General features: G+C 50.0%; 3 protein-coding genes and 1 long non-coding RNA gene across 4 annotated transcripts; all 4 read left to right on the top strand.

Annotated features, from left to right (window-relative positions):
• The first annotated feature begins 16,573 nt into the window (after positions 1-16,573).
• LOC135892668 (uncharacterized) lies at positions 16,574-27,776 on the top strand. Its single transcript, XM_065420461.1, has 7 exons — positions 16,574-16,589; positions 17,214-17,369; positions 19,527-19,648; positions 19,734-19,836; positions 23,692-23,814; positions 25,518-25,680; positions 27,722-27,776. Exons 1-7 carry the CDS (start codon positions 16,574-16,576, stop codon positions 27,774-27,776), a joined length of 738 nt encoding a protein of 245 aa, XP_065276533.1.
• An 8,863-nt stretch (positions 27,777-36,639) lies between these two features.
• Positions 36,640-128,839, top strand: LOC135892780 (junctional adhesion molecule A-like). Its single transcript, XM_065420578.1, has 9 exons — positions 36,640-36,717; positions 67,070-67,129; positions 76,227-76,340; positions 118,287-118,442; positions 120,599-120,720; positions 120,806-120,908; positions 124,757-124,879; positions 126,581-126,743; positions 128,785-128,839. The coding sequence occupies exons 2-9, from the start codon at positions 67,093-67,095 to the stop codon at positions 128,837-128,839; spliced, it is 873 nt and encodes a 290-aa protein (XP_065276650.1). The 5' UTR covers positions 36,640-36,717; positions 67,070-67,092.
• A 9,291-nt stretch (positions 128,840-138,130) lies between these two features.
• On the top strand, positions 138,131-227,581 carry LOC135892785 (junctional adhesion molecule A-like). Its single transcript, XM_065420584.1, has 9 exons — positions 138,131-138,208; positions 165,793-165,852; positions 174,951-175,064; positions 217,023-217,178; positions 219,335-219,456; positions 219,542-219,644; positions 223,496-223,618; positions 225,324-225,486; positions 227,527-227,581. The coding sequence occupies exons 2-9, from the start codon at positions 165,816-165,818 to the stop codon at positions 227,579-227,581; spliced, it is 873 nt and encodes a 290-aa protein (XP_065276656.1). The 5' UTR covers positions 138,131-138,208; positions 165,793-165,815.
• Positions 227,582-236,866: 9,285 nt separating this feature from the next.
• On the top strand, positions 236,867-285,734 carry LOC135892790 (uncharacterized). Its single transcript, XR_010562300.1, has 4 exons — positions 236,867-236,950; positions 260,180-260,239; positions 269,338-269,451; positions 285,672-285,734. It is a non-coding gene; the product is annotated as an uncharacterized LOC135892790 (long non-coding RNA).
• The last annotated feature ends 1,319 nt before the right edge of the window (positions 285,735-287,053 follow it).

Below are 287,053 nucleotides of genomic sequence, written 5' to 3'. Positions count from 1 at the left end.
GCTTTTTGGCTACACTATGTGGCTCAAACTCAGACCTTTTTCCCTGTCACTCCCCCCCCCCCCCCCCCACACACACACACTCTGTCACTCTGTACAGTGTGTACAATGTAAAACTTTTCTTATCTTCTTACCAAGAATCCACCCTTGACCTGAGGTACTCCATCCTCCACGAATGGGTTCTGAGATCTTAACTGAATACAAATAGAGAAATTTATATTAGACATTAGGGAAATCTTCCATGCATTTAAAGAGAGATGATTGGACAATGGGAGTATCTTGTCTTCTGAAAGTGACCAGTGCCAGATGCTTCAGAAGGAATGAACATTACTGGGCAATTTCAACATTACTTTTTACAGATTCAGACTAACACAGCTACCCCTCTGATACTTCAACATTACTGTTGTACAGTCCCAGCTTCTAGCACTAGAGGTTTAGGATACCTGGAGCATGGAGATTGAGTCTCTGACCATCTTGACTAATAGCGACTGATGGATCTATCCTCCATGAATTTATCTAATTCTTTTTTGAACCCAGTTATACTTTTGGTCTTCACAACATCCCTTGGCAATGAATTCCACAGGTTGACTATGCATTGTGTGAAGAAGTACTTCATTTTGTTTTAAATCTACTGCCTATTAATTTCATTGGGTGACCCCTTTTTCTTGTGTTATGTGAGAGGTAAATAGTACTTCCCTACTTTGGTAGATGGATAGAGAGATGTTGTGGTGATTGGTGCTCTCTCTCTCTATATATATATATATTTAGGATCACTGGCTAGACAAAGGATTATTATTGACTTGTGAAGATAGGACTGTTTTTCAGGTTGGTACTCATCTCATTAATGATAGGGCAAAGGAATTAATTAAACAATGAGGTGATCTCTGCAGCTGAAACTGGCCTTAAAACTGTTCCCATATCTCATAGAATATCCCTCTGTTTAAGAGACTGATTAAGTCCTATTTAGGTTAAGATTCTTTCAGGCTTTTCTTTGTTAGCTTTGTTTTCATTTGGAATCATCTAGGTTCAAAGTTACAGGAATAATCTATCTAATGCCCACTGAGAACTAGGCTGAAACCCCTGTGGCCCCACAACTCCATTCATAAAAAACCTCACACAGTTCTCTTATATTGGGTACATGGAAAAACTCACTTACTTCTGAGGTCGGAATGCCAAATCTTGTAATGACTAACAACTGAAAATTGCTGCAGTATAGCACGGCACCAACTGTCTCTCTCTGAGGCCAAGTTGCGCACTGACTTTTGTTGATTGCCTCAATAGCTTTGCTTGGGCTAGAGGATGTCACAATGAAGGCTGTGGTGCAATTGCCATGACAACCAGGTGTTAACTCACAAAAAGGGGGTGATGTAGTGGCTGTTATATATGTGTGCATCCCTGCCTGCCCCTGCCCTGCCCATTTGTTTATGAGTATGTGCCCTCTCTAGAGACTAGCCCAAAAAGATAAATAAAAGCTCCAAGTTTAGGGAGAACTGGTGGTAATTCTCTTTGTGCTCAAGTGACAGAGGCCTATTTTTGGAGCTGAAGATCCCGAGTTCTGCTTCCCATGCTTGGCTAACAGCCGGCATTTCTGGTGTCTGTCTGCAGTCAGCCCTGGTTCAGTAAAAGTAGTCCATCACAGAAGGTGTAGTTCATCACATGACAGGTAGCTAGAGAGCGGAGGATAGAACAGGTGAATCAGGAGATCTGGGTTCTTTTTATGGTTCTGCTTTGACTGACTGTGACTTGTAGAAATTGCTTAACATCTGTGCCCCAGGGACTGACTACAGATAATATTTTGTAGGGATATTAAAGAAGGTACTAACAGTGATTCCCCCAAGTGACAGTGACCCCCTCATAATTTGTCCCCCACACTTTAAAATCCAACAGTTTCACCAAGTACAAAAATCTCTTGGGTCTTCTGTTAAAACTTGTAAGCTACTGTCTGTAGAAACCATTGCTTATATCTATCCTGTGAAAGATACTTTGTTACTATGTAAAACTTACAAACAAGTTAATTGACTTTGTTCTTGAAGTAATTGATACAATGTAAACAAACACTATAAGCCGTTAAGTGACTTTCACTTCATTCAACGGCTCCTAGGACAGACCCCCACTCTCTGTGATTAAAGGGCCGGGAATCTCAAATGAATTAGCACACAGCCTGAAAGTGGTGGAGACAGTAAATTAAAATATGGTTAAGATATGGAATGTATGCTGATGAATGCTTGATATACATGAATGGTTAGGGAGGTGCCAGCCTAGAAAGGGAGTATCCATCGGCCGAAGAATGTGTCGAGTAGGACCACCAGACAACCCCCTGAGGGTAAACTGGGATCCACCCCATCACCTGGAAGGATGAGAAACACAAACTTTGGACAGTGTGGAGCCACCAGGAATGTGCCACTTTGGACAGGAATGTGCCATCTGCTGATTGAGTCAGCAACAGCAGGATGAAACAGCTCCCATAAACTAACATAGGAATTAAATCCTATAAGAATGGACTCTCAAGACTGAGGACTTTGAGTCTCTGGTGCTTCTGCCAACCTCCAGGAGCATCAGGTGCATCTGACACAGACTCGGCTCCATCCTCATGACCAAGATACCTGGCCAGTAACTTGGCATGAGCAACTTCTAGGCTGGTAACTATAACACCTATACAGAACTTAAATGAATGATTGTGTGAATGAACCTCTCTCTCTCTCTCTCTCTCTCTATATATATATATGTATGTGTGTGTGTGTGTGTATAAGAAATAAGTAGTCAAACAACATTGTTTACTTTTATCTTTTGCTTTATCAGTATATTTACAATAAATGTGGCATCTTTGCCTTATCCCTCTTAATAAGATCCTGCTGGTTTTTATTCTATTGGTATAACAATTTCAATGATCTACTTTGTCTTTTGAAGTAAAGTACCTGCTGAAGAAAAGCATTATATATCTTTTTCATCAAACCATACATTGTACAAATACATTTATAGTTATAAACTGACAGTTGCTCTAAATATCAGATATTAAAGCAATACCCTAATTAACTCTTTCTGATCCTTTCATCATCAAATATTGAAGTGCCAAACATTAATTAAAACAACAGAACACCCTTGTGAAGTAATTAATTATTATTACACTCACTCCACCAAAATGAGATTAAGTGGTGTAAGGGAAGTCAGTGACAGAGGTGGGAACTGAATTCAAGTTTTGACTTTCACACCCCTGCTCTAACTACTAAAAAACACTGATAGGGTCTTAAGACATTTTGTGTTACTGACTACAGGTTAACAGATCTTACTTTTAAAAAGAAAACTGCTCCATGGATGTGATATCTCAAACTTTACTTAGCACATACTACGTAGATATGTAATACTACTATGTACAAAAGGGCTTAGTTACCTTAAGTTCCTTTGGCCATTTGTCATTCACTCTAATTCCCTTAGTGTGGTATGCTACATGAAATGCTGTAGCAAGAGTGTCTCTCTTTTGGCTTTTTTAAAACATACAATTAAGCATTGGTCTCTGCTGCTGTGGGTCTTAATTTGTATCTGATGTGATTTCTACATTCTTGCCAGAAAGCACCACATATGAGATTGCCAAACATGATGGGTGTGATCAAAGACGTGAGCCCAGCTAAACATTTAGTGCCCTGCCTTAGCTGTTCTGAAAGCCAGAGGTGCATGGTTCTGCAGTGATTACAAGGAAACTGTTGAAGTAGAAATTATTGCCATGGAGCTGCTGTCCCAGAGGTTTCAGGAGTGTTCCAGAACTTGGATGGTGAAGGAGATGGATTGTCATGGCTGGATTCTTAGGAGGGGTTTTTCCTCAAAGGGTTCAGTTGTCTGGTGTGTTGGGAGCTGTTATTTCCACAAGTGCTTGGCCTAATTTGTGCCCACAGCTTCTGCAAGCAGTGGCTGGTAAAGAGCCTTATCTGCCAGAACCAAGGTCATGTAATAGATGATTCTGCTTCTTTCTGTGCAGGAAAGTAAGTACAGATGTTCATTTAGTCTAGTCACAAAAAACGGTGTGGAGCAGACAGGTATTCTCTCCATTTTAAAGATGGATAAACTGCGGCACAGTGAGAATTAATACTGATAAATAGCCTATTAAATATCAAACATTAAATGTATCACCTTTTTATTTATATGCAACACTTTTTATTTATCTCGTAATAGAACTGTCATAGATTCATAGATTCTAGGACTGGAAGGGACCTCGAGAGGTCATCGAGTCCAGTCCCCTGCCCACATGGCAGGACCAAATACTGTCTAGACCATCCCTGATAGACACTTATCTAACCTACTCTTAAATATCTCCAGAGATGGAGATTCCACAACCTCCCTAGGCAATCTATTCCAGTGTTTAACCACCCTGACAGTTAGGAACTTTTTCCTAATGTCCAACTTAGACCTCCCTTGTCCCGGTTAACGTTGCTGATCAATTAGGGAACATGCTTATTTAAAGTTGTGCAATGCTCCCCTTTGGCAGCTGCCTGCTTTGTCCTCTGCTTGCAGGAAGAGCAGCCCGTTGCAGCTAGCTGGTGGGGGCTTGGAACCGGGGTGGACCAGCAGCCCCCCTATCAGCTCCCTACTCCCCTAAGGTCCCTGTGCTGCAGCCGCCCAGCAGGCTATCAATTGCCAGCAGTTCAACTGTCCCTTCCCCCACTGCCATGTGCTGCTCCTGCCCTATGCCTTGGAACTGCTCCCAGAGACTCCTGCTTGCTTTGCGGGGGGGCTAATTCATAGATTCATAGATTCTAGGACTGGAAGGGACCTCGAGAGGTCATCGAGTCCAGTCCCCTGCCCGCATGGCAGGACCAAATACTGTCTAGACCATCCCTGATAGACATTTATCTAACCTACTCTTAAATATCTTCAGAGATGGAGATTCCACAACCTCCCTAGGCAATTTATTCCAGTATTTAACCACCCTGACAGTTAGGAACTTTTTCCTAATGTCCAACCTAGACCTCCCTTGCTGCAGTTTAAGCCCATTGCTTCTTGTTCTATCCTTAGAGGCTAAGGTGAACCAGTTTTCTCCCTCCTCCTTATGACACCCTTTTAGATACCTGAAAACTGCTATCATGTCCCCTCTCAGTCTTCTCTTTTCCAAACTAAACAAACCCAATTCTTTCAGCCTTCCTTCATAGGTCATGTTCTCAAGACCTTTAATCATTCTTGTTGCTCTTCTCTGGACCCTTTCCAATTTCTCCACATCTTTCTTGAAATGTGGTGCCCAGAACTGGACACAATACTCCAGCTGAGGCCTAACCAGAGCAGAGTAGAGCGGAAGAATGACTTCTCGTGTCTTGCTCACAACACACCTGTTAATAATGTCAGGGTGTCCCCCTGCTCCTGCACCCTGCTTACCCCTTCTCCATATAGAGCAGGGAGGTGACACCGGTGGAGAGAGACAGAGAGTGCTTGGGGCAGCAGCTGCTGTCTCAACTTCCTGATCCACTTAAAAAGACAATGCACTTAAGAGTGGGTCAGCTTACTTAAAGGGGCAGTGTGCATCTCTCTCTCTCTCTCCCACAAACAAGGTGTGTGTCTGTCTCTGTCTGCTGTGTTCGTATACACAGTGATTTTTTAATCAATGAGGTTCAAGGGAAGATTCATCAGGAAAGTGTTCACCTGTTAAAGCAAGACACATGGGATATGAAACATTGCTCACCTCTGGTGGAACCTCTCACCCCAGCACAGAACTCTGGTCCATGATTACAATAATAAGCCACCTCTGTTCAAATAATCATCCAGTCCGGCCTGCTTCCTTCCCTACAGCTTGCCTGAATCCCAGCTCTAACCAGACTTGAATTTCCCCTGGCATTAGCTATTGCAGGTCCCTCCTCTCTGTCCTACTTGAGCCCCAGCTCCCCAGGTTCCCACCTCTGCTGGATGCTATTGACACTGTGAGGGAGTGCTCACCCCACACCTGCCCCTGAAAGGGTTAAGGTGGCTAGACAGGCCAATTAACCACCTAAGATGCACCTGGAGGAGGAGCCAGGGAGCAATGAGAACTAATTAAAGAGTGAAGCTGAACAGGAACAGGTGGGGTTGGTATAAAGCAAGGTAGCTTAGGGCAGAAGGGGGCTGCAGGGAGGAGGTCTGCAGTCACTCTCTGAGGCTAGGGAGAGGTGAGGGGGTCTTGGCCAGGAGGGAAGGGTGTAGCCGGAGAAGGGTAGAGAAGGAGACTGATAGAGGCAACATAGGAAGCAATCCAAGGAAACAGAAACAAGGCATGGGACAGGGTAGACCTTAGCTGCTGGTTTTAGGGTCCCTGGGCTGGACCCCAAAGATGAGGGTGAGCCCACGTTCCCCTACCAGCCACTGGGGATGTGGCACCATAGAGGGGCAGTGAATTGGAAGACTGCCTGGGGCAGTTGGTGACACTCGGTACACAAACCTCCCAGAAAGGAGAAACTACAGTGACCTAGCTAGAGGGCCAAGCCACCAGGAGGGAGCCATCGAGTTCAGGTAGAGAGAGTGTCATACAGTCAGCACTCGCAGGCAGGGGCTTCAGAAAGGCAGAGCTAATTCCAAGCTGCAGCCACAAGGAGGTGCCCCATTGGGGGTGAGAGCACACTCTGACAGTGTGGACACTTGTGGATGGGAGGGAAGAGGTAGATGTGGTATATCTTGAATTTAGTAAGGCTTTTGATACTGTCTTGCGTGACCTTCTCATAAACAAACTAGGAAAATACTACCTAGATGGAGCTACTATAAGGTGGGTGCATAACTGGTTGGAAAACTGTTCCCAGAGAATAGTTATCAGTGGATCACAGTCAAGCTGGAAGAGCATATCAAGGATCAGTTTTGGCTGCAAGGATCTAGTTCTATTCAATATCTTCATCAGTGATTTACATAATGGCATAGAGAGGACACTTATAAAGTTTGTGGACGATACCAAATTGGGAGGGATTGAAAGTGCTTTGGAGGATAGGATTAAAATTCAAAATGATCTGGACAAACTGGAGAAATGGTCTGAAATAAATAAGATAAAATTCAATAAGGACAAATTACACCCGGAGGAATTCTGCGCCAAAAAATAAAAAATTCTGCCCACAATGTTTGAAAATTCTGCAAAATTCTGCATATCTTATTTGTCAAAATAACACAATATAATCATGCCAGTTTCAATTATTTTGGTAATTTATTTCAAGATATCTGTCAGTATGTATAGACCAAAAAAAAAAAAAAAGAAGAAGAAAAAAAAGAAAAGATTCTGGCAAAGTTGTTTTTGACAGATTCCTTACTAGGCATATTCATACAGAACTTTGTAAAAAGAACAGGAGTACTTGTGGCACCTTAGAGACTAACAAATTTATTAGAGCATAAGCTTTCGTGGGCTACAACCCACTTCTTCGGATGCAGTGGGTTGTAGCCCACGAAAGCTTATGCTCTAATAAATTTGTTAGTCTCTAAGGTGCCACAAGTACTCCTGTTCTTTTTGCGGATACAGACTAACACGGCTGCTACTCTGAAACAGAACTTTGTGTAATTCATTTATATTACAATACAGAACTGTAATTCCTGCACCTGTCAGAAGCAGGGCAAAGGCTTGGGGAGTCAGGGGTAACGGAGGACCTCAGGGAGAGAGAAGGAACCTAGGAGTGAAACTGGAGAGTGTTGGGTGTGGGTGGGAGGTTTTTCTTCATGGGGGGTGGGATTGTTAGGGTGTTGGGAAGCCTCCCCCATGCAGACTCTGGATGACCCCAAGCCTCTCCCATTCAGTCAGGCACATCTGCCCCGTCCCCAAACCCCTCATCCCCACGGGTCTCTGCAGCCTCCCTCCCCCCTCCCCAGGCTCAACGCTGTCACCCAACTAGCTCCTGAGCCCATGTGCCAGTCTGTCCTCCCTACAAGTCATTCTGAATCCCAGTCTGTGACCCCCCAGCAGCCCTGTGTGCCCCACTCTGTCCTAAACTGGCTCCACGGGCAAGGTGCTGCTCATGGGGGAATTCTGCATCACTGGCCATAGAATTTAGTATTTTCCCGCATAAAATACATTTTGCCTCAGAAGTGCTGCAATTCTGACTTTTGCACACCAGAGGCCGCTGTGGCACTATAACAGCAGGCATAAAGCAGCTGGCTGTTCTGGTATCACAGCGGCCTCTGGTGGGAAAAAGGCAGAACTGCAGCACTTCTTAGGAAAATGTTTTTTATGTGGGTAAATACAAAATTATGCGAGAATTTCCCCAGGAGTAACAAATGCAAAGTGCTCCACTTAGGAAAGAACCATCAGTTGCACACATAGAAGATGGAAATGACTGCCTAGGAAGGAGTACTGCAGAAAGGGTTTTGGAGGTCATAATGGATTACAAGCTAAATATGATTGAACAGTGTAACACTGTTGCTATTAGCAGGAGTGTTTTAAGCAAGGCACAAGAAGTAATTCTTCTGCTCTACTCTGCACTGATTAGGACTCAATTGGAATATTTTGTCCAGTTCTGGGTGCCACATTTCAGGAAAGATGTGGTCAAATTGGAGAAAGTCCAGAGAAGAGCAACAAACATGATTAAAGATCTAGAAAACATGACCTATGAGGAAAGATTGAAAAAATGGGTTTGTTTAGTCTGGAGAAGAGAAGACTGAGAGGGGACATGATAACAGTTTTCAAGTACATAAAAGGTTGTTTCAAGGAGGAGGGTGAACAAATTTTCTCCTTAATCTCTGAGGATAGGACAAAAAGCCGTGGGCTTAAATTGCAGCAAGGGAGGTTTAGTTTGGACGTTAGGAAAAACTTCCTAACTGTCCGGGTAGTTAATCACTAGAATAAATTGCTTAGGGAGGTTGTGGAATATCCATCATTGGAGATTTTTAAGAGCAGGTTACACAACGACCTGTCAGGAATGGTCTAGGTAATACTTAATCTTGCCATGATTGCATGGAACTTGACTAATGACCTCTCGAGGTACTTTCCAGTCCTATGATTCAGACACCTTCTCACACATCTGAAGTGTAACCACATCACCTCAGTCCTTAAATATCTCCATTGGCTCCCTGTTTATAGAAGAATGTGGTTACAATTCACCCTATATTTCAAAATCCTTCCATGCGCTGTCTGCAACTTTTCTGGATCACACAGGTGACTTTCCACAAATGTTTTAGAGAGATTAGAGACAATTTGAGAAACTCACCAGGACTTTCCCAGGGAATTGATTGCTGACCCTGAGGTTAATCTGATAAACCTTGATCTGTACAGGAGCGGTATTGTTCTCCTGGAAGTAGACTTTAAAGTCCACCAGTCCCTCTGCCTTCTCGCACAGAGCCGTGAGCTGGTAGTGTCAGGTGCCCTTGGAAGTCGTATCTCTGTCCATCAAAGGTGGCATAGCACAGATTCCTTGTCACAGAGCAGATGGCATAGCTGGAAGGGTAACAGCCCCGTACGCCATTCACTAGCCCGCATCTCTCTGAATGTTTGCATGTAGCACCCACACATTCGACTTGTCTAGTGGCTGCATTGCACATGCACCATGTCCCACATGCCTCTTCGATCCAGAAGCTCTCATTGGGGGCATGGGGCACCCTTTAAACTGGCACCCACAGTTGCCCTGTGGGATGCATTTGCCCTGGCTCAGCACAAAACCATCCTTACACTGGCAGCTTTCCACTCAGGGGTCTTGGCAGCTGCTGGGGACTGACTGGTCCACACACGTGGCTGGGCAGGCTGTTCCACAGAGCTGGTACTGGCTGTTCTCCAGGGGGCACTCCATGGCTGGAGAGTGAAGGACCCACAGATTTAGCAGCAAGTTCTCTCCATGAAAAAGCAGAATTTAAAATAGACAGAAAGGGACATCTCTAATGGGGCACAGAGAGCTCTCCAATCCCACTCACCTCAAGAAGAGTCAATGATGCTCATCACATTGCAGGAGGTGCCTGGCACCCTAAAGGATCAGGCCCATAAAGGGATGATTGACTTAAAAATTGGCATCAACTTATCTCAGACTCCCATGTGTCATCGGCAGATGTTATATATTCACAGTGAGAGCCACCTTAGAAATACCATAGACAGACAGGCAGAGATACTGTAGGTACAGTACAACCAAGAGTCCTCATATCCCAACCACTGCTCAAAGCACTAGGCCACACTCCCTCCTAAGGAGAAGAATAGAATGCAGGAGTGCTGACCCCCAGACCCGTTTATATAATGTTGGCATTCAAATCTGTACTCACGGCATCTGGCCAGCTGCCTCCATTCTCCAATCCTGACCCCCTCCAGCTGGCAGGCGTCCACGTAGGCCTTCAGGACCTCACACAGGGCCTTCCTGTAGTCGTCGTTGTGGCACAGATCGTACATGCAGTTGTCCAAGTAGACTGTAGGATCCACCTTGATGTGGCACTGGCTGAAGGGCCCATCTGAGACCTTGGTTATCAGGCCGCACGAGGCCTCCTCCTTGTACTTTCTGGCTATGCTGGGGGCACAGGGTCTGCAACCTCCAATGCAATTGTGCCAGCAAAACTGATCCTCATCTTCCACTTCCCAGTTTTGCTCCTGGAGTATGGCACTGGGATCCTGATCCTCGGCTGGGGTCCAGAAGTCATCGGAAGGGTCCCCATTATAATTGCTGCACAGACCGCACAGGCTCTCAGAGAAGTCATTAGGGACGGTGACCCTCAGGTGTTTGTTCCAGTCGTAGGACACTCTGAGGTTGAAGTTGGTGTGGAGGACGAGGGAGGTGTCGCTCTGATAGAGCCGAAGGGCCCCATTGTTGAGGGAGATGGGTAAGTGGGCCCTGGTGTTATTCACCTTCATGGTGAGAAAGAAAGGGCAAAGGTCACAATCGACGGCACTAGTCATTTACATTTCATTCTGACCTCTGCTCAGATTAGCAATGGGCCCCATCCAAAATTTTCAGTGAATCTGGTCCCAAATCGGAGCCAGAAATAGTTTATAGCATCATGTTAGATAGAACTGGCTGGAGAAAAGTAATTCTTTATGGTGGAGGATTTCAATATTTCGAAAATTGGTTCCATCCCAATTTAGAATAAATCTAATCAATTGCAAAATTTTCTCTGAAGGGAAATGGAGACCCGGCTCTGAGGCAATCCTGCTGGCAAGATGCCAAAGAGCCAGGTCAGCAAGCTGGGAGAAAACCAGGTGGGTTTTGGAATTTGCATGGTTTCCATCAGAACATCATTGAAATTGGACCATCTCTTCAAAGCCTTTTGATTGTCACAAATTGGCAAATACTGAAGAAAAACTATTTCATTGGGATTTCAAAAGGACTAAGACTAGGAATTGGTGAGGCCAACCATGGGGGAGGGGGACGGCTCTGGTTAGAGCCTTTAGGGAGCCACCCCTGTGGGGGAGGGGTCTATGGTATTGCCAATCTCAAGAGATCAAAAATTGTGAGTCAGACCCTAAATCTCATGAAATCGGCCCCAAGAAATAAAGAGCTTCTTTTAAAAGGACTGCACTGTGAATTGCGGCCTGTCTTTTGATGTTAGAACTCTCCCGCCCACCTCAGTGCGTGTCTGTGACAATTCATGTTGCCCACTCTCCTAAGGGAAGGGGATTTTGGTCCCTGTTGCAGGAGCTGTCACCCCCACATTTGCCTGTCCCCTGTGCAGTAATTAATCCTGTCCCCCAGTTCCCCCTTCTATTCTCTCTGCACCCATTCCCCCCATCAGTTCAGCCACCTCAGTAACCCCCCATTGCCCACCCTCCATCGGTCCAGCCCCCCCACCCCACCCCAGCCCACATCCCCATCAGTCCAACACCCCCAGTTCAGCTCCCCATTCTCCACCCCAGCAGTACAGCTCCCCTCAGTTCAGCACCCCAGCCCCCACCTCCATCAATCCCCCGTCAGTTCAGCCCCAGCCTCCGCCCCAGCAATCCCAGACTCCCACCTGCTCAACTCAGCCCCCCACAGCCTCTCCTCTGCTCCTCCTGGGATTTTTCACCCCTCTCCCTCCCGTCCCAGGGAGGCCTGCAATGGGTTGGGAGCAGCTCCTGGGGCTCCTCACCCCCATTTGCCCCTTCCCAGGGTGGGTGCTGTGGGTGGGGGAGGAGCATAGGAGCTGTCCCATCCCGTTGCTCATGGGACAGGGGAAGGGAGGGAGCGGCACCACCCTGGGCAGCTGGACTCTTTGCTCCCCCAATCAGAGCGGTGAGCGGAGAGGAGCGACTTTGCTGGCTCCCAGCGGGGCTGGACTTCACCAGGGGCCTGGAGCTTCTCGCGCCATCACCAGACAAGCCCCAGCCCCCCGGCAAAACCCCGGCACTTGTGAAAAAAACACAAGACTGGCAATGCTGGGCCTGTGTCAGCTGGAGCCATTAGGGAACAGCTCCTGAGGGAGAGGGGGCTGCATTGGTTAGAGCCATTAGGGAGCGGCCCCTGTGGGGGAGGGAGCTGCGTCCATTGGAGCCGTTAGGGAGCAGCTCCTGTGGGGGAGGGGGCTGCGTCGGTTGGAGCCGTTATCGAGCGGCTCCTGTGGGGGAGGGGGCCACGCTGGTTAGAGCCATTAGGGAGCGGCTCCTGTGGGGGACGGGGCTGTGTTGGTTGGAGCTGTTAGTGAGCAACTCTTGCGGGGGGGGGGGGGGGGGGAAGCCATGTCGGTTAGAGCCATTGGGGTGCAGCTCCTGTGGGGAGGGGGCCATGTTAGTTAATAATCACACTTACTATCTACCACAGCCAGAAAAATCTCATCTTACTGTGAGCACTGATTTAGCTGAATTCTCTGTCAATCTTGATATTGAATGGCAGGAATTCACCAATCACCTATTAAAAGGTAAAGAGGTAACACAGTTCCTAGAACAAACAAAAGGGAATGTGGGAAACCGAACCATCCATATTATGAATACAAACAGGGATATGTTAAGAATTGCCACTGCAGAGAGACAGATAACAGCTTACCATTGGTATGACATATTTTCCGGATGGTCCCCCACAACTACTGTAATGTTACATCCCCTACTATTGCCTTATTCCCTGAATAAGATCCTGCTGGTTTTCATTTTCTAAGTATAACAGCATGACTGCCTTCCCAGGGCTGGGGAGAGAACCGAAGAGTCCTGACTCCCAGCTCCCTGCTCCAACCCCTAGACTCCACTGCCCTTGCAGGGACACGGTTCATGGAACAAGCCTTGCACCATTAGTGCCTTTCGCCTTTCTACAGAGATTCATGTATTGCCATTGGCAAGTGACAACGGTCTGATCCAACATGGCTGATGAGAGCAGGGCATGGAGGAAGCGAACGGATAGGATTTAATACCCCAGCAGGGGGCAGTACCTTGTAATATATCCCCTTTTTGAAGCACCCTCAGATCTGCAGAGGCACGCAGCCCTGGCCATCAAAGAGGAAGCCATCATCGCACTGGCAGCCTTCGGCGCCGGTGTCTGGGCACTTCCTGGCATCGGTGATCCTGGCACAGGTGGTGGTGCAGAGGTCGGCGCACAGCTTGTAGTGACTGTTGGCCGGGCAGCTCAGAGCTAAAGCAGAGAGAGAAGTAATTGATGGCTGGAGAGATCTCACCCCACACCTTAGAGGGACAGACATGAAGGAGAGGAGAATCTAACAGGGACGAGAGGATCAGGTCACCTTTATAACGGAACATGAAGTTGTTGGTTCCCACCCAAAGGAGTCTCTCAAGAAGCCCAGCGGCCTGGAATGAGATACCTAGATACCTGCAGAGGGAGGGGAGCGAGTGGGACAGGCCCTTGTGCTACACCAGCATCACGGCACTTACTGCAGAAGGAGGTGCTCCTCCAGGGCTGGACGGTGACCCGGAACTCCTGGCAGGCTGTCACGTAGCTGTGGATGCTCTGGCACAGGACCTGGGAGTCCCCATTGCCCAGGCACAGATCATACAGACAGCTGTTGAAATACACAGTGGGGCTGACTGTGCTGTGGCAGGTGGCGAAGGGGCCATCGGGCACCGTGAGCAACCCGCAGTATTTGCGCTGTTTGAAGAAGTCCTTCTTCATCTCCTTGCAGACCAGACAGCTGTTCCTGGTGCATCCATCCTCACAGGCCACCCCCGGGATCGGGACTTTCCGGGCAGAACTGAACGCTGCCACGTTAGGGGCCGCCCTTCCATCGGGGAGCAGGAACTCGTCGTCCCAACGCCCGTTGTGGTTCCCGCACAGGCCGCACGTCTGGCCCTGGTAGTTCCCTGGGATGGTGACTCTGGCGTGGTAAACCAGGTCATAGCTCACAGTGAGGCCGAAGTCTGTTTGCACCAGCACGTTTCCACCATGCTGATATGCTTGGAGCTGCCCATCGGTCACGACCACAGGGAGGTTGTGAGACGCCCCGTCCACATGGAAGAGACGGAGCATTCCCTGTGAGTCGGGGGAGTGGATGCTGTAGGGGTGGGTTATGGGCACAAGATAGGGTCTCAGTGACACCTGGGCAAATCTGTAGTGACTCCACTGAACTCAATTATGTTATGGTCACTTCTGATTTCACTGACCCCAAGGTAAATCCAGGGTCACCTCTTCCAGTGTAATGGCATCAGGGCCTGATTCTGATATCAGTTCCCTGGGCTTACTCTGCAATCATCCACTGAGCGCAATGAGCTGAGGGCAGGATTCCGATCTCACTTGTCCCAGAGAAAATCCAGAGCGATTCTGCTTTCTTCAGCGGGATGCCTCTGGATTGGCCCTGGTGCCAATAAGGTCAGGATCAGAACCTGAGTGTCTGACCCCTCCTGCCTGCGCGCTCCTAATGAGTGACCCAGGAGACAAGTGCTCCTTGCATTGCCACATCAGTGGGGCTGCCCCATTGCAGGGTTCAGCCCCCTGGGAACATCTTGAGCAGGACTTACCATGACAAGCCCCTTCCTGTTCTGCAGCAGGGTGAGCGTGAGCCCGTAGACCTCCAAGGACACCAGCTTGGTGACAGACATCTTCCCATTGCCCCAGGGCACATTCTCCACCTTCACGGCAAAGAATGTCAGGTTCCCGGTGTTGGTGCAGGTCTTGGCCAGGATGTAGGTGCAGGTGCCTTGGAAATCGAAGGCGACCCCATCGAAGGAGAGGTAGTGGGGGTCTCCGGCTGCGGAGCATGTTGCGGATCCGACAGGCTGGCATTTCCGGATGCCATCCCATCCTGGAGCCCTCACCCCTTCTGCATCCCACCCCCCTGACCCAGCCTGGAGCCCCTTCCAGTGCCCCAAAGCCCTCATCCCTGCCCGTACCCCCTCCTGCACCCCAACCCCCTGCAAGGGTGGGGGAGAGGGAGGGAGGGGGAATGGAGTGAGCCGGGCAGGGCGTTGGAGTAGGGGTGGGGCAGGGGTGTTCGGTTTTCTGCTATTAGAAAGTTGACAACCCTAGCTGTGGGGATGTGTGGGGGGCAGACTCACTCTCCAGCCTGCTCCACCACACCAGGGCCGGGATTAAGGTTTTAGTGCTGGGGTGCTGCTGCAGGTGGTTGGTGCCCCCTCAGTAGCTTAGTATAGTTCACCCATTGAATTGGGAGGCTTCCTCCACCCCCGGTTATTTTCCTAAAGAAGCATTGATTTTTAGTAATTGATATTCATTAAAATGTGTTCAATTGCAACTAAATATAGCTTTACCCCAAGTTTGCTGGTGCTCTTTGCTAAGCAGGTGGATCCACATTTAGTTAAGCAATTATATAGCTTAACATACAGTTCTTCAAATTCTTAAAGTTTACATTTTTTATTGTTTGAAAATGGGGAATTATGCATTTCTTATTTACTTGATTTAACTTTTATTGTGATTGATTTGTGTCAAACTCTGGAGATCGGAATTCAAATAAAAAGGCACAAACTCAGCATTTAAACGTTTTTTAAGCAGTTAAATAAAACCACCTTACGTGCACTGGATAAATAAGAAAAGTTTGACAGTATGTTTAGCATTTAAAACTAATTTATTAAACAAAGTATAACTTTAGTGAATTGAACTGATTGTTTCTGGTCACCATGGCAAGATTTTAGAGCTAGTAGATCTCATTCTCTTACATCTACTTTTTATTCATAGTCTGCAAGAAGAAAACAAGCTTTTCTGCTTTTTCAGCTCCCAATCGGTTTAATGAATGAACGACTCATTCAGATGAATTAGTTAATAAACTGAAAATAGGGAAAAAAATTCTCTCAGCAGTAGCTTCTTCTGCATGTGCAGTCCAAAGCTGGTTCAGCATGTCAGTAAACTCTGGTTTCAAGACCTTAGCCAGTGACTTCCACCAGTTCAGACTTTCATTAAAACTTCAGCAGTGAACATACTGTTCCTTTTTAAAAAAAATTTAATTTAAATTATTTTAATAGACTATAGTAAGTTTGGCCTTAATACAGGTTGTAATAATTTCAAATTTATTTTTAAATAGGTTTATTTTTGAAAATAATTCTGTATCCAATTTAAATGAGACTTTTTTTTAATCATTGATTTTTATCCACCCTGATCCGAAGTGAGGTCTTTAGCTTGGGTCCTTCTGAACCAGTTCAGTCCGTAACTTCTCAATATGGGCAGGAAGCCACAGGCATTGGCAGCAGTTACCCCGATTCAGCTACTTTCCCACAATGCAGTGCTTCACATCTGGAAATTAGCCAGAAGCGCCTTCTCCTAGTAACAGAGCTGGACCCTCTGGGGTAGGTGTTTCAGGAATCCCAGCATGCACTGATGCTACCATGGCTGAGCTGTGGTGTACAGATGTGCTGAGGTGTTACGAAGACAGGCGAGAACCAACCAGCCATTTTGTGTCCTCTGTCCTAGCAGATGGGTTCCTCGCCTTCTGCAGACCCCTTTGTCGCTCAGCCATATCAGCTGAACAGTTTGAGAACAGTCTTTTAATGTGACTGGTGTAACCACACACAGCGTTCTAGATTGCTTTGCCTGGAATCAGCTTTCCCACTGCTAACTCATTTCTTAAAAGCACTGAGCACTCGTGGGAAAAGCTACGAGGAAAGAAATGGGGTGGAATAACCTCCTTACTAACTAGTTCATATCTGCCAGCAGCACAGCATAACAGAACCCATTCCTTAAACCCTGCAACAAACCCCTCCATCCCCCGGCCAGCTGTGATTGGGCTGGCTTGGCTATTGGACATAGGGGCATGTAGCTTCCTTTGGCAATGGGGAGACCTCTTGTTGTATTTGAACTGAATCCCATTTAATCAGCTCTTCTCCTTACCGTGCTCTCTGCTCTGAGGCTGGTTCTTGGGGCTGCCCTTCCCCCCCTTCTCCACACCAGCAGCCTGTTCTGGCTCTCACTTGGATTCCTCCACCTCCAAGTGCTCTCAGCTTCTCACTGTCTCCCCTTTCTCTGCAGACCCCTACAAAGACCGTGCTCAGTTCACAGCCACGGGGATTCGTTTCACTTCGGTGACTCGGAAGGACATGGGGAAGTACATCTGCGAGGTCCTCTGGACTGGGAGCGGGGGCATTGGCCGACTAAATAAGTCAGAAGTTGACCTCATCGTCCAAGGTACTATTGCCTTTCTGTAATTACAACTTGGGACCGGTTGCCATGGCTAAAGTTCCAGGCCTTCTAGTCTCGGAGAGAGGGGGCCCCTGGGGGCATGTTGCTAACTGTGGGCAAGGAGTGTGTTTTCATAGAGTTTAAGATTCGAAGGAAGCACTATGAACTTCTAACCTGCGTGGCACAGACCGGGGAACCTCCCCACTGACTCCTGCCGCAAGGAGGGTATTATTTTTCCCTACTAAGAGTCCAATGGCTTATTTGAACAATGTTGCTCTCCGCACACCACGGCATCATCAGTGGATAGCAAACTAGCCTGAGGTCACTGAAACAAGACTCTTTCCACATTGGACTTAGACTGTAGGGAAGCCTCAATCGTCTAAACCTGGTTCTCTGAAATTCTCACCCATGTCCCCTGACCACGGACCTGCAGGGCCAGAGCGGCGCATGAATGGAGCTTTAGGGCCTTCCTGAGAGCAGCGTCAGTCCTGCTGGAATAGAGCCATGGAATAAGGCTGCTTTGGGCAGTGGCAAGTATCCTGTAATCCAGTCAGGCTAGCCAGGTTCGAAGGGGGGCCCTGGGGAAAGCCTAATGCCCAGATTATCCAATGGTTTCAAAAGCCTCCAGTTCTGTTGGCTCCGCATCTTCAGAACCGTTAAACACAACTGGTTCTCGAGGACTGCCTCGCACAGGTAAATGCATAGCCCATTATGTGGCAAAGAAGAAACAATCCTAGCTACATGGGGGCACTGTTATTTCTGTAACACGCACTCAGGAAGTCTGACACTGTAACTGTTCCCCCTGCTGACGTGGGCAAGTCCATGCTTATCTTGCATTACATGCGAATGGCATTTAAGCAGAGATCCCCTTCATACAGATGTGCTGTCAGTCCACTTTTTCACACCTTGAAGACTCACTGTCAGCACCAATCTGAACCTTGGGTGTATTGTCTGCAGAAACCAATGGAGACTGTCCTCACCCCAGAAATGGTCCCTTCATGGCTGGGCTGAGGTCCCTGGCAAAAGATTAGGGGGGGAAGATTGCACTACTTTTACAGTGCCTGTTCTGTGGCCGTACCCAGAGCCTCACTCACAAATGCTGTCAGTCTAGCACCTTTCACCAGCGCTGCGAAATCAGTCACCGAATGGGAGCCCAGTGTTGGACCAAACTCTGTTTCCTTCCTTCAGGATTGCAGCAGTTTTGGTCAAACATTTTGTTTCGACAAGTTGCTCCATCAAAGTGGGAGGGACACTGGTTTCACCCACACGGCCAGCATCGCACCTTTCACCTGTCAGCAGGGTGGCTACTGCCAGCAGCAGGGCTCGTAGTCAAAGCGTTAATTTCTGGTCAGTGACACTTCTCCCCATGTGCACTTGCCATTTATGTTGAACGCCGGGCACCTGATTCTGTCTCCCTGCTCTTCGTACAGTCGTTTGCACCAGAACACCGAGAGCTGCTCTGATTTAGTTGCATTCCACACCCATTTTATTGTGGTGTAAATGACTGCCCAGGGAGCAGGGCAATGGAAGAGCCAGCCCAGTGAGTGCCATTAATCCTCTCGTGAATTAAAGGGCAGCTGGTGCAGAACCCACGCAAGGAACTGCTGCTCTCTGTGGAATGTGTCCCAGGAGATCCAGACAATAGTGTGGCTGGATTTTAAAGAAAAGTCCACTCCTATTTGTAGTTGTGCTGACATGAGTATAATCAAGCTTCAGGGCAGCACAGGATCTCTGCATGGGTCAGGAAGGAACCGCTTTTCACTCCTTCCCCATCGCAATTAAAGGTGCGTTGTCGGGGAATGACAGTTACACTGGCCTGAGCTCTGGAACGTCACTGATCAGCCCTGGAGCAGTGCCAAGAAAGCCCTGTCAATGGAAGGGGGCCCAGCCACTGACTTAGTTCACGAGTCAACGGACTATCAAGCTAGACATGGATGCTGCTTACCACTTACTTCACTTAAAATGAGCTGGCCATTTGTTTGCCTTCATGTCACTTAGCCGGTCCTCTATTAACCCATGACTGACTGGATTAGACTAAACGCAATTTAACAAATGCAGATGACCGCGTCTTGGGTGTGTTTAGGGCAGGGGGTCACAGCGGTGGGTTCAAGGGTCATCTGTAACATGTGCCTCTTTGCCTTGTGCTGACATGCATGGAAACAGATGGCTCTCCACCTCCTACCTGCCAATGCTACAGGTACGACGTCCTTATGACCTCCAACCCCAAGATCAACGAGAAATTCAGGAACTCCTGCTACGCGATCGACACCAAGACAGGAGTGCTGGTATGCACGGGGCAGGGGGCTGCTTGACTCGTGGGGAGTTTACGCCTCTGTCTATGCCTCCCTCACGCCTTCTTTCCCACTCCAGATGAATGAGCCCGTAACCAGCTTCGACACGGGGGATTATTTTTGCGAGGCTCAGAACAACGTTGGGACCACTCAGAAATCGGAAGCCATCCACTTGGACGCCAGTAAGGAAATGGGGACTTGCAGAGCCTGCGTGTGGGTGGGTGGTTGCGTGCGCACGTCCGCACTGGGCTCTTTGGAAGTCACTTGCAAGCTTACAATAGCCGGTGGTGTTACTGCCCCTTCCCCGGCCTCCTGCAACTACTCCCTGTACTGGCTGCGATAGATTAAAGATTGGACAGTGCCCAAGCGTCTTGATGGGAAAACAGGCATGTGCTTTGCTGCAAGGGCTGGGGAGAGCCTGGAACCAGAAGCCCATTGGGCTGCCCTGCTAAAAGAGCAACCTTCGCAGAGAATGGAGTCTCCTGAGAGCCGACAAGTGGTTTTTGGCGTATCCTGCCTCCTACGTGACCTTCGGAGCTGGGCCTCGGTACAGACCCGGAGGAGGCTCCTGCCCTAGCCTAGTGCACCCTGGGATTGGGAGTGACTGAAGTTGGGGATAGGTGTGTTTGCTGGGCCCAGTTCCGATGACAAGCATTCCAACCCTCCCCTCCTCTGAAAAGCTACCGTGCCGTCAGCCCCCGTTCCCTGGAGCTGCCCTCTTCCTCTTGCACTCAGCCCCTCCCATGACCCTAGATGCTGAACTGGTTGAGTTAAAGCTGAGACTGTAACTCGACCTATTCAAACTGAGCTGAAGGCTTTAGACTGTCTACATTGGTGCCAAATGGGGTTTTCAGTTGGGGTTAAACTCAATAGGGAAAACAGTGGGTTTTTTTCCTATCTACACAGCATCCGTCCTGGTATAACTCTGCTGTGAGGCGGTGCGGGAGTGGGGATGTGATTTTTATTTTTACAGATAGTCATTCTGGCACAATCCCAGTTGTGGATGCAGTTATACTGGTGTGAGGGTGCCTCAGACTGGGGTGACTTATTCCCTTTCCTGTACTGACATCGTTAAACTGGGACAACTCTTGTGTGTAGACAGAGCCCCTTGGCTAGACAAGGGCTACACTACAGCACGACCTGCTGATGTGACTGTGGAGGTGGTAAGCTACATCCACACTGGGTGGGGTTTCAAATCGGCTGAGCTACCCCCGTGCCTTTTTTAAACCTTTCCCCCTCGTCTAGACAAAGCTGCAGGTGCTAGAGCAATGCTGGGAGATCTCCCCCCAATAAGCCTCAGTACTGGACTCGGCCGTGTCTACAGGTCCAGGGCCAGCTGTGGGGAAAATTCACTTCCATGCTCTGTATCCAGGTCTCTTTCTCTCTCTCTCTCTCTGTGTGCCCTTGAATACAGCCCGCAGCAGTCAGAGTTTACAGTGTGTGAACGAGAGCAGAATTTGGCGCGCACCCCCCCCCCCCCCCCCCGGTGTCTTGCACAGCCTGAACCCTGCTCCAGCATGTCAGGAGCAAATGAATCCTGTGTCTGGAAAATCAATGGTTAAAGGAATAACCCGGCTCTGCTGTTGCCTTATAGGGGCCGGATTTTGCCCATGAGTGACTCCTACTAAAGACAAGGGGCCTGATTCTTGTGTCAGTTCAGGGCACCTGCACCTCACTGGCCCAGCAAGGGTACCCGGTCTGACTTGCAGCTCCCCCGGTTGTCATCTCTCTAGGGTGGAGACATGGGTCTCTCTCCTTGCTGGCTGAGGTCTCTCCAGGCTGCTGCAGCTCCCTGCCTTCCCTGTGTTGGGTTAGTCTGCCCAAGCAGGCCTGCTGGCTTTCCCCTCAGAGACTAATAACAGTGGAATTGCTACAATTATAAGTTACCGCATGGTTCTTCAGTGCTTAATTTGTAATGAAATGCCAGGGCTCATAGGCGCTGACTCCGTGGGTGCTCTGGGGCTGGAGCATCCATGGTGAAAAACTAGCGGGTGGTTAGCACCCACTGGCAGCCAAGCTCTCCTCGCCTCCTCCTCCCCTGAGTGCACTGTGTCCCCACTCCTCTGCCTACCTCCCAGCGCTTCCTGCTGCCTAACAGCTGTTTGGCGGTGCTTTGGACTTTCCGGGAGGGAGGGGGCGGAGCGGGGAGGAGGCGGAGAAAAGGCAGGGTGGGGACTTGGGGGAAGGGGGTGGAATGGGGGCGGGGACTTTGGGGAAGGGGGTAGGGTGAGGGTGGTGTAGGGGTGGGCCGGGGCCAGGGCAGGGGGCAGGTCGAACACCCACCTGGCAAAGGGGAAGTTGGCTCAAGCAATTTTTTTTTTTTACTTTCATAACTCATGAGGCAAGCCCGGAGATGCCGGGGCTCTGAACTGCCAGGCCCGGAGATGCCGGGGCTCAGCCCTGGCAAGCCCTGGCGCTAATTAGGCACTGCAGTTCTTCCTACATGAGCCTATTAATTTTTGAGGCAAAAGTGTTGCAGAGAAAACATATGAAAAAACAATTAAAAAACCTAAACGCCTGCTAATAAGCTTACCAGAGATCACCCCCTCCAATGTAGGCTTTGGTAGGAGCAGCCCTTCCCAGCCCCGCCCAGGGGTTTCCCTGCGGTGTCAAGTTCATCCCACTCTCTGTTCAGAAGAGAACACTGAGAGTCACTCCTTTATCCAGTTGGGTTCTTTGAAGTGACCTTGAACAGATAATCCACCAGACAACACGATCTCTGCTCCAAGTGCAGCTTCTAAAGCAGTGGTTCCCAAACTGGGGTTTGTGAACCCCTGGGGGTTCGCGAAATGTTACAGGGGGTTCTCGGGGGGGGGGGGGGAATACCCTAATGGCAGGCAGAGCTGTCCCCAGGGATCCCGAGCAGCACAGGGCCAGTAGCCCGGAGCCCCTGGACTTCCAAGACCTAAGTAGATAAAGCAAGCATATCTATCACACTGAGGAGATTTAAACTTCAAGACTCCTTATAAGAAATGGAAAGGGAGGTGGATATTTTTTGCTGTTTTTTTAAATTAAATAGGCAGCTAGTATTGTTTTTAAAATTATTATGAAGAACAAGTTTAAGCTTTGTTGTAACATGCATTGTTTGCCTGGACTGCTCAAGACCTGAATGCTTGTGTAGGAGGAACTCTTTGAGTTGGCTTCTTAAATACAGTACCTTCCTGCTGTTTCACATCTGATGCTCCTTGATGAAACATAGGAGCCTTGTCTTATAACAGGCTTATTCAAAGTGATACAAGCTATGAAAGTGAGATCTTGAAAGAGTGTTGCTGTTTTCATAATGTAATAAACATGCTGTAATGATAAATAATAAATAGTGTGTAATAAGCATGCCATAAAAACAAATTTTATATTTCCAAGATCACTGCTTTTATAATTTATACTCAGGTAAAGGAGAAAATTCCTGGAAATATTCATTTTTAGGAGGGGGTTCGCAAGACTTGACATTTTAGTGAAAGGGGTTCACAGGTTGTTAAAGTTTGGGAATCACTGTTCTAAAGGATAGATGGAGGTGGGTCGTTTGCATTTCCTTCAGCCTCCAAGTATTTCCTGGGAAATCCACTTCCCATGTATTGTCCCAAAACATCCCCTGAAGTTTCTAATATCGTCCAGAAATTGTGTTAGTCAAGGCCATCCTCCAAGAGAAGTGCCGTACAATCCCTGAACTCCCAAAATACTTAAACTTAAGTTGGTTGGGTTTAATGTAATTCCAGTTTTGCCCAAGAGATTGTGTAAATCAGAATTCTGACAGATATGACAAAGGCCCTTTTATACGGCACTGGCCCTGGTGGTGTAAAGTTCAGTTTCTCACTGAGAGCAGTGTACAGGGCCTCAGTGTAGCTAGGAATCATCTCACACGGGGAGGAGACTAGACCATGTGAGGGGCTGCAAGGGCTGATCTGCTGCAGCCTGTGGATGACCCCCCGACTCTCCGTCCCTGTGATTGGGGGAGCAGAGGGGTTTGCCCCTGGTTGCTGGGGGCGAAGGCTTGCTGGGGGAGCGGAAGAAGTGACTGCTGGTTTCTGCTTTCCACAAAGGAAACATCATTTCCCACAAGGACATGAAAGCGCTGGTCGACAGCGGGAATGCTCGGATTATCGACGTGCGGTTGCCAGAGGAGGTGGCGAACGGCCATATCGCCAACTCGGTCAATATTCCAGGTGAGGGTTTGCTGTGGGTGCCAGCAACCAGGGCTTCGATTGCACTTAGAGGGAGCGTCCCCCCCACTGCAGAGGGCAACATGTAGTGTCACAGACCAGGGCATGAGCGGTCAGGCCGAGCGGTCAGAGCCAAGGGTCAAAGCTGGAGTCAGGAACTGAGCAGGGCTGGAGCAGGACTGGAAACAAGGCGGGCACAGGAGTGATCGCAGCTGCGGGCAGAAGCATGGAGGAGTCAGCGACCTGCCGCTGAGTTTAAATGCAGCTCCGTAGTCTCCTTGCAGCCAATGGAAGAGCCAATCAGGCGACTCTGCCACAGCCCAGCTGGGCTCATTAGCCTGCCTGAGGGCTGAGCCAGCCAGCCCCAGGTCAGCTGCAAGGACTCCAGGCCCATCGTTCCTGATACATAGCACTAGAGCCCTGGAGAAAGTGGAATTAGTAACTCAGCAGGGGGCGCTCTTTCTTCCCTGCTCTCCAGTGTGCTGGGGAAGTGACATGAGACCAAAGCTGGATCAATGAAGACCCTACGTGTGCACAAGCAGATGGGTGTGTAGAGGGCTTTCCCTTCACCCCCTCCCCTGGTTCTTGTCCCACAGACAGAAAGCAGAAGACCAGAAGTCCGAAGTGCAGGCAATGTGATGTTTATTGGGGTTGGTTTTAAGGCAGCATGTCAATAACTTTGACACTGCAGAGCCTTGTTCCCCAGTGTTCCGTTCTCTCCCCACTTTAGCAGGCAGCATTATACCTGCAATGCACGCTTGGGGTCCCCCCCCCCTTACAATTGATGGTCATGTTCCGTTTTGGGGGTCATGAGTCTGGGGGTTTGGTCCCACCTCTTTTGTATCCCATGGGAGGGGTAAGGAGTGAGGTTGTGGTACAGTCAGGAACAGGTGCACTTTTTTTTTTTTTTTTTTTGCCTTTTAGTGTGTTATACCTTCCCCCCAATCCCCTCCTGCCCTTCCCAACGGGTTGTTTGACCTTCCCTTAAGATAGAGGTTGAGGCAGTGTTAACATGTGCACTCCTATATTATACTTTCATTATACCCAGTAACACTTCAACTGTTCTTATCTGTTCCCATTATACTAACAAACGTATCTGGCTAGGCAGAAGCAACATGCACAGTGTCTGTCCTTTGTTTACACATATTAGTAAGAATATAAATGTATCAAAAATTAAATGAGCAAACAAATCTAAAATTCTATCTCAGGCAAAAATACAGGCCTGAATTCTGCATTATTACTAGCACTCCTAATAGGGTGTAACCCTGGCCGAATTCCAGCTTGGGGAATTCTCTCCTTCCTTAAACTACCTTGGTGGTTTTAAATGGATGCAGGATTCTACTTCACTTCCTGTTCTAAATGGACGTGCAGAGTTTCCGTGTCTTGCTCATTTGCTGTGTTCCACCACAGAAGGTGCTGCATTTCAGGAGTGGGAAAAGTGGTAGCTTGTGTCCCTTTATAAAGAACGTGGGACTTGCATGCATAAACATAAGAGCATCATCGCCTGTATTTATGGAGCAGTGTAGCAGTCGCCCACAATCATCATCATCAGGGTTTAACTCTGCAACTTCAGCATCAAGATACAGACCTTTACCACTTGAGCTAAAGGAGTAACTCCATTAGCTAGTGTCACATCCCCATCTAGTGGAGATGTGATACACCAACACTGCTGATTGCGATCATCTCTCTCTCTTTCCCCCACCCAGTGGCAGAAGTCGAGGAAGCCCTGAAGATGGACCCTGAGACGTTTAAGATGAAATATGGCATGGACAAGCCACGGATGGATGACGAGAACTTGATCTTCTACTGCCAGAGGGGCAGGAGAGTGGCTCAGGCCACAAAGATCGCCATAACCCTTGGCTACGCCAAGTGAGCCTGCCCCTCCACCTTGGGCTCTTGTACCATGGGGCACTAGACCCTCAGGGAGATTGTGAACGTACCATGGGCTCTGTGGGTTTGGAGGCAAGGGGTGTAGGTGCTTAAAATGCCCTGGGTCCTATGGACTCCAGCCCTTCTGAGCGCCCCCCTAAGCTCTCACGTATAGGGTTATTAATAGAGAAATCAGTGGGTCGGGTGGAGAAGGTGAGGGCTCAGATATCCCTCAGCACCGATCTTGCTTATACTGGTGTATTCTGGAGTAAACCCACTGGAGGGGATGGTGGTACTCCAGATTCTCACCAAGGCCACAGAGACAAAGTCTTGGTTAGCTACTGAGAGAGAGGACAGAGTAATTCCTAGCTAACTGTTGAGCAATAGTCAACATGGTTTCTGTAAAGGGAAATCGTGTCTTACTAATCTATTAGAGTTCTTTGAAGGGGTCAATAAACATGTGGACAAGGGGGGGTCCAGTGGACATAGTGTACTTAGATTTCCAGAAAGCCTTTGACAGGTCCCTCACCAAAGGCTCTTACGTAAATTAAGTTGTCAAGGAATAAAAGGGAAGGTCCTTTCATGGATTGAGAACTGGTTAAAAGACCGGGAACAAAGGGTAGGAACTAATGGTAAATTCTCAGAATGGAGAGGGGTAACTAGTGGTGTTCCCCAAGGGTCAGTCCTCGGACCAATCCTATTCAACTTATTTATAAATGATCTGGAGAAAGGGGTAAACAGTGAGGTGGCAAAGTTTGCAGATGATACTAAACTGCTCAAGATAGTTAAGACCAAAGCAGACTGTGATGAACTTCAAAAAGATCTCACAAAACTAAGTGATTGGGCAACAAAATGGCAAATGAAATTTAATGTGGATAAATGTAAAGTAATGCACATTGGAAAAAATAACCCCAACTATACATACAATATGATGGGGGCTAATTTAGCTACAACAAGTCAGGAAAAAGATCTTGGAGTCATCGTGGATAGTTCTCTGAAGATGTCCGCGCAGTGTGCAGAGGCGGTCAAAAAAGCAAACAGGATGTTAGGGATCATTAAAAAGGGGATAGAGAATAAGACTGAGAATATATTATTGCCCTTATATAAATCGATGGTACGCCCACATCTCGAATACTGCGTACAGATGTGGTCTCCTCATCTCAAAAAAGATATACTGGCACTAGAAAAGGTTCAGAAAAGGGCAACTAAAATGATTAGGGGTTTGGAACGGGTCCCATATGAGGAGACATTAAAGAGGCAAGGACTCTTCAGCTTGGAAAAGAGGAGACTAAGGGGGGATATGATAGAGGTATATAAAATCATGAGTGATGTGGAGAAAGTGGATAAGGAAAAGTTATTTACTTATTCCCATAATACAAGAACTAGGGGTCACCAAATGAAGTTAATAGGCAGCAGGTTTAAAACAAATAAAAGGAAGTTCTTCTTCACGCAGCGCACAGTCAACTTGTGGAACTCCTTACCTGAGGAGGTTGTGAAGGCTAGGACTATAACAGTGTTTAGAAGAGAACTGGATAAATTCATGGTGGTTAAGTCCATTAATGGCTATTAGCCAGGATGGGTAAGGAATGGTGTCCCTAGCCTCTATTTGTCAGAGGATGGAGATGGATGGCAGGAGAGAGATCACTTGATCATTGCCTGTTGGTTCACTCCCTCTGGGGCACCTGGCATTGGCCACTGTCGGTAGACCGGATACTGGGCTAGATGGACTTTTGGTCTGACCCGGTACGGCCGTTCTTATGTTCTTATGCTCTAACCCCATAGGGAATGTTCCCACAGCTACCTTGGTTCCTCAGGGACCCTTCAAATTCATCCGTATGACCCTGTGCTGGGGACAGGTTATTTCTCAAAGTTCTGGGCACAGCTCCGCCTCTGATGTTCTGGTCCCACTTGGGTTTCTGGCCCATGAGCAGTCACAGGGCTGGGTTTGTCTCTTCCACTCCAGAGGCAGCGGGTCCATCTAGCTGTGGATAGTCCCTCCCATCTCTCATTCTGATCCATATGTCACTTCCTGTCTCTGCAGGGCCCGTAACTACGAAAGCAGCTACAAGGAATGGTCTGAGAAGGAAGGGAAGTGAAGTGGAAATGACTCCGCGAGGGCTGGTGTCTGTCCCTCCACGCCCAGCAGCTGGCTTTACCCTGAGGATTCTTCCTTTGCTTCCTTGCTGCAACGTCGTCCTATTGCTGCTGATGCCCGGTGCTGGGATGGGAACGCTCTGGGCCCTGGTGGGCTCTTGGCTAACGCACCTGTCTGAGAAGCTGCCACTCTGCTTTCTGCCTCACCTTCCAGCCCAGTGTCTCACCTGCTCCAAATGTAGTCACTCCTCCTGCCCCCGATAGCAGCTGGGGGATTCAGGCACTTTATTGGGGGGGAGATATCTGCACCCCCACATTCACTCCATCTCCCCCAGCTCCCCTGGGAATCTGGGACCCCCACCCATACGCTTCCTATGGGGTAAGTCCTCCGCTCTTAAGGAGGTAGATTGAGGTGGGGTAGGAAAATGACCATCAATTCTTCAGCTGAATCTGCCACTTCCACCTGTAGCCTGCTATTTCTATAACATACTGGGTGCCCCTCAGCCACCTCTGCACGGGGGATTTTCTCTGCAGCCACTCCTGGAAAAGAGAGCTCTCTAGCATTTCCTCCGATGTAGTACATGGCTCTGATAAGGGATGGGACGTATGTGAAGGATGGAAGAATCCCATGCACTGCTACAGGCTGGGGACTGACTGGCTAAGCAGCAGTTCTGCAGAAAAGGACCTGGGGATTACAGTGGACGAGAAGCTGGATATGAGTCAGCAGTGTGCCCTTGTTGCCAAGAAGGCCGACGGCATATTGGGCTGCATTAATAGAAGCATTGTCAGCAGATCGAGGGAAGTGATTATTCCCCTCTATTTGGCACGGGTAAGGCCACACCTGGAGTATTGCGTCCAGTTTTGGTCCATCTGTCGTCTTCTTCTCCCCCTCTCCTCCTCCCCCCCCCCCCCAAGGGATGTGGACAAATTGGAGAGAGTCCAGTGGAGGGCAATGAAAATGATTAGGGGGGTGGGGCACATGACTTATGAGGAGAGGCTGGGGGAACTGGGGTTATTTAGTCTGCAGAAGAGAAGAGTGAGGGGGAATTTGATAGCAGCCTTCAACTACCTGAAGGAGGGTTCCAAAGAGGATGGAGCTTGGCTGGTCTTAGTGGTGGCAGATGACAGAGCAAGGAGCAATGGTCTCAAGTTGCTGGGGGGGGGGGGCAGGGTCTAGGTTGGATATTAGGAAACACTATTTCACTAGGAGGGTGGTGAAGCACTAGAATGGGTTACTTAGGAAGGTGGTGGAATCTCCATCCTTAGAGGTTTTTAAGGCCCAGCTTGACAAAGCCTTGGCTGGGATGATTTAGTTGGTGTTGGTCCTGCTTTGAGCAGGGGGTTGGACTAGATGTCCTCCTGAGGTCTCTTCCAACCCTAATCTACGATTGTATGATGGCAACAAGACAACAGTGGAAATTGCTCAGGGTCAGCCAGGTTTTAGATTATATTAAAGTCTTTGTACGGATTTGTGTTTCTCAGCCTCTTCACATGGGTGAGCCCTTATTCACATTAAAAAAATTGCACAACCTCCCCAATAACAATAAAAAATGTCTCATTTCTGACCATGCTTAGGGCTGGTCTGCATGCAGAACTTGCATTGGCAAAACTAGATCTCTTGGGCTCTTGTACCATGGGGCACTAGACCCTCAGGGCCACATGAGGACTAGTACATTGGCCCGAGGGCTGCATTACTGACACCTCCCCCCTGCTGCACTTGGCCCCACCCCCACTCCACCTCTTCCATGAGGCCCTGCCCCTGCCCCGCCTCTTCCCTGCCCCCATTCCAACCCCTTCCCTGAAATCCCCACCCCAACTCTGCCCCCTCCCTGCCCCCAGGGGGTGGAGGTGGGGGCTCAGGGCAGGGAGTTGGGGTGTGGGGTGCAGGAGGTGTGAGGTACAGCAGGGGGCAGCAGTGGGTTGGGGTGCAAGAGGAGTGCGGGGTGCAGCAGGGGGCTCAGGGCAGTGGGTTGGGCTGCAGGAGGGGTGCGGGGTGAGGCAGGGGGCTCAGGGCAGGGGGTTCAGGAGGCAGGATCTGGCCCGGCGCATACCAGGGGCAGGGCAGGCTCCCTGCCCTGCCCCGCCCCGCCCCGCCCCGCCCCCATGCTGCTCTGGGAAGAGGCTGGAAGGGGGGTGGAGGGGCTGTTTCTGTTGCTTCAGACACTGCCCCCAGCAGCTCCCATTGGCCACGGTTCCCCGTTCCCGGCCAATGTGAGCTGCTGGGGGCGCTGCCTGAAGCAACAGCAACACACAGCCCCTCCGCCCCCACTTCCCCACGTTCCAGCCTCTTCCTGGAGCGGTGCAGGGCAGGCAGGCAGGGAGCCTGCCCTGCCCCCGGTGCACGGCCGGCCGGAGCCGCTCTAGGTAAACACTGGGGGAGGGCTGGGGGGCTGCGAGGGGCTCGCGGGCTGCAGAAAATAACCACGTGGGCCGCGTGTTTGAGACCCCTGGTCTAGAGCATGACAAGCAACCCCTGGAGTTGTTCTGAATAATCCACGGGTGTTGTCACATCCTGGCAAACGTGTCTCCCCTCTGCCAGCGGGAAGTGGAACACAACGAACGGGTGGCATCTTGCAGCTGATCCCAGCACCTCGGAGGCTCTGCTCCAGAGAGCAGTGGGGAACAGGGAACTCCGGAGCACATGGAAGTTGGTTCTTTTTAAGCTATGATCTAAGCTCTTGTCTACACAGGAAAACTGCACTGGTTTAACTTAAGGCGTTGTCTGAAACAGTCAGTTAAATTGCTGCAGACCTCTCTGGACGCTTCTATTTCAGTTTAAGAGCCACTTATTTTGCTTTAGCTTAAGTCAGGTTTAAGTTAAGTGCACTTAAATAGAACTAAGGCCTAGTCTACACAGTAAAGTTATAGTGGCAGGGGTGTGACGCCTCCTACCCCAGCAACATAGTGATGTTGACAAAAACCCTGGTGTAAATGCAGCTACATCCTGCAGGGAGGTGGCCTTTCTACACTAGAAAGTGAGGTTGATGTAAGCCACCGTGCACCAACCCTAGCTGTGTGTGTCTAGGCTCAAACTGTCTCCTGCTTCCATGAAGTACCCCAATAAGGCAATACTGGAAAACCACCTTCCCTACTGGTATTGCACTGTGGTCGACCTATAGCAGTAGGAGAGCTGACCCTTACAGTCCTCCAGCAGCTGTCCCACAATACCAAACAGTGGCTGCTCTGGTCACAATTGTGAACTCCGTGACCCAGCCTCCAGAGACTGGAAACAACTTCCCCTCCCCCCGTCCTTTTAAAACCCCCCACATATTTTTGAAATGCCTTTTCCTGATTGCGCAGCTGGGCGAGCACACCTAGCAGCTCGCCTTTGTTGCGTGCAATTGCCCAATCAAGTATGCTGGCTACATGCTCCAAATGCACTCTGATCTAGAGTAGACTGGAGCTATTGGAGCTCCTGGGCCTGGGGGGAGAAGAGGCTGTGGATCTCTATGAAGATTGCCTGGGGGAATGCAGCCAGAGGGGTACAACGGGGATCAGTAGAGGTGCCGGATGGAAGCAAAGGAACTGCAGTGGGCAGACCCCGCGCCCAGGGAGGCCAACAATTGACCTGGTGCTGAGCCACAGACCTGCAGCTTTTACACTGAGCTGCCTGCTCTATATGCAACCACCGTAAATACCTCAGAGGAGCCTGAGCCAGACCCCCGCTGTGGGAGGAAGAGGGGGAGACCCAGTGGCAGGGCAGCTTTGCTGTGAGCCAGCACCTGTTTGAGATGCTGCCACAGTCTAGCCAGTCCCACCAGGCAAGCATGGACGAGCCTGCTGAAGGGGAAGAACCTTGCGTAAGTGCGTGCATGCATTTCCCCTGGCAATGTTTCAAGACACAGGTATCAACTTTTCATCATTTGACTTGTCTGAGAAGAGGAAGAGGTACAACACACAGAGAGAGTTGGCATCAGCGTTTCCTTCTGCTGGGTTAGGGGAGGCAGGGGAGGGGTTGTTTATGTACACAGGGATGTCCTATGTAGCCTCTTGAGAGATCTCAATGAAACTTTCACGGAGGTACTCTGTGATCCTCTCCCACAGGTTTCTAGGGTAGCAGCCTTATTTCTTCCTCTGCAGTACAACACTTTCCCATGCCACTTGACCATGAATTCAGCTGGCACCATTGCACCAACCAGGCTAGTGACACATAAACCCTGGCAGTTTTGGGACACCAGCAGCAGCTGTGCTCTGCGCCTTCGTGAGCAAGCTAGCAGCTAAAATCACCACTGCCTGTGGAAAACCGTGCCAAGTTTCTGTGCAGAAATAGGGACCAAAATATTATTGTTTCATACAGCCAAAAATCGTACTGGCCTCTTCCTTTTCCCTGCGCCCGGCCCCTGGCAGGCTGTACTCGCCGTGGCAGGGACTGGAGCGAGGAACTCCAAAGCTAATCATCACAATCAGCGCCATGTCTTAGTACAACATTTGATGGGAATAAGGGAGGGGAGTTTTGAAACTTGCACTTTCTGCTGTGATTGTAACTACCGTAGTAGAAAGAGAGCCTGAAGCACGGGCCTAGTGCAAGACCTGAGGCCTGAACCAAAATCAGCAAAAGTTACGCTATGAGCAAAAGTCAGGCCCCGTCAAAAGCAGGCGCTTGCCTGCAAATCAGAGTCTGACAGCACAGAGAGAGGACAGTGGTTCTCAAACTGGGGATCAGGACCTGTCAGGGGGTCACAAGGTTATTACATGGGGGGTCGCGAGCTGCCAGCCTCCACCCCAAACCCCGCTTTGCCGCCAGCATTTATAATGGTGTTAAATATATAATTTATATGGGGGGGTCGCACTCAGAGGGTTGCTATGTGAAAGGTATCACCAGTACAAAAGTTTGAGAACCACTGGGCTAGAATTCAGAGTAGCAGCCGTGTTAGTCTGTATCCGCAAAAAGAACAGGAGTACTTGTGGCACCTTAGAGACTAACAAATTTATGCATCCGAAGAAGTGGGTTGTAGCCCACGAAAGCTTATGCTCTAATAAATTTGTTAGTCTCTAAGGTGCCACAAGTACTCCTGTTCTTTTCACTGGGTTAGAAGATACACACAATAAACAAACAGGCACGCATGCACGCACGCAAGCTCTGAAGTGCGTGCGCATCTGAACGTACTGATGAATCTCATGCCCACCACGTACACATTTCAAGCTGTTAGCAGATAATGGTTTAAAGATTTGACACACTAAAATGGGAAGAAAATGAAAATCTGTATGAGAATACGTTTCAGAACACAAGGAAGTATTTGAAAGTTTAAAAAAAAAGAAAAACAGGAGAAAAGGATGAATTTGAGTGTATGTGCTGCAAATTGTGTGGCCCAATTATTAAATGTACAGTAAAAACGGTGCTATCTGGCCCTGTACCAACTGGAAAGCCCTTTAAACCGGCATTTCAAATTTTCATAGAAAGTCCGGTTTATGCTCTGGTTGATGCAGGGCCGGTAGGCTCCCTACTTGGCTCCGTGTGGCTCCCTGGAAACGGCCATCTGTCCCTGCTGCTCCTAGGCAGAGGCATGACTAGGCGGCTCTGCACGCTGCCTCTGCCCACAGGTGCCGCTCCTGCAACTCCCATTGGCCGGGAACCGTGGCCAATGGGAGCTGCGGAGCCAGCGCTCAAGCTGGGGCAGGGGCAGCGTGCAGACCCGCTTGCAGCATGTCCACCTAGGAGCAGCAAGGACAGGTCACTGCTTGCAGGAAGCCGCCCAAGCTGATCGCCCCCCCCAGATCCGGCACCCCAAAATCCCTCCCACGCCCCTAGCTCCCTCCCACACCCAAACTCCCTCCCAGAGTCTGCATCCTGCACCTCCTCCCGTGCCCTAACCCCCAGCCCTGCACTCCCCTCCCGCACCCAAACTCCGTCCCTTTTAGTTAACCGGAATTTTTCACTTACTGGCATCCCCCATACTCCCAACATGCCGGATAAAAAAGATTTTACTGTAAATATTTATAGGCTAATAGTTCTAAGTCTACAACAGTAAACTCTTTATTCAAATGATAACTTTTATTTGGGGATCAGAGATATATTATTTTCTTAAACTCAGAGGTGGCCTTGTGCTTTAGTTCTGCAGCAAACCACATCGATTAATGGAATTGAAAGCATTAATTTACTGAATACTCCCCCCCCATCTTTCAGACCACCAAAATAAACTCCGATATTTACCCATAAAAATTATTAGAAGTTTTTTTTTGTTATTGTTGTGGTAATAAACACTGATCAATTCCCAGGAAAAAATAAATAAAAACTGAAAACGAAGGGCCCTCGTCCACCAGTGATAACAATGTCCACAGTACCCGGGAGGTGAGCCCCATTGTCCCCCTCACCACAAGTAATATTGTAGCAATCAACACACCTTGTAGGGACACACAGAGTAACAGAGAAGAAAAACAGTGTCTGATTTTTTGCAACCGCTGACTCCCTCCACCTTTCTCTGAATCAGGCTGACTGGAGCTGGCTAATGGAAACCAATGGGCCCAGTCCTATTTAACATATTCATAAACGATCGGGAAAAAGGGGTAAACAGTGAGGTGGCAAAATTTGCAGATGATACAAAACTACTCAAGATAGTTAAGTCCCAGGCAGACTGCAAAGAGCTACAAAAGGATCTCACAAAACTGGGTGACTGGGCAGCAAAATGGCAGATGAAATTTAATGTTGATAAATGCAAAGTAATGCACATTGGAAAACATAGTCCTAACTATACATATACAATGGTGGGGTCTAAATTAGCTGTTACCACTCAAGAACGAGATCTTGGCGTCATTGTGGATAGTTCTCTGAAATCATCCACTCAATGTGCAGTGGCAGTCAAAAAAGCAAACAGAATGTTGGGAATCATCAAGAAAGGGATAGATAATAAGACAGAAAATATCATATTGCCTCTATATAAATCCCTGGTTCACCCACAGGTTGAATACTGCATGCAGATGTGGTTGACCCATCTCAAAAAAGTTATATTGCAATTGGAAAAGGTTCAGAAAAGGGCAACAAGAATGATTAGGGGTATAGACCTGAATGAGGAGAGATTAATAAGAATGGGACATTTTAGCTTGGAAAAGAGGCGACTAAGGGGGGATATGATAGAGGTCTATAAAATCATGAGTGGTATAGAGAAAGTAAATAAGGAAGTGTTATTTACTCCTTCTCATAATACAAGAACAAGGGGGCACCAAATGAAATTAGTAGGTAGCAAACAAACACAAGAAAGTATTTTTTTCACGCAACGCACTGTCAACCTCTGGAACTCCTTGCCAGAGGGTGTTGTGAAGGCCAATACTATAACAGGGTTCAAAAGGGAGCTAGATAGATTCATGGAAGATAGGTCCATCAATGGCTACTAGCCAGGATGGGCAGGAATGGTGTCCCTAGCCTCTGTTTGCCAGAAGCTGGGATTGGGTGACAGGGCATGGATCACTTGATGATAACCTGTCTGTTCATTGCCTTTGGGGCACCTGCCATTGGCCACTGTCGGAAGACAGGATACTGGGCTTGATGGACCTTTGGTCTGACCCAGTATGGCTGTTCTTATGTTCTTAACCTGCCAATTTATTCCTCCATGCCTATAAAGTCTGCCCATAAATCTGTGACCTGATTGCAATGGTCTATATAGCATCTGTGCATATGACGTACTTCATATGTTACGTTACATGATGATGGTTCAGCAGGATCAAAATGTTTCGAGGTCACCGAATGGAATGTGTTTGGACTTTCTGTTCTGCGGATAACATTTCCCAAAAATCAGGATTCCCCTGGGGGAGGGAAATGCTGTTTCTCCTGCTCTCCTGGTGAAACTGTTGCTGCCACCTGGAACTTCAGTTTGCACTGCCTGGCTCAGACCCGCTCATGTGGCCCTGAATAGAGACAGGGCCAGAGCCTGAGGGGGGGAGCCTTTCCCCAGCACCCAGCCTCAGGCCGCCCTGTCATACTAAGACCAGGCGGCAGGGTGGGGTGCTGGGCCACAAGGGGCAGGGCGTGGGGCTGGGCTTGGGAAGGGGGTAGGGTGACCAGATGTCCCGATTTTATAGGGACAGTCCTGATTTGGGGGGCTTTTTCTTATATAGGGACCTATTACCCCCTACCCCCTGACACGATTTTTCACACGTGGTATCTGGTCATCCTAGAAGGGGGTACCATGGGGTGGGGACTGAGCTGGGCCAGGCCACAGGGTTTGGGAGGAAGGCTGGCTGGCTTGGGTGATGCAGGAGGGAGACATGACCTGGCCAGACGGGTTCCTGGCCACAGGGAAGGTGTGTGTGGGGCTCAGCCTGGGTGCAGGGACTGGGGGGTCGGGTGGGGGGGACCTTGGGCCACAGGGAGGTGCAGGAAGGGGGTGAGCTAGGCCGTAGGGAGGAGGCTGGGTGCAGGACACGGGTGGGGGGTGAGCTGGGCTGGGGGCAGGGCGGGGGGGCAGGTTTCTCCCAGCAGCCTCTCTGATTTGGGGGAGCCTCAGTCCCTGGGTGCAGCCCCGCCCCCATCAGCGCCGAGCGGGGGTCGCGTTCTTTGGGCCAATCGAGCAGAGTGTGGCCTCCGTCACCATGGCAACCAGAGAGTCCTGGCGGGGGGGAGGGGAGGGCCTTGCGGCGGGGACTAAGTTCACGGGGGCGAGGTTAAGGGCCCCCACCGGTAGCCAATTAGGGCGGAGCTGTAGGTGTGAGACAGTCAGGGCACAGGGTTGACTATATTATTGGTTGACGACACCGTACCGGCATCCAATCAGCACTTGGGGGCGGGGTGCACGGGGCGGTGGGCGTGGGCCGGGAGCCAATGGGGGCACAGAGGGCGGGGCCTCACCTGGGGAAAGGGTGGGGCCTCACCTGCGGGCGATGAGCGGGGCCGGGTGGGGCTCAGTCAGGCAGCGGCGGGCGGCATCGCGCAGAGCTCTGTGGGTAGCTGGGTGCGCGGCGATGGCTGGGCCCGGGGCCGGCTCCACTTACTGCTCCTCAGCGTCAGCTCCTGTGAGTGCCGCGCCGGGGCGGGGGGGGCGGTCAGACCGAGGGGGCGCGGGGCAGTGAGGCGGGCGAGGGGAACGGTAGGGGCAGTGAGGCAAGCAGGCGGGGGGAGGGGAGGGTAGAGGAAGGGGGGGTAGGGGCAGTGAGGTGGGTGGGGGGAGGGTAGAGGAAGGGGGTAGGGGCAGTGAGGTGGGTGGGGGGAGGGTACAGGAAGGGGGGGTAGGGGCAGTGAGGCGGGCAGGGGGGAGGGTACAGGAAGGGGGGGTAGGGGCAGTGAGGTGGGTGGGGGGAGGGTACAGGAAGGGGGGGTAGGGACAGTGAGGCGGGTGGGGGGAGGGTACAGGAAGGGGGGGTAGGGGCAGTGAGGCGGGCGGGGGGAGGGTACAGGAAGGGGGGGTAGGGGCAGTGAGGCGGGCAGGGGGGAGGGTAGAGGAGGGGGAGTAGGGGCAGTGAGGCGGGCAGGGGGGAGGGTAGAGGAAGGGAGTAGGGGCAGTGAGGCGGGCAGGGGGGAGGGTAGAGGAGGGGGAGTAGGGGCAGTGAGGTGGGTGGGGGGAGGGTACAGGAAGGGGGGGTAGGGGCAGTGAGGCGGGCAGGGGGGAGGGTAGAGGAGGGGGAGTAGGGGCAGTGAGGCGGGCAGGGGGGAGGGTAGAGGAGGGGGAGTAGGGGCAGTGAGGTGCGTGGGGGGAGGGTACAGGAAGGGGGTGGGGCAGTGGGGCGGGGGGGAGGTTACAGGAAGGCGGGGTAGGGGCAGTGAGGCGGGTGGGGGGAGGGTACAGGAAGGGGCCAGGGGCAGTGTGGCGGGCAGGGGGGAGGGTAGAGGAAGGGAGTAGGGGCAGTGAGGCGGGTGGGGGGAGGGTAGAGGAAGGCGGGGTAGGGGCAGTGAGGTGGGTGGGGGGAGGGTACAGGAAGGGGCCAGGGGCAGTGAGGCGGTCAGGGGGGAGGGTACAGGAAGGGGCCAGGGGCAGTGAGGCGGGCAGGGGGGAGGGTAGAGGAAGGGAGTAGGGGCAGTGAGGCGGGTGGGCGGAGGGTAGAGGAGGGGGAGTAGGGGCAGTGAGGCGGGTGGGGGGAGGGTACAGGAAGGGGCCGGGGCAGTGCAGCGGGCAGGGGGGAGGGTAGAGGAAGGGGGGGTAGGGGCAGTGAGGTGGGTGGGGGGAGGGTAGAGGAAGGGGGGGTAGGGGCAGTGCGGCGAGCGGGGGGAGGGTAGAGGAAGGGGGTAGGGGCAGTGCGGTGGGCGGGGGGGAGGGTACAGGAAGGGGGGGTAGGGGCAGTGAGGTGGGCGGGGGGAGGGTACAGGAAGGGGGGGTAGGGGCAGTGAGGTGGGCAGGGGGGAGGGTAGAGGAAGGGGGTTTAGGGGCAGTGTGGCGGGCAGGGGGGAGGGTAGAGGAGGGGGAGTAGAGGCAGTGCGGCGGGCTGGGGGGAGGGTACAGGAAGGGGCCAGGGGCAGTGAGGCGGGCAGGGGGGAGGGTACAGGAAGGGGTCAGGGGCAGTGAGGCGGGCGCGGGGAGGGTACAGGAAGGGGCCAGGGGCAGTGCGGCGGGCAGGGGGGAGGGTAGAGGAAGGGAGTAGGGGCAGTGAGGCGGGTGGGGGGAGGGTAGAGGAAGGCGGGGTAGGGGCAGTGAGGTGGGTGGGGGGAGGGTAGGGGAAGGGGCCAGGGGTAGTGAGGCGGTCAGGGGGGAGGGTAGAGGAAGGGGGGGTAGGGGCAGTGAGGTGGGCGGGGTGAGGGTAGAGGAAGGGGGTAGGGGCAGTGCGGTGGGCAGGGGGGAGGGTACAGGAAGGGGGGTAGGGGCAGTGAGGTGGGCGGGGGGGAGGGTACAGGAAGGGGGGGTAGGGGCAGTGAGGTGGGCGGGGGGAGGGTACAGGAAGGGGGGGTAGGGGCAGTGAGGTGGGCAGGGGGGAGGGTAGAGGAAGGGGGTTTAGGGGCAGTGTGGCGGGCAGGGGGGAGGGTAGAGGAGGGGGAGTAGGGGCAGTGAGGCGGGTGGGGGGAGGGTACAGGAAGGGGCCAGGGGCAGTGCGGCGGGCAGGGGGGAGGGTAGAGGAAGGGAGTAGGGGCAGTGAGGCGGGTGGGGGGAGGGTAGAGGAAGGGGGGGTAGGGGCAGTGAGGTGGGTGGGGGGAGGGTACAGGAAGGGGCCAGGGGCAGTGAGGCGGGCAGGGGGGAGGGTAGAGGAAGGGAGTAGGGGCAGTGAGGTGGGTGGGGGGAGGGTAGAGGAGCGGTGAGGCGGGTAGGGGCAGTGGGGCGGGGGGAGGGTAGAGGAGGGGGAGTAGGGGCAGTGAGGCGGGTGGGGGGAGGGTACAGGAAGGGAGTGGGGCGGGGGGGAGGTTACAGGAAGGCGGGGTAGGGGCAGTGAGGTGGGTGGGGGGAGGGTAGAGGAAGGGGGTGTAGGGGCAGTGCGGCGGGCAGGGGGGAGGGTAGAGGAGGGGGAGTAGGGGCAGTGAGGCGGGTGGGGAGAGGGTACAGGAAGGGGCCAGGGGAGTGCGGCGGGCAGGGGGGAGGGTACAGGAAGGGGGCCGGGGCAGGAGGCAGTTCAGGAGCTTCACTTTTCATCCCGCTGGGTGTGTCTGCCTGGCATGATCCTGGTGGTGATGGTACATGAAGCTGTGTCTGTCTCTCTCTGAGGTGTTGGGACCCCAGTACCCTGGGGCTGCCCATGGCTCCTTTGCTCCCGGGTCTCGCTCCTTGCTTCGCAGATGGTTCGTTTTGTTGCTGAGTCTCCTTTTCTCAGCTGAGTCCCCACCCTGCATTGGCCCCTATTGCCTTTGGGGTTTGAGGATTGTGCTAAACATTTGGTGCTTTGAGTTCGAATCTCTGTAAAGCCCTCGCCAGGGCCCTTCTGGGCAGATTAAAGGCCTGGGAGGGTGGAGGTGGATTTTAGCGATGCTTTATTCTGAATTTTTGCTTGGTCTGAAATGGGGGAAGAAGTTTCTTTCCTTGTGAGTTAAACACCGTTTGTAAAATGCTGATGATTCCTTATCCGAGGCATGCAGAGGGGCCTGTGCAGCCATACTGATTGCAGGAGGCTCTATTTTCACAGTGCTCACGGTTGGAGACCCAGTTAAGTCACAAATCCTAGATGCTGCTAAACAAATCTCGTTTCCTGTATTAACAAGAACACCTCAAACTCAGGAAAATGGAAGCACTCTAGAAATCCAGTTCGGTTTTCACCATTGAGGTTATTCACTTCTTGCACTTAAACAATGAAAACTAGTTGTATTTTTTTGGGTAGCCTGTCTGTCATTGTTCCAGTGTTTTCAGGCACTTTGAATGTTTGGCTTGCAAATATTGCTGGGAAAGCTTTGTTTATTTAAAGCTATTGTTCCCTTTGTGCTGCTTTTATGATGTGTAAGAGCAGCCCAAATGTTGTAAAGTTTCATTTGCTTTCTGTAACTTTACAATTAGGAATATCAAGTCTTGTTGGTCCCTGTCCTTGCTGGAGGATGAGAGAACTAGAGTCTTTTCAACCCCAAAGGGTGTATGAATCTTCTAGAAAGAGCTATTCACCCAAATCTATCAGGATTTGCTTTAAATAGGTGTTAACTAATTTTGAAAGTTCTCAAGCTATTAGAGGTGGGCCAGACAGAAAATTGGGGAGCTGTGCCCCCCCCCCCCCCCTCACCGTGAGGCCCGACCTCCAGCCAGGTCTGAAACTGGAGCTGGGCAGTGTGGGGCACTTGCTGCTTGCAGCTGGCAGGAGCTGCCTGGGTGTGGGGACCTGGCTCCAGGGCCAGCAGAATCCTTGGATAGCAGTGATTGTGGGGGGGCAGGGTCCAGGAGCCCAGGTCGGAGTGAGTCAGTCTAGACCACTATGGAGAGCTCCAGCCCTTCACCTACCCTGGGCATCGTTTCCCAGCTAGTGGGGACACAGGCTGGGGGGCTAGTCTTAGGCCCCGTGCTTGGCCTTAATTCTCCAATGCTGCTGGAGCTGGATGCCCGGCCAGCAGCCTCTGCTCTGCCTTCAGAGCTAGGTGGCCGGAGAACGGCAGCTGGTGGGGTGGGGAGAGAGGGCTAAGGCAAATTTTGGGGTGGCTATAGGCCCTGCAAGGCTCCCCCCTCCCCTGAAGTGCTGCTCCTGGTCTAGGATGGAATTGGCAGAGAGGAATTCCAGCCAGGGATTGTAGATCATGTATTCAATAAGATTAGAGATAAAAGGGGGAGAGGCAATGGTATGGTAATGGAGGGAGAAGGGTGGGCGTTTTAGTGGGAGGAAAGAGCCGGAGAAGAGTAAGGGAGGGTATGAGACTGGGTGTGAGGCATGTGGGATGGAGTCAGTGAGGCAAGTGGAGGGGCTGGAGAAGGAAAGAAGATAAAAAACTTCTGTCTGTGGTCAGGGAGAAGGAGGCGAGAGTTGTGAGGTGGGAGGGGAAGGTAAAGAAAGGGCGAGCAGATGGGAGAGGGAAGGTCATGTCAGGTTTTTGTTTTTTCCTGGGAAGAAATTGATAAGATCCCGTGTCAAGAGAGAAGCCGAGATGCAGGAGGAGAGGAAGGTTTGAGGATTGAGGGCTACACTGCTGGGGAAAAAAGTGTATTCTTAATTCAGGTTCACTAATTTGGGTTTAAATAATAATGAAGACACAGTAACCTGTCTTTTAGCTCGGGTTAGCAGTGCAAGTTCATCTTGCCCTATAGACTTTAACTCCAGATGCTAACACATGCTGTGTAGCTGTGTTTTCACTGCTATTTTATCCTAAGTTAGCTAACCTGAGTTAAGAATACACCTCTAGTTTGCAGTGTAGACATACCCAAAAATGGTGAAAAGGCAGTTGGGATTGGAGGCATGGGATTCATTTAAGATGGAGTAGCAGAGTGGTTCATGTAGGAAGATGGTAGAACAGGAGAGAATGAATTTGTAGTGCATGCAATTAGCCTGGTCATAGCGGTTTTGCCAGGAACACACCACAATGCAACAACAGGAGTGGAGGAAGCAGATGTTGGGGGTGAGCATGGGGGGAGGGGGAAGGGGAAGCTGGCAGGGCGGACCTTCAGATGGAAGGGGGTGAAAAATGTCAAGGGTGGATAAGTGAAGAATGGAGGGAATCAACAACCATTCCAGAGAAGAGGGATGAGACATCACCAAGTTAATGAACTGGAAGTTATGGGAAACAGTTTCCTTTCAATAGCTCTGGTTGATGTCAAAATCTGGTTAATTCTTTAGTGAGTCAGTGAATTTGTTCAGCAAAAGCTCTAATCTCTCATGTTTAAAAAAAAAAAAAAAAAAAAAAAAAGCAAAAATACAAAACCCATTATTAAAACACAAATCAATTCAGGCCTTTTTTGTGCATTGTTTCTTCTTTACAATCAAACACATTTTCCCCTTTTGCTGGTCACTTAAAAAACATTAAACCCTGCCCGTTTCCATTGAATTTCTAAAAATCAATGGAAATTTGTGATTTTAGTTTTTAAAACTTTTTAAAGAAATACAAACAAACCATTTGTGCTTGTTTAATTTCTGGGTCAAAGCTGACCTGCCAACATCCTTTTTAAGGTAGCCTCTCTTTCCATTAAAAAAAATCTTGCTTTTCAGTCTTAAGTAATGCATGTTACATGTGTGTAAATTTGACTTTGAATGCATGTGTAGCTCCTGCAATCAGGGTTTGGCTTTTGCCCCCCTTTTTTACTTCCAGGTGGTCGTCTTGATGAAGTCAGACAAATTGACCACTTCTGTGTTCCAAAACCTCCCAGTTCCTTTTAACCATCCATCTTGATTAAATCATGGGGGTTTGTCTCCTTTGCACATGATGCAGGTTTAATGACATTCTTATGATGTATGAGCACTGGCTCCTCCTCTGCATTAATTACATGCTAGTGTTAATGGGTTAGTAATAAACCTGCATGTCTGCTTTTCCCATTACTCGTGAGAAGAAATCCTCATCTAAATTTGCAGTCACTGCCTTATGTCTTTTAAATCCATCCTTAGTCTATCTTTGTGAAACCTATTTATCACTACCATGTGATGACACTAGACTAGTGATCACTCGTGAGTACTAAGATCATTGTTACAACTAACCTAACATCCCTTCTTCCTCCCTCCTGTCTGTTCCCAAGTCAAATCTTTTGTCTTAGACTGTGAGCCTTCTGGGTAAATTTGTACCTTGCCTAGGACAATGGGGCCCTAATTCCTGATAGAGGTGCTTATAACAAATGCAGATTGCAGAAGGCTCCAGTCTGTCCACACAAAGAATCAATACTAATGTAAAGTTGGCTCCAAATTAAGGTGTTTCTTTAAGTGGGTTAAAAAGCACGTAGTCATTTTTCCTGTTTTCCTATAAAATGTATTTACAGATTTAATCTCTAAAACATTAGTAATAAGGGCAATATGCTTGACTGTTAATGGTAGAGGTATCCGCACGGGTTGTCTCAATAGTGCAGACAGAGGGCGGGAGTTTCAAAAGGATGTAAGAACCTCTGGAGAAACTGGTGGTCTAGTCTAAGTCTTGATGGGATCCTGTTAGGACCGAGATCTTGCCTTTTGCTCCCTGAGCCTTTAAAATCCCCAGCGGGAGCATAACTCTTTCATAAACCTGAACTTCTCATCTGTGGGGGATGTAGTGACACGGTGATTGCTGACCCAGATGTTGGAGGGGAAATCTCCTTTGGAAGTGCAAAGATCTCAGTAATTAGTCTCATGCAGGGTAGAAGGATAGCTTATTGGATAAGGCACTGAACTAGGCATCAGGAGACTTGGGTCAGTTTCTTACTCTGCCACAGGCTTCTGGTGTGACCTTGGCAAATCACTTAATCTACCATGTGCCTCAATTCACCATCTGTAAAATGAGGATAATACTTATCTACCTTCACGGCAGTGTGAGGTTAAAATCCATTGGTGGTTGTGAGGAGCTCAGCTATAACTACCTAGATCTGCTTTTGCTCTATGGGATGTTGGTGTTCCGGGGTGTGGATTTTGGGGGGAAATTTTTTTTTATAGTGAATCTGGGTTCATCATACATAAAAACAAACCTCTGTAGCTCAGATTGGAGAAATGAGCACCACACTGCTGCCTCTAGTGCCTGGGTGGAAACGATGTGGCGGAGAGGCAATCCTAAATCCCAGTTTGCCTTTGGAAATTGTAAACTCAGTTATATCTCACTTCTGCATGAGACCTCTGAAGAGATTACTGAGGCCGATTACCATGATGTGAGAGAGCCCCATAAACGCCCTATTCCGCATCTAGGCATGCATGCAGCCCTAACCCTCCTCGCTCCAAGAGCCTGCACCAAACAACTTCCTTCCCAAAATAAAAGCCGCTTACAGGGCACCACCTTTGGCATTTGTCCTTCCCCAAGCACTGTCCACTGCGACTGGCTACCTTCCTCCTGGCTTGAGAACAGCTCCTGGCTGCATGCATCTAGGGATGCTGGGCTGTCTCCCTCCTCCTCAGCACCCTCGTTCCCGCTTTCCTCCTCCTCTTGCCTTGTTGAACTGGGCTCTGCAGTGTCAAAGTGGAGGTGGGGTCGCCCCCAAGTATCGCGTCCAGCTCTTTGTAGAAACGGCAGGTCGCGGGGGCAGAACCGGAGCGGTAGTTTGCCTTGCGCGCTTTGCAGTACGCATTCTGCAGCTCCTTCACTTTAACCCTGCACTGCAGTGCGTCCCGGTCATGTCCCCTTTCCATCATGTCCCTTGATTTCTGCCCGAAGGTACACCTCTACCTCGATATAACGCTGTCCTCGGGAGCCAAAAAATCTTACTATGTTATAGGTGAAACCGCGTTATATCGAACTTGCTTTAAGCCGCCGGAGTGCGCAGCCCCGCTCCCCCGGACCACTGCTTTACCGCGTTGTATCCGAATTCGTGTTATATTGGGTCGCGTTATATCAGGGTAGAGGTGTATCATAATTCCTACGGCTGGAGCGCAGCTGGGACTGGACAGCTTGCTCCCCCGAAACACTGAAGTCCAGCACCTCGCCATTGCTCCATACTGGGGATCGCCTGGCGCGTGGAGGCATGGTCACCTGGAAAGATTCGTTGAGAGCACTCCACACCTTGCTGTGCAAACAGGAAGGGGATTTTCAAAATTCCCAGAGAATTTAAAGGGCAGGGTCTGACGGTTGGTCACCTGAGGGCAGGGCAGTAGAGTTCAAAGTGATGACCAGAGTGGCTAGAACAGGCATTGTGGGACACTTCTGGAGGCTGATCAGGGCGTCAACACTGGCGCTGCGGCACTCCAGCCGGGGCGCAGCAAGCGTTATGCTTCTCGGGGAGGTGGATTACCAGGAGCGCTCCAGCCACGGAGTCTGGGTGCGCTACGTGCCTTGCCAGTGTGGACGCATCATGAGTTAGGGTGCCTGGGGCTGCTTTAATGTGCTCTAACTTGCAAGTGTAGCCAAGCCCTTAGTAAACAGCACCTCTTTACAAAGCAAGCAGGCTTGGCTGAAGTGGCTGGGCAATTCTTTCTTGTGCACTGAGTGACTGGTACAAATGCTCCTGCACTAATTCGTTGCAAAAAGATGGGTAATCGGTACTACTGGACAAGACTTGGAAGTTTTAAAACAGTGGGGGAGAAGCTTTCCCTTGTACTCCTATTGTAAGAGAAATTGGTTTCCCTGGCAGGTATGTACTTTGAGGAAGTAGTTATTCAAACTATTGTTCTGACCATTTGTCCTCCATTTACTTCAATTGCTGCAATATGCATTTCCTTGTCACTCAACCACACTAGCGCGCCCCATTTCTGCAGGGATGCAGGAAATACAGGAAGTGCTGAGACACTTTGTAGGACAGAGACTGGGTCATAGATTCCCCCCCCCCCCCCCGAGAAATTGTTTTGGAAATTTTGGCTGGGACTTCTGGTCCTGATTTTGCAGCTTCAGAGAGTCAGATCTTGAGCTGAAGTTACAAAGCCATCCCCTGCCACGTTGCTCCTAAGGAGAAGCTTTCCCTGCCCCACGGCAGAGGGAAGAGTGTATATTGAAGAATTAACAGCAGTGGAAAGGTAAAGACTGCAAGGAAAGCTGACCAAAGAGGGCATCTGTACAAGTGGGAGAGTCTTACTGGAAGTATCTAAAGCTGACACCATGCCCCACAAAGTTGCTGGTTCATGGGCGATGCCTGAGCATTGCCACATAGACCAGGGTAAGGCTGTGGCAGCCTGCTGATCATGTTGCAGGATCCAGCTGCAGGAAGCTCAGCATCCTCCCCTGCTTCCTGCCCCCATCGCTCCTCAGCTGCAGGGGGAGGGGTCACTGTACGGGAAGCTGCTCCCCCATCCGCCCAACCCCCGTGCATCTGGACCTCCCATACTCAGACCCCCCTGACATGTCTCACCCTGTACACCCAGAACCCCCCCCTAGCCCTCCATACCCAAACCCCACCCCACTGAACCTCAACGCCTGCATCTGGAGCCCCCCTGCCTCCAGACCCCCACCTTGCACCCAGATCACCCCCCACTGAGCTCCCTGCACTCAACCCCCCACCCTGACAAGCCTCACCCCCCTGAGCCCCCACATCCAGATCCCCATGCCACTGACCCCCCCAACTAGCTGCACCCAGATCCCCACCCCACCAAGTCCCACTCCCCCAGCACCCAGAGCCTCCTGCTGAGACCCTCGCACCCAGACCCCTCCACCGATACCCAACCACTTTCACCTGGAAGCTCCTGCAGAGTCCCATTGCCCCTGCACCTGGAACCCCCGCCCCCAACGAGCCTCTGTGCATTCAGATCCCCCCACACTGAGCAGCCTGCACCCTGATTGTCCCACACAGAATCCTCTCACCCCACACTGAGCCCCTCCACACTTGGATCCTGCCTGGTTGAGCCTGCCTGCCCCACACCTGGCGCAGAGGGGCAGGGCCCCAGGGTGTGTCTGCAGTAGGCCCAGGCCTTGTGCTGGGTCAGGTGCAGCTAGGGTGACCAGGTAGCAAGTGTGGAAAAATTGGGACAGGGGGTGGGAGGTAGTAGGAGCCCATATTTAAAAAAAAAAAAACCCAAATATCGGGACTGTCCCCATAAAATCAGAACATCTGGTCACCCTAAGTGCAGCCTCACCACTGAGTCCGTGTCCTGGGGGTGGGCAGTAGGGAGGCTGCAGGGTGATTCCCACCTTCGTACAACCAGTGGCCTGTGCTCCCCACTGCATGCTGGAGCCTCTGCATTTATTTATTGACAATAAAGCTTGAAGAGCTTTAAAATATTGTGCACAGAATTTTTTTTTTTTTTTTTTTTTTTTGGGTGCAGAATTTTTAATTTTGCCCTCAGGAGTAACAGGCAGTTCTTTAATGTAGCAGGCAAAGGCAGAATGCCAGATCTGAGGACTAGAAAGTGAAACTTGAAAAATTTAAACCAGAAACAAGGCGGCACATTTTTAACAGTGAGGGGGCATATCGCTCACTGGGACAGTGAATCAAGAAGTTTGTCGGGTTCTCCATCACTTGAAATCTTTAAATCATGATTGGGTGTCTTAAAATATATGCTCTAGCTCAGTTACAAGTTATTGGACTTGAGACAGGAATTGCTGGGTGAAATTCTAAGGCCTTTGCTCTGCAGGAGGTCAGACTAGATGGCCACACTGGTCCTTCCAGCACTTAAAAATCTATGGTCCTGTGTCTTGTCTTCCAAAGAATAGAGTCCCTTATGCCAGACGGGTTGCTATTAATGTAGTAAGATATCAGCTTTTGTGTACACTGAAACATGCCACGTCTGTGGTTCACGCTCTGAAACATTGGTGCAGGACCAGCCAGCGATGGATTTACTCCCACAAACATTTTTCTCAGGGAACTGTGGGGCAAGGCCACTTGGTACAGCATCCTTGGAGGGTGTGCTATATGTTATAATTTGGACCTAGCCACGGTGGTGCATCTTTGTGTTATATCTGTTTAATTGTGAAATGGCATCAGGTTGTTGTATAGACTTCAGACTACTGCTCAGGCTGAAACTCACTGACTCAAAGAACCGCTACTTTGTCATGTAGCTGATTTAGTTTTCCATGTGATTAGTGCTGCATATTACTGGTTTTCACTCTCTCTAGTTACTTAACTGAGGCCTTGGCTACACTGGCGCTGTACAGCGCTGCAACTTGCTGCGCTCAGGGGTGTGAAAAAACACCCCCCTGAGCACAGCGAGTGCAGCGTTGTAAAGCGCCAGTGTAATCAGTGCCTGCAGTGCTGCACGCTCTCGCAGCGCTGGCGGCGCGACTACACTCGCGCTTCACAGCGTCCTGAGTGTAGCCAAGGCCTGACTTTAATCAATGACTGCAATTTGATTTGCCCCATTTCCAGCCTGTTGCTGTGTCACGGAGTAAGGGGGGACTCAGGGCCCTGCACCCCCGGCTTCCTGCGATTCACCATGACTCTCAGCCAGCCAGTAAAGCAGAAGGTTTATTTAGACGACGGGAATACAGTCCGAGACAGGTCTTGCAGGCACAGACAACAGGATACCCCTCAGTTAGGTCCATCTTGGGGTCCTCGGACACCCCAGCCCCCTCCAGAGGTCAGAGCCCTCCCTGCCTCCAGCCACCTCACCAGCCAGCTCCCCAGACTCTGCCTTCAGCGACCCCTCCCACCTTTGTTCAGTTTCCCGGGCAAAGGTGTCACCTCGCCCCAGCCCCCTCCTGGGTTCTCATGTTACAGGCTCAGGTATTTCCCTTCGGTCATTCTCCCATCCCCCAACGCAGACCATCCCAGCCACACTCCCCTGTCAGCACTTACAGATCACAGTAAGAACAGTCCCAGTTCGTCACATCTCCCCCCTTCGAGACCGAACTGAGCGGGGTCACTTCAGCCAGTGACCCGGGGAAGTTCGAACCTACCCCCGTTCCCATGGATGCCCCCGCATCCCTCCCATTCCTTGGTGAGAATTACACCAGGCCCCTCCAGTTTCACGCCCCCCCTTAGGTCGGGGGTGCTCGAGGGCATTCGCAGTTCGCATGTGGGAAGGGTTATGCGGCCTGTGCCCTTTTCCCACCCCCAATACCCCTGGGGTTCCAACTGGGCTGGGGTCTTCTCCCAGCACTCCAGTCTGGAGGTCTGTGCTTCGGGCTCTCTTGGTTCAGAGCCCCCCTTTTAACCTTGGCCACCCTCTGGAAAGGCTCCTCTATGCTGGGCAAGGGTCCTAAAGCCGTTTTCCCCTTGTCCCGGGCCTTCCTCCCCCTCTGACAGGGGTCACAGGATCGGCAGTACTGCCGGACAGTAACAAAGACCCCAGGCCAGTAAAAGCTCCATAGCAGCCTCTGCTGGGTACGCCAGGTTCCCTGGTGCCCTGAGAGGGGGGTGTCATGGGCCCGGTACAGCAGCTGGCGGCGATACTTCTGGGGTACCACCAGCTGCCTCCTGATCCCCCCTGACTCCATTTTCCCTGGGGGAGCCCATTCTCGGTACAGGAACCCCTTCTCCCACAGGAACCTTTTCCGGCCGCCTCTCCCCATGGTCTGTACCGCACCGAGGTCGGCCAGGTCCCTTATCTTCCGCAAGGAGGGATCTTTCTGCACCTCGGCCTGGAACTCAGCAGCTGGGACAGGGATGGCCACCTGCTCTCTCTCGCCGGCTGGGTCTGAAGCCGCAGCCTCCCTGAGCCGTGTCCCTGGGTGTTCCCTCCCCACCAGGTTAGGGTCCTGCGCCTCGGGCAAGGCACCCTCCCCAAGGCCAGGGCGCAGTGCCCCTCGCCGGCTCTGACTGCGGGTCACAACCAGGGCACCCTGGGGGTTGCTTGACCAGTCCTCCAGGTCCCCCCCCATCAACACCTCAGTGGGCAAATACGGGTGTACCCCCACGTCCTTGGGGCCCTCCTTGGCCCCCCACTTCAGGTGTACCCTCGCCACGGGCACTTTGACTGGTGTCCCGCCCACCCCCGTCAGGGTCAGGTAGGTGTTGGGCACCACCTGATCTGGGGCCACCACCTCGGGCCGGGCCAGCGTCACCTCTGCGCCCGTATCCCAGTATCCATCGACCTTCCTCCCATCCACCTCCAGGGGAACGAGGTACTCTTTCCGGAGGGACCGCCCCGCGCCCACCGTATAAACCAAAAACCCTGAGTCTGGAGCATCCCGCCCCGCAGAGGAGCAGGCCTGGAGCTCTCCTCCCTCCTTAGCAGGTGGTACTCTGCCAGCCCCCCTTCCCTGGGAGTGCTGCCTCTCGCCTGGCTGGGTCTCTACCCAGTCAACCCTCTGTGGGTTTGGTCTGCTCAGTCTGTCCCTGAGCCTGGGGCACTGGGCCCGTATGTGACCTCTTTGGTCACAGTGATAGCAGACCATGTCCCAGGGGTTCCCTCGAGTGGGTTGGATGGACCTGACGCTGGATCTTCCCCTTTGGTGAGGTTTCTCCGTATTTTCCCGCTGGGATGGCCCATGGTGACTCTCGCTCTGCGTTGTGGTGGGACTGTTCCTTTGGGACTCCTCCCTGCCAGCCCCTGACCGGCTCTTTACAAACTCATCGGCCAGCCGGCCTGCATGTCGCGGGTTCTCTGGTTTTTTGTCCCTCAACCACAGCCTCAGGTCGGATGGGCACCGCTCATACAGTTGCTCCAGTACCAGCAGTTTAACCAGGTCCTCCTTCGTCTGGGCCCCATCTGCCCACTTGCTGGCGTATCCCTCCATGCGGACGGCTAGTTGCAGATATGAGATCTCAGGGGTTTTATCCTGACTCCGGAACCTTTCCCGGTACATGTCAGAAGTCAGCCCAAACTCACGTAGCAGGGCCTTTTTGAATAGTTCATAGTCTCCTTTTTCCGCCTCTTCCAGTTGGCGGTACAAGGCCAAGGCTTTGGGGTCCAGTAAGGGGGTGAGAACCCGGAGTTTGTCTGCAGGATCAACCTGGTGCAGCTCGCAGGCCGTCTCAAAGGCATCCAGGAAGTCATCCATGTCCTCCCCCTCCTTGCGTGGGGCCAGGATGCACTTATCAAAGCTCCGTGCAGTCCTGGGTTCCCCCTCACTCACCGCAGCCGGGGGCTCGCGGCCCTTCAGCCTCGCCAGTTCCAGTTCCTGCTGACGCTGTCTCTCATTCTCCTCCCGTTCACGATGCCTCTCTCTCTCTTCATGCTGCCTCAGTTTCTCTTTCTCCTCCCGTTCATGCTGCCTTTGTCTCTCTTCATGCTGTCTTTGTCTCTCATTCTCCTCCCGTTCATGCTGCCTCTGGTGTTCACGATCCTCCAGCTCTCTCAGTTTTAGCTCTTTCTCCCATTCCAGCCCATTCCGCTCCACGGAGCAGAGATGGTGAGCTTTGTAGTTGCAAAGAGTTCTTTCAGAATTTGTGCATAGGTTCTAGTCCAATGTTTATATTCAGGGTGGTCCAGTCAGGACTGGGGTCTGTCTTGGGCTTAAGCTTCCCCTGCATGAAGCATCAAGCAGATCTGAGATAAAAAAGGATTGGGACCCAAGGCATTTTTACAGTTCGGGGCCCTTTAGGTGAACAATAGGCAATCACGGATACTTTGAAGTGGAGCTATTTCCTAAGCATTACAGGTAATTAGCTACATGGATTTACATAAGGCAGTTTATCCATTAGGCAGTCTATCACAAACTTTAAAGTGACATATAGACAGTGACATTATTTCACCCAAGACTCATCTAAATGTTAATATCCCCTTTTGATCTCTGAATCAATAGCTATAGCAGGGGTTGGCAACCTTTCAGAAGTGGTGTGCCGAGTCTTCATTTATTCACTCTAATTTAAGGTTTCGCGTGCCAGTCATACATTTTAACATTTTTAGAAGGTCTTTTTCTATAAGTCTATAATACATAACTAAACCATTGTTATATATAAAGTAAATAAAGTTTTTAAAATGTTTAAGAGGCTTCATTTAAAATTTAAATTAAAATGCAGAGCCCCCCAGACCAGTGGCCAAGAGCCGAACAGCGTGAGTGCCACTGAAAATCAGCTTGCGTGCTGCCTTTGGCACGCAAGCCATAGGTTGCCTACCCCTCAGCTATAGTGACAGACAGGAACTGACTTGTTTAATGTTAGCCATGTAAACAGATATAAGTAAACATAAAATTAGTATCACCTTTAATTTCTAACAACATAGGCTAGAACTTTGAAATGCAAATCTATCTACCATGGAATGGCCCTAATTACCATTTGCATACTCTTCTAACTCTCTAAAGGTTGGCTTTGGATTATATAGCCTGCAAGCTGCTTAACCCTTTCTGGCCATGTGTCATACTTTGTATAAGATTTGCTGCAGTTCTAGAACAGTGGTAGCAACAATGGTTTACATGGTCATATTTTAATCAGATAATGTCACAGACCCAAAAGAGGTGGCTGGGGAGCCTAGTACCCATACGACGTCACCTTAGCCTTACTGGGGACCATCAGCTCTTGTGTCTGGGAGCAAGATTCCCTCTCCCATGTTTCCAGAAAGGAGGCGATCCCGTTCCCCAGTGGCATCATTAACCAGGCCACCCACACCAGAACCACACATGGGCCCGCAAGAGCAGGAAGCAAGGGAGGGATCGCAACGACCCCCATCTCCACTCAAGGACAAGGCAGTGACACCAGCCCCGGCCCCAGCGATTGATTTGAATTTAAAACTTTTCAAGACCTCCTTTTCTGCATGCAGAGACCTTGGATACTGGGACTACATTTATACAAGAGAAGTCTTTATTTTGAGCACCATGATGCTGGCCAGAATCACCCTTCCTATTAACAAGGGGCTCCTGGAACTGGCTAAAGGACTGTGGCAAATGCCGGGCACTTTTCCTCCCACTTTGAAAAGGGTGGCGAACAGATACCAGTGCCCCCAAAGGGTTTTGAACGCACTTATGTCCATTCAAATGCAGAGTTCCTGGCTCCTTCAGCACAGGAGAAATCACAGTCCACGAAAGGCATGCCTAATGACAAAGACCCCAAAAGTTGGATCTCCATGGACATACGGCATACTCATCAGCCTCCCTCCAGCTGGCAAATACCAGGCTCTGTTCACCAAATACATCTATCTCAATTGGGAGAGGGTCACTCCCTTCCTATCCAAGATCCCTCAAGATAACAAGGAAGAGTTCAAAGAACTAATCAAGGAAGGCCAGATGGTCGTGAGAGCATTCCTACAGGCGGCCAAGAACGCATCTGGTATGGCCACGGTCGTCACTGAGACAGCCTCGTGGGTACAGGCCACAATAGATGGCCTGCCCTTTAATGGGATGGAGCTCTTCAGGCAGAAAACAAACGAAGTATTCCAGTCCCTCAAGGAAAGCTCTGTGATTCTTAGGGATTTACACACCTAAAGGAACCCTTACAAGTAGCAGCCCAAGCAGAGGCAGAGGACACCATCCTACTAGTGGGATCGACAGCCAGAGTTACCCACAAAGAGAATCTCAGATACTCCTGGGGACACCCATCACCTCTGTGCACCAGACTCCCTCTGAGGCAGCAGATTTGACAGGAGCATTGGGAGTTGCATTGGAGTCAGTGTGGAGCCTGCGTCCACCTTCAGGAACTGCCTTTCCACTGGGCCTGGGCAGCCATCAGAGCCAATAAATGGACATTAGAAATTGTCCCTGGCTCCCCTATCCATTTCCACGCATTACCCCCTGCCCTATCCTTCTTCAGGGATCCTTGTCATGAGAACCTATTCAAACAGAAGTGTACTAGTTGCTTCATCTCTTCTATGGCATGTAGGTACCTATGGAGTACTGGGGAAGAGTACTGACGCTGAATGAGTACTGACGCTGAATGAGTACTGTCTCTCATTCTCCTCCCGTTCACGATGCCTCTCTCTCTCTTCATGCTGCCTCAGTTTCTCTTTCTCCTCCCATTCATGCTGCCTTTGTCTCTCTTCATGCTGTCTTTGTCTCTCATTCTCCTCCCGTTCATGCTGCCTCTGGTGTTCACGATCCTCCAGCTCTCTCAGTTTTAGCTCTTTCTCCCATTCCAGCCCATTCCGCTCCACGGATGCTGCGCGTGGCCGGGAGGATCCCCTGCTGGCCGGCGAGTGTCGCCGGGAGGATCCCCTGCTGGCCGTGGGGGTCACGGCGCCCTCGGTATTTGCTGGGCTCCTCCCCACCCTTCCCCTAGGCATAGGCAGGAGGGGTCTCTGGAAGCCCTCAGCAGCCGGCTGACCACTCCCAGCTGGGACAGACACTGGGGCCTGCGCTGCATCTGCCAGGCTGCTTCCCTCAGAGACAGGGATCAGTTCATTCGCGCGATCTCCCTTCTCCAGCTGGGCAATGAGCTGTTCTTTGGTGAGCTTCCCAATGCGCACCCCCCTCTGCTTGCACAGCTCCACCAGGTCGCTCTTAAGCCGCTTGGCATACATCTTCCTGCTGGCCACTCACAGGCCTGTGTGCCCACCGCTCCCCACAGTTTCCAGGGAGACCCCTAGTGTGCCAGCCCTTCTCGAGGTCACCACCTCTCTGCCAGGGTCGAGCTGCAGACTCCTCCGCCCCTGGGACCACTCGCTGCGATCCCCCGGGGGACCCTGTTACTGCAAAAGACCTTCTCGCTGGTCACACACTCCCAGGGGTGATAACCGTCTCTCTCTGACTCCTCAGCACGCCTGGTCCCCCTCAATCCCCCTTCGTTTTACTTCTCCCCAGTCACTTACTGCAGGAAGCGCCATCCACGGGGTGCAGTAGATCCCGCCGCTGCCACCAGTTGTCACGGAGTAAGGGGGGACTCAGGGCCCTGCACCCCCGGCTTCCTGCGATTCACCATGACTCTCAGCCAGCCAGTAAAGCAGAAGGTTTATTTAGACGACGGGAATACAGTCCGAGACAGGTCTTGCAGGCACAGACAACAGGATACCCCTCAGTTAGGTCCATCTTGGGGTCCTCGGACACCCCAGCCCCCTCCAGAGGTCAGAGCCCTCCCTGCCTCCAGTCACCTCACCAGCCAGCTCCCCAGACTCTGCCTTCAGCGACCCCTCCCACCTTTGTTCAGTTTCCCGGGCAAAGGTGTCACCTCGCCCCAGCCCCCTCCTGGGTTCTCATGTTACAGGCTCAGGTATTTCCCTTCGGTCATTCTCCCATCCCCCAACGCAGACCATCCCAGCCACACTCCCCTGTCAGCACTTACAGATCACAGTAAGAACAGTCCCAGTTGGTCACATGCTGTCATTTAGCAGCCATTTTTATCAGACTGCTGCTTAGGCTTTTTCTGCTTGATTCAATTACAGCCCTAATGTCCATTAACACTTCATTTTACACCTCTGTCATTTTTCTCCTGACTTGCAAAGTACCAGCCTAGCTTAGCCTCTCTCTCTCTCTCCATCCTGCTCTTTGTCCCTGGTGGACCTGCAATACTGATACAGTTAAAATCAATTTAATTTAAGGTATACTAAAGAACCAAGATGTAGTGAAACCTGATCATGGGACCTTAAACTGTATTAACCCTTGTCTTCTGCTTAAACCTAATCACCATTGTGTCACCGGCCTGAACACTGCAAGAACCATATTTAGAGGCAGCTGTGAAATATATAGCTTGTCTTTGTGGTCAGGAAAAATAACAGGATACAACTGTTAGGGAACTGTTTTAATCCTGGTAGATACTAGGCTAAGTCACAGCCAGGCTAAGAAACTGTGACAGAGAAGGAAATGTCATAAGCATGGGTGCCTCATCGCCAGATGTTATGACCATTTAAATTGGTTATAAGGCCCCATCTACAGAACAGCCCAGTCACTGGTCCCGGTTACAACATAGCTTTCCCTCGGAATAATCAAAGCATGATTTACATTTGGTGGTGTAGACTAGATCTTGGCTGTTCCCGATGGGCTGTGTAAGAGCATTCCCAGACAGGGCTGAATCCTCCCAAGACCTGTCTCTACTACAAAGCGGAGCCATGATTTAGCTGTCACCTCGGTGTGGTTGTGGAATCAGTGGGGCTCTAGATTGTGAACTTCTTGGGGAGGAACCATGTCTTGTAAACCTCCCCCACGCTTATGACACTGTAGAAAGCCTCCCCTTGTGAGAAGGGATTTAAGGGGGGAGGGATAGCTCAGTGGTTTGAGCATTGGCCTGCTAAACCCAAGGTTGTGAGTTCAATCCTTGAGGGGGCCACTTAGGGAACCGGGGGGAAATCAGTACTTGGTCCTGCTAGTGAAGGCAGGGGGCTGGACTCGATGACCTTTCAAGGTCCCTTCCAGTTCTAGGAGATAGGATAGGATAAGTATAAGAATACTTACAGATGGGGAAACTGAGGCACTTGTGTGAGTTGCCCAAGGCAGAGCCAAGACTAGCTCTTAGCAATCAGGCATCCAAGACGACTGCCACTATAGAAGCATCCCATCCATTTGAAGCACACGCTAAATGTGTCAAGCTCCAGAAGCACACAAGATCACTAGCAAGTCTCAAATACTCATGCTGGTGGGGGGTAGTAACTTGCCTGCCAGTCGTAGGCATCTGGAGGAAACAAATGTAAAACAAATGGGGCAGCAGGTACCATTAAAATCATTAAAAACCTGCCACACTTCTGGGGAACCAGGACACCTGGCAAAGCAGCATGAGAAAGGAACTAAGAGTTCTTCTTCGAGTGATTGCTCATGTGCATTCCAATAGGTGTGCGTGCACGTGCGTGCTGCATGCACAATCATAGGAAGCTATTTTCCCCTAGCGATACCCGTCGGTTGGCTGTGGAGACCCCTGGAGTGGCACCTTTATGGCAGTGTATATAGAGGTCCCTGCCAACCCGCCGCTTGCTCAGTTCCTTCTTACCGCCAGTGACGGTTGTTGGAGCAGCTCAGTCTCTTGCGTTTGCAAGTGCCTACCTAGTGGTTCCCTTTCTTAGGGCTTGTCTACACTACAAAATTAGGTCGGATTTATAGAAGCCGGATTTATAGAAGCCGGTTTTATGCAGCCGACTGTGTGTGTCCCCACATAAAATGCTCTAAGTGCATGAAGTCGGCGGACCGCGTCCACAGTACCGAGGCTAGCGTCGACTTCCGGCGCATTGCACTATGGGTACCTATGGGTACCTATCCCACAGTTCCCGGAGTCTCCGGCGCCCATTGGAATTATGGGTTGAGATCGCAATGCCCGAATGATGCAAAGCAGTGCCGCGGGGGGTTCTGGGTACATTGCGTCACGCACCTCCCCCGCCGTCACAGCAACGGCAGACAATAGATTCGCGCCTTTTTACCTGGGTTACCTGTGCAGACAACATACCACGCCAAGCATGGAGCCCGCTCAGCTCAGCTCACCGTCACCATATGTCTTCCGGGTGCCGGCAAACGTGTGACTGCATTGCTAAACAGCAGCAGCAGATTACTGCCTTTTGGCGGTAGACGGTGCAGCATGAGTAGTAGCCTTCATCGGCGCTCGGGATGCTGGTAGCTGTGGGGCTGGCAGCCGTAGGGCTGCATTGCACCAGCCCCTTGCCTTTTGGCAGTAGATAGTTTATTACGACTGGTAACCGTCCTGTCAGTATTGTCTGCTGAGCATCCAGAAGAGGCCGAGGGCAATCTGGGTGCTCAGCAGATCTGAAAGAAGAGCTTTCCTCAGGTCTGAAAGCAAGTAAATTTAGAGGTTGCCTGAAATGCTCATAGATTATTGTAGCCTGAGCGCCTTTACCGAGCCTTCTGGCTACTGTACAGCAGCAACCCCTTGCCTTTAACCGTCCTCGTTGGACAATGATGGTTACCAGTCGTAGTATACTATTTGCTGCCAAGTATTGTCTGCTAAGCACCCAGAAAAGGCCGAGGGCGATCTGGGTGCTGGCAGACATGTGGCTGGCACACGTGGGGCTACATTGCTACACAGCAGCAACCCCTTGCCTTTAACCGTCCTCGTTGGACAATGATGTTTACCAGTCGTAGTATACTATTTGCTGCCAAGTATTGGCTGCCAAGCACCCAGAAAATGCCGAGGGCTATCAGTCATGCTGCACTGTCGTCTTAAGATGTAAAAAATAGATTTGTGTTTTATTCATTTCCTTCCCCCCTCCCTCCGTCAAATCAACGGCCCGCTAAACCCAGGCTTAGGAGTTCAATCTCTGGGGGGGGGGCATTCTGTGTGACAGTTGTTTGTATTTCTCCCTGATGCACAGCCACCTTTCTTGATTTTAATTCCCTGTACCTGTACGCCATGTCGTCAGTCGCCCGCCCCTCCCTCCCTCCCTCCCTCCCCTGGTCTTTAGATACTAGTTTCGCGCCTTTTTTCAGACCAGACGCCATAGCTAGCACTGGGATCATGGAGCCCGCTCAGATCACCGCGGCAATTATGAGCACTATGAACACCACGCGCATTGTCCTGGAGTATATGCAGAGCCTGGACATGCCAAAGCAAAACCAGGAGGACCAGCTGAGGAGGAGGAGGCGATTGCAGCGCGGCGACGATAGTGATGAGGAAATTGACATGGACCTCTCACAAGGCACAGGCCCCAGCAATGTGGAAATCATGGTGTTACTGGGGCAGGTTCATGCCATGGAACGCCGATTCTGGGCCCGGGAAACAAGCACAGACTGGTGGGACCGCATCGTGTTGCAGGTCTGGGACGATTCCCAGTGGCTGCGAAACTTTCGCATGCGTAAGGGCACTTTCATGGAACTTTGTGACTTGCTTTCCCCTGCCCTGAAGCGCCAGAATACCAAGATGAGAGCAGCCCTCACAGTTGAGAAGCGAGTGGCAATAGCCCTGTGGAAGCTTGCAACGCCAGACAGCTACCGGTCAGTCGGGAATCAATTTGGAGTGGGCAAATCTACTGTGGGGGCTGCTGTGATCCAAGTTGCCAGGGCAATGAGAGGCCTGGTGATATCAAGGGTAGTGACTCTGGGAAACGTGCAGGACATAGTGGATGGCTTTGCTGCAATGGGATTCCCAAACTGTGGTGGGGCGATAGACGGAACCCATATCCCTATCTTGGCACCGGCGCACCAAGCCACCGAGTACATAAACCGCAAGGGGTACTTTTCAATGCTGCTGCAAGCCCTGGTGGATCACAAGGGACGTTTCACCGACATCAACGTGGGCTGGCCGGGAAGGGTACATGATGCTCGCGTCTTCAGGCACTCTCTTCTGTTTCGAAAGCTGGAGGAAGGGACTTTCTTCCCGGACCAGAAAATAACCATTGGGGATGTTGAAATGCCTATCGTGATCCTTGGGGACCCAGCCTACCCCTTAATGCCATGGCTCATGAAGCCATACACAGGCAGCCTGGACAGGAGTCAGGACCTGTTCAACTACAGGCTGAGCAAGTGCCGAATGGTGGTGGAATGTGCATTTGGGCGTTTAAAAGCGCGCTGGCGCAGCTTACTGACTCGCTGTGACCTCAGCGAAAAGAATATCCCCATTGTTATTGCTACTTGCTGTGCGCTCCACAATATCTGTGAGAGTAAGGGGGAGACATTTATGGCGGGGTGGGAGGTAGAGGCAAATCGCCTGGCCGCTGATTACGCGCAGCCAGACACCAGGTCGGTTAGAGCAGCACAGCAGGGCGCGGTGCGCATCAGAGAGGCTTTGAAAACTAGTTTTGTGACTGGGCAGGATATGGTGTGAAACTTCTGTTTGTTTCTCCTTGATGAAATCGCAGCCCCCCCCCCCCCACGCACCCGGTTAACTCTACTACCCTGTAAACCAAGCACCCCAACCTCCCCTCCCCTCCCCTCTTCAAGCACCACTTGCAGAGGCAATAAAGTCATTGTTACTTCACATTCATGCATTCTTTATTAATTGAGCACACAACTAGGGGGATAATTGCAAAGGTAGCCCGGGATGGGTGGGGGAGGAGGGAAGGAAAAGGACACACTGCACTTTAAAACTTTAAAACTTATTGCTGTGGAAATCATCTAGGGTGGAGTGATTGGGTGGCCGGAGGCCCCCCCACCGTGTTCTTGGGCGTCTGGGTGAGGAGGCAATGGGACTTGGGGAGGAGGGCTGGTGGTTACAGAGGGGCTGTAGCGGCGGTCTCTGCTCCTGCTGTTGGTTACAGAGGGGCTGTAGCGGCGGTCTCTGCTCCTGCTGCCTTTCCTGCAGCTCAACCATACGCAGGAGCATATCACTTTGATGCTCCAGCAGCCGGAGCATCGACTCTTGCTTTCTGAGTACAAGCTGACGCCACTTCTCCTCTTCAGCCCGCGTTTCAGCACGCAACCTCTGCTCTTCAGCCCGCGACTTCTCCTCTTCAGCCCGCCACCTCTCCTCTCGCTCATATTGGGCTTTTTTAAAATCAGTCATTGACTGCCTCCACGCATTCTGCTGTGCTCTGTCAGCGTGGGAGGCAGTCTGTAGTTCAGTGAACATTTCGTCACGTGTCCTTCGCTTCCTTCTTCGAATATTCACTAGCCTCTGTGAAGGTGAAACATTTGCAGCTGGTGGAGGAGAAGGGAGAGTTGTTTAAAAAAGATACATTTTTGAGAACAATGGGTACACTCTTTCACGTTAGATTTTGCTGTTCACATCACACAGCACATGTGCTTTCGTTACAAGGTCGCATTTTTCCTCTTATATTGAGGGACTGCCGGTTTGGTGTGAGAGATCACTCACGCAGTGCCAGGCCACAGATTTCAGCTTGCAGGCAGCCATGGTAAGACACAGTCTTTGGGCTTTTTTAACCTTGTTAACAAGTGGGGATGGTTTAAAACAGTACTGCTCTCATTAACCATACCAAGCACCCGTTGGGTTGGCCATTTAAAATGGGTTTGCAATGTAAAAGGAGGGGCTGAGGTTTAAGGTTTAACATGCAGCACAAACCCAACTAACTCCCCTCCCCCACACACCCAATTCTCTGGGTTGGACACTTCACCCCTCCCCCCCACCGCGTGGTTAACAGCGGGGAATATTTCTGTTCAGCAGAGCAGGAAGGGGCACCTCTGAATGTCCCCTTAATAAAATCGCCCCATTTCAACCAGGTGACCGTGAATGATATCACTCTCCTGAGGATAACAAAGAGCGATAAGGAATGGATGTTGTCTGCATGCCAGCAAACACCGGGACCATACGCTGCCATGCTTTGTTATGCAATGATTCCAGACTACGTGCTACTGGCCTGGCGTGGTAAAGTGTCCTACCATGGCGGACGGGATAAGGCAGCCCTCCCCAGAAACCTTTTGCAAAGGCTTTGGGAGTACATGAAGGAGAGCTTTCTGGAGATGTCCCTGGAGGATTTCCGCTCCATCCCCATACACGTTAACAGACTTTTCCAGTAGCTGTACTGGCCGCGATTGCCAGGGCAAATTAATCATTAATCATTAAACACGCTTGTTTTTAAACCATGTGTAATATTTACAAAGGTACACTCACCAGAGGTCCCCTGTGTGCCCACAGGGTCTTGGGTGAGTTCGGGGGTTACTGGTTCCAGGTCCAGGGTGACAAACATATCCTGGCTGTTGGGGAAACTGGTTTCTCCGCTTCCTTGCTGCTGTGAGCTATCTATGATGTTCTCTCCATCCTCATCTTCCTCGTCCGCCGAACCCGCTTCCCTGTCTCCAGAGAGGGACTGATAGCACACGCTTGGGCTACTGGTGGCTGCACCCCCTAGAATGGCATGCAGCTCCTCGTAGTAGCGGCATGTTTGCGGCTCAGCCCCGGACCTTCCGTTTGCGTCTCTGGCTTTGTGGTAGGCTTGCCTTAGCTCCTTAATTTTCACGCGGCACTGCTGTGCGTCCCTGTTATGGCCTCTGTCCTTCATGGCCTTGGAGATCTTTTCTAATGTTTTGCCATTTCTTTTACTGTTTCGGAGTTCGGCCAGCACTGCTTCATCTCCCCAGATGGCGATCAGATCCCGTACCTCCCGTTCGGTCCAGGCTGGAGCTCTTTTGCGATCCTGAGACTGGGACTGGGACTCCATCACGGTTACCTGTGCTGATGAGCTCTGCATGGTCACCTGTGCTCTCCACGCTGAGCAAACAGGAAATGAAATTCAAACGTTCGCGGGGCTTTTCCTGTCTACCTGGCCAGTGCATCTGAGATGAGAGTGCTGTCCAGAGCGGTCACAATGAAGCACTGTGGGATAGCTCCCGGAGGCCACTAATGTCGAATTCCGTCCTCACTACCCAATTCCGACCCCCATAAGGCCGATTTTATCGCTAATCCCCTCGTCGAGGTGGTGTAAAGAAACCGGTTTAAAGGGCCCTTTAAGTCGAAAGAAAGGGCTTCGTCGTGTAAACGTGTCCAGGCTTAAGTCGACTTAACGCAGCTAAAGTCGACGTAAACTCGTAGTGTAGACCAGGCCTGAGTTGTATATAGTTTAGTTTGTTATATAGTAGTTTGTAGTTTAGTTGCACTTACTTCGGGGGGCTTCCCCTCCCCCGTCCTAGTTTCCCCAGGCACTGGGGCATGCCTCAGTCACAGGGATTTAAGGCGTGTGAGAGGTGTGTGAAACCTATGCCCGCAGGCAATCCACATGCTGCCTGTCTCAAGTGTTTAGGAGAAGGCCATCAGACAGATAAGTGCCCAATTTGCAGGAGCTTCATACCCAGGACTAAGAGAGAGCGCGTTTGAAGCTCCTCCTGACGGAGTAGGCCCTCCAGCCGAGCTGGCACCAGAAGCGGCACTGGCATCTTCGGTGCGCAGCGCCCCAGTGCGGGATGTCCCGGCACTGAGGAAGGACTCCTCCAAGGAGCACCGGTGCTGCTCCCCAACCCATAAGGCCAGTGCCACCATGCAGCACTGCTCGCAGTCCCTGGTGCCGCATAAGAAGGCGGACGGGGTCGTTCCTCCGTCAAGAAGCCTTGAGTGAACTCCAGCGTGGTGCGTCCTCCGGTGGGACACCCATGGTCTGGGCCTCAAGACCTGGCACCGTTGACTCCGGCCCCAACAGGAGGCCCATCGAGTCCAGTGCTGATGGACTCCCTAACTCAGGAGGATTTGGAGGAAGAGATCGACCGTCCCTCCATGCCGGACACCGATGAGGCAGCATGGGACCTCATTGCCATGACGGCACAGTCCCCGGCCCCGCAAGCCCAGGCACCAGTGGCGGCACCGGCTACAACGTCTAGCTCGGCACCACATGTGGCTCCGGCACCGATGGCGGCACCGCCTCTGGTTCATCATCGTGGCAAGCCTATGATGTCACGGCACCGCTTACCATCACCCTGGTACTGCTCCCCGGCACCGTCCGGCTCCGCGCCCTCCCATCTCCTGTGGTTGGGCACAGACTACTCATCCGAGTCAGACGCCGAGTCTTCCGTCTCTTGACGCCGCCACTACCGCTCCTGGTCCTGGCACCGCAGACTGGTGGAATCATTGGCACCCGTGGTCGCCTGGCCACCCCGTGGCAGGGCCCAGTCCAATGGCCCTTTTGGACTCCTTGGGCCTACCACCAGGGTCAGGGCTCCAGGCTGGCATCGGTGGCATCTGCACCCCATGGGGGGCCCCCCCCCAGCAACGTCGCTGGCTCACTACACCCCCGTATGAGACAGGGACCCTGGGCTGTCATGCTCAGGCGCAGCATCCGATCCAGCGCCATCAGTGACACGAGAGCCACCTCCAGTCACGGGAGGCTCCGAGGTACCTGACCCGACCTCCAGAGAGCTAGAATGGCAGGAAGACCCTGTCCCCACGGGCCGCCACCGCCGCCTCCTTGCCCGACAAGGCAGGAGCGGGCACCACCACCCTACCAGTGATGGACACCAAGGGTCCCCAGGATCTCCTTAGGAGGGTGGTCCTAAACCTTAATCTCCAGGCAGAGGAGGTCATGGAGGGAGTCTGACCCGCTGGTGGACATCCTTGCCCCTGAGGGTCCTTCTAGGATGGCCTTGCCCCTCATAAGAATGATCCAAAATACCACAAAGGTGCTTTGGCAGGCTCCACCCCTTTAGCGGTGGGTGGTATAGAGGCTGGAAAGACAATATTTTGTGCCGCAGGAAGGGTACGAACACCTTTTCACCCACCCCAACCGGGGACTGTGGTGGTCGATGTGGCAAACCACAAAGAGCGGCAAGGACAGCCGGGTCCTGCGCCTAAGTCACGGGACACTAAGAACTGGACCTTTTTGTCCGAAAAGTCTAGTTGACTGGGGGCTCCAGCTTCGAGTGGCCAACCAGCAAGTGGTACTCAGCCGCTATGCTTTCAACTCTTGGAGTTTGTTGGCAAAGTTCCAGGAGTTACTCCTGGCTGACTCGCGCAAGGAGTTTAGCGCGCTCCTTGAGGAGGGCAGGGTTGTCTCCAGAACCTCCCTCCAGGCTGTGTTAGACGCGGTGGACTTGTGGGCTCGGACCATCGCCACCATCACAATGAGGTGCAGTGCGTGGCTCCAGGTCTCAGGGATACCACCTGAGGTCCAGAACACAATACAGGACCTCCCCTTTGACTGTGCAGGCCTGTTCACCCAAAATACAGACTCTCGCCTGCACAGCCTTAAGGACTCGCGGGCAACTTTGAAGTCTTTGGGGATCCTTTTAAGCCTCAGCCCCCGTCCCGCTTCTACTCTGGGCATCGTAGATGAGACTCGTCAAGGAGACGGGGCAGAAATAATAGGAGGCCCGCCACAGTCCTCAGGCCAAGGCCAGGGTTCGGCCAAACAGCCCCCTGGCCTGAAGCCAAACTTTTTGAAGATGCGCCCAAGGATGGAGCATCAGTTTCAGTCTCTCTGTTCCTCCCCCCCCCCCCCCCCCCCCCCGTGAATCGACTCTCGTTGGGTCCTCAGCACGGTAGGGGTGGGATATTCTGTTCCCTCCCATCCCTGTCCCTTTTCAGGGACCCTTCTCACAAGCACTCCTCTTGCAGGAGGTGCAATCGCTCCTCGCTCTAGGGGCAATAGAGGAGGTTCCTCAGGAGTTCAGGGGCAAGGGGTTCTACTCCTGCTATTTCCTGATCTCCTCCCTCCCCCCCCCCCCCCCCCCCAGGACAAGGGTTGGCTCCGGCCTATCCTGGACCTGCGAGATCTCAACACATTCATAAGGAAGGTGAAGTTTCGCATGATCTCTCTGGCCACCATCATTCCTTCCCTGGATCCGGGGGACTGGTACGCAGCCCTCAATTTGAAAGATGCGTACTTCCATATATTTATTATCCCGGCCCACAGACGATTCATGGTCAGTGGCCAGTGCTAGCAGTTCAGGGTGCTCCCGTTCGGGCTCTCGGCGGCCCCCCGGGTATTCACCACGTGTATGGCAGTCGTGGCAGTGTCAGGCGCAAGTATTCCCGTACCTAGACGACAGGCTCATCAAGGCAGAGTCCCAAGCACAGGCCGCAGAGCATGTGTCCTTGCCCCAGGCCACATTCCACAGGCTGGGCCTCATATTGAATGTGCCCAAATCCACACTGGCCCCAACTCAGAGAATAGAATTCATAGGGGCTCTCTTGGACTCCATGCAGGCGAGGGCGTTCCTGCCGGAGCTGCGCTTCCAAGCACTCACGGACATCATCGAAAACCTTCGCCGGTTTCCCACAACCACGGCCAGAAATTGCATGAAACTATTGGGGCATATGGCAGCCTGCAGATACATGGTCCAGCCCTCCAGGCGTGGTTGGCGCGGGTGCACAGGCTGGGCATGGACCCGCAGGACACGATAGTTGTGCTCCCCCCTCGCATCCTCGAATCTCTCCACTCGTGGCTGCAACCACACGTTGTTTGTGCGGGAGTACCCTTTGCCAAACCCCATCCTACGCTATCCCTAGTCACGGACGCCTCAGCGCTCAGTTGGGGAGTGCACCTGAGCAATATCAGAGCCCAAGGCCTATGGTCCCACACAGAATTATCGCTGCATATCAATGTAAGGGAGCTGAAGGCGGTTTGTCTGGCATGCCAAGCGTTCTAGCCCACCTGCAGGGCGCATGTGTGTGGGTGCTGACGGACAACACTGCAGCGATGTTTCTATAGAAACAAACAGGGTGGTGCTTGCTCCTCTCCCCTGTGCCAGGAAGCCCTCGAGCTGTGGGATTTTTGCATCGCCCACTTGATACACCTAGAGGCGTCGCACCTTCCAGGAGCACAAAACAAGCTAGCTGACCGCCTCAGCCGCTGGTTTCACGATCACGAATGGTCCCTCAGGCTGCACATCGCACACTCGATTTTCCAGAGGGGGGGCTCGCCCCACATAGACCTGTTCGCGCCGCAGAGCAACAGGAAGTGCCAGCGGTTCTGCTAGGAATAACGTAGCTGAAGTCGACGTACTTAGATCTACTCACCGTGGTGTCTTCACTGTGGTGAGTCGACTGCTGCCGCTCCGCCGTCGACTCCGCATGTGCCTCTCACGCCGGTGGAGTACAGGAGTTGACGGGAGAGCGCTCGGGGGTCGATTTATCGCGTCTGTGCCCTTGGCCTCTCCTGGCTGGAGGGAGCTCAGTGTAGGACTGCTCTTGGATTTCACCCAGAAACTCCAGTTGGGGAACATGCTGCTGCCCAGAACTACGTTCAGAGCAGTGCACCAGCTTCCTTTTGGGGCACAGGTACAATTCAGAGTATTGGTGAGAATCTTTAAACCTCTAAATTGTCAGGGACCCAGCTCCCGGAAAGATTCCCCGTCCTAGCCCGTCCTAGCCGTGTGTGGTCGCTTTTGTTTTCTGGCCTAGAACCAGCACGGAGTTTTCCCAGTGGAGGTCCCCATCCCATTTGAAACTTGCTGTTCGTCGGAGCCAGAACCTCAGGGCTCTCAGAGTGTAATATAAAATTGTCTGCGTGTTTGGTGGTGGTCCTGGCAAGACTAGGGCATTGTGGCTTCCAGCCCCAATGGCAATCACGCTGTATTTATAGATCTAAAATTGCACTCATGTCAAGGGCAATAGGTGCTATAAAAGTTCTGAAACAGCGCTAGAAACTGTGATGGCATAAGCAAAAATGACTGGTCCGATGGCAAAGTGCAAAGCTGTCTGGGGAAGAGGAACCAGCCTGTGCACACTTCAGTCAGTTTTGGCTCTTTCTCGGTGGATCAGAGATAAGCTGAGTGGTTTTGTGTGGGGAGGAGGAGTGCTGCTGAGACTGGGGATGCGATTTGGGGGGCAATTGTTTAAAGAGGAAGCGGGGAAGAAATCTGTATCTTTAGATTGTAAGGTTTCAGAGTAGCAGCCGTGTTAGTCTGTATCCGCAAAAAGAACAGGAGTACTTGTGGCACCTTAGAGACTAACAAATTTATTAGAGCATAAGCTATCGTGGGCTACAGCCCACTTCTTCGTAGCTCACGAAAGCTTATGCTCTAATAAATTTGTTAGTCTCTAAGGTGCCACAAGTACTCCTGTTCTTTTTAGATTGCAAGCGCTTTGGGGCAGGGACTAGTCTGTACGCGTGCAGTGTGTAGCCTAGTTGTCCTAGTGATCCTTGTTCAGCGTCGTAAGGCCTTACCGAATACAAACATTTGACTTTGTCTTAACAAAAACCAACCAGAAAGCAAAGCTTGAAGCAGTCTGACTAAAACCCCTTTCCTGTAATGGGGTGCAGACCCTTGGCAACTACTGTAAGGCTAAGAGTTCTCCAAGAAAATGAGGTAGAAAAGAATGTTCTTAAGGTGTTGATCCTTCATAGGAGAGATGAATCTCTGTGGGGTTGAGCTTGGCAGCTGTTCTGCTGTCTCTGGGATCACTTGGGTTCTGTGGTTTCTAAACAAACCTCTCTCCTAATCGTTTTTTTCTCCTTCCCATAGGGTCCTTGATATCAGCCCAGGTGATGGACACACAAACCATTCAAGTGCCTGAGAATGACCGTAAGTGCAGAGTGCTAAATTATATATTCAAAGGCCGGAAGGGTCACCATGATCTAGTCAGACCTCCTTGATAACACACGGCATAGGTCTTCCCTGAATTCATTCCTGTTTGAACTAGAGCAGATCTTCTGAAAAAACGATTGATTTAAAAATTGCCAGTGCTGGAGAAGTTGTTGATTGCTGCCTGTGCAGTCAAGGTGTAGTTCCACCCACTGGCCTTTCCCAGCTGGGGAATGATCTCTGGCTGAGGGTTGGTCTACACTGAAAACTTACATTGGCATAGCAACAGCTCTCAGGGGTATGAAAAATCCACCCCCCGGAGAGACAGCTATGCCAACCTAAGCCCCGGTGTAGAGCACTAGGTGAATGAAGAATTATTCCGTTGAGCTAGTGACTGCCTCTCGGGGAGGTGGGTTAACTACAGTGACACGAGAATCCCTCCCTCGCTGTAGTGTCTGTGCTCAAGCGCTCACCCTGACAAACTGCTACTGTGGCCCTGCTTCCTTCCAGCAGAAGTCAGTGTAGTGATCTTTAGGAGCACTGATGGCTCGGAGCTCACAAACTGCAAAGACTGGGTTGGTTCCTGCCAGCTGGTTTGGTTCAGTTGTTTTCAGCTTTGTGAAACGGTCCCTTGTAAAGCACAAGCGGTGTGTGTCTGTCTCTCTCTCTCATATATATATATTTTATTTATTTTACTGGTTTAGATGTGATTCTCTTTGCACGTATTGAATGTGATCTAGTCATGACCGCTTGTTCCTAAGATGATGGAAGGTCAGCTCTTCTTCGACTTGGTGTCCGTGTGGATTCCACTGCAGTTGCACGTGCGTCTCGTGGGCATGAGTTCGGTTTCTTTTGAATAGCTGAGCTTGTTGGAGCCACTTATCTTCTCCCCCCCTCCTTCTCACCCCCTTCGTGCTCCTGTTTAAGGGCGTAAAAGGCAGAGCAGACGCAATCCTCCCTCACTTCCCTTTGATGCCCATGGCAGCAAGACGGGACCGAGCGAGCGCCTGGCCCACTGTTTCCCCTAACTGAACACGTTATTTTTTTAAATCAGATTTGTGAAAAAATCTTCATCTTCACACTCCTTTCATGTGGACATTTAAAAAAAAAAAAAAGTGAGGACCCCCTCATACCTCATGCAAGCTGCCACGTCTCAAGGTGGACTTCAAAATCTGCCTATCCTGTGATGGACTCATGCCTGTCAAGGATGGACACAGTCAAGGCAGCTTCTGCCTATGGGAGAGCCACCTCCCGGATCAGTGCTTTGTGGGCAAGTCCATTTCATCCAGGACCCGCAAATCCAGGGACGCTCTGCTCAGGCGGCGTATGCTGGAGCAGTCCACGTGGGTCACTTCAGACACAGAAGTGACGGCCATTACCAGTGTCAGGCTAGTTAAGCCGGTATCGGCCAGCGCTCTCTTGAGCATAGGTCATGCTCCAGGATTGAGCGCTGGACAGAAGGCGAAGAGAATATCGGCAGAGCTGGCACAAGTGACTTTGATGCCAACCACTTCAATATTGGCAAAGGCCTCTGTACCGAAAGCCGCGGTACTGAGGCTCTTGGCACGGATGGCCCTGGTGTCCGCATCGGTCACTCTGGCGCAGGCTTCCCAGGCAGTAAAGCTGGCATCCGTGCCTGTACATAAAGATGAGACGCACTCGTGGGACTGGACAGAGCCCATATGTAACACCAAACGTGAAGGAAGGTCCCAGAAGGAGGAAACAAAACATCGGTTCAAAGGACCAAGCATCTGAATTGTCTACATAGGCTGTGAATGGCACAGGGAATGAGGGACCCAGCACCAGTCTTGGCACAGGTGTCTGCCCTGGAGTAATCTGGATCACCTCCAGACATCTTCCCTGTGCTGAAGAGACTAATGGAACCAGCCCCAATGGCACATCGCCTGACGGCATTGCTGTTCGAAGAGATACTCCTCCTCACCTAACCCATGTACTCCGCCTTGCTCAAATTGAGTAGAGATCCCCCTCTTCCTTTGGAGTGAGAGCCTGTGACCGGAGTCCCGGGGGGGAGCCAACTGAGGTCACTCAATTAGGGTGAACTGCAGAGAATGGGACAGACAACCCCCAAAGCTGGTGGATATTCCAATACCTAGATTTACCAAACCAGCACAAAACAGGTTCTATAACACCTCACTGGTTACCCAGAAGCCAACAACTCCGTTTCCTTAAAGCAACCCAGCCTTAGGCCTCCACCCAGAGGCGCAAGTCAGATATGATGAGGATTACTGAACATCTTATTCATCATATAAATAAGTTCTACCAATCGCAAAGGATTGGACACATTACCTCCCAGGTTAATGAATATTTCAGATCTTACCCAAATACACGCTTACAGCCAGTTCTTATTAACCAAACAAACCTCTATTAAAAAAGAAAAGAGAGAGAGTGTATTGGTTAAAAGATCAGTATCCAAACAGTCATGAGTACAGTTCTTGAGATTCAGATTCATAGCAGAGATGGTGAGCTTTGTAGTTGCAAAGAGTTCTTTCAGAATTTGTGCATAGGTTCTAGTCCAATGTTTATATTCAGGGTGGTCCAGTCAGGACTGGGGTCTGTCTTGGGCTTAAGCTTCCCCTGCATGAAGCATCAAGCAGATCTGAGATTAAAAAAGGATTGGGACCCAAGGCATTTTTACAGTTCGGGGCCCTTAGGTGAACAATAGGCAATCACGGATACTTTGAAGTGGAGCTATTTCCTAAGCATTACAGGTAATTAGCTACATGGATTTACATAAGGCAGTTTATCCATTAGGCAGTCTATCACAAACTTTAAAGTGACATATAGACAGTGACATTATTTCACCCAAGACTCATCTAAATGTTAATATCCCCTTTTGATCTCTGAATCAATAGCTATAGCAGGGGTTGGCAACCTTTCAGAAGTGGTGTGCTGAGTCTTCATTTATTCACTCTAATTTAAGGTTTCGCGTGCCAGTCATACATTTTAACATTTTTAGAAGGTCTTTTTCTATAAGTCTATAATACATAACTAAACCATTGTTATATATAAAGTAAATAAAGTTTTTAAAATGTTTAAGAAGCTTCATTTAAAATTTAAATTAAAATGCAGAGCCCCCCAGACCAGTGGCCAAGAGCCGAACAGCGTGAGTGCCACTGAAAATCAGCTTGCGTGCCGCCTTTGGCACGCAAGCCATAGGTTGCCTACCCCTCAGCTATAGTGACAGACAGGAACTGACTTGTTTAATGTTAGCCATGTAAACAGATATAAGTAAACATAAAATTAGTATCACCTTTAATTTCTAACAACATAGGCTAGAACTTTGAAATGCAAATCTATCTACCATGGAATGGCCCTAATTACCATTTGCATACTCTTCTAACTCTCTAAAGGTTGGCTTTGGATTATATAGCCTGCAAGCTGCTTAACCCTTTCTGGCCATGTGTCATACTTTGTATAAGATTTGCTGCAGTTCTAGAACAGTGGTAGCAACAATGGTTTACATGGTCATATTTTAATCAGATAATGTCACAGACCCAAAAGAGGTGGCTGGGGAGCCTAGTACCCATACGACGTCACCTTAGCCTTACTGGGGACCATCAGCTCTTGTGTCTGGGAGCAAGATTCCCTCTCCCATGTTTCCAGAAAGGAGGCGATCCCGTTCCCCAGTGGCATCGTTAACCAGGCCACCCACACCAGAACCACACATGGGCCCGCAAGAGCAGGAAGCAAGGGAGGGATCGCAACGACCCCCATCTCCACTCAAGGACAAGGCAGTGACACCAGCCCCGGCCCCAGCGATTGATTTGAATTTAAAACTTTTCAAGACCTCCTTTTCTGCATGCAGAGACCTTGGATACTGGGACTACATTTATACAAGAGAAGTCTTTATTTTGAGCACCATGATGCTGGCCAGAATCACCCTTCCTATTAACAAGGGGCTCCTGGAACTGGCTAAAGGACTGTGGCAAATGCCGGGCACTTTTCCTCCCACTTTGAAAAGGGTGGCGAACAGATACCAGTGCCCCCAAAGGGTTTTGAACGCACTTATGTCCATTCAAATGCAGAGTTCCTGGCTCCTTCAGCACAGGAGAAATCACAGTCCACGAAAGGCATGCCTAATGACAAAGACCCCAAAAGTTGGATCTCCATGGACATACGGCATACTCATCAGCCTCCCTCCAGCTGGCAAATACCAGGCTCTGTTCACCAAATACATCTATCTCAATTGGGAGAGGGTCACTCCCTTCCTATCCAAGATCCCTCAAGATAACAAGGAAGAGTTCAAAGAACTAATCAAGGAAGGCCAGATGGTCGTGAGAGCATTCCTACAGGCGGCCAAGAACGCATCTGGTATGGCCACGGTCGTCACTGAGACAGCCTCGTGGGTACAGGCCACAATAGATGGCCTGCCCTTTAATGGGATGGAGCTCTTCAGGCAGAAAACAAACGAAGTATTCCAGTCCCTCAAGGAAAGCTCTGTGATTCTTAGGGATTTACACACCTAAAGGAACCCTTACAAGTAGCAGCCCAAGCAGAGGCAGAGGACACCATCCTACTAGTGGGATTGACAGCCAGAGTTACCCACAAAGAGAATCTCAGATACTCCTGGGGACACCCATCACCTCTGTGCACCAGACTCCCTCTGAGGCAGCAGATTTGACAGGAGCATTGGGAGTTGCATTGGAGTCAGTGTGGAGCCTGCGTCCACCTTCAGGAACTGCCTTTCCACTGGGCCTGGGCAGCCATCCGAGCCAATAAATGGACATTAGAAATTGTCCATGGCTCCCCTATCCATTTCCACGCATTACCCCCTGCCCTATCCTTCTTCAGGGATCCTTGTCATGAGAACCTATTACAAACAGAAGTGTACTAGTTGCTTCATCTCTTCTATGGCATGTAGGTACCTATGGAGTACTGGGGAAGAGGATTATACTCCTGTTCTTTCTTCTTCTGAAGAAGAAAGGAGTTTTCGTCCTATCCAAGCTTCATCCTAGACATGAGAAGATTGGACATATACAACACTGTATCCTATTCAGGATGGTGACATTTGCCTCCATCATCCCATCTCTTGAGGCTCAAGGCTGGTTGGTGGCTCTCTGCTGACATGACATGTACTTCCACGTCGCTATCCATCCAGCTCACAGGAAGCACCTAGGGCTCACAGTGGGGGCCCCATCATTATCAGTGCAACGTTCTGCCCTTTAGACTCTCCGTGGCACGAGTCTTCACAAAGTGCCTCGCGGTAGCAACAGCTCATTCACCTCTACCCTCAGCTCGACGGCTGGATGATGGGGGCAGATCCCAGGAGGAAATGGCGGAAAGCCTGGACTACACACTATCCCTATTCTCTCAGCTGGGCCTCCTGATGAGCTAGGGGAAAAAATCTCTTATCTCACCACAGGCAATAGAGTTCCCAGGAGCCTTGACTGACTCTGGATCAGTCAGAGTGAGCCTTCCTGGAGACAGGGGTAGTCTTTAGTACTTGGGATAGAATCAAACCAGACTGTGACAATGCGGATGTGTCTGGAGCTGTGGGGACATATGTTAACGTACACATACATGACATCGCTTGCCAGGTTTCACCTGCGGCTGCTCTAGCTCAGGCTCAAGTTGGTCTTTTTCCCCAGTAAAACACCTGATAAACAAGAAGGTTGTGCAACCTTCCTACCTGCTCTCCCGAACTCCACCATGCACATCCTGACTGACCAGACCTGCGACACACTACATCATCAAGCAAAGAGGTGCACACGTGTCTCCCCTATGGGGATGCCTTCAAGCTCTGGACACGGTGCCGCCGACACAGGATAACCCCAATGGCTCTCCATCTCCCAGGAGTAGGCAACAACCTGGTGGGCTTGCTGAGCAGAAAATCCATAGCTAGTCGGGAGTGGTCCCTGCAGAGATCCATGATTGCGCCAAGATTCCACCATTGGGGAACTCCTGTGATAGACCTGTTTGTCACCCAGGAAAACACCAAGAGTCAGCATTTCTGTTCTAAAGTGGGCAGGAGCCTGGCAATATTTCCCAACACTGTTCTTCTGCAATCGAGTCCAGGTATCCTGTTTGCCTTTCCTCTGATTCCCCTGGTCTCGGCATGATTTCCAAAATCAAGAGACAAAGCCACAATCATTCGTGTAGCTCCCAACTGGCCCAGGCAGTTTTGGCCAATGGACCTTTTGCCAGTGTCCATTCAGCCACCAGTCCTGTCCAGACCTGATCTCCCAGCATCCTGGCCAGATACTCTGTCCAGACGTGAAGTCCCTGCACCTGACTGCCCGGATGTTGGCTGGGTGAATGACACAGATGGACTGTCTTAGACAAGTCTAGGAGATCCTGATACAGAACACTGGCTTTTGTCAAGAATTATGCATTGGACTTAGCTGCCAGGGCAGATGTAAAGTTTGGGAGAGCAGTATTACAATCCCTATTTGACTGATGCAGTTGGCTCTCTTCGTTCCCACTATCCAGAGGGGACACTGATGGCCAGTCACCTACAGTGGAATCGACACCGACAGATACTTTTAGAAAACAGTCTGGTTCCTTACTCTGCAGTAACTGTGGTTCTTCGAGATGTTGCAGTCAGGGCGGATCCCACGAGCCACCTTCCATTGCCAGTTTCGGAGTCATCAGCTAATTCATAGATTCTAGGACTGGAAGGGACCGCGAGAGGGCTTTGAGTTGTGAGGAAGCTGAAGGTCATGCGTGGCCCTTGTTAAATGATGTCGAAGGCTGAAATGTCGTTGCCTTGGTAACGTTCTTCAGGCTGCTCAGTGCTTCAGTCCTTGGAGCTTCAGTGTTACCAGTACTAACAGCAGATAATGCTCATTCAGCGGACCTCGATGTTTTTCATAAAGAATGACCACTGGCATGGTAAGGTGACAAAGGCACTCGGCCAGGTTTATTGCCCTCAGGGCACAGTCCTAGTGCCCTAGCTCTGTGGTTACAGGTACACTAACACATGAGTGCCTGGTCAGCAGCAGCAGTCTCTGCTATCCCCCAGGCCACACAAAGTGTTAAGGCGAGGTACCCCGACATTTGTAGGCTGAGATAAATAACTTACGTACCACCTTATGTTCCATGACCTCTGTTTTTTACCTCCCCTTGTTCCTGATGTCTTGGAGAAAATATCCCTATTCATAATTCTGTCACACCCCAATCTAGTACAAGATCAGATGGTTTATCTGTACTAGCTGGAATATATTTACATAAATATCTAGTGCCTAGTACACTAGCAACAACTTTGACAAGTTCACGTACTGAATAGTGAACTTACAAGCATCTGCTTTAATACACGGCCTGACTTTGGTTCACAGCCTCTGGGTCAGGACACAGATCTTGCACCAGGCCCAGTGCTCCAGGCTCTCTCTGTCTACTACAGCCCTGAACAGATACTGCTATTCAAAATATCTGAACTCGTGCACATGAGACACATGTGCACCTTCTGTGGGATCCACACTGACTAAATCTCGAAGAATCACAGCTACTGTAGGGTAAGAAACTGTTCCCTCCAGTAGTAAATACACTTGGAGTCTTTCTGCACTCAAAGCAATACTATAGTAGTTTTGGTGAGTATTGAATCTTTGAAATTCAAGTACTTCTTGTTCCAGAGATTCCAGTGTCCATGTCTCAGATGAAATGTAGATGAAAGTTTGGGGCTTAATAGCTGTTGTATCAGAGCATAAAGATGAGGTTCAGGGTGGAGATAATGACTGAGCCCTAACAAGATGACTGAATTAGTACAGAATCGGGAATGGCCTCTGGCAAGTTGAACTACTAAATCTAGGGTAAAACTTTCAAACAAGTGCCTAAGCGGCCAGATTGTCAAATGTATTTAGGTGCTTATTGATAGGTGCCTAGTGGGTGTTCAAAAGCACCTAGGTGGGCTAGAAATATAACTCCCATTGCTTTCACTTTTACAAATCCCAATAGGTGCCTCCCTGCATCTTTAGGTACCTAAATACCTTTGAAAATCTGGCCCCAAGTGACTTGAAAATTTTACCCCTGGGTTTTTTTTTTTTTTTTTTTTTTTTAAATGTCAGTTGCCCGTGATAACTCCATCTCTAGTCTCCCAGGCATTCAAGAAGGAGCGAAATGTAGCTCCACTCTCCTTCGGGCTGTCACTATGATGTCAGTTTTCTAATTTATTGTTAATTTTGGATTGACACTTACAGGAACACTGATTTGTAATCTAGTAAATCTCAATGAGTTCCCAGTAGATTCAGATACAATTCTTGTCCCTGCTAGTTTCTGCAGCTTCACAATTAATTTCCTATTTTAAGCTTTCATAAGTGAATTTCTGCCCCTTTGCTGATTGAAAGACCCACATAAACTGACCAGACAAGGCAGCATTGAAACGGACTATACCCAAAGTGCTGCCAAATGCACAAAGTGAACGAAAAAGCTCGTTAATGTTTTTGTTCCAGTGATTTTAGTATTGCATGTCAGCACTAGGCTGCATTTTCAGACCCATGTGACTTTAAGATGGTAGCCCTCAAGAAATGGTAGATTTCTACGGCCAGAAGGGACCATTAGATCATCTAGTCTGACCTCCTGCATCACACAGACCAGATAATTTCACCCACTTACCCTTATATTGAGCCCAATCACTTGTTTGGCATCTCTTCCAGCAAGGCAGCCAGGCCGGATTTGAAGGCATCAAGAGTTGAGGAATCCATCGCTTCCCTGGATGGTTCCAATGGTTAATCACTCTTTTAAAAACAATACAATATTGTGAACAGGTCTGGCTTTTTCCAGCCATTGGTGGTTCTTCTGCCTTTCTGTACCCAAGAGCCCTTTAGTGTATTTTTTCCCCTCCGAGAACGTACTTGTATGCCATAATCATGTTAGCTGGCAATCTTCTTTTCAATGAACTAAACAGCTCTCTAAGCCTCTCACTGTTAGGCATTTTTTCCAGCCCTTGGGATTCAGGAAGGATGATCCCTTCACACTACGTTGTAATTGGTCCTGGGTATAAATGAAAATCTGGCTCCCAGTCCATTTTAAAACAAATATGTTCGTGGCTTAGCTCTGCCAAGTGTTTACAAATAGGATCTTATTACATGACATTACCTTTGGGGTGCAGTGCAAATGCTGTCTTATTGCTGTTTCTTTCCAGCAATTGATATACCCTGTACTGCGTACGTATCGCAAAGCGGAACACCCAGGGTCGAGTGGCAGTTTGAAAAGGGCCGTTCAATAGTGCTGTTCTACTATGATTCGAAATTCACAGGTACGTGAGTCCATTGTACGGAATGTCTGAGGGCCCCTTTACGGTCTCTGGGCCAGGTGTTGGATAAGCACAGGTTATACCAGCTGGTTGCAGCATCTGAGGCAGGGTGGATTGCTTTAAATCAGAGTGCTTTAAATGATTGATTTTTATCTTGTTTTGCATTTGTGGTGGCTTTAGCATGGGTTGATGGGTTCACTTGCACCCACAGATAGCATGAAACCAAGGGTGCAAAAACAGAAATACCCGATGTGAATGGGAGGCCCCAGTGGGCAGAGGGGAAGGGGGGGAAATATTTTTGAGTGAGCCTGCCCTGCACCCTTCCTGCAACATCAGCTTCTGCATCCCCCGTTCCGGGTGTTGCGACCTGGTGCATGGGGTAGTGGTACCACTCAGGTTTTGCCTTGTCTAATGGAGGGGCCAAACCTGAGTGGTTCTACTACCCCATGCACCAGGTCACAATGCCTGGAGCAGGAAGCCGGGCCCTGCCTTGCAAGACATGAGCCATCGCTGTAGGTAGGGTTGCCAGGTTCACCAGCTTGCACTCCTCATGAGGGAGGCTGGACAAAACTTTACAAACCACATCTCCGCTGGCCTGGCACACACACTGCTCCTGGCACGTTGGGTGGAAGGTCTCCCCAGCCTTATAATAAAATCCCAGGTAGACACATCCACATTGGGACATAGGGATGCACTCATCACCACTGAGCACAAAGCCCTCATCACACACGCAGCCGTCCCAGCACTGGGCCGAGCACTGAACTGGGGCATAGAGGCTGCTACAGGTCGACTGGCAGCCCCGGGCGTAGACCTCACGGTGGCTGTTTTGGGCACAGGAGAGACCTGTCATTGAAACAACAAGACGGTAGCATCCCATAAAAGAAAACTAGCTGGATTCTGAACTATGTAACAACGTAAGGGCTGGAGAAGGGAGCCTGATGACAGCCCTGGAGAATGGAGTCTGTTGGGTGCAGTATGGGAAGCTGCCAGGCAAGCTTCCTTCATACTGTGCCTTGCCAGTATGTTGTTGCAGGACCCCTTGTCAGAGGAAAGTTCAGTCTCCATGGCCCCTTCAGCTCTTGGCCTCTTCTGACACTGGCAACTCCAGATATTAGCATGAGCTCTGTGACAGGCTCATTTGTACAATAAGGACCTGCATGAGACCCACACACTCATGAAATACAGGCCCCATATCCCTGGACAACCCACACTGAGTCAACTTCTACCCCTAGGCAGGGCCTGGATTGGAATTTGCACCCTCCAGGGGACAGGCCCTGAATTCCAATTCCCTGCTCCTGAGCCAGTCAGTTCCCCTGTCTTGGGATCAGATCAGAATTGGTGCCCCCTAGAGGGGAAAAGCCCCATATCCTCTCCCATGCCCACCCTGACCTGGCCAGTCCCCCTACCCTGGGGCTGGATCAAAGCCTGCACCCCCTAGGGGAGAAACATCTCGTATCCCCTTCCCTGAACACCAACCAACTTGGCTTTCCCTTGAGCAAAGACCCTGTTTTCTTTCCCTCGTACATTAACTTTCATCCCAGAAGGCGGTCCCAAGCTGCTTCCACTTACTGCAGAAGGAGTTGGTCCTCCAGGCATATATAGTGACCCCGGTGGCCTGGCAGGCTGCAGTATAGCTGGTGATAAGCTGGCATATCACGGCTTGTTGGCCTTTGAAGAAGCAATAGTCGTACACGCAGTCTTGGAAGTAGCCCTGCAGAACCCCGCCCCTCTAAAGAACTTTACAGGTAGAGCTGATTGAAAACAAACCCCAAATGGTGAATTTTGAATTCATTTTCATTCTGTTCGTTTTTTATTTTCCTTTTAAAAAAACATTTTTAAACTATGTTTCAGTTTCCCATTTGCAGGTTAAGTAGTTTTTGAAAATGAAATTTTATTGATTCCAAAACCAAAAAATTTTCAATTTGGGAAATTTTTTTAGTCATAAAAAAATCCCACCGTTTTTTCTTCAGGGTGACTGATTACAATTGCCAATACAAACCTATCCATCTATTACATCCATTTAATCTCTCCATCCATTTTAGCCACGTATCCTCCACTTAATCTATTTAATCACCCAATCCATCTAATTGATCTACCCATCTATTAAATCTGTTTAATCTCCCTATCCATCTAATCCATCCTCCTAACAATATATTGAGTCTCTCCCTTTCTCTAATCTAATCTAATCTGGCTCCCTCCCCTGCCGGAGCTGCTCCCTAACGGCTCCAACCAACGCAGCCGCTCCGTCCCCTCCCCCTCCCAGAGGAGCCATTAGTGCTCACAGTAAGATGACATTTTTCTGGCTGTGGTAGATAGTAAGTGTGATAATTGGTAAACACAGTACTTACATTGCATTTACATTCATCTCCCAAAAGACCTCTTCCCAAGAATTCACACATACACATTGCCCATTATACAGTACCTTGGTCTCATTATCCAATTTATCCCACATACACGATCCCAGCGATATATCTTTGGTACAGGGCTCTGGGGCAATAGGTAAGGACAAACATACCCACTTTTGAGGAGTCCATTCGGTTCAACCTCTGGTGTCCAATAGCTTCCCTCCCTCCCCAGCCCACTGGCTCGAGATCCGGGGTAGCAAGAAAGATCCCATGTGCAATATGGGGAGTGGACTAACTTTCCATATCCTTGCTTCCAGAGACTGTTGGGGTGCAATTTTACCAACAATTTCTCTAATTAAAAGGTCTGGCCTTACCATGCTAGAAACATACTGCATCCATTCATATTGATAAGTATCAATGATCTTTTTCTTTGCTTTAGAAGTGTATTAAAACCTTAGTGTTTCCCGCTATTACCCAAAACATTTCGTGATCCAAGGTGGACAAAGCAAGTATCTGCATTTCAGTACATCCCATGGCTATAGCAGTATGGTTTTCAATTTCCATCTGTTTCCTATACAGCAGCCAGGTGATGGCATTGAGCCACATATTCCATCTAGCTTTCAAATTACCCAGACTTATTTGGACTAGATCCACATTAGCATGTATTTGTTTCTGTATCAGGCTGTCCTGTAGCTGGGACAGAGAGCTTAATTTATTCTTAATTACCTCCAGGTTCAGTATTCATAATTCCTACTCCAAAACCAATCCCTCCTAATATTGTGTCTGCTACCTGAGGATGTTTCCCTGTTAACAGACTGGCATTCCTTGACCTCCACCCTTCTGCAACATTGGCTTCTGAAAATATAGTTAAACTACTGCATTAAAAGCATTTTTCAATACATAACAATGCTAGCAACAAGACAAACAACACAACACAAAACACAAGTTTTGTTACGACAGTAGATCCATGGTATTCTGGGTTGCTCTTCAGTTGGTACCAGCTTTTTGTGATTTTCTGAAAGACAAAAACACCATGTTTCTACCCCTTTTGGGGTGGCAGATTATTGCTTAAAATATCCCTTTCTTTTACAAATAGCCTTGCTGATTTCAGGCAAAACAGAGGAATTACCCCCATATTTTCCTGTGTTTTTGTTCTATAGGCAGGCCAGGTTTCAATGTCTTTTACCTTTTAAGGGTTTAGGGGAAATTATCCCACTGTTCAGTCATTAAATTCAGGAGGTGGTGTACCTCAGTTTCCCTTCTTATCCAGAAGACCAAGTTGATAATGGTTTTTCTGCTGTGCTAAGCTTTACATTTATTCACAGGTAATAGTTGAGAAGCATCATTACCCTATGACCTTAAAGGGGTACTTATTAACATTACATTTATCCCAATGTTTAATATTAACATCAAATCTATTAAAAGTATCTTGTTATACCATGAATTATATCCTTGGGCTTTTGGTGAATTAAAAGGTAGGGGTGTCATGTATATAAGCAGAACACTTTTGTATTTGTCTTCAGATTTCAGCACTGCATACTGCATTTTTCTATTTAGGGTTAACCTGTCCCCCTCTTATTCTTAGGTTTGACTCCTTCCACCTTCCTCTGGAGGGTCATAATTTGAGTCTTTTGGTTTCAGGTAGTTTGTTTGCTGACCAGATATGTCCTTTATCTGTGGCTCCTTTGTGCTGCCAATTATGGGCAGTTCTCTCCTTCCTCTATCAGTTAGGTAATTTGCATATAGTAATTTTTACATGTATATTTTACCTCTACCTATATATATATATCCTTCAAGGCCAGGAGGTGGACAAACTCCTCTATCCTTCAGAGTTTGCCTGGTTGGCAAAATAGAAGTGCCAAGCCTTCTAGAGCTGGCGGTGTGCACGCCAGTTTTCACAATAACCACAACATATGCCAATATTCCCCCTTTCACAATTCTCCACCATAATGTTATACTTAGAAAACGATGTTAAGCAAATCCAATTTCCCCATAAGAATTAATGTAAATGGGGGGGTTAGGTTCCAGGGAAATTTTTTTCACCAGACAAAAAACTATATTTTATCTATCTATCTATATACACACACACAGAGTATAAGTTTTAAAGAAACAATTTAATACTGTACACAGCAATGATGATTATGAAGCTTGGTTGAGGTGGTGAAGTTAAAGGGTGGAAGAGGGTGGGATATTTCCTGGGGAATACCTTACTGCTAAATGATTAACTAGCATTCGGCTGAGCCCTCAAGGGTTAACACGTTGTTGTTAACGTAGCCCCACACTCTACAAGGCAGCACGAATAGAGGGAGGGGAGACAGCGTGGCAGACAGAGACCGAGACACACACCCTGTGTGAGTGGGAGAGAGAGAGAGATGTGCATAGCCCCTCTTAAGTATGCTGACCCCACTCTAAGTACAAAAATCAGGAAGTTGAGACAGCAGCTGCGGTTAGCAAGCTCTCTCCATCCTGAGCCCGGTCCTGTCCCCACCCTGCTCTATATGCAGAAGGGGTAACCGGGGTGCAAGAGTAGGGGGGAGGGAGACACCCTGACATTAGCTCCCCTCCTTCCCACTCCCCTGCACAGCAAGCAGGAGGCTCCCAGGAGCAGCTCCAAGGCAGAGGGCAGGAGCAGCACATGGCAGTGGCGGGAGGGACAGCTGAACTGCCGGCAGTTGGTAGCCTGCTGGGAAGCTGCTACACAGGGAACTTAAGGGAACGGGGAGCTGATAGGGGGGCTGCCGGTCCACCCTGGTTCCAAGCCCCCACCAGCCAGCTGCAACGAGCTGCTCTTCCTGCAAGCAGTGGACAAAGCAGGTGGCTGCCAAAGGTTATACGGGAGCATTGTACAACTTGAAACGAGCATGTTCCCTAATTGATCAGCAACGTAACAATGAAACAACATTAACTGGGATAACTTGAAGTGAGGAGTTACTATATTGCCATTGGCAATTGACAATGGTCTGAGTCAACATGGCTGATGAGAGCAGGGTGTGGAGGAAGTGAACTTATAGGAGTTAATACCCCCAGCAGGGGGCGGTACCTTGTAATATATCCACTTCTTGAAGCACCCACAGCTCTGCAGCGCCACGCAGCCCTGGCCATCGAAGTCCTCCATCACTAAACCATACACAGCTGCCCACTCCAGAATTTGGGTTTCAACTTGGAACACGTCCCCTTGTCTGCAGCTCTAACCACTAGACCAAATGTCCCTCCAAGAGTCAGAAAGAAAACCCCAGAGTCCTGACTCCCAGCCCTTCTGTGACTAAGCAACTAGATCCTAATCCCTTCCCAGAGCTGGCAGTACAACCCAGGAAACCTGATTGCAAGCCCTCCAGCTCTGATTGGCTAGATCCTGGCTCCCAGCCCTGCCTGCTCTAACCCAGTAGACCCCACGTCCCTCCCTGAACCATGACTAGAACCCAGGAGTTTTGGCTCCCAATTCCCCCGAACAACACTATTGTAAGTGATACCTGCACCTTCTCTTCCGGTGGTGCCTTAATTTAAGAAGCTTTCTCTCACCCCCATCTGCACGTTCCCTCTGATCTTCTCCTGCAGGTGCCAGCTGCCCCAGTAACTCACACTACGAGCTCTGTGGGAGCGGCTGCCCTGCCACCTGCCACAGCCTTTAGGGGCCTGATGGCTGTGACGCCCCCTGTGCCGAAGGTTGTTTCTGTGACGCCGGGTTCCTCCTGAGCAGAGACTGGTGTGTCCCCGTCGTGCAGTATGTCTGTGTGCACCAGGGCAGGTACTACAGGAAGGGAGAGGAGTTCTACCCCAGCGCCTCCTGCCAGGAACGGTGCCGGTGCAAACACAGCGGGGTCGTTGAGTGCCAGGAGGCCTCCTGCGGAGCCAATGTGCAGTGCAGGGTGGAGAATGGAATCCTAGGCTGCCACGCCACATGCTTTGGCAAATGTGTAGCATCTGGTGACCCTCACTATCTGACCTTTGACGGACGGGCCTTTGATTTCCAGGGCACTTGCACTTACAGCTTGGCCAGAGTCTGTAGTAGTGAAGCTGGGCTGGCAAACTTCTCTGTGGTGGTAGAAAATGAGAGCTACAGCTGTGATGGGTTGGATCACAGAAACCCCCTTGGAAACTGCCAAATGATGTGCCAAGACTACTTCTGCCCCTGCCTTCCCTGCCAGCTCAGGACTCCAGCACCCTGTCTTGCTGAGCCAGACACTCCCGTCTGCTCCAATACAGACCCAGGGTCTGAACCACGTGCCACAAAGCTGCAGAGTTAACTGAAAGCAGTTTACAGAGGTGTTCCTGTCTTTAGCACTCAGATGCCCAACTCCCAATGGGGTCTAAACCCCAAATAAATCCATTTTACCCTGTATAAGGCTTATAAAGGGCAAACTCATAAATTGTTCGCCCTCTATAACACTGATAGAGAGATATGCACAGCTGTTTGCGCCCCCCCCCCCCCAGGTATTACTACATACTCTGGGTTAATTAATAAGTAAAAGGTGATTTTATTAAATACAGAAAGTAGGATTTAAGTGGTTCCAAGTAGTAACAGACAGAACAAAGTGAATTGCCAAGCGAAATAAAATAAAACACGCAAATCTAAGCCTAATACAGTAATACAATTGAGTACAGATAAAATCTCACCGTGAGAGATGTTTCAGTAAATTTCTTTCACAGACTGGACACTCTAGTCTGGGCCCTTTCTGAGAAGATGGAATGCCACCTCGGCGTGTCATGACTCCGCTTCATTTTTTGGATGGTTATTTTCTCCGATCAGTCCAAGTTAGCATTTACAGTCTTGAGAAAAGGGATTAAAATGGCCATTCATGTGCTGTAACTTTCTTTCACCTTCCAGTAAGCTGGGGTCTAACCCATTACGTCAGTTTGCAAAGAAGGACCCTTCCTGACAGCTTGCTCTCTATCACCATGAGCATGTTTGGACTCAAGCAGCAAGCAGTACTCTATCATTTTGTTGCCTCAGCTCCTCAAAAGAGGTGAAATAATTAGTTTGTGCGGGAATCGGACATATGTCATACATTAACTAGGACAATTTTAGCTTGATTACTATAGTGCTCTTTATACTGCGACTCCTGCTGCAGTTGTTTGTATCCTTCTTCTGTATCCCCCTCAACAGTTCTGCAAGGCAGCTGACTGAATTCTTACAGGGCCAAGAGACCAAATTAGATGGTTTCACTGCCTTTCAGGGAGCTGACTTTAAATCTATGGGCCATACATATTAACCAATAATCCTATTTTATACCAGTTCATTATATAATAGGTACCCCTACAGGAAGGTTATGCCAATTAGAGAGAGGAACCAAGTTCCAGGTACAGTTTGTGTACACAAATGCTATGGGTATATCTGAATATAGAAATATGCCTCCCCACTCGGACACTGAAGGCAGAAACACAGTTTGGGCTGGCTCCTAGAGGAGGTGCAGGAACCCAAGCTGCTGTATGTTTAAAGCCAATTTTCTTGTTTAATAATCCAGATATTCTCTTCTGTATTTTATTATATACTTTATTTTTATTTTGATTACTTTTTACACTCAAAAAAACAGCACACGAGCAGTGTCTGTTGCACCACAAAATTTGAATGCAACAACATTTTGCTGTGGTGGAGTTGTGCGAATGCAATACAAGAGTGGTTTTTTGTAAAGCCTGACAATGCACCTCATTTTTCTGATGCTGAGAGCAGTGCAAGATGCTGCTCTGAACATGGAAGCAGGAATTCCTGAGTTCTAATTCTAGATCTAGCCCTTACTCCCTCTAATGGTGAGTAGAAGCTTTATACAAGTAGAGAGCAGGGAAGGGGTTAATTCAGGTCAGAGGGAGATTGGCAGTGGGGCAGGTGGGGTCCATTAATAAAAAGACTGGGTTTTCATAGACCACCCTCTTTGAGACAGCAGAGAATGAAGCTCTAGAGTGGGCTTTACGCACCCCCCAGGTATTTTCCTATGTGGAAGTCTGTGTAGCCTGACTTTCTCCAGTATGCCTAGAGCACAAAACTGCCCTTCCTGCCAGACAAGCTGGGAACAAGTGGGAGACTGAGGTAGCAACTGTACCCAGCAGAAAGAGGTAAGGTACTCCTACGCAATCCCACTGTGATGCTAGTCCTGTCACTTGACTTCTCTGTCCCTAAGGGCCCACCTTGTAAAATGAGTATAATGTAACTATCCAAGTTAAAAGCATGTGATGTGTGTAAATTCACCTGTATTGGGAATATTCTTTGAGATGGAGAAGCTAAGTATTTTGTTCTTGCGTTAGGAAAAGTAAGAACGTCCTTAAGAAACAAAGAACACTATTAGACTTAATGAGAAGTGCTACAATCTTAGAGGCCACAGGGCTGTGAGAAAACAGTAGTAAAGATCAAAGGGAAACAGTGTCTAAGAAACACTGAATCCTGCAGGAGGAGCACAGGCAGCCTCATTCCTTGCCCCTTCATTTACACTGGTCTGCATCAGGAGTAATTCTCCTCAAAATCTCTACCGGTCCAAGTTGGTCCCCTTTCCGCGGATCATGCATTCCTTCTCTCTGATTCCACTCCGGTAAACCTTTTGGGTCGGGATCTGTTATGTAAACTTGGCTGTACCATCTATTGTTCCCCAGATGGTGTCTACTTATAAATACCCCAGTCCTCTCTGAGCCATTCTGTGGCCTCCCTGCTGTCTGAAACTTCCCTTTCCACTCCAGTTCCCTGTTACCCATTCATCCCGTCCCTTGAACACCTAATTTCGCAGGTCCCATCTTTTCTGTGGCCAACCCACCCATCTGAAGTGGGCCGCTTAAATACTGACCCCGTCTGCATTATTGTTGACTCCTCTAAACCCCTGTCTCAATACCCTTTAAACCCCAAAGCAGAGGCTGGCATTGCTCGGGTCATGACCGCCCTGTGGGAACAAGGCATTATTGTCCCCTACTCCAGCCCCTGTAACACCCCTATCCTCCCAGTTTGATGGTAAATCGTGGCCGTTTGTTCAGGATCTTCGAGCCATTAACCGCATTGTTATACCCGCCTTTCCTGTTGTCCCTAACCCAGCAACAATTCTGGCTTCTATCCTACCAGGTGCAACTCATTTTACTGTTGTTGATTTGTGCTCTGCTTTCTTTTCTGTCCCGGTTCACCCTGACTCCCAGTATCTTTTTGCCTTTTTTTACAAGGGGCAACAGTACACATGGACCATGCTCCCTCAGGGGTATACTGAAAGCCCATCTTACTTTTCCCAAGCATTAACCCGAGACCTTGCTGACCTTGTTTTTCCGTCCAGGTCCACACTAGTCCAATATGTAGATGATCTACTCCTCTGTTCCCCTTCGTTGTCTGCCTCAGAAACTGATTCTTTAGTGCTCCTTACTGCCCTAGCAAAGAAGGGTCACAAGGCTTCTCACTCTAAGCTACAGCTCTGTCAGGCCTCCGTCACATACCTTGGCTTTCTCCTCTCCCAGGGTTCCCGTACACTTTCTCCCGCCCGCGTCCAAGCTATCCTCAGCTTTCCCCGACCCCGCTCCCCACACCAGGGCCGAAAGTTTTGGGGCATGGCTGGATTTTGCAGGCAATGGATTCCCCAATATGCCTCCCTTGCAAAACCTCTCCAGGACCTCACTCGAGTCTCTGTCCCTGACCCCATGCCGTGGCCCCCTGAGGCCAACTCTGCCTTTGTTTCCCTCAAACAGGGTTTGGCTTCTGCCCCCGCCTTAGGACTGCCTGACTATTCTAAGCCCTTCACCCTTTTCTGCCACGAGCAATCTGGGTGTGCACTGGGAGTCCTCACTCAGATGCACGGAGACAAAAACCGCCCAGTGGCTTATTTCTCTGCCACTTTGGACCCTGTTGCCCAAGGCTTACCCCCCTGCCTGCATGCTGTGGCTGCCGCAGTGTACCTTGTCGAAATGTCCAAATCCCTTGTCCTCCGCTCTCCTCTTACCCTCATGGTACCTCACTCTGTGAAACCCTCCTGCTACAACATAACACAGGCCACCTCTCCACCGCCCGCCTTACCAGGTATGAACTTTTACTGCTGTCGGCTTCGTATATCACCATAAAGCATTGTTCTCAGTTAAACCCTGCCACTCTCCTTCCTTTGTCTGATGACGGTGATCCCGATGACTGCCTTGCAACTGTCTCTGCTGTCATCGTCCCGCGCTCTGACCTTTCTGATGTCCCTCTCCCTAACTCTGACCTTGTTTTGTTTACTGATGGTTCCTGTTTTCGAGACAACCAAGGTCGTCTCCTTGCAGGATACACTGTAGTGTCACTCTCTGAAACTCTAGAAGCTGCGCCTTTACTTTCTGTAACCTCAGCGCAAGTTGCTGAATTAGTTGCCCTCACCTGTGCCTGCTTTTTGGCGGAGGGATGCTCCGCCACCATTTACACTGACTCCCGCTACGCTTTTGGGGTTGTACATGACTTTGGCACCCTCTGGCAAGCTCGGGGTTTCCTTACCTCCCCCGGTACCCCTATCAAAAATGGCCCCTACATCGCTGCTCTCCTGTATGCAGTTTTACTTCCGTCTGCCCTAGCTATTGTTAAGTGCCTTGGCCACTCGATGGCGGATACTGATGTTGCTAAGGGTAACGCATTTGCTGACGCCTCTGCTAAACATGCTGCTGCCATAGAACCTTCTCCAGATGCATTCCTAGGTTCCCTTTCTGTTTCTATACCATCGCCGTCCCTCACTAACCTCACCCTGCTCCAAGACTCTGACCCAGAAGCCGAAAAAGATTCCTGGGTTGCCCAGTTGCTCTCTACATCCTGATTCCCTTTGGCATTCGCCTGCTGGCGCCTTTGTGGCCCCCTTTTCACTCTACCCGTCACTGGCCGCCCTGCTACACGGTGTTTCACATGTCGGAAAGGAGGGGATGGTCTGTGCTGTAACTAAGGCAGGATGGTGGGCCCCCCATTTCAGCTCTTTTGCAACCCGTCACTGTGCCGCCTGTACCACTTGCCAAAGCCACAATATTGGTAAACCTGTAAAAGTGGCTCAGGGGTTCCGGGGCCTGCCCCAAGTACCATTCTTGCATTGGCAACTTAATTTTGTACAAATGCCTAAGTGTCAACAATATGCATTTATTTTGGTTATGGTATGCTTATTTTCTGGTTGGATCAAAGCCTTTCCTTGTCGAAAGGCTGACTCACTGTCTGTTGCCAAATGTTTATTAAATCATATTATGCCTGCCAAGGGAATTCCTGCCACTCTGTCCAGTGATCGGGGTACACATTTTACTGGACAACTTGTTCAACACCTGGATCGTGTATTACATATCACACACCTGTTGCACTGTCCCTACCACCCACAGAGCGCAGGTGTAGTTGAAAGACGAAATGGTGTCCTTAAGAATAAGCTTGCTAAAATTTGTGACTCTACAGGGTTAAGTTGGCCAGCGGCTTTACCTCTGGCCCTTATGGAAATGCAATCCACTCCATCCCAAAGGCATAAATTGAGTCCCTTTGAAATTGTGATGGGACGCCCTATGCGAGCTATGGCTACCATTACTCCAGTCCCAGACTTGAACTCGACTCACAGTACGCTCCTTCAATATTGCAAGGGATTAATGCAAGCCGTAAGTCACTTCCATTCACAGGGTTGAGCTGCCTGGCCAACGGAACCCACCTCTGACGCTTGCCACGACCTCGAGCCAGGTGATTGGATCTACGAACGGCACTATCATCGAAAACACGCCTTGGAGCCCTGGTAGAAGGGTCCTCATCAGGTACTGCTTACTACCCAGACGGCTGTTAAACTATCTGGCATCGCAGCGTGGATACATGCTTCGCAGTGTAAGAAGGCACCATCCCCAGCAAACCAATCATCACCTCAGAACCACGCAGAGTCAATTTTGACTAAAGAAGAAGACGTAGAGGAACAGCCTGCAATACCTTACAATCTACACTCTCGTAAGGGTTGCCAGAAGCAGACGACGACCTAAAGCAAGGCGCAAGAAGAAGCAGTAGCGAGCCTAGCGCCTGCTCCCTGGTGGATGTAAAACCGTGACTGCGGTTCCCTCAGTTGAGGTTGTCAGAACTAGCAGGGCCTTGCCTCCAACATGCGCCTCTGGTGGCGCCTGTTCCTTGGCTGCTGGTGTCTTAAGGTCCGGGAAGTCCACAATGACAATTCTTTTATCCAGCAGCAAGTGTGGATAGCTCAGACCCTTAATATTTCTAATTGCCGGGTCTGCAGCCACATCCCAGCCCACTCTCAAGCTGGTGTTCCTGTCCTGGCAATCCCACTCAATTCCCCAGATCTCACTGGAGGACCTCGTCCGTTTAACAAAACATGGAACAGCAATGACACTTGGGAAGCAGTGGGAATAAATGTATCTAAATGGATAAGTGTGGTGGAGGGAAAAGGTCATTGGTGTTGGGTATGTAATGGGACAGGGTTGGATCTGGGAAAAAGCCGTTGCCTTCGGCATATTGTGGCCAATGGTGTATGGGATTATTCGAACAAAACTAAAGAGTGACGGGCCGGGTATGGGCATATGAATTTTTTCTCGTCCTGGTATCAAACAGAAAAATCAATCTCATGTTCCCCCTATAGTAACCTTAGTGAAAACAATACAATCTTTCAATGCCATGCAAATAACACCACTCCTCGTAAGGAGAATTACCCTGTGCCCTTTGGAGGATATTACTCCTTCTTTGCAGGCACCTATGTGACAAATGGGTGCAACCGACCCTTCCCGGCCTTAATAGGCCATCATTGGGTTTGTGGGACCAATACTGCGTTACCAGCTAACTGGTCAGGTATCTGTTATCCCGCCCGACTCTTCCCAGAATTCCGAGTGCTAGGGTCCTTCCCACGAGAACCTAATGATTTTTGTATGTTTTCAGTTAATCTCCTGTTGTATCCAGAATTGTGTAAGGTATGCCACCCAGGTGACTGCCCCAAAACAGAGTGCGAATATGATGATTTTGAATATCGCTGATGAACAAAGAGATAAAGAACGGTTAATATGTGGAACCCAGTAATTGTTGGTCATAGCGTAGCTTGACCAAAAGGAGGGATTGTGAAAGTAGAATGAATTATATTGTAAAAATAGAATGGATTGAAGAAATGCTGTATGTACCTTTAAGCAGAAATAAGGAATGTTGAAATACAGGTGTCAGGAAAAGGAACATTAAGGCATAAACAATGAGTCCGCTTAAGCTAATGGTGGAACATTAGCCGGAGATCTGTTAAAGTTAGTAAGGAAATTGAATATGTATATGTAGCCTCCGGTAAACTTGTCAGTTCTGCTTTCTTTGTCCTCTTGTTCAGTTCTCGCCCTTTTTATCTGTATAAAATAAGGTAGTGTGGGTCTTGCATGGTGCTCACATTATCTGAATGTATTAGCAGAGCGCTGTGCTAATAAACAGAGTGGTCTAACAAATTGTGAGTCTTGAATCTAACTTTGACAGGAGTTAGAGGTGGGATCCACAAAGGTACTTAGGTGCCTAAGTCCCATTTTTAGGCCCTACTGAGATCCACAAAACTCCCCTTTGACTGCTGCTTACCCCTGTACGTTCCTAAACTAATTCAGTGGCGAATCATGTGCAGAGGGAGTACCCTAGGTGCCTACATTTCTGCCTGTGTGCATGTGCTGTGCTGCCTCACCGCAGGCGCTCAGACGCCATCTCCTGTCTATGCTCCAGGCTGATCCACAAACCAGGGAAGACAGGCATTTGTCCACCTAAATTGCATGCTGGGCCTGATCAGGTAGGCATGCCCAGAGGCTGCTTACTGGATTGGGCCCATTAGGTGAGTTAACACAACAGTTGCAGGTGGTGGAGGGAACCTTCCTTTATAATCTTTAGCTTAGTGGTTATGGGATGTGGGAGACCCCCAGTTCAAGTCCCTCCTCTGCCTGATGAGGAGAAGGAATTTTAACAGGGATCTACATCGCTCAGGTGAGTGCTCTAATCACTAAGCTATAGTGTCATTTAACTTTGTCTAGCCCAATTAATATAGAATCATTTAATTTAAGTTGAAAAACTTTAATAGAAGAGACTGAGGGAGCCCCATGTCAGGATATTCCATACCATAGTGATTAGGGTTCTCACCTCAGATGTGGCAGATCCCTGTTCAAATCCCTGCTTCCTCTCAGGAGGATGTGTGTGTGTGGGGGGACTTGAATGGGGGGGATTGTCTTCCACATCTTGGGTGAGTACTCTAACCACTAGGCTAAAGGTTATAAGAGAGCTGCTCTCTTTCTCCACCCCACCCCACCCCAGCTGTTTTGTGTAAACTCATCTAAAAGTCCTGATCCAGTTGGTGGCATCTGAGCACACCTGTCAAATCAGGCCCATTCACCGCTTAGGTGACCTAATGCCTTTCTTACCTCAGTTCATGGATCTCTAGCAGAGATAGGTGCTGAACTCTGAGAGAAGCGTGGGACTTAGGATACGCCCCTGTTGTCTGCATCTCCCGCTGGATGGCTTAGGTGGCTCCTAGCATGCTGGCTTTGTGGATTGCATTCAAAGGTGCCTATCGCTTTGCCTAGGGGCCTAAAAGTTAGGTGTTGTGACACTGATCATCCTATGCCTAAGGCCCTTTTGTATATATTAGCCTATGTACCTAAATACCTTTGAGGATCTGGGCCAAACACATTTCGATGTTGATGAGAGAGATCTGGTTGACTTGATATTTTATGGACCTAGTGCTGCAACCCTTACTCAGATCTGAATTGTACTTACGCTTGTGGGCCTGTGCGATGGGGTTTCCACCCCACACAAGGCCTGGAGATGAAGATTAGGCCAATTAGGCCTTAACATTTCCTGGCTTTCCTCCATGTGTAGCCTATAGGTAAATTGGCATAACTTACCCCTTCAGGCCTTGTTTGGGGATGAACACCGCATCACAGCCTGCTTGCATGAATCTGCACCACTCAGGAGTAAAAGATGCAAAACCCAGAGCTTTTATTTGAAAGGCTATTTATCAAAATCTTACATCTCAAACAATTATAACCAGGTGAGTATAACTAAAATCATTACAATTGACCTAACACCAGATATAATATAAACAGAAATGCAAACAATTACAATCATAATAATTGGGAATACAATAAAACCATTACCATTACAATAATTGGGTACATTGACTAACCAAATGAGGCCCAAGTTTGATACTGCAATAGCCATCAAACAATAAATGCGAACTTATGCCAGTGCTTTGTCTCTCATTCTGCACAGACTCAGCAATATTTCCCACTCTGATGTGCAGTGTGGATCTCCATAGCATGACGGGGGAGGGATAGCTCAGTAGTTTGAGCATTGGTCCTGCTTTGAGGAGGGGGTTGGCCTAGATGACCTCCTGAGGTCCCGTCCAACCCTGATATTCTAGGATTCTGCATGCAAAACATCAACTGCCATCCAAGGGAGTTCCACTTGTGGAATGAATGCAGGTCCATAGCAATTGGGATCAATAGTGATTCAGACTGTTGGGGAGTTGGTTTGTAAAGCATGTTGGGAACCTCTGGTATGAAAAGCAACAAAGGGTCCTGTGGCACCTTATAGACTAGAGGGCTTCCAGATCACCGCAGAACTGTATCATGTTTGTGGGGGTGGTGGGGCAAAAAGAGAGTCCCCGAGATAGGACAGTCGCTTCTGCCGAGTTAAGTGTGGAGCTGGATAAATTGACGATATTGCTGGGTGAGTTAGGGGTACCACTATTCTATCGTGGCCCCATGTGGCAGGTAGGATTTTAGACAGCTTACAGTCCTTTTTCCTTTGTACAGAGGTGAAGTGTGTAATGTAGATCTCCTGTCTTCTTTTAGTAAAGTCCGTTTGTGTGGAGGGTTGGTTATTTATGAAAGTCTCCAGGTTGGAGAGCTCTTTTTTGATGTTTTCCTGTTTGCTGTTTGTACTCCTCCAGGTTTTTGTATATTGCCATTGCTAATATCTGACTTCTGTCCATTTATCCTTTTATGTAGGGACTGTCCAGTTTGGCCGATGTACATAGCAGAGGGGCATTGCTGGCACGTGATGGCATATATAAGATCGGTGGACGTGCAGGTGAATGAACCGGTGATGTTGTAACTGATCTGGTTAGGTCCTGTGATGGTGTCGCTGGTGTAAATATGTGGGCAGAGTTGGCATCGAGCTTTGTTGCTGGTGAGAATATGCTTAAGGTTGGCGGGTTGTCTGTGGGCGAGGACTGGGCTGCCTTCCAAGGTCTGTGAAAGCGAGGGATCATTGTCCAGGATGGGTTGTAGATCACTGATGATGCGTTGGAGAGGTTTAAGCTGAGGACTGTAGGTGATGGCCACTGGAGTTCTGTTGGCTTCTTTCTTGGGCTTGTCTTGCAGCAGGAGGCTTCTGGGTACACGTCTGACTCTGTTGATTTGTTTCCTTATTTCCTCGTGCGGGTATCATAGTTTTGAGAATCCTTGTAGGTGTTGGAGCAAATGCGGTTGTACCTCAGTGCTTGGCTGTAGACGATGGATCGTGTGGTGTGTCTGGGATGGAAGCTGGAGGCAGGAAGGTAGGCATAGCGGTCGGTGGGTTTTCGGTATAGGGTGGTGTTAATGTGACCGTCACTTATTTGTACTGTGGTGCCTAGGAAATGGACCTCCCGTGTAGATTGGTCCAGGCTGAGGTTGATGGTGGGGTGGAAGCTGTTGAAATCGTGGTGGAATTCTTCCAGAGTCTCCTTCCCATGGATCCAGATGATGAAGATGTCATCAATGTAGCATAGGTAGAGAATGGGCGTGAGTGGACGAGAGCTGAGGAAGCGTTGTTCCAGGTCAGCCATAAAGATGTTGTCATATTGGGGTCATGCGGGTGCCCATAGCGGTGCCACTGGTCTGGAGGTATCTATTGTCACCAAATTTGAAATAATTGAAACAATATACAAAAACCTGTGGCAGAACACTTCAACCTCCCTGGCCACACAATAGCAGATTTAAAGGTAGCCATCCTACAGCAAAGAAAAACTTCAGAACCAGACTTCAAAGAGAAACTGCTGAGCTTCAGTTTATCTGCAAATTTGACACTTTCAGCTCAGGATTAAACAAAGACTGTGAATGGCTAGCCAACTACAAGAGCAGTTTCTCCTCCCTTGGTGTTCACACCTCAACTGCTAGAAGAGGGCCTCACCCTCCCTGATTGAACTAACCTCGTTATCTCTAGACTGATTCCTGCCTGCATATTTATACCTGCCTTTGGAAATTTCACTATCAAAGAAACTGAGGAACCACCTGATCAGCATCCTATACAGCAAACAGGAAAACATCAAAAAAGAGCTCTCCAACCTGGAGACTTTCATAAATAACCAACCCTCCACACAAACAGATTTTACTAACATAAGACAGGAGATCTACATTACACACTTCACCTTTCTACAAAGGAAAAAGGACCGCAAGCTGTCTAAAATCCTACCTGCCACATGGGGCCACGATAGAATAGTGGTACCCCTAACTCACCCAGCAATATCGTCAATTTATCCAGCGACACACTCAACCCGGCAGAAGTCTGTCCTATCTCGGGGACTCTCTTTTTGCCTCACCACCCGCACGAACATGATACAGTTCTGCGGTGATCTGGAAGCCTACTTTCGCCATCTCCGACTCAAAGAATACTTTCAAGATAACACTGAACAGTGCACTGATACACAGATACCCTCCCACCAACAACACAAGAAGAACTCCACATGGACTCCTCCTGAGGGTCGAAATGACAGTCTGGACCTATACATAGAATAGACCTATACATAGAAACAACCCTGACATTATAATCAAAGAGGCTGATAAAGGAGTTGCTGTTGTCGTCATGAACAGGTCTGACTACCAAAAGGAGGCTGCCAGACAACTCTCCAATACCAAATTCTACAGGCCACTTTCCTGAAATCCCACTGAGGAATATACTAAGAAACTGCACCATCTACTCAGGACACTCCCTAAACTAACACAGGAACAAATCAACACACCATTAGAGCCCCGACCGGGTTTATTCTATCTACTACCAAGATCCACAAGCCTGGAAATCCTGGATGCCCCATCGTCTCTGGAATTGGCACGCTCACTGAAGAACTATCCGGATATGTGGAAACTCTACTCAGACCCTACGCCACCAGCACTCCCAGCTATCTCCGTGACACCACTGATTTCCTGAGAAAACTACAGTGCATTGGTGATCTTCCAGAAAACACCATCCTAGCCACCATGGATGTGGAGGCTCTTTACACAAACATCCCACTGTGGCAAACCCAGGACAAACAGCTACAAAGGGCGGGGTAGTAATCAGTCCCAGGGGGTTAAAAAGGCCTCTCCCAAGCCACTGAAGAGAGAGAACCATGGGGAAATAAGGTTCAGCTGGGCAAGGGGTTACTAGGGAACTAATTAGGTTCAGCTGGCTCCAACTGCTTGGGACCTTTTTAAACCCTCCCCGGCGTGGAAGGGGGGGGGAAGAGAGAGTGAGAGAACCAGGGAAGCTGCCAGTAAGTTAGGAGCAGCAAGGCTCTGAACCCTTCCAGCAAGGAAGGCTGCACTCTGTCCCCAGAAGGGAAGACAAACAAGCGCAAGGGACTGACTGAGGGGAGGAATAGCCAGCCCCTGTGCTACCTACAGGGTTTTGCTTTGTCCAAGCCTGGGTCTCCAAGGCTAAAAAGGACTGAGCCTGCTGAGGAGAAGGAGGTACTTTGCCACACCACACACAGATGAAATACAAGCTGTCAGGAACAGTATCCCTGATGATGACACAGCACAACTGGTTGCTGAACTCTGTGACTTTATCCTCATGCACAATTCTTTCAAATTTGGTGACACTATATACCTCCAGACCAGTGGCACCGCTATGGGCACCCGCATGGCCCCACGATATGCCAACATTTTTTTGGCTGACCTGGAACAACGCTTCCTCAGCTCTCGTCCACTCACGATCCCTTCTCTACCTAAGCTACATTGATGACATCTTCATCATCTGGACCCATGGGAAGGAGACTCTGGAAGAATTCCACCACGATTTCAACAGCTTCCACCCCACCATCAACCTCAGCCTGGACCAATCTACATGGGAGGTCCATTTCCTAGACACCACAGTACAAATAAGTGACGGTCACATTAACACCACCCTATACCGAAAACCCACCGACCGCTATGCCTACCTTCATGCCTCCAGCTTCCATCCTGGACATACCACATGATCCATTGTCTACAGCTAAGCACTAAGGTACAACCGCATTTGCTCCAACACCTACAAGATCTTCACCAAGGATTCTCAAAACTACGATACCCGCATGAGGAAATAAGGAAACAAATCAACAGAGCCAGACGTGTACCCAGAAGCCTCCTGCTGCAAGACAAGCCCAAGAAAGAAGCCAACAGAACTCCAGTGGCCATCACCTACAGTCCTCAGATTAAACCTCTCCAACGCATCATCGGTGATCTACAACCCATCCTGAACAATGATCCCTCGCTTTCAGAGACCTTGGAAGGCAGCCCAGTCCTCGCCCACAGACAACGCGCCAACCTTAAGCATATTATTGGCTGTAGCTTCTGAAAGTTCCTGAGGAAGATGGCATCCACCTGAAATAAGAGAAATGGAAATAGAATATTAGACACAGCTGAACAATCCCCATTTTACCTCTCCCATTTGCTTTTATTGTCCATGTTAATATACCCTCAACTTCACCAGCCAGCTGGATCTACATGACTCTTCAAAAGGATAAAATACAGAGCCGCCTTCCCCACAGTGAATCAGAAGAAACAAGGAAAGAACTGTGGGTAGAGAACAGTAGACTCCAGTATATCCCAAAGTGTTTAGTAGAGCGAACTCCACTGATTTGCATTGTATTGTTCTGGAGAAGGTTGCAGGAGACAATGCCAAGGAACTGTGGAAAACTAGATCCTGTTCGCAATCTCATAAGCATGAATAATTAGAGTCGCTGCTAATGATTGTGTTTGACAAGAGAGAGGAACTAGGCAAAGGCAGGAGAACCAGTGACTCCAGGCTTTTTAACAGTAAAATTCATTTAATATTGCAGATAACTGAGTCTGTGATAAAGGAAACAAGGCCCTCACTCTCACACAACAGAGAAGGAACAAGATAGCATGATACAGGGTAAAGATGAAACATGGGGGATGGATAGCTCAGTGGTTTGAGCATTAGCCTGCTAAACCCAGGGTTGTGAGTTTAATCCTTGAGGGGGCCACTTAGGGATCAGGGGCAAAATCAGTACTTGGTTCTGCTAGTGAAGGCAGCGGGCTGGACCCAATGACTTTTCAAGGTCCCTTCCAGCTCTAGGAGATAGGTATATCTCCATATTATACTTGCTAGGGGAATTCATATGACCCACATTTTTCTGTGCCCCTGCACAGAAAAATGCAAATAAAATCTACCGGGGGACACGGCCTCTTCCCCAGCAGCGCGTCTGTTCTAGCATGCATCGAGCAACCTCAGAGAGAGGGGCGGGGGGCTGGGCATGCATGCCTGCATGATCTCAGGGGGGGGTGTATGTGGTATGTGCATGAACAATCGAGAGAGAGAGAGAGAGAGAGAGAGAGAGACACTCTGTCCCTCTCCCTTGCTACAACAGCTGACTGGTGTGGAAGGGTAGGGCTTTTTATTATGCACAAGGCAGTCTAGAGGCACAAATGTAGTAGCCCTGCCTGAGTTAATTGATTCATTCTCTGAGGCATTAGTAGCCTGATAATGTAGTTAGTAACATCGTTAAAGTTGCTGTTGTTGGTTAATTGATCTCATTCTCTGAAGCAGAAATGTAGCAGCCTGACTGTTACAGTTAATGTTGTTAATGTTGCTATTGTTAGGTAACTCTTCCCTTTCTCAGTCAATTTCCCCAGGAGCATAAAACCTGTAAAAGTTTTAAGGCCCCTACATTGCCAGAGTGATGTAAAGGAGCCTTATTATAAATGACAGTAAGGGAATCCTCAGCTAGGAAGATCTATGTGCTTTCTCACTTTATTTCTGTGCCAAAGTGGCACAATGGGGTTAGAATACAGCTCAGGATTTATTTTACTTACCCATTAAAAAAAAGACTTTGAGGGCAAATAAAACATTTACCAAAGAGTCAATAAAATGTCAGGACAATCCGAACCAAGCACTTCCCAAAGTACCCAGCCAGGTCCAGGACAATGATTACCAAAACTGTATGACTTTCATGTGTGAAAGTCTGAACAATTTAAAATGACATTCTACTGTTTGTTGTTGTTGCTGTTTTGTGTTCTGTAATGTAATTTAAATGAAAGGGTATTAGTTACCAAGTGTTTGTAACTTAACTTTCATGTGCCTAGGAAATGCTGAATAGTTATTGTGATTTTTCTGTATTGTAGTTTAAGTAAATTACCAAAACAGTTGAATCTGATGTGATTATATTGCATTATTTTGACAAATAAAGGATGCAGAATTTTGATTTTGATTTTTTTTTTTTGGCGCAGAATTCTCCCAGGGGTAAAGGATATTGACTTTTGAAGGAGATGCTAAAATGAGAAGCTATGACCAAGTTTTGTCATAGACCAGGCAGTGCCCTGAGTGATCCAGAAGCTGGTGCTTCTTTAAAATGCCTGCAAGGTGTGATCATCCAACAATTCCCCTTTCAGGAAGACGATTGCCATATTACACGCCTCCACCCTACTCCCTACACTGACGTATCACCCTGTGTGGTGTTTGAGGAGGGAGGAACTGAAGAGAGACTCAGTATTTGCTGGGCAGAAGATGACCCACTCTTCAGTTGATCCGCCTGAGACTGTGAAGTTGGAGATGAAGAAGATCTCTGTCTCAAGGAAAAAGAAGCACAAACATTTGCATCAGCACAATCCCATTTTACCACCTCTCAGTAAGATCTGTATCAATCTGCTGCATTGTAAGCTCTTTTGGGCAGAGACATTGTATGCTGCTCTTTAAAGCTCTGATGACATGATATAAATTGGAAAGTAAAGAATCATTCTTTCTTGATGTAAATGCTAAGATGAGAAGCAATAGTTGGGGGAAGGTGTTGGTCGGCCAGTGTCCTGAGGAATCTGGAATTTGGTGCCTCCTTAGAATGCCTGGAGCAACATAATCATCTTGTATTTACGTTTTCAGGTAGATGGCAACTCTATTCCATGCTTTACCCTGAGCCTTTACTGACCCCTCCCCGCACAAAAGAAAGATGTACCTGCACAGTAGATCTCCTGTACTCACTGAATGGAAGAGGGTCTGTTCTAAATTAAATAGTAGTAAACTCCTTTGCCAAAGCAGTAACTGAGGCTTGGTCTACACTGGGGGGGATTGAGCTAAGTTACGCAACTTCAGCTACGTGACTAATGTAGCTGAAGTCAACGTACTTAGACCTACTCACCGCATGTCTTCACTGCGGTGAGTCGGCTGCTGTCGCTCCACTGTTGACTCTGCCTGCGCTTGTCGCGGTGGCGGAGTACAGGAGTCGATGGGAGAGCGCTAGGGGGTCGATTTATCGCGTCTAGACTAGACGTGATAAATCGACCCCTGCTGGATCGATCACTGCCCGCTGATCTGACAGGTAGTGTAAACATACCCTGAGTCTTTGAATCACTCTGCAAATATGTTAAGACTTTCCCCTTCCACTGAAGTGCAGTGATAGGGGAGAATATGACAATCACTAACTAGATAGAAGCAGGGTGAAGTCAGGATTGCGGGAAAGGTGTATTTGCATTGCAAGAGAATGTTAACGTGAGGAGGAATGGTTGGAGCTGGTTGTTGGTCAGAAAATGCCCAGGGTGAGAGAGAATGTAGTTCTTTCTTACAATGACTGCAGAGAATATATTGTTATGTGTTTATCTTTTTAGAAATGTGGTAACCATATTGTCTACACCCAAAGCCCTGCACAAACTTGGACATGCACCCTCCCCAATATACATACAGATAAAGAAGTGAAGAAATCCCAATACTCACTCAGAGGTAGAGGGTCCGAAACTTTCGTCATTCTCAAACAACCGAGCCTCGGGGGGTACAGGGGCAGGCAAGGGAGAGTCACTGATCCAGTGACTCCATGCTGGAGTATTGATCCTAAAATAACATGAATGGAAAGGAAATATGAGTATCAGGAAAGGAATTCTCTCCTGTATCTCCTGCCTCCTCATATACCATAATTTACATTAATAACACTGAATGATCCCACGGCCTGGTAAAATCAATGTTAATGTGACTTTCTTCCATCCTCTAATAAAATCTCGATTGTTTCATCAACAGAAATTTCAAATCAATTTGGGGAACTGGGCTCCCGCAGACTCCTAAATTCTCATATCAGCTAAATGGTCAAGAGAGAGGAAAAGCAGTGAGCCCCATGACTCCCTAATCCCTATATGGCCATCAGCTGTCTCACCATGTGCTTTATTGCATCAGCCATTCTTCTTGGTCTTGGTCACTACCAAAGGAGAAAATAAACTCCATTGAATCAGGGATGGAGTGTTCCATTACTCCCGGGCAAAGGATTTTAGGGAATAATCTCTTTACAAGCGATTGAGATCTTTGGAGGAGCTCTCAGTTGCCCCTTCCCCAAACTACACTGTAGAAATACCTTTGTAAGTACGTTGTCCTCTTAGTAGAGCTGTTCCTCACCCCCTGCCTACCCTACAGTCCCAGTGAAATACAGAGAGCAAAGTTGAGATCACACTAACATGTGACTGCTGCATTTTCTGTTCCTAATTCCCTTCTTTTCTCACTCTTGAGAGCATCATAAACTAGAAAAATGGGTCCCAAGCTCCAGATGTGGGCATTCCCAGACTTTGCCGGGGTCCAGGCAGGACACACACCCCTGGCGAAGGAAGAGTTTTTTGAACAGTGCTGCATCCACATTTTCAGAAAGATGGGGGGCCCTGTTCCATACATGTACCTGAAACCCTGCAGCCCCCAAAGTACTCTAACCTAGGGCAAGGAGTATGCTCATTGCCAGAATTACCTGAGCAAGGATGGATCTAGCTTTTTAAAAGGTGGGGAGGCTGGATTTGGGAAGACAAAATAGGTTAGGGGCCAAAACATCGTTGCCAATCTCGTGTGGACCCTTGGTTTGGCCCTTGATGGAGTATTCATCCTAAATTAAATGGAAACAACAAAATGTTAGGAATGGGTAGGGCACTGGGAGGAGTCTATTGATTTAGGGTTGGAATACACAGTCTGTTTATTATTCTGTTCCTCTGTGTAAAATGACAGACAATATCCCAATGAGTTCCTAATAAGAGTATTTTACCAATAACCAAAGCAATTTATGAACTGTGGGTTTAAGGAATGCTGTGAACAGTAGAGGAGCTAAAGGATTGCTGACTCCAGCATTGAGCAGGAAACCTGATTTAAAAGGGTGGCTTAATGAGTTTTTGAGGCACCTAAAACTATTATTTTAGGAAGGGATCTCTGAGAGGAACCCAGACATTTAACCACTCAACTGTTAGGGGGTTCAGAAGGAGACATGCGACACTATACACTAAGCAGAGCTGCCTGCAGGATTATGTGTGAAGCTGTCAGTGGCCTACATGGTATTCTGAGGCTTTTTGGCTACACTATGTGGCTCAAACTCAGACCTTTTTCCCTGTCACTCCCCCCCCCCCCCCACACACACACACACTCTGTCACTCTGTACAGTGTGTACAATGTAAAACTTTTCTTATCTTCTTACCAAGAATCCACCCTTGACCTGAGGTACTCCATCCTCCACGAATGGGTTCTGAGATCTTAACTGAATACAAATAGAGAAATTTATATTAGACATTAGGGAAATCTTCCATGCATTTAAAGAGAGATGATTGGACAATGGGAGTATCTTGTCTTCTGAAAGTGACCAGTGCCAGATGCTTCAGAAGGAATGAACATTACTGGGCAATTTCAACATTACTTTTTACAGATTCAGACTAACACAGCTACCCCTCTGATACTTCAACATTACTGTTGTACAGTCCCAGCTTCTAGCACTAGAGGTTTAGGATACCTGGAGCATGGAGATTGAGTCTCTGACCATCTTGACTAATAGCGACTGATGGATCTATCCTCCATGAATTTATCTAATTCTTTTTTGAACCCAGTTATACTTTTGGTCTTCACAACATCCCTTGGCAATGAATTCCACAGGTTGACTATGCATTGTGTGAAGAAGTACTTCATTTTGTTTTAAATCTACTGCCTATTAATTTCATTGGGTGACCCCTTTTTCTTGTGTTATGTGAGAGGTAAATAGTACTTCCCTACTTTGGTAGATGGATAGAGAGATGTTGTGGTGATTGGTGCTCTCTCTCTCTATATATATATATTTAGGATCACTGGCTAGACAAAGGATTATTATTGACTTGTGAAGATAGGACTGTTTTTCAGGTTGGTACTCATCTCATTAATGAGGCAAAGGAATTAATTAAACAATGAGGTGATCTCTGCAGCTGAAACTGGCCTTAAAACTGTTCCCATATCTCATAGAATATCCCTCTGTTTAAGAGACTGATTAAGTCCTATTTAGGTTAAGATTCTTTCAGGCTTTTCTTTGTTAGCTTTGTTTTCATTTGGAATCATCTAGGTTCAAAGTTACAGGAATAATCTATCTAATGCCCACTGAGAACTAGGCTGAAACCCCTGTGGCCCCACAACTCCATTCATAAAAAACCTCACACAGTTCTCTTATATTGGGTACATGGAAAAACTCACTTACTTCTGAGGTCGGAATGCCAAATCTTGTAATGACTAACAACTGAAAATTGCTGCAGTATAGCACGGCACCAACTGTCTCTCTCTGAGGCCAAGTTGCGCACTGACTTTTGTTGATTGCCTCAATAGCTTTGCTTGGGCTAGAGGATGTCACAATGAAGGCTGTGGTGCAATTGCCATGACAACCAGGTGTTAACTCACAAAAAGGGGGTGATGTAGTGGCTGTTATATATGTGTGCATCCCTGCCTGCCCCTGCCCTGCCCATTTGTTTATGAGTATGTGCCCTCTCTAGAGACTAGCCCAAAAAGATAAATAAAAGCTCCAAGTTTAGGGAGAACTGGTGGTAATTCTCTTTGTGCTCAAGTGACAGAGGCCTATTTTTGGAGCTGAAGATCCCGAGTTCTGCTTCCCATGCTTGGCTAACAGCCGGCATTTCTGGTGTCTGTCTGCAGTCAGCCCTGGTTCAGTAAAAGTAGTCCATCACAGAAGGTGTAGTTCATCACATGACAGGTAGCTAGAGAGCGGAGGATAGAACAGGTGAATCAGGAGATCTGGGTTCTTTTTATGGTTCTGCTTTGACTGACTGTGACTTGTAGAAATTGCTTAACATCTGTGCCCCAGGGACTGACTACAGATAATATTTTGTAGGGATATTAAAGAAGGTACTAACAGTGATTCCCCCAAGTGACAGTGACCCCCTCATAATTTGTCCCCCACACTTTAAAATCCAACAGTTTCACCAAGTACAAAAATCTCTTGGGTCTTCTGTTAAAACTTGTAAGCTACTGTCTGTAGAAACCATTGCTTATATCTATCCTGTGAAAGATACTTTGTTACTATGTAAAACTTACAAACAAGTTAATTGACTTTGTTCTTGAAGTAATTGATACAATGTAAACAAACACTATAAGCCGTTAAGTGACTTTCACTTCATTCAACGGCTCCTAGGACAGACCCCCACTCTCTGTGATTAAAGGGCCGGGAATCTCAAATGAATTAGCACACAGCCTGAAAGTGGTGGAGACAGTAAATTAAAATATGGTTAAGATATGGAATGTATGCTGATGAATGCTTGATATACATGAATGGTTAGGGAGGTGCCAGCCTAGAAAGGGAGTATCCATCGGCCGAATAATGTGTCGAGTAGGACCACCAGACAACCCCCTGAGGGTAAACTGGGATCCACCCCATCACCTGGAAGGATGAGAAACACAAACTTTGGACAGTGTGGAGCCACCAGGAATGTGCCACTTTGGACAGGAATGTGCCATCTGCTGATTGAGTCAGCAACAGCAGGATGAAACAGCTCCCATAAACTAACATAGGAATTAAATCCTATAAGAATGGACTCTCAAGACTGAGGACTTTGAGTCTCTGGTGCTTCTGCCAACCTCCAGGAGCATCAGGTGCATCTGACACAGACTCGGCTCCATCCTCATGACCAAGATACCTGGCCAGTAACTTGGCATGAGCAACTTCTAGGCTGGTAACTATAACACCTATACAGAACTTAAATGAATGATTGTGTGAATGAACCTCTCTCTCTCTCTCTCTATATATATATATATGTATGTGTGTGTGTGTGTGTATAAGAAATAAGTAGTCAAACAACATTGTTTACTTTTATCTTTTGCTTTATCAGTATATTTACAATAAATGTGGCATCTTTGCCTTATCCCTCTTAATAAGATCCTGCTGGTTTTTATTCTATTGGTATAACAATTTCAATGATCTACTTTGTCTTTTGAAGTAAAGTACCTGCTGAAGAAAAGCATTATATATCTTTTTCATCAAGCCATACATTGTACAAATACATTTATAGTTATAAACTGACAGTTGCTCTAAATATCAGATATTAAAGCAATACCCTAATTAACTCTTTCTGATCCTTTCATCATCAAATATTGAAGTGCCAAACATTAATTAAAACAACAGAACACCCTTGTGAAGTAATTAATTATTATTAATCTCATTTTGGTGGAGTGAGTGTAAGTGGTGTAAGGGAAGTCAGTGACAGAGGTGGGAACTGAATTCAAGTTTTGACTTTCACACCCCTGCTCTAACTACTAAAAAACACTGATAGGGTCTTAAGACATTTTGTGTTACTGACTACAGGTTAACAGATCTTACTTTTAAAAAGAAAACTGCTCCATGGATGTGATATCTCAAACTTTACTTAGCACATACTACGTAGATATGTAATACTACTATGTACAAAAGGGCTTAGTTACCTTAAGTTCCTTTGGCCATTTGTCATTCACTCTAATTCCCTTAGTGTGGTATGCTACATGAAATGCTGTAGCAAGAGTGTCTCTCTTTTGGCTTTTTTAAAACATACAATTAAGCATTGGTCTCTGCTGCTGTGGGTCTTAATTTGTATCTGATGTGATTTCTACATTCTTGCCAGAAAGCACCACATATGAGATTGCCAAACATGATGGGTGTGATCAAAGACGTGAGCCCAGCTAAACATTTAGTGCCCTGCCTTAGCTGTTCTGAAAGCCAGAGGTGCATGGTTCTGCAGTGATTACAAGGAAACTGTTGAAGTAGAAATTATTGCCATGGAGCTGCTGTCCCAGAGGTTTCAGGAGTGTTCCAGAACTTGGATGGTGAAGGAGATGGATTGTCATGGCTGGATTCTTAGGAGGGGTTTTTCCTCAAAGGGTTCAGTTGTCTGGTGTGTTGGGAGCTGTTATTTCCACAAGTGCTTGGCCTAATTTGTGCCCACAGCTTCTGCAAGCAGTGGCTGGTAAAGAGCCTTATCTGCCAGAACCAAGGTCATGTAATAGATGATTCTGCTTCTTTCTGTGCAGGAAAGTAAGTACAGATGTTCATTTAGTCTAGTCACAAAAAACGGTGTGGAGCAGACAGGTATTCTCTCCATTTTAAAGATGGATAAACTGCGGCACAGTGAGAATTAATACTGATAAATAGCCTATTAAATATCAAACATTAAATGTATCACCTTTTTATTTATATGCAACAGTTTTTATTTATCTCGTAATAGAACTGTCATAGATTCATAGATTCTAGGACTGGAAGGGACCTCGAGAGGTCATCGAGTCCAGTCCCCTGCCCACATGGCAGGACCAAATACTGTCTAGACCATCCCTGATAGACACTTATCTAACCTACTCTTAAATATCTCCAGAGATGGAGATTCCACAACCTCCCTAGGCAATCTATTCCAGTGTTTAACCACCCTGACAGTTAGGAACTTTTTCCTAATGTCCAACTTAGACCTCCCTTGTCCCGGTTAACGTTGCTGATCAATTAGGGAACATGCTTATTTAAAGTTGTGCAATGCTCCCCTTTGGCAGCTGCCTGCTTTGTCCTCTGCTTGCAGGAAGAGCAGCCCGTTGCAGCTAGCTGGTGGGGGCTTGGAACCGGGGTGGACCAGCAGCCCCCCTATCAGCTCCCTACTCCCCTAAGGTCCCTGTGCTGCAGCCGCCCAGCAGGCTATCAATTGCCAGCAGTTCAACTGTCCCTTCCCCCACTGCCATGTGCTGCTCCTGCCCTATGCCTTGGAACTGCTCCCAGAGACTCCTGCTTGCTTTGCGGGGGGGCTAATTCATAGATTCATAGATTCTAGGACTGGAAGGGACCTCGAGAGGTCATCGAGTCCAGTCCCCTGCCCGCATGGCAGGACCAAATACTGTCTAGACCATCCCTGATAGACATTTATCTAACCTACTCTTAAATATCTTCAGAGATGGAGATTCCACAACCTCCCTAGGCAATTTATTCCAGTATTTAACCACCCTGACAGTTAGGAACTTTTTCCTAATGTCCAACCTAGACCTCCCTTGCTGCAGTTTAAGCCCATTGCTTCTTGTTCTATCCTTAGAGGCTAAGGTGAACCAGTTTTCTCCCTCCTCCTTATGACACCCTTTTAGATACCTGAAAACTGCTATCATGTCCCCTCTCAGTCTTCTCTTTTCCAAACTAAACAAACCCAATTCTTTCAGCCTTCCTTCATAGGTCATGTTCTCAAGACCTTTAATCATTCTTGTTGCTCTTCTCTGGACCCTTTCCAATTTCTCCACATCTTTCTTGAAATGTGGTGCCCAGAACTGGACACAATACTCCAGCTGAGGCCTAACCAGAGCAGAGTAGAGCGGAAGAATGACTTCTCGTGTCTTGCTCACAACACACCTGTTAATAATGTCAGGGTGTCCCCCTGCTCCTGCACCCTGCTTACCCCTTCTCCATATAGAGCAGGGAGGTGACACCGGTGGAGAGAGACAGAGAGTGCTTGGGGCAGCAGCTGCTGTCTCAACTTCCTGATCCACTTAAAAAGACAATGCACTTAAGAGTGGGTCAGCTTACTTAAAGGGGCAGTGTGCATCTCTCTCTCTCTCTCCCACAAACAAGGTGTGTGTCTGTCTCTGTCTGCTGTGTTCGTATACACAGTGATTTTTTAATCAATGAGGTTCAAGGGAAGATTCATCAGGAAAGTGTTCACCTGTTAAAGCAAGACACATGGGATATGAAACATTGCTCACCTCTGGTGGAACCTCTCACCCCAGCACAGAACTCTGGTCCATGATTACAATAATAAGCCACCTCTGTTCAAATAATCATCCAGTCCGGCCTGCTTCCTTCCCTACAGCTTGCCTGAATCCCAGCTCTAACCAGACTTGAATTTCCCCTGGCATTAGCTATTGCAGGTCCCTCCTCTCTGTCCTACTTGAGCCCCAGCTCCCCAGGTTCCCACCTCTGCTGGATGCTATTGACACTGTGAGGGAGTGCTCACCCCACACCTGCCCCTGAAAGGGTTAAGGTGGCTAGACAGGCCAATTAACCACCTAAGATGCACCTGGAGGAGGAGCCAGGGAGCAATGAGAACTAATTAAAGAGTGAAGCTGAACAGGAACAGGTGGGGTTGGTATAAAGCAAGGTAGCTTAGGGCAGAAGGGGGCTGCAGGGAGGAGGTCTGCAGTCACTCTCTGAGGCTAGGGAGAGGTGAGGGGGTCTTGGCCAGGAGGGAAGGGTGTAGCCGGAGAAGGGTAGAGAAGGAGACTGATAGAGGCAACATAGGAAGCAATCCAAGGAAACAGAAACAAGGCATGGGACAGGGTAGACCTTAGCTGCTGGTTTTAGGGTCCCTGGGCTGGAACCCAAAGATGAGGGTGAGCCCACGTTCCCCTACCAGCCACTGGGGATGTGGCACCATAGAGGGGCAGTGAATTGGAAGACTGCCTGGGGCAGTTGGTGACACTCGGTACACAAACCTCCCAGAAAGGAGAAACTACAGTGACCTAGCCAGAGGGCCAAGCCACCAGGAGGGAGCCATCGAGTTCAGGTAGAGAGAGTGTCATACAGTCAGCACTCGCAGGCAGGGGCTTCAGAAAGGCAGAGCTAATTCCAAGCTGCAGCCACAAGGAGGTGCCCCATTGGGGGTGAGAGCACACTCTGACAGTGTGGACACTTGTGGATGGGAGGGAAGAGGTAGATGTGGTATATCTTGAATTTAGTAAGGCTTTTGATACTGTCTTGCATGACCTTCTCATAAACAAACTAGGAAAATACTACCTAGATGGAGCTACTATAAGGTGGGTGCATAACTGGTTGGAAAACTGTTCCCAGAGAATAGTTATCAGTGGATCACAGTCAAGCTGGAAGAGCATATCAAGGATCAGTTTTGGCTGCAAGGATCTAGTTCTATTCAATATCTTCATCAGTGATTTACATAATGGCATAGAGAGGACACTTATAAAGTTTGTGAACGATACCAAATTGGGAGGGATTGAAAGTGCTTTGGAGGATAGGATTAAAATTCAAAATGATCTGGACAAACTGGAGAAATGGTCTGAAGTAAATAAGATAAAATTCAATAAGGACAAATTACACCCGGAGGAATTCTGCGCCAAAAAATAAAAAATTCTGCCCACAATGTTTGAAAATTCTGCAAAATTCTGCATATCTTATTTGTCAAAATAACACAATATAATCATGCCAGTTTCAATTATTTTGGTAATTTATTTCAAGATATCTGTCAGTATGTATAGACCAAAAAAAAAAAAAAAAAAAAAGAAGAAGAAGAAAAAAAAGAAAAGATTCTGGCAAAGTTGTTTTTGACAGATTCCTTACTAGGCATATTCATACAGAACTTTGTAAAAAGAACAGGAGTACTTGTGGCACCTTAGAGACTAACAAATTTATTAGAGCATAAGCTTTCGTGGGCTACAACCCACTTCTTCGGATGCAGTGGGTTGTAGCCCACGAAAGCTTATGCTCTAATAAATTTGTTAGTCTCTAAGGTGCCACAAGTACTCCTGTTCTTTTTGCGGATACAGACTAACACGGCTGCTACTCTGAAACAGAACTTTGTGTAATTCATTTATATTACAATACAGAACTGTAATTCCTGCACCTGTCAGAAGCAGGGCAAAGGCTTGGGGAGTCAGGGGTAACGGAGGACCTCAGGGAGAGAGAAGGAACCTAGGAGTGAAACTGGAGAGTGTTGGGTGTGGGTGGGAGGTTTTTCTTCATGGGGGGTGGGATTGTTAGGGTATTGGGAAGCCTCCCCCATGCAGACTCTGGATGACCCCAAGCCTCTCCCATTCAGTCAGGCACATCTGCCCCATCCCCAAACCCCTCATCCCCACGGGTCTCTGCAGCCTCCCTCCCCCCTCCCCAGGCTCAACGCTGTCACCCAACTAGCTCCTGAGCCCATGTGCCAGTCTGTCCTCCCTACAAGTCATTCTGAATCCCAGTCTGTGACCCCCCAGCAGCCCTGTGTGCCCCACTCTGTCCTAAACTGGCTCCACGGGCAAGGTGCTGCTCATGGGGGAATTCTGCATCACTGGCCATAGAATTTAGTATTTTCCCGCATAAAATACATTTTGCCTCAGAAGTGCTGCAATTCTGACTTTTGCACACCAGAGGCCGCTGTGGCACTATTACAGCAGGCATAAAGCAGCTGGCTGTTCTGGTATCACAGCGGCCTCTGGTGGGAAAAAGGCAGAACTGCAGCACTTCTTAGGAAAATGTTTTTTATGTGGGTAAATACAAAATTATGCGAGAATTTCCCCAGGAGTAACAAATGCAAAGTGCTCCACTTAGGAAAGAACCATCAGTTGCACACATAGAAGATGGAAATGACTGCCTAGGAAGGAGTACTGCAGAAAGGGTTTTGGAGGTCATAATGGATCACAAGCTAAATATGATTGAACAGTGTAACACTGTTGCTATTAGCAGGAGTGTTTTAAGCAAGGCACAAGAAGTAATTCTTCTGCTCTACTCTGCACTGATTAGGACTCAATTGGAATATTTTGTCCAGTTCTGGGTGCCACATTTCAGGAAAGATGTGGTCAAATTGGAGAAAGTCCAGAGAAGAGCAACAAACATGATTAAAGATCTAGAAAACATGACCTATGAGGAAAGATTGAAAAAATGGGTTTGTTTAGTCTGGAGAAGAGAAGACTGAGAGGGGACATGATAACAGTTTTCAAGTACATAAAAGGTTGTTTCAAGGAGGAGGGTGAACAAATTTTCTCCTTAATCTCTGAGGATAGGACAAAAAGCCATGGGCTTAAATTGCAGCAAGGGAGGTTTAGTTTGGACGTTAGGAAAAACTTCCTAACTGTCCGGGTAGTTAATCACTAGAATAAATTGCTTAGGGAGGTTGTGGAATATCCATCATTGGAGATTTTTAAGAGCAGGTTACACAACGACCTGTCAGGAATGGTCTAGGTAATACTTAATCTTGCCATGATTGCATGGAACTTGACTAATGATCTCTCGAGGTACTTTCCAGTCCTATGATTCAGACACCTTCTCACACATCTGAAGTGTAACCACATCACCTCAGTCCTTAAATATCTCCATTGGCTCCCTGTTTATAGAAGAATGTGGTTACAATTCACCCTATATTTCAAAATCCTTCCATGCGCTGTCTGCAACTTTTCTGGATCACACAGGTGACTTTCCACAAATGTTTTAGAGAGATTAGAGACAATTTGAGAAACTCACCAGGACTTTCCCAGGGAATTGATTGCTGACCCTGAGGTTAATCTGATAAACCTTGATCTGTACAGGAGCGGTATTGTTCTCCTGGAAGTAGACTTTAAAGTCCACCAGTCCCTCTGCCTTCTCGCACAGAGCCGTGAGCTGGTAGTGTCAGGTGCCCTTGGAAGTCGTATCTCTGTCCATCAAAGGTGGCATAGCACAGATTCCTTGTCACAGAGCAGATGGCATAGCTGGAAGGGTAACAGCCCCGTACGCCATTCACTAGCCCGCATCTCTCTGAATGTTTGCATGTAGCACCCACACATTCGACTTGTCTAGTGGCTGCATTGCACATGCACCATGTCCCACATGCCTCTTCGATCCAGAAGCTCTCATTGGGGGCATGGGGCACCCTTTAAACTGGCACCCACAGTTGCCCTGTGGGATGCATTTGCCCTGGCTCAGCACAAAACCATCCTTACACTGGCAGCTTTCCACGCAGGGGTCTTGGCAGCTGCTGGGGACTGACTGGTCCACACACGTGGCTGGGCAGGCTGTTCCACAGAGCTGGTACTGGCTGTTCTCCAGGGGGCACTCCATGGCTGGAGAGTGAAGGACCCACAGATTTAGCAGCAAGTTCTCTCCATGAAAAAGCAGAATTTAAAATAGACAGAAAGGGACATCTCTAATGGGGCACAGAGAGCTCTCCAATCCCACTCACCTCAAGAAGAGTCAATGATGCTCATCACATTGCAGGAGGTGCCTGGCACCCTAAAGGATCAGGCCCATAAAGGGATGATTGACTTAAAAATTGGCATCAACTTATCTCAGACTCCCATGTGTCATCGGCAGATGTTATATATTCACAGTGAGAGCCACCTTAGAAATACCATAGACAGACAGGCAGAGATACTGTAGGTACAGTACAACCAAGAGTCCTCATATCCCAACCACTGCTCAAAGCACTAGGCCACACTCCCTCCTAAGGAGAAGAATAGAATGCAGGAGTGCTGACCCCCAGACCCGTTTATATAATGTTGGCATTCAAATCTGTACTCACGGCATCTGGCCAGCTGCCTCCATTCTCCAATCCTGACCCCCTCCAGCTGGCAGGCGTCCACGTAGGCCTTCAGGACCTCACACAGGGCCTTCCTGTAGTCGTCGTTGTGGCACAGATCGTACATGCAGTTGTCCAAGTAGACTGTAGGATCCACCTTGATGTGGCACTGGCTGAAGGGCCCATCTGAGACCTTGGTTATCAGGCCGCACGAGGCCTCCTCCTTGTACTTTCTGGCTATGCTGGGGGCACAGGGTCTGCAACCTCCAATGCAATTGTGCCAGCAAAACTGATCCTCATCTTCCACTTCCCAGTTTTGCTCCTGGAGTATGGCACTGGGATCCTGATCCTCGGCTGGGGTCCAGAAGTCATCGGAAGGGTCCCCATTATAATTGCTGCACAGACCGCACAGGCTCTCAGAGAAGTCATTAGGGACGGTGACCCTCAGGTGTTTGTTCCAGTCGTAGGACACTCTGAGGTTGAAGTTGGTGTGGAGGACGAGGGAGGTGTCGCTCTGATAGAGCCGAAGGGCCCCATTGTTGAGGGAGATGGGTAAGTGGGCCCTGGTGTTATTCACCTTCATGGTGAGAAAGAAAGGGCAAAGGTCACAATCGACGGCACTAGTCATTTACATTTCATTCTGACCTCTGCTCAGATTAGCAATGGGCCCCATCCAAAATTTTCAGTGAATCTGGTCCCAAATCGGAGCCAGAAATAGTTTATAGCATCATGTTAGATAGAACTGGCTGGAGAAAAGTAATTCTTTATGGTGGAGGATTTCAATATTTCGAAAATTGGTTCCGTCCCAATTTAGAATAAATCTAATCAATTGCAAAATTTTCTCTGAAGGGAAATGGAGACCCGGCTCTGAGGCAATCCTGCTGGCAAGATGCCAAAGAGCCAGGTCAGCAAGCTGGGAGAAAACCAGGTGGGTTTTGGAATTTGCATGGTTTCCATCAGAACATCATTGAAATTGGACCATCTCTTCAAAGCCTTTTGATTGTCACAAATTGGCAAATACTGAAGAAAAACTATTTCATTGGGATTTCAAAAGGACTAAGACTAGGAATTGGTGAGGCCAACCATGGGGGAGGGGGACGGCTCTGGTTAGAGCCTTTAGGGAGCCACCCCTGTGGGGGAGGGGTCTATGGTATTGCCAATCTCAAGAGATCAAAAATTGTGAGTCAGACCCTAAATCTCATGAAATCGGCCCCAAGAAATAAAGAGCTTCTTTTAAAAGGACTGCACTGTGAATTGCGGCCTGTCTTTTGATGTTAGAACTCTCCTGCCCACCTCAGTGCGTGTCTGTGACAATTCATGTTGCCCACTCTCCTAAGGGAAGGGGATTTTGGTCCCTGTTGCAGGAGCTGTCACCCCCACATTTGCCTGTCCCCTGTGCAGTAATTAATCCTGTCCCCCAGTTCCCCCTTCTATTCTCTCTGCACCCATTCCCCCCATCAGTTCAGCCACCTCAGTAACCCCCCATTGCCCACCCTCCATCGGTCCAGCCCCCCCACCCCACCCCAGCCCACATCCCCATCAGTCCAACACCCCCAGTTCAGCTCCCCATTCTCCACCCCAGCAGTACAGCTCCCCTCAGTTCAGCACCCCAGCCCCCACCTCCATCAATCCCCCGTCAGTTCAGCCCCAGCCTCCGCCCCAGCAATCCCAGACTCCCACCTGCTCAACTCAGCCCCCCACAGCCTCTCCTCTGCTCCTCCTGGGATTTTTCACCCCTCTCCCTCCCGTCCCAGGGAGGCCTGCAATGGGTTGGGAGCAGCTCCTGGGGCTCCTCACCCCCATTTGCCCCTTCCCAGGGTGGGTGCTGTGGGTGGGGGAGGAGCATAGGAGCTGTCCCATCCCGTTGCTCATGGGACAGGGGAAGGGAGGGAGCGGCACCACCCTGGGCAGCTGGACTCTTTGCTCCCCCAATCAGAGCGGTGAGCAGAGAGGAGCGACTTTGCTGGCTCCCAGCGGGGCTGGACTTCACCAGGGGCCTGGAGCTTCTCGCGCCATCACCAGACAAGCCCCAGCCCCCCGGCAAAACCCCGGCACTTGTGAAAAAAACACAAGACTGGCAATGCTGGGCCTGTGTCAGCTGGAGCCATTAGGGAACAGCTCCTGAGGGAGAGGGGGCTGCATTGGTTAGAGCCATTAGGGAGCGGCCCCTGTGGGGGAGGGAGCTGCGTCCATTGGAGCCGTTAGGGAGCAGCTCCTGTGGGGGAGGGGGCTGCGTCGGTTGGAGCCGTTATCGAGCGGCTCCTGTGGGGGAGGGGGCCACGCTGGTTAGAGCCATTAGGGAGCGGCTCCTGTGGGGGACGGGGCTGTGTTGGTTGGAGCTGTTAGTGAGCAACTCTTGCGGGGGGGGGGGAAGCCATGTCGGTTAGAGCCATTGGGGTGCAGCTCCTGTGGGGAGGGGGCCATGTTAGTTAATAATCACACTTACTATCTACCACAGCCAGAAAAATCTCATCTTACTGTGAGCACTGATTTAGCTGAATTCTCTGTCAATCTTGATATTGAATGGCAGGAATTCACCAATCACCTATTAAAAGGTAAAGAGGTAACACAGTTCCTAGAACAAACAAAAGGGAATGTGGGAAACCGAACCATCCATATTATGAATACAAACAGGGATATGTTAAGAATTGCCACTGCAGAGAGACAGATAACAGCTTACCATTGGTATGACATATTTTCCGGATGGTCCCCCACAACTACTGTAATGTTACATCCCCTACTATTGCCTTATTCCCTGAATAAGATCCTGCTGGTTTTCATTTTCTAAGTATAACAGCATGACTGCCTTCCCAGGGCTGGGGAGAGAACCGAAGAGTCCTGACTCCCAGCTCCCTGCTCCAACCCCTAGACTCCACTGCCCTTGCAGGGACACGGTTCATGGAACAAGCCTTGCACCATTAGTGCCTTTCGCCTTTCTACAGAGATTCATGTATTGCCATTGGCAAGTGACAACGGTCTGATCCAACATGGCTGATGAGAGCAGGGCATGGAGGAAGCGAACGGATAGGATTTAATACCCCAGCAGGGGGCAGTACCTTGTAATATATCCCCTTTTTGAAGCACCCTCAGATCTGCAGAGGCACGCAGCCCTGGCCATCAAAGAGGAAGCCATCATCGCACTGGCAGCCTTCGGCGCCGGTGTCTGGGCACTTCCTGGCATCGGTGATCCTGGCACAGGTGGTGGTGCAGAGGTCGGCGCACAGCTTGTAGTGACTGTTGGCCGGGCAGCTCAGAGCTAAAGCAGAGAGAGAAGTAATTGATGGCTGGAGAGATCTCACCCCACACCTTAGAGGGACAGACATGAAGGAGAGGAGAATCTAACAGGGACGAGAGGATCAGGTCACCTTTATAACGGAACATGAAGTTGTTGGTTCCCACCCAAAGGAGTCTCTCAAGAAGCCCAGCGGCCTGGAATGAGATACCTAGATACCTGCAGAGGGAGGGGAGCGAGTGGGACAGGCCCTTGTGCTACACCAGCATCACGGCACTTACTGCAGAAGGAGGTGCTCCTCCAGGGCTGGACGGTGACCCGGAACTCCTGGCAGGCTGTCACGTAGCTGTGGATGCTCTGGCACAGGACCTGGGAGTCCCCATTGCCCAGGCACAGATCATACAGACAGCTGTTGAAATACACAGTGGGGCTGACTGTGCTGTGGCAGGTGGCGAAGGGGCCATCGGGCACCGTGAGCAACCCGCAGTATTTGCGCTGTTTGAAGAAGTCCTTCTTCATCTCCTTGCAGACCAGACAGCTGTTCCTGGTGCATCCATCCTCACAGGCCACCCCCGGGATCGGGACTTTCCGGGCAGAACTGAACGCTGCCACGTTAGGGGCCGCCCTTCCATCGGGGAGCAGGAACTCGTCGTCCCAACGCCCGTTGTGGTTCCCGCACAGGCCGCACGTCTGGCCCTGGTAGTTCCCTGGGATGGTGACTCTGGCGTGGTAAACCAGGTCATAGCTCACAGTGAGGCCGAAGTCTGTTTGCACCAGCACGTTTCCACCATGCTGATATGCTTGGAGCTGCCCATCGGTCACGACCACAGGGAGGTTGTGAGACGCCCCGTCCACATGGAAGAGACGGAGCATTCCCTGTGAGTCGGGGGAGTGGATGCTGTAGGGGTGGGTTATGGGCACAAGATAGGGTCTCAGTGACACCTGGGCAAATCTGTAGTGACTCCACTGAACTCAATTATGTTATGGTCACTTCTGATTTCACTGACCCCAAGGTAAATCCAGGGTCACCTCTTCCAGTGTAATGGCATCAGGGCCTGATTCTGATATCAGTTCCCTGGGCTTACTCTGCAATCATCCACTGAGCGCAATGAGCTGAGGGCAGGATTCCGATCTCACTTGTCCCAGAGAAAATCCAGAGCGATTCTGCTTTCTTCAGCGGGATGCCTCTGGATTGGCCCTGGTGCCAATAAGGTCAGGATCAGAACCTGAGTGTCTGACCCCTCCTGCCTGCGCGCTCCTAATGAGTGACCCAGGAGACAAGTGCTCCTTGCATTGCCACATCAGTGGGGCTGCCCCATTGCAGGGTTCAGCCCCCTGGGAACATCTTGAGCAGGACTTACCATGACAAGCCCCTTCCTGTTCTGCAGCAGGGTGAGCGTGAGCCCGTAGACCTCCAAGGACACCAGCTTGGTGACAGACATCTTCCCATTGCCCCAGGGCACATTCTCCACCTTCACGGCAAAGAATGTCAGGTTCCCGGTGTTGGTGCAGGTCTTGGCCAGGATGTAGGTGCAGGTGCCTTGGAAATCGAAGGCGACCCCATCGAAGGAGAGGTAGTGGGGGTCTCCGGCTGCGGAGCATGTTGCGGATCCGACAGGCTGGCATTTCCGGATGCCATCCCATCCTGGAGCCCTCACCCCTTCTGCATCCCACCCCCCTGACCCAGCCTGGAGCCCCTTCCAGTGCCCCAAAGCCCTCATCCCTGCCCGTACCCCCTCCTGCACCCCAACCCCCTGCAAGGGTGGGGGAGAGGGAGGGAGGGGGAATGGAGTGAGCCGGGCAGGGCGTTGGAGTAGGGGTGGGGCAGGGGTGTTCGGTTTTCTGCTATTAGAAAGTTGACAACCCTAGCTGTGGGGATGTGTGGGGGGCAGACTCACTCTCCAGCCTGCTCCACCACACCAGGGCCGGGATTAAGGTTTTAGTGCTGGGGTGCTGCTGCAGGTGGTTGGTGCCCCCTCAGTAGCTTAGTATAGTTCACCCATTGAATTGGGAGGCTTCCTCCACCCCCGGTTATTTTCCTAAAGAAGCATTGATTTTTAGTAATTGATATTCATTAAAATGTGTTCAATTGCAACTAAATATAGCTTTACCCCAAGTTTGCTGGTGCTCTTTGCTAAGCAGGTGGATCCACATTTAGTTAAGCAATTATATAGCTTAACATACAGTTCTTCAAATTCTTAAAGTTTACATTTTTTATTGTTTGAAAATGGGGAATTATGCATTTCTTATTTACTTGATTTAACTTTTATTGTGATTGATTTGTGTCAAACTCTGGAGATCGGAATTCAAATAAAAAGGCACAAACTCAGCATTTAAACGTTTTTTAAGCAGTTAAATAAAACCACCTTACGTGCACTGGATAAATAAGAAAAGTTTGACAGTATGTTTAGCATTTAAAACTAATTTATTAAACAAAGTATAACTTTAGTGAATTGAACTGATTGTTTCTGGTCACCATGGCAAGATTTTAGAGCTAGTAGATCTCATTCTCTTACATCTACTTTTTATTCATAGTCTGCAAGAAGAAAACAAGCTTTTCTGCTTTTTCAGCTCCCAATCGGTTTAATGAATGAACGACTCATTCAGATGAATTAGTTAATAAACTGAAAATAGGGAAAAAAATTCTCTCAGCAGTAGCTTCTTCTGCATGTGCAGTCCAAAGCTGGTTCAGCATGTCAGTAAACTCTGGTTTCAAGACCTTAGCCAGTGACTTCCACCAGTTCAGACTTTCATTAAAACTTCAGCAGTGAACATACTGTTCCTTTTTAAAAAAAATTTAATTTAAATTATTTTAATAGACTATAGTAAGTTTGGCCTTAATACAGGTTGTAATAATTTCAAATTTATTTTTAAATAGGTTTATTTTTGAAAATAATTCTGTATCCAATTTAAATGAGACTTTTTTTTAATCATTGATTTTTATCCACCCTGATCCGAAGTGAGGTCTTTAGCTTGGGTCCTTCTGAACCAGTTCAGTCCGTAACTTCTCAATATGGGCAGGAAGCCACAGGCATTGGCAGCAGTTACCCCGATTCAGCTACTTTCCCACAATGCAGTGCTTCACATCTGGAAATTAGCCAGAAGCGCCTTCTCCTAGTAACCGAGCTGGACCCTCTGGGGTAGGTGTTTCAGGAATCCCAGCATGCACTGATGCTACCATGGCTGAGCTGTGGTGTACAGATGTGCTGAGGTGTTACGAAGACAGGCGAGAACCAACCAGCCATTTTGTGTCCTCTGTCCTAGCAGATGGGTTCCTCGCCTTCTGCAGACCCCTTTGTCGCTCAGCCATATCAGCTGAACAGTTTGAGAACAGTCTTTTAATGTGACTGGTGTAACCACACACAGCGTTCTAGATTGCTTTGCCTGGAATCAGCTTTACCACTGCTAACTCATTTCTTAAAAGCACTGAGCACTCGTGGGAAAAGCTACGAGGAAAGAAATGGGGTGGAATAACCTCCTTACTAACTAGTTCATATCTGCCAGCAGCACAGCATAACAGAACCCATTCCTTAAACCCTGCAACAAACCCCTCCATCCCCCGACCAGCTGTGATTGGGCTGGCTTGGCTATTGGACATAGGGGCATGTAGCTTCCTTTTGCAATGGGGAGACCTCTTGTTGTATTTGAACTGAATCCCATTTAATCAGCTCTTCTCCTTACCGTGCTCTCTGCTCTGAGGCTGGTTCTTGGGGCTGCCCTTCCCCCCCTTCTCCACACCAGCAGCCTGTTCTGGCTCTCACTTGGATTCCTCCACCTCCAAGTGCTCTCAGCTTCTCACTGTCTCCCCTTTCTCTGCAGACCCCTACAAAGACCGTGCTCAGTTCACAGCCACGGGGATTCGTTTCACTTCGGTGACTCGGAAGGACATGGGGAAGTACATCTGCGAGGTCCTCTGGACTGGGAGCGGGGGCATTGGCCGACTAAATAAGTCAGAAGTTGACCTCATCGTCCAAGGTACTATTGCCTTTCTGTAATTACAACTTGGGACCGGTTGCCATGGCTAAAGTTCCAGGCCTTCTAGTCTCGGAGAGAGGGGGCCCCTGGGGGCATGTTGCTAACTGTGGGCAAGGAGTGTGTTTTCATAGAGTTTAAGATTCGAAGGAAGCACTATGAACTTCTAACCTGCGTGGCACAGACCGGGGAACCTCCCCACTGACTCCTGCCGCAAGGAGGATATTATTTTTCCCTACTAAGAGTCCAATGGCTTATTTGAACAATGTTGCTCTCCGCACACCACGGCATCATCAGTGGATAGCAAACTAGCCTGAGGTCACTGAAACAAGACTCTTTCCACATTGGACTTAGACTGTAGGGAAGCCTCAATCGTCTAAACCTGGTTCTCTGAAATTCTCACCCATGTCCCCTGACCACGGACCTGCAGGGCCAGAGCGGCGCATGAATGGAGCTTTAGGGCCTTCCTGAGAGCAGCGTCAGTCCTGCTGGAATAGAGCCATGGAATAAGGCTGCTTTGGGCAGTGGCAAGTATCCTGTAATCCAGTCAGGCTAGCCAGGTTCGAAGGGGGGCCCTGGGGAAAGCCTAATGCCCAGATTATCCAATGGTTTCAAAAGCCTCCAGTTCTGTTGGCTCCGCATCTTCAGAACCGTTAAACACAACTGGTTCTCGAGGACTGCCTCGCACAGGTAAATGCATAGCCCATTATGTGGCAAAGAAGAAACAATCCTAGCTACATGGGGGCACTGTTATTTCTGTAACACGCACTCAGGAAGTCTGACACTGTAACTGTTCCCCCTGCTGACGTGGGCAAGTCCATGCTTATCTTGCATTACATGCGAATGGCATTTAAGCAGAGATCCCCTTCATACAGATGTGCTGTCAGTCCACTTTTTCACACCTTGAAGACTCACTGTCAGCACCAATCTGAACCTTGGGTGTATTGTCTGCAGAAACCAATGGAGACTGTCCTCACCCCAGAAATGGTCCCTTCATGGCTGGGCTGAGGTCCCTGGCAAAAGATTAGGGGGGGAAGATTGCACTACTTTTACAGTGCCTGTTCTGTGGCCGTACCCAGAGCCTCACTCACAAATGCTGTCAGTCTAGCACCTTTCACCAGCGCTGCGAAATCAGTCACCGAATGGGAGCCCAGTGTTGGACCAAACTCTGTTTCCTTCCTTCAGGATTGCAGCAGTTTTGGTCAAACATTTTGTTTCGACAAGTTGCTCCATTAAAGTGGGAGGGACACTGGTTTCACCCACACGGCCAGCATCGCACCTTTCACCTGTCAGCAGGGTGGCTACTGCCAGCAGCAGGGCTCGTAGTCAAAGCGTTAATTTCTGGTCATGACACTTCTCCCCATGTGCACTTGCCATTTATGTTGAACGCCGGGCACCTGATTCTGTCTCCCTGCTCTTCGTACAGTCGTTTGCACCAGAACACCGAGAGCTGCTCTGATTTAGTTGCATTCCACACCCATTTTATTGTGGTGTAAATGACTGCCCAGGGAGCAGGGCAATGGAAGAGCCAGCCCAGTGAGTGCCATTAATCCTCTCTTGAATTAAAGGGCAGCTGGTGCAGAACCCACGCAAGGAACTGCTGCTCTCTGTAGAATGTGTCCCAGGAGATCCAGACAATAGTGTGGCTGGATTTTAAAGAAAAGTCCACTCCTATTTGTAGTTGTGCTGACATGAGTATAATCAAGCTTCAGGGCAGCACAGGATCTCTGCATGGGTCAGGAAGGAACCGCTTTTCACTCCTTCCCCATCGCAATTAAAGGTGCGTTGTCGGGGAATGACAGTTACACTGGCCTGAGCTCTGGAACGTCACTGATCAGCCCTGGAGCAGTGCCAAGAAAGCCCTGTCAATGGAAGGGGGCCCAGCCACTGACTTAGTTCACGAGTCAACGGACTATCAAGCTAGACATGGATGCTGCTTACCACTTACTTCACTTAAAATGAGCTGGCCATTTGTTTGCCTTCATGTCACTTAGCCGGTCCTCTATTAACCCATGACTGACTGGATTAGACTAAACGCAATTTAACAAATGCAGATGACCGCGTCTTGGGTGTGTTTAGGGCAGGGGGTCACAGCGGTGGGTTCAAGGGTCATCTGTAACATGTGCCTCTTTGCCTTGTGCTGACATGCATGGAAACAGATGGCTCTCCACCTCCTACCTGCCAATGCTACAGGTACGACGTCCTTATGACCTCCAACCCCAAGATCAACGAGAAATTCAGGAACTCCTGCTACGCGATCGACACCAAGACAGGAGTGCTGGTATGCACGGGGCAGGGGGCTGCTTGACTCGTGGGGAGTTTACGCCTCTGTCTATGCCTCCCTCACGCCTTCTTTCCCACTCCAGATGAATGAGCCCGTAACCAGCTTCGACACGGGGGATTATTTTTGCGAGGCTCAGAACAACGTTGGGACCACTCAGAAATCGGAAGCCATCCACTTGGACGCCAGTAAGGAAATGGGGACTTGCAGAGCCTGCGTGTGGGTGGGTGGTTGCGTGCGCACGTCCGCACTGGGCTCTTTGGAAGTCACTTGCAAGCTTACAATAGCCGGTGGTGTTACTGCCCCTTCCCCGGCCTCCTGCAACTACTCCCTGTACTGGCTGCGATAGATTAAAGATTGGACAGTGCCCAAGCGTCTTGATGGGAAAACAGGCATGTGCTTTGCTGCAAGGGCTGGGGAGAGCCTGGAACCAGAAGCCCATTGGGCTGCCCTGCTAAAAGAGCAACCTTCGCAGAGAATGGAGTCTCCTGAGAGCCGACAAGTGGTTTTTGGCGTATCCTGCCTCCTACGTGACCTCCGGAGCTGGGCCTCGGTACAGACCCGGAGGAGGCTCCTGCCCTAGCCTAGTGCACTCTGGGATTGGGAGTGACTGAAGTTGGGGATAGGTGTGTTTGCTGGGCCCAGTTCCGATGACAAGCATTCCAACCCTCCCCTCCTCTGAAAAGCTACCGTGCCGTCAGCCCCCGTTCCCTGGAGCTGCCCTCTTCCTCTTGCACTCAGCCCCTCCCATGACCCTAGATGCTGAACTGGTTGAGTTAAAGCTGAGACTGTAACTCGACCTATTCAAACTGAGCTGAAGGCTTTAGACTGTCTACATTGGTGCCAAATGGGGTTTTCAGTTGGGGTTAAACTCAATAGGGAAAACAGTGGGTTTTTTTCCTATCTACACAGCATCCGTCCTGGTATAACTCTGCTGTGAGGCGGTGCGGGAGTGGGGATGTGATTTTTATTTTTACAGATAGTCATTCTGGCACAATCCCAGTTGTGGATGCAGTTATACTGGTGTGAGGGTGCCTCAGACTGGGGTGACTTATTCCCTTTCCTGTACTGACATCGTTAAACTGGGACAACTCTTGTGTGTAGACAGAGCCCCTTGGCTAGACAAGGGCTACACTACAGCACGACCTGCTGATGTGACTGTGGAGGTGGTAAGCTACATCCACACTGGGTGGGGTTTCAAATCGGCTGAGCTACCCCCGTGCCTTTTTTAAACCTTTCCCCCTCGTCTAGACAAAGCTGCAGGTGCTAGAGCAATGCTGGGAGATCTCCCCCCAATAAGCCTCAGTACTGGACTCGGCCGTGTCTACAGGTCCAGGGCCAGCAGTGGGGAAAATTCACTTCCATGCTCTGTATCCAGGTCTCTTTCTCTCTCTCTCTCTCTCTGTGCCCTTGAATACAGCCCGCAGCAGTCAGAGTTTACAGTGTGTGAACGAGAGCAGAATTTGGCGTGCACCCCCCCCCCCCGGTGTCTTGCACAGCCTGAACCCTGCTCCAGCATGTCAGGAGCAAATGAATCCTGTGTCTGGAAAATCAATGGTTAAAGGAATAACCCGGCTCTGCTGTTGCCTTATAGGGGCCGGATTTTGCCCATGAGTGACTCCTACTAAAGACAAGGGGCCTGATTCTTGTGTCAGTTCAGGGCACCTGCACCTCACTGGCCCAGCAAGGGTACCCGGTCTGACTTGCAGCTCCCCCGGTTGTCATCTCTCTAGGGTGGAGACATGGGTCTCTCTCCTTGCTGGCTGGGGTCTCTCCAGGCTGCTGCAGCTCCCTGCCTTCCCTGTGTTGGGTTAGTCTGCCCAAGCAGGCCTGCTGGCTTTCCCCTCAGAGACTAATAACAGTGGAATTGCTACAATTATAAGTTACCGCATGGTTCTTCAGTGCTTAATTTGTAATGAAATGCCAGGGCTCATAGGCGCTGACTCCGTGGGTGCTCTGGGGCTGGAGCATCCATGGTGAAAAACTAGCGGGTGGTTAGCACCCACTGGCAGCCAAGCTCTCCTCGCCTCCTCCTCCCCTGAGTGCACTGTGTCCCCACTCCTCTGCCTACCTCCCAGCGCTTCCTGCTGCCTAACAGCTGTTTGGCGGTGCTTTGGACTTTCCGGGAGGGAGGGGGCGGAGCGGGGAGGAGGCGGAGAAAAGGCAGAGTGGGGACTTGGGGGAAGGGGGTGGAATGGGGGCGGGGACTTTGGGGAAGGGGGTGGGGTGAGGGTGGTGTAGGGGTGGGCCGGGGCCAGGGCAGGGGGCAGGTCGAACACCCACCTGGCAAAGGGGAAGTTGGCTCAAGCAATTTTTTTTTTTTACTTTCATAACTCATGAGGCAAGCCCGGAGATGCCGGGGCTCTGAACTGCCAGGCCCGGAGATGCCGGGGCTCAGCCCTGGCAAGCCCTGGCGCTAATTAGGCACTGCAGTTCTTCCTACATGAGCCTATTAATTTTTGAGGCAAAAGTGTTGCAGAGAAAACATATGAAAAAACTATTAAAAAACCTAAACGCCTGCTAATAAGCTTACCAGAGATCACCCCCTCCAATGTAGGCTTTGGTAGGAGCAGCCCTTCCCAGCCCCGCCCAGAGGTTTCCCTGCGGTGTCAAGTTCATCCCACTCTCTGTTCAGAAGAGAACACTGAGAGTCACTCCTTTATCCAGTTGGGTTCTTTGAAGTGACTTTGAACAGATAATCCACCAGACAACACGATCTCTGCTCCAAGTGCAGCTTCTAAAGCAGTGGTTCCCAAACTGGGGTTTGTGAACCCCTGGGGGTTCGCGAAATGTTACAGGGGGTTCTCGGGGGGGGGGGGGAATACCCTAATGGCAGGCAGAGCTGTCCCCGGGGATCCCGAGCAGCACAGGGCCAGTAGCCCGGAGCCCCTGGACTTCCAAGACCTAAGTAGATAAAGCAAGCATATCTATCACACTGAGGAGATTTAAACTTCAAGACTCCTTATAAGAAATGGAAAGGGAAGTGGATATTTTTTGCTGTTTTTTTAAATTAAATAGGCAGCTAGTATTGTTTTTAAAATTATTATGAAGAACAAGTTTAAGCTTTGTTGTAACATGCGTTGTTTGCCTGGACTGCTCAAGACCTGAATGCTTGTGTAGGAGGAACTCTTTGAGTTGGCTTCTTAAATACAGTACCTTCCTGCTGTTTCACATCTGATGCTCCTTGATGAAACATAGGAGCCTTGTCTTATAACAGGCTTATTCAAAGTGATACAAGCTATGAAAGTGAGATCTTGAAAGAGTGTTGCTGTTTTCATAATGTAATAAACATGCTGTAATGATAAATAATAAATAGTGTGTAATAAGCATGCCATAAAAACAAATTTTATATTTCCAAGATCACTGCTTTTATAATTTATACTCAGGTAAAGGAGAAAATTCCTGGAAATATTCATTTTTAGGAGGGGGTTCGCAAGACTTGACATTTTAGTGAAAGGGGTTCACAGGTTGTTAAAGTTTGGGAATCACTGTTCTAAAGGATAGATGGAGGTGGGTCATTTGCATTTCCTTCAGCCTCCAAGTATTTCCTGGGAAATCCACTTCCCATGTATTGTCCCAAAACATCCCCTGAAGTTTCTAATATCGTCCAGAAATTGTGTTAGTCAAGGCCATCCTCCAAGAGAAGTGCCGTACAATCCCTGAACTCCCAAAATACTTAAACTTAAGTTGGTTGGGTTTAATGTAATTCCAGTTTTGCCCAAGAGATTGTGTAAATCAGAATTCTGACAGATATGACAAAGGCCCTTTTATACGGCACTGGCCCTGGTGGTGTAAAGTTCAGTTTCTCACTGAGAGCAGTGTACAGGGCCTCAGTGTAGCTAGGAATCATCTCACACGGGGAGGAGACTAGACCATGTGAGGGGCTGCAAGGGCTGATCTGCTGCAGCCTGTGGATGACCCCCCGACTCTCCGTCCCTGTGATTGGGGGAGCAGAGGGGTTTGCCCCTGGTTGCTGGGGGCGAAGGCTTGCTGGGGGAGCGGAAGAAGTGACTGCTGGTTTCTGCTTTCCACAAAGGAAACATCATTTCCCACAAGGACATGAAAGCGCTGGTCGACAGCGGGAATGCTCGGATTATCGACGTGCGGTTGCCAGAGGAGGTGGCGAACGGCCATATCGCCAACTCGGTCAATATTCCAGGTGAGGGTTTGCTGTGGGTGCCAGCAACCAGGGCTTCGATTGCACTTAGAGGGAGCGTCCCCCCCACTGCAGAGGGCAACATGTAGTGTCACAGACCAGGGCATGAGCGGTCAGGCCGAGCGGTCAGAGCCAAGGGTCAAAGCTGGAGTCAGGAACTGAGCAGGGCTGGAGCAGGACTGGAAACAAGGCGGGCACAGGAGTGATCGCAGCTGCGGGCAGAAGCATGGAGGAGTCAGCGACCTGCCGCTGAGTTTAAATGCAGCTCCGTAGTCTCCTTGCAGCCAATGGAAGAGCCAATCAGGCGACTCTGCCACAGCCCAGCTGGGCTCATTAGCCTGCCTGAGGGCTGAGCCAGCCAGCCCCAGGTCAGCTGCAAGGACTCCAGGCCCATCGTTCCTGATACATAGCACTAGAGCCCTGGAGAAAGTGGAATTAGTAACTCAGCAGGGGGCGCTCTTTCTTCCCTGCTCTCCAGTGTGCTGGGGAAGTGACATGAGACCAAAGCTGGATCAATGAAGACCCTACGTGTGCACAAGCAGATGGGTGTGTAGAGGGCTTTCCCTTCACCCCCTCCCCTGGTTCTTGTCCCACAGACAGAAAGCAGAAGACCAGAAGTCCGAAGTGCAGGCAATGTGATGTTTATTGGGGTTGGTTTTAAGGCAGCATGTCAATAACTTTGACACTGCAGAGCCTTGTTCCCCAGTGTTCCGTTCTCTCCCCACTTTAGCAGGCAGCATTATACCTGCAATGCACGCTTGGGGTCCCCCCCCCTTACAATTGATGGTCATGTTCCGTTTTGGGGGTCATGAGTCTGGGGGTTTGGTCCCACCTCTTTTGTATCCCATGGGAGGGGTAAGGAGTGAGGTTGTGGTACAGTCAGGAACAGGTGCACTTTTTTTTTTTTTTTTTTGCCTTTTAGTGTGTTATACCTTCCCCCCAATCCCCTCCTGCCCTTCCCAACGGGTTGTTTGACCTTCCCTTAAGATAGAGGTTGAGGCAGTGTTAACATGTGCACTCCTATATTATACTTTCATTATACCCAGTAACACTTCAACTGTTCTTATCTGTTCCCATTATACTAACAAACGTATCTGGCTAGGCAGAAGCAACATGCACAGTGTCTGTCCTTTGTTTACACATATTAGTAAGAATATAAATGTATCAAAAATTAAATGAGCAAACAAATCTAAAATTCTATCTCAGGCAAAAATACAGGCCTGAATTCTGCATTATTACTAGCACTCCTAATAGGGTGTAACCCTGGCCGAATTCCAGCTTGGGGAATTCTCTCCTACCTTAAACTACCTTGGTGGTTTTAAATGGATGCAGGATTCTACTTCACTTCCTGTTCTAAATGGACGTGCAGAGTTTCCGTGTCTTGCTCATTTGCTGTGTTCCACCACAGAAGGTGCTGCATTTCAGGAGTGGGAAAAGTGGTAGCTTGTGTCCCTTTATAAAGAACGTGGGACTTGCATGCATAAACATAAGAGCATCATCGCCTGTATTTATGGAGCAGTGTAGCAGTCGCCCACAATCATCATCATCAGGGTTTAACTCTGCAACTTCAGCATCAAGATACAGACCTTTACCACTTGAGCTAAAGGAGTAACTCCATTAGCTAGTGTCACATCCCCATCTAGTGGAGATGTGATACACCAACACTGCTGATTGCGATCATCTCTCTCTCTTTCCCCCACCCAGTGGCAGAAGTCGAGGAAGCCCTGAAGATGGACCCTGAGACGTTTAAGATGAAATATGGCATGGACAAGCCACGGATGGATGACGAGAACTTGATCTTCTACTGCCAGAGGGGCAGGAGAGTGGCTCAGGCCACAAAGATCGCCATAACCCTTGGCTACGCCAAGTGAGCCTGCCCCTCCACCTTGGGCTCTTGTACCATGGGGCACTAGACCCTCAGGGAGATTGTGAACGTACCATGGGCTCTGTGGGTTTGGAGGCAAGGGGTGTAGGTGCTTAAAATGCCCTGGGTCCTATGGACTCCAGCCCTTCTGAGCGCCCCCCTAAGCTCTCACGTATAGGGTTATTAATAGAGAAATCAGTGGGTCGGGTGGAGAAGGTGAGGGCTCAGATATCCCTCAGCACCGATCTTGCTTATACTGGTGTATTCTGGAGTAAACCCACTGGAGGGGATGGTGGTACTCCAGATTCTCACCAAGGCCACAGAGACAAAGTCTTGGTTAGCTACTGAGAGAGAGGACAGAGTAATTCCTAGCTAACTGTTGAGCAATAGTCAACATGGTTTCTGTAAAGGGAAATCGTGTCTTACTAATCTATTAGAGTTCTTTGAAGGGGTCAATAAACATGTGGACAAGGGGGGGTCCAGTGGACATAGTGTACTTAGATTTCCAGAAAGCCTTTGACAGGTCCCTCACCAAAGGCTCTTACGTAAATTAAGTTGTCAAGGAATAAAAGGGAAGGTCCTTTCATGGATTGAGAACTGGTTAAAAGACCGGGAACAAAGGGTAGGAATTAATGGTAAATTCTCAGAATGGAGAGGGGTAACTAGTGGTGTTCCCCAAGGGTCAGTCCTCGGACCAATCCTATTCAACTTATTTATAAATGATCTGGAGAAAGGGGTAAACAGTGAGGTGGCAAAGTTTGCAGATGATACTAAACTGCTCAAGATAGTTAAGACCAAAGCAGACTGTGATGAACTTCAAAAAGATCTCACAAAACTAAGTGATTGGGCAACAAAATGGCAAATGAAATTTAATGTGGATAAATGTAAAGTAATGCACATTGGAAAAAATAACCCCAACTATACATACAATATGATGGGGGCTAATTTAGCTACAACAAGTCAGGAAAAAGATCTTGGAGTCATCGTGGATAGTTCTCTGAAGATGTCCGCGCAGTGTGCAGAGGCGGTCAAAAAAGCAAACAGGATGTTAGGGATCATTAAAAAGGGGATAGAGAATAAGACTGAGAATATATTATTGCCCTTATATAAATCGATGGTACGCCCACATCTCGAATACTGCGTACAGATGTGGTCTCCTCATCTCAAAAAAGATATACTGGCACTAGAAAAGGTTCAGAAAAGGGCAACTAAAATGATTAGGGGTTTGGAACGGGTCCCATATGAGGAGACATTAAAGAGGCAAGGACTCTTCAGCTTGGAAAAGAGGAGACTAAGGGGGGATATGATAGAGGTATATAAAATCATGAGTGATGTGGAGAAAGTGGATAAGGAAAAGTTATTTACTTATTCCCATAATACAAGAACTAGGGGTCACCAAATGAAGTTAATAGGCAGCAGGTTTAAAACAAATAAAAGGAAGTTCTTCTTCACGCAGCGCACAGTCAACTTGTGGAACTCCTTACCTGAGGAGGTTGTGAAGGCTAGGACTATAACAGTGTTTAGAAGAGAACTGGATAAATTCATGGTGGTTAAGTCCATTAATGGCTATTAGCCAGGATGGGTAAGGAATGGTGTCCCTAGCCTCTATTTGTCAGAGGATGGAGATGGATGGCAGGAGAGAGATCACTTGATCATTGCCTGTTGGTTCACTCCCTCTGGGGCACCTGGCATTGGCCACTGTCGGTAGACCGGATACTGGGCTAGATGGACTTTTGGTCTGACCCGGTACGGCCGTTCTTATGTTCTTATGCTCTAACCCCATAGGGAATGTTCCCACAGCTACCTTGGTTCCTCAGGGACCCTTCAAATTCATCCGTATGACCCTGTGCTGGGGACAGGTTATTTCTCAAAGTTCTGGGCACAGCTCCGCCTCTGATGTTCTGGTCCCACTTGGGTTTCTGGCCCATGAGCAGTCACAGGGCTGGGTTTGTCTCTTCCACTCCAGAGGCAGCGGGTCCATCTAGCTGTGGATAGTCCCTCCCATCTCTCATTCTGATCCATATGTCACTTCCTGTCTCTGCAGGGCCCGTAACTACGAAAGCAGCTACAAGGAATGGTCTGAGAAGGAAGGGAAGTGAAGTGGAAATGACTCCGCGAGGGCTGGTGTCTGTCCCTCCACGCCCAGCAGCTGGCTTTACCCTGAGGATTCTTCCTTTGCTTCCTTGCTGCAACGTCGTCCTATTGCTGCTGATGCCCGGTGCTGGGATGGGAACGCTCTGGGCCCTGGTGGGCTCTTGGCTAATGCACCTGTCTGAGAAGCTGCCACTCTGCTTTCTGCCTCACCTTCCAGCCCAGTGTCTCACCTGCTCCAAATGTAGTCACTCCTCCTGCCCCCGATAGCAGCTGGGGGATTCAGGCACTTTATTGGGGGGGAGATATCTGCACCCCCACATTCACTCCATCTCCCCCAGCTCCCCTGGGAATCTGGGACCCCCACCCATACGCTTCCTATGGGGTAAGTCCTCCGCTCTTAAGGAGGTAGATTGAGGTGGGGTAGGAAAATGACCATCAATTCTTCAGCTGAATCTGCCACTTCCACCTGTAGCCTGCTATTTCTATAACATACTGGGTGCCCCTCAGCCACCTCTGCACGGGGGATTTTCTCTGCAGCCACTCCTGGAAAAGAGAGCTCTCTAGCATTTCCTCCGATGTAGTACATGGCTCTGATAAGGGATGGGACGTATGTGAAGGATGGAAGAATCCCATGCACTGCTACAGGCTGGGGACTGACTGGCTAAGCAGCAGTTCTGCAGAAAAGGACCTGGGGATTACAGTGGACGAGAAGCTGGATATGAGTCAGCAGTGTGCCCTTGTTGCCAAGAAGGCCGACGGCATATTGGGCTGCATTAATAGAAGCATTGTCAGCAGATCGAGGGAAGTGATTATTCCCCTCTATTTGGCACGGGTAAGGCCACACCTGGAGTATTGCGTCCAGTTTTGGTCCATCTGTCGTCTTCTTCTCCCCCTCTCCTCCTCCCCCCCCCCAAGGGATGTGGACAAATTGGAGAGAGTCCAGTGGAGGGCAATGAAAATGATTAGGGGGGTGGGGCACATGACTTATGAGGAGAGGCTGGGGGAACTGGGGTTATTTAGTCTGCAGAAGAGAAGAGTGAGGGGGAATTTGATAGCAGCCTTCAACTACCTGAAGGAGGGTTCCAAAGAGGATGGAGCTTGGCTGGTCTTAGTGGTGGCAGATGACAGAGCAAGGAGCAATGGTCTCAAGTTGCTGGGGGGGGGGGCAGGGTCTAGGTTGGATATTAGGAAACACTATTTCACTAGGAGGGTGGTGAAGCACTAGAATGGGTTACTTAGGAAGGTGGTGGAATCTCCATCCTTAGAGGTTTTTAAGGCCCAGCTTGACAAAGCCTTGGCTGGGATGATTTAGTTGGTGTTGGTCCTGCTTTGAGCAGGGGGTTGGACTAGATGTCCTCCTGAGGTCTCTTCCAACCCTAATCTACGATTGTATGATGGCAACAAGACAACAGTGGAAATTGCTCAGGGTCAGCCAGGTTTTAGATTATATTAAAGTCTTTGTACGGATTTGTGTTTCTCAGCCTCTTCACATGGGTGAGCCCTTATTCACATTAAAAAAATTGCACAACCTCCCCAATAACAATAAAAAATGTCTCATTTCTGACCATGCTTAGGGCTGGTCTGCATGCAGAACTTGCATTGGCAAAACTAGATCTCTTGGTCTTTTGGGGGGGAGGTGTGTGGTGTGTGAAAAATCCCCTCCTCTCCCCCCTCCCTCCGAGATGTAGCTATGCCAACCTAACCCCTAGTGCAGACAGAGCTAGACGGATGGAAGAATTCTTCTGTTGACCGAGCTACCACCTCTCGGGGAGGTGGATTATCTCCAGTGTTGAGAGAACCTCTCCCAGCACTATAGTTATAGTGAGTATTTACATTGAAGTGCTGCCGCAGGGTTTTAAGCACAGACCTACACTTAGAATATAGAATTGATGTGTGGGAGGGTGGAGAATACCTCATCTTGAAGGGTCAGGGGATGGGGGGAGCGAGACTTTTCTTTGGTTTAGACTGTAATATTTTCAACGCCTCATGACCCCACTGCTGGCCTTTCCTGATCTCCTGGGACAGTCGTGATCCACCCATTGAAAATCCCTCGTCTAGAGCAGGGGTCTCAAACTCAAATGACCATGAGGGCCACATGAGGACTAGTACATTGGCCCGAGGGCTGCATTACTGACACCTCCCCCCTGCTGCACTTGGCCCCGCCCCCACTCCACCTCTTCCATGAGGCCCTGCCCCTGCCCCGCCTCTTCCCTGCCCCCATTCCAACCCCTTCCCTGAAATCCCCACCCCAACTCTGCCCCCTCCCTGCCCCCAGGGGGTGGAGGTGGGGGCTCAGGGCAGGGAGTTGGGGTGTGGGGTGCAGGAGGTGTGAGGTACAGCAGGGGGCAGCAGTGGGTTGGGGTGCAAGAGGAGTGCGGGGTGCAGCAGGGGGCTCAGGGCAGTGGGTTGGGCTGCAGGAGGGGTGCGGGGTGAGGCAGGGGGCTCAGGGCAGGGGGTTCAGGAGGCAGGATCTGGCCCGGCGCATACCAGGGGCAGGGCAGGCTCCCTGCCCTGCCCCGCCCCGCCCCGCCCCGCCCCCATGCTGCTCTGGGAAGAGGCTGGAAGGGGGGTGGAGGGGCTGTTTCTGTTGCTTCAGACACTGCCCCCAGCAGCTCCCATTGGCCACGGTTCCCCGTTCCCGGCCAATGTGAGCTGCTGGGGGCGCTGCCTGAAGCAACAGCAACACACAGCCCCTCCGCCCCCACTTCCCCACGTTCCAGCCTCTTCCTGGAGCGGTGCAGGGCAGGCAGGCAGGGAGCCTGCCCTGCCCCCGGTGCACGGCCGGCCGGAGCCGCTCTAGGTAAACACTGGGGGAGGGCTGGGGGGCTGCGAGGGGCTCGCGGGCTGCAGAAAATAACCACGTGGGCCGCGTGTTTGAGACCCCTGGTCTAGAGCATGACAAGCAACCCCTGGAGTTGTTCTGAATAATCCACGGGTGTTGTCACATCCTGGCAAACGTGTCTCCCCTCTGCCAGCGGGAAGTGGAACACAACGAACGGGTGGCATCTTGCAGCTGATCCCAGCACCTCGGAGGCTCTGCTCCAGAGAGCAGTGGGGAACAGGGAACTCCGGAGCACATGGAAGTTGGTTCTTTTTAAGCTATGATCTAAGCTCTTGTCTACACAGGAAAACTGCACTGGTTTAACTTAAGGCGTTGTCTGAAACAGTCAGTTAAATTGCTGCAGACCTCTCTGGACGCTTCTATTTCAGTTTAAGAGCCACTTATTTTGCTTTAGCTTAAGTCAGGTTTAAGTTAAGTGCACTTAAACAGAACTAAGGCCTAGTCTACACAGTAAAGTTATAGTGGCAGGGGTGTGACGCCTCCTACCCCAGCAACATAGTGATGTTGACAAAAACCCTGGTGTAAATGCAGCTACATCCTGCAGGGAGGTGGCCTTTCTACACTAGAAAGTGAGGTTGATGTAAGCCACCGTGCACCAACCCTAGCTGTGTGTGTCTAGGCTCAAACTGTCTCCTGCTTCCATGAAGTGCCCCAATAAGGCAATACTGGAAAACCACCTTCCCTACTGGTATTGCACTGTGGTCGACCTATAGCAGTAGGAGAGCTGACCCTTACAGTCCTCCAGCAGCTGTCCCACAATACCAAACAGTGGCTGCTCTGGTCACAATTGTGAACTCCGTGACCCAGCCTCCAGAGACTGGAAACAACTTCCCCTCCCCCCGTCCTTTTAAAACCCCCCACATATTTTTGAAATGCCTTTTCCTGATTGCGCAGCTGGGCGAGCACACCTAGCAGCTCGCCTTTGTTGCGTGCAATTGCCCAATCAAGTATGCTGGCTACATGCTCCAAATGCACTCTGATCTAGAGTAGACTGGAGCTATTGGAGCTCCTGGGCCTGGGGGGAGAAGAGGCTGTGGATCTCTATGAAGATTGCCTGGGGGAATGCAGCCAGAGGGGTACAACGGGGATCAGTAGAGGTGCCGGATGGAAGCAAAGGAACTGCAGTGGGCAGACCCCGCGCCCAGGGAGGCCAACAATTGACCTGGTGCTGAGCCACAGACCTGCAGCTTTTACACTGAGCTGCCTGCTCTATATGCAACCACCGTAACTACCTCAGAGGAGCCTGAGCCAGACCCCCGCTGTGGGAGGAAGAGGGGGAGACCCAGTGGCAGGGCAGCTTTGCTGTGAGCCAGCACCTGTTTGAGATGCTGCCACAGTCTAGCCAGTCCCACCAGGCAAGCATGGACGAGCCTGCTGAAGGGGAAGAACCTTGCGTAAGTGCGTGCATGCATTTTCCCTGGAAATGTTTCAAGACACAGGTATCAACTTTTCATCATTTTACTTGTATGAGAAGAGGAAGAGGTACAACACACAGAGAGAGTTGGCATCAGCGTTTCCTTCTGCTGGGTTAGGGGAGGCAGGGGAGGGGTTGTTTATGTACACAGGGATGTCCTATGTAGCCTCTTGAGAGATCTCAATGAAACTTTCACGGAGGTACTCTGTGATCCTCTCCCACAGGTTTCTAGGGTAGCAGCCTTATTTCTTCCTCTGCAGTAGAACACTTTCCCATGCCACTTGACCATGAATTCAGCTGGCACCATTGCACCAACCAGGCTAGTGACACATAAACCCTGGCAGTTTTGGGACACCAGCAGCAGCTGTGCTCTGCGCCTTCGTGAGCAAGCTAGCAGCTAAAATCACCACTGCCTGTGGAAAACCGTGCCAAGTTTCTGTGCAGAAATAGGGACCAAAATATTATTGTTTCATACAGCCAAAAATCGTACTGGCCTCTTCCTTTTCCCTGCGCCCGGCCCCTGGCAGGCTGTACTCGCCGTGGCAGGGACTGGAGCGAGGAACTCCAAAGCTAATCATCACAATCAGCGCCATGTCTTAGTACAACATTTGATGGGAATAAGGGAGGGGAGTTTTGAAACTTGCACTTTCTGCTGTGATTGTAACTACCGTAGTAGAAAGAGAGCCTGAAGCACGGGCCTAGTGCAAGACCTGAGGCCTGAACCAAAATCAGCAAAAGTTACGCTATGAGCAAAAGTCAGGCCCCGTCAAAAGCAGGCGCTTGCCTGCAAATCAGAGTCTGACAGCACAGAGAGAGGACAGTGGTTCTCAAACTGGGGATCAGGACCTGTCAGGGGGTCACAAGGTTATTACATGGGGGGTCGCGAGCTGCCAGCCTCCACCCCAAACCCCGCTTTGCCGCCAGCATTTATAATGGTGTTAAATATATAATTTATATGGGGGGGTCGCACTCAGAGGGTTGCTATGTGAAAGGTATCACCAGTACAAAAGTTTGAGAACCACTGGGCTAGAATTCAGAGTAGCAGCCGTGTTAGTCTGTATCCGCAAAAAGAACAGGAGTACTTGTGGCACCTTAGAGACTAACAAATTTATGCATCCGAAGAAGTGGGTTGTAGCCCACGAAAGCTTATGCTCTAATAAATTTGTTAGTCTCTAAGGTGCCACAAGTACTCCTGTTCTTTTCACTGGGTTAGAAGATACACACAATAAACAAACAGGCACGCATGCACGCACGCAAGCTCTGAAGTGCGTGCGCATCTGAACGTACTGATGAATCTCATGCCCACCACGTACACATTTCAAGCTGTTAGCAGATAATGGTTTAAAGATTTGACACACTAAAATGGGAAGAAAATGAAAATCTGTATGAGAATACGTTTCAGAACACAAGGAAGTATTTGAAAGTTTAAAAAAAAAGAAAAACAGGAGAAAAGGATGAATTTGAGTGTATGTGCTGCAAATTGTGTGGCCCAATTATTAAATGTACAGTAAAAACGGTGCTATCTGGCCCTGTACCAACTGGAAAGCCCTTTAAACCGGCATTTCAAATTTTCATAGAAAGTCCGGTTTATGCTCTGGTTGATGCAGGGCCGGTAGGCTCCCTACTTGGCTCCGTGTGGCTCCCTGGAAACGGCCATCTGTCCCTGCTGCTCCTAGGCAGAGGCATGACTAGGCGGCTCTGCACGCTGCCTCTGCCCACAGGTGCCGCTCCTGCAACTCCCATTGGCCGGGAACCGTGGCCAATGGGAGCTGCGGAGCCAGCGCTCAAGCTGGGGCAGGGGCAGCGTGCAGACCCGCTTGCAGCATGTCCACCTAGGAGCAGCAAGGACAGGTCACTGCTTGCAGGAAGCCGCCCAAGCTGATCGCCCCCCCCAGATCCGGCACCCCAAAATCCCTCCCACGCCCCTAGCTCCCTCCCACACCCAAACTCCCTCCCAGAGTCTGCATCCTGCACCTCCTCCCGTGCCCTAACCCCCAGCCCTGCACTCCCCTCCCGCACCCAAACTCCGTCCCTTTTAGTTAACCGGAATTTTTCACTTACTGGCATCCCCCATACTCCCAACATGCCGGATAAAAAAGATTTTACTGTAAATATTTATAGGCTAATAGTTCTAAGTCTACAACAGTAAACTCTTTATTCAAATGATAACTTTTATTTGGGGATCAGAGATATATTATTTTCTTAAACTCAGAGGTGGCCTTGTGCTTTAGTTCTGCAGCAAACCACATCGATTAATGGAATTGAAAGCATTAATTTACTGAATACTCCCCCCCCATCTTTCAGACCACCAAAATAAACTCCGATATTTACCCATAAACATTATTAGAAGTTTTTTTTGTTATTGTTGTGGTAATAAACACTGATCAATTCCCAGGAAAAAATAAATAAAAACTGAAAACGAAGGGCCCTCGTCCACCAGTGATAACAATGTCCACAGTACCCGGGAGGTGAGCCCCATTGTCCCCCTCACCACAAGTAATATTGTAGCAATCAACACACCTTGTAGGGACACACAGAGTAACAGAGAAGAAAAACAGTGTCTGATTTTTTGCAACCGCTGACTCCCTCCACCTTTCTCTGAATCAGGCTGACTGGAGCTGGCTAATGGAAACCAATGGGCCCAGTCCTATTTAACATATTCATAAACGATCGGGAAAAAGGGGTAAACAGTGAGGTGGCAAAATTTGCAGATGATACAAAACTACTCAAGATAGTTAAGTCCCAGGCAGACTGCAAAGAGCTACAAAAGGATCTCACAAAACTGGGTGACTGGGCAGCAAAATGGCAGATGAAATTTAATGTTGATAAATGCAAAGTAATGCACATTGGAAAACATAGTCCTAACTATACATATACAATGGTGGGGTCTAAATTAGCTGTTACCACTCAAGAACGAGATCTTGGCGTCATTGTGGATAGTTCTCTGAAATCATCCACTCAATGTGCAGTGGCAGTCAAAAAAGCAAACAGAATGTTGGGAATCATCAAGAAAGGGATAGATAATAAGACAGAAAATATCATATTGCCTCTATATAAATCCCTGGTTCACCCACAGGTTGAATACTGCATGCAGATGTGGTTGACCCATCTCAAAAAAGTTATATTGCAATTGGAAAAGGTTCAGAAAAGGGCAACAAGAATGATTAGGGGTATAGACCTGAATGAGGAGAGATTAATAAGAATGGGACATTTTAGCTTGGAAAAGAGGCGACTAAGGGGGGATATGATAGAGGTCTATAAAATCATGAGTGGTATAGAGAAAGTAAATAAGGAAGTGTTATTTACTCCTTCTCATAATACAAGAACAAGGGGGCACCAAATGAAATTAGTAGGTAGCAAACAAACACAAGAAAGTATTTTTTTCACGCAACGCACTGTCAACCTCTGGAACTCCTTGCCAGAGGGTGTTGTGAAGGCCAATACTATAACAGGGTTCAAAAGGGAGCTAGATAGATTCATGGAAGATAGGTCCATCAATGGCTACTAGCCAGGATGGGCAGGAATGGTGTCCCTAGCCTCTGTTTGCCAGAAGCTGGGATTGGGTGACAGGGCATGGATCACTTGATGATAACCTGTCTGTTCATTGCCTTTGGGGCACCTGCCATTGGCCACTGTCGGAAGACAGGATACTGGGCTTGATGGACCTTTGGTCTGACCCAGTATGGCTGTTCTTATGTTCTTAACCTGCCAATTTATTCCTCCATGCCTATAAAGTCTGCCCATAAATCTGTGACCTGATTGCAATGGTCTATATAGCATCTGTGCATATGACGTACTTCATATGTTACGTTACATGATGATGGTTCAGCAGGATCAAAATGTTTCGAGGTCACCGAATGGAATGTGTTTGGACTTTCTGTTCTGCGGATAACATTTCCCAAAAATCAGGATTCCCCTGGGGGAGGGAAATGCTGTTTCTCCTGCTCTCCTGGTGAAACTGTTGCTGCCACCTGGAACTTCAGTTTGCACTGCCTGGCTCAGACCCGCTCATGTGGCCCTGAATAGAGACAGGGCCAGAGCCTGAGGGGGGGGAGCCTTTCCCCAGCACCCAGCCTCAGGCCGCCCTGTCAGACTAAGACCAGGCGGCAGGGTGGGGTGCTGGGCCACAAGGGGCAGGGCGTGGGGCTGGGCTTGGGAAGGGGGTAGGGTGACCAGATGTCCCGATTTTATAGGGACAGTCCTGATTTGGGGGGCTTTTTCTTATATAGGGACCTATTACCCCCTACCCCCTGACACGATTTTTCACACTTGGTATCTGGTCATCCTAGAAGGGGGGTACCATGGGGTGGGGACTGAGCTGGGCCAGGCCACAGGGTTTGGGAGGAAGGCTGGCTGGCTTGGGTGATGCAGGAGGGAGACATGACCTGGCCAGACGGGTTCCTGGCCACAGGGAAGGTGTGTGTGGGGCTCAGCCTGGGTGCAGGGACTGGGGGGTCGGGTGGGGGGGACCTTGGGCCACAGGGAGGTGCAGGAAGGGGGTGAGCTAGGCCGTGGGGAGGAGGCTGGGTGCAGGACACGGGTGGGGGGTGAGCTGGGCTGGGGGCAGGGCGGGGGGGCAGGTTTCTCCCAGCAGCCTCTCTGATTTGGGGGAGCCTCAGTCCCTGGGTGCAGCCCCGCCCCCATCAGCGCCGAGCGGGGGTCGCGTTCTTTGGGCCAATCGAGCAGAGTGTGGCCTCCGTCACCATGGCAACCAGAGAGTCCTGGCGGGGGGAGGGCCTTGGGGCGGGGACTAAGTTCACGGGGGCGAGGTTAAGGGCCCCCACCGGTAGCCAATTAGGGCGGAGCTGTAGGTGTGAGACAGTCAGGGCACAGGGTTGACTATATTATTGGTTGACGACACCGTAGCGGCATCCAATCAGCACTTGGGGGCGGGGTGCACGGGGCGGTGGGCGTGGTCCGGGAGCCAATGGGGGCACAGAGGGCGGGGCCTCACCTGGGGAAAGGGTGGGGCCTCACCTGCGGGCGGTGAGCGGGACCGGGTGGGGCTCAGTCAGGCAGCGGCGGGCGGCATCGCGCAGAGCTCTGTGGGTAGCTGGGTGCGCGGCGATGGCTGGGCCCGGGGCCGGCTCCACTTACTGCTCCTCAGCGTCAGCTCCTGTGAGTGCCGCGCCGGGGCGGGGGGGGCGGTCAGACCGAGGGGGCGCGGGGCAGTGAGGCGGGCGAGGGGAACGGTAGGGGCAGTGAGGCGGGCGAGGGGAACGGTAGGGGCAGTGAGGCAAGCAGGCGGGGGGAGGGGAGGGTAGAGGAAGGGGGGGGGAGGGGCAGTGAGGTGGGTGGGGGGAGGGTAGAGGAAGGGGGTAGGGGCAGTGAGGTGGGCGGGGGGGAGGTTACAGGAAGGGGGGGTAGGGGCAGTGCGGCGGGCAGGGGGGAGGGTACAGGAAGGGGGGGTAGGGGCAGTGAGGTGGGTGGGGGGAGGGTACAGGAAGGGGGGGTAGGGGCAGTGAGGTGGGCAGGGGGGGAGGGTAGAGGAAGGGGGTGTAGGGGCAGTGAGGCGGGCAGGGGGGAGGGTAGAGGAGGGGGAGTAGGGGCAGTGCGGTGGGCAGGGGGGAGGGTAGAGGAAGGGAGTAGGGGCAGTGAGGCGGGTGGGGGGAGGGTACAGGAAGGGGGCGTAGGGGCAGTGAGGTGGGTGGGAGGAGGGTACAGGAAGGGGCCAGGGGCAGTGAGGTGGGCGCGGGGAGGGTAAAGGAAGGGGCCAGGGGCAGTGAGGCGGGCAGGGTGGAGGGTAGAGGAGGGGGAGTAGGGGCAGTGAGGTGCGTGGGGGGAGGGTACAGGAAGGGGGTGGGGCAGTGGGGCGGGGGGGAGGTTACAGGAAGGCGGGGTAGGGGCAGTGAGGCGGGGTGGGGGGAGGGTACAGGAAGGGGCCAGGGGCAGTGCGGCGGGCAGGGGGGAGGGTAGAGGAAGGGAGTAGGGGCAGTGAGGCGGGTGGGGGGAGGGTAGAGGAAGGTGGGGTAGGGGCAGTGAGGTGGGTGGGGGGGAGGGTACAGGAAGGGGCCAGGGGCAGTGAGGCGGGCAGGGGGGAGGGTACAGGAAGGGGCCAGGGGCAGTGAGGCGGGCAGGGGGGAGGGTAGAGGAAGGGAGTAGGGGCAGTGAGGCGGGTGGGCGGAGGGTAGAGGAGGGGGAGTAGGGGCAGTGAGGCGGGTGGGGGGAGGGTACAGGAAGGGGCCAGGGGCAGTGCGGCAGGCAGGGGGGAGGGTAGAGGAAGGGAGTAGGGGCAGTGAGGTGGGTGGGGGGAGGGTAGAGGAAGGGGGGGTAGGGGCAGTGAGGTGGGTGGGGGGAGGGTAGAGGAAGGGGGGGGTAGGGGCAGTGAGGTGGGTGGGGGGAGGGTAGAGGAAGGGGGTAGGGGCAGTGAGGTGGGCAGGGGGGAGGTTACAGGAAGGGGGGGTAGGGGCAGTGAGGTGGGTGGGGGGAGGGTACAGGAATGGGGGGTAGGGGCAGTGAGGTGGGCAGGGGGGAGGGTACAGGAAGGGGGGGTAGGGGCAGTGAGGTGGGTGGGGGGAGGGTACAGGAAGGGGGGGTAGGGGCAGTGAGGTGGGCAGGGGGGAGGGTAGAGGAAGAGGGTGTAGGGGCAGTGAGGCGGGCAGGGGGGAGGGTAGAGGAGGGGGAGTAGGGGCAGTGCGGCGGGCAGGGGGGAGGGTAGAGGAAGGGGCCAGGGGCAGTGAGGCGGGCAGGGGGGAGGGTAGAGGAAGGGAGTAGGGGCAGTGAGGTGGGTGGGGGGAGGGTACAGGAAGGGGGGGTAGGGACAGTGAGGTGGGCAGGGGGGAGGGTAGAGGAAGGGGGTGTAGGGGCAGTGAGGTGGGCAGGGGGGAGGGTAGAGGAGGGGGAGTAGGGGCAGTGCGGCGGGCAGGGGGGAGGGTAGAGGAAGGGGCCAGGGGCAGTGCGGCGGGCAGGGGGGAGGGTAGAGGAAGGGAGTAGGGGCAGTGAGGCGGGTGGGGGGAGGGTACAGGAAGGGAGTAGGGGCAGTGAGGCGGGTGGGGGGAGGGTACAGGAAGGGGGGGTAGGGGCAGTGAGGTGGGTGGGGGGAGGGTACAGGAAGGGGCCAGGGGCAGTGAGGCGGGCGCGGGGAGGGTAAAGGAAGGGGCCAGGGGCAGTGAGGCGGGCAGGGTGGAGGGTAGAGGAGGGGGAGTAGGGGCAGTGAGGTGCGTGGGGGGAGGGTACAGGAAGGGGGTGGGGCAGTGGGGCGGGGGGGAGGTTACAGGAAGGCGGGGTAGGGGCAGTGAGGCGGGTGGGGGGAGGGTACAGGAAGGGGCCAGGGGCAGTGCGGCGGGCAGGGGGGAGGGTAGAGGAAGGGAGTAGGGGCAGTGAGGCGGGTGGGGGGAGGGTAGAGGAAGGCGGGGTAGGGGCAGTGAGGTGGGTGGGGGGAGGGTACAGGAAGGGGCCAGGGGCAGTGAGGCGGGCAGGGGGGAGGGTACAGGAAGGGGCCAGGGGCAGTGAGGCGGGCAGGGGGGAGGGTAGAGGAAGGGAGTAGGGGCAGTGAGGCGGGTGGGCGGAGGGTAGAGGAGGGGGAGTAGGGGCAGTGAGGCGGGTGGGGGGAGGGTACAGGAAGGGGCCGGGGCAGTGCGGCGGGCAGGGGGGAGGGTAGAGGAAGGGAGTAGGGGCAGTGAGGTGGGTGGGGGGAGGGTAGAGGAAGGGGGGGTAGGGGCAGTGAGGTGGGTGGGGGGAGGGTAGAGGAAGGGGGGGTAGGGGCAGTGCGGCGAGCGGGGGGAGGGTAGAGGAAGGGGGTAGGGGCAGTGCGGTGGGCGGGGGGGAGGGTACAGGAAGGGGGGGTAGGGGCAGTGAGGTGGGCGGGGGGAGGGTACAGGAAGGGGGGGTAGGGGCAGTGAGGTGGGCAGGGGGGAGGGTAGAGGAAGGGGGTTTAGGGGCAGTGTGGCGGGCAGGGGGGAGGGTAGAGGAGGGGGAGTAGAGGCAGTGCGGCGGGCTGGGGGGAGGGTACAGGAAGGGGCCAGGGGCAGTGAGGCGGGCAGGGGGGAGGGTAGAGGAAGGGAGTAGGGGCAGTGAGGCGGGTGGGGGGAGGGTAGAGGAAGGGGGTGTAGGGGCAGTGAGGTGTGTGGGGGGAGGGTACAGGAAGGGGCCAGGGGCAGTGAGGCGGGCAGGGGGGAGGGTACAGGAAGGGGCCAGGGGCAGTGAGGCGGGCAGGGGGGAGGGTAGAGGAAGGGAGTAGGGGCAGTGAGGCGGGTGGGGGGAGGGTAGAGGAGCGGTGAGGCGGGTAGGGGCAGTGAGGCGGGCGGGGGGAGGGTAGAGGAGGGGGAGTAGGGGCAGTGAGACGGGTGGGGGGAGGGTACAGGAAGGGAGTGGGGCGGGGGGGAGGTTACAGGAAGGCGGGGTAGGGGCAGTGAGGTGGGTGGGGGGAGGGTAGAGGAAGGGGGTAGGGGCAGTGAGGTGGGTGGGGGGAGGGTAGAGGAAGGGGGTAGGGGCAGTGAGGTGGGCGGGGGGGGAGGGTACAGGAAGGGGGGTAGGGGCAGTGAGGTGGGCGGGGGGGAGGGTACAGGAAGGGGGGTAGGGGCAGTGAGGTGGGCGGGGGGGAGGGTACAGGAAGGGGGGGTAGGGGCAGTGAGGTGGGCGGGGGGAGGGTACAGGAAGGGGGGGTAGGGGCAGTGAGGTGGGCAGGGGGGAGGGTAGAGGAAGGGGGTGTAGGGGCAGTGAGGCGGGCAGGGGGGAGGGTAGAGGAGGGGGTGTAGGGGCAGTGAGGCGGGTGGGGGGAGGGTACAGGAAGGGGCCAGGGGCAGTGCGGCGGGCAGGGGGGAGGGTAGAGGAAGGGAGTAGGGGCAGTGAGGCGGGTGGGGGGAGGGTAGAGGAAGGGGGGGTAGGGGCAGTGAGGTGGGTGGGGGGAGGGTACAGGAAGGGGCCAGGGGCAGTGAGGCGGGCGCGGGGAGGGTACAGGAAGGGGCCAGGGGCAGTGAGGCGGGCAGGGGGGAGGGTAGAGGAGGGGGAGTAGGGGCAGTGAGGCGGGTGGGGGGAGGGTACAGGAAGGGAGTGGGGCGGGGGGGAGGTTACAGGAAGGCGGGGTAGGGGCAGTGAGGTGGGTGGGGGGAGGGTAGAGGAAGGGGGTGTAGGGGCAGTGCGGCGGGCAGGGGGGAGGGTAGAGGAGGGGGAGTAGGGGCAGTGAGGCGGGTGGGGGGAGGGTACAGGAAGGGGCCAGGGGCAGTGCGCCGGGTAGGGGGAGGGTAGAGGAAGGGAGTAGGGGCAGTGAGGCGGGCGGGGGGAGGGTACAGGAAGGGGTCAGGGGCAGTGAGGCGGGCGCGGGGAGGGTACAGGAAGGGGCCAGGGGCAGTGTGGCGGGCAGGGGGGAGGGTAGAGGAAGGGGGGGTAGGGGCAGTGAGGTGGGTGGGGGGAGGGTAGAGGAAGGGGGTAGGGGCAGTGCGGCGGGCTGGGGGAGGGTAGAGGAAGGGGGGGTAGGGGCAGTGAGGTGGGCGGGGTGAGGGTAGAGGAAGGGGGTAGGGGCAGTGCGGTGGGGAGGGTACAGGAAGGGGGGTAGGGGCAGTGAGGTGGGCGGGGGGGAGGGTACAGGAAGGGGGGGTAGGGGCAGTGAGGTGGGCGGGGGGGAGGGTACAGGAAGGGGGGGTAGGGGCAGTGAGGTGGGCGGGGGGAGGGTACAGGAAGGGGGGGTAGGGGCAGTGAGGTGGGCAGGGGGGAGGGTAGAGGAAGGGGGTTTAGGGGCAGTGTGGCGGGCAGGGGGGAGGGTAGAGGAGGGGGAGTAGGGGCAGTGAGGCGGGTGGGGGGAGGGTACAGGAAGGGGCCAGGGGCAGTGCGGCGGGCAGGGGGGAGGGTAGAGGAAGGGAGTAGGGGCAGTGAGGCGGGTGGGGGGAGGGTAGAGGAAGGGGGGGTAGGGGCAGTGAGGTGGGTGGGGGGAGGGTACAGGAAGGGGCCAGGGGCAGTGAGGCGGGCAGGGGGGAGGGTAGAGGAAGGGAGTAGGGGCAGTGAGGTGGGTGGGGGGAGGGTAGAGGAGCGGTGAGGCGGGTAGGGGCAGTGGGGCGGGGGGAGGGTAGAGGAGGGGGAGTAGGGGCAGTGAGGCGGGTGGGGGGAGGGTACAGGAAGGGAGTGGGGCGGGGGGGAGGTTACAGGAAGGCGGGGTAGGGGCAGTGAGGTGGGTGGGGGGAGGGTAGAGGAAGGGGGTGTAGGGGCAGTGCGGCGGGCAGGGGGGAGGGTAGAGGAGGGGGAGTAGGGGCAGTGAGGCGGGTGGGGAGAGGGTACAGGAAGGGGCCAGGGGAGTGCGGCGGGCAGGGGGGAGGGTACAGGAAGGGGGCCGGGGCAGGAGGCAGTTCAGGAGCTTCACTTTTCATCCCGCTGGGTGTGTCTGCCTGGCATGATCCTGGTGGTGATGGTACATGAAGCTGTGTCTGTCTCTCTCTGAGGTGTTGGGACCCCAGTACCCTGGGGCTGCCCATGGCTCCTTTGCTCCCGGGTCTCGCTCCTTGCTTCGCAGATGGTTCGTTTTGTTGCTGAGTCTCCTTTTCTCAGCTGAGTCCCCACCCTGCATTGGCCCCTATTGCCTTTGGGGTTTGAGGATTGTGCTAAACATTTGGTGCTTTGAGTTCGAATCTCTGTAAAGCCCTCGCCAGGGCCCTTCTGGGCAGATTAAAGGCCTGGGAGGGTGGAGGTGGATTTTAGCGATGCTTCATTCTGAATTTTTGCTTGGTCTGAAATGGGGGAAGAAGTTTCTTTCCTTGTGAGTTAAACACCGTTTGTAAAATGCTGATGATTCCTTATCCGAGGCATGCAGAGGGGCCTGTGCAGCCATACTGATTGCAGGAGGCTCTATTTTCACAGTGCTCACGGTTGGAGACCCAGTTAAGTCACAAATCCTAGATGCTGCTAAACAAATCTCGTTTCCTGTATTAACAAGAACACCTCAAACTCAGGAAAATGGAAGCACTCTAGAAATCCAGTTCGGTTTTCACCATTGAGGTTATTCACTTCTTGCACTTAAACAATGAAAACTAGTTGTATTTTTTTGGGTAGCCTGTCTGTCATTGTTCCAGTGTTTTCAGGCACTTTGAATGTTTGGCTTGCAAATATTGCTGGGAAAGCTTTGTTTATTTAAAGCTATTGTTCCCTTTGTGCTGCTTTTATGATGTGTAAGAGCAGCCCAAATGTTGTAAAGTTTCATTTGCTTTCTGTAACTTTACAATTAGGAATATCAAGTCTTGTTGGTCCCTGTCCTTGCTGGAGGATGAGAGAACTAGAGTCTTTTCAACCCCAAAGGGTGTATGAATCTTCTAGAAAGAGCTATTCACCCAAATCTATCAGGATTTGCTTTAAATAGGTGTTAACTAATTTTGAAAGTTCTCAAGCTATTAGAGGTGGGCCAGACAGAAAATTGGGGAGCTGTGCCCCCCCCCCCCTCACCGTGAGGCCCGACCTCCAGCCAGGTCTGAAACTGGAGCTGGGCAGTGTGGGGCACTTGCTGCTTGCAGCTGGCAGGAGCTGCCTGGGTGTGGGGACCTGGCTCCAGGGCCAGCAGAATCCTTGGATAGCAGTGATTGTGGGGGGGCAGGGTCCAGGAGCCCAGGTCGGAGTGAGTCAGTCTAGACCACTATGGAGAGCTCCAGCCCTTCACCTACCCTGGGCATCGTTTCCCAGCTAGTGGGGACACAGGCTGGGGGGCTAGTCTTAGGCCCCGTGCTTGGCCTTAATTCTCCAATGCTGCTGGAGCTGGATGCCCGGCCAGCAGCCTCTGCTCTGCCTTCAGAGCTAGGTGGCCGGAGAACGGCAGCTGGTGGGGTGGGGAGAGAGGGCTAAGGCAAATTTTGGGGTGGCTATAGGCCCTGCAAGGCTCCCCCCTCCCCTGAAGTGCTGCTCCTGGTCTAGGATGGAATTGGCAGAGAGGAATTCCAGCCAGGGATTGTAGATCATGTATTCAATAAGATTAGAGATAAAAGGGGGAGAGGCAATGGTATGGTAATGGAGGGAGAAGGGTGGGCGTTTTAGTGGGAGGAAAGAGCCGGAGAAGAGTAAGGGAGGGTATGAGACTGGGTGTGAGGCATGTGGGATGGAGTCAGTGAGGCAAGTGGAGGGGCTGGAGAAGGAAAGAAGATAAAAAACTTCTGTCTGTGGTCAGGGAGAAGGAGGCGAGAGTTGTGAGGTGGGAGGGGAAGGTAAAGAAAGGGCAAGCAGATGGGAGAGGGAAGGTCATGTCAGGTTTTTGTTTTTTCCTGGGAAGAAATTGATAAGATCCCGTGTCAAGAGAGAAGCCGAGATGCAGGAGGAGAGGAAGGTTTGAGGATTGAGGGCTACACTGCTGTGGAAAAAAGTGTATTCTTAATTCAGGTTCACTAATTTGGGTTTAAATAATAATGAAGACACAGTAACCTGTCTTTTAGCTCGGGTTAGCAGTGCAAGTTCATCTTGCCCTATAGACTTTAACTCCAGATGCTAACACATGCTGTGTAGCTGTGTTTTCACTGCTATTTTATCCTAAGTTAGCTAACCTGAGTTAAGAATACACCTCTAGTTTGCAGTGTAGACATACCCAAAAATGGTGAAAAGGCAGTTGGGATTGGAGGCATGGGATTCATTTAAGATGGAGTAGCAGAGTGGTTCATGTAGGAAGATGGTAGAACAGGAGAGAATGAATTTGTAGTGCATGCAATTAGCCTGGTCATAGCGGTTTTGCCAGGAACACACCACAATGCAAGAACAGGAGTGGAGGAAGCAGATGTTGGGGGTGAGCATGGGGGGAGGGGGAAGGGGAAGCTGGCAGGGCGGACCTTCAGATGGAAGGGGGTGAAAAATGTCAAGGGTGGATAAGTGAAGAATGGAGGGAATCAACAACCATTCCAGAGAAGAGGGATGAGACATCACCAAGTTAATGAACTGGAAGTTATGGGAAACAGTTTCCTTTCAATAGCTCTGGTTGATGTCAAAATCTGGTTAATTCTTTAGTGAGTCAGTGAATTTGTTCAGCAAAAGCTCTAATCTCTCATGTTTTAAAAAAAAAAAAAAAAAAAATACAAAACCCATTAAAACACAAATCAATTCAGGCCTTTTTTGTGCATTGTTTCTTCTTTACAATCAAACACATTTTCCCCTTTTGCTGGTCACTTAAAAAACATTAAACCCTGCCCGTTTCCATTGAATTTCTAAAAATCAATGGAAATTTGTGATTTTAGTTTTTAAAACTTTTTAAAGAAATACAAACAAACCATTTGTGCTTGTTTAATTTCTGGGTCAAAGCTGACCTGCCAACATCCTTTTTAAGGTAGCCTCTCTTTCCATTAAAAAAAATCTTGCTTTTCAGTCTTAAGTAATGCATGTTACATGTGTGTAAATTTGACTTTGAATGCATGTGTAGCTCCTGCAATCAGGGTTTGGCTTTTGCCCCCCTTTTTTACTTCCAGGTGGTCGTCTTGATGAAGTCAGACAAATTGACCACTTCTGTGTTCCAAAACCTCCCAGTTCCTTTTAACCATCCATCTTGATTAAATCATGGGGGTTTGTCTCCTTTGCACATGATGCAGGTTTAATGACATTCTTATGATGTATGAGCACTGGCTCCTCCTCTGCATTAATTACATGCTAGTGTTAATGGGTTAGTAATAAACCTGCATGTCTGCTTTTCCCATTACTCGTGAGAAGAAATCCTCATCTAAATTTGCAGTCACTGCCTTATGTCTTTTAAATCCATCCTTAGTCTATCTTTGTGAAACCTATTTATCACTACCATGTGATGACACTAGACTAGTGATCACTCGTGAGTACTAAGATCATTGTTACAACTAACCTAACATCCCTTCTTCCTCCCTCCTGTCTGTTCCCAAGTCAAATCTTTTGTCTTAGACTGTGAGCCTTCTGGGTAAATTTGTACCTTGCCTAGGACAATGGGGCCCTAATTCCTGATAGAGGTGCTTATAACAAATGCAGATTGCAGAAGGCTCCAGTCTGTCCACACAAAGAATCAATACTAATGTAAAGTTGGCTCCAAATTAAGGTGTTTCTTTAAGTGGGTTAAAAAGCACGTAGTCATTTTTCCTGTTTTCCTATAAAATGTATTTACAGATTTAATCTCTAAAACATTAGTAATAAGGGCAATATGCTTGACTGTTAATGGTAGAGGTATCCGCACGGGTTGTCTCAATAGTGCAGACAGAGGGCGGGAGTTTCAAAAGGATGTAAGAACCTCTGGAGAAACTGGTGGTCTAGTCTAAGTCTTGATGGGATCCTGTTAGGACCGAGATCTTGCCTTTTGCTCCCTGAGCCTTTAAAATCCCCAGCGGGAGCATAACTCTTTCATAAACCTGAACTTCTCATCTGTGGGGGATGTAGTGACACGGTGATTGCTGACCCAGATGTTGGAGGGGAAATCTCCTTTGGAAGTGCAAAGATCTCAGTAATTAGTCTCATGCAGGGTAGAAGGATAGCTTATTGGATAAGGCACTGAACTAGGCATCAGGAGACTTGGGTCAGTTTCTTACTCTGCCACAGGCTTCTGGTGTGACCTTGGCAAATCACTTAATCTACCATGTGCCTCAATTCACCATCTGTAAAATGAGGATAATACTTATCTACCTTCACGGCAGTGTGAGGTTAAAATCCATTGGTGGTTGTGAGGAGCTCAGCTATAACTACCTAGATCTGCTTTTGCTCTATGGGATGTTGGTGTTCCGGGGTGTGGATTTTGGGGGGAAATTTTTTTTTATAGTGAATCTGGGTTCATCATACATAAAAACAAACCTCTGTAGCTCAGATTGGAGAAATGAGCACCACACTGCTGCCTCTAGTGCCTGGGTGGAAACGATGTGGCGGAGAGGCAATCCTAAATCCCAGTTTGCCTTTGGAAATTGTAAACTCAGTTATATCTCACTTCTGCATGAGACCTCTGAAGAGATTACTGAGGCCGATTACCATGATGTGAGAGAGCCCCATAAACGCCCTATTCCGCATCTAGGCATGCATGCAGCCCTAACCCTCCTCGCTCCAAGAGCCTGCACCAAACAACTTCCTTCCCAAAATAAAAGCCGCTTACAGGGCACCACCTTTGGCATTTGTCCTTCCCCAAGCACTGTCCACTGCGACTGGCTACCTTCCTCCTGGCTTGAGAACAGCTCCTGGCTGCATGCATCTAGGGATGCTGGGCTGTCTCCCTCCTCCTCAGCACCCTCGTTCCCGCTTTCCTCCTCCTCTTGCCTTGTTGAACTGGGCTCTGCAGTGTCAAAGTGGAGGTGGGGTCGCCCCCAAGTATCGCGTCCAGCTCTTTGTAGAAACGGCAGGTCGCGGGGGCAGAACCGGAGCGGTAGTTTGCCTTGCGCGCTTTGCAGTACGCATTCTGCAGCTCCTTCACTTTAACCCTGCACTGCAGTGCGTCCCGGTCATGTCCCCTTTCCATCATGTCCCTTGATTTCTGCCCGAAGGTACACCTCTACCTCGATATAACGCTGTCCTCGGGAGCCAAAAAATCTTACTATGTTATAGGTGAAACCGCGTTATATCGAACTTGCTTTAAGCCGCCGGAGTGCGCAGCCCCGCTCCCCCGGACCACTGCTTTACCGCGTTGTATCCGAATTCGTGTTATATTGGGTCGCGTTATATCAGGGTAGAGGTGTATCATAATTCCTACGGCTGGAGCGCAGCTGGGACTGGACAGCTTGCTCCCCCGAAACACTGAAGTCCAGCACCTCGCCATTGCTCCATACTGGGGATCGCCTGGCGCGTGGAGGCATGGTCACCTGGAAAGATTCGTTGAGAGCACTCCACACCTTGCTGTGCAAACAGGAAGGGGATTTTCAAAATTCCCAGAGAATTTAAAGGGCAGGGTCTGACACTTGGTCACCTGAGGGCAGGGCAGTAGAGTTCAAAGTGATGACCAGAGTGGCTAGAACAGGCATTGTGGGACACTTCTGGAGGCTGATCAGGGCGTCAACACTGGCGCTGCGGCACTCCAGCCGGGGCGCAGCAAGCGTTATGCTTCTCGGGGGGGTGGATTACCAGGAGCGCTCCAGCCACGGAGTCTGGGTGCGCTACGTGCCTTGCCAGTGTGGACGCATCATGAGTTAGGGTGCCTGGGGCTGCTTTAATGTGCTCTAACTTGCAAGTGTAGCCAAGCCCTTAGTAAACAGCACCTCTTTACAAAGCAAGCAGGCTTGGCTGAAGTGGCTGGGCAATTCTTTCTTGTGCACTGAGTGACTGGTACAAATGCTCCTGCACTAATTCGTTGCAAAAAGATGGGTAATCGGTACTACTGGACAAGACTTGGAAGTTTTAAAACAGTGGGGGAGAAGCTTTCCCTTGTACTCCTATTGTAAGAGAAATTGGTTTCCCTGGCAGGTATGTACTTTGAGGAAGTAGTTATTCAAACTATTGTTCTGACCATTTGTCCTCCATTTACTTCAATTGCTGCAATATGCATTTCCTTGTCACTCAACCACACTAGCGCGCCCCATTTCTGCAGGGATGCAGGAAATACAGGAAGTGCTGAGACACTTTGTAGGACAGAGACTGGGTCATAGATTCCCCCCCCCCCCCCCCCCCCGAGAAATTGTTTTGGAAATTTTGGCTGGGACTTCTGGTCCTGATTTTGCAGCTTCAGAGAGTCAGATCTTGAGCTGAAGTTACAAAGCCATCCCCTGCCACGTTGCTCCTAAGGAGAAGCTTTCCCTGCCCCACGGCAGAGGGAAGAGTGTATATTGAAGAATTAACAGCAGTGGAAAGGTAAAGACTGCAAGGAAAGCTGACCAAAGAGGGCATCTGTACAAGTGGGAGAGTCTTACTGGAAGTATCTAAAGCTGACACCATGCCCCACAAAGTTGCTGGTTCATGGGCGATGCCTGAGCATTGCCACATAGACCAGGGTAAGGCTGTGGCAGCCTGCTGATCATGTTGCAGGATCCAGCTGCAGGAAGCTCAGCATCCTCCCCTGCTTCCTGCCCCCATCGCTCCTCAGCTGCAGGGGGAGGGGTCACTGTACGGGAAGCTGCTCCCCCATCCGCCCAACCCCCGTGCATCTGGACCTCCCATACTCAGACCCCCCTGACATGTCTCACCCTGTACACCCAGAACCCCCCCCTAGCCCTCCATACCCAAACCCCACCCCACTGAACCTCAACGCCTGCATCTGGAGCCCCCCTGCCTCCAGACCCCCACCTTGCACCCAGATCACCCCCCACTGAGCTCCCTGCACTCAACCCCCCACCCTGACAAGCCTCACCCCCCTGAGCCCCCACATCCAGATCCCCATGCCACTGACCCCCCCAACTAGCTGCACCCAGATCCCCACCCCACCAAGTCCCACTCCCCCAGCACCCAGAGCCTCCTGCTGAGACCCTCGCACCCAGACCCCTCCACCGATACCCAACCACTTTCACCTGGAAGCTCCTGCAGAGTCCCATTGCCCCTGCACCTGGAACCCCCGCCCCCAACGAGCCTCTGTGCATTCAGATCCCCCCACACTGAGCAGCCTGCACCCTGATTGTCCCACACAGAATCCTCTCACCCCACACTGAGCCCCTCCACACTTGGATCCTGCCTGGTTGAGCCTGCCTGCCCCACACCTGGCGCAGAGGGGCAGGGCCCCAGGGTGTGTCTGCAGTAGGCCCAGGCCTTGTGCTGGGTCAGGTGCAGCTAGGGTGACCAGGTAGCAAGTGTGAAAAATTGGGACAGGGGGTGGGAGGTAGTAGGAGCCCATATTTAAAAAAAAAAAACCCCAAATATCGGGACTGTCCCCATAAAATCAGAACATCTGGTCACCCTAAGTGCAGCCTCACCACTGAGTCCGTGTCCTGGGGGTGGGCAGTAGGGAGGCTGCAGGGTGATTCCCACCTTTGTACAACCAGTGGCCTGTGCTCCCCACTGCATGCTGGAGCCTCTGCATTTATTTATTGACAATAAAGCTTGAAGAGCTTTAAAATATTGTGCACAGAATTTTTTTTTTTTTTTTTTTTTTTGGGTGCAGAATTTTTAATTTTGCCCTCAGGAGTAACAGGCAGTTCTTTAATGTAGCAGGCAAAGGCAGAATGCCAGATCTGAGGACTAGAAAGTGAAACTTGAAAAATTTAAACCAGAAACAAGGGGGCACATTTTTAACAGTGAGGGGGCATATCGCTCACTGGGACAGTGAATCAAGAAGTTTGTCGGGTTCTCCATCACTTGAAATCTTTAAATCATGATTGGGTGTCTTAAAATATATGCTCTAGCTCAGTTACAAGTTATTGGACTTGAGACAGGAATTGCTGGGTGAAATTCTAAGGCCTTTGCTCTGCAGGAGGTCAGACTAGATGGCCACACTGGTCCTTCCAGCACTTAAAAATCTATGGTCCTGTGTCTTGTCTTCCAAAGAATAGAGTCCCTTATGCCAGACGGGTTGCTATTAATGTAGTAAGATATCAGCTTTTGTGTACACTGAAACATGCCACGTCTGTGGTTCACGCTCTGAAACATTGGTGCAGGACCAGCCAGCGATGGATTTACTCCCACAAACATTTTTCTCAGGGAACTGTGGGGCAAGGCCACTTGGTACAGCATCCTTGGAGGGTGTGCTATATGTTATAATTTGGACCTAGCCACGGTGGTGCATCTTTGTGTTATATCTGTTTAATTGTGAAATGGCATCAGGTTGTTGTATAGACTTCAGACTACTGCTCAGGCTGAAACTCACTGACTCAAAGAACCGCTACTTTGTCATGTAGCTGATTTAGTTTTCCATGTGATTAGTGCTGCATATTACTGGTTTTCACTCTCTCTAGTTACTTAACTGAGGCCTTGGCTACACTGGCGCTGTACAGCGCTGCAACTTGCTGCGCTCAGGGGTGTGAAAAAACACCCCCCTGAGCACAGCGAGTGCAGCGTTGTAAAGCGCCAGTGTAATCAGTGCCTGCAGTGCTGCACGCTCTCGCAGCGCTGGCGGCGTGACTACACTCGCGCTTCACAGCGTCCTGAGTGTAGCCAAGGCCTGACTTTAATCAATGACTGCAATTTGATTTGCCCCATTTCCAGCCTGTTGCTGTGTCACGGAGTAAGGGGGGACTCAGGGCCCTGCACCCCCGGCTTCCTGCGATTCACCATGACTCTCAGCCAGCCAGTAAAGCAGAAGGTTTATTTAGACGACGGGAATACAGTCCGAGACAGGTCTTGCAGGCACAGACAACAGGATACCCCTCAGTTAGGTCCATCTTGGGGTCCTCGGACACCCCAGCCCCCTCCAGAGGTCAGAGCCCTCCCTGCCTCCAGCCACCTCACCAGCCAGCTCCCCAGACTCTGCCTTCAGCGACCCCTCCCACCTTTGTTCAGTTTCCCGGGCAAAGGTGTCACCTCGCCCCAGCCCCCTCCTGGGTTCTCATGTTACAGGCTCAGGTATTTCCCTTCGGTCATTCTCCCATCCCCCAACGCAGACCATCCCAGCCACACTCCCCTGTCAGCACTTACAGATCACAGTAAGAACAGTCCCAGTTCGTCACATCTCCCCCCTTCGAGACCGAACTGAGCGGGGTCACTTCAGCCAGTGACCCGGGGAAGTTCGAACCTACCCCCGTTCCCATGGATGCCCCCGCATCCCTCCCATTCCTTGGTGAGAATTACACCAGGCCCCTCCAGTTTCACGCCCCCCCTTAGATCGGGGGTGCTCGAGGGCATTCGCAGTTCGCATGTGGGAAGGGTTATGCGGCCTGTGCCCTTTTCCCACCCCCAATACCCCTGGGGTTCCAACTGGGCTGGGGTCTTCTCCCAGCGCTCCAGTCTGGAGGTCTGTGCTTCGGGCTGTCTTGGTTCAGAGCCCCCCTTTTAACCTTGGCCACCCTCTGGAAAGGCTCCTCTATGCTGGGCAAGGGTCCTAAAGCCGTTTTCCCCTTGTCCCGGGCCTTCCTCCCCCTCTGACAGGGGTCACAGGATCGGCAGTACTGCCGGACAGTAACAAAGACCCCAGGCCAGTAAAAGCTCCGTAGCAGCCTCTGCTGGGTACGCCAGGTTCCCTGGTGCCCTGAGAGGGGGGTGTCATGGGCCCGGTACAGCAGCTGGCGGCGATACTTCTGGGGTACCACCAGCTGCCTCCTGATCCCCCCTGACTCCATTTTCCCTGGGGGAGCCCATTCTCGGTACAGGAACCCCTTCTCCCACAGGAACCTTTTCCGGCCGCCTCTCCCCATGGTCTGTACCGCACCGAGGTCGGCCAGGTCCCTTATCTTCCGCAAGGAGGGATCTTTCTGCACCTCGGCCTGGAACTCAGCAGCTGGGACAGGGATGGCCACCTGCTCTCTCTCGCCGGCTGGGTCTGAAGCCGCAGCCTCCCTGAGCCGTGTCCCTGGGTGTTCCCTCCCCACCAGGTTAGGGTCCTGCGCCTCGGGCAAGGCACCCTCCCCAAGGCCAGGGCGCAGTGCCCCTCGCCGGCTCTGACTGCGGGTCACAACCAGGGCACCCTGGGGGTTGCTTGACCAGTCCTCCAGGTCCCCCCCATCAACACCTCAGTGGGCAAATACGGGTGTACCCCCACGTCCTTGGGGCCCTCCTTGGCCCCCCACTTCAGGTGTACCCTCGCCACGGGCACTTTGACTGGTGTCCCGCCCACCCCCGTCAGGGTCAGGTAGGTGTTGGGCACCACCTGATCTGGGGCCACCACCTCGGGCCGGGCCAGCGTCACCTCTGCGCCCGTATCCCAGTATCCATCGACCTTCCTCCCATCCACCTCCAGGGGAACGAGGTACTCTTTCCGGAGGGACCGCCCCGCGCCCACCATATAAACCAAAAACCCTGAGTCTGGAGCATCCCGCCCCGCAGAGGAGCAGGCCTGGAGCTCTCCTCCCTCCTTAGCAGGTGGTACTCTGCCAGCCCCCCTTCCCTGGGAGTGCTGCCTCTCGCCTGGCTGGGTCTCTACCCAGTCAACCCTCTGTGGGTTTGGTCTGCTCAGTCTGTCCCTGAGCCTGGGGCACTGGGCCCGTATGTGACCTCTTTGGTCACAGTGATAGCAGACCATGTCCCAGGGGTTCCCTCGAGTGGGTTGGATGGACCTGACGCTGGATCTTCCCCTTTGGTGAGGTTTCTCCGTATTTTCCCGCTGGGATGGCCCATGGTGACTTTCGCTCTGCGTTGTGGTGGGACTGTTCCTTTGGGACTCCTCCCTGCCAGCCCCTGACCGGCTCTTTACAAACTCATCGGCCAGCCGGCCTGCATGTCGCGGGTTCTCTGGTTTTTTGTCCCTCAACCACAGCCTCAGGTCGGATGGGCACCGCTCATACAGTTGCTCCAGTACCAGCAGTTTAACCAGGTCCTCCTTCGTCTGGGCCCCATCTGCCCACTTGCTGGCGTATCCCTCCATGCGGACGGCTAGTTGCAGATATGAGATCTCAGGGGTTTTATCCTGACTCCGGAACCTTTCCCGGTACATGTCAGAAGTCAGCCCAAACTCACGTAGCAGGGCCTTTTTGAATAGTTCATAGTCTCCTTTTTCCGCCTCTTCCAGTTGGCGGTACAAGGCCAAGGCTTTGGGGTCCAGTAAGGGGGTGAGAACCCGGAGTTTGTCTGCAGGATCAACCTGGTGCAGCTCGCAGGCCGTCTCAAAGGCATCCAGGAAGTCATCCATGTCCTCCCCCTCCTTGCGTGGGGCCAGGATGCACTTATCAAAGCTCCGTGCAGTCCTGGGTTCCCCCTCACTCACCGCAGCCGGGGGCTCGCGGCCCTTCAGCCTCGCCAGTTCCAGTTCCTGCTGACGCTGTCTCTCATTCTCCTCCCGTTCACGATGCCTCTCTCTCTCTTCATGCTGCCTCAGTTTCTCTTTCTCCTCCCATTCATGCTGCCTTTGTCTCTCTTCATGCTGTCTTTGTCTCTCATTCTCCTCCCGTTCATGCTGCCTCTGGTGTTCACGATCCTCCAGCTCTCTCAGTTTTAGCTCTTTCTCCCATTCCAGCCCATTCCGCTCCACGGAGCAGAGATGGTGAGCTTTGTAGTTGCAAAGAGTTCTTTCAGAATTTGTGCATAGGTTCTAGTCCAATGTTTATATTCAGGGTGGTCCAGTCAGGACTGGGGTCTGTCTTGGGCTTAAGCTTCCCCTGCATGAAGCATCAAGCAGATCTGAGATAAAAAAGGATTGGGACCCAAGGCATTTTTACAGTTCGGGGCCCTTTAGGTGAACAATAGGCAATCACGGATACTTTGAAGTGGAGCTATTTCCTAAGCATTACAGGTAATTAGCTACATGGATTTACATAAGGCAGTTTATCCATTAGGCAGTCTATCACAAACTTTAAAGTGACATATAGACAGTGACATTATTTCACCCAAGACTCATCTAAATGTTAATATCCCCTTTTGATCTCTGAATCAATAGCTATAGCAGGGGTTGGCAACCTTTCAGAAGTGGTGTGCCGAGTCTTCATTTATTCACTCTAATTTAAGGTTTCGCGTGCCAGTCATACATTTTAACATTTTTAGAAGGTCTTTTTCTATAAGTCTATAATACATAACTAAACCATTGTTATATATAAAGTAAATAAAGTTTTTAAAATGTTTAAGAGGCTTCATTTAAAATTTAAATTAAAATGCAGAGCCCCCCAGACCAGTGGCCAAGAGCCGAACAGCGTGAGTGCCACTGAAAATCAGCTTGCGTGCTGCCTTTGGCACGCAAGCCATAGGTTGCCTACCCCTCAGCTATAGTGACAGACAGGAACTGACTTGTTTAATGTTAGCCATGTAAACAGATATAAGTAAACATAAAATTAGTATCACCTTTAATTTCTAACAACATAGGCTAGAACTTTGAAATGCAAATCTATCTACCATGGAATGGCCCTAATTACCATTTGCATACTCTTCTAACTCTCTAAAGGTTGGCTTTGGATTATATAGCCTGCAAGCTGCTTAACCCTTTCTGGCCATGTGTCATACTTTGTATAAGATTTGCTGCAGTTCTAGAACAGTGGTAGCAACAATGGTTTACATGGTCATATTTTAATCAGATAATGTCACAGACCCAAAAGAGGTGGCTGGGGAGCCTAGTACCCATACGACGTCACCTTAGCCTTACTGGGGACCATCAGCTCTTGTGTCTGGGAGCAAGATTCCCTCTCCCATGTTTCCAGAAAGGAGGCGATCCCGTTCCCCAGTGGCATCATTAACCAGGCCACCCACACCAGAACCACACATGGGCCCGCAAGAGCAGGAAGCAAGGGAGGGATCGCAACGACCCCCATCTCCACTCAAGGACAAGGCAGTGACACCAGCCCCGGCCCCAGCGATTGATTTGAATTTAAAACTTTTCAAGACCTCCTTTTCTGCATGCAGAGACCTTGGATACTGGGACTACATTTATACAAGAGAAGTCTTTATTTTGAGCACCATGATGCTGGCCAGAATCACCCTTCCTATTAACAAGGGGCTCCTGGAACTGGCTAAAGGACTGTGGCAAATGCCGGGCACTTTTCCTCCCACTTTGAAAAGGGTGGCGAACAGATACCAGTGCCCCCAAAGGGTTTTGAACGCACTTATGTCCATTCAAATGCAGAGTTCCTGGCTCCTTCAGCACAGGAGAAATCACAGTCCACGAAAGGCATGCCTAATGACAAAGACCCCAAAAGTTGGATCTCCATGGACATACGGCATACTCATCAGCCTCCCTCCAGCTGGCAAATACCAGGCTCTGTTCACCAAATACATCTATCTCAATTGGGAGAGGGTCACTCCCTTCCTATCCAAGATCCCTCAAGATAACAAGGAAGAGTTCAAAGAACTAATCAAGGAAGGCCAGATGGTCGTGAGAGCATTCCTACAGGCGGCCAAGAACGCATCTGGTATGGCCACGGTCGTCACTGAGACAGCCTCGTGGGTACAGGCCACAATAGATGGCCTGCCCTTTAATGGGATGGAGCTCTTCAGGCAGAAAACAAACGAAGTATTCCAGTCCCTCAAGGAAAGCTCTGTGATTCTTAGGGATTTACACACCTAAAGGAACCCTTACAAGTAGCAGCCCAAGCAGAGGCAGAGGACACCATCCTACTAGTGGGATCGACAGCCAGAGTTACCCACAAAGAGAATCTCAGATACTCCTGGGGACACCCATCACCTCTGTGCACCAGACTCCCTCTGAGGCAGCAGATTTGACAGGAGCATTGGGAGTTGCATTGGAGTCAGTGTGGAGCCTGCGTCCACCTTCAGGAACTGCCTTTCCACTGGGCCTGGGCAGCCATCAGAGCCAATAAATGGACATTAGAAATTGTCCCTGGCTCCCCTATCCATTTCCACGCATTACCCCCTGCCCTATCCTTCTTCAGGGACCCTTGTCATGAGAACCTGTTACAAACAGAAGTGTACTAGTTGCTTCATCTCTTCTATGGCATGTAGGTACCTATGGAGTACTGGGGAAGAGTACTGACGCTGAATGAGTACTGACGCTGAATGAGTACTGTCTCTCATTCTCCTCCCGTTCACGATGCCTCTCTCTCTCTTCATGCTGCCTCAGTTTCTCTTTCTCCTCCCATTCATGCTGCCTTTGTCTCTCTTCATGCTGTCTTTGTCTCTCATTCTCCTCCCGTTCATGCTGCCTCTGGTGTTCACGATCCTCCAGCTCTCTCAGTTTTAGCTCTTTCTCCCATTCCAGCCCATTCCGCTCCACGGATGCTGCGCGTGGCCGGGAGGATCCCCTGCTGGCCGGCGAGTGTCGCCGGGAGGATCCCCTGCTGGCCGTGGGGGTCACGGCGCCCTCGGTATTTGCTGGGCTCCTCCCCACCCTTCCCCTAGGCATAGGCAGGAGGGGTCTCTGGAAGCCCTCAGCAGCCGGCTGACCACTCCCAGCTGGGACAGACACTGGGGCCTGCGCTGCATCTGCCAGGCTGCTTCCCTCAGAGACAGGGATCAGTTCATTCGCGCGATCTCCCTTCTCCAGCTGGGCAATGAGCTGTTCTTTGGTGAGCTTCCCAATGCGCACCCCCCTCTGCTTGCACAGCTCCACCAGGTCGCTCTTAAGCCGCTTGGCATACATCTTCCTGCTGGCCACTCACAGGCCTGTGTGCCCACCGCTCCCCACAGTTTCCAGGGAGACCCCTAGTGTGCCAGCCCTTCTCGAGGTCACCACCTCTCTGCCAGGGTCGAGCTGCAGACTCCTCCGCCCCTGGGACCACTCGCTGCGATCCCCCGGGGGACCCTGTTACTGCAAAAGACCTTCTCGCTGGTCACACACTCCCAGGGGTGATAACCGTCTCTCTCTGACTCCTCAGCACGCCTGGTCCCCCTCAATCCCCCTTCGTTTTACTTCTCCCCAGTCACTTACTGCAGGAAGCGCCATCCACGGGGTGCAGTAGATCCCGCCGCTGCCACCAGTTGTCACGGAGTAAGGGGGGACTCAGGGCCCTGCACCCCCGGCTTCCTGCGATTCACCATGACTCTCAGCCAGCCAGTAAAGCAGAAGGTTTATTTAGACGATGGGAATACAGTCCGAGACAGGTCTTGCAGGCACAGACAACAGGATACCCCTCAGTTAGGTCCATCTTGGGGTCCTCGGACACCCCAGCCCCCTCCAGAGGTCAGAGCCCTCCCTGCCTCCAGTCACCTCACCAGCCAGCTCCCCAGACTCTGCCTTCAGCGACCCCTCCCACCTTTGTTCAGTTTCCCGGGCAAAGGTGTCACCTCGCCCCAGCCCCCTCCTGGGTTCTCATGTTACAGGCTCAGGTATTTCCCTTCGGTCATTCTCCCATCCCCCAACGCAGACCATCCCAGCCACACTCCCCTGTCAGCACTTACAGATCACAGTAAGAACAGTCCCAGTTGGTCACATGCTGTCATTTAGCAGCCATTTTTATCAGACTGCTGCTTAGGCTTTTTCTGCTTGATTCAATTACAGCCCTAATGTCCATTAACACTTCATTTTACACCTCTGTCATTTCTCTCCTGACTTGCAAAGTACCAGCCTAGCTTAGCCTCTCTCTCTCTCTCCATCCTGCTCTTTGTCCCTGGTGGACCTGCAATACTGATACAGTTAAAATCAATTTAATTTAAGGTATACTAAAGAACCAAGATGTAGTGAAACCTGATCATGGGACCTTAAACTGTATTAACCCTTGTCTTCTGCTTAAACCTAATCACCATTGTGTCACCGGCCTGAACACTGCAAGAACCATATTTAGAGGCAGCTCTGAAATATATAGCTTGTCTTTGTGGTCAGGAAAAATAACAGGATACAACTGTTAGGGAACTGTTTTAATCCTGGTAGATACTAGGCTAAGTCACAGCCAGGCTAAGAAACTGTGACAGAGAAGGAAATGTCATAAGCATGGGTGCCTCATCGCCAGATGTTATGACCATTTAAATTGGTTCTAAGGCCCCATCTACAGAACAGCCCAGTCACTGGTCCCGGTTACAACATAGCTTTCCCTCGGAATAATCAAAGCATGATTTACATTTGGTGGTGTAGACTAGATCTTGGCTGTTCCCGATGGGCTGTGTAAGAGCATTCCCAGACAGGGCTGAATCCTCCCAAGACCTGTCTCTACTACAAAGCGGAGCCATGATTTAGCTGTCACCTCGGTGTGGTTGTGGAATCAGTGGGGCTCTAGATTGTGAACTTCTTGGGGAGGAACCATGTCTTGTAAACCTCCCCCACGCTTATGACACTGTAGAAAGCCTCCCCTTGTGAGAAGGGATTTAAGGGGGGAGGGATAGCTCAGTGGTTTGAGCATTGGCCTGCTAAACCCAAGGTTGTGAGTTCAATCCTTGAGGGGGCCACTTAGGGAACCGGGGGGAAATCAGTACTTGGTCCTGCTAGTGAAGGCAGGGGGCTGGACTCGATGACCTTTCAAGGTCCCTTCCAGTTCTAGGAGATAGGATAGGATAAGTATAAGAATACTTACAGATGGGGAAACTGAGGCACTTGTGTGAGTTGCCCAAGGCAGAGCCAAGACTAGCTCTTAGCAATCAGGCAGCCAAGACGACTGCCACTATAGAAGCATCCCATCCATTTGAAGCACACGCTAAATGTGTCAAGCTCCAGAAGCACACAAGATCACTAGCAAGTCTCAAATACTCATGCTGGTGGGGGGTAGTAACTTGCCTGCCAGTCGTAGGCATCTGGAGGAAACAAATGTAAAACAAATGGGGCAGCAGGTACCATTAAAATCATTAAAAACCTGCCACACTTCTGGGGAACCAGGACACCTGGCAAAGCAGCATGAGAAAGGAACTAAGAGTTCTTCTTCGAGTGATTGCTCATGTGCATTCCAATAGGTGTGCGTGCACGTGCGTGCTGCATGCACAATCATAGGAAGCTATTTTCCCCTAGCGATACCCGTCGGTTGGCTGTGGAGACCCCTGGAGTGGCACCTTTATGGCAGTGTATATAGGTCCCTGCCAACCCGCCGCTTGCTCAGTTCCTTCTTACCGCCAGTGACGGTTGTTGGAGCAGCTCAGTCTCTTGCGTTTGCAAGTGCCTACCTAGTGGTTCCCTTTCTTAGTTGTATATAGTTTAGTTTGTTATATAGTAGTTTGTAGTTTAGTTGCACTTACTTCGGGGGGCTTCCCCTCCCCCGTCCTAGTTTCCCCAGGCACTGGGGCATGCCTCAGTCACAGGGATTTAAGGCGTGTGAGAGGTGTGTGAAACCTATGCCCGCAGGCAATCCACATGCTGCCTGTCTCAAGTGTTTAGGAGAAGGCCATCAGACAGATAAGTGCCCAATTTGCAGGAGCTTCATACCCAGGACTAAGAGAGAGCACGTTTGAAGCTCCTCCTGACGGAGTAGGCCCTCCAGCCGAGCTGGCACCAGAAGCGGCACTGGCATCTTCGGTGCGCAGCGCCCCAGTGCGGGATGTCCCGGCCCTGAGGAAGGACTCCTCCAAGGAGCACCGGTGCTGCTCCCCAACCCATAAGGCCAGTGCCACCATGCAGCACTGCTCGCAGTCCCTGGTGCCGCATAAGAAGGCGGACGGGGTCGTTCCTCCGTCAAGAAGCCTTGAGTGAACTCCAGCGTGGTGCGTCCTCCGGTGGGACACCCATGGTCTGGGCCTCAAGACCTGGCACCGTTGACTCCGGCCCCAACAGGAGGCCCATCGAGTCCAGTGCTGATGGACTCCCTAACTCAGGAGGATTTGGAGGAAGACATCGACCGTCCCTCCATGCCGGACACCGATGAGGCAGCATGGGACCTCATTGCCATGACGGCACAGTCCCCGGCCCCGCAAGCCCAGGCACCAGTGGCGGCACCGGCTACAACGTCTAGCTCGGCACCACATGTGGCTCCGGCACCGATGGCGGCACCGCCTCTGGTTCATCATCGTGGCAAGCCTATGATGTCACGGCACCGCTTACCATCACCCTGGTACTGCTCCCCGGCACCGTCCGGCTCCGCGCCCTCCCATCTCCTGTGGTTGGGCACAGACTACTCATCCGAGTCAGACGCCGAGTCTTCCGTCTCTTGACGCCGCCACTACCGCTCCTGGTCCTGGCACCGCAGACTGGTGGAATCATTGGCACCCGTGGTCGCCCGGCCACCCCGTGGCAGGGCCCAGTCCAATGGCCCTTTTGGACTCCTTGGGCCTACCACCAGGGTCAGGGCTCCAGGCTGGCATCGGTGGCATCTGCACCCCATGGGGGGCCCCCCCCAGCAACGTCGCTGGCTCACTACACCCCCGTATGAGACAGGGACCCTGGGCTGTCATGCTCAGGCGCAGCACCCGATCCAGCGCCATCAGTGACACGAGAGCCACCTCCAGTCACGGGAGGCTCCGAGGTACCTGACCCGACCTCCAGAGAGCCAGAATGGCAGGAAGACCCTGTCCCCATGGGCCGCCACCGCCGCCTCCTTGCCCGACAAGGCAGGAGCGGGCACCACCACCCTACCAGTGATGGACACCAAGGGTCCCCAGGATCTCCTTAGGAGGGTGGTCCTAAACCTTAATCTCCAGGCAGAGGAGGTCATGGAGGGAGTCTGACCCGCTGGTGGACATCCTTGCCCCTGAGGGTCCTTCTAGGATGGCCTTGCCCCTCATAAGAATGATCCAAAATACCACAAAGGTGCTTTGGCAGGCTCCACCCCTTTAGCGGTGGGTGGTATAGAGGCTGGAAAGACAATATTTTGTGCCGCAGGAAGGGTACGAACACCTTTTCACCCACCCCAACCGGGGACTGTGGTGGTCGATGTGGCAAACCACAAAGAGCGGCAAGGACAGCCGGGTCCTGCGCCTAAGTCACGGGACACTAAGAACTGGACCTTTTTGTCCGAAAAGTCTAGTTGACTGGGGGCTCCAGCTTCGAGTGGCCAACCAGCAAGTGGTACTCAGCCGCTATGCTTTCAACTCTTGGAGTTTGTTGGCAAAGTTCCAGGAGTTACTCCTGGCTGACTCGCGCAAGGAGTTTAGCGCGCTCCTTGAGGAGGGCAGGGTTGTCTCCAGAACCTCCCTCCAGGCTGTGTTAGACGCGGTGGACTTGTGGGCTCGGACCATCGCCACCATCACAATGAGGTGCAGTGCGTGGCTCCAGGTCTCAGGGATACCACCTGAGGTCCAGAACACAATACAGGACCTCCCCTTTGACTGTGCAGGCCTGTTCACCCAAAATACAGACTCTCGCCTGCACAGCCTTAAGGACTCGCGGGCAACTTTGAAGTCTTTGGGGATCCTTTTAAGCCTCAGCCCCCGTCCCGCTTCTACTCTGGGCATCGTAGATGAGACTCGTCAAGGAGACGGGGCAGAAATAATAGGAGGCCCGCCACAGTCCTCAGGCCAAGGCCAGGGTTCGGCCAAACAGCCCCCTGGCCTGAAGCCAAACTTTTTGAAGATGCGCCCAAGGATGGAGCATCAGTTTCAGTCTCTCTGTTCCTTCCCCCCCCCCCCCCCGTGAATCGACTCTCGTTGGGTCCTCAGCACGGTAGGGGTGGGATATTCTGTTCCCTCCCATCCCTGTCCCTTTTCAGGGACCCTTCTCACAAGCACTCCTCTTGCAGGAGGTGCAATCACTCCTCGCTCTAGGGGCAATAGAGGAGGTTCCTCAGGAGTTCAGAGGCAAGGGGTTCTACTCCTGCTATTTCCTGATCTCCTTCCCCCCCCCCCCCCCCCAGGACAAGGGTTGGCTCCGGCCTATCCTGGACCTGCGAGATCTCAACACATTCATAAGGAAGGTGAAGTTTCGCATGATCTCTCTGGCCACCATCATTCCTTCCCTGGATCCGGGGGACTGGTACGCAGCCCTCAATTTGAAAGATGCGTACTTCCATATATTTATTATCCCGGCCCACAGACGATTCATGGTCAGTGGCCAGTGCTAGCAGTTCAGGGTGCTCCCGTTCGGGCTCTCGGCGGCCCCCCGGGTATTCACCACGTGTATGGCAGTCGTGGCAGTGTCAGGCGCAAGTATTCCCGTACCTAGACGACAGGCTCATCAAGGCAGAGTCCCAAGCACAGGCCGCAGAGCATGTGTCCTTGCCCCAGGCCACATTCCACAGGCTGGGCCTCATATTGAATGTGCCCAAATCCACACTGGCCCCAACTCAGAGAATAGAATTCATAGGGGCTCTCTTGGACTCCATGCAGGCGAGGGCGTTCCTGCCGGAGCTGCGCTTCCAAGCACTCACGGACATCATCGAAAACCTTCGCCGGTTTCCCACAACCACGGCCAGAAATTGCATGAAACTATTGGGGCATATGGCAGCCTGCAGATACATGGTCCAGCCCTCCAGGCGTGGTTGGCGCGGGTGCACAGGCTGGGCATGGACCCGCAGGACACGATAGTTGTGCTCCCCCCTCGCATCCTCGAATCTCTCCACTCGTGGCTGCAACCACACGTTGTTTGTGCGGGAGTACCCTTTGCCAAACCCCATCCTACGCTATCCCTAGTCACGGACGCCTCAGCGCTCAGTTGGGGAGTGCACCTGAGCAATATCAGAGCCCAAGGCCTATGGTCCCACACAGAATTATCGCTGCATATCAATGTAAGGGAGCTGAAGGCGGTTTGTCTGGCATGCCAAGCGTTCTAGCCCACCTGCAGGGCGCATGTGTGTGGGTGCTGACGGACAACACTGCAGCGATGTTTCTATAGAAACAAACAGGGTGGTGCTTGCTCCTCTCCCCTGTGCCAGGAAGCCCTCGAGCTGTGGGATTTTTGCATCGCCCACTTGATACACCTAGAGGCGTCGCACCTTCCAGGAGCACAAAACAAGCTAGCTGACCGCCTCAGCCGCTGGTTTCACGATCACGAATGGTCCCTCAGGCTGCACATCGCACACTCGATTTTCCAGAGGGGGGGCTCGCCCCACATAGACCTGTTCGCGCCGCAGAGCAACAGGAAGTGCCAGCGGTTCTGCTAGGAATAACGTAGCTGAAGTCGACGTACTTAGATCTACTCACCGTGGTGTCTTCACTGTGGTGAGTCGACTGCTGCCGCTCCGCCGTCGACTCCGCATGTGCCTCTCACGCCGGTGGAGTACAGGAGTTGACGGGAGAGCGCTCGGGGGTCGATTTATCGCGTCTGTGCCCTTGGCCTCTCCTGGCTGGAGGGAGCTCAGTGTAGGACTGCTCTTGGATTTCACCCAGAAACTCCAGTTGGGGAACATGCTGCTGCCCAGAACTACGTTCAGAGCAGTGCACCAGCTTCCTTTTGGGGCACAGGTACAATTCAGAGTATTGGTGAGAATCTTTAAACCTCTAAATTGTCAGGGACCCAGCTCCCGGAAAGATTCCCCGTCCTAGCCCGTCCTAGCCGTGTGTGGTCGCTTTTGTTTTCTGGCCTAGAACCAGCACGGAGTTTTCCCAGTGGAGGTCCCCATCCCATTTGAAACTTGCTGTTCGTCGGAGCCAGAACCTCAGGGCTCTCAGAGTGTAATATAAAATTGTCTGCGTGTTTGGTGGTGGTCCTGGCAAGACTAGGGCATTGTGGCTTCCAGCCCCAATGGCAATCACGCTGTATTTATAGATCTAAAATTGCACTCATGTCAAGGGCAATAGGTGCTATAAAAGTTCTGAAACAGCGCTAGAAACTGTGATGGCATAAGCAAAAATGACTGGTCCGATGGCAAAGTGCAAAGCTGTCTGGGGAAGAGGAACCAGCCTGTGCACACTTCAGTCAGTTTTGGCTCTTTCTCGGTGGATCAGAGATAAGCTGAGTGGTTTTGTGTGGGGAGGAGGAGTGCTGCTGAGACTGGGGATGCGATTTGGGGGGCAATTGTTTAAAGAGGAAGCGGGGAAGAAATCTGTATCTTTAGATTGTAAGGTTTCAGAGTAGCAGCCGTGTTAGTCTGTATCCGCAAAAAGAACAGGAGTACTTGTGGCACCTTAGAGACTAACAAATTTATTAGAGCATAAGCTATCGTGGGCTACAGCCCACTTCTTCGTAGCTCACGAAAGCTTATGCTCTAATAAATTTGTTAGTCTCTAAGGTGCCACAAGTACTCCTGTTCTTTTTAGATTGCAAGCGCTTTGGGGCAGGGACTAGTCTGTACGCGTGCAGTGTGTAGCCTAGTTGTCCTAGTGATCCTTGTTCAGCGTCGTAAGGCCTTACCGAATACAAACATTTGACTTTGTCTTAACAAAAACCAACCAGAAAGCAAAGCTTGAAGCAGTCTGACTAAAACCCCTTTCCTGTAATGGGGTGCAGACCCTTGGCAACTACTGTAAGGCTAAGAGTTCTCCAAGAAAATGAGGTAGAAAAGAATGTTCTTAAGGTGTTGATCCTTCATAGGAGAGATGAATCTCTGTGGGGTTGAGCTTGGCAGCTGTTCTGCTGTCTCTGGGATCACTTGGGTTCTGTGGTTTCTAAACAAACCTCTCTCCTAATCGTTTTTTTCTCCTTCCCATAGGGTCCTTGATATCAGCCCAGGTGATGGACACACAAACCATTCAAGTGCCTGAGAATGACCGTAAGTGCAGAGTGCTAAATTATATATTCAAAGGCCGGAAGGGTCACCATGATCTAGTCAGACCTCCTTGATAACACACGGCATAGGTCTTCCCTGAATTCATTCCTGTTTGAACTAGAGCAGATCTTCTGAAAAAACGATTGATTTAAAAATTGCCAGTGCTGGAGAAGTTGTTGATTGCTGCCTGTGCAGTCAAGGTGTAGTTCCACCCACTGGCCTTTCCCAGCTGGGGAATGATCTCTGGCTGAGGGTTGGTCTACACTGAAAACTTACATTGGCATAGCAACAGCTCTCAGGGGTATGAAAAATCCACCCCCCGGAGAGACAGCTATGCCAACCTAAGCCCCGGTGTAGAGCACTAGGTGAATGAAGAATTATTCCGTTGAGCTAGCGACTGCCTCTCGGGGAGGTGGGTTAACTACAGTGACACGAGAATCCCTCCCTCGCTGTAGTGTCTGTGCTCAAGCGCTCACCCTGACAAACTGCTACTGTGGCCCTGCTTCCTTCCAGCAGAAGTCAGTGTAGTGATCTTTAGGAGCACTGATGGCTCGGAGCTCACAAACTGCAAAGACTGGGTTGGTTCCTGCCAGCTGGTTTGGTTCAGTTGTTTTCAGCTTTGTGAAACGGTCCCTTGTAAAGCACAAGCGGTGTGTGTCTGTCTCTCTCTCTCATATATATATATTTTATTTATTTTACTGGTTTAGATGTGATTCTCTTTGCACGTATTGAATGTGATCTAGTCATGACCGCTTGTTCCTAAGATGATGGAAGGTCAGCTCTTCTTCGACTTGGTGTCCGTGTGGATTCCACTGCAGTTGCACGTGCGTCTCGTGGGCATGAGTTCGGTTTCTTTTGAATAGCTGAGCTTGTTGGAGCCACTTATCTTCTCCCCCCCTCCTTCTCACCCCCTTCGTGCTCCTGTTTAAGGGCGTAAAAGGCAGAGCAGACGCAATCCTCCCTCACTTCCCTTTGATGCCCATGGCAGCAAGACGGGACCGAGCGAGCGCCTGGCCCACTGTTTCCCCTAACTGAACACGTTATTTTTTTAAATCAGATTTGTGAAAAAATCTTCATCTTCACACTCCTTTCATGTGGACATTTAAAAAAAAAAAAAAGTGAGGACCCCCTCATACCTCATGCAAGCTGCCACGTCTCAAGGTGGACTTCAAAATCTGCCTATCCTGTGATGGACTCATGCCTGTCAAGGATGGACACAGTCAAGGCAGCTTCTGCCTATGGGAGAGCCACCTCCCGGATCAGTGCTTTGTGGGCAAGTCCATTTCATCCAGGACCCGCAAATCCAGGGACGCTCTGCTCAGGCGGCGTATGCTGGAGCAGTCCACGTGGGTCACTTCAGACACAGAAGTGACGGCCATTACCAGTGTCAGGCTAGTTAAGCCGGTATCGGCCAGCGCTCTCTTGAGCATAGGTCATGCTCCAGGATTGAGCGCTGGACAGAAGGCGAAGAGAATATCGGCAGAGCTGGCACAAGTGACTTTGATGCCAACCACTTCAATATTGGCAAAGGCCTCTGTACCGAAAGCCGCGGTACTGAGGCTCTTGGCACGGATGGCCCTGGTGTCCGCATCGGTCACTCTGGCGCAGGCTTCCCAGGCAGTAAAGCTGGCATCCGTGCCTGTACATAAAGATGAGACGCACTCGTGGGACTGGACAGAGCCCATATGTAACACCAAACGTGAAGGAAGGTCCCAGAAGGAGGAAACAAAACATCGGTTCAAAGGACCAAGCATCTGAATTGTCTACATAGGCTGTGAATGGCACAGGGAATGAGGGACCCAGCACCAGTCTTGGCACAGGTGTCTGCCCTGGAGTAATCTGGATCACCTCCAGACATCTTCCCTGTGCTGAAGAGACTAATGGAACCAGCCCCAATGGCACATCGCCTGACGGCATTGCTGTTCGAAGAGATACTCCTCCTCACCTAACCCATGTACTCCGCCTTGCTCAAATTGAGTAGAGATCCCCCTCTTCCTTTGGAGTGAGAGCCTGTGACCGGAGTCCCGGGGGGGGAGCCAACTGAGGTCACTCAATTAGGGTGAACTGCAGAGAATGGGACAGACAACCCCCAAAGCTGGTGGATATTCCAATACCTAGATTTACCAAACCAGCACAAAACAGGTTCTATAACACCTCACTGGTTACCCAGAAGCCAACAACTCCGTTTCCTTAAAGCAACCCAGCCTTAGGCCTCCACCCAGAGGCGCAAGTCAGATATGATGAGGATTACTGAACATCTTATTCATCATATAAATAAGTTCTACCAATCGCAAAGGATTGGACACATTACCTCCCAGGTTAATGAATATTTCAGATCTTACCCAAATACACGCTTACAGCCAGTTCTTATTAACCAAACAAACCTCTATTAAAAAAGAAAAGAGAGAGAGTGTATTGGTTAAAAGATCAGTATCCAAACAGTCATGAGTACAGTTCTTGAGATTCAGATTCATAGCAGAGATGGTGAGCTTTGTAGTTGCAAAGAGTTCTTTCAGAATTTGTGCATAGGTTCTAGTCCAATGTTTATATTCAGGGTGGTCCAGTCAGGACTGGGGTCTGTCTTGGGCTTAAGCTTCCCCTGCATGAAGCATCAAGCAGATCTGAGATTAAAAAAGGATTGGGACCCAAGGCATTTTTACAGTTCGGGGCCCTTAGGTGAACAATAGGCAATCACGGATACTTTGAAGTGGAGCTATTTCCTAAGCATTACAGGTAATTAGCTACATGGATTTACATAAGGCAGTTTATCCATTAGGCAGTCTATCACAAACTTTAAAGTGACATATAGACAGTGACATTATTTCACCCAAGACTCATCTAAATGTTAATATCCCCTTTTGATCTCTGAATCAATAGCTATAGCAGGGGTTGGCAACCTTTCAGAAGTGGTGTGCTGAGTCTTCATTTATTCACTCTAATTTAAGGTTTCGCGTGCCAGTCATACATTTTAACATTTTTAGAAGGTCTTTTTCTATAAGTCTATAATACATAACTAAACCATTGTTATATATAAAGTAAATAAAGTTTTTAAAATGTTTAAGAAGCTTCATTTAAAATTTAAATTAAAATGCAGAGCCCCCCAGACCAGTGGCCAAGAGCCGAACAGCGTGAGTGCCACTGAAAATCAGCTTGCGTGCCGCCTTTGGCACGCAAGCCATAGGTTGCCTACCCCTCAGCTATAGTGACAGACAGGAACTGACTTGTTTAATGTTAGCCATGTAAACAGATATAAGTAAACATAAAATTAGTATCACCTTTAATTTCTAACAACATAGGCTAGAACTTTGAAATGCAAATCTATCTACCATGGAATGGCCCTAATTACCATTTGCATACTCTTCTAACTCTCTAAAGGTTGGCTTTGGATTATATAGCCTGCAAGCTGCTTAACCCTTTCTGGCCATGTGTCATACTTTGTATAAGATTTGCTGCAGTTCTAGAACAGTGGTAGCAACAATGGTTTACATGGTCATATTTTAATCAGATAATGTCACAGACCCAAAAGAGGTGGCTGGGGAGCCTAGTACCCATACGACGTCACCTTAGCCTTACTGGGGACCATCAGCTCTTGTGTCTGGGAGCAAGATTCCCTCTCCCATGTTTCCAGAAAGGAGGCGATCCCGTTCCCCAGTGGCATCGTTAACCAGGCCACCCACACCAGAACCACACATGGGCCCGCAAGAGCAGGAAGCAAGGGAGGGATCGCAACGACCCCCATCTCCACTCAAGGACAAGGCAGTGACACCAGCCCCGGCCCCAGCGATTGATTTGAATTTAAAACTTTTCAAGACCTCCTTTTCTGCATGCAGAGACCTTGGATACTGGGACTACATTTATACAAGAGAAGTCTTTATTTTGAGCACCATGATGCTGGCCAGAATCACCCTTCCTATTAACAAGGGGCTCCTGGAACTGGCTAAAGGACTGTGGCAAATGCCGGGCACTTTTCCTCCCACTTTGAAAAGGGTGGCGAACAGATACCAGTGCCCCCAAAGGGTTTTGAACGCACTTATGTCCATTCAAATGCAGAGTTCCTGGCTCCTTCAGCACAGGAGAAATCACAGTCCACGAAAGGCATGCCTAATGACAAAGACCCCAAAAGTTGGATCTCCATGGACATACGGCATACTCATCAGCCTCCCTCCAGCTGGCAAATACCAGGCTCTGTTCACCAAATACATCTATCTCAATTAGGAGAGGGTCACTCCCTTCCTATCCAAGATCCCTCAAGATAACAAGGAAGAGTTCAAAGAACTAATCAAGGAAGGCCAGATGGTCGTGAGAGCATTCCTACAGGCGGCCAAGAACGCATCTGGTATGGCCACGGTCGTCACTGAGACAGCCTCGTGGGTACAGGCCACAATAGATGGCCTGCCCTTTAATGGGATGGAGCTCTTCAGGCAGAAAACAAACGAAGTATTCCAGTCCCTCAAGGAAAGCTCTGTGATTCTTAGGGATTTACACACCTAAAGGAACCCTTACAAGTAGCAGCCCAAGCAGAGGCAGAGGACACCATCCTACTAGTGGGATTGACAGCCAGAGTTACCCACAAAGAGAATCTCAGATACTCCTGGGGACACCCATCACCTCTGTGCACCAGACTCCCTCTGAGGCAGCAGATTTGACAGGAGCATTGGGAGTTGCATTGGAGTCAGTGTGGAGCCTGCGTCCACCTTCAGGAACTGCCTTTCCACTGGGCCTGGGCAGCCATCCGAGCCAATAAATGGACATTAGAAATTGTCCATGGCTCCCCTATCCATTTCCACGCATTACCCCCTGCCCTATCCTTCTTCAGGGATCCTTGTAATGAGAACCTATTACAAACAGAAGTGTACTAGTTGCTTCATCTCTTCTATGGCATGTAGGTACCTATGGAGTACTGGGGAAGAGGATTATACTCCTGTTCTTTCTTCTTCTGAAGAAGAAAGGAGTTTTCGTCCTATCCAAGCTTCATCCTAGACATGAGAAGATTGGACATATACAACACTGTATCCTATTCAGGATGGTGACATTTGCCTCCATCATCCCATCTCTTGAGGCTCAAGGCTGGTTGGTGGCTCTCTGCTGACATGACATGTACTTCCACGTCGCTATCCATCCAGCTCACAAGAAGCACCTAGGGCTCACAGTGGGGGCCCCATCATTATCAGTGCAACGTTCTGCCCTTTAGACTCTCCGTGGCACGAGTCTTCACAAAGTGCCTCGCGGTAGCAACAGCTCATTCACCTCTACCCTCAGCTCGACGGCTGGATGATGGGGGCAGATCCCAGGAGGAAATGGCGGAAAGCCTGGACTACACACTATCCCTATTCTCTCAGCTGGGCCTCCTGATGAGCTAGGGGAAAAAATCTCTTATCTCACCACAGGCAATAGAGTTCCCAGGAGCCTTGACTGACTCTGGATCAGTCAGAGTGAGCCTTCCTGGAGACAGGGGTAGTCTTTAGTACTTGGGATAGAATCAAACCAGACTGTGACAATGCGGATGTGTCTGGAGCTGTGGGGACATATGTTAACGTACACATACATGACATCGCTTGCCAGGTTTCACCTGCGGCTGCTCTAGCTCAGGCTCAAGTTGGTCTTTTTCCCCAGTAAAACACCTGATAAACAAGAAGGTTGTGCAACCTTCCTACCTGCTCTCCCGAACTCCACCATGCACATCCTGACTGACCAGACCTGCGACACACTACATCATCAAGCAAAGAGGTGCACACGTGTCTCCCCTATGGGGATGCCTTCAAGCTCTGGACACGGTGCCGCCGACACAGGATAACCCCAATGGCTCTCCATCTCCCAGGAGTAGGCAACAACCTGGTGGGCTTGCTGAGCAGAAAATCCATAGCTAGTCGGGAGTAGTCCCTGCAGAGATCCATGATTGCGCCAAGATTCCACCATTGGGGAACTCCTGTGATAGACCTGTTTGTCACCCAGGAAAACACCAAGAGTCAGCATTTCTGTTCTAAAGTGGGCAGGAGCCTGGCAATATTTCCCAACACTGTTCTTCTGCAATCGAGTCCAGGTATCCTGTTTGCCTTTCCTCTGATTCCCCTGGTCTCGGCATGATTTCCAAAATCAAGAGACAAAGCCACAATCATTCGTGTAGCTCCCAACTGGCCCAGGCAGTTTTGGCCAATGGACCTTTTGCCAGTGTCCATTCAGCCACCAGTCCTGTCCAGACCTGATCTCCCAGCATCCTGGCCAGATACTCTGTCCAGACGTGAAGTCCCTGCACCTGACTGCCCGGATGTTGGCTGGGTGAATGACACAGATGGACTGTCTTAGACAAGTCTAGGAGATCCTGATACAGAACACTGGCTTTTGTCAAGAATTATGCATTGGACTTAGCTGCCAGGGCAGATGTAAAGTTTGGGAGAGCAGTATTACAATCCCTATTTGACTGATGCAGTTGGCTCTCTTCGTTCCCACTATCCAGAGGGGACACTGATGGCCAGTCACCTACAGTGGAATCGACACCGACAGATACTTTTAGAAAACAGTCTGGTTCCTTACTCTGCAGTAACTGTGGTTCTTCGAGATGTTGCAGTCAGGGCGGATCCCACGAGCCACCTTCCATTGCCAGTTTCGGAGTCATCAGCTAATTCATAGATTCTAGGACTGGAAGGGACCGCGAGAGGGCTTTGAGTTGTGAGGAAGCTGAAGGTCATGCGTGGCCCTTGTTAAATGATGTCGAAGGCTGAAATGTCGTTGCCTTGGTAACGTTCTTCAGGCTGCTCAGTGCTTCAGTCCTTGGAGCTTCAGTGTTACCAGTACTAACAGCAGATAATGCTCATTCAGCGGACCTCGATGTTTTTCATAAAGAATGACCACTGGCATGGTAAGGTGACAAAGGCACTCGGCCAGGTTTATTGCCCTCAGGGCACAGTCCTAGTGCCCTAGCTCTGTGGTTACAGGTACACTAACACATGAGTGCCTGGTCAGCAGCAGCAGTCTCTGCTATCCCCCAGGCCACACAAAGTGTTAAGGCGAGGTACCCCGACATTTGTAGGCTGAGATAAATAACTTACGTACCACCTTATGTTCCATGACCTCTGTTTTTTACCTCCCCTTGTTCCTGATGTCTTGGAGAAAATATCCCTATTCATAATTCTGTCACACCCCAATCTAGTACAAGATCAGATGGTTTATCTGTACTAGCTGGAATATATTTACATAAATATCTAGTGCCTAGTACACTAGCAACAACTTTGACAAGTTCACGTACTGAATAGTGAACTTACAAGCATCTGCTTTAATACACGGCCTGACTTTGGTTCACAGCCTCTGGGTCAGGACACAGATCTTGCACCAGGCCCAGTGCTCCAGGCTCTCTCTGTCTACTACAGCCCTGAACAGATACTGCTATTCAAAATATCTGAACTCGTGCACATGAGACACATGTGCACCTTCTGTGGGATCCACACTGACTAAATCTCGAAGAATCACAGCTACTGTAGGGTAAGAAACTGTTCCCTCCAGTAGTAAATACACTTGGAGTCTTTCTGCACTCAAAGCAATACTATAGTAGTTTTGGTGAGTATTGAATCTTTGAAATTCAAGTACTTCTTGTTCCAGAGATTCCAGTGTCCATGTCTCAGATGAAATGTAGTTGAAAGTTTGGGGCTTAATAGCTGTTGTATCAGAGCATAAAGATGAGGTTCAGGGTGGAGATAATGACTGAGCCCTAACAAGATGACTGAATTAGTACAGAATCGGGAATGGCCTCTGGCAAGTTGAACTACTAAATCTAGGGTAAAACTTTCAAACAAGTGCCTAAGCGGCCAGATTGTCAAATGTATTTAGGTGCTTATTGATAGGTGCCTAGTGGGTGTTCAAAAGCACCTAGGTGGGCTAGAAATATAACTCCCATTGCTTTCACTTTTACAAATCCCAATAGGTGCCTCCCTGCATCTTTAGGTACCTAAATACCTTTGAAAATCTGGCCCCAAGTGACTTGAAAATTTTACCCCTGGGTTTTTTTTTTTTTTTTTTTTTTTTAAATGTCAGTTGCCCGTGATAACTCCATCTCTAGTCTCCCAGGCATTCAAGAAGGAGCGAAATGTAGCTCCACTCTCCTTCGGGCTGTCACTATGATGTCAGTTTTCTAATTTATTGTTAATTTTGGATTGACACTTACAGGAACACTGATTTGTAATCTAGTAAATCTCAATGAGTTCCCAGTAGATTCAGATACAATTCTTGTCCCTGCTAGTTTCTGCAGCTTCACAATTAATTTCCTATTTTAAGCTTTCATAAGTGAATTTCTGCCCCTTTGCTGATTGAAAGACCCACATAAACTGACCAGACAAGGCAGCATTGAAACGGACTATACCCAAAGTGCTGCCAAATGCACAAAGTGAACGAAAAAGCTCGTTAATGTTTTTGTTCCAGTGATTTTAGTATTGCATGTCAGCACTAGGCTGCATTTTCAGACCCATGTGACTTTAAGATGGTAGCCCTCAAGAAATGGTAGATTTCTACGGCCAGAAGGGACCATTAGATCATCTAGTCTGACCTCCTGCATCACACAGACCAGATAATTTCACCCACTTACCCTTATATTGAGCCCAATCACTTGTTTGGCATCTCTTCCAGCAAGGCAGCCAGGCCGGATTTGAAGGCATCAAGAGTTGAGGAATCCATCGCTTCCCTGGATGGTTCCAATGGTTAATCACTCTTTTAAAAACAATACAATATTGTGAACAGGTCTGGCTTTTTCCAGCCATTGGTGGTTCTTCTGCCTTTCTGTACCCAAGAGCCCTTTAGTGTATTTTTTCCCCTCCGAGAACGTACTTGTATGCCATAATCATGTTAGCTGGCAATCTTCTTTTCAATGAACTAAACAGCTCTCTAAGCCTCTCACTGTTAGGCATTTTTTCCAGCCCTTGGGATTCAGGAAGGATGATCCCTTCACACTACGTTGTAATTGGTCCTGGGTATACATGAAAATCTGGCTCCCAGTCCATTTTAAAACAAATATGTTCGTGGCTTAGCTCTGCCAAGTGTTTACAAATAGGATCTTATTACATGACATTACCTTTGGGGTGCAGTGCAAATGCTGTCTTATTGCTGTTTCTTTCCAGCAATTGATATACCCTGTACTGCGTACGTATCGCAAAGCGGAACACCCAGGGTCGAGTGGCAGTTTGAAAAGGGCCGTTCAATAGTGCTGTTCTACTATGATTCGAAATTCACAGGTACGTGAGTCCATTGTACGGAATGTCTGAGGGCCCCTTTACGGTCTCTGGGCCAGGTGTTGGATAAGCACAGGTTATACCAGCTGGTTGCAGCATCTGAGGCAGGGTGGATTGCTTTAAATCAGAGTGCTTTAAATGATTGATTTTTATCTTGTTTTGCATTTGTGGTGGCTTTAGCATGGGTTGATGGGTTCACTTGCACCCACAGATAGCATGAAACCAAGGGTGCAAAAACAGAAATACCCGATGTGAATGGGAGGCCCCAGTGGGCAGAGGGGAAGGGGGGGAAATATTTTTGAGTGAGCCTGCCCTGCACCCTTCCTGCAACATCAGCTTCTGCATCCCCCGTTCCGGGTGTTGCGACCTGGTGCATGGGGTAGTGGTACCACTCAGGTTTTGCCTTGTCTAATGGAGGGGCCAAACCTGAGTGGTTCTACTACCCCATGCACCAGGTCACAATGCCTGGAGCAGGAAGCCGGGCCCTGCCTTGCAAGACATGAGCCATCGCTGTAGGTAGGGTTGCCAGGTTCACCAGCTTGCACTCCTCATGAGGGAGGCTGGACAAAACTTTACAAACCACATCTCCGCTGGCCTGGCACACACACTGCTCCTGGCACGTTGGGTGGAAGGTCTCCCCAGCCTTATAATAAAATCCCAGGTAGACACATCCACATTGGGACATAGGGATGCACTCATCACCACTGAGCACAAAGCCCTCATCACACACGCAGCCGTCCCAGCACTGGGCCGAGCACTGAACTGGGGCATAGAGGCTGCTACAGGTCGACTGGCAGCCCCGGGCGTAGACCTCACGGTGGCTGTTTTGGGCACAGGAGAGACCTGTCATTGAAACAACAAGACGGTAGCATCCCATAAAAGAAAACTAGCTGGATTCTGAACTATGTAACAACGTAAGGGCTGGAGAAGGGAGCCTGATGACAGCCCTGGAGAATGGAGTCTGTTGGGTGCAGTATGGGAAGCTGCCAGGCAAGCTTCCTTCATACTGTGCCTTGCCAGTACGTTGTTGCAGGACCCCTTGTCAGAGGAAAGTTCAGTCTCCATGGCCCCTTCAGCTCTTGGCCTCTTCTGACACTGGCAACTCCAGATATTAGCATGAGCTCTGTGACAGGCTCATTTGTACAATAAGGACCTGCATGAGACCCACACACTCATGAAATACAGGCCCCATATCCCTGGACAACCCACACTGAGTCAACTTCTACCCCTAGGCAGGGCCTGGATTGGAATTTGCACCCTCCAGGGGACAGGCCCTGAATTCCAATTCCCTGCTCCTGAGCCAGTCAGTTCCCCTGTCTTGGGATCAGATCAGAATTGGTGCCCCCTAGAGGGGAAAAGCCCCATATCCTCTCCCATGCCCACCCTGACCTGGCCAGTCCCCCTACCCTGGGGCTGGATCAAAGCCTGCACCCCCTAGGGGAGAAACATCTCGTATCCCCTTCCCTGAACACCAACCAACTTGGCTTTCCCTTGAGCAAAGACCCTGTTTTCTTTCCCTCGTACATTAACTTTCATCCCAGAAGGCGGTCCCAAGCTGCTTCCACTTACTGCAGAAGGAGTTGGTCCTCCAGGCATATATAGTGACCCCGGTGGCCTGGCAGGCTGCAGTATAGCTGGTGATAAGCTGGCATATCACGGCTTGTTGGCCTTTGAAGAAGCAATAGTCGTACACGCAGTCTTGGAAGTAGCCCTGCAGAACCCCGCCCCTCTAAAGAACTTTACAGGTAGAGCTGATTGAAAACAAACCCCAAATGGTGAATTTTGAATTCATTTTCATTCTGTTCGTTTTTTATTTTCCTTTTAAAAAAACATTTTTAAACTATGTTTCAGTTTCCCATTTGCAGGTTAAGTAGTTTTTGAAAATGAAATTTTATTGATTCCAAAACCAAAAAATTTTCAATTTGGGAAATTTTTTTAGTCATAAAAAAATCCCACCGTTTTTTCTTCAGGGTGACTGATTACAATTGCCAATACAAACCTATCCATCTATTACATCCATTTAATCTCTCCATCCATTTTAGCCACGTATCCTCCACTTAATCTATTTAATCACCCAATCCATCTAATTGATCTACCCATCTATTAAATCTGTTTAATCTCCCTATCCATCTAATCCATCCTCCTAACAATATATTGAGTCTCTCCCTTTCTCTAATCTAATCTAATCTGGCTCCCTCCCCTGCCGGAGCTGCTCCCTAACGGCTCCAACCAACGCAGCCGCTCCGTCCCCTCCCCCTCCCAGAGGAGCCATTAGTGCTCACAGTAAGATGACATTTTTCTGGCTGTGGTAGATAGTAAGTGTGATAATTGGTAAACACAGTACTTACATTGCATTTACATTCATCTCCCAAAAGACCTCTTCCCAAGAATTCACACATACACATTGCCCATTATACAGTACCTTGGTCTCATTATCCAATTTATCCCACATACACGATCCCAGCGATATATCTTTGGTACAGGGCTCTGGGGCAATAGGTAAGGACAAACATACCCACTTTTGAGGAGTCCATTCGGTTCAACCTCTGGTGTCCAATAGCTTCCCTCCCTCCCCAGCCCACTGGCTCGAGATCCGGGGTAGCAAGAAAGATCCCATGTGCAATATGGGGAGTGGACTAACTTTCCATATCCTTGCTTCCAGAGACTGTTGGGGTGCAATTTTACCAACAATTTCTCTAATTAAAAGGTCTGGCCTTACCATGCTAGAAACATACTGCATCCATTCATATTGATAAGTATCAATGATCTTTTTCTTTGCTTTAGAAGTGTATTAAAACCTTAGTGTTTCCCGCTATTACCCAAAACATTTCGTGATCCAAGGTGGACAAAGCAAGTATCTGCATTTCAGTACATCCCATGGCTATAGCAGTATGGTTTTCAATTTCCATCTGTTTCCTATACAGCAGCCAGGTGATGGCATTGAGCCACATATTCCATCTAGCTTTCAAATTACCCAGACTTATTTGGACTAGATCCACATTAGCATGTATTTGTTTCTGTATCAGGCTGTCCTGTAGCTGGGACAGAGAGCTTAATTTATTCTTAATTACCTCCAGGTTCAGTATTCATAATTCCTACTCCAAAACCAATCCCTCCTAATATTGTGTCTGCTACCTGAGGATGTTTCCCTGTTAACAGACTGGCATTCCTTGACCTCCACCCTTCTGCAACATTGGCTTCTGAAAATATAGTTAAACTACTGCATTAAAAGCATTTTTCAATACATAACAATGCTAGCAACAAGACAAACAACACAACACAAAACACAAGTTTTGTTACGACAGTAGATCCATGGTATTCTGGGTTGCTCTTCAGTTGGTACCAGCTTTTTGTGATTTTCTGAAAGACAAAAACACCATGTTTCTACCCCTTTTGGGGTGGCAGATTATTGCTTAAAATATCCCTTTCTTTTACAAATAGCCTTGCTGATTTCAGGCAAAACAGAGGAATTACCCCCATATTTTCCTGTGTTTTTGTTCTATAGGCAGGCCAGGTTTCAATGTCTTTTACCTTTTAAGGGTTTAGGGGAAATTATCCCACTGTTCAGTCATTAAATTCAGGAGGTGGTGTACCTCAGTTTCCCTTCTTATCCAGAAGACCAAGTTGATAATGGTTTTTCTGCTGTGCTAAGCTTTACATTTATTCACAGGTAATAGTTGAGAAGCATCATTACCCTATGACCTTAAAGGGGTACTTATTAACATTACATTTATCCCAATGTTTAATATTAACATCAAATCTATTAAAAGTATCTTGTTATACCATGAATTATATCCTTGGGCTTTTGGTGAATTAAAAGGTAGGGGTGTCATGTATAGAAGCAGAACACTTTTGTATTTGTCTTCAGATTCCAGCACTGCATACTGCATTTTTCTATTTAGGGTTAACCTGTCCCCCTCTTAGTCTTAGCTTTGACTCCTTCCACCTTCCTCTGGAGGGTCATAATTTGAGTCTTTTGGTTTCAGGTAGTTTGTTTGCTGACCAGATATGTCCTTTATCTGTGGCTCCTTTGTGCTGCCAATTATGGGCAGTTCTCTCCTTCCTCTATCAGTTAGGTAATTTGCATATAGTAATTTTTACATGTCTATTTTACCTCTACCTATATATATATATCCTTCAAGGCCAGGAGGTGGACAAACTCCTATATCCTTCAGAGTTTGCCTGGTTGGCAAAATAGAAGTGCCAAGCCTTCTAGAGCTGGCGGTGTGCACGCCAGTTTTCACAATAACCACAACATATGCCAATATTCCCCCTTTCACAATTCTCCACCATAATGTTCTACTTAGAAAACGATGTTAAGCAAATCCAATTTCCCCATAAGAATTAATGTAAATGGGGGGGTTAGGTTCCAGGGAAATTTTTTTCACCAGACAAAAAACTATATTTTATCTATCTATCTATATACACACACACAGAGTATAAGTTTTAAAGAAACAATTTAATACTGTACACAGCAATGATGATTATGAAGCTTGGTTGAGGTGGTGAAGTTAAAGGGTGGAAGAGGGTGGGATATTTCCTGGGGAATACCTTACTGCTAAATGATTAACTAGCATTCGGCTGAGCCCTCAAGGGTTAACACGTTGTTGTTAACGTAGCCCCACACTCTACAAGGCAGCACGAATAGAGGGAGGGGAGACAGCGTGGCAGACAGAGACCGAGACACACACCCTGTGTGAGTGGGAGAGAGAGAGAGATGTGCATAGCCCCTCTTAAGTATGCTGACCCCACTCTAAGTACAAAAATCAGGAAGTTGAGACAGCAGCTGCGGTTAGCAAGCTCTCTCCATCCTGAGCCCGGTCCTGTCCCCACCCTGCTCTATATGCAGAAGGGGTAACCGGGGTGCAAGAGTAGGGGGGAGGGAGACACCCTGACATTAGCTCCCCTCCTTCCCACTCCCCTGCACAGCAAGCAGGAGGCTCCCAGGAGCAGCTCCAAGGCAGAGGGCAGGAGCAGCACATGGCAGTGGCGGGAGGGACAGCTGAACTGCCGGCAGTTGGTAGCCTGCTGGGAAGCTGCTACACAGGGAACTTAAGGGAACGGGGAGCTGATAGGGGGGCTGCCGGTCCACCCTGGTTCCAAGCCCCCACCAGCCAGCTGCAACGAGCTGCTCTTCCTGCAAGCAGTGGACAAAGCAGGTGGCTGCCAAAGGTTATACGGGAGCATTGTACAACTTGAAACGAGCATGTTCCCTAATTGATCAGCAACGTAACAATGAAACAACATTAACTGGGATAACTTGAAGTGAGGAGTTACTATATTGCCATTGGCAATTGACAATGGTCTGAGTCAACATGGCTGATGAGAGCAGGGTGTGGAGGAAGTGAACTTATAGGAGTTAATACCCCCAGCAGGGGGCGGTACCTTGTAATATATCCACTTCTTGAAGCACCCACAGCTCTGCAGCGCCACGCAGCCCTGGCCATCGAAGTCCTCCATCACTAAACCATACACAGCTGCCCACTCCAGAATTTGGGTTTCAACTTGGAACACGTCCCCTTGTCTGCAGCTCTAACCACTAGACCAAATGTCCCTCCAAGAGTCAGAAAGAAAACCCCAGAGTCCTGACTCCCAGCCCTTCTGTGACTAAGCAACTAGATCCTAATCCCTTCCCAGAGCTGGCAGTACAACCCAGGAAACCTGATTGCAAGCCCTCCAGCTCTGATTGGCTAGATCCTGGCTCCCAGCCCTGCCTGCTCTAACCCAGTAGACCCCACGTCCCTCCCTGAACCATGACTAGAACCCAGGAGTTTTGGCTCCCAATTCCCCCGAACAACACTATTGTAAGTGATACCTGCACCTTCTCTTCCGGTGGTGCCTTAATTTAAGAAGCTTTCTCTCACCCCCATCTGCACGTTCCCTCTGATCTTCTCCTGCAGGTGCCAGCTGCCCCAGTAACTCACACTACGAGCTCTGTGGGAGCGGCTGCCCTGCCACCTGCCACAGCCTTTAGGGGCCTGATGGCTGTGACGCCCCCTGTGCCGAAGGTTGTTTCTGTGACGCCGGGTTCCTCCTGAGCAGAGACTGGTGTGTCCCCGTCGTGCAGTATGTCTGTGTGCACCAGGGCAGGTACTACAGGAAGGGAGAGGAGTTCTACCCCAGCGCCTCCTGCCAGGAACGGTGCCGGTGCAAACACAGCGGGGTCGTTGAGTGCCAGGAGGCCTCCTGCGGAGCCAATGTGCAGTGCAGGGTGGAGAATGGAATCCTAGGCTGCCACGCCACATGCTTTGGCAAATGTGTAGCATCTGGTGACCCTCACTATCTGACCTTTGACGGACGGGCCTTTGATTTCCAGGGCACTTGCACTTACAGCTTGGCCAGAGTCTGTAGTAGTGAAGCTGGGCTGGCAAACTTCTCTGTGGTGGTAGAAAATGAGAGCTACAGCTGTGATGGGTTGGATCACAGAAACCCCCTTGGGAACTGCCAAATGATGTGCCAAGACTACTTCTGCCCCTGCCTTCCCTGCCAGCTCAGGACTCCAGCACCCTGTCTTGCTGAGCCAGACACTCCCGTCTGCTCCAATACAGACCCAGGGTCTGAACCACGTGCCACAAAGCTGCAGAGTTAACTGAAAGCAGTTTACAGAGGTGTTCCTGTCTTTAGCACTCAGATGCCCAACTCCCAATGGGGTCTAAACCCCAAATAAATCCATTTTACCCTGTATAAGGCTTATAAAGGGCAAACTCATAAATTGTTCGCCCTCTATAACACTGATAGAGAGATATGCACAGCTGTTTGCCCCCCCCCCCCCCCAGGTATTACTACATACTCTGGGTTAATTAATAAGTAAAAGGTGATTTTATTAAATACAGAAAGTAGGATTTAAGTGGTTCCAAGTAGTAACAGACAGAACAAAGTGAATTGCCAAGCGAAATAAAATAAAACACGCAAATCTAAGCCTAATACAGTAATACAATTGAGTACAGATAAAATCTCACCGTGAGAGATGTTTCAGTAAATTTCTTTCACAGACTGGACACCCTAGTCTGGGCCCTTTCTGAGAAGATGGAATGCCACCTCGGCGTGTCATGACTCCGCTTCATTTTTTGGATGGTTATTTTCTCCGATCAGTCCAAGTTAGCATTTACAGTCTTGAGAAAAGGGATTAAAATGGCCATTCATGTGCTGTAACTTTCTTTCACCTTCCAGTAAGCTGGGGTCTAACCCATTACGTCAGTTTGCAAAGAAGGACCCTTCCTGACAGCTTGCTCTCTATCACCATGAGCATGTTTGGACTCAAGCAGCAAGCAGTACTCTATCATTTTGTTGCCTCAGCTCCTCAAAAGAGGTGAAATAATTAGTTTGTGCGGGAATCGGACATATGTCATACATTAACTAGGACAATTTTAGCTTGATTACTATAGTGCTCTTTATACTGCGACTCCTGCTGCAGTTGTTTGTATCCTTCTTCTGTATCCCCCTCAACAGTTCTGCAAGGCAGCTGACTGAATTCTTACAGGGCCAAGAGACCAAATTAGATGGTTTCACTGCCTTTCAGGGAGCTGACTTTAAATCTATGGGCCATACATATTAACCAATAATCCTATTTTATACCAGTTCATTATATAATAGGTACCCCTACAGGAAGGTTATGCCAATTAGAGAGAGGAACCAAGTTCCAGGTACAGTTTGTGTACACAAATGCTATGGGTATATCTGAACTTAGAAATATGTCTCCCCACTCTGACACTGAAGGCAGAAACACAGTTTGGGCTGGCTCCTAGAGGAGGTGCAGGAACCCAAGCTGCTGTATGTTTAAAGCCAATTTTCTTGTTTAATAATCCAGATATTCTCTTCTGTATTTTATTATATACTTTATTTTTATTTTGATTACTTTTTACACTCAAAAAAACAGCACACGAGCAATGTCTATTGCACCACAAAATTTGAATGCAACAACATTTTGCTGTGGTGGAGTTGTGCGAATGCAATACAAGAGTGGTTTTTTGTAAAGCCTGACAATGCACCTCATTTTTCTGATGCTGAGAGCAGTGCAAGATGCTGCTCTGAACATGGAAGCAGGAATTCCTGAGTTCTAATTCTAGATCTAGCCCTTACTCCCTCTAATGGTGAGTAGAAGCTTTATACAAGTAGAGAGCAGGGAAGGGGTTAATTCAGGTCAGAGGGAGATTGGCAGTGGGGCAGGTGGGGTCCATTAATAAAAAGACTGGGTTTTCATAGACCACCCTCTTTGAGACAGCAGAGAATGAAGCTCTAGAGTGGGCTTTACGCACCCCCCAGGTATTTTCCTATGTGGAAGTCTGTGTAGCCTGACTTTCTCCAGTATGCCTAGAGCACAAAACTGCCCTTCCTGCCAGACAAGCTGGGAACAAGTGGGAGACTGAGGTAGCAACTGTACCCAGCAGAAAGAGGTAAGGTACTCCTACGCAATCCCACTGTGATGCTAGTCCTGTCACTTGACTTCTCTGTCCCTAAGGGCCCACCTTGTAAAATGAGTATAATGTAACTATCCAAGTTAAAAGCATGTGATGTGTGTAAATTCACCTGTATTGGGAATATTCTTTGAGATGGAGAAGCTAAGTATTTTGTTCTTGCGTTAGGAAAAGTAAGAACGTCCTTAAGAAACAAAGAACACTATTAGACTTAATGAGAAGTGCTACAATCTTAGAGGCCACAGGGCTGTGAGAAAACAGTAGTAAAGATCAAAGGGAAACAGTGTCTAAGAAACACTGAATCCTGCAGGAGGAGCACAGGCAGCCTCATTCCTTGCCCCTTCATTTACACTGGTCTGCATCAGGAGTAATTCTCCTCAAAATCTCTACCGGTCCAAGTTGGTCCCCTTTCCGCGGATCATGCATTCCTTCTCTCTGATTCCACTCCGGTAAACCTTTTGGGTCGGGATCTGTTATGTAAACTTGGCTGTACCATCTATTGTTCCCCAGATGGTGTCTACTTATAAATACCCCAGTCCTCTCTGAGCCATTCTGTGGCCTCCCTGCTGTCTGAAACTTCCCTTTCCACTCCAGTTCCCTGTTACCCATTCATCCCGTCCCTTGAACACCTAATTTCGCAGGTCCCATCTTTTCTGTGGCCAACCCACCCATCTGAAGTGGGCCGCTTAAATACTGACCCCGTCTGCATTATTGTTGACTCCTCTAAACCCCTGTCTCAATACCCTTTAAACCCCAAAGCAGAGGCTGGCATTGCTCGGGTCATGACCGCCCTGTGGGAACAAGGCATTATTGTCCCCTACTCCAGCCCCTGTAACACCCCTATCCTCCCAGTTTGATGGTAAATCGTGGCCGTTTGTTCAGGATCTTCGAGCCATTAACCGCATTGTTATACCCGCCTTTCCTGTTGTCCCTAACCCAGCAACAATTCTGGCTTCTATCCTACCAGGTGCAACTCATTTTACTGTTGTTGATTTGTGCTCTGCTTTCTTTTCTGTCCCGGTTCACCCTGACTCCCAGTATCTTTTTGCCTTTTTTTACAAGGGGCAACAGTACACATGGACCATGCTCCCTCAGGGGTATACTGAAAGCCCATCTTACTTTTCCCAAGCATTAACCCGAGACCTTGCTGACCTTGTTTTTCCGTCCAGGTCCACACTAGTCCAATATGTAGATGATCTACTCCTCTGTTCCCCTTCGTTGTCTGCCTCAGAAACTGATTCTTTAGTGCTCCTTACTGCCCTAGCAAAGAAGGGTCACAAGGCTTCTCACTCTAAGCTACAGCTCTGTCAGGCCTCCGTCACATACCTTGGCTTTCTCCTCTCCCAGGGTTCCCGTACACTTTCTCCCGCCCGCGTCCAAGCTATCCTCAGCTTTCCCCGACCCCGCTCCCCACACCAGGGCCGAAAGTTTTGGGGCATGGCTGGATTTTGCAGGCAATGGATTCCCCAATATGCCTCCCTTGCAAAACCTCTCCAGGACCTCACTCGAGTCTCTGTCCCTGACCCCATGCCGTGGCCCCCTGAGGCCAACTCTGCCTTTGTTTCCCTCAAACAGGGTTTGGCTTCTGCCCCCGCCTTAGGACTGCCTGACTATTCTAAGCCCTTCACCCTTTTCTGCCACGAGCAATCTGGGTGTGCACTGGGAGTCCTCACTCAGATGCACGGAGACAAAAACCGCCCAGTGGCTTATTTCTCTGCCACTTTGGACCCTGTTGCCCAAGGCTTACCCCCCTGCCTGCATGCTGTGGCTGCCGCAGTGTACCTTGTCGAAATGTCCAAATCCCTTGTCCTCCGCTCTCCTCTTACCCTCATGGTACCTCACTCTGTGAAACCCTCCTGCTACAACATAACACAGGCCACCTCTCCACCGCCCGCCTTACCAGGTATGAACTTTTACTGCTGTCGGCTTCGTATATCACCATAAAGCATTGTTCTCAGTTAAACCCTGCCACTCTCCTTCCTTTGTCTGATGACGGTGATCCCGATGACTGCCTTGCAACTGTCTCTGCTGTCATCGTCCCGCGCTCTGACCTTTCTGATGTCCCTCTCCCTAACTCTGACCTTGTTTTGTTTACTGATGGTTCCTGTTTTCGAGACAACCAAGGTCGTCTCCTTGCAGGATACACTGTAGTGTCACTCTCTGAAACTCTAGAAGCTGCGCCTTTACTTTCTGTAACCTCAGCGCAAGTTGCTGAATTAGTTGCCCTCACCTGTGCCTGCTTTTTGGCGGAGGGATGCTCCGCCACCATTTACACTGACTCCCGCTACGCTTTTGGGGTTGTACATGACTTTGGCACCCTCTGGCAAGCTCGGGGTTTCCTTACCTCCCCCGGTACCCCTATCAAAAATGGCCCCTACATCGCTGCTCTCCTGTATGCAGTTTTACTTCCGTCTGCCCTAGCTATTGTTAAGTGCCTTGGCCACTCGATGGCGGATACTGATGTTGCTAAGGGTAACGCATTTGCTGACGCCTCTGCTAAACATGCTGCTGCCATAGAACCTTCTCCAGATGCATTCCTAGGTTCCCTTTCTGTTTCTATACCATCGCCGTCCCTCACTAACCTCACCCTGCTCCAAGACTCTGACCCAGAAGCCGAAAAAGATTCCTGGGTTGCCCAGTTGCTCTCTACATCCTGATTCCCTTTGGCATTCGCCTGCTGGCGCCTTTGTGGCCCCCTTTTCACTCTACCCGTCACTGGCCACCCTGCTACACGGTGTTTCACATGTCGGAAAGGAGGGGATGGTCTGTGCTGTAACTAAGGCAGGATGGTGGGCCCCCCATTTCAGCTCTTTTGCAACCCGTCACTGTGCCGCCTGTACCACTTGCCAAAGCCACAATATTGGTAAACCTGTAAAAGTGGCTCAGGGGTTCCGGGGCCTGCCCCAAGTACCATTCTTGCATTGGCAACTTAATTTTGTACAAATGCCTAAGTGTCAACAATATGCATTTATTTTGGTTATGGTATGCTTATTTTCTGGTTGGATCAAAGCCTTTCCTTGTCGAAAGGCTGACTCACTGTCTGTTGCCAAATGTTTATTAAATCATATTATGCCTGCCAAGGGAATTCCTGCCACTCTGTCCAGTGATCGGGGTACACATTTTACTGGACAACTTGTTCAACACCTGGATCGTGTATTACATATCACACACCTGTTGCACTGTCCCTACCACCCACAGAGCGCAGGTGTAGTTGAAAGACGAAATGGTGTCCTTAAGAATAAGCTTGCTAAAATTTGTGACTCTACAGGGTTAAGTTGGCCAGCGGCTTTACCTCTGGCCCTTATGGAAATGCAATCCACTCCATCCCAAAGGCATAAATTGAGTCCCTTTGAAATTGTGATGGGACGCCCTATGCGAGCTATGGCTACCATTACTCCCGTCCCAGACTTGAACTCGACTCACAGTACGCTCCTTCAATATTGCAAGGGATTAATGCAAGCCGTAAGTCACTTCCATTCACAGGGTTGAGCTGCCTGGCCAACGGAACCCACCTCTGACGCTTGCCACGACCTCGAGCCAGGTGATTGGATCTACGAACGGCACTATCATCGAAAACACGCCTTGGAGCCCTGGTAGAAGGGTCCTCATCAGGTACTGCTTACTACCCAGACGGCTGTTAAACTATCTGGCATCGCAGCGTGGATACATGCTTCGCAGTGTAAGAAGGCACCATCCCCAGCAAACCAATCATCACCTCAGAACCACGCAGAGTCAATTTTGACTAAAGAAGAAGACGTAGAGGAACAGCCTGCAATACCTTACAATCTACACTCTCGTAAGGGTTGCCAGAAGCAGACGACGGCCTAAAGCAAGGCGCAAGAAGAAGCAGTAGCGAGCCTAGCGCCTGCTCCCTGGTGGATGTAAAACCGTGACTGCGGTTCCCTCAGTTGAGGTTGTCAGAACTAGCAGGGCCTTGCCTCCAACATGCGCCTCTGGTGGCGCCTGTTCCTTGGCTGCTGGTGTCTTAAGGTCCGGGAAGTCCACAATGACAATTCTTTTATCCAGCAGCAAGTGTGGATAGCTCAGACCCTTAATATTTCTAATTGCCGGGTCTGCAGCCACATCCCAGCCCACTCTCAAGCTGGTGTTCCTGTCCTGGCAATCCCACTCAATTCCCCAGATCTCACTGGAGGACCTCGTCCGTTTAACAAAACATGGAACAGCAATGACACTTGGGAAGCAGTGGGAATAAATGTATCTAAATGGATAAGTGTGGTGGAGGGAAAAGGTCATTGGTGTTGGGTATGTAATGGGACAGGGTTGGATCTGGGAAAAAGCCGTTGCCTTCGGCATATTGTGGCCAATGGTGTATGGGATTATTCGAACAAAACTAAAGAGTGGCGGGCCAGGTATGGGCATATGAATTTTTTCTCGTCCTGGTATCAAACAGAAAAATCAATCTCATGTTCCCCCTATAGTAACCTTAGTGAAAACAATACCATCTTTCAATGCCATGCAAATAACACCACTCCTCGTAAGGAGAATTACCCTGTGCCCTTTGGAGGATATTACTCCTTCTTTGCAGGCACCTATGTGACAAATGGGTGCAACCGACCCTTCCCGGCCTTAATAGGCCATCATTGGGTTTGTGGGACCAATACTGCGTTACCAGCTAACTGGTCAGGTATCTGTTATCCCGCCCGACTCTTCCCAGAATTCCGAGTGCTAGGGTCCTTCCCACGAGAACCTAATGATTTTTGTATGTTTTCAGTTAATCTCCTGTTGTATCCAGAATTGTGTAAGGTATGCCACCCAGGTGACTGCCCCAAAACAGAGTGCGAATATGATGATTTTGAATATCGCTGATGAACAAAGAGATAAAGAACGGTTAATATGTGGAACCCAGTAATTGTTGGTCATAGCGTAGCTTGACCAAAAGGAGGGATTGTGAAAGTAGAATGAATTATATTGTAAAAATAGAATGGATTGAAGAAATGCTGTATGTACCTTTAAGCAGAAATAAGGAATGTTGAAATACAGGTGTCAGGAAAAGGAACATTAAGGCATAAACAATGAGTCCGCTTAAGCTAATGGTGGAACATTAGCCGGAGATCTGTTAAAGTTAGTAAGGAAATTGAATATGTATATGTAGCCTCCGGTAAACTTGTCAGTTCTGCTTTCTTTGTCCTCTTGTTCAGTTCTCGCCCTTTTTATCTGTATAAAATAAGGTAGTGTGGGTCTTGCATGGTGCTCACATTATCTGAATGTATTAGCAGAGCGCTGTGCTAATAAACAGAGTGGTCTAACAAATTGTGAGTCTTGAATCTAACTTTGACAGGAGTTAGAGGTGGGATCCACAAAGGTACTTAGGTGCCTAAGTCCCATTTTTAGGCCCTACTGAGATCCACAAAACTCCCCTTTGACTGCTGCTTACCCCTGTACGTTCCTAAACTAATTCAGTGGCGAATCATGTGCAGAGGGAGTACCCTAGGTGCCTACATTTCTGCCTGTGTGCATGTGCTGTGCTGCCTCACCGCAGGCGCTCAGACGCCATCTCCTGTCTATGCTCCAGGCTGATCCACAAACCAGGGAAGACAGGCATTTGTCCACCTAAATTGCATGTTGGGCCTGATCAGGTAGGCATGCCCAGAGGCTGCTTACTGGATTGGGCCCATTAGGTGAGTTAACACAACAGTTGCAGGTGGTGGAGGGAACCTTCCTTTATAATCTTTAGCTTAGTGGTTATGGGATGTGGGAGACCCCCAGTTCAAGTCCCTCCTCTGCCTGATGAGGAGAAGGAATTTTAACAGGGATCTACATCGCTCAGGTGAGTGCTCTAATCACTAAGCTATAGTGTCATTTAACTTTGTCTAGCCCAATTAATATAGAATCATTTAATTTAAGTTGAAAAACTTTAATAGAAGAGACTGAGGGAGCCCCATGTCAGGATATTCCATACCATAGTGATTAGGGTTCTCACCTCAGATGTGGCAGATCCCTGTTCAAATCCCTGCTTCCTCTCAGGAGGATGTGTGTGTGTGGGGGGACTTGAATGGGGGGGATTGTCTTCCACATCTTGGGTGAGTACTCTAACCACTAGGCTAAAGGTTATAAGAGAGCTGCTCTCTTTCTCCACCCCACCCCACCCCAGCTGTTTTGTGTAAACTCATCTAAAAGTCCTGATCCAGTTGGTGGCATCTGAGCACACCTGTCAAATCAGGCCCATTCACCGCTTAGGTGACCTAATGCCTTTCTTACCTCAGTTCATGGATCTCTAGCAGAGATAGGTGCTGAACTCTGAGAGAAGCGTGGGACTTAGGATACGCCCCTGTTGTCTGCATCTCCCGCTGGATGGCTTAGGTGGCTCCTAGCATGCTGGCTTTGTGGATTGCATTCAAAGGTGCCTATCGCTTTGCCTAGGGGCCTAAAAGTTAGGTGTTGTGACACTGATCATCCTATGCCTAAGGCCCTTTTGTATATATTAGCCTATGTACCTAAATACCTTTGAGGATCTGGGCCAAACACATTTCGATGTTGATGAGAGAGATCTGGTTGACTTGATATTTTATGGACCTAGTGCTGCAACCCTTACTCAGATCTGAATTGTACTTACGCTTGTGGGCCTGTGCGATGGGGTTTCCACCCCACACAAGGCCTGGAGATGAAGATTAGGCCAATTAGGCCTTAACATTTCCTGGCTTTCCTCCATGTGTAGCCTATAGGTAAATTGGCATAACTTACCCCTTCAGGCCTTGTTTGGGGATGAACACCGCATCACAGCCTGCTTGCATGAATCTGCACCACTCAGGAGTAAAAGATGCAAAACCCAGAGCTTTTATTTGAAAGGCTATTTATCAAAATCTTACATCTCAAACAATTATAACCAGGTGAGTATAACTAAAATCATTACAATTGACCTAACACCAGATATAATATAAACAGAAATGCAAACAATTACAATCATAATAATTGGGAATACAATAAAACCATTACCATTACAATAATTGGGTACATTGACTAACCAAATGAGGCCCAAGTTTGATACTGCAATAGCCATCAAACAATAAATGCGAACTTATGCCAGTGCTTTGTCTCTCATTCTGCACAGACTCAGCAATATTTCCCACTCTGATGTGCAGTGTGGATCTCCATAGCATGACGGGGGAGGGATAGCTCAGTAGTTTGAGCATTGGTCCTGCTTTGAGGAGGGGGTTGGCCTAGATGACCTCCTGAGGTCCCGTCCAACCCTGATATTCTAGGATTCTGCATGCAAAACATCAACTGCCATCCAAGGGAGTTCCACTTGTGGAATGAATGCAGGTCCATAGCAATTGGGATCAATAGTGATTCAGACTGTTGGGGAGTTGGTTTGTAAAGCATGTTGGGAACCTCTGGTATGAAAAGCAACAAAGGGTCCTGTGGCACCTTATAGACTAGAGGGCTTCCAGATCACCGCAGAACTGTATCATGTTTGTGGGGGTGGTGGGGCAAAAAGAGAGTCCCCGAGATAGGACAGTCGCTTCTGCCGAGTTAAGTGTGGAGCTGGATAAATTGACGATATTGCTGGGTGAGTTAGGGGTACCACTATTCTATCGTGGCCCCATGTGGCAGGTAGGATTTTAGACAGCTTACAGTCCTTTTTCCTTTGTACAGAGGTGAAGTGTGTAATGTAGATCTCCTGTCTTCTTTTAGTAAAGTCCGTTTGTGTGGAGGGTTGGTTATTTATGAAAGTCTCCAGGTTGGAGAGCTCTTTTTTGATGTTTTCCTGTTTGCTGTTTGTACTCCTCCAGGTTTTTGTATATTGCCATTGCTAATATCTGACTTCTGTCCATTTATCCTTTTATGTAGGGACTGTCCAGTTTGGCCGATGTACATAGCAGAGGGGCATTGCTGGCACGTGATGGCATATATAAGATCGGTGGACGTGCAGGTGAATGAACCGGTGATGTTGTAACTGATCTGGTTAGGTCCTGTGATGGTGTCGCTGGTGTAAATATGTGGGCAGAGTTGGCATCGAGCTTTGTTGCTGGTGAGAATATGCTTAAGGTTGGCGGGTTGTCTGTGGGCGAGGACTGGGCTGCCTTCCAAGGTCTGTGAAAGCGAGGGATCATTGTCCAGGATGGGTTGTAGATCACTGATGATGCGTTGGAGAGGTTTAAGCTGAGGACTGTAGGTGATGGCCACTGGAGTTCTGTTGGCTTCTTTCTTGGGCTTGTCTTGCAGCAGGAGGCTTCTGGGTACACGTCTGACTCTGTTGATTTGTTTCCTTATTTCCTCGTGCGGGTATCATAGTTTTGAGAATCCTTGTAGGTGTTGGAGCAAATGCGGTTGTACCTCAGTGCTTGGCTGTAGACGATGGATCGTGTGGTGTGTCTGGGATGGAAGCTGGAGGCAGGAAGGTAGGCATAGCGGTCGGTGGGTTTTCGGTATAGGGTGGTGTTAATGTGACCGTCACTTATTTGTACTGTGGTGCCTAGGAAATGGACCTCCCGTGTAGATTGGTCCAGGCTGAGGTTGATGGTGGGGTGGAAGCTGTTGAAATCATGGTGGAATTCTTCCAGAGTCTCCTTCCCATGGATCCAGATGATGAAGATGTCATCAATGTAGCATAGGTAGAGAATGGGCGTGAGTGGACGAGAGCTGAGGAAGCGTTGTTCCAGGTCAGCCATAAAGATGTTGTCATATTGGGGTCATGCGGGTGCCCATAGCGGTGCCACTGGTCTGGAGGTATCTATTGTCACCAAATTTGAAATAATTGAAACAATATACAAAAACCTGTGGCAGAACACTTCAACCTCCCTGGCCACACAATAGCAGATTTAAAGGTAGCCATCCTACAGCAAAGAAAAACTTCAGAACCAGACTTCAAAGAGAAACTGCTGAGCTTCAGTTTATCTGCAAATTTGACACTTTCAGCTCAGGATTAAACAAAGACTGTGAATGGCTAGCCAACTACAAGAGCAGTTTCTCCTCCCTTGGTGTTCACACCTCAACTGCTAGAAGAGGGCCTCACCCTCCCTGATTGAACTAACCTCGTTATCTCTAGACTGATTCCTGCCTGCATATTTATACCTGCCTTTGGAAATTTCACTATCAAAGAAACTGAGGAACCACCTGATCAGCATCCTATACAGCAAACAGGAAAACATCAAAAAAGAGCTCTCCAACCTGGAGACTTTCATAAATAACCAACCCTCCACACAAACAGATTTTACTAACATAAGACAGGAGATCTACATTACACACTTCACCTTTCTACAAAGGAAAAAGGACCGCAAGCTGTCTAAAATCCTACCTGCCACATGGGGCCACGATAGAATAGTGGTACCCCTAACTCACCCAGCAATATCGTCAATTTATCCAGCGACACACTCAACCCGGCAGAAGTCTGTCCTATCTCGGGGACTCTCTTTTTGCCTCACCACCCGCACGAACATGATACAGTTCTGCGGTGATCTGGAAGCCTACTTTCGCCATCTCCGACTCAAAGAATACTTTCAAGATAACACTGAACAGTGCACTGATACACAGATACCCTCCCACCAACAACACAAGAAGAACTCCACATGGACTCCTCCTGAGGGTCGAAATGACAGTCTGGACCTATACATAGAATAGACCTATACATAGAAACAACCCTGACATTATAATCAAAGAGGCTGATAAAGGAGTTGCTGTTGTCGTCATGAACAGGTCTGACTACCAAAAGGAGGCTGCCAGACAACTCTCCAATACCAAATTCTACAGGCCACTTTCCTGAAATCCCACTGAGGAATATACTAAGAAACTGCACCATCTACTCAGGACACTCCCTAAACTAACACAGGAACAAATCAACACACCATTAGAGCCCCGACCGGGTTTATTCTATCTACTACCAAGATCCACAAGCCTGGAAATCCTGGATGCCCCATCGTCTCTGGAATTGGCACGCTCACTGAAGAACTATCCGGATATGTGGAAACTCTACTCAGACCCTACGCCACCAGCACTCCCAGCTATCTCCGTGACACCACTGATTTCCTGAGAAAACTACAGTGCATTGGTGATCTTCCAGAAAACACCATCCTAGCCACCATGGATGTGGAGGCTCTTTACACAAACATCCCACTGTGGCAAACCCAGGACAAACAGCTACAAAGGGCGGGGTAGTAATCAGTCCCAGGGGGTTAAAAAGGCCTCTCCCAAGCCACTGAAGAGAGAGAACCATGGGGAAATAAGGTTCAGCTGGGCAAGGGGTTACTAGGGAACTAATTAGGTTCAGCTGGCTCCAACTGCTTGGGACCTTTTTAAACCCTCCCCGGCGTGGAAGGGGGGGGGAAGAGAGAGTGAGAGAACCAGGGAAGCTGCCAGTAAGTTAGGAGCAGCAAGGCTCTGAACCCTTCCAGCAAGGAAGGCTGCACTCTGTCCCCAGAAGGGAAGACAAACAAGCGCAAGGGACTGACTGAGGGGAGGAATAGCCAGCCCCTGTGCTACCTACAGGGTTTTGCTTTGTCCAAGCCTGGGTCTCCAAGGCTAAAAAGGACTGAGCCTGCTGAGGAGAAGGAGGTACTTTGCCACACCACACACAGATGAAATACAAGCTGTCAGGAACAGTATCCCTGATGATGACACAGCACAACTGGTTGCTGAACTCTGTGACTTTATCCTCATGCACAATTCTTTCAAATTTGGTGACACTATATACCTCCAGACCAGTGGCACCGCTATGGGCACCCGCATGGCCCCACGATATGCCAACATTTTTTTGGCTGACCTGGAACAACGCTTCCTCAGCTCTCGTCCACTCACGATCCCTTCTCTACCTAAGCTACATTGATGACATCTTCATCATCTGGACCCATGGGAAGGAGACTCTGGAAGAATTCCACCACGATTTCAACAGCTTCCACCCCACCATCAACCTCAGCCTGGACCAATCTACATGGGAGGTCCATTTCCTAGACACCACAGTACAAATAAGTGACGGTCACATTAACACCACCCTATACCGAAAACCCACCGACCGCTATGCCTACCTTCATGCCTCCAGCTTCCATCCTGGACATACCACATGATCCATTGTCTACAGCTAAGCACTAAGGTACAACCGCATTTGCTCCAACACCTACAAGATCTTCACCAAGGATTCTCAAAACTACGATACCCGCATGAGGAAATAAGGAAACAAATCAACAGAGCCAGACGTGTACCCAGAAGCCTCCTGCTGCAAGACAAGCCCAAGAAAGAAGCCAACAGAACTCCAGTGGCCATCACCTACAGTCCTCAGATTAAACCTCTCCAACGCATCATCGGTGATCTACAACCCATCCTGAACAATGATCCCTCGCTTTCAGAGACCTTGGAAGGCAGCCCAGTCCTCGCCCACAGACAACGCGCCAACCTTAAGCATATTATTGGCTGTAGCTTCTGAAAGTTCCTGAGGAAGATGGCATCCACCTGAAATAAGAGAAATGGAAATAGAATATTAGACACAGCTGAACAATCCCCATTTTACCTCTCCCATTTGCTTTTATTGTCCATGTTAATATACCCTCAACTTCACCAGCCAGCTGGATCTACATGACTCTTCAAAAGGATAAAATACAGAGCCGCCTTCCCCACAGTGAATCAGAAGAAACAAGGAAAGAACTGTGGGTAGAGAACAGTAGACTCCAGTATATCCCAAAGTGTTTAGTAGAGCGAACTCCACTGATTTGCATTGTATTGTTCTGGAGAAGGTTGCAGGAGACAATGCCAAGGAACTGTGGAAAACTAGATCCTGTTCGCAATCTCATAAGCATGAATAATTAGAGTCGCTGCTAATGATTGTGTTTGACAAGAGAGAGGAACTAGGCAAAGGCAGGAGAACCAGTGACTCCAGGCTTTTTAACAGTAAAATTCATTTAATATTGCAGATAACTGAGTCTGTGATAAAGGAAACAAGGCCCTCACTCTCACACAACAGAGAAGGAACAAGATAGCATGATACAGGGTAAAGATGAAACATGGGGGATGGATAGCTCAGTGGTTTGAGCATTAGCCTGCTAAACCCAGGGTTGTGAGTTTAATCCTTGAGGGGGCCACTTAGGGATCAGGGGCAAAATCAGTACTTGGTTCTGCTAGTGAAGGCAGCGGGCTGGACCCAATGACTTTTCAAGGTCCCTTCCAGTTCTAGGAGATAGGTATATCTCCATATTATACTTGCTAGGGGAATTCATATGACCCACATTTTTCTGTGCCCCTGCACAGAAAAATGCAAATAAAATCTACCGGGGGACACGGCCTCTTCCCCAGCAGCGCGTCTGTTCTAGCATGCATCGAGCAACCTCAGAGAGAGGGGCGGGGGGCTGGGCATGCATGCCTGCATGATCTCAGGGGGGGGTGTATGTGGTATGTGCATGAACAATCGAGAGAGAGAGAGAGAGAGAGAGAGAGAGAGACACTCTGTCCCTCTCCCTTGCTACAACAGCTGACTGGTGTGGAAGGGTAGGGCTTTTTATTATGCACAAGGCAGTCTAGAGGCACAAATGTAGTAGCCCTGCCTGAGTTAATTGATTCATTCTCTGAGGCATTAGTAGCCTGATAATGTAGTTAGTAACATCGTTAAAGTTGCTGTTGTTGGTTAATTGATCTCATTCTCTGAAGCAGAAATGTAGCAGCCTGACTGTTACAGTTAATGTTGTTAATGTTGCTATTGTTAGGTAACTCTTCCCTTTCTCAGTCAATTTCCCCAGGAGCATAAAACCTGTAAAAGTTTTAAGGCCCCTACATTGCCAGAGTGATGTAAAGGAGCCTTATTATAAATGACAGTAAGGGAATCCTCAGCTAGGAAGATCTATGTGCTTTCTCACTTTATTTCTGTGCCAAAGTGGCACAATGGGGTTAGAATACAGCTCAGGATTTATTTTACTTACCCATTAAAAAAAAGACTTTGAGGGCAAATAAAACATTTACCAAAGAGTCAATAAAATGTCAGGACAATCCGAACCAAGCACTTCCCAAAGTACCCAGCCAGGTCCAGGACAATGATTACCAAAACTGTATGACTTTCATGTGTGAAAGTCTGAACAATTTAAAATGACATTCTACTGTTTGTTGTTGTTGCTGTTTTGTGTTCTGTAATGTAATTTAAATGAAAGGGTATTAGTTACCAAGTGTTTGTAACTTAACTTTCATGTGCCTAGGAAATGCTGAATAGTTATTGTGATTTTTCTGTATTGTAGTTTAAGTAAATTACCAAAACAGTTGAATCTGATGTGATTATATTGCATTATTTTGACAAATAAAGGATGCAGAATTTTGATTTTGATTTTTTTTTTTTTGGCGCAGAATTCTCCCAGGGGTAAAGGATATTGACTTTTGAAGGAGATGCTAAAATGAGAAGCTATGACCAAGTTTTGTCATAGACCAGGCAGTGCCCTGAGTGATCCAGAAGCTGGTGCTTCTTTAAAATGCCTGCAAGGTGTGATCATCCAACAATTCCCCTTTCAGGAAGACGATTGCCATATTACACGCCTCCACCCTACTCCCTACACTGACGTATCACCCTGTGTGGTGTTTGAGGAGGGAGGAACTGAAGAGAGACTCAGTATTTGCTGGGCAGAAGATGACCCACTCTTCAGTTGATCCGCCTGAGACTGTGAAGTTGGAGATGAAGAAGATCTCTGTCTCAAGGAAAAAGAAGCACAAACATTTGCATCAGCACAATCCCATTTTACCACCTCTCAGTAAGATCTGTATCAATCTGCTGCATTGTAAGCTCTTTTGGGCAGAGACATTGTATGCTGCTCTTTAAAGCTCTGATGACATGATATAAATTGGAAAGTAAAGAATCATTCTTTCTTGATGTAAATGCTAAGATGAGAAGCAATAGTTGGGGGAAGGTGTTGGTCGGCCAGTGTCCTGAGGAATCTGGAATTTGGTGCCTCCTTAGAATGCCTGGAGCAACATAATCATCTTGTATTTACGTTTTCAGGTAGATGGCAACTCTATTCCATGCTTTACCCTGAGCCTTTACTGACCCCTCCCCGCACAAAAGAAAGATGTACCTGCACAGTAGATCTCCTGTACTCACTGAATGGAAGAGGGTCTGTTCTAAATTAAATAGTAGTAAACTCCTTTGCCAAAGCAGTAACTGAGGCTTGGTCTACACTGGGGGGGATTGAGCTAAGTTACGCAACTTCAGCTACGTGACTAATGTAGCTGAAGTCAACGTACTTAGACCTACTCACCGCATGTCTTCACTGCGGTGAGTCGGCTGCTGTCGCTCCACTGTTGACTCTGCCTGCGCTTGTCGCGGTGGCGGAGTACAGGAGTCGATGGGAGAGCGCTAGGGGGTCGATTTATCGCGTCTAGACTAGACGTGATAAATCGACCCCTGCTGGATCGATCACTGCCCGCTGATCTGACAGGTAGTGTAAACATACCCTGAGTCTTTGAATCACTCTGCAAATATGTTAAGACTTTCCCCTTCCACTGAAGTGCAGTGATAGGGGAGAATATGACAATCACTAACTAGATAGAAGCAGGGTGAAGTCAGGATTGCGGGAAAGGTGTATTTGCATTGCAAGAGAATGTTAACGTGAGGAGGAATGGTTGGAGCTGGTTGTTGGTCAGAAAATGCCCAGGGTGAGAGAGAATGTAGTTCTTTCTTACAATGACTGCAGAGAATATATTGTTATGTGTTTATCTTTTTAGAAATGTGGTAACCATATTGTCTACACCCAAAGCCCTGCACAAACTTGGACATGCACCCTCCCCAATATACATACAGATAAAGAAGTGAAGAAATCCCAATACTCACTCAGAGGTAGAGGGTCCGAAACTTTCGTCATTCTCAAACAACCGAGCCTCGGGGGGTACAGGGGCAGGCAAGGGAGAGTCACTGATCCAGTGACTCCATGCTGGAGTATTGATCCTAAAATAACATGAATGGAAAGGAAATATGAGTATCAGGAAAGGAATTCTCTCCTGTATCTCCTGCCTCCTCATATACCATAATTTACATTAATAACACTGAATGATCCCACGGCCTGGTAAAATCAATGTTAATGTGACTTTCTTCCATCCTCTAATAAAATCTCGATTGTTTCATCAACAGAAATTTCAAATCAATTTGGGGAACTGGGCTCCCGCAGACTCCTAAATTCTCATATCAGCTAAATGGTCAAGAGAGAGGAAAAGCAGTGAGCCCCATGACTCCCTAATCCCTATATGGCCATCAGCTGTCTCACCATGTGCTTTATTGCATCAGCCATTCTTCTTGGTCTTGGTCACTACCAAAGGAGAAAATAAACTCCATTGAATCAGGGATGGAGTGTTCCATTACTCCCGGGCAAAGGATTTTAGGGAATAATCTCTTTACAAGCGATTGAGATCTTTGGAGGAGCTCTCAGTTGCCCCTTCCCCAAACTACACTGTAGAAATACCTTTGTAAGTACGTTGTCCTCTTAGTAGAGCTGTTCCTCACCCCCTGCCTACCCTACAGTCCCAGTGAAATACAGAGAGCAAAGTTGAGATCACACTAACATGTGACTGCTGCATTTTCTGTTCCTAATTCCCTTCTTTTCTCACTCTTGAGAGCATCATAAACTAGAAAAATGGGTCCCAAGCTCCAGATGTGGGCATTCCCAGACTTTGCCGGGGTCCAGGCAGGACACACACCCCTGGCGAAGGAAGAGTTTTTTGAACAGTGCTGCATCCACATTTTCAGAAAGATGGGGGGCCCTGTTCCATACATGTACCTGAAACCCTGCAGCCCCCAAAGTACTCTAACCTAGGGCAAGGAGTATGCTCATTGCCAGAATTACCTGAGCAAGGATGGATCTAGCTTTTTAAAAGGTGGGGAGGCTGGATTTGGGAAGACAAAATAGGTTAGGGGCCAAAACATCGTTGCCAATCTCGTGTGGACCCTTGGTTTGGCCCTTGATGGAGTATTCATCCTAAATTAAATGGAAACAACAAAATGTTAGGAATGGGTAGGGCACTGGGAGGAGTCTATTGATTTAGGGTTGGAATACACAGTCTGTTTATTATTCTGTTCCTCTGTGTAAAATGACAGACAATATCCCAATGAGTTCCTAATAAGAGTATTTTACCAATAACCAAAGCAATTTATGAACTGTGGGTTTAAGGAATGCTGTGAACAGTAGAGGAGCTAAAGGATTGCTGACTCCAGCATTGAGCAGGAAACCTGATTTAAAAGGGTGGCTTAATGAGTTTTTGAGGCACCTAAAACTATTATTTTAGGAAGGGATCTCTGAGAGGAACCCAGACATTTAACCACTCAACTGTTAGGGGGTTCAGAAGGAGACATGCGACACTATACACTAAGCAGAGCTGCCTGCAGGATTATGTGTGAAGCTGTCAGTGGCCTACATGGTATTCTGAGGCTTTTTGGCTACACTATGTGGCTCAAACTCAGACCTTTTTCCCTGTCACTCCCCCCCCCCCCCCCCACACACACACACACTCTGTACAGAGTGTACAGTGTGTACAATGTAAAACTTTTCTTATCTTCTTACCAAGAATCCACCCTTGACCTGAGGTACTCCATCCTCCACGAATGGGTTCTGAGATCTTAACTGAATACAAATAGAGAAATTTATATTAGACATTAGGGAAATCTTCCATGCATTTAAAGAGAGATGATTGGACAATGGGAGTATCTTGTCTTCTGAAAGTGACCAGTGCCAGATGCTTCAGAAGGAATGAACATTACTGGGCAATTTCAACATTACTTTTTACAGATTCAGACTAACACAGCTACCCCTCTGATACTTCAACATTACTGTTGTACAGTCCCAGCTTCTAGCACTAGAGGTTTAGGATACCTGGAGCATGGAGATTGAGTCTCTGACCATCTTGACTAATAGCGACTGATGGATCTATCCTCCATGAATTTATCTAATTCTTTTTTGAACCCAGTTATACTTTTGGTCTTCACAACATCCCTTGGCAATGAATTCCACAGGTTGACTATGCATTGTGTGAAGAAGTACTTCATTTTGTTTTAAATCTACTGCCTATTAATTTCATTGGGTGACCCCTTTTTCTTGTGTTATGTGAGAGGTAAATAGTACTTCCCTACTTTGGTAGATGGATAGAGAGATGTTGTGGTGATTGGTGCTCTCTCTCTATATATATATATATTTAGGATCACTGGCTAGACAAAGGATTATTATTGACTTGTGAAGATAGGACTGTTTTTCAGGTTGGTACTCATCTCATTAATGATAGGGCAAAGGAATTAATTAAACAATGAGGTGATCTCTGCAGCTGAAACTGGCCTTAAAACTGTTCCCATATCTCATAGAATATCCCTCTGTTTAAGAGACTGATTAAGTCCTATTTAGGTTAAGATTCTTTCAGGCTTTTCTTTGTTAGCTTTGTTTTCATTTGGAATCATCTAGGTTCAAAGTTACAGGAATAATCTATCTAATGCCCACTGAGAACTAGGCTGAAACCCCTGTGGCCCCACAACTCCATTCATAAAAAACCTCACACAGTTCTCTTATATTGGGTACATGGAAAAACTCACTTACTTCTGAGGTCGGAATGCCAAATCTTGTAATGACTAACAACTGAAAATTGCTGCAGTATAGCACGGCACCAACTGTCTCTCTCTGAGGCCAAGTTGCGCACTGACTTTTGTTGATTGCCTCAATAGCTTTGCTTGGGCTAGAGGATGTCACAATGAAGGCTGTGGTGCAATTGCCATGACAACCAGGTGTTAACTCACAAAAAGGGGGTGATGTAGTGGCTGTTATATATGTGTGCATCCCTGCCTGCCCCTGCCCTGCCCATTTGTTTATGAGTATGTGCCCTCTCTAGAGACTAGCCCAAAAAGATAAATAAAAGCTCCAAGTTTAGGGAGAACTGGTGGTAATTCTCTTTGTGCTCAAGTGACAGAGGCCTATTTTTGGAGCTGAAGATCCCGAGTTCTGCTTCCCATGCTTGGCTAACAGCCGGCATTTCTGGTGTCTGTCTGCAGTCAGCCCTGGTTCAGTAAAAGTAGTCCATCACAGAAGGTGTAGTTCATCACATGACAGGTAGCTAGAGAGCGGAGGATAGAACAGGTGAATCAGGAGATCTGGGTTCTTTTTATGGTTCTGCTTTGACTGACTGTGACTTGTAGAAATTGCTTAACATCTGTGCCCCAGGGACTGACTACAGATAATATTTTGTAGGGATATTAAAGAAGGTACTAACAGTGATTCCCCCAAGTGACAGTGACCCCCTCATAATTTGTCCCCCACACTTTAAAATCCAACAGTTTCACCAAGTACAAAAATCTCTTGGGTCTTCTGTTAAAACTTGTAAGCTACTGTCTGTAGAAACCATTGCTTATATCTATCCTGTGAAAGATACTTTGTTACTATGTAAAACTTACAAACAAGTTAATTGACTTTGTTCTTGAAGTAATTGATACAATGTAAACAAACACTATAAGCCGTTAAGTGACTTTCACTTCATTCAACGGCTCCTAGGACAGACCCCCACTCTCTGTGATTAAAGGGCCGGGAATCTCAAATGAATTAGCACACAGCCTGAAAGTGGTGGAGACAGTAAATTAAAATATGGTTAAGATATGGAATGTATGCTGATGAATGCTTGATACATGAATGGTTAGGGAGGTGCCAGCCTAGAAAGGGAGTATCCATCGGCCGAAGAATGTGTCGAGTAGGACCACCAGACAACCCCCTGAGGGTAAACTGGGATCCACCCCATCACCTGGAAGGATGAGAAACACAAACTTTGGACAGTGTGGAGCCACCAGGAATGTGCCACTTTGGACAGGAATGTGCCATCTGCTGATTGAGTCAGCAACAGCAGGATGAAACAGCTCCCATAAACTAACATAGGAATTAAATCCTATAAGAATGGACTCTCAAGACTGAGGACTTTGAGTCTCTGGTGCTTCTGCCAACCTCCAGGAGCATCAGGTGCATCTGACACAGACTCGGCTCCATCCTCATGACCAAGATACCTGGCCAGTAACTTGGCATGAGCAACTTCTAGGCTGGTAACTATAACACCTATACAGAACTTAAATGAATGATTGTGTGAATGAACCTCTCTCTCTCTCTCTCTCTCTCTATATATATATATATGTATGTGTGTGTGTGTGTGTGTATAAGAAATAAGTAGTCAAACAACATTGTTTACTTTTATCTTTTGCTTTATCAGTATATTTACAATAAATGTGGCATCTTTGCCTTATCCCTCTTAATAAGATCCTGCTGGTTTTTATTCTATTGGTATAACAATTTCAATGATCTACTTTGTCTTTTGAAGTAAAGTACCTGCTGAAGAAAAGCATTATATATCTTTTTCATCAAGCCATACATTGTACAAATACATTTATAGTTATAAACTGACAGTTGCTCTAAATATCAGATATTAAAGCAATACCCTAATTAACTCTTTCTGATCCTTTCATCATCAAATATTGAAGTGCCAAACATTAATTAAAACAACAGAACACCCTTGTGAAGTAATTAATTATTATTAATCTCATTTTGGTGGAGTGAGTGTAAGTGGTGTAAGGGAAGTCAGTGACAGAGGTGGGAACTGAATTCAAGTTTTGACTTTCACACCCCTGCTCTAACTACTAAAAAACACTGATAGGGTCTTAAGACATTTTGTGTTACTGACTACAGGTTAACAGATCTTACTTTTAAAAAGAAAACTGCTCCATGGATGTGATATCTCAAACTTTACTTAGCACATACTACGTAGATATGTAATACTACTATGTACAAAAGGGCTTAGTTACCTTAAGTTCCTTTGGCCATTTGTCATTCACTCTAATTCCCTTAGTGTGGTATGCTACATGAAATGCTGTAGCAAGAGTGTCTCTCTTTTGGCTTTTTTAAAACATACAATTAAGCATTGGTCTCTGCTGCTGTGGGTCTTAATTTGTATCTGATGTGATTTCTACATTCTTGCCAGAAAGCACCACATATGAGATTGCCAAACATGATGGGTGTGATCAAAGACGTGAGCCCAGCTAAACATTTAGTGCCCTGCCTTAGCTGTTCTGAAAGCCAGAGGTGCATGGTTCTGCAGTGATTACAAGGAAACTGTTGAAGTAGAAATTATTGCCATGGAGCTGCTGTCCCAGAGGTTTCAGGAGTGTTCCAGAACTTGGATGGTGAAGGAGATGGATTATCATGGCTGGATTCTTAGGAGGGGTTTTTCCTCAAAGGGTTCAGTTGTCTGGTGTGTTGGGAGCTGTTATTTCCACAAGTGCTTGGCCTAATTTGTGCCCACAGCTTCTTTAAGCAGTGGCTGGTAAAGAGCCTTATCTGCCAGAACCAAGGTCATGTAATAGATGATTCTGCTTCTTTCTGTGCAGGAAAGTAAGTACAGATGTTCATTTAGTCTAGTCACAAAAAACGGTGTGGAGCAGACAGGTATTCTCTCCATTTTAAAGATGGATAAACTGCGGCACAGTGAGAATTAATACTGATAAATAGCCTATTAAATATCAAACATTAAATGTATCACCTTTTTATTTATATGCAACACTTTTTATTTATCTCGTAATAGAACTGTCATAGATTCATAGATTCTAGGACTGGAAGGGACCTCGAGAGGTCATCGAGTCCAGTCCCCTGCCCACATGGCAGGACCAAATACTGTCTAGACCATCCCTGATAGACACTTATCTAACCTACTCTTAAATATCTCCAGAGATGGAGATTCCACAACCTCCCTAGGCAATCTATTCCAGTGTTTAACCACCCTGACAGTTAGGAACTTTTTCCTAATGTCCAACTTAGACCTCCCTTGTCCCGGTTAACGTTGCTGATCAATTAGGGAACATGCTTATTTAAAGTTGTGCAATGCTCCCCTTTGGCAGCTGCCTGCTTTGTCCTCTGCTTGCAGGAAGAGCAGCCCGTTGCAGCTAGCTGGTGGGGGCTTGGAACCGGGGTGGACCAGCAGCCCCCCTATCAGCTCCCTACTCCCCTAAGGTCCCTGTGCTGCAGCCGCCCAGCAGGCTATCAATTGCCAGCAGTTCAACTGTCCCTTCCCCCACTGCCATGTGCTGCTCCTGCCCTATGCCTTGGAACTGCTCCCAGAGACTCCTGCTTGCTTTGCGGGGGGGCTAATTCATAGATTCATAGATTCTAGGACTGGAAGGGACCTCGAGAGGTCATCGAGTCCAGTCCCCTGCCCGCATGGCAGGACCAAATACTGTCTAGACCATCCCTGATAGACATTTATCTAACCTACTCTTAAATATCTTCAGAGATGGAGATTCCACAACCTCCCTAGGCAATTTATTCCAGTATTTAACCACCCTGACAGTTAGGAACTTTTTCCTAATGTCCAACCTAGACCTCCCTTGCTGCAGTTTAAGCCCATTGCTTCTTGTTCTATCCTTAGAGGCTAAGGTGAACCAGTTTTCTCCCTCCTCCTTATGACACCCTTTTAGATACCTGAAAACTGCTATCATGTCCCCTCTCAGTCTTCTCTTTTCCAAACTAAACAAACCCAATTCTTTCAGCCTTCCTTCATAGGTCATGTTCTCAAGACCTTTAATCATTCTTGTTGCTCTTCTCTGGACCCTTTCCAATTTCTCCACATCTTTCTTGAAATGTGGTGCCCAGAACTGGACACAATACTCCAGCTGAGGCCTAACCAGAGCAGAGTAGAGCGGAAGAATGACTTCTCGTGTCTTGCTCACAACACACCTGTTAATAATGTCAGGGTGTCCCCCTGCTCCTGCACCCTGCTTACCCCTTCTCCATATAGAGCAGGGAGGTGACACCGGTGGAGAGAGACAGAGAGTGCTTGGGGCAGCAGCTGCTGTCTCAACTTCCTGATCCACTTAAAAAGACAATGCACTTAAGAGTGGGTCAGCTTACTTAAAGGGGCAGTGTGCATCTCTCTCTCTCTCTCCCACAAACAAGGTGTGTGTCTGTCTCTGTCTGCTGTGTTCGTATACACAGTGATTTTTTAATCAATGAGGTTCAAGGGAAGATTCATCAGGAAAGTGTTCACCTGTTAAAGCAAGACACATGGGATATGAAACATTGCTCACCTCTGGTGGAACCTCTCACACCAGCACAGAACTCTGGTCCATGATTACAATAATAAGCCACCTCTGTTCAAATAATCATCCAGTCCGGCCTGCTTCCTTCCCTACAGCTTGCCTGAATCCCAGCTCTAACCAGACTTGAATTTCCCCTGGCATTAGCTATTGCAGGTCCCTCCTCTCTGTCCTACTTGAGCCCCAGCTCCCCAGGTTCCCACCTCTGCTGGATGCTATTGACACTGTGAGGGAGTGCTCACCCCACACCTGCCCCTGAAAGGGTTAAGGTGGCTAGACAGGCCAATTAACCACCTAAGATGCACCTGGAGGAGGAGCCAGGGAGCAATGAGAACTAATTAAAGAGTGAAGCTGAACAGGAACAGGTGGGGTTGGTATAAAGCAAGGTAGCTTAGGGCAGAAGGGGGCTGCAGGGAGGAGGTCTGCAGTCACTCTCTGAGGCTAGGGAGAGGTGAGGGGGTCTTGGCCAGGAGGGAAGGGTGTAGCCGGAGAAGGGTAGAGAAGGAGACTGATAGAGGCAACATAGGAAGCAATCCAAGGAAACAGAAACAAGGCATGGGACAGGGTAGACCTTAGCTGCTGGTTTTAGGGTCCCTGGGCTGGAACCCAAAGATGAGGGTGAGCCCACGTTCCCCTACCAGCCACTGGGGATGTGGCACCATAGAGGGGCAGTGAATTGGAAGACTGCCTGGGGCAGTTGGTGACACTCGGTACACAAACCTCCCAGAAAGGAGAAACTACAGTGACCTAGCCAGAGGGCCAAGCCACCAGGAGGGAGCCATCGAGTTCAGGTAGAGAGAGTGTCATACAGTCAGCACTCGCAGGCAGGGGCTTCAGAAAGGCAGAGCTAATTCCAAGCTGCAGCCACAAGGAGGTGCCCCATTGGGGGTGAGAGCACACTCTGACAGTGTGGACACTTGTGGATGGGAGGGAAGAGGTAGATGTGGTATATCTTGAATTTAGTAAGGCTTTTGATACTGTCTTGCATGACCTTCTCATAAACAAACTAGGAAAATACTACCTAGATGGAGCTACTATAAGGTGGGTGCATAACTGGTTGGAAAACTGTTCCCAGAGAATAGTTATCAGTGGATCACAGTCAAGCTGGAAGAGCATATCAAGGATCAGTTTTGGCTGCAAGGATCTAGTTCTATTCAATATCTTCATCAGTGATTTACATAATGGCATAGAGAGGACACTTATAAAGTTTGTGAACGATACCAAATTGGGAGGGATTGAAAGTGCTTTGGAGGATAGGATTAAAATTCAAAATGATCTGGACAAACTGGAGAAATGGTCTGAAGTAAATAAGATAAAATTCAATAAGGACAAATTACACCCGGAGGAATTCTGCGCCAAAAAATAAAAAATTCTGCCCACAATGTTTGAAAATTCTGCAAAATTCTGCATATCTTATTTGTCAAAATAACACAATATAATCATGCCAGTTTCAATTATTTTGGTAATTTATTTCAAGATATCTGTCAGTATGTATAGACCAAAAAAAAAAAAAAAAAAAGAAGAAGAAGAAAAAAAAGAAAAGATTCTGGCAAAGTTGTTTTTGACAGATTCCTTACTAGGCATATTCATACAGAACTTTGTAAAAAGAACAGGAGTACTTGTGGCACCTTAGAGACTAACAAATTTATTAGAGCATAAGCTTTCGTGGGCTACAACCCACTTCTTCGGATGCAGTGGGTTGTAGCCCACGAAAGCTTATGCTCTAATAAATTTGTTAGTCTCTAAGGTGCCACAAGTACTCCTGTTCTTTTTGCGGATACAGACTAACACGGCTGCTACTCTGAAACAGAACTTTGTGTAATTCATTTATATTACAATACAGAACTGTAATTCCTGCACCTGTCAGAAGCAGGGCAAAGGCTTGGGGAGTCAGGGGTAACGGAGGACCTCAGGGAGAGAGAAGGAACCTAGGAGTGAAACTGGAGAGTGTTGGGTGTGGGTGGGAGGTTTTTCTTCATGGGGGGTGGGATTGTTAGGGTATTGGGAAGCCTCCCCCATGCAGACTCTGGATGACCCCAACCCTCTCCCATTCAGTCAGGCACATCTGCCCCATCCCCAAACCCCTCATCCCCACGGGTCTCTGCAGCCTCCCTCCCCACTCCCCAGGCTCAACGCTGTCACCCAACTAGCTCCTGAGCCCATGTGCCAGTCTGTCCTCCCTACAAGTCATTCTGAATCCCAGTCTGTGACCCCCCAGCAGCCCTGTGTGCCCCACTCTGTCCTAAACTGGCTCCACGGGCAAGGTGCTGCTCATGGGGGAATTCTGCATCACTGGCCATAGAATTTAGTATTTTCCCGCATAAAATACATTTTGCCTCAGAAGTGCTGCAATTCTGACTTTTGCACACCAGAGGCCGCTGTGGCACTATAACAGCAGGCATAAAGCAGCTGGCTGTTCTGGTATCACAGCGGCCTCTGGTGGGAAAAAGGCAGAACTGCAGCACTTCTTAGGAAAATGTTTTTTATGTGGGTAAATACAAAATTATGCGAGAATTTCCCCAGGAGTAACAAATGCAAAGTGCTCCACTTAGGAAAGAACCATCAGTTGCACACATAGAAGATGGAAATGACTGCCTAGGAAGGAGTACTGCAGAAAGGGTTTTGGAGGTCATAATGGATCACAAGCTAAATATGATTGAACAGTGTAACACTGTTGCTATTAGCAGGAGTGTTTTAAGCAAGGCACAAGAAGTAATTCTTCTGCTCTACTCTGCACTGATTAGGACTCAATTGGAATATTTTGTCCAGTTCTGGGTGCCACATTTCAGGAAAGATGTGGTCAAATTGGAGAAAGTCCAGAGAAGAGCAACAAACATGATTAAAGATCTAGAAAACATGACCTATGAGGAAAGATTGAAAAAATGGGTTTGTTTAGTCTGGAGAAGAGAAGACTGAGAGGGGACATGATAACAGTTTTCAAGTACATAAAAGGTTGTTTCAAGGAGGAGGGTGAACAAATTTTCTCCTTAATCTCTGAGGATAGGACAAAAAGCCGTGGGCTTAAATTGCAGCAAGGGAGGTTTAGTTTGGACGTTAGGAAAAACTTCCTAACTGTCCGGGTAGTTAATCACTAGAATAAATTGCTTAGGGAGGTTGTGGAATATCCATCATTGGAGATTTTTAAGAGCAGGTTACACAACGACCTGTCAGGAATGGTCTAGGTAATACTTAATCTTGCCATGATTGCATGGAACTTGACTAATGACCTCTCGAGGTACTTTCCAGTCCTATGATTCAGACACCTTCTCACACATCTGAAGTGTAACCACATCACCTCAGTCCTTAAATATCTCCATTGGCTCCCTGTTTATAGAAGAATGTGGTTACAATTCACCCTATATTTCAAAATCCTTCCATGCGCTGTCTGCAACTTTTCTGGATCACACAGGTGACTTTCCACAAATGTTTTAGAGAGATTAGAGACAATTTGAGAAACTCACCAGGACTTTCCCAGGGAATTGATTGCTGACCCTGAGGTTAATCTGATAAACCTTGATCTGTACAGGAGCGGTATTGTTCTCCTGGAAGTAGACTTTAAAGTCCACCAGTCCCTCTGCCTTCTCGCACAGAGCCGTGAGCTGGTAGTGTCAGGTGCCCTTGGAAGTCGTATCTCTGTCCATCAAAGGTGGCATAGCACAGATTCCTTGTCACAGAGCAGATGGCATAGCTGGAAGGGTAACAGCCCCGTACGCCATTCACTAGCCCGCATCTCTCTGAATGTTTGCATGTAGCACCCACACATTCGACTTGTCTAGTGGCTGCATTGCACATGCACCATGTCCCACATGCCTCTTCGATCCAGAAGCTCTCATTGGGGGCATGGGGCACCCTTTAAACTGGCACCCACAGTTGCCCTGTGGGATGCATTTGCCCTGGCTCAGCACAAAACCATCCTTACACTGGCAGCTTTCCACGCAGGGGTCTTGGCAGCTGCTGGGGACTGACTGGTCCACACACGTGGCTGGGCAGGCTGTTCCACAGAGCTGGTACTGGCTGTTCTCCAGGGGGCACTCCATGGCTGGAGAGTGAAGGACCCACAGATTTAGCAGCAAGTTCTCTCCATGAAAAAGCAGAATTTAAAATAGACAGAAAGGGACATCTCTAATGGGGCACAGAGAGCTCTCCAATCCCACTCACCTCAAGAAGAGTCAATGATGCTCATCACATTGCAGGAGGTGCCTGGCACCCTAAAGGATCAGGCCCATAAAGGGATGATTGACTTAAAAATTGGCATCAACTTATCTCAGACTCCCATGTGTCATCGGCAGATGTTATATATTCACAGTGAGAGCCACCTTAGAAATACCATAGACAGACAGGCAGAGATACTGTAGGTACAGTACAACCAAGAGTCCTCATATCCCAACCACTGCTCAAAGCACTAGGCCACACTCCCTCCTAAGGAGAAGAATAGAATGCAGGAGTGCTGACCCCCAGACCCGTTTATATAATGTTGGCATTCAAATCTGTACTCACGGCATCTGGCCAGCTGCCTCCATTCTCCAATCCTGACCCCCTCCAGCTGGCAGGCGTCCACGTAGGCCTTCAGGACCTCACACAGGGCCTTCCTGTAGTCGTCGTTGTGGCACAGATCGTACATGCAGTTGTCCAAGTAGACTGTAGGATCCACCTTGATGTGGCACTGGCTGAAGGGCCCATCTGAGACCTTGGTTATCAGGCCGCACGAGGCCTCCTCCTTGTACTTTCTGGCTATGCTGGGGGCACAGGGTCTGCAACCTCCAATGCAATTGTGCCAGCAAAACTGATCCTCATCTTCCACTTCCCAGTTTTGCTCCTGGAGTATGGCACTGGGATCCTGATCCTCGGCTGGGGTCCAGAAGTCATCGGAAGGGTCCCCATTATAATTGCTGCACAGACCGCACAGGCTCTCAGAGAAGTCATTAGGGACGGTGACCCTCAGGTGTTTGTTCCAGTCGTAGGACACTCTGAGGTTGAAGTTGGTGTGGAGGACGAGGGAGGTGTCGCTCTGATAGAGCCGAAGGGCCCCATTGTTGAGGGAGATGGGTAAGTGGGCCCTGGTGTTATTCACCTTCATGGTGAGAAAGAAAGGGCAAAGGTCACAATCGACGGCACTAGTCATTTACATTTCATTCTGACCTCTGCTCAGATTAGCAATGGGCCCCATCCAAAATTTTCAGTGAATCTGGTCCCAAATCGGAGCCAGAAATAGTTTATAGCATCATGTTAGATAGAACTGGCTGGAGAAAAGTAATTCTTTATGGTGGAGGATTTCAATATTTCGAAAATTGGTTCCGTCCCAATTTAGAATAAATCTAATCAATTGCAAAATTTTCTCTGAAGGGAAATGGAGACCCGGCTCTGAGGCAATCCTGCTGGCAAGATGCCAAAGAGCCAGGTCAGCAAGCTGGGAGAAAACCCGGTGGGTTTTGGAATTTGCATGGTTTCCATCAGAACATCATTGAAATTGGACCATCTCTTCAAAGCCTTTTGATTGTCACAAATTGGCAAATACTGAAGAAAAACTATTTCATTGGGATTTCAAAAGGACTAAGACTAGGAATTGGTGAGGCCAACCATGGGGGAGGGGGGCGGCTCTGGTTAGAGCCTTTAGGGAGCCACCCCTGTGGGGGAGGGGTCTATGGTATTGCCAATCTCAAGAGATCAAAAATTGTGAGTCAGACCCTAAATCTCATGAAATCGGCCCCAAGAAATAAAGAGCTTCTTTTAAAAGGACTGCACTGTGAATTGCGGCCTGTCTTTTGATGTTAGAACTCTCCCGCCCACCTCAGTGCGTGTCTGTGACAATTCATGTTGCCCACTCTCCTAAGGGAAGGGGATTTTGGTCCCTGTTGCAGGAGCTGTCACCCCCACATTTGCCTGTCCCCTGTGCAGTAATTAATCCTGTCCCCCAGTTCCCCCTTCTATTCTCTCTGCACCCATTCCCCCCATCAGTTCAGCCACCTCAGTAACCCCCCATTGCCCACCCTCCATCGGTCCAGCCCCCCCACCCCACCCCAGCCCACATCCCCATCAGTCCAACACCCCCAGTTCAGCTCCCCATTCTCCACCCCAGCAGTACAGCTCCCCTCAGTTCAGCACCCCAGCCCCCACCTCCATCAATCCCCCGTCAGTTCAGCCCCAGCCTCCGCCCCAGCAATCCCAGACTCCCACCTGCTCAACTCAGCCCCCCACAGCCTCTCCTCTGCTCCTCCTGGGATTTTTCACCCCTCTCCCTCCCGTCCCAGGGAGGCCTGCAATGGGTTGGGAGCAGCTCCTGGGGCTCCTCACCCCCATTTGCCCCTTCCCAGGGTGGGTGCTGTGGGTGGGGGAGGAGCATAGGAGCTGTCCCATCCCGTTGCTCATGGGACAGGGGAAGGGAGGGAGCGGCACCACCCTGGGCAGCTGGACTCTTTGCTCCCCCAATCAGAGCGGTGAGCAGAGAGGAGCGACTTTGCTGGCTCCCAGCGGGGCTGGACTTCACCAGGGGCCTGGAGCTTCTCGCGCCATCACCAGACAAGCCCCAGCCCCCCGGCAAAACCCCGGCACTTGTGAAAAAAACACAAGACTGGCAATGCTGGGCCTGTGTCAGCTGGAGCCATTAGGGAACAGCTCCTGAGGGAGAGGGGGCTGCATTGGTTAGAGCCATTAGGGAGCGGCCCCTGTGGGGGAGGGAGCTGCGTCCATTGGAGCCGTTAGGGAGCAGCTCCTGTGGGGGAGGGGGCTGCGTCGGTTGGAGCCGTTATCGAGCGGCTCCTGTGGGGGAGGGGGCCACGCTGGTTAGAGCCATTAGGGAGCGGCTCCTGTGGGGGACGGGGCTGTGTTGGTTGGAGCTGTTAGTGAGCAACTCTTGCGGGGGGGGGGGGGAAGCCATGTCGGTTAGAGCCATTGGGGTGCAGCTCCTGTGGGGAGGGGGCCATGTTAGTTAATAATCACACTTACTATCTACCACAGCCAGAAAAATCTCATCTTACTGTGAGCACTGATTTAGCTGAATTCTCTGTCAATCTTGATATTGAATGGCAGGAATTCACCAATCACCTATTAAAAGGTAAAGAGGTAACACAGTTCCTAGAACAAACAAAAGGGAATGTGGGAAACCGAACCATCCATATTATGAATACAAACAGGGATATGTTAAGAATTGCCACTGCAGAGAGACAGATAACAGCTTACCATTGGTATGACATATTTTCCAGATGGTCCCCCACAACTACTGTAATGTTACATCCCCTACTATTGCCTTATTCCCTGAATAAGATCCTGCTGGTTTTCATTTTCTAAGTATAACAGCATGACTGCCTTCCCAGGGCTGGGGAGAGAACCGAAGAGTCCTGACTCCCAGCTCCCTGCTCCAACCCCTAGACTCCACTGCCCTTGCAGGGACACGGTTCATGGAACAAGCCTTGCACCATTAGTGCCTTTCGCCTTTCTACAGAGATTCATGTATTGCCATTGGCAAGTGACAACGGTCTGATCCAACATGGCTGATGAGAGCAGGGCATGGAGGAAGCGAACGGATAGGATTTAATACCCCAGCAGGGGGCAGTACCTTGTAATATATCCCCTTTTTGAAGCACCCTCAGATCTGCAGAGGCATGCAGCCCTGGCCATCAAAGAGGAAGCCATCATCGCACTGGCAGCCTTCGGCGCCGGTGTCTGGGCACTTCCTGGCATCGGTGATCCTGGCACAGGTGGTGGTGCAGAGGTCGGCGCACAGCTTGTAGTGACTGTTGGCCGGGCAGCTCAGAGCTAAAGCAGAGAGAGAAGTAATTGATGGCTGGAGAGATCTCACCCCACACCTTAGAGGGACAGACATGAAGGAGAGGAGAATCTAACAGGGACGAGAGGATCAGGTCACCTTTATAACGGAACATGAAGTTGTTGGTTCCCACCCAAAGGAGTCTCTCAAGAAGCCCAGCGGCCTGGAATGAGATACCTAGATACCTGCAGAGGGAGGGGAGCGAGTGGGACAGGCCCTTGTGCTACACCAGCATCACGGCACTTACTGCAGAAGGAGGTGCTCCTCCAGGGCTGGACGGTGACCCGGAACTCCTGGCAGGCTGTCACGTAGCTGTGGATGCTCTGGCACAGGACCTGGGAGTCCCCATTGCCCAGGCACAGATCATACAGACAGCTGTTGAAATACACAGTGGGGCTGACTGTGCTGTGGCAGGTGGCGAAGGGGCCATCGGGCACCATGAGCAACCCGCAGTATTTGCGCTGTTTGAAGAAGTCCTTCTTCATCTCCTTGCAGACCAGACAGCTGTTCCTGGTGCATCCATCCTCACAGGCCACCCCCGGGATCGGGACTTTCCGGGCAGAACTGAACGCTGCCACGTTAGGGGCCGCCCTTCCATCGGGGAGCAGGAACTCGTCGTCCCAACGCCCGTTGTGGTTCCCGCAAGGCCGCACGTCTGGCCCTGGTAGTTCCCTGGGATGGTGACTCTGGCGTGGTAAACCAGGTCATAGCTCACAGTGAGGCCGAAGTCTGTTTGCACCAGCACGTTTCCACCATGCTGATATGCTTGGAGCTGCCCATCGGTCACGACCACAGGGAGGTTGTGAGACGCCCCGTCCACATGGAAGAGACGGAGCATTCCCTGTGAGTCGGGGGAGTGGATGCTGTAGGGGTGGGTTATGGGCACAAGATAGGGTCTCAGTGACACCTGGGCAAATCTGTAGTGACTCCACTGAACTCAATTATGTTATGGTCACTTCTGATTTCACTGACCCCAAGGTAAATCCAGGGTCACCTCTTCCAGTGTAATGGCATCAGGGCCTGATTCTGATATCAGTTCCCTGGGCTTACTCTGCAATCATCCACTGAGCGCAATGAGCTGAGGGCAGGATTCCGATCTCACTTGTCCCAGAGAAAATCCAGAGCGATTCTGCTTTCTTCAGCGGGATGCCTCTGGATTGGCCCTGGTGCCAATAAGGTCAGGATCAGAACCTGAGTGTCTGACCCCTCCTGCCTGCGCGCTCCTAATGAGTGACCCAGGAGACAAGTGCTCCTTGCATTGCCACATCAGTGGGGCTGCCCCATTGCAGGGTTCAGCCCCCTGGGAACATCTTGAGCAGGACTTACCATGACAAGCCCCTTCCTGTTCTGCAGCAGGGTGAGCGTGAGCCCGTAGACCTCCACGGACACCAGCTTGGTGACAGACATCTTCCCATTGCCCCAGGGCACATTCTCCACCTTCACGGCAAAGAATGTCAGGTTCCCGGTGTTGGTGCAGGTCTTGGCCAGGATGTAGGTGCAGGTGCCTTGGAAATCGAAGGCGACCCCATCGAAGGAGAGGTAGTGGGGGTCTCCGGCTGCGGAGCATGTTGCGGATCCGACAGGCTGGCATTTCCGGATGCCATCCCATCCTGGAGCCCTCACCCCTTCTGCATCCCACCCCCCTGACCCAGCCTGGAGCCCCTTCCAGTGCCCCAAAGCCCTCATCCCTGCCCGTACCCCCTCCTGCACCCCAACCCCCTGCAAGGGTGGGGGAGAGGGAGGGAGGGGGAATGGAGTGAGCCGGGCAGGGCGTTGGAGTAGGGGTGGGGCAGGGGTGTTCGGTTTTCTGCTATTAGAAAGTTGACAACCCTAGCTGTGGGGATGTGTGGGGGGCAGACTCACTCTCCAGCCTGCTCCACCACACCAGGGCCGGGATTAAGGTTTTAGTGCTGGGGTGCTGCTGCAGGTGGTTGGTGCCCCCTCAGTAGCTTAGTATAGTTCACCCATTGAATTGGGAGGCTTCCTCCACCCCCGGTTATTTTCCTAAAGAAGCATTGATTTTTAGTAATTGATATTCATTAAAATGTGTTCAATTGCAACTAAATATAGCTTTACCCCAAGTTTGCTGGTGCTCTTTGCTAAGCAGGTGGATCCACATTTAGTTAAGCAATTATATAGCTTAACATACAGTTCTTCAAATTCTTAAAGTTTACATTTTTTATTGTTTGAAAATGGGGAATTATGCATTTCTTATTTACTTGATTTAACTTTTATTGTGATTGATTTGTGTCAAACTCTGGAGATCGGAATTCAAATAAAAAGGCACAAACTCAGCATTTAAACGTTTTTTAAGCAGTTAAATAAAACCACCTTACGTGCACTGGATAAATAAGAAAAGTTTGACAGTATGTTTAGCATTTAAAACTAATTTATTAAACAAAGTATAACTTTAGTGAATTGAACTGATTGTTTCTGGTCACCATGGCAAGATTTTAGAGCTAGTAGATCTCATTCTCTTACATCTACTTTTTATTCATAGTCTGCAAGAAGAAAACAAGCTTTTCTGCTTTTTCAGCTCCCAATCGGTTTAATGAATGAACGACTCATTCAGATGAATTAGTTAATAAACTGAAAATAGGGAAAAAAATTCTCTCAGCAGTAGCTTCTTCTGCATGTGCAGTCCAAAGCTGGTTCAGCATGTCAGTAAACTCTGGTTTCAAGACCTTAGCCAGTGACTTCCACCAGTTCAGACTTTCATTAAAACTTCAGCAGTGAACATACTGTTCCTTTTTAAAAAAAATTTAATTTAAATTATTTTAATAGACTATAGTAAGTTTGGCCTTAATACAGGTTGTAATAATTTCAAATTTATTTTTAAATAGGTTTATTTTTGAAAATAATTCTGTATCCAATTTAAATGAGACTTTTTTTTAATCATTGATTTTTATCCACCCTGATCCGAAGTGAGGTCTTTAGCTTGGGTCCTTCTGAACCAGTTCAGTCCGTAACTTCTCAATATGGGCAGGAAGCCACAGGCATTGGCAGCAGTTACCCCGATTCAGCTACTTTCCCACAATGCAGTGCTTCACATCTGGAAATTAGCCAGAAGCGCCTTCTCCTAGTAACAGAGCTGGACCCTCTGGGGTAGGTGTTTCAGGAATCCCAGCATGCACTGATGCTACCATGGCTGAGCTGTGGTGTACAGATGTGCTGAGGTGTTACGAAGACAGGCGAGAACCAACCAGCCATTTTGTGTCCTCTGTCCTAGCAGATGGGTTCCTCGCCTTCTGCAGACCCCTTTGTCGCTCAGCCATATCAGCTGAACAGTTTGAGAACAGTCTTTTAATGTGACTGGTGTAACCACACACAGCGTTCTAGATTGCTTTGCCTGGAATCAGCTTTCCCACTGCTAACTCATTTCTTAAAAGCACTGAGCACTCGTGGGAAAAGCTACGAGGAAAGAAATGGGGTGGAATAACCTCCTTACTAACTAGTTCATATCTGCCAGCAGCACAGCATAACAGAACCCATTCCTTAAACCCTGCAACAAACCCCTCCATCCCCCGGCCAGCTGTGATTGGGCTGGCTTGGCTATTGGACATAGGGGCATGTAGCTTCCTTTTGCAATGGGGAGACCTCTTGTTGTATTTGAACTGAATCCCATTTAATCAGCTCTTCTCCTTACCGTGCTCTCTGCTCTGAGGCTGGTTCTTGGGGCTGCCCTTCCCCCCCTTCTCCACACCAGCAGCCTGTTCTGGCTCTCACTTGTATTCCCACCTCCAAGTGCTCTCAGCTTCTCACTGTCTCCCCTTTCTCTGCAGAGCCCTACAAAGACCGTGCTCAGTTCACAGCCACGGGGATTCGTTTCACTTCGGTGACTCGGAAGGACATGGGGAAGTACATCTGCGAGGTCCTCTGGACTGGGAGCGGGGGCATTGGCCGACTAAATAAGTCAGAAGTTGACCTCATCGTCCAAGGTACTATTGCCTTTCTGTAATTACAACTTGGGACCGGTTGCCATGGCTAAAGTTCCAGGCCTTCTAGTCTCGGAGAGAGGGGGCCCCTGGGGGCATGTTGCTAACTGTGGGCAAGGAGTGTGTTTTCATAGAGTTTAAGATTCGAAGGAAGCACTATGAACTTCTAACCTGCGTGGCACAGACCGGGGAACCTCCCCACTGACTCCTGCCGCAAGGAGGGTATTATTTTTCCCTACTAAGAGTCCAATGGCTTATTTGAACAATGTTGCTCTCCGCACACCACGGCATCATCAGTGGATAGCAAACTAGCCTGAGGTCACTGAAACAAGACTCTTTCCACATTGGACTTAGACTGTAGGGAAGCCTCAATCGTCTAAACCTGGTTCTCTGAAATTCTCACCCATGTCCCCTGACCACGGACCTGCAGGGCCAGAGCGGCGCATGAATGGAGCTTTAGGGCCTTCCTGAGAGCAGCGTCAGTCCTGCTGGAATAGAGCCATGGAATAAGGCTGCTTTGGGCAGTGGCAAGTATCCTGTAATCCAGTCAGGCTAGCCAGGTTCGAAGGGGGGCCCTGGGGAAAGCCTAATGCCCAGATTATCCAATGGTTTCAAAAGCCTCCAGTTCTGTTGGCTCCGCATCTTCAGAACCGTTAAACACAACTGGTTCTCGAGGACTGCCTCGCACAGGTAAATGCATAGCCCATTATGTGGCAAAGAAGAAACAATCCTAGCTACATGGGGGCACTGTTATTTCTGTAACACGCACTCAGGAAGTCTGACACTGTAACTGTTCCCCCTGCTGACGTGGGCAAGTCCATGCTTATCTTGCATTACATGCGAATGGCATTTAAGCAGAGATCCCCTTCATACAGATGTGCTGTCAATCCACTTTTTCACACCTTGAAGACTCACTGTCAGCACCAATCTGAACCTTGGGTGTATTGTCTGCAGAAACCAATGGAGACTGTCCTCACCCCAGAAATGGTCCCTTCATGGCTGGGCTGAGGTCCCTGGCAAAAGATTAGGGGGGGAAGATTGCACTACTTTTACAGTGCCTGTTCTGTGGCCGTACCCAGAGCCTCACTCACAAATGCTGTCAGTCTAGCACCTTTCACCAGCGCTGCGAAATCAGTCACCGAATGGGAGCCCAGTGTTGGACCAAACTCTGTTTCCTTCCTTCAGGATTGCAGCAGTTTTGGTCAAACATTTTGTTTCGACAAGTTGCTCCATCAAAGTGGGAGGGACACTGGTTTCACCCACACGGCCAGCATCGCACCTTTCACCTGTCAGCAGGGTGGCTACTGCCAGCAGCAGGGCTCGTAGTCAAAGCGTTAATTTCTGGTCATGACACTTCTCCCCATGTGCACTTGCCATTTATGTTGAACGCCGGGCACCTGATTCTGTCTCCCTGCTCTTCGTACAGTCGTTTGCACCAGAACACCGAGAGCTGCTCTGATTTAGTTGCATTCCACACCCATTTTATTGTGGTGTAAATGACTGCCCAGGGAGCAGGGCAATGGAAGAGCCAGCCCAGTGAGTGCCATTAATCCTCTCTTGAATTAAAGGGCAGCTGGTGCAGAACCCACGCAAGGAACTGCTGCTCTCTGTGGAATGTGTCCCAGGAGATCCAGACAATAGTGTGGCTGGATTTTAAAGAAAAGTCCACTCCTATTTGCAGTTGTGCTGACATGAGTATAATCAAGCTTCAGGGCAGCACAGGATCTCTGCATGGGTCAGGAAGGAACCGCTTTTCACTCCTTCCCCATCGCAATTAAAGGTGCGTTGTCGGGGAATGACAGTTACACTGGCCTGAGCTCTGGAACGTCACTGATCAGCCCTGGAGCAGTGCCAAGAAAGCCCTGTCAATGGAAGGGGGCCCAGCCACTGACTTAGTTCACGAGTCAACGGACTATCAAGCTAGACATGGATGCTGCTTACCACTTACTTCACTTAAAATGAGCTGGCCATTTGTTTGCCTTCATGTCACTTAGCCGGTCCTCTATTAACCCATGACTGACTGGATTAGACTAAACGCAATTTAACAAATGCAGATGACCGCGTCTTGGGTGTGTTTAGGGCAGGGGGTCACAGCGGTGGGTTCAAGGGTCATCTGTAACATGTGCCTCTTTGCCTTGTGCTGACATGCATGGAAACAGATGGCTCTCCACCTCCTACCTGCCAATGCTACAGGTACGACGTCCTTATGACCTCCAACCCCAAGATCAACGAGAAATTCAGGAACTCCTGCTACGCGATCGACACCAAGACAGGAGTGCTGGTATGCACGGGGCAGGGGGCTGCTTGACTCGTGGGGAGTTTACGCCTCTGTCTATGCCTCCCTCACGCCTTCTTTCCCACTCCAGATGAATGAGCCCGTAACCAGCTTCGACACGGGGGATTATTTTTGCGAGGCTCAGAACAACGTTGGGACCACTCAGAAATCGGAAGCCATCCACTTGGACGCCAGTAAGGAAATGGGGACTTGCAGAGCCTGCGTGTGGGTGGGTGGTTGCGTGCGCACGTCCGCACTGGGCTCTTTGGAAGTCACTTGCAAGCTTACAATAGCCGGTGGTGTTACTGCCCCTTCCCCGGCCTCCTGCAACTACTCCCTGTACTGGCTGCGATAGATTAAAGATTGGACAGTGCCCAAGCGTCTTGATGGGAAAACAGGCATGTGCTTTGCTGCAAGGGCTGGGGAGAGCCTGGAACCAGAAGCCCATTGGGCTGCCCTGCTAAAAGAGCAACCTTCGCAGAGAATGGAGTCTCCTGAGAGCCGACAAGTGGTTTTTGGCGTATCCTGCCTCCTACGTGACCTCCGGAGCTGGGCCTCGGTACAGACCCGGAGGAGGCTCCTGCCCTAGCCTAGTGCACTCTGGGATTGGGAGTGACTGAAGTTGGGGATAGGTGTGTTTGCTGGGCCCAGTTCCGATGACAAGCATTCCAACCCTCCCCTCCTCTGAAAAGCTACCGTGCCGTCAGCCCCCGTTCCCTGGAGCTGCCCTCTTCCTCTTGCACTCAGCCCCTCCCATGACCCTAGATGCTGAACTGGTTGAGTTAAAGCTGAGACTGTAACTCGACCTATTCAAACTGAGCTGAAGGCTTTAGACTGTCTACATTGGTGCCAAATGGGGTTTTCAGTTGGGGTTAAACTCAATAGGGAAAACAGTGGGTTTTTTTCCTATCTACACAGCATCCGTCCTGGTATAACTCTGCTGTGAGGCGGTGCGGGAGTGGGGATGTGATTTTTATTTTTACAGATAGTCATTCTGGCACAATCCCAGTTGTGGATGCAGTTATACTGGTGTGAGGGTGCCTCAGACTGGGGTGACTTATTCCCTTTCCTGTACTGACATCATTAAACTGGGACAACTCTTGTGTGTAGACAGAGCCCCTTGGCTAGACAAGGGCTACACTACAGCATGACCTGCTGATGTGACTGTGGAGGTGGTAAGCTACATCCACACTGGGTGGGGTTTCAAATCGGCTGAGCTACCCCCGTGCCTTTTTTAAACCTTTCCCCCTCGTCTAGACAAAGCTGCAGGTGCTAGAGCAATGCTGGGAGATCTCCCCCCAATAAGCCTCAGTACTGGACTCGGCCGTGTCTACAGGTCCAGGGCCAGCAGTGGGGAAAATTCACTTCCATGCTCTGTATCCAGGTCTCTTTCTCTCTCTCTCTCTCTCTCTGTGCCCTTGAATACAGCCCGCAGCAGTCAGAGTTTACAGTGTGTGAACGAGAGCAGAATTTGGCGTGCACCCCCCCCCCCCCCGGTGTCTTGCACAGCCTGAACCCTGCTCCAGCATGTCAGGAGCAAATGAATCCTGTGTCTGGAAAATCAATGGTTAAAGGAATAACCCGGCTCTGCTGTTGCCTTATAGGGGCCGGATTTTGCCCATGAGTGACTCCTACTAAAGACAAGGGGCCTGATTCTTGTGTCAGTTCAGGGCACCTGCACCTCACTGGCCCAGCAAGGGTACCCGGTCTGACTTGCAGCTCCCCCGGTTGTCATCTCTCTAGGGTGGAGACATGGGTCTCTCTCCTTGCTGGCTGGGGTCTCTCCAGGCTGCTGCAGCTCCCTGCCTTCCCTGTGTTGGGTTAGTCTGCCCAAGCAGGCCTGCTGGCTTTCCCCTCAGAGACTAATAACAGTGGAATTGCTACAATTATAAGTTACCGCATGGTTCTTCAGTGCTTAATTTGTAATGAAATGCCAGGGCTCATAGGCGCTGACTCCGTGGGTGCTCTGGGGCTGGAGCATCCATGGTGAAAAACTAGCGGGTGGTTAGCACCCACTGGCAGCCAAGCTCTCCTCGCCTCCTCCTCCCCTGAGTGCACTGTGTCCCCACTCCTCTGCCTACCTCCCAGCGCTTCCTGCTGCCTAACAGCTGTTTGGCGGTGCTTTGGACTCTCCGGGAGGGAGGGGGCGGAGCGGGGAGGAGGCGGAGAAAAGGCAGAGTGGGGACTTGGGGGAAGGGGGTGGAATGGGGGCGGGGACTTTGGGGAAGGGGGTGGGGTGAGGGTGGTGTAGGGGTGGGCCGGGGCCAGGGCAGGGGGCAGGTCGAACACCCACCTGGCAAAGGGGAAGTTGGCTCAAGCAATTTTTTTTTTTTACTTTCATAACTCATGAGGCAAGCCCGGAGATGCCGGGGCTCTGAACTGCCAGGCCCGGAGATGCCGGGGCTCAGCCCTGGCAAGCCCTGGTGCTAATTAGGCACTGCAGTTCTTCCTACATGAGCCTATTAATTTTTGAGGCAAAAGTGTTGCAGAGAAAACATATGAAAAAACTATTAAAAAACCTAAACGCCTGCTAATAAGCTTACCAGAGATCACCCCCTCCAATGTAGGCTTTGGTAGGAGCAGCCCTTCCCAGCCCCGCCCAGAGGTTTCCCTGCGGTGTCAAGTTCATCCCACTCTCTGTTCAGAAGAGAACACTGAGAGTCACTCCTTTATCCAGTTGGGTTCTTTGAAGTGACTTTGAACAGATAATCCACCAGACAACACGATCTCTGCTCCAAGTGCAGCTTCTAAAGCAGTGGTTCCCAAACTGGGGTTTGTGAACCCCTGGGGGTTCGCGAAATGTTACAGGGGGTTCTCGGGGGGGGGGGAAATACCCTAATGGCAGGCAGAGCTGTCCCCGGGGATCCCGAGCAGCACAGGGCCAGTAGCCCGGAGCCCCTGGACTTCCAAGACCTAAGTAGATAAAGCAAGCATATCTATCACACTGAGGAGATTTAAACTTCAAGACTCCTTATAAGAAATGGAAAGGGAAGTGGATATTTTTTGCTGTTTTTTTAAATTAAATAGGCAGCTAGTATTGTTTTTAAAATTATTATGAAGAACAAGTTTAAGCTTTGTTGTAACATGCGTTGTTTGCCTGGACTGCTCAAGACCTGAATGCTTGTGTAGGAGGAACTCTTTGAGTTGGCTTCTTAAATACAGTACCTTCCTGCTGTTTCACATCTGATGCTCCTTGATGAAACATAGGAGCCTTGTCTTATAACAGGCTTATTCAAAGTGATACAAGCTATGAAAGTGAGATCTTGAAAGAGTGTTGCTGTTTTCATAATGTAATAAACATGCTGTAATGATAAATAATAAATAGTGTGTAATAAGCATGCCATAAAAACAAATTTTATATTTCCAAGATCACTGCTTTTATAATTTATACTCAGGTAAAGGAGAAAATTCCTGGAAATATTCATTTTTAGGAGGGGGTTCGCAAGACTTGACATTTTAGTGAAAGGGGTTCACAGGTTGTTAAAGTTTGGGAATCACTGTTCTAAAGGATAGATGGAGGTGGGTCGTTTGCATTTCCTTCAGCCTCCAAGTATTTCCTGGGAAATCCACTTCCCATGTATTGTCCCAAAACATCCCCTGAAGTTTCTAATATCGTCCAGAAATTGTGTTAGTCAAGGCCATCCTCCAAGAGAAGTGCCGTACAATCCCTGAACTCCCAAAATACTTAAACTTAAGTTGGTTGGGTTTAATGTAATTCCAGTTTTGCCCAAGAGATTGTGTAAATCAGAATTCTGACAGATATGACAAAGGCCCTTTTATACGGCACTGGCCCTGGTGGTGTAAAGTTCAGTTTCTCACTGAGAGCAGTGTACAGGGCCTCAGTGTAGCTAGGAATCATCTCACACGGGGAGGAGACTAGACCATGTGAGGGGCTGCAAGGGCTGATCTGCTGCAGCCTGTGGATGACCCCCCGACTCTCCGTCCCTGTGATTGGGGGAGCAGAGGGGTTTGCCCCTGGTTGCTGGGGGCGAAGGCTTGCTGGGGGAGCGGAAGAAGTGACTGCTGGTTTCTGCTTTCCACAAAGGAAACATCATTTCCCACAAGGACATGAAAGCGCTGGTCGACAGCGGGAATGCTCGGATTATCGACGTGCGGTTGCCAGAGGAGGTGGCGAACGGCCATATCGCCAACTCGGTCAATATTCCAGGTGAGGGTTTGCTGTGGGTGCCAGCAACCAGGGCTTCGATTGCACTTAGAGGGAGCGTCCCCCCCCACTGCAGAGGGCAACATGTAGTGTCACAGACCAGGGCATGAGCGGTCAGGCCGAGCGGTCAGAGCCAAGGGTCAAAGCTGGAGTCAGGAACTGAGCAGGGCTGGAGCAGGACTGGAAACAAGGCGGGCACAGGAGTGATCGCAGCTGCGGGCAGAAGCATGGAGGAGTCAGCGACCTGCCGCTGAGTTTAAATGCAGCTCCGTAGTCTCCTTGCAGCCAATGGAAGAGCCAATCAGGCGACTCTGCCACAGCCCAGCTGGGCTCATTAGCCTGCCTGAGGGCTGAGCCAGCCAGCCCCAGGTCAGCTGCAAGGACTCCAGGCCCATCGTTCCTGATACATAGCACTAGAGCCCTGGAGAAAGTGGAATTAGTAACTCAGCAGGGGGCGCTCTTTCTTCCCTGCTCTCCAGTGTGCTGGGGAAGTGACATGAGACCAAAGCTGGATCAATGAAGACCCTACGTGTGCACAAGCAGATGGGTGTGTAGAGGGCTTTCCCTTCACCCCCTCCCCTGGTTCTTGTCCCACAGACAGAAAGCAGAAGACCAGAAGTCCGAAGTGCAGGCAATGTGATGTTTATTGGGGTTGGTTTTAAGGCAGCATGTCAATAACTTTGACACTGCAGAGCCTTGTTCCCCAGTGTTCCGTTCTCTCCCCACTTTAGCAGGCAGCATTATACCTGCAATGCACGCTTGGGGTCCCCCCCCCCCCTTACAATTGATGGTCATGTTCCGTTTTGGGGGTCATGAGTCTGGGGGTTTGGTCCCACCTCTTTTGTATCCCATGGGAGGGGTAAGGAGTGAGGTTGTGGTACAGTCAGGAACAGGTGCACTTTTTTTTTTTTTTTTTTGCCTTTTAGTGTGTTATACCTTCCCCCCAATCCCCTCCTGCCCTTCCCAACGGGTTGTTTGACCTTCCCTTAAGATAGAGGTTGAGGCAGTGTTAACATGTGCACTCCTATATTATACTTTCATTATACCCAGTGACACTTCAACTGTTCTTATCTGTTCCCATTATACTAACAAACGTATCTGGCTAGGCAGAAGCAACATGCACAGTGTCTGTCCTTTGTTTACACATATTAGTAAGAATATAAATGTATCAAAAATTAAATGAGCAAACAAATCTAAAATTCTATCTCAGGCAAAAATACAGGCCTGAATTCTGCATTATTACTAGCACTCCTAATAGGGTGTAACCCTGGCCGAATTCCAGCTTGGGGAATTCTCTCCTTCCTTAAACTACCTTGGTGGTTTTAAATGGATGCAGGATTCTACTTCACTTCCTGTTCTAAATGGACGTGCAGAGTTTCCGTGTCTTGCTCATTTGCTGTGTTCCACCACAGAAGGTGCTGCATTTCAGGAGTGGGAAAAGTGGTAGCTTGTGTCCCTTTATAAAGAACGTGGGACTTGCATGCATAAACATAAGAGCATCATCGCCTGTATTTATGGAGCAGTGTAGCAGTCGCCCACAATCATCATCATCAGGGTTTAACTCTGCAACTTCAGCATCAAGATACAGACCTTTACCACTTGAGCTAAAGGAGTAACTCCATTAGCTAGTGTCACATCCCCATCTAGTGGAGATGTGATACACCAACACTGCTGATTGCGATCATCTCTCTCTCTTTCCCCCACCCAGTGGCAGAAGTCGAGGAAGCCCTGAAGATGGACCCTGAGACGTTTAAGATGAAATATGGCATGGACAAGCCACGGATGGATGACGAGAACTTGATCTTCTACTGCCAGAGGGGCAGGAGAGTGGCTCAGGCCACAAAGATCGCCATAACCCTTGGCTATGCCAAGTGAGCCTGCCCCTCCACCTTGGGCTCTTGTACCATGGGGCACTAGACCCTCAGGGAGATTGTGAACGTACCATGGGCTCTGTGGGTTTGGAGGCAAGGGGTGTAGGTGCTTAAAATGCCCTGGGTCCTATGGACTCCAGCCCTTCTGAGCGCCCCCCTAAGCTCTCACGTATAGGGTTATTAATAGAGAAATCAGTGGGTCGGGTGGAGAAGGTGAGGGCTCAGATATCCCTCAGCACCGATCTTGCTTATACTGGTGTATTCTGGAGTAAACCCACTGGAGGGGATGGTGGTACTCCAGATTCTCACCAAGGCCACAGAGACAAAGTCTTGGTTAGCTACTGAGAGAGAGGACAGAGTAATTCCTAGCTAACTGTTGAGCAATAGTCAACATGGTTTCTGTAAAGGGAAATCGTGTCTTACTAATCTATTAGAGTTCTTTGAAGGGGTCAATAAACATGTGGACAAGGGGGGGTCCAGTGGACATAGTGTACTTAGATTTCCAGAAAGCCTTTGACAGGTCCCTCACCAAAGGCTCTTACGTAAATTAAGTTGTCAAGGAATAAAAGGGAAGGTCCTTTCATGGATTGAGAACTGGTTAAAAGACCGGGAACAAAGGGTAGGAATTAATGGTAAATTCTCAGAATGGAGAGGGGTAACTAGTGGTGTTCCCCAAGGGTCAGTCCTCGGACCAATCCTATTCAACTTATTTATAAATGATCTGGAGAAAGGGGTAAACAGTGAGGTGGCAAAGTTTGCAGATGATACTAAACTGCTCAAGATAGTTAAGACCAAAGCAGACTGTGATGAACTTCAAAAAGATCTCACAAAACTAAGTGATTGGGCAACAAAATGGCAAATGAAATTTAATGTGGATAAATGTAAAGTAATGCACATTGGAAAAAATAACCCCAACTATACATACAATATGATGGGGGCTAATTTAGCTACAACAAGTCAGGAAAAAGATCTTGGAGTCATCGTGGATAGTTCTCTGAAGATGTCCGCGCAGTGTGCAGAGGCGGTCAAAAAAGCAAACAGGATGTTAGGGATCATTAAAAAGGGGATAGAGAATAAGACTGAGAATATATTATTGCCCTTATATAAATCGATGGTACGCCCACATCTCGAATACTGCGTACAGATGTGGTCTCCTCATCTCAAAAAAGATATACTGGCACTAGAAAAGGTTCAGAAAAGGGCAACTAAAATGATTAGGGGTTTGGAACGGGTCCCATATGAGGAGACATTAAAGAGGCAAGGACTCTTCAGCTTGGAAAAGAGGAGACTAAGGGGGGATATGATAGAGGTATATAAAATCATGAGTGATGTGGAGAAAGTGGATAAGGAAAAGTTATTTACTTATTCCCATAATACAAGAACTAGGGGTCACCAAATGAAGTTAATAGGCAGCAGGTTTAAAACAAATAAAAGGAAGTTCTTCTTCACGCAGCGCACAGTCAACTTGTGGAACTCCTTACCTGAGGAGGTTGTGAAGGCTAGGACTATAACAGTGTTTAGAAGAGAACTGGATAAATTCATGGTGGTTAAGTCCATTAATGGCTATTAGCCAGGATGGGTAAGGAATGGTGTCCCTAGCCTCTATTTGTCAGAGGATGGAGATGGATGGCAGGAGAGAGATCACTTGATCATTGCCTGTTGGTTCACTCCCTCTGGGGCACCTGGCATTGGCCACTGTCGGTAGACCGGATACTGGGCTAGATGGACTTTTGGTCTGACCCGGTACGGCCGTTCTTATGTTCTTATGCTCTAACCCCATAGGGAATGTTCCCACAGCTACCTTGGTTCCTCAGGGACCCTTCAAATTCATCCGTATGACCCTGTGCTGGGGACAGGTTATTTCTCAAAGTTCTGGGCACAGCTCCGCCTCTGATGTTCTGGTCCCACTTGGGTTTCTGGCCCATGAGCAGTCACAGGGCTGGGTTTGTCTCTTCCACTCCAGAGGCAGCGGGTCCATCTAGCTGTGGATAGTCCTCCCATCTCTCATTCTGATCCATATGTCACTTCCTGTCTCTGCAGGGCCCGTAACTACGAAAGCAGCTACAAGGAATGGTCTGAGAAGGAAGGGAAGTGAAGTGGAAATGACTCCGCGAGGGCTGGTGTCTGTCCCTCCACGCCCAGCAGCTGGCTTTACCCTGAGGATTCTTCCTTTGCTTCCTTGCTGCAACGTCGTCCTATTGCTGCTGATGCCCGGTGCTGGGATGGGAACGCTCTGGGCCCTGGTGGGCTCTTGGCTAATGCACCTGTCTGAGAAGCTGCCACTCTGCTTTCTGCCTCACCTTCCAGCCCAGTGTCTCACCTGCTCCAAATGTAGTCACTCCTCCTGCCCCCGATAGCAGCTGGGGGATTCAGGCACTTTATTGGGGGGGAGATATCTGCACCCCCACATTCACTCCATCTCCCCCAGCTCCCCTGGGAATCTGGGACCCCCACCCATACGCTTCCTATGGGGTAAGTCCTCCGCTCTTAAGGAGGTAGATTGAGGTGGGGTAGGAAAATGACCATCAATTCTTCAGCTGAATCTGCCACTTCCACCTGTAGCCTGCTATTTCTATAACATACTGGGTGCCCCTCAGCCACCTCTGCACGGGGGATTTTCTCTGCAGCCACTCCTGGAAAAGAGAGCTCTCTAGCATTTCCTCCGATGTAGTACATGGCTCTGATAAGGGATGGGACGTATGTGAAGGATGGAAGAATCCCATGCACTGCTACAGGCTGGGGACTGACTGGCTAAGCAGCAGTTCTGCAGAAAAGGACCTGGGGATTACAGTGGACGAGAAGCTGGATATGAGTCAGCAGTGTGCCCTTGTTGCCAAGAAGGCCGACGGCATATTGGGCTGCATTAATAGAAGCATTGTCAGCAGATCGAGGGAAGTGATTATTCCCCTCTATTTGGCACGGGTAAGGCCACACCTGGAGTATTGCGTCCAGTTTTGGTCCATCTGTCGTCTTCTTCTCCCCCTCTCCTCCTCCCCCCCCCCCAAGGGATGTGGACAAATTGGAGAGAGTCCAGTGGAGGGCAATGAAAATGATTAGGGGGGTGGGGCACATGACTTATGAGGAGAGGCTGGGGGAACTGGGGTTATTTAGTCTGCAGAAGAGAAGAGTGAGGGGGAATTTGATAGCAGCCTTCAACTACCTGAAGGAGGGTTCCAAAGAGGATGGAGCTTGGCTGGTCTTAGTGGTGGCAGATGACAGAGCAAGGAGCAATGGTCTCAAGTTGCTGGGGGGGGGGGCAGGGTCTAGGTTGGATATTAGGAAACACTATTTCACTAGGAGGGTGGTGAAGCACTAGAATGGGTTACTTAGGAAGGTGGTGGAATCTCCATCCTTAGAGGTTTTTAAGGCCCAGCTTGACAAAGCCTTGGCTGGGATGATTTAGTTGGTGTTGGTCCTGCTTTGAGCAGGGGGTTGGACTAGATGTCCTCCTGAGGTCTCTTCCAACCCTAATCTACGATTGTATGATGGCAACAAGACAACAGTGGAATTGCTCAGGGTCAGCCAGGTTTTAGATTATATTAAAGTCTTTGTACGGATTTGTGTTTCTCAGCCTCTTCACATGGGTGAGCCCTTATTCACATTAAAAAAATTGCACAACCTCCCCAATAACAATAAAAAATGTCTCATTTCTGACCATGCTTAGGGCTGGTCTGCATGCAGAACTTGCATTGGCAAAACTAGATCTCTTGGTCTTTTGGGGGGGAGGTGTGTGGTGTGTGAAAAATCCCCTCCTCTCCCCCCTCCCTCCGAGATGTAGCTATGCCAACCTAACCCCTAGTGCAGACAGAGCTAGACGGATGGAAGAATTCTTCTGTTGACCGAGCTACCACCTCTCGGGGAGGTGGATTATCTCCAGTGTTGAGAGAACCTCTCCCAGCACTATAGTTATAGTGAGTATTTACATTGAAGTGCTGCCGCAGGGTTTTAAGCACAGACCTACACTTAGAATATAGAATTGATGTGTGGGAGGGTGGAGAATACCTCATCTTGAAGGGTCAGGGGATGGGGGGAGCGAGACTTTTCTTTGGTTTAGACTGTAATATTTTCAACGCCTCATGACCCCACTGCTGGCCTTTCCTGATCTCCTGGGACAGTCGTGATCCACCCATTGAAAATCCCTCGTCTAGAGCAGGGGTCTCAAACTCAAATGACCATGAGGGCCACATGAGGACTAGTACATTGGCCCGAGGGCTGCATTACTGACACCTCCCCCCTGCTGCACTTGGCCCCGCCCCCACTCCACCTCTTCCATGAGGCCCTGCCCCTGCCCCGCCTCTTCCCTGCCCCCATTCCAACCCCTTCCCTGAAATCCCCACCCCAACTCTGCCCCCTCCCTGCCCCCAGGGGGTGGAGGTGGGGGCTCAGGGCAGGGAGTTGGGGTGTGGGGTGCAGGAGGTGTGAGGTACAGCAGGGGGCAGCAGTGGGTTGGGGTGCAAGAGGAGTGCGGGGTGCAGCAGGGGGCTCAGGGCAGTGGGTTGGGCTGCAGGAGGGGTGCGGGGTGAGGCAGGGGGCTCAGGGCAGGGGGTTCAGGAGGCAGGATCTGGCCCGGCGCATACCAGGGGCAGGGCAGGCTCCCTGCCCTGCCCCGCCCCGCCCCGCCCCGCCCCCATGCTGCTCTGGGAAGAGGCTGGAAGGGGGGTGGAGGGGCTGTTTCTGTTGCTTCAGACACTGCCCCCAGCAGCTCCCATTGGCCACGGTTCCCCGTTCCCGGCCAATGTGAGCTGCTGGGGGCGCTGCCTGAAGCAACAGCAACACACAGCCCCTCCGCCCCCACTTCCCCACGTTCCAGCCTCTTCCTGGAGCGGTGCAGGGCAGGCAGGCAGGGAGCCTGCCCTGCCCCCGGTGCACGGCCGGCCGGAGCCGCTCTAGGTAAACACTGGGGGAGGGCTGGGGGGCTGCGAGGGGCTCGCGGGCTGCAGAAAATAACCACGTGGGCCGCGTGTTTGAGACCCCTGGTCTAGAGCATGACAAGCAACCCCTGGAGTTGTTCTGAATAATCCACGGGTGTTGTCACATCCTGGCAAACGTGTCTCCCCTCTGCCAGCGGGAAGTGGAACACAACGAACGGGTGGCATCTTGCAGCTGATCCCAGCACCTCGGAGGCTCTGCTCCAGAGAGCAGTGGGGAACAGGGAACTCCGGAGCACATGGAAGTTGGTTCTTTTTAAGCTATGATCTAAGCTCTTGTCTACACAGGAAAACTGCACTGGTTTAACTTAAGGCGTTGTCTGAAACAGTCAGTTAAATTGCTGCAGACCTCTCTGGACGCTTCTATTTCAGTTTAAGAGCCACTTATTTTGCTTTAGCTTAAGTCAGGTTTAAGTTAAGTGCACTTAAACAGAACTAAGGCCTAGTCTACACAGTAAAGTTATAGTGGCAGGGGTGTGACGCCTCCTACCCCAGCAACATAGTGATGTTGACAAAAACCCTGGTGTAAATGCAGCTACATCCTGCAGGGAGGTGGCCTTTCTACACTAGAAAGTGAGGTTGATGTAAGCCACCGTGCACCAACCCTAGCTGTGTGTGTCTAGGCTCAAACTGTCTCCTGCTTCCATGAAGTGCCCCAATAAGGCAATACTGGAAAACCACCTTCCCTACTGGTATTGCACTGTGGTCGACCTATAGCAGTAGGAGAGCTGACCCTTACAGTCCTCCAGCAGCTGTCCCACAATACCAAACAGTGGCTGCTCTGGTCACAATTGTGAACTCCGTGACCCAGCCTCCAGAGACTGGAAACAACTTCCCCTCCCCCCGTCCTTTTAAAACCCCCCACATATTTTTGAAATGCCTTTTCCTGATTGCGCAGCTGGGCGAGCACACCTAGCAGCTCGCCTTTGTTGCGTGCAATTGCCCAATCAAGTATGCTGGCTACATGCTCCAAATGCACTCTGATCTAGAGTAGACTGGAGCTATTGGAGCTCCTGGGCCTGGGGGGAGAAGAGGCTGTGGATCTCTATGAAGATTGCCTGGGGGAATGCAGCCAGAGGGGTACAACGGGGATCAGTAGAGGTGCCGGATGGAAGCAAAGGAACTGCAGTGGGCAGACCCCGCGCCCAGGGAGGCCAACAATTGACCTGGTGCTGAGCCACAGACCTGCAGCTTTTACACTGAGCTGCCTGCTCTATATGCAACCACCGTAACTACCTCAGAGGAGCCTGAGCCAGACCCCCGCTGTGGGAGGAAGAGGGGGAGACCCAGTGGCAGGGCAGCTTTGCTGTGAGCCAGCACCTGTTTGAGATGCTGCCACAGTCTAGCCAGTCCCACCAGGCAAGCATGGACGAGCCTGCTGAAGGGGAAGAACCTTGCGTAAGTGCGTGCATGCATTTTCCCTGGAAATGTTTCAAGACACAGGTATCAACTTTTCATCATTTTACTTGTATGAGAAGAGGAAGAGGTACAACACACAGAGAGAGTTGGCATCAGCGTTTCCTTCTGCTGGGTTAGGGGAGGCAGGGGAGGGGTTGTTTATGTACACAGGGATGTCCTATGTAGCCTCTTGAGAGATCTCAATGAAACTTTCACGGAGGTACTCTGTGATCCTCTCCCACAGGTTTCTAGGGTAGCAGCCTTATTTCTTCCTCTGCAGTAGAACACTTTCCCATGCCACTTGACCATGAATTCAGCTGGCACCATTGCACCAACCAGGCTAGTGACACATAAACCCTGGCAGTTTTGGGACACCAGCAGCAGCTGTGCTCTGCGCCTTCGTGAGCAAGCTAGCAGCTAAAATCACCACTGCCTGTGGAAAACCGTGCCAAGTTTCTGTGCAGAAATAGGGACCAAAATATTATTGTTTCATACAGCCAAAAATCGTACTGGCCTCTTCCTTTTCCCTGCGCCCGGCCCCTGGCAGGCTGTACTCGCCGTGGCAGGGACTGGAGCGAGGAACTCCAAAGCTAATCATCACAATCAGCGCCATGTCTTAGTACAACATTTGATGGGAATAAGGGAGGGGAGTTTTGAAACTTGCACTTTCTGCTGTGATTGTAACTACCGTAGTAGAAAGAGAGCCTGAAGCACGGGCCTAGTGCAAGACCTGAGGCCTGAACCAAAATCAGCAAAAGTTACGCTATGAGCAAAAGTCAGGCCCCGTCAAAAGCAGGCGCTTGCCTGCAAATCAGAGTCTGACAGCACAGAGAGAGGACAGTGGTTCTCAAACTGGGGATCAGGACCTGTCAGGGGGTCACAAGGTTATTACATGGGGGGTCGCGAGCTGCCAGCCTCCACCCCAAACCCCGCTTTGCCGCCAGCATTTATAATGGTGTTAAATATATAATTTATATGGGGGGGTCGCACTCAGAGGGTTGCTATGTGAAAGGTATCACCAGTACAAAAGTTTGAGAACCACTGGGCTAGAATTCAGAGTAGCAGCCGTGTTAGTCTGTATCCGCAAAAAGAACAGGAGTACTTGTGGCACCTTAGAGACTAACAAATTTATGCATCCGAAGAAGTGGGTTGTAGCCCACGAAAGCTTATGCTCTAATAAATTTGTTAGTCTCTAAGGTGCCACAAGTACTCCTGTTCTTTTCACTGGGTTAGAAGATACACACAATAAACAAACAGGCACGCATGCACGCACGCAAGCTCTGAAGTGCGTGCGCATCTGAACGTACTGATGAATCTCATGCCCACCACGTACACATTTCAAGCTGTTAGCAGATAATGGTTTAAAGATTTGACACACTAAAATGGGAAGAAAATGAAAATCTGTATGAGAATACGTTTCAGAACACAAGGAAGTATTTGAAAGTTTAAAAAAAAAGAAAAACAGGAGAAAAGGATGAATTTGAGTGTATGTGCTGCAAATTGTGTGGCCCAATTATTAAATGTACAGTAAAAACGGTGCTATCTGGCCCTGTACCAACTGGAAAGCCCTTTAAACCGGCATTTCAAATTTTCATAGAAAGTCCGGTTTATGCTCTGGTTGATGCAGGGCCGGTAGGCTCCCTACTTGGCTCCGTGTGGCTCCCTGGAAACGGCCATCTGTCCCTGCTGCTCCTAGGCAGAGGCATGACTAGGCGGCTCTGCACGCTGCCTCTGCCCACAGGTGCCGCTCCTGCAACTCCCATTGGCCGGGAACCGTGGCCAATGGGAGCTGCGGAGCCAGCGCTCAAGCTGGGGCAGGGGCAGCGTGCAGACCCGCTTGCAGCATGTCCACCTAGGAGCAGCAAGGACAGGTCACTGCTTGCAGGAAGCCGCCCAAGCTGATCGCCCCCCCCAGATCCGGCACCCCAAAATCCCTCCCACGCCCCTAGCTCCCTCCCACACCCAAACTCCCTCCCAGAGTCTGCATCCTGCACCTCCTCCCGTGCCCTAACCCCCAGCCCTGCACTCCCCTCCCGCACCCAAACTCCGTCCCTTTTAGTTAACCGGAATTTTTCACTTACTGGCATCCCCCATACTCCCAACATGCCGGATAAAAAAGATTTTACTGTAAATATTTATAGGCTAATAGTTCTAAGTCTACAACAGTAAACTCTTTATTCAAATGATAACTTTTATTTGGGGATCAGAGATATATTATTTTCTTAAACTCAGAGGTGGCCTTGTGCTTTAGTTCTGCAGCAAACCACATCGATTAATGGAATTGAAAGCATTAATTTACTGAATACTCCCCCCCCATCTTTCAGACCACCAAAATAAACTCCGATATTTACCCATAAACATTATTAGAAGTTTTTTTTGTTATTGTTGTGGTAATAAACACTGATCAATTCCCAGGAAAAAATAAATAAAAACTGAAAACGAAGGGCCCTCGTCCACCAGTGATAACAATGTCCACAGTACCCGGGAGGTGAGCCCCATTGTCCCCCTCACCACAAGTAATATTGTAGCAATCAACACACCTTGTAGGGACACACAGAGTAACAGAGAAGAAAAACAGTGTCTGATTTTTTGCAACCGCTGACTCCCTCCACCTTTCTCTGAATCAGGCTGACTGGAGCTGGCTAATGGAAACCAATGGGCCCAGTCCTATTTAACATATTCATAAACGATCGGGAAAAAGGGGTAAACAGTGAGGTGGCAAAATTTGCAGATGATACAAAACTACTCAAGATAGTTAAGTCCCAGGCAGACTGCAAAGAGCTACAAAAGGATCTCACAAAACTGGGTGACTGGGCAGCAAAATGGCAGATGAAATTTAATGTTGATAAATGCAAAGTAATGCACATTGGAAAACATAGTCCTAACTATACATATACAATGGTGGGGTCTAAATTAGCTGTTACCACTCAAGAACGAGATCTTGGCGTCATTGTGGATAGTTCTCTGAAATCATCCACTCAATGTGCAGTGGCAGTCAAAAAAGCAAACAGAATGTTGGGAATCATCAAGAAAGGGATAGATAATAAGACAGAAAATATCATATTGCCTCTATATAAATCCCTGGTTCACCCACAGGTTGAATACTGCATGCAGATGTGGTTGACCCATCTCAAAAAAGTTATATTGCAATTGGAAAAGGTTCAGAAAAGGGCAACAAGAATGATTAGGGGTATAGACCTGAATGAGGAGAGATTAATAAGAATGGGACATTTTAGCTTGGAAAAGAGGCGACTAAGGGGGGATATGATAGAGGTCTATAAAATCATGAGTGGTATAGAGAAAGTAAATAAGGAAGTGTTATTTACTCCTTCTCATAATACAAGAACAAGGGGGCACCAAATGAAATTAGTAGGTAGCAAACAAACACAAGAAAGTATTTTTTTCACGCAACGCACTGTCAACCTCTGGAACTCCTTGCCAGAGGGTGTTGTGAAGGCCAATACTATAACAGGGTTCAAAAGGGAGCTAGATAGATTCATGGAAGATAGGTCCATCAATGGCTACTAGCCAGGATGGGCAGGAATGGTGTCCCTAGCCTCTGTTTGCCAGAAGCTGGGATTGGGTGACAGGGCATGGATCACTTGATGATAACCTGTCTGTTCATTGCCTTTGGGGCACCTGCCATTGGCCACTGTCGGAAGACAGGATACTGGGCTTGATGGACCTTTGGTCTGACCCAGTATGGCTGTTCTTATGTTCTTAACCTGCCAATTTATTCCTCCATGCCTATAAAGTCTGCCCATAAATCTGTGACCTGATTGCAATGGTCTATATAGCATCTGTGCATATGACGTACTTCATATGTTACGTTACATGATGATGGTTCAGCAGGATCAAAATGTTTCGAGGTCACCGAATGGAATGTGTTTGGACTTTCTGTTCTGCGGATAACATTTCCCAAAAATCAGGATTCCCCTGGGGGAGGGAAATGCTGTTTCTCCTGCTCTCCTGGTGAAACTGTTGCTGCCACCTGGAACTTCAGTTTGCACTGCCTGGCTCAGACCCGCTCATGTGGCCCTGAATAGAGACAGGGCCAGAGCCTGAGGGGGGGGAGCCTTTCCCCAGCACCCAGCCTCAGGCCGCCCTGTCAGACTAAGACCAGGCGGCAGGGTGGGGTGCTGGGCCACAAGGGGCAGGGCGTGGGGCTGGGCTTGGGAAGGGGGTAGGGTGACCAGATGTCCCGATTTTATAGGGACAGTCCTGATTTGGGGGGCTTTTTCTTATATAGGGACCTATTACCCCCTACCCCCTGACACGATTTTTCACACTTGGTATCTGGTCATCCTAGAAGGGGGGTACCATGGGGTGGGGACTGAGCTGGGCCAGGCCACAGGGTTTGGGAGGAAGGCTGGCTGGCTTGGGTGATGCAGGAGGGAGACATGACCTGGCCAGACGGGTTCCTGGCCACAGGGAAGGTGTGTGTGGGGCTCAGCCTGGGTGCAGGGACTGGGGGGTCGGGTGGGGGGGACCTTGGGCCACAGGGAGGTGCAGGAAGGGGGTGAGCTAGGCCGTGGGGAGGAGGCTGGGTGCAGGACACGGGTGGGGGGTGAGCTGGGCTGGGGGCAGGGCGGGGGGGCAGGTTTCTCCCAGCAGCCTCTCTGATTTGGGGGAGCCTCAGTCCCTGGGTGCAGCCCCGCCCCCATCAGCGCCGAGCGGGGGTCGCGTTCTTTGGGCCAATCGAGCAGAGTGTGGCCTCCGTCACCATGGCAACCAGAGAGTCCTGGCGGGGGGAGGGCCTTGGGGCGGGGACTAAGTTCACGGGGGCGAGGTTAAGGGCCCCCACCGGTAGCCAATTAGGGCGGAGCTGTAGGTGTGAGACAGTCAGGGCACAGGGTTGACTATATTATTGGTTGACGACACCGTAGCGGCATCCAATCAGCACTTGGGGGCGGGGTGCACGGGGCGGTGGGCGTGGTCCGGGAGCCAATGGGGGCACAGAGGGCGGGGCCTCACCTGGGGAAAGGGTGGGGCCTCACCTGCGGGCGGTGAGCGGGACCGGGTGGGGCTCAGTCAGGCAGCGGCGGGCGGCATCGCGCAGAGCTCTGTGGGTAGCTGGGTGCGCGGCGATGGCTGGGCCCGGGGCCGGCTCCACTTACTGCTCCTCAGCGTCAGCTCCTGTGAGTGCCGCGCCGGGGCGGGGGGGGCGGTCAGACCGAGGGGGCGCGGGGCAGTGAGGCGGGCGAGGGGAACGGTAGGGGCAGTGAGGCGGGCGAGGGGAACGGTAGGGGCAGTGAGGCAAGCAGGCGGGGGGAGGGGAGGGTAGAGGAAGGGGGGGGGAGGGGCAGTGAGGTGGGTGGGGGGAGGGTAGAGGAAGGGGGTAGGGGCAGTGAGGTGGGCGGGGGGGAGGTTACAGGAAGGGGGGGTAGGGGCAGTGCGGCGGGCAGGGGGGAGGGTACAGGAAGGGGGGGTAGGGGCAGTGAGGTGGGTGGGGGGAGGGTACAGGAAGGGGGGGTAGGGGCAGTGAGGTGGGCAGGGGGGGAGGGTAGAGGAAGGGGGTGTAGGGGCAGTGAGGCGGGCAGGGGGGAGGGTAGAGGAGGGGGAGTAGGGGCAGTGCGGTGGGCAGGGGGGAGGGTAGAGGAAGGGAGTAGGGGCAGTGAGGCGGGTGGGGGGAGGGTACAGGAAGGGGGCGTAGGGGCAGTGAGGTGGGTGGGAGGAGGGTACAGGAAGGGGCCAGGGGCAGTGAGGTGGGCGCGGGGAGGGTAAAGGAAGGGGCCAGGGGCAGTGAGGCGGGCAGGGTGGAGGGTAGAGGAGGGGGAGTAGGGGCAGTGAGGTGCGTGGGGGGAGGGTACAGGAAGGGGGTGGGGCAGTGGGGCGGGGGGGAGGTTACAGGAAGGCGGGGTAGGGGCAGTGAGGCGGGGTGGGGGGAGGGTACAGGAAGGGGCCAGGGGCAGTGCGGCGGGCAGGGGGGAGGGTAGAGGAAGGGAGTAGGGGCAGTGAGGCGGGTGGGGGGAGGGTAGAGGAAGGTGGGGTAGGGGCAGTGAGGTGGGTGGGGGGGAGGGTACAGGAAGGGGCCAGGGGCAGTGAGGCGGGCAGGGGGGAGGGTACAGGAAGGGGCCAGGGGCAGTGAGGCGGGCAGGGGGGAGGGTAGAGGAAGGGAGTAGGGGCAGTGAGGCGGGTGGGCGGAGGGTAGAGGAGGGGGAGTAGGGGCAGTGAGGCGGGTGGGGGGAGGGTACAGGAAGGGGCCAGGGGCAGTGCGGCAGGCAGGGGGGAGGGTAGAGGAAGGGAGTAGGGGCAGTGAGGTGGGTGGGGGGAGGGTAGAGGAAGGGGGGGTAGGGGCAGTGAGGTGGGTGGGGGGAGGGTAGAGGAAGGGGGGGGTAGGGGCAGTGAGGTGGGTGGGGGGAGGGTAGAGGAAGGGGGTAGGGGCAGTGAGGTGGGCAGGGGGGAGGTTACAGGAAGGGGGGGTAGGGGCAGTGAGGTGGGTGGGGGGAGGGTACAGGAATGGGGGGTAGGGGCAGTGAGGTGGGCAGGGGGGAGGGTACAGGAAGGGGGGGTAGGGGCAGTGAGGTGGGTGGGGGGAGGGTACAGGAAGGGGGGGTAGGGGCAGTGAGGTGGGCAGGGGGGAGGGTAGAGGAAGAGGGTGTAGGGGCAGTGAGGCGGGCAGGGGGGAGGGTAGAGGAGGGGGAGTAGGGGCAGTGCGGCGGGCAGGGGGGAGGGTAGAGGAAGGGGCCAGGGGCAGTGAGGCGGGCAGGGGGGAGGGTAGAGGAAGGGAGTAGGGGCAGTGAGGTGGGTGGGGGGAGGGTACAGGAAGGGGGGGTAGGGACAGTGAGGTGGGCAGGGGGGAGGGTAGAGGAAGGGGGTGTAGGGGCAGTGAGGTGGGCAGGGGGGAGGGTAGAGGAGGGGGAGTAGGGGCAGTGCGGCGGGCAGGGGGGAGGGTAGAGGAAGGGGCCAGGGGCAGTGCGGCGGGCAGGGGGGAGGGTAGAGGAAGGGAGTAGGGGCAGTGAGGCGGGTGGGGGGAGGGTACAGGAAGGGAGTAGGGGCAGTGAGGCGGGTGGGGGGAGGGTACAGGAAGGGGGGGTAGGGGCAGTGAGGTGGGTGGGGGGAGGGTACAGGAAGGGGCCAGGGGCAGTGAGGCGGGCGCGGGGAGGGTAAAGGAAGGGGCCAGGGGCAGTGAGGCGGGCAGGGTGGAGGGTAGAGGAGGGGGAGTAGGGGCAGTGAGGTGCGTGGGGGGAGGGTACAGGAAGGGGGTGGGGCAGTGGGGCGGGGGGGAGGTTACAGGAAGGCGGGGTAGGGGCAGTGAGGCGGGTGGGGGGAGGGTACAGGAAGGGGCCAGGGGCAGTGCGGCGGGCAGGGGGGAGGGTAGAGGAAGGGAGTAGGGGCAGTGAGGCGGGTGGGGGGAGGGTAGAGGAAGGCGGGGTAGGGGCAGTGAGGTGGGTGGGGGGAGGGTACAGGAAGGGGCCAGGGGCAGTGAGGCGGGCAGGGGGGAGGGTACAGGAAGGGGCCAGGGGCAGTGAGGCGGGCAGGGGGGAGGGTAGAGGAAGGGAGTAGGGGCAGTGAGGCGGGTGGGCGGAGGGTAGAGGAGGGGGAGTAGGGGCAGTGAGGCGGGTGGGGGGAGGGTACAGGAAGGGGCCGGGGCAGTGCGGCGGGCAGGGGGGAGGGTAGAGGAAGGGAGTAGGGGCAGTGAGGTGGGTGGGGGGAGGGTAGAGGAAGGGGGGGTAGGGGCAGTGAGGTGGGTGGGGGGAGGGTAGAGGAAGGGGGGGTAGGGGCAGTGCGGCGAGCGGGGGGAGGGTAGAGGAAGGGGGTAGGGGCAGTGCGGTGGGCGGGGGGGAGGGTACAGGAAGGGGGGGTAGGGGCAGTGAGGTGGGCGGGGGGAGGGTACAGGAAGGGGGGGTAGGGGCAGTGAGGTGGGCAGGGGGGAGGGTAGAGGAAGGGGGTTTAGGGGCAGTGTGGCGGGCAGGGGGGAGGGTAGAGGAGGGGGAGTAGAGGCAGTGCGGCGGGCTGGGGGGAGGGTACAGGAAGGGGCCAGGGGCAGTGAGGCGGGCAGGGGGGAGGGTAGAGGAAGGGAGTAGGGGCAGTGAGGCGGGTGGGGGGAGGGTAGAGGAAGGGGGTGTAGGGGCAGTGAGGTGTGTGGGGGGAGGGTACAGGAAGGGGCCAGGGGCAGTGAGGCGGGCAGGGGGGAGGGTACAGGAAGGGGCCAGGGGCAGTGAGGCGGGCAGGGGGGAGGGTAGAGGAAGGGAGTAGGGGCAGTGAGGCGGGTGGGGGGAGGGTAGAGGAGCGGTGAGGCGGGTAGGGGCAGTGAGGCGGGCGGGGGGAGGGTAGAGGAGGGGGAGTAGGGGCAGTGAGACGGGTGGGGGGAGGGTACAGGAAGGGAGTGGGGCGGGGGGGAGGTTACAGGAAGGCGGGGTAGGGGCAGTGAGGTGGGTGGGGGGAGGGTAGAGGAAGGGGGTAGGGGCAGTGAGGTGGGTGGGGGGAGGGTAGAGGAAGGGGGTAGGGGCAGTGAGGTGGGCGGGGGGGGAGGGTACAGGAAGGGGGGTAGGGGCAGTGAGGTGGGCGGGGGGGAGGGTACAGGAAGGGGGGTAGGGGCAGTGAGGTGGGCGGGGGGGAGGGTACAGGAAGGGGGGGTAGGGGCAGTGAGGTGGGCGGGGGGAGGGTACAGGAAGGGGGGGTAGGGGCAGTGAGGTGGGCAGGGGGGAGGGTAGAGGAAGGGGGTGTAGGGGCAGTGAGGCGGGCAGGGGGGAGGGTAGAGGAGGGGGTGTAGGGGCAGTGAGGCGGGTGGGGGGAGGGTACAGGAAGGGGCCAGGGGCAGTGCGGCGGGCAGGGGGGAGGGTAGAGGAAGGGAGTAGGGGCAGTGAGGCGGGTGGGGGGAGGGTAGAGGAAGGGGGGGTAGGGGCAGTGAGGTGGGTGGGGGGAGGGTACAGGAAGGGGCCAGGGGCAGTGAGGCGGGCGCGGGGAGGGTACAGGAAGGGGCCAGGGGCAGTGAGGCGGGCAGGGGGGAGGGTAGAGGAGGGGGAGTAGGGGCAGTGAGGCGGGTGGGGGGAGGGTACAGGAAGGGAGTGGGGCGGGGGGGAGGTTACAGGAAGGCGGGGTAGGGGCAGTGAGGTGGGTGGGGGGAGGGTAGAGGAAGGGGGTGTAGGGGCAGTGCGGCGGGCAGGGGGGAGGGTAGAGGAGGGGGAGTAGGGGCAGTGAGGCGGGTGGGGGGAGGGTACAGGAAGGGGCCAGGGGCAGTGCGCCGGGTAGGGGGAGGGTAGAGGAAGGGAGTAGGGGCAGTGAGGCGGGCGGGGGGAGGGTACAGGAAGGGGTCAGGGGCAGTGAGGCGGGCGCGGGGAGGGTACAGGAAGGGGCCAGGGGCAGTGTGGCGGGCAGGGGGGAGGGTAGAGGAAGGGGGGGTAGGGGCAGTGAGGTGGGTGGGGGGAGGGTAGAGGAAGGGGGTAGGGGCAGTGCGGCGGGCTGGGGGAGGGTAGAGGAAGGGGGGGTAGGGGCAGTGAGGTGGGCGGGGTGAGGGTAGAGGAAGGGGGTAGGGGCAGTGCGGTGGGGAGGGTACAGGAAGGGGGGTAGGGGCAGTGAGGTGGGCGGGGGGGAGGGTACAGGAAGGGGGGGTAGGGGCAGTGAGGTGGGCGGGGGGGAGGGTACAGGAAGGGGGGGTAGGGGCAGTGAGGTGGGCGGGGGGAGGGTACAGGAAGGGGGGGTAGGGGCAGTGAGGTGGGCAGGGGGGAGGGTAGAGGAAGGGGGTTTAGGGGCAGTGTGGCGGGCAGGGGGGAGGGTAGAGGAGGGGGAGTAGGGGCAGTGAGGCGGGTGGGGGGAGGGTACAGGAAGGGGCCAGGGGCAGTGCGGCGGGCAGGGGGGAGGGTAGAGGAAGGGAGTAGGGGCAGTGAGGCGGGTGGGGGGAGGGTAGAGGAAGGGGGGGTAGGGGCAGTGAGGTGGGTGGGGGGAGGGTACAGGAAGGGGCCAGGGGCAGTGAGGCGGGCAGGGGGGAGGGTAGAGGAAGGGAGTAGGGGCAGTGAGGTGGGTGGGGGGAGGGTAGAGGAGCGGTGAGGCGGGTAGGGGCAGTGGGGCGGGGGGAGGGTAGAGGAGGGGGAGTAGGGGCAGTGAGGCGGGTGGGGGGAGGGTACAGGAAGGGAGTGGGGCGGGGGGGAGGTTACAGGAAGGCGGGGTAGGGGCAGTGAGGTGGGTGGGGGGAGGGTAGAGGAAGGGGGTGTAGGGGCAGTGCGGCGGGCAGGGGGGAGGGTAGAGGAGGGGGAGTAGGGGCAGTGAGGCGGGTGGGGAGAGGGTACAGGAAGGGGCCAGGGGAGTGCGGCGGGCAGGGGGGAGGGTACAGGAAGGGGGCCGGGGCAGGAGGCAGTTCAGGAGCTTCACTTTTCATCCCGCTGGGTGTGTCTGCCTGGCATGATCCTGGTGGTGATGGTACATGAAGCTGTGTCTGTCTCTCTCTGAGGTGTTGGGACCCCAGTACCCTGGGGCTGCCCATGGCTCCTTTGCTCCCGGGTCTCGCTCCTTGCTTCGCAGATGGTTCGTTTTGTTGCTGAGTCTCCTTTTCTCAGCTGAGTCCCCACCCTGCATTGGCCCCTATTGCCTTTGGGGTTTGAGGATTGTGCTAAACATTTGGTGCTTTGAGTTCGAATCTCTGTAAAGCCCTCGCCAGGGCCCTTCTGGGCAGATTAAAGGCCTGGGAGGGTGGAGGTGGATTTTAGCGATGCTTCATTCTGAATTTTTGCTTGGTCTGAAATGGGGGAAGAAGTTTCTTTCCTTGTGAGTTAAACACCGTTTGTAAAATGCTGATGATTCCTTATCCGAGGCATGCAGAGGGGCCTGTGCAGCCATACTGATTGCAGGAGGCTCTATTTTCACAGTGCTCACGGTTGGAGACCCAGTTAAGTCACAAATCCTAGATGCTGCTAAACAAATCTCGTTTCCTGTATTAACAAGAACACCTCAAACTCAGGAAAATGGAAGCACTCTAGAAATCCAGTTCGGTTTTCACCATTGAGGTTATTCACTTCTTGCACTTAAACAATGAAAACTAGTTGTATTTTTTTGGGTAGCCTGTCTGTCATTGTTCCAGTGTTTTCAGGCACTTTGAATGTTTGGCTTGCAAATATTGCTGGGAAAGCTTTGTTTATTTAAAGCTATTGTTCCCTTTGTGCTGCTTTTATGATGTGTAAGAGCAGCCCAAATGTTGTAAAGTTTCATTTGCTTTCTGTAACTTTACAATTAGGAATATCAAGTCTTGTTGGTCCCTGTCCTTGCTGGAGGATGAGAGAACTAGAGTCTTTTCAACCCCAAAGGGTGTATGAATCTTCTAGAAAGAGCTATTCACCCAAATCTATCAGGATTTGCTTTAAATAGGTGTTAACTAATTTTGAAAGTTCTCAAGCTATTAGAGGTGGGCCAGACAGAAAATTGGGGAGCTGTGCCCCCCCCCCCCTCACCGTGAGGCCCGACCTCCAGCCAGGTCTGAAACTGGAGCTGGGCAGTGTGGGGCACTTGCTGCTTGCAGCTGGCAGGAGCTGCCTGGGTGTGGGGACCTGGCTCCAGGGCCAGCAGAATCCTTGGATAGCAGTGATTGTGGGGGGGCAGGGTCCAGGAGCCCAGGTCGGAGTGAGTCAGTCTAGACCACTATGGAGAGCTCCAGCCCTTCACCTACCCTGGGCATCGTTTCCCAGCTAGTGGGGACACAGGCTGGGGGGCTAGTCTTAGGCCCCGTGCTTGGCCTTAATTCTCCAATGCTGCTGGAGCTGGATGCCCGGCCAGCAGCCTCTGCTCTGCCTTCAGAGCTAGGTGGCCGGAGAACGGCAGCTGGTGGGGTGGGGAGAGAGGGCTAAGGCAAATTTTGGGGTGGCTATAGGCCCTGCAAGGCTCCCCCCTCCCCTGAAGTGCTGCTCCTGGTCTAGGATGGAATTGGCAGAGAGGAATTCCAGCCAGGGATTGTAGATCATGTATTCAATAAGATTAGAGATAAAAGGGGGAGAGGCAATGGTATGGTAATGGAGGGAGAAGGGTGGGCGTTTTAGTGGGAGGAAAGAGCCGGAGAAGAGTAAGGGAGGGTATGAGACTGGGTGTGAGGCATGTGGGATGGAGTCAGTGAGGCAAGTGGAGGGGCTGGAGAAGGAAAGAAGATAAAAAACTTCTGTCTGTGGTCAGGGAGAAGGAGGCGAGAGTTGTGAGGTGGGAGGGGAAGGTAAAGAAAGGGCAAGCAGATGGGAGAGGGAAGGTCATGTCAGGTTTTTGTTTTTTCCTGGGAAGAAATTGATAAGATCCCGTGTCAAGAGAGAAGCCGAGATGCAGGAGGAGAGGAAGGTTTGAGGATTGAGGGCTACACTGCTGGGGAAAAAAGTGTATTCTTAATTCAGGTTCACTAATTTGGGTTTAAATAATAATGAAGACACAGTAACCTGTCTTTTAGCTCGGGTTAGCATTGCAAGTTCATCTTGCCCTATAGACTTTAACTCCAGATGCTAACACATGCTGTGTAGCTGTGTTTTCACTGCTATTTTATCCTAAGTTAGCTAACCTGAGTTAAGAATACACCTCTAGTTTGCAGTGTAGACATACCCAAAAATGGTGAAAAGGCAGTTGGGATTGGAGGCATGGGATTCATTTAAGATGGAGTAGCAGAGTGGTTCATGTAGGAAGATGGTAGAACAGGAGAGAATGAATTTGTAGTGCATGCAATTAGCCTGGTCATAGCGGTTTTGCCAGGAACACACCACAATGCAAGAACAGGAGTGGAGGAAGCAGATGTTGGGGGTGAGCATGGGGGGAGGGGGAAGGGGAAGCTGGCAGGGCGGACCTTCAGATGGAAGGGGGTGAAAAATGTCAAGGGTGGATAAGTGAAGAATGGAGGGAATCAACAACCATTCCAGAGAAGAGGGATGAGACATCACCAAGTTAATGAACTGGAAGTTATGGGAAACAGTTTCCTTTCAATAGCTCTGGTTGATGTCAAAATCTGGTTAATTCTTTAGTGAGTCAGTGAATTTGTTCAGCAAAAGCTCTAATCTCTCATGTTTTTTTAAAAAAAAAAAAAAATACAAAACCCATTAAAACACAAATCAATTCAGGCCTTTTTTGTGCATTGTTTCTTCTTTACAATCAAACACATTTTCCCCTTTTGCTGGTCACTTAAAAAACATTAAACCCTGCCCGTTTCCATTGAATTTCTAAAAATCAATGGAAATTTGTGATTTTAGTTTTTAAAACTTTTTAAAGAAATACAAACAAACCATTTGTGCTTGTTTAATTTCTGGGTCAAAGCTGACCTGCCAACATCCTTTTTAAGGTAGCCTCTCTTTCCATTAAAAAAAATCTTGCTTTTCAGTCTTAAGTAATGCATGTTACATGTGTGTAAATTTGACTTTGAATGCATGTGTAGCTCCTGCAATCAGGGTTTGGCTTTTGCCCCCCTTTTTTACTTCCAGGTGGTCGTCTTGATGAAGTCAGACAAATTGACCACTTCTGTGTTCCAAAACCTCCCAGTTCCTTTTAACCATCCATCTTGATTAAATCATGGGGGTTTGTCTCCTTTGCACATGATGCAGGTTTAATGACATTCTTATGATGTATGAGCACTGGCTCCTCCTCTGCATTAATTACATGCTAGTGTTAATGGGTTAGTAATAAACCTGCATGTCTGCTTTTCCCATTACTCGTGAGAAGAAATCCTCATCTAAATTTGCAGACACTGCCTTATGTCTTTTAAATCCATCCTTAGTATGTCTACACTACAGGATTAATTCGAATTTATATAATTCGAATTTAGGAAACCGATTTTATAAATTCGAATGTATTCGGCCACACTAGGCACCATTAATTCGGTGGTTTGCGTCCAAGCTACCATAGTAGCATCGATTTCCAGAGCGTTGCATTGTGGGTAGCTTTTACATAGCTATCCCATAGTTCCCGCAGTCTCCACCCCCCTTGGAATTCTGGGTTGAGACCCCAGTGCATGATGGGGCAAAAAACATTGTCGCAGGTAGTTCTGGGTACAGCCTCCCCCTCCCTCCCTGAAAGCAACGGCAGACAACCATTTCGCGCCTTTTTTCCTGAGTGAACTCTGCAGACTCCATTCTGCATCAAGCATGGATCCCGTTGTGCTCCAGAACGCAGTCTCGAACATTATAAACACCTCCCGCTTTCTCGTGGAGTTTATGCTGACACAGGACCAGAAAAAAGAGGCGAGGAGGAGGAGGAGGCGGCGATTGCAGCGCAGCGACCAGCGTGATGAGGACATGGACACGGACACAGAATTCTCTGAGACCGCGGGCCCCGGTGCTTTGGAGATTATGATGTTAATGGGCCAGGTTATAGGCTTTGAACGCCGATTCTGGGCCCGGGAAACAAGCACAGACTGGTGGGACCGCATAGTGTTGCAGGTGTGGGACGATTCCCAGTGGCTGAGAAACTTTCGCATGCGTAAGGGCACTTTCATGGAACTTTGTGACTTGCTTTCCCCTGCCCTGAAGCGCCAGAATACCAAGATGAGAGCAGCCCTCACAGTTGAGAAGCGAGTGGCGATAGCCCTGTGGAAGCTTGCAACGCCAGACAGCTACCGGTCAGTCGGGAATCAATTTGGAGTGGGCAAATCTACTGTGGGGGCTGCTGTGATGCAAGTAGCCAAAGCAATCACGGAGGTGCTGCTACGAAAGGTAGTGACTCTGGGAAATGTGCAGGTCATAGTGGATGGCTTTGCTGCAATGGGATTCCCTAACTGTGGTGGGGCAATAGATGGAACCCATATTCCTATCTTGGCACCGGAGCACCAGGGTACCCAGTACATAAACCGCAAGGGGTACTTCTCAATGGTGCTGCAAGCACTTGTGGATCACAAGGGACGTTTCACCAACATCCATGTGGGCTGGCCGGGAAGGGTTCATGACGCTCGCGTCTTCAGGAACACCAATCTGTTTAAACGGCTGCAGCAAGGGACTTACTTTCCGGACCAGAAAATAACCGTGGGGGATGTTGAAATGCCAATTGTTATTCTTGGGGACCCAGCCTACCCCTTAATGCCATGGCTCATGAAGCCATACACAGGCAGCCTGGACAGGAGTCAGGAGTTGTTCAACTACAGGCTGAGCAAGTGCAGAATGGTGGTAGAATGTGCATTTGGCCGTTTAAAAGGTCGCTGGCGATCCTTATTGACTCGCTCAGACCTCAGCCAAACCAATATCCCCATTGTTATTACTGCTTGCTGTGTGCTTCACAATCTCTGTGAGAGCAAGGGGGAGACCTTTATGGCAGGGTGGGAGGCTGAGGCAAATCGCCTGGCTGCTGATTACTCGCAGCCAGACACCAGGGCGATTAGAAGAGCACACGATGAAGCGCTGCGCATTAGGGAAGCTTTGAAAACCAGTTTCATGACTGGCCAGGCTACAGTGTGAAATTTATGTTTGTTTATCCTTCCTGAAAACCCGCTCCCTTTATTGACTCATTCTCTGTAAGGAACCCACCCTCCCCCTTCCCCCAGCTTGCTTTCAAAGGAAATAAAGTCACCATTGTTTAAAAATCATTTATTCTTTATTAATTGATTATAAAAAGAGGGAGAGAACCTGAGTGGGGTTTGGGAGGAGGATCAGCGGGAAGGAAAAGCCCAGTAAAAAAAGGTTAAGAAAATGGCAGCCTTTTGCTTGGGCTGTCCACTGGGGTGGAATGGGAGGGTGTACGGAGCCTTCCCCCCCGTGTTCTTACACGTCTGGGTGTGGAGGCTATGGAACATGGTGAGGAGGTAGGGGGGTTATACAGGGGCTGTAGCGGCACTCGGTTCTCCAGCAGCCGTTCCTGAAGCTCCACCAGACGCCGGAGCATGTCTGTTTGCTCACGCAGCAGCCCCAGCGTTGCTTCCCGACTCCTCTGATCTTCCTGCCGCCACCTCTCATCTCGAGCGTCTCTCCTCTCCTCACGTTGGTCCCTCATGTCCTCACGTTGGTCCCTCATGTCCTCACGTTGGTCCCTCCTGTCCTCACGGTCACTGGCTTCTTTCCTATACTTGCAAACCGTCTCCTTCCACTCATTCAGATGAGCTCTTTCATTCCTGGTGGATTGCATGATTTCGGAAAACATCTCTTCTCTCGTCTTTTTTTTACGACGCCTTATCTGGGATAGCCTTCGGGAAGGAGGAGGGAGGCTTGAAACATTTGCACCTGCTGGAGGGAGTGAAAAAAGGAGAGAATTTTTTTAAAAGATACATTTTTCAGAACAATGCTTATACTCTTTCACGGTGTATACTATTCACATTACATAGCACATGTGATTTCTGTGCAAGGTCGCATTTTGCCTCTTAATATTGAGTGCCTGTGGCTTTGCTGCTAGAGATCACAGACGCAGGTCGGGGCAACAGAATTCACCTTGCATGCTGCCATGGTAAGCCACTGTCTTTAGGCTTCTGCGCCCTGCTTTCCCACATACCAAGCAAAGCCCGTTGTGCTGCAGTTTTCCTGTTAGCTTGTTTTCTGCTGCTGAAGGTTAACACCCCCCCCCCATCCAATTCTCTGGGATGATTGCTTTCTCCCTCCCCCCACCGCGTGGCTGGTATCAGGGAAGATCCCTGCAGGAACCAAACTAACACCACCCCCCCCCCCACCCGCCATGAATTCTCTGGGATGATTGCTTTCTCCCTCCCCCCACCGCGTGGCTGGTATCAGGGAAGATCCCTGCAGGAACCAAACTAACACCCCCCCACCCCCACCCGCCATGAATTCTCTGGGATGATTGCTTTCTCCCTCCCCCCACCGCGTGGCTGGTATCAGGGAAGATCCCTGCAGGAACCAAACTAACACCCCCCCACCCCCACCCGCCATGAATTCTCTGGGATGATTGCTTTCTCCCTCCCCTCACCGCGTGGCTGGTATCAGGGAGATCCCTGCTAGCAAAACGCGAAAAGCTCTGGGCCAATCCTCCCCCCCCCCCCTTGCACTTGGCTAAATGCAGGGAAGGATTTCTTTTCAGCCACAGGCAGACAGCCCAGTAGGAACGGCCGCCTCAGTCCCCTTAATTAAGTTCCCTTATTTCAACCAGGTTACCCTAAGCGATATCACTCTCCTGAGGATTACACAGCAAGATAAAGAACGGATGTTGCTTGAATGCCAGCAAACACCGGGACCATACGCTGCCAGGCTGTGTCAGGCAATGATACCAGATTACTTGCTACTAGCATGGCGTGGTCAAGTGTCCTACCATGGAGGACGGAATAAGGCTGCACTGCCCAGAAACCTTGTGGCAAGGCTTTTGGAGTACCTCCAGGAGAGCTTCATGGAGATGTCCCTGGAGGATTTCCGCTCCATCCCCAGACATGTTAACAGACTTTTCCAGTAGCTGTACTGGCTGCGAATGCATCCCAAGTGCTCAGGGCAAATTAATCATTAAAAATGCTTGCTTTTAAACCATGTTTTATATTTTAAAAGGTAAACTCACCTGAGGTCCCTTCCATGGGGTCATGGTCTTGGGTGCTGGCTTGGGAGGCTTGGGAGGGTACTTCAGTCAGGGTGAGAAACAGTTCCTGGCTGTTGGGGAGAACGGAGAGCTGGGTGCTCTCTGCCAGCTCGTCCTCCTCCTCCTCCTCCTCTTCCCCTTCCACGGAATCATCAGGTGTACCTGATGAGATTATCCCCAGCTCGGAATCCACAGTCAGAGGTGGGGTAGTGGTGGCGGCCCCCCCTAGAAATGCATTTAGCTCAGCGTAGAAGCGGCATGTCCGCGGCTCTGACCCGGAGCGACCGTTTGCCTCCTTTGCTTTTTGATAGGCTTGTCTGAGCTCCTTGACTTTCACGCGGCACTGATCTGTGTCCCTATTGTGGCCTCTCTCCATCATGCCCTTGGAAATTTTTTCATAAGTTTTGGCATTTCGTCTTTTCGAACGCAGTTCAGCTAGCACTGAATCCTCTCCCCATATAGAGATCAAATCCAGTACCTCCTGTACGGTCCATGCTGGTGCTCTTTTTCGATTATCAGCCTGCATGGTTACCTGTGCTGATGAGCTCTCTGTGGTCACCTGTGCTCTCCACGCTGTGCAAACAGGAAATGAAATTCAAATGTTCCCGGGTCTTTTCCTGTCCACCTGGCCAGTGCATGCGAGTTCAGATTGCTGGCCAGAGCGGTCACAATGGTGCACTGTGGGATAGCTCCTGGAGGCCAATAACATCGAATTGCGGCCACACTAACGCTAATTCGAATTGACAAATTCGATTTTGGCGCTACTCCGCTCGTCGGGGTGGAGTACAGAAATCGAATTAAAGGGCTCTTTAATTCGAATTAAATGGCTTCGTTGTGTGGACGGGTCAAGCGTTAATTCGAATTAAGGCAGCTAAATCCGAATTAAAGTCGTAGTGTAGACCAGGCCTTAGTCTATCTTTGTGAAACCTATTTATCACTACCATGTGATGACACTAGACTAGTGATCACTCGTGAGTACTAAGATCATTGTTACAACTAACCTAACATCCCTTCTTCCTCCCTCCTGTCTGTTCCCAAGTCAAATCTTTTGTCTTAGACTGTGAGCCTTCTGGGTAAATTTGTACCTTGCCTAGGACAATGGGGCCCTAATTCCTGATAGAGGTGCTTATAACAAATGCAGATTGCAGAAGGCTCCAGTCTGTCCACACAAAGAATCAATACTAATGTAAAGTTGGCTCCAAATTAAGGTGTTTCTTTAAGTGGGTTAAAAAGCACGTAGTCATTTTTCCTGTTTTCCTATAAAATGTATTTACAGATTTAATCTCTAAAACATTAGTAATAAGGGCAATATGCTTGACTGTTAATGGTAGAGGTATCCGCACGGGTTGTCTCAATAGTGCAGACAGAGGGCGGGAGTTTCAAAAGGATGTAAGAACCTCTGGAGAAACTGGTGGTCTAGTCTAAGTCTTGATGGGATCCTGTTAGGACCGAGATCTTGCCTTTTGCTCCCTGAGCCTTTAAAATCCCCAGCGGGAGCATAACTCTTTCATAAACCTGAACTTCTCATCTGTGGGGGATGTAGTGACACGGTGATTGCTGACCCAAATGTTGGAGGGGAAATCTCCTTTGGAAGTGCAAAGATCTCAGTAATTAGTCTCATGCAGGGTAGAAGGATAGCTTATTGGATAAGGCACTGAACTAGGCATCAGGAGACTTGGGTCAGTTTCTTACTCTGCCACAGGCTTCTGGTGTGACCTTGGCAAATCACTTAATCTACCATGTGCCTCAATTCACCATCTGTAAAATGAGGATAATACTTATCTACCTTCACGGCAGTGTGAGGTTAAAATCCATTGGTGGTTGTGAGGAGCTCAGCTATAACTACCTAGATCTGCTTTTGCTCTATGGGATGTTGGTGTTCCGGGGTGTGGATTTTGGGGGGAAATTTTTTTTTATAGTGAATCTGGGTTCATCATACATAAAAACAAACCTCTGTAGCTCAGATTGGAGAAATGAGCACCACACTGCTGCCTCTAGTGCCTGGGTGGAAACGATGTGGCGGAGAGGCAATCCTAAATCCCAGTTTGCCTTTGGAAATTGTAAACTCAGTTATATCTCACTTCTGCATGAGACCTCTGAAGAGATTACTGAGGCCGATTACCATGATGTGAGAGAGCCCCATAAACGCCCTATTCCGCATCTAGGCATGCATGCAGCCCTAACCCTCCTCGCTCCAAGAGCCTGCACCAAACAACTTCCTTCCCAAAATAAAAGCCGCTTACAGGGCACCACCTTTGGCATTTGTCCTTCCCCAAGCACTGTCCACTGCGACTGGCTACCTTCCTCCTGGCTTGAGAACAGCTCCTGGCTGCATGCATCTAGGGATGCTGGGCTGTCTCCCTCCTCCTCAGCACCCTCGTTCCCGCTTTCCTCCTCCTCTTGCCTTGTTGAACTGGGCTCTGCAGTGTCAAAGTGGAGGTGGGGTCGCCCCCAAGTATCGCGTCCAGCTCTTTGTAGAAACGGCAGGTCGCGGGGGCAGAACCGGAGCGGTAGTTTGCCTTGCGCGCTTTGCAGTACGCATTCTGCAGCTCCTTCACTTTAACCCTGCACTGCAGTGCGTCCCGGTCATGTCCCCTTTCCATCATGTCCCTTGATTTCTGCCCGAAGGTACACCTCTACCTCGATATAACGCTGTCCTCGGGAGCCAAAAAATCTTACTATGTTATAGGTGAAATCGCGTTATATCGAACTTGCTTTAAGCCGCCGGAGTGCGCAGCCCCGCTCCCCCGGACCACTGCTTTACCGCGTTGTATCCGAATTCGTGTTATATTGGGTCGCGTTATATCAGGGTAGAGGTGTATCATAATTCCTACGGCTGGAGCGCAGCTGGGACTGGACAGCTTGCTCCCCCGAAACACTGAAGTCCAGCACCTCGCCATTGCTCCATACTGGGGATCGCCTGGCGCGTGGAGGCATGGTCACCTGGAAAGATTCGTTGAGAGCACTCCACACCTTGCTGTGCAAACAGGAAGGGGATTTTCAAAATTCCCAGAGAATTTAAAGGGCAGGGTCTGACGGTTGGTCACCTGAGGGCAGGGCAGTAGAGTTCAAAGTGATGACCAGAGTGGCTAGAACAGGCATTGTGGGACACTTCTGGAGGCTGATCAGGGCGTCAACACTGGCGCTGCGGCACTCCAGCCGGGGCGCAGCAAGCGTTATGCTTCTCGGGGAGGTGGATTACCAGGAGCGCTCCAGCCACGGAGTCTGGGTGCGCTACGTGCCTTGCCAGTGTGGACGCATCATGAGTTAGGGTGCCTGGGGCTGCTTTAATGTGCTCTAACTTGCAAGTGTAGCCAAGCCCTTAGTAAACAGCACCTCTTTACAAAGCAAGCAGGCTTGGCTGAAGTGGCTGGGCAATTCTTTCTTGTGCACTGAGTGACTGGTACAAATGCTCCTGCACTAATTCGTTGCAAAAAGATGGGTAATCGGTACTACTGGACAAGACTTGGAAGTTTTAAAACAGTGGGGGAGAAGCTTTCCCTTGTACTCCTATTGTAAGAGAAATTGGTTTCCCTGGCAGGTATGTACTTTGAGGAAGTAGTTATTCAAACTATTGTTCTGACCATTTGTCCTCCATTTACTTCAATTGCTGCAATATGCATTTCCTTGTCACTCAACCACACTAGCGCGCCCCATTTCTGCAGGGATGCAGGAAATACAGGAAGTGCTGAGACACTTTGTAGGACAGAGACTGGGTCATAGATTCCCCCCCCCCCCCCCCCGAGAAATTGTTTTGGAAATTTTGGCTGGGACTTCTGGTCCTGATTTTGCAGCTTCAGAGAGTCAGATCTTGAGCTGAAGTTACAAAGCCATCCCCTGCCACGTTGCTCCTAAGGAGAAGCTTTCCCTGCCCCACGGCAGAGGGAAGAGTGTATATTGAAGAATTAACAGCAGTGGAAAGGTAAAGACTGCAAGGAAAGCTGACCAAAGAGGGCATCTGTACAAGTGGGAGAGTCTTACTGGAAGTATCTAAAGCTGACACCATGCCCCACAAAGTTGCTGGTTCATGGGCGATGCCTGAGCATTGCCACATAGACCAGGGTAAGGCTGTGGCAGCCTGCTGATCATGTTGCAGGATCCAGCTGCAGGAAGCTCAGCATCCTCCCCTGCTTCCTGCCCCCATCGCTCCTCAGCTGCAGGGGGAGGGGTCACTGTACGGGAAGCTGCTCCCCCATCCGCCCAACCCCCGTGCATCTGGACCTCCCATACTCAGACCCCCCTGACATGTCTCACCCTGTACACCCAGAACCCCCCCCTAGCCCTCCATACCCAAACCCCACCCCACTGAACCTCAACGCCTGCATCTGGAGCCCCCCTGCCTCCAGACCCCCACCTTGCACCCAGATCACCCCCCACTGAGCTCCCTGCACTCAACCCCCCACCCTGACAAGCCTCACCCCCCTGAGCCCCCACATCCAGACCCCCATGCCACTGACCCCCCCAACTAGCTGCACCCAGATCCCCACCCCACCAAGTCCCACTCCCCCAGCACCCAGAGCCTCCTGCTGAGACCCTCGCACCCAGACCCCTCCACCGATACCCAACCACTTTCACCTGGAAGCTCCTGCAGAGTCCCATTGCCCCTGCACCTGGAACCCCCGCCCCCAACGAGCCTCTGTGCATTCAGATCCCCCCACACTGAGCAGCCTGCACCCTGATTGTCCCACACAGAATCCTCTCACCCCACACTGAGCCCCTCCACACTTGGATCCTGCCTGGTTGAGCCTGCCTGCCCCACACCTGGCGCAGAGGGGCAGGGCCCCAGGGTGTGTCTGCAGTAGGCCCAGGCCTTGTGCTGGGTCAGGTGCAGCTAGGGTGACCAGGTAGCAAGTGTGGAAAAATTGGGACAGGGGGTGGGAGGTAGTAGGAGCCCATATTTAAAAAAAAAAAAACCCAAATATCGGGACTGTCCCCATAAAATCAGAACATCTGGTCACCCTAAGTGCAGCCTCACCACTGAGTCCGTGTCCTGGGGGTGGGCAGTAGGGAGGCTGCAGGGTGATTCCCACCTTCGTACAACCAGTGGCCTGTGCTCCCCACTGCATGCTGGAGCCTCTGCATTTATTTATTGACAATAAAGCTTGAAGAGCTTTAAAATATTGTGCACAGAATTTTTTTTTTTTTTTTTTTTGGGTGCAGAATTTTTAATTTTGCCCTCAGGAGTAACAGGCAGTTCTTTAATGTAGCAGGCAAAGGCAGAATGCCAGATCTGAGGACTAGAAAGTGAAACTTGAAAAATTTAAACCAGAAACAAGGGGGCACATTTTTAACAGTGAGGGGGCATATCGCTCACTGGGACAGTGAATCAAGAAGTTTGTCGGGTTCTCCATCACTTGAAATCTTTAAATCATGATTGGGTGTCTTAAAATATATGCTCTAGCTCAGTTACAAGTTATTGGACTTGAGACAGGAATTGCTGGGTGAAATTCTAAGGCCTTTGCTCTGCAGGAGGTCAGACTAGATGGCCACACTGGTCCTTCCAGCACTTAAAAATCTATGGTCCTGTGTCTTGTCTTCCAAAGAATAGAGTCCCTTATGCCAGACGGGTTGCTATTAATGTAGTAAGATATCAGCTTTTGTGTACACTGAAACATGCCACGTCTGTGGTTCACGCTCTGAAACATTGGTGCAGGACCAGCCAGCGATGGATTTACTCCCACAAACATTTTTCTCAGGGAACTGTGGGGCAAGGCCACTTGGTACAGCATCCTTGGAGGGTGTGCTATATGTTATAATTTGGACCTAGCCACGGTGGTGCATCTTTGTGTTATATCTGTTTAATTGTGAAATGGCATCAGGTTGTTGTATAGACTTCAGACTACTGCTCAGGCTGAAACTCACTGACTCAAAGAACCGCTACTTTGTCATGTAGCTGATTTAGTTTTCCATGTGATTAGTGCTGCATATTACTGGTTTTCACTCTCTCTAGTTACTTAACTGAGGCCTTGGCTACACTGGCGCTGTACAGCGCTGCAACTTGCTGCGCTCAGGGGTGTGAAAAAACACCCCCCTGAGCACAGCGAGTGCAGCGTTGTAAAGCGCCAGTGTAATCAGTGCCTGCAGTGCTGCACGCTCTCGCAGCGCTGGCGGCGCGACTACACTCGCGCTTCACAGCGTCCTGAGTGTAGCCAAGGCCTGACTTTAATCAATGACTGCAATTTGATTTGCCCCATTTCCAGCCTGTTGCTGTGTCACGGAGTAAGGGGGGACTCAGGGCCCTGCACCCCCGGCTTCCTGCGATTCACCATGACTCTCAGCCAGCCAGTAAAGCAGAAGGTTTATTTAGACGACGGGAATACAGTCCGAGACAGGTCTTGCAGGCACAGACAACAGGATACCCCTCAGTTAGGTCCATCTTGGGGTCCTCGGACACCCCAGCCCCCTCCAGAGGTCAGAGCCCTCCCTGCCTCCAGCCACCTCACCAGCCAGCTCCCCAGACTCTGCCTTCAGCGACCCCTCCCACCTTTGTTCAGTTTCCCGGGCAAAGGTGTCACCTCGCCCCAGCCCCCTCCTGGGTTCTCATGTTACAGGCTCAGGTATTTCCCTTCGGTCATTCTCCCATCCCCCAACGCAGACCATCCCAGCCACACTCCCCTGTCAGCACTTACAGATCACAGTAAGAACAGTCCCAGTTCGTCACATCTCCCCCCTTCGAGACCGAACTGAGCGGGGTCACTTCAGCCAGTGACCCGGGGAAGTTCGAACCTACCCCCGTTCCCATGGATGCCCCCGCATCCCTCCCATTCCTTGGTGAGAATTACACCAGGCCCCTCCAGTTTCACGCCCCCCCTTAGGTCGGGGGTGCTCGAGGGCATTCGCAGTTCGCATGTGGGAAGGGTTATGCGGCCTGTGCCCTTTTCCCACCCCCAATACCCCTGGGGTTCCAACTGGGCTGGGGTCTTCTCCCAGCGCTCCAGTCTGGAGGTCTGTGCTTCGGGCTCTCTTGGTTCAGAGCCCCCCTTTTAACCTTGGCCACCCTCTGGAAAGGCTCCTCTATGCTGGGCAAGGGTCCTAAAGCCGTTTTCCCCTTGTCCCGGGCCTTCCTCCCCCTCTGACAGGGGTCACAGGATCGGCAGTACTGCCGGACAGTAACAAAGACCCCAGGCCAGTAAAAGCTCCGTAGCAGCCTCTGCTGGGTACGCCAGGTTCCCTGGTGCCCTGAGAGGGGGGTGTCATGGGCCCGGTACAGCAGCTGGCGGCGATACTTCTGGGGTACCACCAGCTGCCTCCTGATCCCCCCTGACTCCATTTTCCCTGGGGGAGCCCATTCTCGGTACAGGAACCCCTTCTCCCACAGGAACCTTTTCCGGCCGCCTCTCCCCATGGTCTGTACCGCACCGAGGTCGGCCAGGTCCCTTATCTTCCGCAAGGAGGGATCTTTCTGCACCTCGGCCTGGAACTCAGCAGCTGGGACAGGGATGGCCACCTGCTCTCTCTCGCCGGCTGGGTCTGAAGCCGCAGCCTCCCTGAGCCGTGTCCCTGGGTGTTCCCTCCCCACCAGGTTAGGGTCCTGCGCCTCGGGCAAGGCACCCTCCCCAAGGCCAGGGCGCAGTGCCCCTCGCCGGCTCTGACTGCGGGTCACAACCAGGGCACCCTGGGGGTTGCTTGACCAGTCCTCCAGGTCCCCCCCCATCAACACCTCAGTGGGCAAATACGGGTGTACCCCCACGTCCTTGGGGCCCTCCTTGGCCCCCCACTTCAGGTGTACCCTCGCCACGGGCACTTTGACTGGTGTCCCGCCCACCCCCGTCAGGGTCAGGTAGGTGTTGGGCACCACCTGATCTGGGGCCACCACCTCGGGCCGGGCCAGCGTCACCTCTGCGCCCGTATCCCAGTATCCATCGACCTTCCTCCCATCCACCTCCAGGGGAACGAGGTACTCTTTCCGGAGGGACCGCCCCGCGCCCACCGTATAAACCAAAAACCCTGAGTCTGGAGCATCCCGCCCCGCAGAGGAGCAGGCCTGGAGCTCTCCTCCCTCCTTAGCAGGTGGTACTCTGCCAGCCCCCCTTCCCTGGGAGTGCTGCCTCTCGCCTGGCTGGGTCTCTACCCAGTCAACCCTCTGTGGGTTTGGTCTGCTCAGTCTGTCCCTGAGCCTGGGGCACTGGGCCCGTATGTGACCTCTTTGGTCACAGTGATAGCAGACCATGTCCCAGGGGTTCCCTCGAGTGGGTTGGATGGACCTGACGCTGGATCTTCCCCTTTGGTGAGGTTTCTCCGTATTTTCCCGCTGGGATGGCCCATGGTGACTCTCGCTCTGCGTTGTGGTGGGACTGTTCCTTTGGGACTCCTCCCTGCCAGCCCCTGACCGGCTCTTTACAAACTCATCGGCCAGCCGGCCTGCATGTCGCGGGTTCTCTGGTTTTTTGTCCCTCAACCACAGCCTCAGGTCGGATGGGCACCGCTCATACAGTTGCTCCAGTACCAGCAGTTTAACCAGGTCCTCCTTCGTCTGGGCCCCATCTGCCCACTTGCTGGCGTATCCCTCCATGCGGACGGCTAGTTGCAGATATGAGATCTCAGGGGTTTTATCCTGACTCCGGAACCTTTCCCGGTACATGTCAGAAGTCAGCCCAAACTCACGTAGCAGGGCCTTTTTGAATAGTTCATAGTCTCCTTTTTCCGCCTCTTCCAGTTGGCGGTACAAGGCCAAGGCTTTGGGGTCCAGTAAGGGGGTGAGAACCCGGAGTTTGTCTGCAGGATCAACCTGGTGCAGCTCGCAGGCCGTCTCAAAGGCATCCAGGAAGTCATCCATGTCCTCCCCCTCCTTGCGTGGGGCCAGGATGCACTTATCAAAGCTCCGTGCAGTCCTGGGTTCCCCCTCACTCACCGCAGCCGGGGGCTCGCGGCCCTTCAGCCTCGCCAGTTCCAGTTCCTGCTGACGCTGTCTCTCATTCTCCTCCCGTTCACGATGCCTCTCTCTCTCTTCATGCTGCCTCAGTTTCTCTTTCTCCTCCCATTCATGCTGCCTTTGTCTCTCTTCATGCTGTCTTTGTCTCTCATTCTCCTCCCGTTCATGCTGCCTCTGGTGTTCACGATCCTCCAGCTCTCTCAGTTTTAGCTCTTTCTCCCATTCCAGCCCATTCCGCTCCACGGAGCAGAGATGGTGAGCTTTGTAGTTGCAAAGAGTTCTTTCAGAATTTGTGAATCGACTCTCGTTGGGTCCTCAGCACGGTAGGGGTGGGATATTCTGTTCCCTCCCATCCCTGTCCCTTTTCAGGGACCCTTCTCACAAGCACTCCTCTTGCAGGAGGTGCAATCGCTCCTCGCTCTAGGGGCAATAGAGGAGGTTCCTCAGGAGTTCAGGGGCAAGGGGTTCTACTCCTGCTATTTCCTGATCTCCTCCCCGCTGGTTTCACGATCACGAATGGTCCCTCAGGCTGCACATCGCACACTCGATTTTCCAGAGGGGGGGCTCGCCCCACATAGACCTGTTCGCGCCGCAGAGCAACAGGAAGTGCCAGCGGTTCTGCTAGGAATAACGTAGCTGAAGTCGACGTACTTAGATCTACTCACCGTGGTGTCTTCACTGTGGTGAGTCGACTGCTGCCGCTCCGCCGTCGACTCCGCATGTGCCTCTCACGCCGGTGGAGTACAGGAGTTGACGGGAGAGCGCTCGGGGGTCGATTTATCGCGTCTGTGCCCTTGGCCTCTCCTGGCTGGAGGGAGCTCAGTGTAGGACTGCTCTTGGATTTCACCCAGAAACTCCAGTTGGGGAACATGCTGCTGCCCAGAACTACGTTCAGAGCAGTGCACCAGCTCCCTTTTGGGGCACAGGTACAATTCAGAGTATTGGTGAGAATCTTTAAACCTCTAAATTGTCAGGGACCCAGCTCCCGGAAAGATTCCCCGTCCTAGCCCGTCCTAGCCGTGTGTGGTCGCTTTTGTTTTCTGGCCTAGAACCAGCACGGAGTTTTCCCAGTGGAGGTCCCCATCCCATTTGAAACTTGCTGTTCGTCGGAGCCAGAACCTCAGGGCTCTCAGAGTGTAATATAAAATTGTCTGCGTGTTTGGTGGTGGTCCTGGCAAGACTAGGGCATTGTGGCTTCCAGCCCCAATGGCAATCACGCTGTATTTATAGATCTAAAATTGCACTCATGTCAAGGGCAATAGGTGCTATAAAAGTTCTGAAACAGCGCTAGAAACTGTGATGGCATAAGCAAAAATGACTGGTCCGATGGCAAAGTGCAAAGCTGTCTGGGGAAGAGGAACCAGCCTGTGCACACTTCAGTCAGTTTTGGCTCTTTCTCGGTGGATCAGAGATAAGCTGAGTGGTTTTGTGTGGGGAGGAGGAGTGCTGCTGAGACTGGGGATGCGATTTGGGGGGCAATTGTTTAAAGAGGAAGCGGGGAAGAAATCTGTATCTTTAGATTGTAAGGTTTCAGAGTAGCAGCCGTGTTAGTCTGTATCCGCAAAAAGAACAGGAGTACTTGTGGCACCTTAGAGACTAACAAATTTATTAGAGCATAAGCTATCGTGGGCTACAGCCCACTTCTTCGTAGCTCACGAAAGCTTATGCTCTAATAAATTTGTTAGTCTCTAAGGTGCCACAAGTACTCCTGTTCTTTTTAGATTGCAAGCGCTTTGGGGCAGGGACTAGTCTGTACGCGTGCAGTGTGTAGCCTAGTTGTCCTAGTGATCCTTGTTCAGCGTCGTAAGGCCTTACCGAATACAAACATTTGACTTTGTCTTAACAAAAACCAACCAGAAAGCAAAGCTTGAAGCAGTCTGACTAAAACCCCTTTCCTGTAATGGGGTGCAGACCCTTGGCAACTACTGTAAGGCTAAGAGTTCTCCAAGAAAATGAGGTAGAAAAGAATGTTCTTAAGGTGTTGATCCTTCATAGGAGAGATGAATCTCTGTGGGGTTGAGCTTGGCAGCTGTTCTGCTGTCTCTGGGATCACTTGGGTTCTGTGGTTTCTAAACAAACCTCTCTCCTAATCGTTTTTTTCTCCTTCCCATAGGGTCCTTGATATCAGCCCAGGTGATGGACACACAAACCATTCAAGTGCCTGAGAATGACCGTAAGTGCAGAGTGCTAAATTATATATTCAAAGGCCGGAAGGGTCACCATGATCTAGTCAGACCTCCTTGATAACACACGGCATAGGTCTTCCTTGAATTCATTCCTGTTTGAACTAGAGCAGATCTTCTGAAAAAACGATTGATTTAAAAATTGCCAGTGCTGGAGAAGTTGTTGATTGCTGCCTGTGCAGTCAAGGTGTAGTTCCACCCACTGGCCTTTCCCAGCTGGGGAATGATCTCTGGCTGAGGGTTGGTCTACACTGAAAACTTACATTGGCATAGCAACAGCTCTCAGGGGTATGAAAAATCCACCCCCCGGAGAGACAGCTATGCCAACCTAAGCCCCGGTGTAGAGCACTAGGTGAATGAAGAATTATTCCGTTGAGCTAGCGACTGCCTCTCGGGGAGGTGGGTTAACTACAGTGACACGAGAATCCCTCCCTCGCTGTAGTGTCTGTGCTCAAGCGCTCACCCTGACAAACTGCTACTGTGGCCCTGCTTCCTTCCAGCAGAAGTCAGTGTAGTGATCTTTAGGAGCACTGATGGCTCGGAGCTCACAAACTGCAAAGACTGGGTTGGTTCCTGCCAGCTGGTTTGGTTCAGTTGTTTTCAGCTTTGTGAAACGGTCCCTTGTAAAGCACAAGCGGTGTGTGTCTGTCTCTCTCTCTCATATATATATATTTTATTTATTTTACTGGTTTAGATGTGATTCTCTTTGCACGTATTGAATGTGATCTAGTCATGACCGCTTGTTCCTAAGATGATGGAAGGTCAGCTCTTCTTCGACTTGGTGTCCGTGTGGATTCCACTGCAGTTGCACGTGCGTCTCGTGGGCATGAGTTCGGTTTCTTTTGAATAGCTGAGCTTGTTGGAGCCACTTATCTTCTCCCCCCCTCCTTCTCACCCCCTTCGTGCTCCTGTTTAAGGGCGTAAAAGGCAGAGCAGACGCAATCCTCCCTCACTTCCCTTTGATGCCCATGGCAGCAAGACGGGACCGAGCGAGCGCCTGGCCCACTGTTTCCCCTAACTGAACACGTTATTTTTTTAAATCAGATTTGTGAAAAAATCTTCATCTTCACACTCCTTTCATGTGGACATTTAAAAAAAAAAAAAAGTGAGGACCCCCTCATACCTCATGCAAGCTGCCACGTCTCAAGGTGGACTTCAAAATCTGCCTATCCTGTGATGGACTCATGCCTGTCAAGGATGGACACAGTCAAGGCAGCTTCTGCCTATGGGAGAGCCACCTCCCGGATCAGTGCTTTGTGGGCAAGTCCATTTCATCCAGGACCCGCAAATCCAGGGACGCTCTGCTCAGGCGGCGTATGCTGGAGCAGTCCACGTGGGTCACTTCAGACACAGAAGTGACGGCCATTACCAGTGTCAGGCTAGTTAAGCCGGTATCGGCCAGCGCTCTCTTGAGCATAGGTCATGCTCCAGGATTGAGCGCTGGACAGAAGGCGAAGAGAATATCGGCAGAGCTGGCACAAGTGACTTTGATGCCAACCACTTCAATATTGGCAAAGGCCTCTGTACCGAAAGCCGCGGTACTGAGGCTCTTGGCACGGATGGCCCTGGTGTCCGCATCGGTCACTCTGGCGCAGGCTTCCCAGGCAGTAAAGCTGGCATCCGTGCCTGTACATAAAGATGAGACGCACTCGTGGGACTGGACAGAGCCCATATGTAACACCAAACGTGAAGGAAGGTCCCAGAAGGAGGAAACAAAACATCGGTTCAAAGGACCAAGCATCTGAATTGTCTACATAGGCTGTGAATGGCACAGGGAATGAGGGACCCAGCACCAGTCTTGGCACAGGTGTCTGCCCTGGAGTAATCTGGATCACCTCCAGACATCTTCCCTGTGCTGAAGAGACTAATGGAACCAGCCCCAATGGCACATCGCCTGACGGCATTGCTGTTCGAAGAGATACTCCTCCTCACCTAACCCATGTACTCCGCCTTGCTCAAATTGAGTAGAGATCCCCCTCTTCCTTTGGAGTGAAAGCCTGTGACCGGAGTCCCGGGGGGGAGCCAACTGAGGTCACTCAATTAGGGTGAACTGCAGAGAATGGGACAGACAACCCCCAAAGCTGGTGGATATTCCAATACCTAGATTTACCAAACCAGCACAAAACAGGTTCTATAACACCTCATTGGTTACCCAGAAGCCAACAACTCCGTTTCCTTAAAGCAACCCAGCCTTAGGCCTCCACCCAGAGGCGCAAGTCAGATATGATGAGGATTACTGAACATCTTATTCATCATATAAATAAGTTCTACCAATCGCAAAGGATTGGACACATTACCTCCCAGGTTAATGAATATTTCAGATCTTACCCAAATACACGCTTACAGCCAGTTCTTATTAACCAAACAAACCTCTATTAAAAAAGAAAAGAGAGAGAGTGTATTGGTTAAAAGATCAGTATCCAAACAGTCATGAGTACAGTTCTTGAGATTCAGATTCATAGCAGAGATGGTGAGCTTTGTAGTTGCAAAGAGTTCTTTCAGAATTTGTGCATAGGTTCTAGTCCAATGTTTATATTCAGGGTGGTCCAGTCAGGACTGGGGTCTGTCTTGGGCTTAAGCTTCCCCTGCATGAAGCATCAAGCAGATCTGAGATTAAAAAAGGATTGGGACCCAAGGCATTTTTACAGTTCGGGGCCCTTAGGTGAACAATAGGCAATCACGGATACTTTGAAGTGGAGCTATTTCCTAAGCATTACAGGTAATTAGCTACATGGATTTACATAAGGCAGTTTATCCATTAGGCAGTCTATCACAAACTTTAAAGTGACATATAGACAGTGACATTATTTCACCCAAGACTCATCTAAATGTTAATATCCCCTTTTGATCTCTGAATCAATAGCTATAGCAGGGGTTGGCAACCTTTCAGAAGTGGTGTGCTGAGTCTTCATTTATTCACTCTAATTTAAGGTTTCGCGTGCCAGTCATACATTTTAACATTTTTAGAAGGTCTTTTTCTATAAGTCTATAATACATAACTAAACCATTGTTATATATAAAGTAAATAAAGTTTTTAAAATGTTTAAGAAGCTTCATTTAAAATTTAAATTAAAATGCAGAGCCCCCCAGACCAGTGGCCAAGAGCCGAACAGCGTGAGTGCCACTGAAAATCAGCTTGCGTGCCGCCTTTGGCACGCAAGCCATAGGTTGCCTACCCCTCAGCTATAGTGACAGACAGGAACTGACTTGTTTAATGTTAGCCATGTAAACAGATATAAGTAAACATAAAATTAGTATCACCTTTAATTTCTAACAACATAGGCTAGAACTTTGAAATGCAAATCTATCTACCATGGAATGGCCCTAATTACCATTTGCATACTCTTCTAACTCTCTAAAGGTTGGCTTTGGATTATATAGCCTGCAAGCTGCTTAACCCTTTCTGGCCATGTGTCATACTTTGTATAAGATTTGCTGCAGTTCTAGAACAGTGGTAGCAACAATGGTTTACATGGTCATATTTTAATCAGATAATGTCACAGACCCAAAAGAGGTGGCTGGGGAGCCTAGTACCCATACGACGTCACCTTAGCCTTACTGGGGACCATCAGCTCTTGTGTCTGGGAGCAAGATTCCCTCTCCCATGTTTCCAGAAAGGAGGCGATCCCGTTCCCCAGTGGCATCGTTAACCAGGCCACCCACACCAGAACCACACATGGGCCCGCAAGAGCAGGAAGCAAGGGAGGGATCGCAACGACCCCCATCTCCACTCAAGGACAAGGCAGTGACACCAGCCCCGGCCCCAGCGATTGATTTGAATTTAAAACTTTTCAAGACCTCCTTTTCTGCATGCAGAGACCTTGGATACTGGGACTACATTTATACAAGAGAAGTCTTTATTTTGAGCACCATGATGCTGGCCAGAATCACCCTTCCTATTAACAAGGGGCTCCTGGAACTGGCTAAAGGACTGTGGCAAATGCCGGGCACTTTTCCTCCCACTTTGAAAAGGGTGGCGAACAGATACCAGTGCCCCCAAAGGGTTTTGAACGCACTTATGTCCATTCAAATGCAGAGTTCCTGGCTTCTTCAGCACAGGAGAAATCACAGTCCACGAAAGGCATGCCTAATGACAAAGACCCCAAAAGTTGGATCTCCATGGACATACGGCATACTCATCAGCCTCCCTCCAGCTGGCAAATACCAGGCTCTGTTCACCAAATACATCTATCTCAATTGGGAGAGGGTCACTCCCTTCCTATCCAAGATCCCTCAAGATAACAAGGAAGAGTTCAAAGAACTAATCAAGGAAGGCCAGATGGTCGTGAGAGCATTCCTACAGGCGGCCAAGAACGCATCTGGTATGGCCACGGTCGTCACTGAGACAGCCTCGTGGGTACAGGCCACAATAGATGGCCTGCCCTTTAATGGGATGGAGCTCTTCAGGCAGAAAACAAACGAAGTATTCCAGTCCCTCAAGGAAAGCTCTGTGATTCTTAGGGATTTACACACCTAAAGGAACCCTTACAAGTAGCAGCCCAAGCAGAGGCAGAGGACACCATCCTACTAGTGGGATTGACAGCCAGAGTTACCCACAAAGAGAATCTCAGATACTCCTGGGGACACCCATCACCTCTGTGCACCAGACTCCCTCTGAGGCAGCAGATTTGACAGGAGCATTGGGAGTTGCATTGGAGTCAGTGTGGAGCCTGCGTCCACCTTCAGGAACTGCCTTTCCACTGGGCCTGGGCAGCCATCCGAGCCAATAAATGGACATTAGAAATTGTCCATGGCTCCCCTATCCATTTCCACGCATTACCCCCTGCCCTATCCTTCTTCAGGGATCCTTGTCATGAGAACCTATTACAAACAGAAGTGTACTAGTTGCTTCATCTCTTCTATGGCATGTAGGTACCTATGGAGTACTGGGGAAGAGGATTATACTCCTGTTCTTTCTTCTTCTGAAGAAGAAAGGAGTTTTCGTCCTATCCAAGCTTCATCCTAGACATGAGAAGATTGGACATATACAACACTGTATCCTATTCAGGATGGTGACATTTGCCTCCATCATCCCATCTCTTGAGGCTCAAGGCTGGTTGGTGGCTCTCTGCTGACATGACATGTACTTCCACGTCGCTATCCATCCAGCTCACAGGAAGCACCTAGGGCTCACAGTGGGGGCCCCATCATTATCAGGGCAACGTTCTGCCCTTTAGACTCTCCGTGGCACGAGTCTTCACAAAGTGCCTCGCGGTAGCAACAGCTCATTCACCTCTACCCTCAGCTCGACGGCTGGATGATGGGGGCAGATCCCAGGAGGAAATGGCGGAAAGCCTGGACTACACACTATCCCTATTCTCTCAGCTGGGCCTCCTGATGAGCTAGGGGAAAAAATCTCTTATCTCACCACAGGCAATAGAGTTCCCAGGAGCCTTGACTGACTCTGGATCAGTCAGAGTGAGCCTTCCTGGAGACAGGGGTAGTCTTTAGTACTTGGGATAGAATCAAACCAGACTGTGACAATGCGGATGTGTCTGGAGCTGTGGGGACATATGTTAACGTACACATACATGACATCGCTTGCCAGGTTTCACCTGCGGCTGCTCTAGCTCAGGCTCAAGTTGGTCTTTTTCCCCAGTAAAACACCTGATAAACAAGAAGGTTGTGCAACCTTCCTACCTGCTCTCCCGAACTCCACCATGCACATCCTGACTGACCAGACCTGCGACACACTACATCATCAAGCAAAGAGGTGCACACGTGTCTCCCCTATGGGGATGCCTTCAAGCTCTGGACACGGTGCCGCCGACACAGGATAACCCCAATGGCTCTCCATCTCCCAGGAGTAGGCAACAACCTGGTGGGCTTGCTGAGCAGAAAATCCATAGCTAGTCGGGAGTGGTCCCTGCAGAGATCCATGATTGCGCCAAGATTCCACCATTGGGGAACTCCTGTGATAGACCTGTTTGTCACCCAGGAAAACACCAAGAGTCAGCATTTCTGTTCTAAAGTGGGCAGGAGCCTGGCAATATTTCCCAACACTGTTCTTCTGCAATCGAGTCCAGGTATCCTGTTTGCCTTTCCTCTGATTCCCCTGGTCTCGGCATGATTTCCAAAATCAAGAGACAAAGCCACAATCATTCGTGTAGCTCCCAACTGGCCCAGGCAGTTTTGGCCAATGGACCTTTTGCCAGTGTCCATTCAGCCACCAGTCCTGTCCAGACCTGATCTCCCAGCATCCTGGCCAGATACTCTGTCCAGACGTGAAGTCCCTGCACCTGACTGCCCGGATGTTGGCTGGGTGAATGACACAGATGGACTGTCTTAGACAAGTCTAGGAGATCCTGATACAGAACACTGGCTTTTGTCAAGAATTATGCATTGGACTTAGCTGCCAGGGCAGATGTAAAGTTTGGGAGAGCAGTATTACAATCCCTATTTGACTGATGCAGTTGGCTCTCTTCGTTCCCACTATCCAGAGGGGACACTGATGGCCAGTCACCTACAGTGGAATCGACACCGACAGATACTTTTAGAAAACAGTCTGGTTCCTTACTCTGCAGTAACTGTGGTTCTTCGAGATGTTGCAGTCAGGGCGGATCCCACGAGCCACCTTCCATTGCCAGTTTCGGAGTCATCAGCTAATTCATAGATTCTAGGACTGGAAGGGACCGCGAGAGGGCTTTGAGTTGTGAGGAAGCTGAAGGTCATGCGTGGCCCTTGTTAAATGATGTCGAAGGCTGAAATGTCGTTGCCTTGGTAACGTTCTTCAGGCTGCTCAGTGCTTCAGTCCTTGGAGCTTCAGTGTTACCAGTACTAACAGCAGATAATGCTCATTCAGCGGACCTCGATGTTTTTCATAAAGAATGACCACTGGCATGGTAAGGTGACAAAGGCACTCGGCCAGGTTTATTGCCCTCAGGGCACAGTCCTAGTGCCCTAGCTCTGTGGTTACAGGTACACTAACACATGAGTGCCTGGTCAGCAGCAGCAGTCTCTGCTATCCCCCAGGCCACACAAAGTGTTAAGGCGAGGTACCCCGACATTTGTAGGCTGAGATAAATAACTTACGTACCACCTTATGTTCCATGACCTCTGTTTTTTACCTCCCCTTGTTCCTGATGTCTTGGAGAAAATATCCCTATTCATAATTCTGTCACACCCCAATCTAGTACAAGATCAGATGGTTTATCTGTACTAGCTGGAATATATTTACATAAATATCTAGTGCCTAGTACACTAGCAACAACTTTGACAAGTTCACGTACTGAATAGTGAACTTACAAGCATCTGCTTTAATACACGGCCTGACTTTGGTTCACAGCCTCTGGGTCAGGACACAGATCTTGCACCAGGCCCAGTGCTCCAGGCTCTCTCTGTCTACTACAGCCCTGAACAGATACTGCTATTCAAAATATCTGAACTCGTGCACATGAGACACATGTGCACCTTCTGTGGGATCCACACTGACTAAATCTCGAAGAATCACAGCTACTGTAGGGTAAGAAACTGTTCCCTCCAGTAGTAAATACACTTGGAGTCTTTCTGCACTCAAAGCAATACTATAGTAGTTTTGGTGAGTATTGAATCTTTGAAATTCAAGTACTTCTTGTTCCAGAGATTCCAGTGTCCATGTCTCAGATGAAATGTAGTTGAAAGTTTGGGGCTTAATAGCTGTTGTATCAGAGCATAAAGATGAGGTTCAGGGTGGAGATAATGACTGAGCCCTAACAAGATGACTGAATTAGTACAGAATCGGGAATGGCCTCTGGCAAGTTGAACTACTAAATCTAGGGTAAAACTTTCAAACAAGTGCCTAAGCGGCCAGATTGTCAAATGTATTTAGGTGCTTATTGATAGGTGCCTAGTGGGTGTTCAAAAGCACCTAGGTGGGCTAGAAATATAACTCCCATTGCTTTCACTTTTACAAATCCCAATAGGTGCCTCCCTGCATCTTTAGGTACCTAAATACCTTTGAAAATCTGGCCCCAAGTGACTTGAAAATTTTACCCCTGGGTTTTTGTTTTTTTTTTTTTTTTTTTAAATGTCAGTTGCCCGTGATAACTCCATCTCTAGTCTCCCAGGCATTCAAGAAGGAGCGAAATGTAGCTCCACTCTCCTTCGGGCTGTCACTATGATGTCAGTTTTCTAATTTATTGTTAATTTTGGATTGACACTTACAGGAACACTGATTTGTAATCTAGTAAATCTCAATGAGTTCCCAGTAGATTCAGATACAATTCTTGTCCCTGCTAGTTTCTGCAGCTTCACAATTAATTTCCTATTTTAAGCTTTCATAAGTGAATTTCTGCCCCTTTGCTGATTGAAAGACCCACATAAACTGACCAGACAAGGCAGCATTGAAACGGACTATACCCAAAGTGCTGCCAAATGCACAAAGTGAACGAAAAAGCTCGTTAATGTTTTTGTTCCAGTGATTTTAGTATTGCATGTCAGCACTAGGCTGCATTTTCAGACCCATGTGACTTTAAGATGGTAGCCCTCAAGAAATGGTAGATTTCTACGGCCAGAAGGGACCATTAGATCATCTAGTCTGACCTCCTGCATCACACAGACCAGATAATTTCACCCACTTACCCTTATATTGAGCCCAATCACTTGTTTGGCATCTCTTCCAGCAAGGCAGCCAGGCCGGATTTGAAGGCATCAAGAGTTGAGGAATCCATCGCTTCCCTGGATGGTTCCAATGGTTAATCACTCTTTTAAAAACAATACAATATTGTGAACAGGTCTGGCTTTTTCCAGCCATTGGTGGTTCTTCTGCCTTTCTGTACCCAAGAGCCCTTTAGTGTATTTTTTCCCCTCCGAGAACGTACTTGTATGCCATAATCATGTTAGCTGGCAATCTTCTTTTCAATGAACTAAACAGCTCTCTAAGCCTCTCACTGTTAGGCATTTTTTCCAGCCCTTGGGATTCAGGAAGGATGATCCCTTCACACTACGTTGTAATTGGTCCTGGGTATAAATGAAAATCTGGCTCCCAGTCCATTTTAAAACAAATATGTTCGTGGCTTAGCTCTGCCAAGTGTTTACAAATAGGATCTTATTACATGACATTACCTTTGGGGTGCAGTGCAAATGCTGTCTTATTGCTGTTTCTTTCCAGCAATTGATATACCCTGTACTGCGTACGTATCGCAAAGCGGAACACCCAGGGTCGAGTGGCAGTTTGAAAAGGGCCGTTCAATAGTGCTGTTCTACTATGATTCGAAATTCACAGGTACGTGAGTCCATTGTACGGAATGTCTGAGGGCCCCTTTACGGTCTCTGGGCCAGGTGTTGGATAAGCACAGGTTATACCAGCTGGTTGCAGCATCTGAGGCAGGGTGGATTGCTTTAAATCAGAGTGCTTTAAATGATTGATTTTTATCTTGTTTTGCATTTGTGGTGGCTTTAGCATGGGTTGATGGGTTCACTTGCACCCACAGATAGCATGAAACCAAGGGTGCAAAAACAGAAATACCCGATGTGAATGGGAGGCCCCAGTGGGCAGAGGGGAAGGGGGGGAAATATTTTTGAGTGAGCCTGCCCTGCACCCTTCCTGCAACATCAGCTTCTGCATCCCCCGTTCCGGGTGTTGCGACCTGGTGCATGGGGTAGTGGTACCACTCAGGTTTTGCCTTGTCTAATGGAGGGGCCAAACCTGAGTGGTTCTACTACCCCATGCACCAGGTCACAATGCCTGGAGCAGGAAGCCGGGCCCTGCCTTGCAAGACATGAGCCATCGCTGTAGGTAGGGTTGCCAGGTTCACCAGCTTGCACTCCTCATGAGGGAGGCTGGACAAAACTTTACAAACCACATCTCCGCTGGCCTGGCACACACACTGCTCCTGGCACGTTGGGTGGAAGGTCTCCCCAGCCTTATAATAAAATCCCAGGTAGACACATCCACATTGGGACATAGGGATGCACTCATCACCACTGAGCACAAAGCCCTCATCACACACGCAGCCGTCCCAGCACTGGGCCGAGCACTGAACTGGGGCATAGAGGCTGCTACAGGTCGACTGGCAGCCCCGGGCGTAGACCTCACGGTGGCTGTTTTGGGCACAGGAGAGACCTGTCATTGAAACAACAAGACGGTAGCATCCCATAAAAGAAAACTAGCTGGATTCTGAACTATGTAACAACGTAAGGGCTGGAGAAGGGAGCCTGATGACAGCCCTGGAGAATGGAGTCTGTTGGGTGCAGTATGGGAAGCTGCCAGGCAAGCTTCCTTCATACTGTGCCTTGCCAGTATGTTGTTGCAGGACCCCTTGTCAGAGGAAAGTTCAGTCTCCATGGCCCCTTCAGCTCTTGGCCTCTTCTGACACTGGCAACTCCAGATATTAGCATGAGCTCTGTGACAGGCTCATTTGTACAATAAGGACCTGCATGAGACCCACACACTCATGAAATACAGGCCCCATATCCCTGGACAACCCACACTGAGTCAACTTCTACCCCTAGGCAGGGCCTGGATTGGAATTTGCACCCTCCAGGGGACAGGCCCTGAATTCCAATTCCCTGCTCCTGAGCCAGTCAGTTCCCCTGTCTTGGGATCAGATCAGAATTGGTGCCCCCTAGAGGGGAAAAGCCCCATATCCTCTCCCATGCCCACCCTGACCTGGCCAGTCCCCCTACCCTGGGGCTGGATCAAAGCCTGCACCCCCTAGGGGAGAAACATCTCGTATCCCCTTCCCTGAACACCAACCAACTTGGCTTTCCCTTGAGCAAAGACCCTGTTTTCTTTCCCTCGTACATTAACTTTCATCCCAGAAGGCGGTCCCAAGCTGCTTCCACTTACTGCAGAAGGAGTTGGTCCTCCAGGCATATATAGTGACCCCGGTGGCCTGGCAGGCTGCAGTATAGCTGGTGATAAGCTGGCATATCACGGCTTGTTGGCCTTTGAAGAAGCAATAGTCGTACACGCAGTCTTGGAAGTAGCCCTGCAGAACCCCGCCCCTCTAAAGAACTTTACAGGTAGAGCTGATTGAAAACAAACCCCAAATGGTGAATTTTGAATTCATTTTCATTCTGTTCGTTTTTTATTTTCCTTTTAAAAAAACATTTTTAAACTATGTTTCAGTTTCCCATTTGCAGGTTAAGTAGTTTTTGAAAATGAAATTTTATTGATTCCAAAACCAAAAAATTTTCAATTTGGGAAATTTTTTTAGTCATAAAAAAATCCCACCGTTTTTTCTTCAGGGTGACTGATTACAATTGCCAATACAAACCTATCCATCTATTACATCCATTTAATCTCTCCATCCATTTTAGCCACGTATCCTCCACTTAATCTATTTAATCACCCAATCCATCTAATTGATCTACCCATCTATTAAATCTGTTTAATCTCCCTATCCATCTAATCCATCCTCCTAACAATATATTGAGTCTCTCCCTTTCTCTAATCTAATCTAATCTGGCTCCCTCCCCTGCCGGAGCTGCTCCCTAACGGCTCCAACCAACGCAGCCGCTCCGTCCCCTCCCCCTCCCAGAGGAGCCATTAGTGCTCACAGTAAGATGACATTTTTCTGGCTGTGGTAGATAGTAAGTGTGATAATTGGTAAACACAGTACTTACATTGCATTTACATTCATCTCCCAAAAGACCTCTTCCCAAGAATTCACACATACACATTGCCCATTATACAGTACCTTGGTCTCATTATCCAATTTATCCCACATACACGATCCCAGCGATATATCTTTGGTACAGGGCTCTGGGGCAATAGGTAAGGACAAACATACCCACTTTTGAGGAGTCCATTCGGTTCAACCTCTGGTGTCCAATAGCTTCCCTCCCTCCCCAGCCCACTGGCTCGAGATCCGGGGTAGCAAGAAAGATCCCATGTGCAATATGGGGAGTGGACTAACTTTCCATATCCTTGCTTCCAGAGACTGTTGGGGTGCAATTTTACCAACAATTTCTCTAATTAAAAGGTCTGGCCTTACCATGCTAGAAACATACTGCATCCATTCATATTGATAAGTATCAATGATCTTTTTCTTTGCTTTAGAAGTGTATTAAAACCTTAGTGTTTCCCGCTATTACCCAAAACATTTCGTGATCCAAGGTGGACAAAGCAAGTATCTGCATTTCAGTACATCCCATGGCTATAGCAGTATGGTTTTCAATTTCCATCTGTTTCCTATACAGCAGCCAGGTGATGGCATTGAGCCACATATTCCATCTAGCTTTCAAATTACCCAGACTTATTTGGACTAGATCCACATTAGCATGTATTTGTTTCTGTATCAGGCTGTCCTGTAGCTGGGACAGAGAGCTTAATTTATTCTTAATTACCTCCAGGTTCAGTATTCATAATTCCTACTCCAAAACCAATCCCTCCTAATATTGTGTCTGCTACCTGAGGATGTTTCCCTGTTAACAGACTGGCATTCCTTGACCTCCACCCTTCTGCAACATTGGCTTCTGAAAATATAGTTAAACTACTGCATTAAAAGCATTTTTCAATACATAACAATGCTAGCAACAAGACAAACAACACAACACAAAACACAAGTTTTGTTACGACAGTAGATCCATGGTATTCTGGGTTGCTCTTCAGTTGGTACCAGCTTTTTGTGATTTTCTGAAAGACAAAAACACCATGTTTCTACCCCTTTTGGGGTGGCAGATTATTGCTTAAAATATCCCTTTCTTTTACAAATAGCCTTGCTGATTTCAGGCAAAACAGAGGAATTACCCCCATATTTTCCTGTGTTTTTGTTCTATAGGCAGGCCAGGTTTCAATGTCTTTTACCTTTTAAGGGTTTAGGGGAAATTATCCCACTGTTCAGTCATTAAATTCAGGAGGTGGTGTACCTCAGTTTCCCTTCTTATCCAGAAGACCAAGTTGATAATGGTTTTTCTGCTGTGCTAAGCTTTACATTTATTCACAGGTAATAGTTGAGAAGCATCATTACCCTATGACCTTAAAGGGGTACTTATTAACATTACATTTATCCCAATGTTTAATATTAACATCAAATCTATTAAAAGTATCTTGTTATACCATGAATTATATCCTTGGGCTTTTGGTGAATTAAAAGGTAGGGGTGTCATGTATATAAGCAGAACACTTTTGTATTTGTCTTCAGATTTCAGCACTGCATACTGCATTTTTCTATTTAGGGTTAACCTGTCCCCCTCTTATTCTTAGGTTTGACTCCTTCCACCTTCCTCTGGAGGGTCATAATTTGAGTCTTTTGGTTTCAGGTAGTTTGTTTGCTGACCAGATATGTCCTTTATCTGTGGCTCCTTTGTGCTGCCAATTATGGGCAGTTCTCTCCTTCCTCTATCAGTTAGGTAATTTGCATATAGTAATTTTTACATGTATATTTTACCTCTACCTATATATATATATCCTTCAAGGCCAGGAGGTGGACAAACTCCTATATCCTTCAGAGTTTGCCTGGTTGGCAAAATAGAAGTGCCAAGCCTTCTAGAGCTGGCGGTGTGCACGCCAGTTTTCACAATAACCACAACATATGCCAATATTCCCCCTTTCACAATTCTCCACCATAATGTTATACTTAGAAAACGATGTTAAGCAAATCCAATTTCCCCATAAGAATTAATGTAAATGGGGGGGTTAGGTTCCAGGGAAATTTTTTTCACCAGACAAAAAACTATATTTTATCTATCTATCTATATACACACACACAGAGTATAAGTTTTAAAGAAACAATTTAATACTGTACACAGCAATGATGATTATGAAGCTTGGTTGAGGTGGTGAAGTTAAAGGGTGGAAGAGGGTGGGATATTTCCTGGGGAATACCTTACTGCTAAATGATTAACTAGCATTCGGCTGAGCCCTCAAGGGTTAACACGTTGTTGTTAACGTAGCCCCACACTCTACAAGGCAGCACGAATAGAGGGAGGGGAGACAGCGTGGCAGACAGAGACCGAGACACACACCCTGTGTGAGTGGGAGAGAGAGAGAGATGTGCATAGCCCCTCTTAAGTATGCTGACCCCACTCTAAGTACAAAAATCAGGAAGTTGAGACAGCAGCTGCGGTTAGCAAGCTCTCTCCATCCTGAGCCCGGTCCTGTCCCCACCCTGCTCTATATGCAGAAGGGGTAACCGGGGTGCAAGAGTAGGGGGGAGGGAGACACCCTGACATTAGCTCCCCTCCTTCCCACTCCCCTGCACAGCAAGCAGGAGGCTCCCAGGAGCAGCTCCAAGGCAGAGGGCAGGAGCAGCACATGGCAGTGGCGGGAGGGACAGCTGAACTGCCGGCAGTTGGTAGCCTGCTGGGAAGCTGCTACACAGGGAACTTAAGGGAACGGGGAGCTGATAGGGGGGCTGCCGGTCCACCCTGGTTCCAAGCCCCCACCAGCCAGCTGCAACGAGCTGCTCTTCCTGCAAGCAGTGGACAAAGCAGGTGGCTGCCAAAGGTTATACGGGAGCATTGTACAACTTGAAACGAGCATGTTCCCTAATTGATCAGCAACGTAACAATGAAACAACATTAACTGGGATAACTTGAAGTGAGGAGTTACTATATTGCCATTGGCAATTGACAATGGTCTGAGTCAACATGGCTGATGAGAGCAGGGTGTGGAGGAAGTGAACTTATAGGAGTTAATACCCCCAGCAGGGGGCGGTACCTTGTAATATATCCACTTCTTGAAGCACCCACAGCTCTGCAGCGCCACGCAGCCCTGGCCATCGAAGTCCTCCATCACTAAACCATACACAGCTGCCCACTCCAGAATTTGGGTTTCAACTTGGAACACGTCCCCTTGTCTGCAGCTCTAACCACTAGACCAAATGTCCCTCCAAGAGTCAGAAAGAAAACCCCAGAGTCCTGACTCCCAGCCCTTCTGTGACTAAGCAACTAGATCCTAATCCCTTCCCAGAGCTGGCAGTACAACCCAGGAAACCTGATTGCAAGCCCTCCAGCTCTGATTGGCTAGATCCTGGCTCCCAGCCCTGCCTGCTCTAACCCAGTAGACCCCACGTCCCTCCCTGAACCATGACTAGAACCCAGGAGTTTTGGCTCCCAATTCCCCCGAACAACACTATTGTAAGTGATACCTGCACCTTCTCTTCCGGTGGTGCCTTAATTTAAGAAGCTTTCTCTCACCCCCATCTGCACGTTCCCTCTGATCTTCTCCTGCAGGTGCCAGCTGCCCCAGTAACTCACACTACGAGCTCTGTGGGAGCGGCTGCCCTGCCACCTGCCACAGCCTTTAGGGGCCTGATGGCTGTGACGCCCCCTGTGCCGAAGGTTGTTTCTGTGACGCCGGGTTCCTCCTGAGCAGAGACTGGTGTGTCCCCGTCGTGCAGTATGTCTGTGTGCACCAGGGCAGGTACTACAGGAAGGGAGAGGAGTTCTACCCCAGCGCCTCCTGCCAGGAACGGTGCCGGTGCAAACACAGCGGGGTCGTTGAGTGCCAGGAGGCCTCCTGCGGAGCCAATGTGCAGTGCAGGGTGGAGAATGGAATCCTAGGCTGCCACGCCACATGCTTTGGCAAATGTGTAGCATCTGGTGACCCTCACTATCTGACCTTTGACGGACGGGCCTTTGATTTCCAGGGCACTTGCACTTACAGCTTGGCCAGAGTCTGTAGTAGTGAAGCTGGGCTGGCAAACTTCTCTGTGGTGGTAGAAAATGAGAGCTACAGCTGTGATGGGTTGGATCACAGAAACCCCCTTGGAAACTGCCAAATGATGTGCCAAGACTACTTCTGCCCCTGCCTTCCCTGCCAGCTCAGGACTCCAGCACCCTGTCTTGCTGAGCCAGACACTCCCGTCTGCTCCAATACAGACCCAGGGTCTGAACCACGTGCCACAAAGCTGCAGAGTTAACTGAAAGCAGTTTACAGAGGTGTTCCTGTCTTTAGCACTCAGATGCCCAACTCCCAATGGGGTCTAAACCCCAAATAAATCCATTTTACCCTGTATAAGGCTTATAAAGGGCAAACTCATAAATTATTCGCCCTCTATAACACTGATAGAGAGATATGCACAGCTGTTTGCCCCCCCCCCCCCAGGTATTACTACATACTCTGGGTTAATTAATAAGTAAAAGGTGATTTTATTAAATACAGAAAGTAGGATTTAAGTGGTTCCAAGTAGTAACAGACAGAACAAAGTGAATTGCCAAGCGAAATAAAATAAAACACGCAAATCTAAGCCTAATACAGTAATACAATTGAGTACAGATAAAATCTCACCGTGAGAGATGTTTCAGTAAATTTCTTTCACAGACTGGACACTCTAGTCTGGGCCCTTTCTGAGAAGATGGAATGCCACCTCGGCGTGTCATGACTCCGCTTCATTTTTTGGATGGTTATTTTCTCCGATCAGTCCAAGTTAGCATTTACAGTCTTGAGAAAAGGGATTAAAATGGCCATTCATGTGCTGTAACTTTCTTTCACCTTCCAGTAAGCTGGGGTCTAACCCATTACGTCAGTTTGCAAAGAAGGACCCTTCCTGACAGCTTGCTCTCTATCACCATGAGCATGTTTGGACTCAAGCAGCAAGCAGTACTCTATCATTTTGTTGCCTCAGCTCCTCAAAAGAGGTGAAATAATTAGTTTGTGCGGGAATCGGACATATGTCATACATTAACTAGGACAATTTTAGCTTGATTACTATAGTGCTCTTTATACTGCGACTCCTGCTGCAGTTGTTTGTATCCTTCTTCTGTATCCCCCTCAACAGTTCTGCAAGGCAGCTGACTGAATTCTTACAGGGCCAAGAGACCAAATTAGATGGTTTCACTGCCTTTCAGGGAGCTGACTTTAAATCTATGGGCCATACATATTAACCAATAATCCTATTTTATACCAGTTCATTATATAATAGGTACCCCTACAGGAAGGTTATGCCAATTAGAGAGAGGAACCAAGTTCCAGGTACAGTTTGTGTACACAAATGCTATGGGTATATCTGAATATAGAAATATGCCTCCCCACTCTGACACTGAAGGCAGAAACACAGTTTGGGCTGGCTCCTAGAGGAGGTGCAGGAACCCAAGCTGCTGTATGTTTAAAGCCAATTTTCTTGTTTAATAATCCAGATATTCTCTTCTGTATTTTATTATATACTTTATTTTTATTTTGATTACTTTTTACACTCAAAAAAACAGCACACGAGCAATGTCTATTGCACCACAAAATTTGAATGCAACAACATTTTGCTGTGGTGGAGTTGTGCGAATGCAATACAAGAGTGGTTTTTTGTAAAGCCTGACAATGCACCTCATTTTTCTGATGCTGAGAGCAGTGCAAGATGCTGCTCTGAACATGGAAGCAGGAATTCCTGAGTTCTAATTCTAGATCTAGCCCTTACTCCCTCTAATGGTGAGTAGAAGCTTTATACAAGTAGAGAGCAGGGAAGGGGTTAATTCAGGTCAGAGGGAGATTGGCAGTGGGGCAGGTGGGGTCCATTAATAAAAAGACTGGGTTTTCATAGACCACCCTCTTTGAGACAGCAGAGAATGAAGCTCTAGAGTGGGCTTTACGCACCCCCCAGGTATTTTCCTATGTGGAAGTCTGTGTAGCCTGACTTTCTCCAGTATGCCTAGAGCACAAAACTGCCCTTCCTGCCAGACAAGCTGGGAACAAGTGGGAGACTGAGGTAGCAACTGTACCCAGCAGAAAGAGGTAAGGTACTCCTACGCAATCCCACTGTGATGCTAGTCCTGTCACTTGACTTCTCTGTCCCTAAGGGCCCACCTTGTAAAATGAGTATAATGTAACTATCCAAGTTAAAAGCATGTGATGTGTGTAAATTCACCTGTATTGGGAATATTCTTTGAGATGGAGAAGCTAAGTATTTTGTTCTTGCGTTAGGAAAAGTAAGAACGTCCTTAAGAAACAAAGAACACTATTAGACTTAATGAGAAGTGCTACAATCTTAGAGGCCACAGGGCTGTGAGAAAACAGTAGTAAAGATCAAAGGGAAACAGTGTCTAAGAAACACTGAATCCTGCAGGAGGAGCACAGGCAGCCTCTCATTCCTTGCCCCTTCATTTACACTGGTCTGCATCAGGAGTAATTCTCCTCAAAATCTCTACCGGTCCAAGTTGGTCCCCTTTCCGCGGATCATGCATTCCTTCTCTCTGATTCCACTCCGGTAAACCTTTTGGGTCGGGATCTGTTATGTAAACTTGGCTGTACCATCTATTGTTCCCCAGATGGTGTCTACTTATAAATACCCCAGTCCTCTCTGAGCCATTCTGTGGCCTCCCTGCTGTCTGAAACTTCCCTTTCCACTCCAGTTCCCTGTTACCCATTCATCCCGTCCCTTGAACACCTAATTTCGCAGGTCCCATCTTTTCTGTGGCCAACCCACCCATCTGAAGTGGGCCGCTTAAATACTGACCCCGTCTGCATTATTGTTGACTCCTCTAAACCCCTGTCTCAATACCCTTTAAACCCCAAAGCAGAGGCTGGCATTGCTCGGGTCATGACCGCCCTGTGGGAACAAGGCATTATTGTCCCCTACTCCAGCCCCTGTAACACCCCTATCCTCCCAGTTTGATGGTAAATCGTGGCCGTTTGTTCAGGATCTTCGAGCCATTAACCGCATTGTTATACCCGCCTTTCCTGTTGTCCCTAACCCAGCAACAATTCTGGCTTCTATCCTACCAGGTGCAACTCATTTTACTGTTGTTGATTTGTGCTCTGCTTTCTTTTCTGTCCCGGTTCACCCTGACTCCCAGTATCTTTTTGCCTTTTTTTACAAGGGGCAACAGTACACATGGACCATGCTCCCTCAGGGGTATACTGAAAGCCCATCTTACTTTTCCCAAGCATTAACCCGAGACCTTGCTGACCTTGTTTTTCCGTCCAGGTCCACACTAGTCCAATATGTAGATGATCTACTCCTCTGTTCCCCTTCGTTGTCTGCCTCAGAAACTGATTCTTTAGTGCTCCTTACTGCCCTAGCAAAGAAGGGTCACAAGGCTTCTCACTCTAAGCTACAGCTCTGTCAGGCCTCCGTCACATACCTTGGCTTTCTCCTCTCCCAGGGTTCCCGTACACTTTCTCCCGCCCGCGTCCAAGCTATCCTCAGCTTTCCCCGACCCCGCTCCCCACACCAGGGCCGAAAGTTTTGGGGCATGGCTGGATTTTGCAGGCAATGGATTCCCCAATATGCCTCCCTTGCAAAACCTCTCCAGGACCTCACTCGAGTCTCTGTCCCTGACCCCATGCCGTGGCTCCCTGAGGCCAACTCTGCCTTTGTTTCCCTCAAACAGGGTTTGGCTTCTGCCCCCGCCTTAGGACTGCCTGACTATTCTAAGCCCTTCACCCTTTTCTGCCACGAGCAATCTGGGTGTGCACTGGGAGTCCTCACTCAGATGCACGGAGACAAAAACCGCCCAGTGGCTTATTTCTCTGCCACTTTGGACCCTGTTGCCCAAGGCTTACCCCCCTGCCTGCATGCTGTGGCTGCCGCAGTGTACCTTGTCGAAATGTCCAAATCCCTTGTCCTCCGCTCTCCTCTTACCCTCATGGTACCTCACTCTGTGAAACCCTCCTGCTACAACATAACACAGGCCACCTCTCCACCGCCCGCCTTACCAGGTATGAACTTTTACTGCTGTCGGCTTCGTATATCACCATAAAGCATTGTTCTCAGTTAAACCCTGCCACTCTCCTTCCTTTGTCTGATGACGGTGATCCCGATGACTGCCTTGCAACTGTCTCTGCTGTCATCGTCCCGCGCTCTGACCTTTCTGATGTCCCTCTCCCTAACTCTGACCTTGTTTTGTTTACTGATGGTTCCTGTTTTCGAGACAACCAAGGTCGTCTCCTTGCAGGATACACTGTAGTGTCACTCTCTGAAACTCTAGAAGCTGCGCCTTTACTTTCTGTAACCTCAGCGCAAGTTGCTGAATTAGTTGCCCTCACCTGTGCCTGCTTTTTGGCGGAGGGATGCTCCGCCACCATTTACACTGACTCCCGCTACGCTTTTGGGGTTGTACATGACTTTGGCACCCTCTGGCAAGCTCGGGGTTTCCTTACCTCCCCCGGTACCCCTATCAAAAATGGCCCCTACATCGCTGCTCTCCTGTATGCAGTTTTACTTCCGTCTGCCCTAGCTATTGTTAAGTGCCTTGGCCACTCGATGGCGGATACTGATGTTGCTAAGGGTAACGCATTTGCTGACGCCTCTGCTAAACATGCTGCTGCCATAGAACCTTCTCCAGATGCATTCCTAGGTTCCCTTTCTGTTTCTATACCATCGCCGTCCCTCACTAACCTCACCCTGCTCCAAGACTCTGACCCAGAAGCCGAAAAAGATTCCTGGGTTGCCCAGTTGCTCTCTACATCCTGATTCCCTTTGGCATTCGCCTGCTGGCGCCTTTGTGGCCCCCTTTTCACTCTACCCGTCACTGGCCGCCCTGCTACACGGTGTTTCACATGTCGGAAAGGAGGGGATGGTCTGTGCTGTAACTAAGGCAGGATGGTGGGCCCCCCATTTCAGCTCTTTTGCAACCCGTCACTGTGCCGCCTGTACCACTTGCCAAAGCCACAATATTGGTAAACCTGTAAAAGTGGCTCAGGGGTTCCGGGGCCTGCCCCAAGTACCATTCTTGCATTGGCAACTTAATTTTGTACAAATGCCTAAGTGTCAACAATATGCATTTATTTTGGTTATGGTATGCTTATTTTCTGGTTGGATCAAAGCCTTTCCTTGTCGAAAGGCTGACTCACTGTCTGTTGCCAAATGTTTATTAAATCATATTATGCCTGCCAAGGGAATTCCTGCCACTCTGTCCAGTGATCGGGGTACACATTTTACTGGACAACTTGTTCAACACCTGGATCGTGTATTACATATCACACACCTGTTGCACTGTCCCTACCACCCACAGAGCGCAGGTGTAGTTGAAAGACGAAATGGTGTCCTTAAGAATAAGCTTGCTAAAATTTGTGACTCTACAGGGTTAAGTTGGCCAGCGGCTTTACCTCTGGCCCTTATGGAAATGCAATCCACTCCATCCCAAAGGCATAAATTGAGTCCCTTTGAAATTGTGATGGGACGCCCTATGCGAGCTATGGCTACCATTACTCCAGTCCCAGACTTGAACTCGACTCACAGTACGCTCCTTCAATATTGCAAGGGATTAATGCAAGCCGTAAGTCACTTCCATTCACAGGGTTGAGCTGCCTGGCCAACGGAACCCACCTCTGACGCTTGCCACGACCTCGAGCCAGGTGATTGGATCTACGAACGGCACTATCATCGAAAACACGCCTTGGAGCCCTGGTAGAAGGGTCCTCATCAGGTACTGCTTACTACCCAGACGGCTGTTAAACTATCTGGCATCGCAGCGTGGATACATGCTTCGCAGTGTAAGAAGGCACCATCCCCAGCAAACCAATCATCACCTCAGAACCACGCAGAGTCAATTTTGACTAAAGAAGAAGACGTAGAGGAACAGCCTGCAATACCTTACAATCTACACTCTCGTAAGGGTTGCCAGAAGCAGACGACGACCTAAAGCAAGGCGCAAGAAGAAGCAGTAGCGAGCCTAGCGCCTGCTCCCTGGTGGATGTAAAACCGTGACTGCGGTTCCCTCAGTTGAGGTTGTCAGAACTAGCAGGGCCTTGCCTCCAACATGCGCCTCTGGTGGCGCCTGTTCCTTGGCTGCTGGTGTCTTAAGGTCCGGGAAGTCCACAATGACAATTCTTTTATCCAGCAGCAAGTGTGGATAGCTCAGACCCTTAATATTTCTAATTGCCGGGTCTGCAGCCACATCCCAGCCCACTCTCAAGCTGGTGTTCCTGTCCTGGCAATCCCACTCAATTCCCCAGATCTCACTGGAGGACCTCGTCCGTTTAACAAAACATGGAACAGCAATGACACTTGGGAAGCAGTGGGAATAAATGTATCTAAATGGATAAGTGTGGTGGAGGGAAAAGGTCATTGGTGTTGGGTATGTAATGGGACAGGGTTGGATCTGGGAAAAAGCCGTTGCCTTCGGCATATTGTGGCCAATGGTGTATGGGATTATTCGAACAAAACTAAAGAGTGGCGGGCCGGGTATGGGCATATGAATTTTTTCTCGTCCTGGTATCAAACAGAAAAATCAATCTCATGTTCCCCCTATAGTAACCTTAGTGAAAACAATACAATCTTTCAATGCCATGCAAATAACACCACTCCTCGTAAGGAGAATTACCCTGTGCCCTTTGGAGGATATTACTCCTTCTTTGCAGGCACCTATGTGACAAATGGGTGCAACCGACCCTTCCCGGCCTTAATAGGCCATCATTGGGTTTGTGGGACCAATACTGCGTTACCAGCTAACTGGTCAGGTATCTGTTATCCCGCCCGACTCTTCCCAGAATTCCGAGTGCTAGGGTCCTTCCCACGAGAACCTAATGATTTTTGTATGTTTTCAGTTAATCTCCTGTTGTATCCAGAATTGTGTAAGGTATGCCACCCAGGTGACTGCCCCAAAACAGAGTGCGAATATGATGATTTTGAATATCGCTGATGAACAAAGAGATAAAGAACGGTTAATATGTGGAACCCAGTAATTGTTGGTCATAGCGTAGCTTGACCAAAAGGAGGGATTGTGAAAGTAGAATGAATTATATTGTAAAAATAGAATGGATTGAAGAAATGCTGTATGTACCTTTAAGCAGAAATAAGGAATGTTGAAATACAGGTGTCAGGAAAAGGAACATTAAGGCATAAACAATGAGTCCGCTTAAGCTAATGGTGGAACATTAGCCGGAGATCTGTTAAAGTTAGTAAGGAAATTGAATATGTATATGTAGCCTCCGGTAAACTTGTCAGTTCTGCTTTCTTTGTCCTCTTGTTCAGTTCTCGCCCTTTTTATCTGTATAAAATAAGGTAGTGTGGGTCTTGCATGGTGCTCACATTATCTGAATGTATTAGCAGAGCGCTGTGCTAATAAACAGAGTGGTCTAACAAATTGTGAGTCTTGAATCTAACTTTGACAGGAGTTAGAGGTGGGATCCACAAAGGTACTTAGGTGCCTAAGTCCCATTTTTAGGCCCTACTGAGATCCACAAAACTCCCCTTTGACTGCTGCTTACCCCTGTACGTTCCTAAACTAATTCAGTGGCGAATCATGTGCAGAGGGAGTACCCTAGGTGCCTACATTTCTGCCTGTGTGCATGTGCTGTGCTGCCTCACCGCAGGCGCTCAGACGCCATCTCCTGTCTATGCTCCAGGCTGATCCACAAACCAGGGAAGACAGGCATTTGTCCACCTAAATTGCATGCTGGGCCTGATCAGGTAGGCATGCCCAGAGGCTGCTTACTGGATTGGGCCCATTAGGTGAGTTAACACAACAGTTGCAGGTGGTGGAGGGAACCTTCCTTTATAATCTTTAGCTTAGTGGTTATGGGATGTGGGAGACCCCCAGTTCAAGTCCCTCCTCTGCCTGATGAGGAGAAGGAATTTTAACAGGGATCTACATCGCTCAGGTGAGTGCTCTAATCACTAAGCTATAGTGTCATTTAACTTTGTCTAGCCCAATTAATATAGAATCATTTAATTTAAGTTGAAAAACTTTAATAGAAGAGACTGAGGGAGCCCCATGTCAGGATATTCCATACCATAGTGATTAGGGTTCTCACCTCAGATGTGGCAGATCCCTGTTCAAATCCCTGCTTCCTCTCAGGAGGATGTGTGTGTGTGGGGGGACTTGAATGGGGGGGATTGTCTTCCACATCTTGGGTGAGTACTCTAACCACTAGGCTAAAGGTTATAAGAGAGCTGCTCTCTTTCTCCACCCCACCCCACCCCAGCTGTTTTGTGTAAACTCATCTAAAAGTCCTGATCCAGTTGGTGGCATCTGAGCACACCTGTCAAATCAGGCCCATTCACCGCTTAGGTGACCTAATGCCTTTCTTACCTCAGTTCATGGATCTCTAGCAGAGATAGGTGCTGAACTCTGAGAGAAGCGTGGGACTTAGGATACGCCCCTGTTGTCTGCATCTCCCGCTGGATGGCTTAGGTGGCTCCTAGCATGCTGGCTTTGTGGATTGCATTCAAAGGTGCCTATCGCTTTGCCTAGGGGCCTAAAAGTTAGGTGTTGTGACACTGATCATCCTATGCCTAAGGCCCTTTTGTATATATTAGCCTATGTACCTAAATACCTTTGAGGATCTGGGCCAAACACATTTCGATGTTGATGAGAGAGATCTGGTTGACTTGATATTTTATGGACCTAGTGCTGCAACCCTTACTCAGATCTGAATTGTACTTACGCTTGTGGGCCTGTGCGATGGGGTTTCCACCCCACACAAGGCCTGGAGATGAAGATTAGGCCAATTAGGCCTTAACATTTCCTGGCTTTCCTCCATGTGTAGCCTATAGGTAAATTGGCATAACTTACCCCTTCAGGCCTTGTTTGGGGATGAACACCGCATCACAGCCTGCTTGCATGAATCTGCACCACTCAGGAGTAAAAGATGCAAAACCCAGAGCTTTTATTTGAAAGGCTATTTATCAAAATCTTACATCTCAAACAATTATAACCAGGTGAGTATAACTAAAATCATTACAATTGACCTAACACCAGATATAATATAAACAGAAATGCAAACAATTACAATCATAATAATTGGGAATACAATAAAACCATTACCATTACAATAATTGGGTACATTGACTAACCAAATGAGGCCCAAGTTTGATACTGCAATAGCCATCAAACAATAAATGCGAACTTATGCCAGTGCTTTGTCTCTCATTCTGCACAGACTCAGCAATATTTCCCACTCTGATGTGCAGTGTGGATCTCCATAGCATGACGGGGGAGGGATAGCTCAGTAGTTTGAGCATTGGTCCTGCTTTGAGGAGGGGGTTGGCCTAGATGACCTCCTGAGGTCCCGTCCAACCCTGATATTCTAGGATTCTGCATGCAAAACATCAACTGCCATCCAAGGGAGTTCCACTTGTGGAATGAATGCAGGTCCATAGCAATTGGGATCAATAGTGATTCAGACTGTTGGGGAGTTGGTTTGTAAAGCATGTTGGGAACCTCTGGTATGAAAAGCAACAAAGGGTCCTGTGGCACCTTATAGACTAGAGGGCTTCCAGATCACCGCAGAACTGTATCATGTTTGTGGGGGTGGTGGGGCAAAAAGAGAGTCCCCGAGATAGGACAGTCGCTTCTGCCGAGTTAAGTGTGGAGCTGGATAAATTGACGATATTGCTGGGTGAGTTAGGGGTACCACTATTCTATCGTGGCCCCATGTGGCAGGTAGGATTTTAGACAGCTTACAGTCCTTTTTCCTTTGTACAGAGGTGAAGTGTGTAATGTAGATCTCCTGTCTTCTTTTAGTAAAGTCCGTTTGTGTGGAGGGTTGGTTATTTATGAAAGTCTCCAGGTTGGAGAGCTCTTTTTTGATGTTTTCCTGTTTGCTGTTTGTACTCCTCCAGGTTTTTGTATATTGCCATTGCTAATATCTGACTTCTGTCCATTTATCCTTTTATGTAGGGACTGTCCAGTTTGGCCGATGTACATAGCAGAGGGGCATTGCTGGCACGTGATGGCATATATAAGATCGGTGGACGTGCAGGTGAATGAACCGGTGATGTTGTAACTGATCTGGTTAGGTCCTGTGATGGTGTCGCTGGTGTAAATATGTGGGCAGAGTTGGCATCGAGCTTTGTTGCTGGTGAGAATATGCTTAAGGTTGGCGGGTTGTCTGTGGGCGAGGACTGGGCTGCCTTCCAAGGTCTGTGAAAGCGAGGGATCATTGTCCAGGATGGGTTGTAGATCACTGATGATGCGTTGGAGAGGTTTAAGCTGAGGACTGTAGGTGATGGCCACTGGAGTTCTGTTGGCTTCTTTCTTGGGCTTGTCTTGCAGCAGGAGGCTTCTGGGTACACGTCTGACTCTGTTGATTTGTTTCCTTATTTCCTCGTGCGGGTATCATAGTTTTGAGAATCCTTGTAGGTGTTGGAGCAAATGCGGTTGTACCTCAGTGCTTGGCTGTAGACGATGGATCGTGTGGTGTGTCTGGGATGGAAGCTGGAGGCAGGAAGGTAGGCATAGCGGTCGGTGGGTTTTCGGTATAGGGTGGTGTTAATGTGACCGTCACTTATTTGTACTGTGGTGCCTAGGAAATGGACCTCCCGTGTAGATTGGTCCAGGCTGAGGTTGATGGTGGGGTGGAAGCTGTTGAAATCGTGGTGGAATTCTTCCAGAGTCTCCTTCCCATGGATCCAGATGATGAAGATGTCATCAATGTAGCATAGGTAGAGAATGGGCGTGAGTGGACGAGAGCTGAGGAAGCGTTGTTCCAGGTCAGCCATAAAGATGTTGTCATATTGGGGTCATGCGGGTGCCCATAGCGGTGCCACTGGTCTGGAGGTATCTATTGTCACCAAATTTGAAATAATTGAAACAATATACAAAAACCTGTGGCAGAACACTTCAACCTCCCTGGCCACACAATAGCAGATTTAAAGGTAGCCATCCTACAGCAAAGAAAAACTTCAGAACCAGACTTCAAAGAGAAACTGCTGAGCTTCAGTTTATCTGCAAATTTGACACTTTCAGCTCAGGATTAAACAAAGACTGTGAATGGCTAGCCAACTACAAGAGCAGTTTCTCCTCCCTTGGTGTTCACACCTCAACTGCTAGAAGAGGGCCTCACCCTCCCTGATTGAACTAACCTCGTTATCTCTAGACTGATTCCTGCCTGCATATTTATACCTGCCTTTGGAAATTTCACTATCAAAGAAACTGAGGAACCACCTGATCAGCATCCTATACAGCAAACAGGAAAACATCAAAAAAGAGCTCTCCAACCTGGAGACTTTCATAAATAACCAACCCTCCACACAAACAGATTTTACTAACATAAGACAGGA

The sequence above is a fragment of the Emys orbicularis genome, chromosome 20 (assembly GCF_028017835.1).
Source record: "Emys orbicularis isolate rEmyOrb1 chromosome 20, rEmyOrb1.hap1, whole genome shotgun sequence".
In the NCBI taxonomy this organism is placed as follows: domain Eukaryota; kingdom Metazoa; phylum Chordata; order Testudines; family Emydidae; genus Emys; species Emys orbicularis.
This window is presented reverse-complemented; position numbering and strand designations above follow the sequence as displayed.

Coding starts and splice junctions, on each gene's coding strand:
- LOC135892785 (XM_065420584.1), top strand. CDS start 165,816: ATGGACACACAAACCATTCAAGTGCCTGAGAATGACC. Junction 219,457..219,541: donor ACACCAAGACAGGAGTGCTG/GTATGCACGGGG, acceptor TTCCCACTCCAG/ATGAATGAGCCCGTAACCAG. Junction 223,619..225,323: donor CAACTCGGTCAATATTCCAG/GTGAGGGTTTGC, acceptor TCCCCCACCCAG/TGGCAGAAGTCGAGGAAGCC.
- LOC135892668 (XM_065420461.1), top strand. Junction 23,815..25,517: donor CAACTCGGTCAATATTCCAG/GTGAGGGTTTGC, acceptor TCCCCCACCCAG/TGGCAGAAGTCGAGGAAGCC. Junction 25,681..27,721: donor ATAACCCTTGGCTACGCCAA/GTGAGCCTGCCC, acceptor CTGTCTCTGCAG/GGCCCGTAACTACGAAAGCA.
- LOC135892780 (XM_065420578.1), top strand. CDS start 67,093: ATGGACACACAAACCATTCAAGTGCCTGAGAATGACC. Junction 67,130..76,226: donor TCAAGTGCCTGAGAATGACC/GTAAGTGCAGAG, acceptor GTTTCTTTCCAG/CAATTGATATACCCTGTACT. Junction 126,744..128,784: donor ATAACCCTTGGCTACGCCAA/GTGAGCCTGCCC, acceptor CTGTCTCTGCAG/GGCCCGTAACTACGAAAGCA.